The sequence below is a fragment of the Gymnoscopelus braueri genome (assembly GCF_963280865.1).
Source record: "Gymnoscopelus braueri genome assembly, chromosome: 10".
Taxonomy (NCBI): Eukaryota; Metazoa; Chordata; class Actinopteri; order Myctophiformes; family Myctophidae; genus Gymnoscopelus; species Gymnoscopelus braueri.
Window position 1 is genome coordinate 40,599,222 of NC_137611.1, and position 205,000 is coordinate 40,804,221.

General features: G+C 43.2%; 3 protein-coding genes across 3 annotated transcripts in view; 1 reads left to right on the forward strand and 2 right to left on the reverse strand.

The window, feature by feature from the left end:
- The window catches only part of LOC308093569 (double-stranded RNA-specific editase B2-like), a gene marked incomplete at its 5' end in the record, with an annotated part of 37,782 nt that extends 32,258 nt beyond the window's left edge, over nt 1-5,524 (reverse strand). The window contains 2 exons of the mRNA XM_080439902.1: nt 3,091-3,103; nt 5,394-5,524. Of these exons, the coding sequence (XP_080296028.1) occupies nt 3,091-3,103; nt 5,394-5,524 (144 nt within the window). The remainder of the gene's footprint in view (nt 1-3,090; nt 3,104-5,393) is intronic.
- A 4,628-nt stretch (nt 5,525-10,152) lies between these two features.
- On the forward strand, nt 10,153-116,693 carry LOC308093862 (ATP-dependent 6-phosphofructokinase, platelet type-like). The gene is made up of 22 exons (XM_080440242.1): nt 10,153-10,359; nt 15,946-16,019; nt 17,705-17,782; nt 19,870-20,059; nt 22,754-22,919; nt 24,547-24,591; nt 24,993-25,101; nt 34,122-34,217; nt 38,015-38,107; nt 38,417-38,542; nt 96,258-96,322; nt 97,035-97,104; nt 99,294-99,440; nt 101,699-101,769; nt 102,603-102,690; nt 107,088-107,240; nt 109,228-109,392; nt 113,023-113,084; nt 114,158-114,269; nt 114,709-114,808; nt 115,175-115,280; nt 115,691-116,693. Exons 1-22 carry the CDS (start codon nt 10,242-10,244, stop codon nt 115,839-115,841), a joined length of 2,385 nt encoding a protein of 794 aa, XP_080296368.1. The 5' UTR covers nt 10,153-10,241; the 3' UTR covers nt 115,842-116,693.
- A 67-nt stretch (nt 116,694-116,760) lies between these two features.
- pitrm1 (pitrilysin metallopeptidase 1) lies at nt 116,761-134,176 on the reverse strand. Its single transcript, XM_080440485.1, has 27 exons — nt 133,837-134,176; nt 132,423-132,525; nt 132,043-132,149; nt 131,598-131,749; nt 129,379-129,493; nt 128,983-129,079; nt 128,059-128,219; nt 127,793-127,919; nt 127,459-127,547; nt 126,814-126,942; nt 126,514-126,627; nt 126,210-126,306; nt 124,936-125,070; nt 124,407-124,545; nt 124,072-124,188; nt 123,573-123,702; nt 123,264-123,384; nt 122,743-122,819; nt 122,095-122,260; nt 120,902-121,002; nt 120,359-120,479; nt 119,869-119,925; nt 119,581-119,693; nt 119,120-119,245; nt 118,027-118,172; nt 117,719-117,821; nt 116,761-117,486 (listed from the first exon to the last, which is right to left on the reverse strand). Exons 1-27 carry the CDS (start codon nt 133,881-133,883, stop codon nt 117,393-117,395), a joined length of 3,084 nt encoding a protein of 1,027 aa, XP_080296611.1. The 5' UTR covers nt 133,884-134,176; the 3' UTR covers nt 116,761-117,392.
- Between the last annotated feature and the right edge of the window lie 70,824 nt (nt 134,177-205,000).

Below are 205,000 nucleotides of genomic sequence, written 5' to 3' on the forward strand. Positions count from 1 at the left end.
CACACACACACACACACACACACACACACACACACACACACTTTGTGTGTCTCTCTCTCTCTTGGGCGCTCTTTCTCTCTATCTTGTCTATTTCTCTCCAACTTCTCTATCTTTCTCTTCTCTCCTTCTGTCTTTGCTTTTTTCTATCTTTCTTTCTCTTTATTCCTTTCTCTCTCCCTCTCCCTCTCTCTCTCCTCTCTCTCTCTCTCTCTCTCTCTCTCTCTCTCTCTCTCTCTCTCTCTCTCTCTCTCTCTCTCTCTCTCTCGCTCTCTCGCTCTCTCTCCCTTTACACTAGGGGATAAAAGAAATACTAGGTCTAAATCAACACACTTTCAACCAAAGAGGGTGAACATGCAGTAATAATAGCCGATGTGAAATCAACAGGTGGTGCTTGATTGGAATGAAAGCCTGAACAACTTTGGGATGGAGCCAACCATCAATGAGAAAAGGAAAGGTTGTACAAATCAGAGCCATGGAGGGCACTAATCAGCACACTGCACTTACAGGGTGAAAAAGGTATAAGTGAAATCAACAGGTGGTGCTTGACATTCCTTATAGGTTTCACATATTCATGCTATTCTGTTTGGATAGCAGGTGTTCTCATGCTTTCATGCTATGTGAACCTTGTAGGCCTACGAGCAAAGTCTTTACGTTTAAAATCAAACACCACGGAAAAGTGGCTCAAATTCTTTCTAATAGACGTATAGGCTACATCGAGATGTCGTATTTAAAATTAAGCTATATTCAAAGCGGTCTATTTATCATCATAATACCTGTTTAGCATAATCCCCATCAACTACCACTTCACCTTTGCCTTTAATCCCTGCCAATCAGCGTTCTCAAGGTGATAATCATGACAACATTCAATTAAGATTAAAATAGTTGTGACAACGTTTTATTGTTTTGTTATCGTGACGTGTTTATTTGAACCTCGCCACCATCGCCCCATATGGGTCGCTTTGGTCCCTGTTAATTTTTCTTCCGGTGACTGAGTCTCTCGTCAATGGATTAGCAAGAGGATGTAGTTCTTCTTTCTTTTTCTTTATCTCTTGGCTCCAGGTATCCTCTGTGCTTGCTGGGGGATTGTCGTTCAAGCCCCTGGGAACAGCATTTCACCTGACTGACTCCCCGAGCGGTGCCGATGGGTTCATGCCTGAGCTAGACACGGTTTCTTGTCACATATACCCTGTCAAATCCTCAAAGTTAATTTAACTCTGAGAGTGTTACATTCTAAATTGTGCTTGGGCTTTTAAGATGCTGGGGCCCTTCCCCAGAGTTGTTGTGGTGGAATGGCCTAGAACGACTCAGGAGGCAAGTATAAGAATTAGTTTAAGGTCATCTTAATTTTCCAACATGCAGATGCATTTTTAGAGGATTATTGTAATCTCTGTGTTGAAGGAGCGACTTGCTTCAGAGGTTCAATTTGAAAACAGGCAGCAGGCGGCATGAATTTCTGGGATTGTATTTCAAGAGGTGCCACTATGAGTGGAGTTGCATTGTGAAATACTCAAGTTAGTTTACGATTAAAGTTTCTCTGAATTGCTACAAAAACTAAACCCCATTCTCTCTGAACCATTCAGTGGAATAAACCCATTTGTTGAATCCATCATCCGTCTTTTGGCATAAACCCTAAACACATTCTCACTCACTAAACACATTTCTCACTGTGATGCCCTCCTGTTGCAAAATGGTACGTAACACGTGGACATAAAAAGTTAAACACAGTTTTCATCATTTACAGACAACACCTCACAATCGAATGTGAATGTGAATGTGATCGAACCAATTGGACAGAATACAAGTTTAAGACAGTTCAGAGGGCACAGGTGTAGGTGTGTACATGGATGTAAACAATCTGAGAAGCACATTGTCAATGTTACTTTTCAGAAGTTTTTGTTTGAGGGTTTTAGGACAATGTCAGTTTTTTTCACCATGGTGTCCAGATACAACAGTGGTTCACCAACAACCAACAATTCACCAACAGCAAGCATTCATGGAGGTTTCATCCTCATCACCACCCATTTTTCTATTGAGGCTAAGCATTTCCCAAGCTTATTTTTCTTTTCCCTGGCCTGATAGTTTATAGGCCTAATTATGGGGGAATAATTTAACTCTGAGACTACTGAGTCCATGGTTGTGGTGGCTATAGACTCTTATAAGCCTGCAAGCTTTGCTAACACAACGTCTGTCGTATATGTCCTGGATATGTCCAGTTGGTCCTGGATGGAGGGAAGGGAAGCTGACATCCGCTGATGCACTCGGTAGTCTACCCCCACTTCTATAAGCATGCATTTGCAATCAACCAACTAGCTGAATTCATTGGATGTGGATGTTACTACACTTGCTGCCTATACACAGCCATGAAAGCCTGTCGTTGAAAACCAATTAAATTTGATATCACCAGTTGAGTTCATTTGTGGAATGTTCCAGAGAGACACAGTCACAGAGCAGAGAAATGCTCTCACGTCAGATAAGAACAGTCTGTCACTGACTGTGTACAGTACACAGTGTTAAGTCATTTTTGGCTTTGAACATTTCTGTTACTTTACTTTATTTGGAAGGGACACTGCCTATTAATGGACAATACATACATGATGTAATGTAAATACACCGGATTAAACAAAGATGCTAATTTCCGTCCGTTTGTACAATATTTATATGTACTGAGATCAGCACAGTGCAGATGTACACATTATGATTAGTAGTCTTTTTTTATTGCTTTTTCTCCCCAATTTAGACATTATTATACCAATTTATTCCTCCCCACACACACACATTTGTGTGTTGTTGTTGTATCCTCCTGACTCAATTACTTGTGTCTCACACCCACAGAGTACATTTACATAAGTGCGACTCTGGTGGGACTCGAACCCACAACCTTTGAATGCCATCTCATTTCGTGCCTTTAACTAGAAGTCCAATGCGCTATCCATTGCGCCACAGAGCCCATACAATTGGCTATGATCCAACCTCTCTCCTTCTTTCTCTCTCTCGCTCTCTCTCTGATGAGAAAGGGAATGCAACATACATTGATGATGTGGATGTTTAAGTACAGCAGCATCCTATTAAAACAATAAATAATAGTAGTACCTGAGTTTCAATACTGACACATGGCACAGGGACAATAGAACTCACACAGCACATTGTTGACATGTACATAGTATACCTATGCATAAGTACAGTGTATGGCTGCAAGGTACAGGATTGACTGAATAGGCTGCAAAGATAAATATGTTATAATAACTAACAGTATATTATCATTACAATACCTGTAACTTTCTGGTGGTAATAAATAGAATATTAGAGGAAAATATTGTCCGTAATTTCACTTCACTGCAACCAGATATCCAAACTCATAAGGTAAGGCGCAATCGATCTGAAACCCTGACGTTAACACAGATATAGCAAGAAGGCCATTATTGCATCTCATGAAAAACACAAAGGTTACTGTATATCAGCCCGTGGCAAAGGTCCCAGAGGGCAGGCAGAATGAAACCATCTAAAAAATGAACAAAATAGGACACAGCACCGTACATGTGTATTCCCTAAGGTCAAACATTATACACTTGATCCTGTTTCACTCTGATGAGAGGCCAAAAGTAATGTTTGACCCTGAAGGTGTGCTCTTTGCCACCAAGCTTCAGTTAGGTCTTGTATGGACAGTGAGGGTACAACAGTATATTTATAATTATAGCCTGAAAACTCACCTCTTCACCTCTCAACCCAGCACTCCTCATTCCTTGTATACCTTTTTGTTGCCTATATTTTGATATTGAATCTAGCTTCTGTATGCAGATGTTTGTTGGTTACTTGTTCACATAAACATTCATCGCTTATTGACCACAAATGCTAAGAATGTTATTTAGATGTGTAGCATGTTGTTTAGACAGTCGTTTGTTGACTAGGGTTCAAAAGTGTACATTTTGGTTATATTTCAGATGTTTTAGATATGGCATGTTCTGCAATAGTGCATAGTTTTGTTCGTTAGGCAGATGTGCTCTCTTTTGTTCATCTTTCTTTCTTTCCATCCCCCTTCCATTGCCACCTTTTTGCCTTCCTCTCTTCCTACTGACCTGTATGAATTACAGGGAGTTTGATGATAAATGTATTATCATGTGAGGTTGCATCTCTCTACTACTGTACGAAGGACCCTGTTAACTTCATGTCGACTCTCAAACTCTTTGACCTTGTAAAATACAGTACATCTGAACCCAGCCAGGAGGTGCTGAAGTTCTGTTGTCTCTCCGAACTCTGCAGTTAACGCAGCTAATTCTGGTCATGCTCGATTGAAATACGTAGAGGGGTGTTTCATTACGCAGTGAAATAAAGATCATATTATGATTAGCTTGATTAGATTTCATGAATATTTGAAAGGCATACCAAATTGCTGATTAAATATTTACTGGTGGTTTCCATTATAGTGTGGGGTGATCCTCATATCTCCCAAACGATTTAATCTACTATTATACTTCATCAATATGTTTTCCTGCTTGCAGTATCATCAGCTATTCTTAATTAAGTCTATTGTTATGCGTCGCTGTAATCAAAGCTAAATTGAGGTGCTCACGGAGGGATACTGTTACTGCATCGTTTACAACTATATGTTTGAGTTTATGATGGTACGCAATTAGAAAGCATTAGAGATAGGTTGCAGTGGCACAACATACAGTAACAACCCATTGTAGATTCTTTCATCAGCTGATCCCAAAGGAGGGAATTAAAGCCCTTAACCCTGATAATTAGTACCTAGAAATGGCATGGAACCCCGAACCCATTCTCTAGTTAAGTATGCAGGGAGTGGAAGCTTTAACATGGACTGTGCTAGAGGCATGCTCTCTGTCCACTGCATGGGCAACACACACATAGTCCCTGTGTTGTCCAGTGGTGCAGACTCTTCTGTATGAGCTGTGTAGCTGAGATTCAGCAAATGACACCACACACCCTCTGGTCCAGTGGTTCTTAAAGTGGGGTCCAGGGACCCCTCAGGGGTCCTTGAGGAGGTTCCAGGGGGTCCCCACCAAAATGTGCTAATATAGCATCAAAATCAGTTTAACCTCTTTAACACTATTATGCATCAGCTATTTGAAAAATGGCTGATCTACAAGCTCACAACTACACGTTGAGATCTTGTAGATCCTGCTCTTTTACAAAAATCTTGAAAATCTTTTTGAGGGTCTTGAATGATGGTCCCTGGCAGGCTGGCACCAAAATATTTTTCGCATGAGGTCCGCGACCAAATACATATTCATTTGGGGGTCCTTAAAGAAAAAGTTTGAGATCCAGACCACTGCTCTAGTCTACTTAATCAACAAGGTAGCAACCCTTCATGTAATATCCATCATTTTTATAATGAACCTCTTAGTTTGCCCAATTTTCTATAGGGCCCCCCTGACTTTTTGGGCCCCTGGGCCTGTACTATGTCCCATTCGGGGATCCAGGCAGCTCTGGGACCATGGCAGCACGTTGCACCTCTCATGTCAGCTTCATCTTGTCCAGCTGAGAGCTGAGACAAAAGCTTGACCATACGGACGCCTTAGAAACCAAAAACCTTCCATGATTCGATCTCAAGTCAGCTATCAGCTGGATCTCTATGCCGAGATTTAACTCCAGTGAACCGTTCACTTTTTTTCGCTCAGCACAACACTGTACTAAAATTAATTTGTTCCCTATCACAACCTTGCAGACAGTTTGATAAGATATCTCTGCAAAGGGGAACTGGTGCATGGAATTAGGGAGATGAAACGTGATCTTAATTACAGGGGTGAAGCTTGAAGTTACTCTACTTTGAAATGTCACATTTCTTGCTGTTATGTGACAAATTGCCACAGAATATTATTCGATAAACAAATCTGAATGACATCAATTGCTCAATTAATTATCGTGTAAGGTAAGGTTGCATCTCGAAACATCCTGATGGGGTTTGTTTTTGTCTTCACGGGACATGTTGATGTCAGAAAGAAAATAGTTGTTATTAAATCAATCACATTTTGTTAACTGTGTAATATACAGTACGTCAAGTAGACATTTACACACCTGGAATTTGACCCATTTAACCCACTCTAACTATTAAGAGCAGTGTGCAGCCACCACTGCCAACCAGTGGTAGACAGTAACTTTAAGTATAGGCTACATTTAATCATGACTTTCCCTCCGCTACATTTGACTCCATTGCATTTCTAGGAAAGGGCTCTTGGGACCCAAACTTACAAAAATATATTATGAATTAACCTAAGGCAATAGCCGATCTATGTGAGCTTGCAGATATATTTTCACCATTTTAATCATTCTTCAATACAGCAATGCATTGATATCAAAAAGAAAATGTACTTTGTAGTTTTTACTTTTGAATACTTATTTGAAGTATTTACTCTGTCCACCACTGGCAGCCATTAAGCAGCCCAAGGCTGGATTTGGACCAAGGACCTATACCTTGCTGTGAACAGTGGTAACCACTGAACCACAAGCTAGGGGTGATCATATTAATATATATAGTACATTTACAGTAATAGCCTACAACCTGTGGATGTGTTACTTACTTACTTAATTACTGCCCTTTGTCAGTGGTGGAAAAGTACTCTAATGTTTTACTTAAGTAAAAGTATCAATACTGCAATGTAGAAATACTCTGTTACAAGTAAAAATCCGGAATTCAAAATGTACTTGAGTAAAAGTACAAAAGTATTGGCATCAAAATGTACTTAAAGTACCAAAAGTAGAAAGTAGTCATACAGAAAGTCCCATTTCAAATGTATACAAATATTTTGAAAATATCAGATCTACAAGCTTGGAGCTTGTAGATGGCTAATTTCAAATGGCTGTAATGTGTATAGGGCTGAAGTGGTTAATGTATGTTTTGTAATAATAATCAAAATCTACAAAGTAACTAGTAACTAAAGTTTTCAAATAATTGTAGTTCAGTAAAAAGTACAATATTTTCCTCTGAGGTGTAGTGGAGTAGAAGTATACAGTATTGAAAATTGGAAATACTCCAGTAAAGTAAAAGTATCTCAAAATTGGAAAAGTAGCCTACAGTACTTGAGTAAATGTACTTAGTTACTGTACACCACTGCTTGCGTGTCTGTCTATCAGATCCTTGCTCATTATAGGTTTTGTACAAATTATGTTTGAATAATTTTTCGATTAGTGTCCTAATAAAAGTATAACTCACCAAGCATGTTATTATTATGTTTATTTGTATCTCCTTACATGTTGTCACCATCTGCTGGTGACAAAATGTAAGCAAAGAATTACTCCAGCATCAAATCAGGCACTACTGAACTACTGAACTTTACATTTCAGTATTTGGCCACTAGAGGGCATTGTCCACATTTATATAGTTCACCGCACCTATTCAGATGGTGTGGAATGTTACACTGATGAGCGAGTTATTGCACTCTATCAAGCTATTTCCTTCCTGTCTGGTTATTTCAAATTAAATTGGTCTTGTAAATCTTGTCTTTAAACAAAGGCAGTACAATGCTGAATTGGAAATGATTTAGCCTACTCTGACGACAAGTGACCATTAATGTGCAGTTACAATCGATCCAATATTGATGTTTGATTTGAGTGGGCCAGCTGTGTTAATGACATTCCACCTTAGTGAACTATTTACAATTTAGGCAATTTAGCAGACACTCTTTTCAAGAGCAACTTAAAAGTGTGAAATCAGAGTAAGTGGTGTATGACCCCTAGTCAACAAACAGCAGGGTAAATACTCACATAGGAAGAGTGCAAAGAGAGCAATGTAGTCCTAAAAAAAGTAACTTAGTAACTGCTAGTAACTTATTTTTTTGTATATATATATTTATATATATATAATTTATATATATTTTTACATTTGTGGTCAAGCAAAACATATCTACAGTACATGACGCTCCCTTTAATATGACATGAGAGTGAGGATGTGTAGTTCTGACTGCGAGGAGGAGTTTGTTCCACACCACAGCTTGGGGGACAGGTGAGATCTAGGTCTAGAACGTGAGTATAACACACACATGTGCACTAACATGCAAGCACAGGCATATGCAACACATGCACACACACACACACACACACACACACACACACACACACACAGAGAGAGAGAGAGAGAGAGAGAGAGAGAGAGAGAGAGAGAGAGAGAGAGAGAGAGAGAGAGAGAGACACACACACACAGAGTGACAGAGAGACAGAGAGACAGAGATGGACCACTTAACCCCATCTGGTGCTAGCTTGACCTAAAGTCAGTTGTGTAGGCTATGTCTATATTAAGCATTTGTGCATCACTGAACGTTGAGTACCAGATGAGTTACACACTCCCCCATGCTCATACACTCTGGTGAGGTGTTTGTGAATGGAAGGAGAGGGTCTTTTGAGGCGCAAGGGTATAGGGTTCATTTATTTGTAGTGGCATTGGGGAGGAAATGTATGAGGCCCTGGACTTTTTGGGTCATGGGATCTTTTATGTCATGGTGTCGTGATAGCTTTGTTTTGTATAACCACATGCACGCACACAAGTGTACTGGAATTGTCTTTACAGTACACTTTCTTTATCATTTCTTGGGTAAGAATTGTGGAATAGCTGACAGACCAGGCGTGCTAGCCACAGGCTTCTATTGTTGCCAAACCCTCTGTGTGCCCTCACAATCTAATACCACCAGAGCTGACACTGAATAGAGATAGAAAGATAGAAAGAATGAAAGGGCCCAGAGTCGACAGTGCTCAGATTCGGGGTCAACGGCAAGCAAAAAAATGCCTTTCTTTTTGCCCATTTTTCTCCCCAATTTAGTCGTTATGCCAATTGATTCCTTCCCACACACATTTCTGTGTATTGTCGCTGCTGGCTACTGACTCACCTGCCAGTGAGGAGCTCCCACCGGGAGGACGTAGACCAGAGCCTTCCTCCTACTCCTCCCGCCCAACACTTCCTGCTGACAGGTGCCATCTCAGCCTGTAGGTATACGTGCAGCGACAATTATCAACCTCCCCCGAACACGGGCCAATTGTGTTTGTATAGACACTCGACAAAGCCGGATGCACCCAGAGATTTGAACCCACAACCACTGCGGTGGTGGCCAGGCACTTTACCACTGCGCCACCCGAGTGTGTAAACCAAGACATTTCCACCACAAGACAGTCACTGACTGTAGTAGGCTGTTGCTGAGTTAAGTCATGGGGGCCTGAACCCTATAAGTGGCTTCCTTATCTCTAGCTGTCAAAAGTCAGTCTGACAAATATATTTCCATTTTATTTCTAATAAACCATTGATCATCTTGTTCTTTCTTAATGTTTTGGCAAGTCAAGTCATATTATTTATTTGTACAGTGTACTTGGTCAATAAATGTATTGGCTACAATTTGCAATTCAAGCATTAAGCAGACAATAAGCAAGGTAATCACAAGGGCAAGTAAAGGTTACTTTGACTCTACCGCTGTTCTTGTGGCCGAAAGATACAAATGTATTTGTCATACATTGTGTAGAACAGTGGTTCCCAAACATTTTCATGTCAAGGACCCAGAATCCTCTTCTGATGAATGGATGTGCCAGGGACCCCCATAAGAAAACATTTGTGTTAAAAGAAACCTTTACACAATTCTTCAAGATTTATCACAATTCTTCTAATTCTACACACTCATAGATTGGCTATTTTTTTATACTAAAGTATAAAATATGGTTAAAGTGGTTAACCTGATTTTTATATTTAATTAAATGTGATTGGGGACCCCCTGGAACCCATTCAAGGACCCCTGGGGGTCCCTGGACCACACATTTGAGAACCACTGGTGTAGAACTTCCACTCTCTTCTCTGTATTCATCTGCATGCCTGCCTGTATATGAGAATTTTCATCATTCAGCCTTCTATCCTTGTATTGTGAAAGCTATGACCGTCCGTGCTGTTTAACCCATACGAGGCTACAGGTTCAACTCGTGCAATATTTGACTTGTACATAAATCACGTACAATCTTATCATCATTAATTGAGTTGAGTTGGTAACATGGTCCCATTCTGGGACGTGCTCTTAACGCCTATTGGACGGTCCCGGCCATCAATCACGGGGCAAACCGGTCAGAACGCATTCCCATTGGCTGGCCGTGACGAGCCCAAGTCGTGAGTAAGCAGGGCGGTTGGTTCTCTCTGCAGTAACAGATGCGCTCCTCTCTTAAATACTTACACACCTGCTCAAATTCAGCCGAAACTTTACCACTGAGCAGTTTCCACTTTTGAATTACATATTTAAAAGAGTTTTTTCCTTGGTGCCAGGATGGCGACAGCAGGCACGATGCCGGAGCGACAGGACACAATGAATAAGAGATTTATTGAGAACCTGTCCGGCGCTGGGAAATCCATCGGCGTGTTAACAAGTGGAGGAGATGCTCAAGGTACCGTTGATACACACACGCTGTAATTTAACACGTGTTTGCAATTAAGATGATTAGATGATGCGGGGCTTCAGTGGAACTACTGATGTCTCTTTATGTTGTGTGTCGTTGATTTTTCAATTATTTAATTAAATACTTATGCAACAAGAACGATGCTCTGTACAGACAGTCTGAGTCTGAGACCTATCATCACACAGGGGCGTCACAATCACAAATATCCTTCCAAACACCAAACCTAGGCTATATATCTATCTCTCGTTCTGGGACGATGTTAGTTAATTTGACGCAGACTATATTCATGCGCCTATGATAGTGTCTGTTGACTTATAAAATGTGCTTTTTGATAGATGCACGGTGCGTTATATCAACAAGTGACCTTGGCGTTTTTTTCTCGTTGAAGAATTGAGAAGCACAAGTTGTGCTTTTATTTGGCACCCTGCACTGCGGTATGATCCACCCATGTGTCCATACATGCACCCCATGTCTCTCTCTCTCTCTCTCTCTCTCTCTCTCTCTCTGTGTGTGTGTCTCTGTCTCTGTCTGTCTGTCTGTCTCTCTCTCTCTCTCTCTCTCTCTCTGTGTCTCTGTCTCTCTGTGTCTCTGTCTGTCTCTCTCTCTGTGTCTCTGTCTCTCTCTGTCTCTGTCTGTCTCTCTCTCTGTGTCTCTGTCTCTCTGTCTCTGTCTGTCTGTCTGTCTCTCTCTCTCTCTCTCTCTCTCTCTCTCTCTCTCTCTCTCTCTCTCTGTGTCTCTGTCTCTCTCTGTCTCTGTCTGTCTCTCTCTCTGTGTCTCTGTCTCTCTCTGTCTCTGTCTGTCTCTCTCTCTGTGTCTCTGTCTCTCTCTGTCTCTATCTGTCTGTCTGCCCGTCTCTCTCTCTCTCTCTCTCTCTCTCTCTCTCTCTCTCTCTCTCTCTCTCTCTCTCTCTCTCAGACAGTTTGTGTGTGTGTGTGTGTGTGTGTGTGTGTGTGTGTGTGTGTGTGTGTGTGTGTGTGTGTGTGTGTGTGTGTGTGTGTGTGTGTGTGAGTGTGAGAGAGAGAGAGAGAGAGACCTATGTGTGTGCTGCACCTACACACATAACAGTGTGTGTAGCTACTCAGTATTTAATATCCGTGTGTGTACTTGATATCCGGTCAACAATTTGATACATCTAAACATTATGGGTTCAATATTTTCGAGATATAATATAGTCATCAATAGTCTACTACTATTGGATACCATAGTTGTACTACAGTAGAAAACAGTGTAATGTAGTATACTACAACAGGGGTTCTCATATTGTGGGATCTGCCTGGGACCCCCAGGGCCAGGGGTCCTTGGGGGGTTCCAGGGGGTCCCCAGCAAAATGAGGAACAGTTTAACCATTCATGCCCTATTTTATACTATGAAATTGCAGAAGTAGCCGATCTACAAGCTCACACCGTGAGCGTAGATTCATTGTCTATTTTTGCTATTTCTGAACATTGAAAGTGGATCAATTTCACTATTATTTTACTTGTCTAGAAGTTAGTCCAATGAAAGACGGTGTAAGAATGACTATTCAGAATCACCCACGGTATAGACAATTGTAGAATTCTGTATTTAATCTAATCTTCAAATGAGGGGTCCACGGCTTATTGTTACGAATCAATTTGGGGGTCCTTGACATGAAAATGTTTGAGAACCTCTGGTCTAAGCTTACAGTACAACACAATGTCATGTGACACCATCGTACTACAGAGTATACTTGAGGCTTGGGATGCTGCCATATCTGGGCTACGTGAGTAGCGGCGGGTCCGTCCTGACTGAGTCATTCCTAGAAGGAGGAGCCCTGCTGGGCCGGATCCTGAGTCTATGGTAGGGATGAGACGATATGACAATGACATGTCAAGCTTATTGTGGCAAAAAGTTATTGTGATTAACGATGGTATAGCGATAATCAAAATATGCTTAAAACTTAAAATGGCACTTTTGTTAACCACTTGAACCCCCAGCATCCCTATTCTGGGGGAAGGTTCGCTAAAAAATAGCCCATCTACAAGCTCACAACGAATGCGTTGTTTTAGGAGGGGGGGGGGGGGTAGGTTAAGACTTCCCTTGTTTGTGCCAAATCTGGGTTGAACATGATCAGTGGAGCTGCCTAGGTAGTCGGTAGTCGCTAGGTAGTAGGTAGTCGTCTACTTGGCCTGTTCATAAAATGTCCCTCTGTATGTATGTGGGGCATTTTTGTTTCAGCCTCTAAAAATCAGGATCAGGCTCTGAAACAGTTGGCACCAGTTGGCCCAATTTCATTGAGGGCCCCCCTGACCTTTGGTCTACTGGGCCCGAGCCCAACAGGCCCCTTTGGGAATCCAGCTCCGGAACCCTGGTATTTCAGTCCAACATAAAACTAGGCTATTACTGATGATGACTAGACCCAATCCTTCCCAACTAATTATTTACATTTCGTGCACTCATAGGCTCATTATAAAGCAGTTTGCTGAATCATATTTGAATTTAATTAAGTTGTCGTACTGTGAACCAGGGTATGCTTTCATGAATGCTTGAAAGGGCTGTCAGTAATGATGTGAGCATCTACACTGATGAACGACAACGTTCTGTAAACAGTGATGTCAAGCACGTGCTGCACGCTCCATCTGCGTGGAGCCCTTTAGCTAGCATACAGTACATGAGTGATGAGGGTCTGTTATTGAGTGTGAAGATGGTATTTCACACTGTCACTGAAGTCTACCATTGTTGCTGGGTTGTTTTGTTTGACACTGCTACATGCAACAGCAGAATCATAAGCTATGTCTTGAGCCTTGCTGTGATTTCATAAACCAGGCTCACTAAATGTGATTACAACTATGATGCATTGAGCCATTCTTGGATTATAAATGTGTTTATTATGTTCCAACAAAGGAAATGTATTTATGTTCCATTCAAATACTGCTGGTGCCTGTAAACTGATGTATGGAAAACATAATGTTTATTAAGCCGATTCAGTCTGCTGCTGTAGCAAAAAATCTATCTTGGGGTATATGTGATTCATAGCTGCACATAAACGACATTATGTATGCACTTGTCTGTGCACCGGACCAGCACATGATACATACTGACATGTAAGCAAAATATGTTGCTTGCTTTAGACAAGACAGTGTAGACACTAGACAGACATGACATTAAGAGAGAGAGGGGGAAAGAAAGACCGGTCTCCACTCTCCAGCTGGAATTGAACCAAGGATGTCATGGTTATGTGGTTGATGACACACTGTCCGGTTAGCTACCAGCGCTCACGTGACTTTTGAGCATACACCAAGACACGCACACACGCACACACACGCACACAAAACAGAGTTACATACTATATGTGAGCAGCATGGCTCATTCCCATTGGGTCATTATGTAATGACTACTACAACGTCCCCATCAGCCCTCAGCTCTCGATTGAAAACCAGTTCACGCGTAACCCCTCTGTCCAATGAGCATCTTCCCTGGTCTCCTAGCAACACTGAGTCAGCACCACTCTGGCCTACCAGCATACGTTAACATAAAACACAACACAGCCTCACTCTACATGTGGGTCTGGGTGTCATTCACTGTTGGAACGGCTGTAGATTAGAAGTGTATATCGTTGCTGTCGGACAGAAACCTCTTATCTCCAAATTTTAACTTTTTGTGTTTTTTCGTAAATTAACGCCCTACTTGATCATACTGCTGCGTCATACAAAAGTATCCAAAGTAGCAGATCCACAAGCTTGAAACGCGGTGCGAAGCGACGCATTTTGAGCTTGTCGATCAGCTATTTTTGTTATTTTTGAATTTGAATCCTGAAAAGTGGCCAGTTTTGGAGATATGAGGTTTCCACCCGACAGAGACGATATGTTGGGGTGCGCTGATACTGTAGATCAGTGGTTCTCAAACCTTTTCATGTCAAGGACTCCCAAATTAATATGTATGTGGACCGCAGACCCCCATCTGAAAATATTTTGTACCAGGGAGTGGGACCCCCATATAAGATAGTGAAATATTCTAAATTTGTCCGTTTTTCCAGACGTTTTGAAAATAGCAGATATACAAGCTCACAACAACGCGTCGCATGGCGAGCGACACATTGTGAGCTTGTAGATTGGCTATGTTCAAATAGCTGATGTATAAAATAGGGTTAAAGTGGTTAAACTGATTCTGACACTATATTATCTCATGTATCTGGGGACTCCCTGGAACCCACCTCAAGGATGTCATCATTTCATAATTAGTCTGCTCTCTGCCTAATGTTCACCACAAAAGCAAACTGGCCTGTCGTGCATGCCAGTAGCCATCAGGCTTGGCAAGCCTGTCCAGTCCCCCATATGTTCTGTTCTTGGATTACTGACACACTGACACACTTGCACATGGACTATTGAGTTGTTCATTACAGAAGAACCATCACAGATGCCTGTTAAAGATGGCTGTGAGAGTCACTTACATTCACTCATACATTCATTCATTATCCAGATACCCACTGTTGAAGGCCGACTGCACTGTATACTGTATATCTTGTCTCAGGTCCACTCTTGAGAGTATACGTATTGTGCATATTCGTATTCATTATGAATATGCACAATAAATGCCATTCATAGGTGATAGATGTACTATTCATGCATATATTCACTAGTGATAGACTTGACATAATTACGTTAGAATATACATAACTTAGGCAGACCAAGTTCAGATGTGTTGTGTCAGACTCTATTATGTAATCCTTATTTTATCTTATTCTTAGCTCTCTACCTGTACCTACAGTATGCAGTGTTTCACGCTTTATATAGCACAGCATCTGAAAAGATCACAATGGAAATAAGCTCCCAAAGCAGTGTTTTATCCTTTTGACAGATATGTATATGTTCATGTATGCATATAAAGACACCAATCAATAAATCAATAAATCAAAAAAGTGCTGAACATAAAAAAGTGGAAATAAAATCCGGTCATAAAACATTAAAACATAAAATCATAAAAATGAAACAAAATATAGCACTACAAAATTACTTATAAAATAATAAATAGTAAAAGTATCTACACTCTACAGCCTTGTTGTGGGCCCATATAAGCTGACATTGACATGTCATTCAGGGCATAGCTTCAGCCACTTTTCATGGACAGGCGGCAATGGATGGTTGCCATGTTGGCACTGATGGGTATCTGATGTGTGCTCTCCTGGGTTCTTGAATGCTCTCTCAGTGACAGCTGAATAGAACCTGTCTGTAAAGATGAAACCAGGCCTGCTGTCTAGTTAGCATGTACAGGACATAAATAGGGGTAAAAAATCCGATAATAACCATAGCATACAATTGTGACCTAACATATGAACCGTCTCTGCAATGAAAATGTAAATTAAAATTTCAATAGAATTGAACTGGACTGGTGTGAATTTAAATAATAATCTTGTACCAAACCGCCGTTTGATAATGGTGCAATATGCCTTTTAGATAATAATGATAATTGCACAAAACTGATTTTACTGTTCATCTAAATGTATTAATTTACCCTCTCCATCCTCTATTCCCCATTTCCTCGCTCCTCCTCTCTTTCCTGTTTTTCTACACTCCTCGTCTCCTTTCCTTCTCCTGCTCCTCTCCCACCTGCTCTTAGGTATGAATGGGGCCGTGCGGGCGGTGGTCCGGATGGGGATCTACGTGGGAGCCAAGGTGTACTTTATCCATGAGGTGAGAGCTATGCTGACTAAGACACCCAGACACAGACGCCGGGGGTGCACGGTGGCCGGTGGGGTGGGGTGGGGGGTCTAATTTATAGTTGACAGTGAACTTAATGAGGCCTGACTGGCCCTTTCGCACTGATTCTATCTGCGGGCGCCAGCAGGCTCCATGCATACAAAGACTGCTGCACTTAGGTCAGTACATGCAAAACCCTAGAGGAGTCTTTGATGGGAGAGAAGACAACTTTGTCTTTCTGCAGGGACCAACATAATGCCTGATTAATACTTGGTTGTGCATCGTTCTGCGCACCGAAAATAGCCGATGTACAAGCTCACAACATGTTGCTCTGCAACATATTGTGAGCTTGTAGATCTGCTATTTTCGGTGGTTGACACCGGCATGCAAGTATAAATCAGGCTTAGAGTGAAGTTTGCGTAACATAATGGTTGCAGGTTCAATCCCCACTTCTCTCAAGACCTAGTATGCTCACTCAATGTCTCAGCCAAATGGACAAAGTGTGAATATGAAGTTTGACGTAGACCACTGAATGTGTAAACTGAATAATCATGTGTAAACAGTCAGATTGCGTGAACTAGGTAGGGGAAAGTTGACATAATCAAACATATTGAACACACTTTGTTTCAAACCAAACAAAGTCCTTGCTTTATAAAGCATGAACTACCCTTTATTTAACCTCTTCTGGAGCACGTCTGAGATCATGTGGTCAAAATTAGGTAAGAAATCATGGATACTTGAACTGAGGTCAGGTTTGTAAACCGAGATATGGATTGTATCTGCACTTGATATCTGGTCCCGAATCTGCCCAAAACGTGGAGATCGCCTGGTGAGGGTTCTAGTTTGTGTAACACTCCAACTGGTAAGAACCCACAAGCACGACTCAGATATGATCAGGTAAGAAATCAGTGTTCACATCATGGTTTATTCCAATAAACAGGCAGGGGTCAGAATCAGGAGATCAATCAGTGAAGGCTAACTTAAACCAGCAGAGATCAGGCAGTGAATCAGGGTCTAGGGGATCAAGCTGGAGTTCAAACGGAAAGGTTCAAGAATCAGGTGGTTGTGCTTAGATTAATGCCAATAGGCAATCTGGCAAAGAACAAGAGAATCTCTCATTGAACTTTTGTGTATGTACTGTACCCAACAGTTCTTTTTCTCATACTGTACAGTAGCTTACTGTTAGCATGGCTAATATTTGAGATGTGCGTTCCATGGAATGTGTACAATAAATAGCATCTGCTGTTGTGTCTGTCAACATGTGCTAACATTGTCTGTGGTGGTGGATGGGGGGGGGGGCTTTATTATAGTATAAATAGTATATTTCAATGTTTCCACTGTTATTCTCCTCTGAGCCCTGACACAACACAGACCCCCAATGACACTCTATTTAGGAGCAGGATTTTGTTCTGGTTGCTTTATACAGGCATATTGATTGGGGTGAAATAATGTAGCATAGATAACATAGATTTCCCACCAATTAACCTCTACTGGAGCATGTTTTATATCCTGTAGTCAACTGAAAAATAGGCTTTTGTTTTGAAGTCAGATTATGTATGGCCATTTATCCATCAAATAAAAGTGCCGGTTTCCTCTCCAACCAATAATTGTGTTTTTATAATTTCAGTGAATATTTAGTTCTGTCTAATGATTTCATGTGTGATCTCTCTCCACTCCAGGGATACCAGGGCATGGTGGATGGTGGAGAAAACATTCAAGAGGCCTCATGGGAGAGTGTGTCCAGCATGCTGCAAGTGGTGAGAACAGCACTCTACTAAGGACAATCTCTCTCAATGTGTACAGTTACTTTATTGGAGGTATAGTGTAATGGTTGCATATTTTTTGATTATGCCAAAATAACTTTCTCTTCTGATCTTCTGGCTGCAAATCTGTCAAGTAGAACCCTATGTAGTAGGAATGCTATTTACAGGCCTGCAATATCGCTGTGGTGATTCTAAAATAGGTTATCTTATCTTATTTTTTCCACTGTATTCTTCCTCCGTCTTCGTCTGTTTAGCTGTGTGCTAGTGATTGATGCTGTGATGTCACCTGCAGTGAATGAGCAGAGAGTAGAGCGTTGAACAGAGAAAATAAATCAAAGGTGTTGTAGCACTTCAGTAAGCAGAGCGAAGAGAAGTGTGTGAAATGCAACTGCTGTGATATGATAACGTGCATGCACCATAGCACGTAGACAGACTCTTTACGAGCGTTGTCGTCGTCGTACGACGATGTATAAATCAGGCTTAATATGATTAAAAATCTCTTGATACATGATGTCAAAAAGGCCTCACTGTCGCAGCATGACGCGTTGTGTGTGTGTGTGTGTGTGTGTGTGTGTGTGTGTGTGTGTGTGTGTGTATGCGCACTCACACACACACACACACACACACACACACACACACACACACACACACACACACACACATGACATATCACTCCACAGGCAGCCAGTATGGTGTCTGTAACGTTCTGTCAATAGTGCAACATTCATCCACACTTGTACTGTACGTTTCCAACTATTGATTTTCGCTGTAGAAGACACATTTGAACTGCAGTAAATGCACTAGAATCTCGCTCTATCAGCTTTCAAACACAACACTTCATCAGAGAGTACACTTACAAAAGTTGGACTCATGTCCATGTCATCACAAATGCTTGACTGTAAGTCCCATGCGCTATCCATTGCGCCACACACAGAGTCGATGCATCAGCTTTCGTCCCATCTCTATATCACTGTCACTATATCTCTTTCTCTCCTCTCTCTGTCTCCCTCTCTCGCTCAAATTCTAATTTAAAGGGGCTTGCTTTATTGGCATGGGAAACGTACGTTTACATTGCCAAAGCAAGTGTGGGAAAACAAACAAACATGTACAATTAAAGATACTAAACTAGTGCCCTTTGGGCACCGGCCTACTCAGGCACAATGCAAGCTGGCAGGCACTGATGTTAATTGGGAACGATGCAAGTTAGGAATGCATACTCCACCCGTTTATGCAATACCCATTGTACTTGTTGTCAGAGTACCTAGTGTGGTACCCTAAATATCGAAACTGCTGTCTCTTGTGTGTAAATACACAGTCTCAACAGGGAGAGAGACACACCTTTTCTCTCTGCTTTTCATCTTCACTGTTAACGTTAGGTTCCTGCTGAAACAATTTCATAACTGCCACTGTGTCGCTGAAATACCGGCAGCTACTGGCAACTTTTGTAGTGGATGTCTCCACTGCATGAGTTGACACAGGTCCCCACCGGAATTATTTGACAGCGTGAGAAGTACGATGTGTGGTGTGAGTGTGTGAAGAGCTTCATTTGCGTGTAAAAGAAACATGAAAGAAACAATAACAATGTCTAGGGGGGAGGGAACCCAAGACCTGAGAGGCCGATTCTACAACTGCCTTCTAAACCAGTAGTTCTCAAACGTTTTCATGCCAAATTGATAATTATTTATTTGGCCGTAGACCCCCATCTGAATATGTTTTGTGCCAGGGACCCCCAGAAGAAAAGAATTGTGTTAAAAAAATATATAAAGATTTTTCCAAAATGTTAAAAATATCAGATGTACAAGCTCACAGCGTGGCACGAATAGCCAACGCTAACATCTAAAATGACACCCTCCTGGTTTTAATGGGTTAAGTACAGAGAGGAGTTGATGAGGGAACAATGATCAGGTATGTGAAATGCAGGGGTGACCATTTCTGATTGGTTTGTGGGAGAACGAGGTGAGATGAGTTGATTGGGAGGACTAACAAGGAAGTGGAAACAGGTGTGCAGGTCACAGTGACTGGATTAGATTGCAGCTTTGAAAGAGACTCACACACATGTATGGTGTCTGTCTTCCCATCAGGGCGGTACAGTGATCGGCAGCGCTCGCTGCAAGGAGTTCAGAACCCGCGAGGGCCGTCTGAAAGCCGCAGAGAACCTGGTGAAGCTCGGCATCAACAACCTGTGTGTGATTGGTGGAGACGGAAGTCTGACCGGTGCCAACAAGTTCAGGGAGGAGTGGAGTGGCCTGCTGGACGAGCTCCTAAAGCAAGGTGATGACATATTTTCAGGTTCAATAAGTGGCGGCTGGTGGATTTTTCCCCAGGCGGTGCTACACAAAAAATTAAGCCAATATGTACTATGTTATCACACTAGTTTATTTTGATATGCCCTGCCCTAGGCTATAGTCATTCATTTGTGAAAGACAGACATAACCAATGGCGTGAGTAAAAGGTACTACACCTTTTTGTACTTATAGGCTAATAGTAAAATGCTGCTGTATCCATATTCACTGCAATAAAAACAACAGACAAAAAGTTTTTTCGTTAAATTAAGCTATATTATACATTATACATAAGCATTTTGGTATGAAAGCCAGCATTCTTAATCCTGTATCATACAAACCAAACTGTGTGTAAATCAGCGAGTTGAGCCTCAATAAGCTCGGTTTATACTTCGACACACGACGATATCATGCGTCGAAAATCGGCGATCTACACACCCACAACAAGTCATATATGCGACACGTTATGGGCTTGCAGATTGACGATACCGTTGTGCGTCAAGGCATAACTCAACATAGACGTAACAGGCATATAAAGTGAAGCTCACCAGTTGGAGTGAACATCAGCAGCAGTTAGTGCAGTTCAATTTGTATAGATTAGAGATGGGATTTATGGCTCTTTTAAGGGAGCCGGATCTTTGGGATCCGTTCCTTTCAAAGAGCCGTTCAAAAGACTGGCTCATTTATGGCTCATTTGAATATTTATATATTTAAATATATATATATATATTTAAATATATATATATATATATATATATAAAATATATATATATATATATATATATATATATCATTTTATTTATATTATATAAATATGATATAATTTATATGTTATATCATATTATTATATTATATACTATAATACAACATATAACATTATATTTAATAATATATAATAAAATAATATATTACATCATTAATACAATATTATATAATATACATTATATAATATATAATTCATATATATATATATCCATATTTATATCATTTATATTTAAATTATATATATATATATATATATATATATATATATATATGTATATATATATATATTAAATAAAATAAATATATAGAAATAAATAAAAGGAACGGCTCCCTACTGCGAACCGGATCTCATCGTTCGTTTTAAAGAGCCGATTCGTTCACGACCGACACATCTCTAGTATAGATATGCGCTGGGCGCAGCAAACCTGCACTCACGGTGGCCCTGTTCACTTGCATTGAAGAGTGAACTACGCATGTGCAAAACTTAACATGGCGAGTCTATGGTAAAGATTTTTGAGCGCACAGCAAGTTTAGACAGCGTAGAACGTTTTTTTATCTACATTTTATGGCAGATTATACATTTTACTCACTAGTAATTAACTATAAAATATTTACCTTGTTGGTTTCATAATTTTAAATATATTTAGAATATATTTTAAATTAATTAAAGTAATTATGTATTCAAGGAAGATCTAGTGGTGGGGTGGCGCTCTAGTGCCCTCTATTGACGGGCCGCCACTGGGTTTAATCATTTATTGCCATTTCTTTGTGTGTCGAAGTATATACGGTTTCAAGCTGTAATCACTAACACAGCTGCTATGAACGGTCCAAGCATCCAGAACGTCCTGTTTCTAACTTTTTCCCTAGGAAACGTTATAAACTATCAGAGAAGGAGGTTGCTAGTTACCTAGCTAGCCAGGTTGTTTGTGATTTTCATTGAGTCTATATGTTCTTCCTAGCAGTTTCTATATGTTCTTCCTAGCGGTGTAAACTGCTAGGAAGAACCCCCCCCCCACACACACACACACACACACACACACATCCCCCAGAAACAGTAGGCTGTTGAAACTAGCTATATAAAATGTAATTATGTGGCTCTCAGGATCCATGTGGGAATGGTATATTTCACATGTGGATTTCAGACTTTATGTGGCCTGCCTGTCACTCAGTCCAACTCCAAATTCGGCCAAGGTCTCAGCCCGATCCGAAGCTTTAAGCTAAATATTTATAGTATAGAAAATATAATGAGGAAAAAGGTAAGAAGTCATTCTTTGGCCTACAAGAAATCTATTACACTGCCAAATCGTTCCAGTGGTTTGCGATATTATCCCTGGACACACACACACACACACACACACACACACACACACAGACAAACCAACCCTCTTATATACAGCTAGCCTGCTGCACAGTTAAAACATAAAGTTGCCAACAGTTGTAAAGCTGATCTTTAGGGGAACTTTTTGTATTTACTTTTCTGCATTTTGGCTGCTCAGATGGCTCAGATGAACGCATGGGGTCCTTGTGCCCTTAGTGTCTTGCTCAGGGATACTTTGACAGGGCTTTTATCTGGCACATACAACTTTTCAGGTGAGCTCTCTATCCATTCAGCTTTGGCTGCCCCCCCATAAGATTAGTGGAGATGCCGGGGATTGAACCCGGGGCCTCATACATGCGAAGCATGCGCTCTACCACTGAGCTACATCCCCCTGTGACATTTATCGTGACCCCACCTGTCTCATGCAGCTTAATCTGAATGCTCTCTCTGAATAGTAAGGAAATATCTGTGCTGTCACTGCGCTGGATTTAAGACTGGTCTAAGTGCAATCACATTAAAACTTTTGCCGGGGCTCAAACCTGGGACCTTCTGTTTCCCAAGCAGCTCATGAGTAATATATATGTGTATCTCTGTCCTCAGGTACCATTGATCAGCAGCAGGTGCATGCTAACTCCATTCTGCACATCGTGGGAATGGTGGGATCTATCGACAACGACTTCTGTGGTACAGACATGACCATCGGTACAGACTCTGCCCTGCACAGGATCATAGAGGTGGTGGACGCCATCATGACCACTGCGCAGAGGTACTCTCCCTTTTGTAATAATAATAATAATTATGCATAACAACTTATAATAAAGACACTTTACAACTGACTAAGTTACGGTAGTTATAATGTGCTGTTCCACTGAGCTAATAATGCGTTATGACCAACACTTATAATGCTTCATAAATCTTGTTGTTATGCATAACTATAAACATTTATAGCGAGTGTTATGAAGCCTTAGAAGTGCATTATACTGCAATTATAATGCATTTTAGAACCGACCTTAAGATAAGTCTTACCCAAAGAAAATATACAAAAACAATACAAAGATCCCCTAGATATTTGCAATTTTCTCTATTCATATGCATTTGCCCCAAACAGGTTCTTTCTACACAGTAAAGTCCTTAGTGTTAATGTATTCATTATCCATCAAATGGAACCAAATGGACCCGTAAGGCTCCATCTGGTTCCAATTGTACACTGTGAGAGACAACTGAACACTGAGGATTTTACTGTGTAGAATCACTTGAATATCCCTTACTCATGGTTTCCTTTAATGTTGGTGATCTAACAACAGATAGAACATCAGTGTAAATCACGTTTAAAGATAAGAGGGAGAGTCCTCGCTCCTTTTCCCTCTGTTGAAATCTGAGAGGCAGCGAGTTTAGACAGAGTAGGGGCCCGGGGGAGGAGTTCCGTTGGAGGGGGCTGCTGGTGAAATGTGATCCCCGGGGCTGGCTCAGGACACGTGGCTCCAGAGTTAAAGAGGACTGAAACTCTAAATCTAAAATTATTTGATCAGGCTACTTGTGTTTGCGACCAAGGCTGTGTTTTTCCAAACAGAGACTTGGCCAAGGCCGCAGCACATTAAGTAAAAAAAAAACAGAACAATGAAGTCACTTCATGTAAACTAAAGTGAGGGAAAGAGAAACAGAGGGAGCTATTGACAGACTTATAAAGGGGGAGGGGGAGCAGCACGCCATAGGGCTCTGTGGCGCAATGGATAGCGCATTGGACTTCTAGTCAAGCACTTGAGAGGTGATTCAAAGGTTGTGGGTTCGAGTCCCACCAGAGTCGAGTTTTTATGCGGTACTAGTCTGTGAAGGGAAATGACAGATAATCTGTGCGACCATGTTGGACAAAATGTACTATGTTTCTCTGCTGTTTTGTAGTTTTTCTTCTGGGTGGTATGTGACTGAATCCACAGCCCCGGAGACATTATTAGCAATATTTATATAGCCATAAATACTCTTACTCCACCAGTATTCACCCCCACAATGTGATTCATATCTGTTCTGCTTCAGTCCAAGACAAACATTGATAGTGACAAGTTCTGTGACAACATTGAGTTTACAGAAAAGGTTGTTAGATAACGTGATTGTGTTTGTGGGCATTGTTTATGTCAGTGGTTCTCAAAGTGGGGTCTGGGGACCCCCAGGGGTCCTTGAGCGGGTTCCAGGGGGTCCCCAGCAAAATGAGTTAATATAGCATCATAATCAGTTCAACCACTTTAACCCTATATACATCTGCTATTTGATTGCCAAAAACATATTAATTTGGGGGTCCTTGACATTAAAATATTTGAGAACCACTGTGTTAGATAACTTGATTGTGTTATGGGGTATTGTTTATGTGACATGTCACTGTCCCCTCTATGCTCTCCTAGTCACCAGAGGACCTTTGTACTGGAGGTGATGGGAAGACACTGTGGGTAAGGCTTGTCTCTCTACTGTTGTTTTATTCTGTCTCCCTCATTGTAAATAACATCAATATGTCCACCTCATTTTTTGTTGCCACCAATATTGTAATGTTCAAATGTTCTTTATTAGGATAAACCCCTTGATATGTCATACACAAAAACAACAGACCACATACAACCTTGAAAACCATCAGAGCTTTAGAAGATAGATATATGAAATTGGATCAACACCGTCTGATATTAAGTGTTTAAAACACTATGTTCAGTACAATGAATTTAACAGTGTGTGTGTTCAGTTCTGACTGCACTAATAGATCATCAGGCTGTCTGGCAGGTTATGTTTTATTTGTTATATTGTCCTATAATCATGTTAGAAACCTCTGTTGAACGTGTGTGTGTGTGTGTACACACAGGTACCTGGCCCTGGTCAGTGCATTGGCCTGTGGAGCAGACTGGGTGCTGATCCCTGAGATGCCTCCTGAGGATGGCTGGGAGGAGACCATGTGCAAGAAGCTGTCAGAGGTAACACATACACGCACACACAAACACACACACACACACACACACACACACACACACACACACACACGCACACGCACACGCACAGCGCACACACGCACACGCACACACGCGCGAGCACGCACATACACCATACATGTAATGAATGTGTCATTAATGACAATTCATCATGAATTTATCATGAACTCATCATTAATTCCTGGTCCTCTCCATTAAAGGTAGGGTAAGTGATATTTTTTGGTTAAAACAAAAAGTATTTTGTTAAAAGGTTAAAATAATATATTCTGATTGTAATCATTGCTACAGAGTGTTTTTTCAGTAACAGATGTCTCCCTGTCTCTCCAGAAAATACATTTTTTGGTATGTGTCAAAATCTCAGCCAATCAGGAGAAAGTACCCATTTTTAAGCTTAATTTGTATAGTGTTCCAGTTCCAATTTTGTCTGCTCATTTCTTAGTGTCATCACTTCCAATTTCACTTGTTTAATCTGTATCCTGATTGAGTTCTCTGTCCTGGTTGGATACAATTGGAAATGAAACTGAAACTGAAACGAAAATGCATTTTCTGTTTAATAAAGATTTGGAGAGACAAGGAGACTCCTAATACTGAACAAACACTCTATAGCAATGAGTACTATCAGAATATAGAGCTATTTAACACTTATTTTAACCAAAGCAAATCACTTACCCTACCTTTAACTAATGGTGAAGTCACTATGACTTAACCAGCTCATTAAGTGATTAATTAAGTATATAGTGACTTCACCATTAGTTAATAGTGAGGACCAGGAATTCATGATGAGTTCATGATAAAAATCATTTGAATGAATGTATGACTTCATCATTGATTCATCTTTAAATAAGCCTTAATTATGTGTATGAATGTGTATGCTCAGGTACAGTGTTCCCCATGTCACATATCACCTCACAGGCAGACAGCATGCTGTTAAAAGGTTTAGTCAATGATACAGCACATACGTTTTCCAACTACATGACTCATTGATTTTCCCCTCCGGATGACACATTTTAACTGCAGTAAATCCACCAGACTCTCTCTTGAGCTATGTAAGCTTTCAAACACACTTCATCAGATCAGAGGGCACATTTACATAAGTGCGACTCTGGTGGGACTCGAACCCACAACCTTTGAATGCCATCTCAAGCCTTTGACTAGAAGTCCAATGCGCTATCCATTGCGCCACAGAGCCCATGTAGTTATCTCTGATCCCATCTCTCTCTCTCTCTCTCTCTCTCTCTCTCTCTCTCTCTCTCTCTCTCTCTCTCTCTCTCTCTCTCTCTCTCTCTCTCTCTCTCTCTCTCTCTCTCTCTCTCTCTCTCTCTCTCTCTCTCTCTCTCTCTCTCTCTCTCTCTCTCTCTCACACTCTGGTATCAGATGTCTCTGTTGCTCTCTCACTCTGTCTCTCTTTTTCTCTCAATCTTTCTTTCTCTCAAATCATTTAAAGGGGCTTTATTGGTATGGGAAGTGTGAAAAAAGTAAGCTTGTACATAGAATTAAATGTATAGACCTTTGTGTAATGAGAGCTGTATAACATTGCAATCAAATACAGTTGGTAAAATGAACTTAAATACAAACAGAAAACTATCCATTATAACAAATTAACAGATCATTCACAAACTGATAGTTAATGAGTTATTAATGACTTGTTAAATGTTTGTGAATAATTGGTTAACAATTATAACTATGCCTTATAGATAGCTAATAAATCACTCACAAACTGGTAGTTAATGAGTTATAAATGACTAATTCATTTAAAAGCATGTTATTTATAACATAACATACAACCATACATATTTATATTATTTATAACTATGCCTCATACACAGTATATTTAATAGATCATGAACAAGCTATTAGTAAACTACTTACTAATGGCTGAACACATCATAAAAGTGTTGTCCGTTTCCAGTTAAAATCTGCTGCTAAGCCAATCAAATGAAGTTATGAGAAACTGCCTATTCCTTATTCACTAACATGAGTAAACAAGGAATAGTTACAACTTAAGAATAATGTTCCAATAACATAAATAAACTATTGATGGTCTTAATAAATGTATTTTCTAACCTTAAATCATGATTTGTTATTAATTTCTTGTTGGCAGGCAGCATGGCTTATACTGAAAGTTGTGAATCAACTATTAACAAATACTTAACAAGACCTTAAGTAGCTTAGTAATAAGTTGTTTGTGATATATTAAATATGTATATGGTATAGTTATACATCATTAATATACATTTAACAAGTCATTTATAATAACTCTTTAACCACCAGTTTGTGAGTGATTTTTTAACCTATCTATAAGGCATAGTTAGAAATCCTTAACTAACAATTAATGAACCTTTAACAAATCATTAATAACTAATTAACTACCAGTTTGTGAATGATCTATTAGCTAGTTATAACACATAGTTATTCTAAAGTGTTGCCGAATAAGGTGATAGAATATTTTTAAACGTAAGATAAGGTTTGGCAGCGGTGGGATTTGAACCCACGCCTCCGAAGAGACTGGAGCCTTAATCCAGCGCCTTAGACCGCTCGGCCACGCTACCACACTCTACCCTTCTCTCACTCCTCATTCAGTCACACACTATTGCTGTAACACCCTTTACACACACACACACACACACACACACACACACACACACACACACACACACACACACACACACACACACACACACACACACACACACACACACACACACACACACACACACACTTCACACCTCACAGGCACCCAGCTTGGGTGTCTGTCAGAAGTCTAATCCCATCCATCCCTACTCATACATTTCCAACTATAACAATGATATAATTGATAGAACAGGGGTCCCAAACCTGGAGTCTGCAGACAATTTGCTAGTGGAGTTTTATTTATTTAATTTTATGTAACATATTCACAACCGTTATATAGGCCCTATCTTTAGGACAGCCGCTCTTAGGCTGATCTCTCGCTGCTATCTCTCATCTACTGCTTTGTTCTGGGTGCTTAAGCAAACAATAGCCAATAGACAACAAACAACCCATTGCAATGCATTGTGCGTGACTCGTCAACCCCCAGTCTGCCTGTCTCAGCCAAGTGATTAATGCCATTAATGATGTTTCTACTGGAATACCATTCTATTAACATACATGAGCATATATTGCCAGCATAGGCAGTGGAAGAGTCATTCCCCCATTGCCCTCCTTACAGCCATGTAACTGTTCCTACATTATCTGAATATAACGGGTACAGCACTTGTTTTAATGTTTGAATTAAAACTAAAACGTTTTTGGTAAAAAAGTTAAAGCTCTATATTCTGATAGTAAGCAATGCTATAAAGCATGGTTCCCCAACCTGCAGACCATTCTCTTGGGGTCTGCGATGGCTCACGGATTTTTTTTTTGCGCACTGGCACAGCTAGGGAGCTTACAAAGAGCAGTGTTTCCAACTCTCTTGAGAGAAATAAGCCAACGACCCACCTCCAAAAACAAGCCAATTTTGCGAGAGAAATAAGCCAAATTTCACCTCGCAAAACAAGCCCAATAATATAGCCATATATTCCTATGTGGCTCATAGAATTAGTCTATAATATTACAGGTCATTGTGTGTTTCCTGCAAGTATTTGTAGCCTTGTAGGCAACGTTTTTTCATATTTTCACGCCTTTGGTCTGTTTCACAAAGTTGTCTGCATGGTAAACGTAACTATTATTCACTTCTCATTCACATTCAACCTAAAGAAAATTAATGGTCATGCTTGGCCTCGCGTTGCTGTGAGCTTGTAGATCGGCTGCTTTCAGCAAAGATATTTAATGTAGAGCGAAAACAGAAAAGCTCCGAGGGACTCCGGTCAACCAAGTATAGGGTTTAAGTGGTTAATAGAAGCAATAAATATCCATCTGCAGACTGGCAGGCCAGCTAATTTAACTCTCTACTCTGGTCACAGATCTCTCTGTAATATATCTCTCTCTTTCTCTCTCCTTCTTGCGCACACAATGTAATGAAAGTTCAGAGAGTTACACTACTTTAACTTGCGTCATAGTCGTACATTCAAACTTGATGCAAAAACATACAGTATTTATATCTTATTCTTTGTTACGGCAACATTGCTCTTAGGAAGCTGTTTTCTCACAGACCCACGGCTGCAGGCAGCCTCACTGTCACACGCACTCTCTCTCTTGACCCAGTAAAGACAGACGGTTGCTCTCTCACTAAATCTCAACATTAACCGGTGCGCATTTTGGCATCCCACAGGACACCAAAATTCAATATACAAATACATTGTAGGCATATCAATTGAGTGGGAAGGGGGGTTTAACATGCAAGACTGCAACAAACTTGTTATGGAATACTAGAACTTTCAATAGACAGGTTTATGCGCAACTAGGGGCAGAACGCAACACTCTTTACTTTACAGCATATCTGGAAGACATCTTTCTAGTTTGAGACAGACTTGAGGTGCTTGAGGTAAGGCACTGCATCTCGCTGCTCTAGCTGACTTTAATCACGCACAGCTGATTAGAGTCTAATCAGCCTATTGACGGGTTTCTTGTATACAAACATTACTGGATGTGTGCGCATTCAGGTGGCTAAAACATGTTTTAGTCCCTGAATGGGCACACATCCAGTAAAGTTTGGAACGTTTGTCCCGTGTCCCACATCAACAGAACAATGTCCTTCATGTTAATTATAAAAATGTAATGGAAAGAGAGAGAAGAGAGGGAGTAAGAGAGAGTTAATCGATGTTAATCGCCAGCCTATTCAACGTCTCAATGAGGTGCTTAACAAACTTGTACAGAAAATCCTACTACCACAACAACATTCATCAACGTGTGGGTTTTGAGGAAAGAAATGTGTCTGCTTATTTCTGTCCTTGTGTGTACACAGTTTTAGGTGTACACAGGGTGGAGAGAGGGGAGGAGAGAGAGGAGAGAAAGAGATACAGTGATAGCGATAGATATATAGATAGATGGTATCAGATATGACCGCATCGGCTCTGTGGCGTAATGGATAGCGCATGGGTCCTATAGTCAGGCATTTGTGATGGCATTCAGATGTTCTGGTTGTGAGTCCCACCAGAGTCGAACTTTTGTAACTTTACCCTCTGATGTCTAGATAGCTGATCCAGGGTTTTCACACGTTCACGTTGGTGTCATTCACAAAGTTCCTCTATGATTAATCAGCGTATGAATGACCGTTTTCCGCGGTCTGCATGTTAAACAGTAGTTATCTTCCCTCATTCACCTGAAAGATGCATAAGCGTAGGGGCTCGGACATGATGAAATGCAATCCATTTCATTCATTGTCAGTATCAAATTTCCTCATTATGCAAGTAAAGAGAGAAAAATTCTGTATACACTGTGGGTTAATATTTAGTAAATATTGAATAAGTTATTTCAGTACAAGAGATGCCGGACACCCCACCCCCCACCTCCACCTCGGTGCATTGTGAAAATGTTGCTGTAGTAGAGGACACATTTTAGCTGCAGTATACACTAGAATCTATGATAAAATGCTCCATCAGCTATCTAGACACACACCTCATCAGAGGGTAAACTTACAAAAGTGCGACTCTGGTGGGACTCAAGCCACAACATATGAATGCCATCCCAGATGCTTGACTATAAGTCCCATGCGCTATCCATCGCGCCACAGAGCCGATGCGCGCAGATCTGATCCCATCGCTCTATACATCTATCACTATCACTGTGTCTCTTCTTGCTCTCCTCTCTCTCGCGCTCTCTCGCTTGCTCGTTCTCTCTCCCCCTCTCTCTTTCTTCTCTCAAAGGAGCATCGGAAACCTGCACAAGCAAGTGTGACGGAAAAAAAAGCATGCTGACAATTAAAGATATAGGCTTGCTTTAAGTAAAGAAATGTGAAAAGTTTAAACAGAGCTGTGTAACATTGCTACTTCATCAATATATACATTCAAAACGAATAAATGTATGTACAATTAAGATAGAAAACAAAAAGTGTGCATTTGCTGTTAAAATAGTATACCTGCCAGGATAACTTTGTATAAAACTTTAAAATCAATAGCAATTTTTGGTAAGACTTTATATTAAGTTTGGGTCTATATATGTGTTATAACCATCTATAATACATTATAACTGCACTTGTAAGGCATTATAGCACTTGTTATAAATGTTAATAATTATGCGTTAACTTATAACAAGGTTTATGAAGCATTATAACTTATAATAATATAATTTGTAAGTGCTGGTCACAATGCATTATAAACTCAGCGGAACAGCACATTATAACTACCAGGTAACACTTAACTTAAAGGTTGGGTCTATAATGCATTATAATCACACATAATGCTTCATAATACTCGTTGCAAATGTTTATAATTATGCCACAACTAATTTACAGTAGTTATAATGCTGTTCCACTGAGCTTAAAATGCGCCTTATAGGCGCATTCTAAATGCTATTATAATGCATTACAGACTCGACCTTTATTACACAATTTTTAAAATGTATTTAAAGATAGCAGCTCAGTGTGTACAATAGTTATGTACTGAGTACAACACAGTTCAGAAGTACACATGATGATTAGTAGTCCTTTTTATTGGGTTGCTTTTAACCCCTTTTCTCTCCAATTTAGTCATAATACAAATTAATTCCTCCCCACACACATTTGTGTATTGCTTTATCCTACAACACTGTATGTAGCCTACATCACTGACTCATCTTGCTCTCACACACACACACTACATTTACATAAGTGCGACTCTGGTGGGACTCGAACCCACAACCTTTGAATGCCATCTCAAGCCTTTGACTAGAAGTCCAATGCGCTATCCATTGCGCCACAGAGCCCATATATTTGGCTCTGATCCAATCTGATCCAGTGTTGTAATGCCTTATAGGTTATAGCGCATTATAAATGCTATTATAATGCATTATAGACCCGACCTGTAATTTAAGTGTTACACCATTTTTCAAATGTATTTAAAGGTAGCTGCTCTGTGTGTACAATAGTTATATGTACTAGTAGAGATCAGCACAGTGCAAATGTACACATGATTAGTAGTCTTTTTTTTTTTTTTTTTCTACCCTTTTTCTCCCCAATTTAGTCATTATACCAATTAATTCCTCCCCACACACATTTGTGTATCGCTGTTGTATCCTGTGCTGTGTGAGAGAGAGACGAGTCAGTGCTCTCACACACAGGCTACATTTACATAAGTGGGACTCTGGTGGGACTCGAACCCACAACCTTTGAATGCCATCTCAAGCCTTTGACTAGAAGTCCAATGCGCTATCCATTGCGCCACAGAGCCCATATAGCTAGCTCTGATCCAACCTCTCTCTGTGTCTCTCTCTCTCTCTCTCTCTCTCTCTCTCTCTCTCTCTCTCTCTCTCTCTCTCTCTCTCTCTCTCTCTCTCTCTCTCTCTCTCTCTCTCTCTCTCTCTCTCTCTCTCTCTCTCTCACACACACACACTATTTTAAAGGGGCCCTGCACTGCAGTATGATCCACCCATGTGTCCATGTTCCCCGTTGCTCTCTCTCTCACTGACTCTCTCGCTCTCTCGCTCTCTCTCTTGCTCTCTCTCTCGCTCTCTCTCTCGCTCTCTCTCTCGCTCTCTCTCTTGCTCTCTCTCTTCTCTCAAATAGAAATTATATTTTAAAGGGGCTTTATTAAGCACCCTGCACTGCGGTATGATCCACCCATGTGTCCATGCATGTCCCCCCCCCTCTCTCTCTGTCTGTCTGTCTTTCTCTCTTCTCTCAAATAGAAATAATATTTTAAAGGTGCTTTATTAGCATGGGAAACGGGAGTAGAGCTGTATGACATTGCAATCAAATACAGTAGGCAAAATTAACTTAAAAATACAAACAGAAGAATTGTGCTTTTGCTAAATATGCAGATAAATTATGCATCCCATGTGTATAATGACTTATAAGCATAGTTATAATGCATTACAAGCTGCTTATAACACAGCATAATTATAGTTATATTTATATTATAAGAACAAAAATATTTGCTTTATAATAATATTAATCATAAAGCATGTTATAATTACTTATAAGGTCAAGTATTACAGTATAATACTTTATAATTGCTAGGTAATCACATACATTCTACATTTTTGCAAGGATCATAGTGTATTATAAATATAATACATTTAATATTATAATGACTGTTATAATCCATTGTAGTTAATTATAAGTCACTGTAAGTGGTCGTTGTATGACATTCCGGAAGCAGAAAAGTTTGTTTTCACTCGACTTAAAGCACCCAATGATCACTTATAGTGACATGTAATCACACTATAATGCATTATAACATTGATTATAAGGCATTATATAATTATTATAATGCATTAACACTCTTTAAGAATTATAATACCCTAAATCTAGGATTGTCCAGTAATTATGAAGTATTGTGATACTTGACCTGATAAGCTGTATACTATGTTATGATTGCATTATGAGTGCTTATGAATGCTTATAACTGTAATTATACAGTCTTAATAGCCGATTACAATACATTTATACATGACCCTATAATTCATTATAAAATAAATGATAATTTGAAAGGATTATTGTTATAAAGCATATTAAGTATGTATGAGAAACTATAATTACACAGTGTTATAAGCAGATTATAATGCATTATAGACACAGGATGCATAGCAAGTGTTACTGATATGGTCAAATAAAATGACAAACATTTTTCCTCAAATGATAACAATAAAGATAAAGTTTGGCAGCGGTGGGATTTGAACCCACGCCTCCGAAGAGACTGGAGCCTTAATCCAGCGCCTTAGACCGCTCGGCCACGCTACCACACTTTCTCTCTCTCCCACCTTCTGCGAAACTCTCTCACACACACACACACACACACACACACACACACACACACACACACACACACTCACACACACACACACACACACACACACACACACACACACACACACACACACACACACACACACACACACACACACACACACACACACAGAGCTGACTGACAGATCTACAGTGGTATTCAGTGTTGTTTGCTGTCACCCAGATCCGCTCCCGGGGTTCCAGGCTGAATATTATAATAGTAGCCGAAGGAGCCGTGGACACACATGGAACAATCATAACCTCTGATTATGTGCAGGATGTGAGTACTGTACCAGCACTGTAACCAGGCCGAACCAGCCTGCTACAGAGGGGGAAACCAAACCGCTGCTTCTGTTGGTGCAGGGGGGGTCAACGGTGATGGACATTCATGAGAAAGACAAAGAAATAGGGACCATGTTATTGTGAGTTTGAGGAGGTGCTGCTGCATCTTTCTTCTCCAGATACTTGTCACAATAAGGGAGAGTCGTTTCATGTTTGTTATGTAAATCTGACCCATTTAGACGGGGGTTTTGACCAGGGTGTTTTTTAAACGTGTGAAGTGGTCTCGGCAGCTGTTTTAATGGTTGCGATAATCAAGCCTTTTTGGTTACAGCCTCAGGTCAAGTAAATCACTTTAACGTACACAGTAAATGGTTTTGATTATAGTGTGACGTGAAACAGGACAATAACAATTTTTTACAAGACAAACAAGAATGTGCAAATCAATATATAATCTTTATTTCAGACAGAAGTCCATAGCACATAAAGCTAACATAATGATAACATAACATGAGTTCTGCATTTACCCATCCTAACTATTAGGAGCAGAGGGTGCCATTAATACAGCACCTGGAGAGCAGTTAGGAGTTAATCAACTTAAACCCCAGCATCCTTATTGTGGGGAAGGCTTTCGCAGAAGCCTTTCTTCTGCTATTTTCAGCGAAAGCTTTCCCCACAATAACAGAACATACACTAGTATATAGAGCCCAGAGGGACTCCAGTCAACCATATAGGGTTTAAGACTTAAACCCTATATGGTTGACTGGAGTCCACTTAAACTTTAAGTGGTTTTTAAGGGTCTTGATCAGGGACGCTTCGACTGGGCGCAAACCGGGGCTTTTTGTTTCCCAGACAGCCCCTCTAACCATTCAGCTATGGATACAAAGGGGACTGGCTAGCTGTAAATATCAAATATTTTATGTGACATGACAAGTATCTGGAGATGAAAACTCATAAATATAAATTTGTGAGACATCCCTTTAAAGCCGATGGTTGCCAGGTTGTCTTGTTTGACGCACAGTTATCCCCCTTCACCAGAACCAGCTGTTTGAAATGCAAAACGTTTTCTGTCACGTGTTGAAATGTTTTTTTTGCCCTTTTAAATCTTTCCAGAATCGTGCCGAAAAGAAAAGGCTGAATATTATTATTATAGCTGAAGGGGCCATAGATTGCCACAACAAGGCCATTACTACTGACTATGTCAAGGATGTAAGTACTGGGAAGAGGTCAGTCATCCAACTGACTGGCTACTTCTCCTCTATGTTGTGGTTTTGCTGTGGTGTGCATCCCTCACCAACATCACCCAACGACCCCCTGAATGTGTGCCTTTTCCATCGTTTTTAACATCGTTTAAAGTCTCATCCTAAATAAAATCCCCATCCTATCATTCCAAGATGGATGCCAATGTTTTGAACATTTTCTTCTCTTCATTTTTCATCATCATCATCATCATCATCCCCTAACCTGCCATGTTAACCACTTTCAACCTGGCGTCCCTATTTTGGGAATGTCATTATAAGTGAATAATGATATAATTTGTCAATAATAATAAAGTAGGTTGTAGAGGCTTATTGTGAGCCGAGAATGGGGGAGTTTATCCCCGTTACAATGAGCTAGACCCCTGGGAGATGGGTGCGCCGCACCTATCATCAGCTCCCAGTACTTACCACACGACTTGCCGCATCCAAGTTTTGCTACTCACATGCTGAGCTTAGAGCTACCGGGACACAATGAGGGGTTAAGTGTCTTGCTGATGTAGTGATTGAGACCCCATGAATGCTCTCTTACTTGTAAGGAACATCTGCGTTGTCACTGTGCTGGATATACAATCTACGACGGTGCTTGGCCAAGACCTGCCTTAGAAACGCCCCGCCTGCCTACACACACACACAGGAGCACTGTTTTTTCACGTGTGTGAACGTAAACGACTGGATGAGGCGAAAAATGCTGGGTTTATGAATTGATGCGAGCCCTTAGGGGTGTGCCGATACACTAATTTCATGAAACGATACGATACGATATATGGCACTTTTTTATTATGAAAATATATGGGGGGGGGGGAAGCAAATGCAAACAAATATTTCTGTTTTGCATTATTCAGACATGCAAACTTGTAGCTTTTCAGCTACAATAGCCGTTTTGAATCCAAATAGGGCAATAGTGTGACACCTGACCCGAAAAAAAAACATGTTGTCACCCTTTTCACCTCGGGGCTGTTTGCATGCCTTATTATTATTATTGTAAAAAAATAAAAATACGATACATATCATCACGAAAACGTATCGCGATATATCGGCACACCCCTACGAGCCCCGCATATTGCGATTATTGCGGTGATTATACGTCCTTTTTGGAAAAAAACTAATCTGCGCCATTTGGCTGATTATGAATTGAATTGAATTATGCAATCGCATTTTTCTGGAGGGACTAATTTATTGGTATGGTCTTGGATATGACTGATACTGTGTATACAACCTAGTGGATTAGACAATAAATGTAAATACAAAATAATAATCATCTTCAAGGCTCACAGGTATTTCCACATGCCATCATATTAATTACATAATTCTGCAGCACTAATTGATGTAGCCTTGGATCAAGACTGTCATAATAATAATTTATATGACAGTCTTATTAATGTATTTATAGGAGTGTTATGTCTACAAAGTATTTATTACTGTAATGGGTAGTATTTATCTTAAGTTCAAAGTCAACAGTATAGCCAGCCTACTACTGTATGTGTTGAAAAGCAGCAGCACCAGCAGACAATACAGTCAAAGACTATCAACTAAGTTATGTACATAGTTCTATGCACAATTAATTGTGTAGCAGTGAGCACTAACGTTCATTTTTCATTTACACATCCTTGTAACACAGATTAAGACTAAGTATAAATATAAAAAAACGCTAAATATGCGAAATATATGGGGCATGATTTCATAAACCCAGCATTTTTCAACATACATTTTAAAAAGTCATGGCCTTACCCAGCCGTTCAGTGAAAAAACAGTGCTCCTGTGTGTGTGTGTACAGGCTGAAAGCGGCAGCCAAGGGCGGATTCTTGGCCAAGCATCGCCGTAGATTGTGTATACGCGCGCTGTATTAAGACTGGTCTAACCGCTTTCACCTTTGGACTTTTGCCAGGGGCTTTTTGCTTCCCAAGCAGCCAAATGTTTAACGACGAGGATGGGATTCGAACCCACGCGTGCAGAGCACAATGGATTAGCAGTCCATCGCCTTAACCACTCGGCCACCTCGTCATACATTAGTGTATTTACAAGCGCACCTAATTTCGTAATGCCCCACATTGTGAGCTTGTAGGTCGGCTATTTTTGCTATTTATCATATGACTAAGTCTATAGGGCTCAAGTGGTTAACCTGTGCATGTGTCATCCCCTAGACCCTGTGTTCTTTGTCAGATCATTATGGTAAGTGTCTGACATGCAGCAGACTCAAACCCACGGCATTTCAATTCTATTTTCATATCCATGTGTGACTTTGTAAATGTGACTGGACATGTTTTGCATGAATTTCCCCCTTCTGTTATTTCATTATTTAACACAATGTTTACACAATTATTTTAGCGGTTTATCGGTTTTTAATTAGATTAATTTTGATAGATTTTTTTAAAACATTTGTAATTTAAAGGACCATGTTGTGTAATTAAAACCATGAAAATATACAAAAGTTGGCTTTTGGGGGGTTATATGTAGATCTTATGTTTTAGAATAGACTAATCAATCCATTTGTGATATCTGACTGTATGCCTCTGTCCACTCTCCTGACCACCATGTGTAGTTGGTGATCCGGCGCCTCGGGTTTGACACCAGGGTCACCATCCTGGGTCATGTCCAGAGAGGAGGAACCCCCTCTGCCTTTGACAGAATCCTGGTAAACTCATTATAGCATATTTAACAATGTGAATACAAATGATTCAGCATGTCTGTCCTCTTATCTGTAACTGTATCTGTGTTAATTGTTTAAAATATTCTTAATATTCTTTTGATTTTCAATGTACAAAAAAGCTTAACTTCTTGATTTTTGTATGTTAATTTGTTTTTGTCTGAGCTCTATTGATCTTAAGTTAGCTTGGGGTAGGTAGGAGAGTTTCCAATTTGACTAGAAAGGAACAGCTCTTTAATGTGGAACTTGTGTGAACCTTTCTTTTTACCTACGATAAATGACCTTTGACCTGTGCAGGCCAGCCGTATGGGCGTGGAGGCAGTACTTGCTCTACTAGAGGCCACAGCCACAACCCCGGCCTGCGTCGTGTCACTGGTCGGAAACCAATCTGTACGCCTGCCCCTCATGGAGTGTGTTCAGATGGTAAGTCTGTGGGAGTGTGTGTGTGTGTGTGTGTGTGTGTGTGTGTGTGTGTGTGTGTGTGTGTGTGTGTGTGTGTGTGTGTGTGTGTGTGTGTGTGTGTGTGTGTGTGTGTGTGTGTGTGTGTGTGTGTGTGTTTGTGTGTGTGTGTACACTTTCACGTTAGGTTAGATTTGACCTGCATATGTGTGTGCGTTCATGGGTGTCCATATGTGACTTTGTTGGAGAAGCAGAGAAAATAAGATATGTGTGTGAATGTGCGTGCGTGTGTGCGTATGTGTGCGTGTGTACCCATGTTGAGGTCATGCTGGGATGCTGTTCAGTACAGATGGTCAGAGCATAAGAGACTTGTTTGATTTTAATCTAAACCTGTTCCAATGTTCTACAACATACTACTGTACTGTTATTTGTTAGGATAATTAATGTAGAAGTTATGTGAAATCTATTTTTAATGGAGTCATAAGTAATAAGTATTTACCTTTTAGCAAACAGTCACATCACATTGTGCATCACAGATATGGCCTTCATCTGGTGTTAATCTTGTGAAATTAAATTATAACCCTTGTAGCCAAAGATATTTAAAATGACATTTATGGAAAAGACAGACCTTTATTGACCCTGCATGGGAATGAAACATATGACAGATATGAAATAATGAGAAATGAATAAACAGGGATTAGAAATAAGGTAAACAAACAAAAGGAGATTCAGAGTCCTATATGACGCATGGTGTGTCGCCATAAAAAAATAAAAATAATAATTGAACCTATTTGCCCCGCCCCCAGCTATTCATTTCAATGAAAGTTGCTGAGTGGCGTTTGAAGCACAAGAAGTCTGCCGGAAGTATAATATTGGGTCAATTAGGTCTATGCCATAGAGTCTGCCGGAAGTACCAATATTGGGTCCTGAGAAGGCACACAAGCGGTAGATGCACACGCAGTTAGCATTTTAAATGCAGAAGTTTTGCTATCCCAGATTTGACAACCAGGCGACGGCTGCTTCACTGTTCTACCGCAGCTCTGGGGGCTTGGATTAAACCCACGCATGCAGAGCACAATGGATTAGCAGTCCTACAATCTCACCTCAAGTTGTGATGCCCCACAGTGTGAGTGTCTGGCTCAGGGACACCTTGACAATCTGGGACATTCTGCTTCCCAGGTGGGTTTTCTACCCATTCAGCTATGGCCACCACATAACATTAGTGGAGATGCCGGGGATTGAACCCGGGACCTCATACATGCAAAGCATGCGCTCTACCACTGAGCTACATCCCCTGTGACACTTGCTGTGACCCCAGCTATCAAAACAAAACAAAAAAACCCAGCTATCTCATCACGCATCATGTGTTGTCACGACCAGTTTTGGATTTGAGACTGGTCAAACCTTATTTACCTTTAGACTTTTGACGGGTCTCAAACCCCTTTAGTTTTCCAAGCAGCCAAATGTTTTTCGAAGAGGACGGGATTAAACCATAGAGTTATAATATATCTAGAGGGCGTCTTGCCCCGCCCCCAGCTATTCATTTCAATGAAAGTTGCTCAGTGGCGTTTGAAGCACCCGGAAGTCTGCCGGAAGTATAATATTGGGTCGATTGGGTCCATGGCATAGAGACTGCCAGAAGTACCAATATTGGGTTTTGAGCAGGCGCACAAACGGTAGATGCACGTGCAGTAGCATTTTAAATGCAGAAGTGTTGCTATCCCAGATTTGACCACCAGGCGATGGCCGCTACACTCTTCTACCACGGCTCTGGCTTAAACCCAAGCATGCAGAGCACAATGGATTAGCAGTCCTACAAACTCACCTCATGTTGTGATGCCCCACATTGTGATTGTCTTGCTCAGGGACACCTTGACAATCTGGGACATTCTGCTTCCCAGGTGGGTTTTCTACCCATTCAGCTATGGCCACCACATAACATTAGTGGAGATGCCAGGGATTGAACGCTGGACCTCATACATGCGAAGCATGCGCTCTACCACTGAGCTACATCCCCTGTGACACATGCTTTGACCCCAGCTATCTAATCACGCATCATGCGTTGTCACGACCAGTCTTGGATTTGAGACTGGTCGAACCGCATTTACCATTAGACTTTTGACGGGGCTCAAACCCCTTTAGTTTTCCAAGCAGCCAAATGTTTTTCGACGAGGACGGGATTAAACCATAGAGTTATAATATATCTAGAGGGCGGCTTGCCCCGCCCCCAGCTATTCATTTCAATGAAAGTTGCTCAGTGGCGTTTGAAGCACCCGGAAGTCTGTCGGAAGCATAATATTGTGTCGATTGGGTCCATGGCATAGAGACTGCCGGAAGAACCAATATTGGGTTCTGAGCAGGCACACAAACGTAGATGCACGTGCAGTAGCATTTTAAATGCGGAAGTGTTGCTATCCCAGATTTGACCACCAGGCGATGGCTGCTTCACTCTTCTACCACGGCTCTGGGGGCTTGGATTAAACCCAAGCATGCAGAGCACAATGGATTAGCAGTCCTTCAAACTCACCTCATGTTGAGATGCCCCACATTGTGAGTGCCCTGCTCAGGGACACCTTGACAATCTGGGACATTCTGCTTCCCAGGTGGGTTTGCTACCCATTCAGCTATGGCCACCACATAACATTAGTGGAGATGCCGGGGATTGAACCCGGGACCTCATACATGCGAAGCATGCGCTCTACCACTGAGCTACATCCCCTGTGACACTTGCTGTGACCCCAGCTATCAAAAAAAAAAAAAACTCAGCTATCTCATCACGCATCATGTGTTGTCACGACCAGTTTTGGATTTGAGACTGGTCAAACCTTATTTACCTTTAGACTTTTGACGGGGCTCAAACCCCCTTTAGTTTTCCAAGCAGCCAAATGTTTTTCGAAGAGGACGGGATTAAACCATAAAGTTATAATATATCTAGAGGGCGTCTTGCCCCGCCCCCAGCTATTCATTTCAATGAAAGTTGCTCAGTGGCGTTTGAAGCACCCGGAAGTCTGCCGGAAGTATAATATTGGGTCGATTGGGTCCATGGCATAGAGACTGCCGGAAGTACCAATATTGGGTTTTGAGCAGGTGCACAAACGGTAGATGCACGTGCAGTAGCATTTTAAATGCGGACGTGTTGCTATCCCAGATTTGACCACCAGGCGATGGCCGCTAAACTCTTCTACCACGGCTCTGGCTTAAACCCAAGCATGCAGAGCACAATGGATTAGCAGTCCTACAAACTCACCTCATGTTGTGATGCCCCACATTGTGATTGTCTTGCTCAGGGACACCTTGACAATCTGGGACATTCTGCTTCCCAGGTGGGTTTTCTACCCATTCAGCTATGGCCACCACATAACATTAGTGGAGATGCCAGGGATTGAACGCTGGACCTCATACATGCGAAGCATGCGCTCTACCACTGAGCTACATCCCCTGTGACACATGCTTTGACCCCAGCTATCTAATCACGCATCATGCGTTGTCACGACCAGTCTTGGATTTGAGACTGGTCGAACCGCATTTACCATTAGACTTTTGACGGGGCTCAAACCCCTTTAGTTTTCCAAGCAGCCAAATGTTTTTCGACGAGGACGGGATTAAACCATAGAGTTATAATATATCTAGAGGGCGGCTTGCCCCGCCCCCAGCTATTCATTTCAATGAAAGTTGCTCAGTGGCGTTTGAAGCACCCGGAAGTCTGTCGGAAGCATAATATTGTGTCGATTGGGTCCATGGCATAGAGACTGCCGGAAGAACCAATATTGGGTTCTGAGCAGGCACACAAACGTAGATGCACGTGCAGTAGCATTTTAAATGCGGAAGTGTTGCTATCCCAGATTTGACCACCAGGCGATGGCTGCTTCACTCTTCTACCACGGCTCTGGGGGCTTGGATTAAACCCAAGCATGCAGAGCACAATGGATTAGCAGTCCTTCAAACTCACCTCATGTTGAGATGCCCCACATTGTGAGTGCCCTGCTCAGGGACACCTTGACAATCTGGGACATTCTGCTTCCCAGGTGGGTTTGCTACCCATTCAGCTATGGCCACCACATAACATTAGTGGAGATGCCGGGGATTGAACCCGGGACCTCATACATGCGAAGCATGCGCTCTACCACTGAGCTACATCCCCTGTGACACTTGCTGTGACCCCAGCTATCAAAAAAAAAAAAAACTCAGCTATCTCATCACGCATCATGTGTTGTCACGACCAGTTTTGGATTTGAGACTGGTCAAACCTTATTTACCTTTAGACTTTTGACGGGGCTCAAACCCCCTTTAGTTTTCCAAGCAGCCAAATGTTTTTCGAAGAGGACGGGATTAAACCATAAAGTTATAATATATCTAGAGGGCGTCTTGCCCCGCCCCCAGCTATTCATTTCAATGAAAGTTGCTCAGTGGCGTTTGAAGCACCCGGAAGTCTGCCGGAAGTATAATATTGGGTCGATTGGGTCCATGGCATAGAGACTGCCGGAAGTACCAATATTGGGTTTTGAGCAGGTGCACAAACGGTAGATGCACGTGCAGTAGCATTTTAAATGCGGACGTGTTGCTATCCCAGATTTGACCACCAGGCGATGGCCGCTAAACTCTTCTACCACGGCTCTGGCTTAAACCCAAGCATGCAGAGCACAATGGATTAGCAGTCCTACAAACTCACCTCATGTTGTGATGCCCCACATTGTGATTGTCTTGCTCAGGGACACCTTGACAATCTGGGACATTCTGCTTCCCAGGTGGGTTTTCTACCCATTCAGCTATGGCCACCACATAACATTAGTGGAGATGCCAGGGATTGAACGCTGGACCTCATACATGCGAAGCATGCGCTCTACCACTGAGCTACATCCCCTGTGACACATGCTTTGACCCCAGCTATCTAATCACGCATCATGCGTTGTCACGACCAGTCTTGGATTTGAGACTGGTCGAACCGCATTTACCATTAGACTTTTGACGGGGCTCAAACCCCTTTAGTTTTCCAAGCAGCCAAATGTTTTTCGACGAGGACGGGATTAAACCATAGAGTTATAATATATCTAGAGGGCGGCTTGCCCCGCCCCCAGCTATTCATTTCAATGAAAGTTGCTCAGTGGCGTTTGAAGCACCCGGAAGTCTGTCGGAAGCATAATATTGTGTCGATTGGGTCCATGGCATAGAGACTGCCGGAAGAACCAATATTGGGTTCTGAGCAGGCACACAAACGTAGATGCACGTGCAGTAGCATTTTAAATGCGGAAGTGTTGCTATCCCAGATTTGACCACCAGGCGATGGCTGCTTCACTCTTCTACCACGGCTCTGGGGGCTTGGATTAAACCCAAGCATGCAGAGCACAATGGATTAGCAGTCCTTCAAACTCACCTCATGTTGAGATGCCCCACATTGTGAGTGCCCTGCTCAGGGACACCTTGACAATCTGGGACATTCTGCTTCCCAGGTGGGTTTGCTACCCATTCAGCTATGGCCACCACATAACATTAGTGGAGATGCCGGGGATTGAACCCGGGACCTCATACATGCGAAGCATGCGCTCTACCACTGAGCTACATCCCCTGTGACACTTGCTGTGACCCCAGCTATCAAAAAAAAAAAAAACTCAGCTATCTCATCACGCATCATGTGTTGTCACGACCAGTTTTGGATTTGAGACTGGTCAAACCTTATTTACCTTTAGACTTTTGACGGGGCTCAAACCCCCTTTAGTTTTCCAAGCAGCCAAATGTTTTTCGAAGAGGACGGGATTAAACCATAAAGTTATAATATATCTAGAGGGCGTCTTGCCCCGCCCCCAGCTATTCATTTCAATGAAAGTTGCTCAGTGGCGTTTGAAGCACCCGGAAGTCTGCCGGAAGTATAATATTGGGTCGATTGGGTCCATGGCATAGAGACTGCCGGAAGTACCAATATTGGGTTTTGAGCAGGTGCACAAACGGTAGATGCACGTGCAGTAGCATTTTAAATGCGGACGTGTTGCTATCCCAGATTTGACCACCAGGCGATGGCCGCTAAACTCTTCTACCACGGCTCTGGCTTAAACCCAAGCATGCAGAGCACAATGGATTAGCAGTCCTACAAACTCACCTCATGTTGTGATGCCCCACATTGTGATTGTCTTGCTCAGGGACACCTTGACAATCTGGGACATTCTGCTTCCCAGGTGGGTTTTCTACCCATTCAGCTATGGCCACCACATAACATTAGTGGAGATGCCGGGGATTGAACCCGGGACCTCATACATGCGAAGCATGCGCTCTACCACTGAGCTACATCCCCTGTGACACATGCTTTGACCCCAGCTATCTAATCACGCATCATGCGTTGTCACGACCAGTCTTGGATTTGAGACTGGTCGAACCGCATTTACCATTAGACTTTTGACGGGGCTCAACCCCCTTTAGTTTTCCAAGCAGCCAAATGTTTTTCGACGAGGACGGGATTAAACCATAGAGTTATAATATATCTAGAGGGCGGCTTGCCCCGCCCCCAGCTATTCATTTCAATGAAAGTTGCTCAGTGGCGTTTGAAGCACCCGGAAGTCTGTCGGAAGCATAATATTGTGTCGATTGGGTCCATGGCATAGAGACTGCCGGAAGTACCAATATTGGGTTCTGAGCAGGCACACAAACGGTAGATGCACGTGCAGTAGCATTTTAAATGCGGAAGTGTTGCTATCCCAGATTTGACCACCAGGCGATGGCTGCTTCACTCTTCTACCACGGCTCTGGCTTAAACCCAAGCATGCAGAGCACAATGGATTAGCAGTCCTACAAACTCACCTCATGTTGTGATGCCCCACATTGTGATTGTCTTGCTCAGGGACACCTTGACAATCTGGGACATTCTGCTTCCCAGGTGGGTTTTCTACCCATTCAGCTATGGCCACCACATAACATTAGTGGAGATGCCGGGGATTGAACCCGGGACCTCATACATGCGAAGCATGCGCTCTACCACTGAGCTACATCCCCTGTGACACATGCTTTGACCCCAGCTATCTAATCACGCATCATGCGTTGTCACGACCAGTCTTGGATTTGAGACTGGTCGAACCGCATTTACCATTAGACTTTTGACGGGGCTCAAACCCCTTTAGTTTTCCAAGCAGCCAAATGTTTTTCGACGAGGACGGGATTAAACCATAGAGTTATAATATATCTAGAGGGCGGCTTGCCCCGCCCCCAGCTATTCATTTCAATGAAAGTTGCTCAGTGGCGTTTGAAGCACCCGGAAGTCTGTCGGAAGCATAATATTGTGTCGATTGGGTCCATGGCATAGAGACTGCCGGAAGAACCAATATTGGGTTCTGAGCAGGCACACAAACGTAGATGCACGTGCAGTAGCATTTTAAATGCGGAAGTGTTGCTATCCCAGATTTGACCACCAGGCGATGGCTGCTTCACTCTTCTACCACGGCTCTGGGGGCTTGGATTAAACCCAAGCATGCAGAGCACAATGGATTAGCAGTCCTACAAACTCACCTCATGTTGAGATGCCCCACATTGTGAGTGCCCTGCTCAGGGACACCTTGACAATCTGGGACATTCTGCTTCCCAGGTGGGTTTGCTACCCATTCAGCTATGGCCACCACATAACATTAGTGGAGATGCCGGGGATTGAACCCGGGACCTCATACATGCGAAGCATGCGCTCTACCACTGAGCTACATCCCCTGTGACACTTGCTGTGACCCCAGCTATCAAAAAAAAAAAAACTCAGTTATCTCATCACGCATCATGTGTTGTCACGACCAGTTTTGGATTTGAGACTGGTCAAACCTTATTTACCTTTAGACTTTTGACGGGGCTCAAACCCCCTTTAGTTTTCCAAGCAGACAAATGTTTTTCGAAGAGGACGGGATTAAACCATAAAGTTGTAATATATCTAGAGGGCGTCTTGCCCCGCCCCCAGCTATTCATTTCAATGAAAGTTGCTCAGTGGCGTTTGAAGCACCCGGAAGTCTGCCGGAAGTATAATATTGGGTCGATTGGGTCCATGGCATAGAGACTGCCGGAAGTACCAATATTGGGTTTTGAGCAGGCGCACAAACTGTAGATGCACGTGCAGTAGCATTTTAAATGCGGAAGTGTTGCTATCCCAGATTTGACCACCAGGCGATGGCCGCTACACTCTTCTACCACGGCTCTGGCTTAAACCCAAGACATTCTGCTTCCCAGGTGGGTTTTCTACCCGTAGCATTAGCAGTAGCATTTTAAATGCGGAAGTGTTGCTATCCCAGATTTGACCACCAGGCGATGGCTGCTTCACTCTTCTACCACGGCTCTGGGGGCTTGGATTAAACCCAAGCATGCAGAGCACAATGGATTAGCAGTCCTACAAACTCACCTCATGTTGTGATGCCCCACATTGTGATTGTCTTGCTCAGGGACACCTTGACAATCTGGGACATTCTGCTTCCCAGGTGGGTTTTCTACCCATTCAGCTATGGCCACCACATAACATTAGTGGAGATGCCGGGGATTGAACCCGGGACCTCATACATGCGAAGCATGCGCTCTACCACTGAGCTACATCCCCTGTGACACGTGCTGTGACCCCAGCTATCAAAACAAAAAGAAAACCCAGCTATCTCATCACGCATCATGTGTTGTCACGACCAGTTTTGGATTTGAGACTGGTCAAAGCTTATTTACCTTTAGACTTTTGACGGGTCTCAAACCCCTTTAGTTTTCCAAGCAGCCAAATGTTTTTCGAAGAGGACGGGATTAAACCATAAAGTTATAATATATCTAGAGGGCGTCTTGCCCCGCCCCCAGCTATTCATTTCAATGAAAGTTGCTCAGTGGCGTTTGAAGCACCCGGAAGTCTGCCGGAAGTATAATATTGGGTCGATTGGGTCCATGGCATAGAGACTGCCGGAAGTACCAATATTGGGTTTTGAGCAGGCGCGCAAACGGTAGATGCACGTGCAGTAGCATTTTAAATGCGGAAGTGTTGCTATAACAGATTTGACCACCAGGCGTTGGCCGCTACACTCTTCTACCACGGCTCTGGCTTAAACCCATGCATGCAGAGCACAATGGATTAGCAGTCCTACAAACTCACCTCATGTTGTGATGCCCCACATTGTGATTGTCTTGCTCAGGGACACCTTGACAATCTGGGACATTCTGCTTCCCAGGTGGGTTTTCTACCCATTCAGCTATGGCCACCACATAACATTAGTGGAGATGCCGGGGATTGAACCCGGGACCTCATACATGCGAAGCATGCGCTCTACCACTGAGCTACATCCCCTGTGACACATGCTTTGACCCCAGCTATCTAATCACGCATCATGCGTTGTCACGACCAGTCTTGGATTTGAGACTGGTCGAACCGCATTTACCATTAGACTTTTGACGGGGCTCAAACCCCTTTAGTTTTCCAAGCAGCCAAATGTTTTTCGACGAGGACGGGATTAAACCATAGAGTTATAATATATCTAGAGGGCGGCTTGCCCCGCCCCCAGCTATTCATTTCAATGAAAGTTGCTCAGTGGCGTTTGAAGCACCCGGAAGTCTGTCGGAAGCATAATATTGTGTCGATTGGGTCCATGGCATAGAGACTGCCGGAAGAACCAATATTGGGTTCTGAGCAGGCACACAAACGTAGATGCACGTGCAGTAGCATTTTAAATGCGGAAGTGTTGCTATCCCAGATTTGACCACCAGGCGATGGCTGCTTCACTCTTCTACCACGGCTCTGGGGGCTTGGATTAAACCCAAGCATGCAGAGCACAATGGATTAGCAGTCCTACAAACTCACCTCATGTTGAGATGCCCCACATTGTGAGTGCCCTGCTCAGGGACACCTTGACAATCTGGGACATTCTGCTTCCCAGGTGGGTTTGCTACCCATTCAGCTATGGCCACCACATAACATTAGTGGAGATGCCGGGGATTGAACCCGGGACCTCATACATGCGAAGCATGCGCTCTACCACTGAGCTACATCCCCTGTGACACTTGCTGTGACCCCAGCTATCAAAAAAAAAAAAACTCAGTTATCTCATCACGCATCATGTGTTGTCACGACCAGTTTTGGATTTGAGACTGGTCAAACCTTATTTACCTTTAGACTTTTGACGGGGCTCAAACCCCCTTTAGTTTTCCAAGCAGCCAAATGTTTTTCGAAGAGGACGGGATTAAACCATAAAGTTGTAATATATCTAGAGGGCGTCTTGCCCCGCCCCCAGCTATTCATTTCAATGAAAGTTGCTCAGTGGCGTTTGAAGCACCCGGAAGTCTGCCGGAAGTATAATATTGGGTCGATTGGGTCCATGGCATAGAGACTGCCGGAAGTACCAATATTGGGTTTTGAGCAGGCGCACAAACTGTAGATGCACGTGCAGTAGCATTTTAAATGCGGAAGTGTTGCTATCCCAGATTTGACCACCAGGCGATGGCCGCTACACTCTTCTACCACGGCTCTGGCTTAAACCCAAGCATGCAGAGCACAATGGATTAGCAATCCTACAAACTCACCTCATGTTGTGATGCCCCACATTGTGATTGTCTTGCTCAGGGACACCTTGACAATCTGGGACATTCTGCTTCCCAGGTGGGTTTTCTACCCGTAGCATTAGCAGTAGCATTTTAAATGCGGAAGTGTTGCTATCCCAGATTTGACCACCAGGCGATGGCTGCTTCACTCTTCTACCACGGCTCTGGGGGCTTGGATTAAACCCAAGCATGCAGAGCACAATGGATTAGCAGTCCTACAAACTCACCTCATGTTGTGATGCCCCACATTGTGATTGTCTTGCTCAGGGACACCTTGACAATCTGGGACATTCTGCTTCCCAGGTGGGTTTTCTACCCATTCAGCTATGGCCACCACATAACATTAGTGGAGATGCCGGGGATTTAACCCGGGACCTCATACATGCGAAGCATGCGCTCTACCACTGAGCTACATCCCCTGTGACACATGCTTTGACCCCAGCTATCTAATCACGCATCATGCGTTGTCACGACCAGTCTTGGATTTGAGACTGGTCGAACCGCATTTACCGTTAGACTTTTGACGGGGCTCAAACCCCTTTAGTTTTCCAAGCAGCCAAATGTTTTTCGACGAGGACGGGATTAAACCATAGAGTTATAATATATCTAGAGGGCGGCTTGCCCCGCCCCCAGCTATTCATTTCAATGAAAGTTGCTCAGTGGCGTTTGAAGCACCCGGAAGTCTGTCGGAAGCATAATATTGTGTCGATTGGGTCCATGGCATAGAGACTGCCGGAAGAACCAATATTGGGTTCTGAGCAGGCACACAAACGTAGATGCACGTGCAGTAGCATTTTAAATGCGGAAGTGTTGCTGTGACACGTGCTGTGACCCCAGCTATAAAAAAAATAAAAATAAACCCAGCTATCTCATCACGCATCATGTGTTGTCACGACCAGTCTTGGATTTGAGACTGGTCAAACCTTATTTACCTTTAGACTTTTGACGGGGCTCAAACCCCTTTAGTTTTCCAAGCAGCCAAATGTTTTTCGAAGAGGACGGGATTAAACCATAGAGTTATAATATATCTAGAGGGCGTCTTGCCCCGCCCCCAGCTATTCATTTCAATGAAAGTTGCTCAGTGGCGTTTGAAGCACCCGGAAGTCTGTCGGAAGTATAATATTGGGTCGATTGGGTCCATGGCATAGAGACTGCCGGAAGTACCAATATTGGGTTTTGAGCAGGCGCACAAACGGTAGATGCACGTGCAGTAGCATTTTAAATAGGGAAGTGTTGCTATCCCAGATTTGACCACCAGGTGATGGCCGCTTCACTCTTCTACCACGGCTCTGGGGGCTTGGATTAAACCCAAGCATGCCGAGCACAATGGATGATTAGCAGTCCTACAAACTCACCTCATGTTGTGATGCCCCACATTGTGAGTGTCTTGCTCAGGGACACCCTGACAATCCCAGGCGGGTTTGCTACCCATTCAGCTATGGCCACCACATAACATTAGTGGAGATGCCGGGGATTGAACCCGGGACCTCATACATGCGAAGCATGCGCTCTACCACTGAGCTACATCCCCTGTGACACGTGCTGTGACCCCAGCTATCAAAACAAAAAGAAAACCCAGCTATCTCATCACGCATCATGTGTTGTCACGACCAGTTTTGGATTTGAGACTGGTCAAAGCTTATTTACCTTTAGACTTTTGACGGGTCTCAAACCCCTTTAGTTTTCCAAGCAGCCAAATGTTTTTCGAAGAGGACGGGATTAAACCATAAAGTTATAATATATCTAGAGGGCGTCTTGCCCCGCCCCCAGCTATTCATTTCAATGAAAGTTGCTCAGTGGCGTTTGAAGCACCCGGAAGTCTGCCGGAAGTATAATATTGGGTCGATTGGGTCCATGGCATAGAGACTGCCGGAAGTACCAATATTGGGTTTTGAGCAGGCGCGCAAACGGTAGATGCACGTGCAGTAGCATTTTAAATGCGGAAGTGTTGCTATAACAGATTTGACCACCAGGCGTTGGCCGCTACACTCTTCTACCACGGCTCTGGCTTAAACCCAAGCATGCAGAGCACAATGGATTAGCAGTCCTACAAACTCACCTCATGTTGTGATGCCCCACATTGTGATTGTCTTGCTCAGGGACACCTTGACAATCTGGGACATTCTGCTTCCCAGGTGGGTTTTCTACCCATTCAGCTATGGCCACCACATAACATTAGTGGAGATGCCGGGGATTGAACCCGGGACCTCATACATGCGAAGCATGCGCTCTACCACTGAGCTACATCCCCTGTGACACATGCTTTGACCCCAGCTATCTAATCACGCATCATGCGTTGTCACGACCAGTCTTGGATTTGAGACTGGTCGAACCGCATTTACCATTAGACTTTTGACGGGGCTCAAACCCCTTTAGTTTTCCAAGCAGCCAAATGTTTTTCGACGAGGACGGGATTAAACCATAGAGTTATAATATATCTAGAGGGCGGCTTGCCCCGCCCCCAGCTATTCATTTCAATGAAAGTTGCTCAGTGGCGTTTGAAGCACCCGGAAGTCTGTCGGAAGCATAATATTGTGTCGATTGGGTCCATGGCATAGAGACTGCCGGAAGAACCAATATTGGGTTCTGAGCAGGCACACAAACGTAGATGCACGTGCAGTAGCATTTTAAATGCGGAAGTGTTGCTATCCCAGATTTGACCACCAGGCGATGGCTGCTTCACTCTTCTACCACGGCTCTGGGGGCTTGGATTAAACCCAAGCATGCAGAGCACAATGGATTAGCAGTCCTACAAACTCACCTCATGTTGAGATGCCCCACATTGTGAGTGCCCTGCTCAGGGACACCTTGACAATCTGGGACATTCTGCTTCCCAGGTGGGTTTGCTACCCATTCAGCTATGGCCACCACATAACATTAGTGGAGATGCCGGGGATTGAACCCGGGACCTCATACATGCGAAGCATGCGCTCTACCACTGAGCTACATCCCCTGTGACACTTGCTGTGACCCCAGCTATCAAAAAAAAAAAAACTCAGTTATCTCATCACGCATCATGTGTTGTCACGACCAGTTTTGGATTTGAGACTGGTCAAACCTTATTTACCTTTAGACTTTTGACGGGGCTCAAACCCCCTTTAGTTTTCCAAGCAGCCAAATGTTTTTCGAAGAGGACGGGATTAAACCATAAAGTTGTAATATATCTAGAGGGCGTCTTGCCCCGCCCCCAGCTATTCATTTCAATGAAAGTTGCTCAGTGGCGTTTGAAGCACCCGGAAGTCTGCCGGAAGTATAATATTGGGTCGATTGGGTCCATGGCATAGAGACTGCCGGAAGTACCAATATTGGGTTTTGAGCAGGCGCACAAACTGTAGATGCACGTGCAGTAGCATTTTAAATGCGGAAGTGTTGCTATCCCAGATTTGACCACCAGGCGATGGCCGCTACACTCTTCTACCACGGCTCTGGCTTAAACCCAAGCATGCAGAGCACAATGGATTAGCAATCCTACAAACTCACCTCATGTTGTGATGCCCCACATTGTGATTGTCTTGCTCAGGGACACCTTGACAATCTGGGACATTCTGCTTCCCAGGTGGGTTTTCTACCCGTAGCATTAGCAGTAGCATTTTAAATGCGGAAGTGTTGCTATCCCAGATTTGACCACCAGGCGATGGCTGCTTCACTCTTCTACCACGGCTCTGGGGGCTTGGATTAAACCCAAGCATGCAGAGCACAATGGATTAGCAGTCCTACAAACTCACCTCATGTTGTGATGCCCCACATTGTGATTGTCTTGCTCAGGGACACCTTGACAATCTGGGACATTCTGCTTCCCAGGTGGGTTTTCTACCCATTCAGCTATGGCCACCACATAACATTAGTGGAGATGCCGGGGATTTAACCCGGGACCTCATACATGCGAAGCATGCGCTCTACCACTGAGCTACATCCCCTGTGACACATGCTTTGACCCCAGCTATCTAATCACGCATCATGCGTTGTCACGACCAGTCTTGGATTTGAGACTGGTCGAACCGCATTTACCGTTAGACTTTTGACGGGGCTCAAACCCCTTTAGTTTTCCAAGCAGCCAAATGTTTTTCGACGAGGACGGGATTAAACCATAGAGTTATAATATATCTAGAGGGCGGCTTGCCCCGCCCCCAGCTATTCATTTCAATGAAAGTTGCTCAGTGGCGTTTGAAGCACCCGGAAGTCTGTCGGAAGCATAATATTGTGTCGATTGGGTCCATGGCATAGAGACTGCCGGAAGAACCAATATTGGGTTCTGAGCAGGCACACAAACGTAGATGCACGTGCAGTAGCATTTTAAATGCGGAAGTGTTGCTGTGACACGTGCTGTGACCCCAGCTATAAAAAAAATAAAAATAAACCCAGCTATCTCATCACGCATCATGTGTTGTCACGACCAGTCTTGGATTTGAGACTGGTCAAACCTTATTTACCTTTAGACTTTTGACGGGGCTCAAACCCCTTTAGTTTTCCAAGCAGCCAAATGTTTTTCGAAGAGGACGGGATTAAACCATAGAGTTATAATATATCTAGAGGGCGTCTTGCCCCGCCCCCAGCTATTCATTTCAATGAAAGTTGCTCAGTGGCGTTTGAAGCACCCGGAAGTCTGTCGGAAGTATAATATTGGGTCGATTGGGTCCATGGCATAGAGACTGCCGGAAGTACCAATATTGGGTTTTGAGCAGGCGCACAAACGGTAGATGCACGTGCAGTAGCATTTTAAATAGGGAAGTGTTGCTATCCCAGATTTGACCACCAGGTGATGGCCGCTTCACTCTTCTACCACGGCTCTGGGGGCTTGGATTAAACCCAAGCATGCCGAGCACAATGGATGATTAGCAGTCCTACAAACTCACCTCATGTTGTGATGCCCCACATTGTGAGTGTCTTGCTCAGGGACACCCTGACAATCCCAGGCGGGTTTGCTACCCATTCAGCTATGGCCACCACATAACATTAGTGGAGATGCCGGGGATTGAACCCGGGACCTCATACATGCGAAGCATGCGCTCTACCACTGAGCTACATCCCCTGTGACACTTGCTGTGACCCTAGCTATCAAAAAAAAAAAAAACTAGGCTATCTCATCACGCATCATGTGTTGTCACGACCAGTTTTGGATTTGAGACTGGTCAAACCTTATTTACCTTTAGACTTTTGACGGGGCTCAAACCCCTTTAGTTTTCCAAGCAGCCAAATGTTTTTCGAAGAGGACGGGATTAAACCATAAAGTTATAATATATCTAGATGGCGTCTTGTCCCGCCCCCAGCTATTCATTTCAATGAAAGTTGCTCAGTGGCGTTTGAAGCACCCGGAAGTCTGCCGGAAGTATAATATTGGGTCGATTGGGTCCATGGCATAGAGACTGCCGGAAGTACCAATATTGGGTTTTGAGCAGGCGCACAAACGGTAGATGCACGTGCAGTAGCATTTTAAATGCGGAAGTGTTGCTATCCCAGATTTGACCACCAGGCGATGGCCGCTACACTCTTCTACCACGGCTCTGGCTTAAACCCAAGCATGCAGAGCACAATGGATTAGCAGTCCTACAAACTCACCTCATGTTGTGATGCCCCACATTGTGATTGTCTTGCTCAGGGACACCTTGACAATCTGGGACATTCTGCTTCCCAGGTGGGTTTTCTACCCATTCAGCTATGGCCACCACATGACATTAGTGGAGATGCCGGGGATTGAACCCAGGACCTCATACATGCGAAGCATGCGCTCTACCACTGAGCTACATCCCCTGTGACACATGCTTTGACCCCAGCTATCTAATCACGCATCATGCGTTGTCACGACCAGTCTTGGATTTGAGACTGGTCGAACCGCATTTACCATTAGACTTTTGACGGGGCTCAACCCCCTTTAGTTTTCCAAGCAGCCAAATGTTTTTCGACGAGGACGGGATTAAACCATAGAGTTATAATATATCTAGAGGGCGGCTTGCCCCGCCCCCAGCTATTCATTTCAATGAAAGTTGCTCAGTGGCGTTTGAAGCACCCGGAAGTCTGTCGGAAGCATAATATTGTGTCGATTGGGTCCATGGCATAGAGACTGCCGGAAGTACCAATATTGGGTTCTGAGCAGTCACACAAACGAGGGATGCACGTGCAGTAGCATTTTAAATGCGGAAGTGTTGCTATCCCAGATTTGACCACCAGGCGATGGCTGCTTCACTCTCCTACCACGGCTCTGGGGGCTTGGATTAAACCCAAGCATGCAGAGCACAATGGATTAGCAGTCCTACAAACTCACCTCATGTTGAGATGCCCCACATTGTGAGTGCCCTGCTCAGGGACACCTTGACAATCTGGGACATTCTGCTTCCCAGATGGGTTTTCTACCCATTCAGCTATGGCCACCACATAACATTACTGGAGATGCCGGGGATTGAACCCGGGACCTCATACATGCGAAGCATGCGCTCTACCACTGAGCTACATCCCCTGTGACACTTGCTGTGACCCCAGCTATAAAAATAAAATAAAAAAACCCAGCTATCTCATCACGCATCATGTGTTGTCACGACCAGTCTTGGATTTGAGACTGGTCAAACCTTATTTACCTTTAGACTTTTGACGGGGCTCAAACCCCTTTAGTTTTCCAAGCAGCCAAATGTTTTTCGAAGAGGACGGGATTAAACCATAGAGTTATAATATATCTAGAGGGCGTCTTTCCCCGCCCCCAGCTATTCATTTCAATGAAAGTTGCTCAGTGGCGTTTGAAGCACCCGGAAGTCTGTCGGAAGTATAATATTGGGTCGATTGGGTCCATGGCATAGAGACTGCCGGAAGTACCAATATTGGGTTTTGAGCAGGCGCACAAACGGTAGATGCACGTTTTAAATAGGGAAGTGTTGCTATCCCAGATTTGACCACCAGGTGATGGCCGCTTCACTCTTCTACCACGGCTCTGGGGGCTTGGATTAAACCCAAGCATGCCGAGCACAATGGATGATTAGCAGTCCTACAAACTCACCTCATGTTGTGATGCCCCACATTGTGAGTGTCTTGCTCAGGGACACCTTGACAATCCCAGGTGGGTTTGCTACCCATTCAGCTATGGCCACCACATAACATTAGTGGAGATGCCGGGGATTGAACCCAGGACCTCATACATGCGAAGCATGCGCTCTACCACTGAGCTACATCCCCTGTGACACTTGCTGTGACCCCAGCTATCAAAAAAAAAAAAACCTCAGCTATCTCATCACGCATCATGTGTTGTCACGACCAGTTTTGGATTTGAGACTGGTCAAACCTTATTTACCTTTAGACTTTTGACGGGGCTCAAACCCCTTTAGTTTTCCAAGCAGCCAAATGTTTTTCGAAGAGGATGGGATTAAACCATAAAGTTATAATATATCTAGAGGGCGTCTTGCCCCGCCCCCAGCTATTCATTTAAATGAAAGTTGCTCAGTGGCGTTTGAAGCACCTGGAAGTCTGCCGGAAGTATAATATTGGGTCGATTGGGTCCATGGCATAGAGACTGCCGGAAGTACCAATATTGGGTTTTGAGCAGGCGCACAAACGGTAGATGCACGTGCAGTAGCATTTTAAATGCGGATGTGTTGCTATCCCAGATTTGACCACCAGGCGATGGCCGCTACACTCTTCTACCACGGCTCTGGCTTAAACCCAAGCATGCAGAGCACAATGGATTAGCAGTCCTACAAACTCACCTCATGTTGTGATGTCCCACATTGTGATTGTCTTGCTCAGGGACACCTTGACAATCTGGGACATTCTGCTTCCCAGGTGGGTTTTCTACCCATTCAGCTATGGCCACCACATAACATTAGTGGAGATGCCGGGGATTGAACCCGGGACCTCATACATGCGAAGCATGCGCTCTACCACTGAGCTACATCCCCTGTGACACATGCTTTGACCCCAGCTATCTAATCACGCATCATGCGTTGTCACGACCAGTCTTGGATTTGAGACTGGTCGAACCGCATTTACCATTAGACTTTTGACGGGGCTCAAACCCCTTTAGTTTTCCAAGCAGCCAAATGTTTTTCGACGAGGACGGGATTAAACCATAGAGTTATAATATATCTAGAGGGCGGCTTGCCCCGCCCCCAGCTATTCATTTCAATGAAAGTTGCTCAGTGGCGTTTGAAGCACCTGGAAGTCTGTCGGAAGCATAATATTGTGTCGATTGGGTCCATGGCATAGAGACTGCCGGAAGTACCAATATTGGGTTTTGAGCAGGCACACAAACGATAGATGCACGTGCAGTAGCATTTTAAATGCAGAAGTGTTGCTATCCCAGATTTGACCACCAGGCGATGGCTGCTTCACTCTTCTACCACGGCTCTGGGGGCTTGGATTAAACCCAAGCATGCAGAGCACAATGGATTAGCAGTCCTACAAACTCACCTCATGTTGAGATGCCCCACATTGTGAGTGCCCTGCTCAGGGACACCTTGACAATCTGGGACATTCTGCTTCCCAGATGGGTTTTCTACCCATTCAGCTATGGCAACCACATAACATTACTGGAGATGCCGGGGATTGAACCCGGGACCTCATACATGCGAAGCATGCGCTCTACCACTGAGCTACATCCCCTGTGACACTTGCTGTGACCCCAGCTATAAAAAAAATAAAAATAAACCCAGCTATCTCATCACGCATCATGTGTTGTCACGACCAGTCTTGGATTTGAGACTGGTCAAACCTTATTTACCTTTAGACTTTTGACGGGGCTCAAACCCCTTTAGTTTTCCAAGCAGCCAAATGTTTTTCGAAGAGGACGGGATTAAACCATAGAGTTATAATATATCTAGAGGGCGTCTTGCCCCGCCCCCAGCTATTCATTTAAATGAAAGTTGCTCAGTGGCGTTTGAAGCACCCGGAAGTCTGCCGGAAGTATAATATTGGGTCGATTGGGTCCATGGCATAGAGACTGCCGGAAGTACCAATATTGGGTTTTGAGCAGGCGCACAAACGGTAGATGCACGTGCTGTAGCATTTTAAATGCGGATGTGTTGCTATCCCAGATTTGACCACCAGGCGATGGCCGCTACACTCTTCTACCACGGCTCTGGCTTAAACCCAAGCATGCAGAGCACAATGGATTAGCAGTCCTACAAACTCACCTCATGTTGTGATGTCCCACATTGTGATTGTCTTGCTCAGGGACACCTTGACAATCTGGGACATTCTGCTTCCCAGGTGGGTTTTCTACCCATTCAGCTATGGCCACCACATAACATTAGTGGAGATGCCGGGGATTGAACCCGGGACCTCATACATGCGAAGCATGCGCTCTACCACTGAGCTACATCCCCTGTGACACATGCTTTGACCGGAGGGGATTAAACCATAGAGTTATAATATATCTAGAGGGCGGCTTGCCCCGCCCCCAGCTATTCATTTCAATGAAAGTTGCTCAGTGGCGTTTGAAGCACCCGGAAGTCTGTCGGAAGCATAATATTGTGTCGATTGGGTCCATGGCATAGAGACTGCCGGAAGTACCAATATTGGGTTCTGAGCAGTCACACAAACGAGGGATGCACGTGCAGTAGCATTTTAAATGCGGAAGTGTTGCTATCCCAGATTTGACCACCAGGCGATGGCTGCTTCACTCTCCTACCACGGCTCTGGGGGCTTGGATTAAACCCAAGCATGCAGAGCACAATGGATTAGCAGTCCTACAAACTCACCTCATGTTGAGATGCCCCACATTGTGAGTGCCCTGCTCAGGGACACCTTGACAATCTGGGACATTCTGCTTCCCAGATGGGTTTTCTACCCATTCAGCTATGGCCACCACATAACATTACTGGAGATGCCGGGGATTGAACCCGGGACCTCATACATGCGAAGCATGCGCTCTACCACTGAGCTACATCCCCTGTGACACTTGCTGTGACCCCAGCTATAAAAAATAAAATAAAAACCCAGCTATCTCATCACGCATCATGTGTTGTCACGACCAGTCTTGGATTTGAGACTGGTCAAACCTTATTTACCTTTAGACTTTTGACGGGGCTCAAACCCCTTTAGTTTTCCAAGCAGCCAAATGTTTTTCAAAGAGGACGGGATTAAACCATAGAGTTATAATATATCTAGAGGGCGTCTTTCCCCGCCCCCAGCTATTCATTTCAATGAAAGTTGCTCAGTGGCGTTTGAAGCACCCGGAAGTCTGTCGGAAGTATAATATTGGGTCGATTGGGTCCATGGCATAGAGACTGCCGGAAGTACCAATATTGGGTTTTGAGCAGGCGCACAAACGGTAGATGCACGTTTTAAATAGGGAAGTGTTGCTATCCCAGATTTGACCACCAGGTGATGGCCGCTTCACTCTTCTACCACGGCTCTGGGGGCTTGGATTAAACCCAAGCATGCCGAGCACAATGGATGATTAGCAGTCCTACAAACTCACCTCATGTTGTGATGCCCCACATTGTGAGTGTCTTGCTCAGGGACACCTTGACAATCCCAGGTGGGTTTGCTACCCATTCAGCTATGGCCACCACATAACATTAGTGGAGATGCCGGGGATTGAACCCGGGACCTCATACATGCGAAGCATGCGCTCTACCACTGAGCTACATCCCCTGTGACACATGCTTTGACCCCAGCTATCTAATCACGCATCATGCGTTGTCACGACCAGTCTTGGATTTGAGACTGGTCGAACCGCATTTACCATTAGACTTTTGACGGGGCTCAAACCCCTTTAGTTTTCCAAGCAGCCAAATGTTTTTCGACGAGGACGGGATTAAACCATAGAGTTATAATATATCTAGAGGGCGGCTTGCCCCGCCCCCAGCTATTCATTTCAATGAAAGTTGCTCAGTGGCGTTTGAAGCACCCGGAAGTCTGTCGGAAGCATAATATTGTGTCGATTGGGTCCATGGCATAGAGACTGCCGGAAGTACCAATATTGGGTTTTGAGCAGGCACACAAACGATAGATGCACGTGCAGTAGCATTTTAAATGCAGAAGTGTTGCTATCCCAGATTTGACCACCAGGCGATGGCTGCTTCACTCTTCTACCACGGCTCTGGGGGCTTGGATTAAACCCAAGCATGCAGAGCACAATGGATTAGCAGTCCTACAAACTCACCTCATGTTGAGATGCCCCACATTGTGAGTGCCCTGCTCAGGGACACCTTGACAATCTGGGACATTCTGCTTCCCAGATGGGTTTTCTACCCATTCAGCTATGGCAACCACATAACATTACTGGAGATGCCGGGGATTGAACCCGGGACCTCATACATGCGAAGCATGCGCTCTACCACTGAGCTACATCCCCTGTGACACTTGCTGTGACCCCAGCTATAAAAAAAATAAAAATAAACCCAGCTATCTCATCACGCATCATGTGTTGTCACGACCAGTCTTGGATTTGAGACTGGTCAAACCTTATTTACCTTTAGACTTTTGACGGGGCTCAAACCCCTTTAGTTTTCCAAGCAGCCAAATGTTTTTCGAAGAGGACGGGATTAAACCATAGAGTTATAATATATCTAGAGGGCGTCTTGCCCCGCCCCCAGCTATTCATTTAAATGAAAGTTGCTCAGTGGCGTTTGAAGCACCCGGAAGTCTGCCGGAAGTATAATATTGGGTCGATTGGGTCCATGGCATAGAGACTGCCGGAAGTACCAATATTGGGTTTTGAGCAGGCGCACAAACGGTAGATGCACGTGCAGTAGCATTTTAAATGCGGATGTGTTGCTATCCCAGATTTGACCACCAGGCGATGGCCGCTACACTCTTCTACCACGGCTCTGGCTTAAACCCAAGCATGCAGAGCACAATGGATTAGCAGTCCTACAAACTCACCTCATGTTGTGATGTCCCACATTGTGATTGTCTTGCTCAGGGACACCTTGACAATCTGGGACATTCTGCTTCCCAGGTGGGTTTTCTACCCATTCAGCTATGGCCACCACATAACATTAGTGGAGATGCCGGGGATTGAACCCGGGACCTCATACATGCGAAGCATGCGCTCTACCACTGAGCTACATCCCCTGTGACACATGCTTTGACCGGAGGGGATTAAACCATAGAGTTATAATATATCTAGAGGGCGTCTTTCCCCGCCCCCAGCTATTCATTTCAATGAAAGTTGCTCAGTGGCGTTTGAAGCACCCGGAAGTCTGTCGGAAGTATAATATTGGGTCGATTGGGTCCATGGCATAGAGACTGCCGGAAGTACCAATATTGGGTTTTGAGCAGGCGCACAAACGGTAGATGCACGTTTTAAATAGGGAAGTGTTGCTATCCCAGATTTGACCACCAGGTGATGGCCGCTTCACTCTTCTACCACGGCTCTGGGGGCTTGGATTAAACCCAAGCATGCCGAGCACAATGGATGATTAGCAGTCCTACAAACTCACCTCATGTTGTGATGCCCCACATTGTGAGTGTCTTGCTCAGGGACACCTTGACAATCCCAGGTGGGTTTGCTACCCATTCAGCTATGGCCACCACATAACATTAGTGGAGATGCCGGGGATTGAACCCGGGACCTCATACATGCGAAGCATGCGCTCTACCACTGAGCTACATCCCCTGTGACACTTGCTGTGACCCCAGCTATCAAAAAAAAAAAAACCTCAGCTATCTCATCACGCATCATGTGTTGTCACGACCAGTTTTGGATTTGAGACTGGTCAAACCTTATTTACCTTTAGACTTTTGACGGGGCTCAAACCCCTTTAGTTTTCCAAGCAGCCAAATGTTTTTCGAAGAGGATGGGATTAAACCATAAAGTTATAATATATCTAGAGGGCGTCTTGCCCCGCCCCCAGCTATTCATTTAAATGAAAGTTGCTCAGTGGCGTTTGAAGCACCTGGAAGTCTGCCGGAAGTATAATATTGGGTCGATTGGGTCCATGGCATAGAGACTGCCGGAAGTACCAATATTGGGTTTTGAGCAGGCGCACAAACGGTAGATGCACGTGCAGTAGCATTTTAAATGCGGATGTGTTGCTATCCCAGATTTGACCACCAGGCGATGGCCGCTACACTCTTCTACCACGGCTCTGGCTTAAACCCAAGCATGCAGAGCACAATGGATTAGCAGTCCTACAAACTCACCTCATGTTGTGATGTCCCACATTGTGATTGTCTTGCTCAGGGACACCTTGACAATCTGGGACATTCTGCTTCCCAGGTGGGTTTTCTACCCATTCAGCTATGGCCACCACATAACATTAGTGGAGATGCCGGGGATTGAACCCGGGACCTCATACATGCGAAGCATGCGCTCTACCACTGAGCTACATCCCCTGTGACACATGCTTTGACCCCAGCTATCTAATCACGCATCATGCGTTGTCACGACCAGTCTTGGATTTGAGACTGGTCGAACCGCATTTACCATTAGACTTTTGACGGGGCTCAAACCCCTTTAGTTTTCCAAGCAGCCAAATGTTTTTCGACGAGGACGGGATTAAACCATAGAGTTATAATATATCTAGAGGGCGGCTTGCCCCGCCCCCAGCTATTCATTTCAATGAAAGTTGCTCAGTGGCGTTTGAAGCACCTGGAAGTCTGTCGGAAGCATAATATTGTGTCGATTGGGTCCATGGCATAGAGACTGCCGGAAGTACCAATATTGGGTTTTGAGCAGGCACACAAACGATAGATGCACGTGCAGTAGCATTTTAAATGCAGAAGTGTTGCTATCCCAGATTTGACCACCAGGCGATGGCTGCTTCACTCTTCTACCACGGCTCTGGGGGCTTGGATTAAACCCAAGCATGCAGAGCACAATGGATTAGCAGTCCTACAAACTCACCTCATGTTGAGATGCCCCACATTGTGAGTGCCCTGCTCAGGGACACCTTGACAATCTGGGACATTCTGCTTCCCAGATGGGTTTTCTACCCATTCAGCTATGGCAACCACATAACATTACTGGAGATGCCGGGGATTGAACCCGGGACCTCATACATGCGAAGCATGCGCTCTACCACTGAGCTACATCCCCTGTGACACTTGCTGTGACCCCAGCTATAAAAAAAATAAAAATAAACCCAGCTATCTCATCACGCATCATGTGTTGTCACGACCAGTCTTGGATTTGAGACTGGTCAAACCTTATTTACCTTTAGACTTTTGACGGGGCTCAAACCCCTTTAGTTTTCCAAGCAGCCAAATGTTTTTCGAAGAGGACGGGATTAAACCATAGAGTTATAATATATCTAGAGGGCGTCTTGCCCCGCCCCCAGCTATTCATTTAAATGAAAGTTGCTCAGTGGCGTTTGAAGCACCCGGAAGTCTGCCGGAAGTATAATATTGGGTCGATTGGGTCCATGGCATAGAGACTGCCGGAAGTACCAATATTGGGTTTTGAGCAGGCGCACAAACGGTAGATGCACGTGCAGTAGCATTTTAAATGCGGATGTGTTGCTATCCCAGATTTGACCACCAGGCGATGGCCGCTACACTCTTCTACCACGGCTCTGGCTTAAACCCAAGCATGCAGAGCACAATGGATTAGCAGTCCTACAAACTCACCTCATGTTGTGATGTCCCACATTGTGATTGTCTTGCTCAGGGACACCTTGACAATCTGGGACATTCTGCTTCCCAGGTGGGTTTTCTACCCATTCAGCTATGGCCACCACATAACATTAGTGGAGATGCCGGGGATTGAACCCGGGACCTCATACATGCGAAGCATGCGCTCTACCACTGAGCTACATCCCCTGTGACACATGCTTTGACCGGAGGGGATTAAACCATAGAGTTATAATATATCTAGAGGGCGGCTTGCCCCGCCCCCAGCTATTCATTTCAATGAAAGTTGCTCAGTGGCGTTTGAAGCACCCGGAAGTCTGTCGGAAGCATAATATTGTGTCGATTGGGTCCATGGCATAGAGACTGCCGGAAGTACCAATATTGGGTTCTGAGCAGTCACACAAACGAGGGATGCACGTGCAGTAGCATTTTAAATGCGGAAGTGTTGCTATCCCAGATTTGACCACCAGGCGATGGCTGCTTCACTCTCCTACCACGGCTCTGGGGGCTTGGATTAAACCCAAGCATGCAGAGCACAATGGATTAGCAGTCCTACAAACTCACCTCATGTTGAGATGCCCCACATTGTGAGTGCCCTGCTCAGGGACACCTTGACAATCTGGGACATTCTGCTTCCCAGATGGGTTTTCTACCCATTCAGCTATGGCCACCACATAACATTACTGGAGATGCCGGGGATTGAACCCGGGACCTCATACATGCGAAGCATGCGCTCTACCACTGAGCTACATCCCCTGTGACACTTGCTGTGACCCCAGCTATAAAAAATAAAATAAAAACCCAGCTATCTCATCACGCATCATGTGTTGTCACGACCAGTCTTGGATTTGAGACTGGTCAAACCTTATTTACCTTTAGACTTTTGACGGGGCTCAAACCCCTTTAGTTTTCCAAGCAGCCAAATGTTTTTCAAAGAGGACGGGATTAAACCATAGAGTTATAATATATCTAGAGGGCGTCTTTCCCCGCCCCCAGCTATTCATTTCAATGAAAGTTGCTCAGTGGCGTTTGAAGCACCCGGAAGTCTGTCGGAAGTATAATATTGGGTCGATTGGGTCCATGGCATAGAGACTGCCGGAAGTACCAATATTGGGTTTTGAGCAGGCGCACAAACGGTAGATGCACGTTTTAAATAGGGAAGTGTTGCTATCCCAGATTTGACCACCAGGTGATGGCCGCTTCACTCTTCTACCACGGCTCTGGGGGCTTGGATTAAACCCAAGCATGCCGAGCACAATGGATGATTAGCAGTCCTACAAACTCACCTCATGTTGTGATGCCCCACATTGTGAGTGTCTTGCTCAGGGACACCTTGACAATCCCAGGTGGGTTTGCTACCCATTCAGCTATGGCCACCACATAACATTAGTGGAGATGCCGGGGATTGAACCCGGGACCTCATACATGCGAAGCATGCGCTCTACCACTGAGCTACATCCCCTGTGACACTTGCTGTGACCCCAGCTATCAAAAAAAAAAAAACCTCAGCTATCTCATCACGCATCATGTGTTGTCACGACCAGTTTTGGATTTGAGACTGGTCAAACCTTATTTACCTTTAGACTTTTGACGGGGCTCAAACCCCTTTAGTTTTCCAAGCAGCCAAATGTTTTTCGAAGAGGATGGGATTAAACCATAAAGTTATAATATATCTAGGGGGCGTCTTGCCCCGCCCCCAGCTATTCATTTAAATGAAAGTTGCTCAGTGGCGTTTGAAGCACCTGGAAGTCTGCCGGAAGTATAATATTGGGTCGATTGGGTCCATGGCATAGAGACTGCCGGAAGTACCAATATTGGGTTTTGAGCAGGCGCACAAACGGTAGATGCACGTGCAGTAGCATTTTAAATGCGGATGTGTTGCTATCCCAGATTTGACCACCAGGCGATGGCCGCTACACTCTTCTACCACGGCTCTGGCTTAAACCCAAGCATGCAGAGCACAATGGATTAGCAGTCCTACAAACTCACCTCATGTTGTGATGTCCCACATTGTGATTGTCTTGCTCAGGGACACCTTGACAATCTGGGACATTCTGCTTCCCAGGTGGGTTTTCTACCCATTCAGCTATGGCCACCACATAACATTAGTGGAGATGCCGGGGATTGAACCCGGGACCTCATACATGCGAAGCATGCGCTCTACCACTGAGCTACATCCCCTGTGACACATGCTTTGACCCCAGCTATCTAATCACGCATCATGCGTTGTCACGACCAGTCTTGGATTTGAGACTGGTCGAACCGCATTTACCATTAGACTTTTGACGGGGCTCAAACCCCTTTAGTTTTCCAAGCAGCCAAATGTTTTTCGACGAGGACGGGATTAAACCATAGAGTTATAATATATCTAGAGGGCGGCTTGCCCCGCCCCCAGCTATTCATTTCAATGAAAGTTGCTCAGTGGCGTTTGAAGCACCCGGAAGTCTGTCGGAAGCATAATATTGTGTCGATTGGGTCCATGGCATAGAGACTGCCGGAAGTACCAATATTGGGTTTTGAGCAGGCACACAAACGATAGATGCACGTGCAGTAGCATTTTAAATGCAGAAGTGTTGCTATCCCAGATTTGACCACCAGGCGATGGCTGCTTCACTCTTCTACCACGGCTCTGGGGGCTTGGATTAAACCCAAGCATGCAGAGCACAATGGATTAGCAGTCCTACAAACTCACCTCATGTTGAGATGCCCCACATTGTGAGTGCCCTGCTCAGGGACACCTTGACAATCTGGGACATTCTGCTTCCCAGATGGGTTTTCTACCCATTCAGCTATGGCAACCACATAACATTACTGGAGATGCCGGGGATTGAACCCGGGACCTCATACATGCGAAGCATGCGCTCTACCACTGAGCTACATCCCCTGTGACACTTGCTGTGACCCCAGCTATAAAAAAAATAAAAATAAACCCAGCTATCTCATCACGCATCATGTGTTGTCACGACCAGTCTTGGATTTGAGACTGGTCAAACCTTATTTACCTTTAGACTTTTGACGGGGCTCAAACCCCTTTAGTTTTCCAAGCAGCCAAATGTTTTTCGAAGAGGACGGGATTAAACCATAGAGTTATAATATATCTAGAGGGCGTCTTGCCCCGCCCCCAGCTATTCATTTAAATGAAAGTTGCTCAGTGGCGTTTGAAGCACCCGGAAGTCTGCCGGAAGTATAATATTGGGTCGATTGGGTCCATGGCATAGAGACTGCCGGAAGTACCAATATTGGGTTTTGAGCAGGCGCACAAACGGTAGATGCACGTGCAGTAGCATTTTAAATGCGGATGTGTTGCTATCCCAGATTTGACCACCAGGCGATGGCCGCTACACTCTTCTACCACGGCTCTGGCTTAAACCCAAGCATGCAGAGCACAATGGATTAGCAGTCCTACAAACTCACCTCATGTTGTGATGTCCCACATTGTGATTGTCTTGCTCAGGGACACCTTGACAATCTGGGACATTCTGCTTCCCAGGTGGGTTTTCTACCCATTCAGCTATGGCCACCACATAACATTAGTGGAGATGCCGGGGATTGAACCCGGGACCTCATACATGCGAAGCATGCGCTCTACCACTGAGCTACATCCCCTGTGACACATGCTTTGACCGGAGGGGATTAAACCATAGAGTTATAATATATCTAGAGGGCGGCTTGCCCCGCCCCCAGCTATTCATTTCAATGAAAGTTGCTCAGTGGCGTTTGAAGCACCCGGAAGTCTGTCGGAAGCATAATATTGTGTCGATTGGGTCCATGGCATAGAGACTGCCGGAAGTACCAATATTGGGTTCTGAGCAGTCACACAAACGAGGGATGCACGTGCAGTAGCATTTTAAATGCGGAAGTGTTGCTATCCCAGATTTGACCACCAGGCGATGGCTGCTTCACTCTCCTACCACGGCTCTGGGGGCTTGGATTAAACCCAAGCATGCAGAGCACAATGGATTAGCAGTCCTACAAACTCACCTCATGTTGAGATGCCCCACATTGTGAGTGCCCTGCTCAGGGACACCTTGACAATCTGGGACATTCTGCTTCCCAGATGGGTTTTCTACCCATTCAGCTATGGCCACCACATAACATTACTGGAGATGCCGGGGATTGAACCCGGGACCTCATACATGCGAAGCATGCGCTCTACCACTGAGCTACATCCCCTGTGACACTTGCTGTGACCCCAGCTATAAAAAATAAAATAAAAACCCAGCTATCTCATCACGCATCATGTGTTGTCACGACCAGTCTTGGATTTGAGACTGGTCAAACCTTATTTACCTTTAGACTTTTGACGGGGCTCAAACCCCTTTAGTTTTCCAAGCAGCCAAATGTTTTTCAAAGAGGACGGGATTAAACCATAGAGTTATAATATATCTAGAGGGCGTCTTTCCCCGCCCCCAGCTATTCATTTCAATGAAAGTTGCTCAGTGGCGTTTGAAGCACCCGGAAGTCTGTCGGAAGTATAATATTGGGTCGATTGGGTCCATGGCATAGAGACTGCCGGAAGTACCAATATTGGGTTTTGAGCAGGCGCACAAACGGTAGATGCACGTTTTAAATAGGGAAGTGTTGCTATCCCAGATTTGACCACCAGGTGATGGCCGCTTCACTCTTCTACCACGGCTCTGGGGGCTTGGATTAAACCCAAGCATGCCGAGCACAATGGATGATTAGCAGTCCTACAAACTCACCTCATGTTGTGATGCCCCACATTGTGAGTGTCTTGCTCAGGGACACCTTGACAATCCCAGGTGGGTTTGCTACCCATTCAGCTATGGCCACCACATAACATTAGTGGAGATGCCGGGGATTGAACCCGGGACCTCATACATGCGAAGCATGCGCTCTACCACTGAGCTACATCCCCTGTGACACTTGCTGTGACCCCAGCTATCAAAAAAAAAAAAACCTCAGCTATCTCATCACGCATCATGTGTTGTCACGACCAGTTTTGGATTTGAGACTGGTCAAACCTTATTTACCTTTAGACTTTTGACGGGGCTCAAACCCCTTTAGTTTTCCAAGCAGCCAAATGTTTTTCGAAGAGGATGGGATTAAACCATAAAGTTATAATATATCTAGAGGGCGTCTTGCCCCGCCCCCAGCTATTCATTTAAATGAAAGTTGCTCAGTGGCGTTTGAAGCACCTGGAAGTCTGCCGGAAGTATAATATTGGGTCGATTGGGTCCATGGCATAGAGACTGCCGGAAGTACCAATATTGGGTTTTGAGCAGGCGCACAAACGGTAGATGCACGTGCAGTAGCATTTTAAATGCGGATGTGTTGCTATCCCAGATTTGACCACCAGGCGATGGCCGCTACACTCTTCTACCACGGCTCTGGCTTAAACCCAAGCATGCAGAGCACAATGGATTAGCAGTCCTACAAACTCACCTCATGTTGTGATGTCCCACATTGTGATTGTCTTGCTCAGGGACACCTTGACAATCTGGGACATTCTGCTTCCCAGGTGGGTTTTCTACCCATTCAGCTATGGCCACCACATAACATTAGTGGAGATGCCGGGGATTGAACCCGGGACCTCATACATGCGAAGCATGCGCTCTACCACTGAGCTACATCCCCTGTGACACATGCTTTGACCCCAGCTATCTAATCACGCATCATGCGTTGTCACGACCAGTCTTGGATTTGAGACTGGTCGAACCGCATTTACCATTAGACTTTTGACGGGGCTCAAACCCCTTTAGTTTTCCAAGCAGCCAAATGTTTTTCGACGAGGACGGGATTAAACCATAGAGTTATAATATATCTAGAGGGCGGCTTGCCCCGCCCCCAGCTATTCATTTCAATGAAAGTTGCTCAGTGGCGTTTGAAGCACCCGGAAGTCTGTCGGAAGCATAATATTGTGTCGATTGGGTCCATGGCATAGAGACTGCCGGAAGTACCAATATTGGGTTTTGAGCAGGCACACAAACGATAGATGCACGTGCAGTAGCATTTTAAATGCAGAAGTGTTGCTATCCCAGATTTGACCACCAGGCGATGGCTGCTTCACTCTTCTACCACGGCTCTGGGGGCTTGGATTAAACCCAAGCATGCAGAGCACAATGGATTAGCAGTCCTACAAACTCACCTCATGTTGAGATGCCCCACATTGTGAGTGCCCTGCTCAGGGACACCTTGACAATCTGGGACATTCTGCTTCCCAGATGGGTTTTCTACCCATTCAGCTATGGCAACCACATAACATTACTGGAGATGCCGGGGATTGAACCCGGGACCTCATACATGCGAAGCATGCGCTCTACCACTGAGCTACATCCCCTGTGACACTTGCTGTGACCCCAGCTATAAAAAAAATAAAAATAAACCCAGCTATCTCATCACGCATCATGTGTTGTCACGACCAGTCTTGGATTTGAGACTGGTCAAACCTTATTTACCTTTAGACTTTTGACGGGGCTCAAACCCCTTTAGTTTTCCAAGCAGCCAAATGTTTTTCGAAGAGGACGGGATTAAACCATAGAGTTATAATATATCTAGAGGGCGTCTTGCCCCGCCCCCAGCTATTCATTTAAATGAAAGTTGCTCAGTGGCGTTTGAAGCACCCGGAAGTCTGCCGGAAGTATAATATTGGGTCGATTGGGTCCATGGCATAGAGACTGCCGGAAGTACCAATATTGGGTTTTGAGCAGGCGCACAAACGGTAGATGCACGTGCAGTAGCATTTTAAATGCGGATGTGTTGCTATCCCAGATTTGACCACCAGGCGATGGCCGCTACACTCTTCTACCACGGCTCTGGCTTAAACCCAAGCATGCAGAGCACAATGGATTAGCAGTCCTACAAACTCACCTCATGTTGTGATGTCCCACATTGTGATTGTCTTGCTCAGGGACACCTTGACAATCTGGGACATTCTGCTTCCCAGGTGGGTTTTCTACCCATTCAGCTATGGCCACCACATAACATTAGTGGAGATGCCGGGGATTGAACCCGGGACCTCATACATGCGAAGCATGCGCTCTACCACTGAGCTACATCCCCTGTGACACATGCTTTGACCGGAGGGGATTAAACCATAGAGTTATAATATATCTAGAGGGCGGCTTGCCCCGCCCCCAGCTATTCATTTCAATGAAAGTTGCTCAGTGGCGTTTGAAGCACCCGGAAGTCTGTCGGAAGCATAATATTGTGTCGATTGGGTCCATGGCATAGAGACTGCCGGAAGTACCAATATTGGGTTTTGAGCAGGCACACAAACGATAGATGCACGTGCAGTAGCATTTTAAATGCAGAAGTGTTGCTATCCCAGATTTGACCACCAGGCGATGGCTGCTTCACTCTTCTACCACGGCTCTGGGGGCTTGGATTAAACCCAAGCATGCAGAGCACAATGGATTAGCAGTCCTACAAACTCACCTCATGTTGAGATGCCCCACATTGTGAGTGCCCTGCTCAGGGACACCTTGACAATCTGGGACATTCTGCTTCCCAGATGGGTTTTCTACCCATTCAGCTATGGCAACCACATAACATTACTGGAGATGCCGGGGATTGAACCCGGGACCTCATACATGCGAAGCATGCGCTCTACCACTGAGCTACATCCCCTGTGACACTTGCTGTGACCCCAGCTATAAAAAAAATAAAAATAAACCCAGCTTTCTCATCACGCATCATGTGTTGTCACGACCAGTCTTGGATTTGAGACTGGTCAAACCTTATTTACCTTTAGACTTTTGACGGGGCTCAAACCCCTTTAGTTTTCCAAGCAGCCAAATGTTTTTCGAAGAGGACGGGATTAAACCATAGAGTTATAATATATCTAGAGGGCGTCTTGCCCCGCCCCCAGCTATTCATTTCAATGAAAGTTGCTCAGTGGCGTTTGAAGCACCCGGAAGTCTGTCGGAAGTATAATATTGGGTCGATTGGGTCCATGGCATAGAGACTGCCGGAAGTACCAATATTGGGTTTTGAGCAGGCGCACAAACGGTAGATGCACGTGCAGTAGCATTTTAAATAGGGAAGTGTTGCTATCCCAGATTTGACCACCAGGTGATGGCCGCTTCACTCTTCTACCACGGCTCTGGGGGCTTGGATTAAACCCAAGCATGCCGAGCACAATGGATGATTAGCAGTCCTACAAACTCACCTCATGTTGTGATGCCCCACATTGTGAGTGTCTTGGTCAGGGACACCCTGACAATCCCAGGCGGGTTTGCTACCCATTCAGCTATGGCCACCACATAACATTAGTGGAGATGCCGGGGATTGAACCCGGGACCTCATACATGCGAAGCATGCGCTCTACCACTGAGCTACATCCCCTGTGACACTTGCTGTGACCCTAGCTATAAAAAAAAAAAAAAACTAGGCTATCTCATCACGCATCATGTGTTGTCACGACCAGTTTTGGATTTGAGACTGGTCAAACCTTATTTACCTTTAGACTTTTGACGGGGCTCAAACCCCTTTAGTTTTCCAAGCAGCCAAATGTTTTTCGAAGAGGACGGGATTAAACCATAAAGTTATAATATATCTAGATGGCGTCTTGCCCCGCCCCCAGCTATTCATTTCAATGAAAGTTGCTCAGTGGCGTTTGAAGCACCCGGAAGTCTGCCGGAAGTATAATATTGGGTCGATTGGGTCCATGGCATAGAGACTGCCGGAAGTACCAATATTGGGTTTTGAGCAGGCGCACAAACGGTAGATGCACGTGCAGTAGCATTTTAAATGCGGAAGTGTTGCTATCCCAGATTTGACCACCAGGCGATGGCCGCTACACTCTTCTACCACGGCTCTGGCTTAAACCCAAGCATGCAGAGCACAATGGATTAGCAGTCCTACAAACTCACCTCATGTTGTGATGCCCCACATTGTGATTGTCTTGCTCAGGGACACCTTGACAATCTGGGACATTCTGCTTCCCAGGTGGGTTTTCTACCCATTCAGCTATGGCCACCGCATAACATTAGTGGAGATGCCGGGGATTGAACCCAGGACCTCATACATGCGAAGCATGCGCTCTACCACTGAGCTACATCCCCTGTGACACATGCTTTGACCCCAGCTATCTAATCACGCATCATGCGTTGTCACGACCAGTCTTGGATTTGAGACTGGTCGAACCGCATTTACCATTAGACTTTTGACGGGGCTCAACCCCCTTTAGTTTTCCAAGCAGCCAAATGTTTTTCGACGAGGACGGGATTAAACCATAGAGTTATAATATATCTAGAGGGCGGCTTGCCCCGCCCCCAGCTATTCATTTCAATGAAAGTTGCTCAGTGGCGTTTGAAGCACCCGGAAGTCTGTCGGAAGCATAATATTGGGTCGATTGGGTCCATGGCATAGAGACTGCCGGAAGTACCAATATTGGGTTTTGAGCAGGCGCACAAACTGTAGATGCACGTGCAGTAGCATTTTAAATGCGGAAGTGTTGCTATCCCAGATTTGACCACCAGGCGATGGCCGCTACACTCTTCTACCACGGCTCTGGCTTAAACCCAAGACATTCTGCTTCCCAGGTGGGTTTTCTACCCGTAGCATTAGCAGTAGCATTTTAAATGCGGAAGTGTTGCTATCCCAGATTTGACCACCAGGCGATGGCTGCTTCACTCTTCTACCACGGCTCTGGGGGCTTGGATTAAACCCAAGCATGCAGAGCACAATGGATTAGCAGTCCTACAAACTCACCTCATGTTGTGATGCCCCACATTGTGATTGTCTTGCTCAGGGACACCTTGACAATCTGGGACATTCTGCTTCCCAGGTGGGTTTTCTACCCATTCAGCTATGGCCACCACATAACATTAGTGGAGATGCCGGGGATTGAACCCGGGACCTCATACATGCGAAGCATGCGCTCTACCACTGAGCTACATCCCCTGTGACACGTGCTGTGACCCCAGCTATCAAAACAAAAAGAAAACCCAGCTATCTCATCACGCATCATGTGTTGTCACGACCAGTTTTGGATTTGAGACTGGTCAAAGCTTATTTACCTTTAGACTTTTGACGGGTCTCAAACCCCTTTAGTTTTCCAAGCAGCCAAATGTTTTTCGAAGAGGACGGGATTAAACCATAAAGTTATAATATATCTAGAGGGCGTCTTGCCCCGCCCCCAGCTATTCATTTCAATGAAAGTTGCTCAGTGGCGTTTGAAGCACCCGGAAGTCTGCCGGAAGTATAATATTGGGTCGATTGGGTCCATGGCATAGAGACTGCCGGAAGTACCAATATTGGGTTTTGAGCAGGCGCGCAAACGGTAGATGCACGTGCAGTAGCATTTTAAATGCGGAAGTGTTGCTATAACAGATTTGACCACCAGGCGTTGGCCGCTACACTCTTCTACCACGGCTCTGGCTTAAACCCAAGCATGCAGAGCACAATGGATTAGCAGTCCTACAAACTCACCTCATGTTGTGATGCCCCACATTGTGATTGTCTTGCTCAGGGACACCTTGACAATCTGGGACATTCTGCTTCCCAGGTGGGTTTTCTACCCATTCAGCTATGGCCACCACATAACATTAGTGGAGATGCCGGGGATTGAACCCGGGACCTCATACATGCGAAGCATGCGCTCTACCACTGAGCTACATCCCCTGTGACACATGCTTTGACCCCAGCTATCTAATCACGCATCATGCGTTGTCACGACCAGTCTTGGATTTGAGACTGGTCGAACCGCATTTACCATTAGACTTTTGACGGGGCTCAAACCCCTTTAGTTTTCCAAGCAGCCAAATGTTTTTCGACGAGGACGGGATTAAACCATAGAGTTATAATATATCTAGAGGGCGGCTTGCCCCGCCCCCAGCTATTCATTTCAATGAAAGTTGCTCAGTGGCGTTTGAAGCACCCGGAAGTCTGTCGGAAGCATAATATTGTGTCGATTGGGTCCATGGCATAGAGACTGCCGGAAGAACCAATATTGGGTTCTGAGCAGGCACACAAACGTAGATGCACGTGCAGTAGCATTTTAAATGCGGAAGTGTTGCTATCCCAGATTTGACCACCAGGCGATGGCTGCTTCACTCTTCTACCACGGCTCTGGGGGCTTGGATTAAACCCAAGCATGCAGAGCACAATGGATTAGCAGTCCTACAAACTCACCTCATGTTGAGATGCCCCACATTGTGAGTGCCCTGCTCAGGGACACCTTGACAATCTGGGACATTCTGCTTCCCAGGTGGGTTTGCTACCCATTCAGCTATGGCCACCACATAACATTAGTGGAGATGCCGGGGATTGAACCCGGGACCTCATACATGCGAAGCATGCGCTCTACCACTGAGCTACATCCCCTGTGACACTTGCTGTGACCCCAGCTATCAAAAAAAAAAAAACTCAGTTATCTCATCACGCATCATGTGTTGTCACGACCAGTTTTGGATTTGAGACTGGTCAAACCTTATTTACCTTTAGACTTTTGACGGGGCTCAAACCCCCTTTAGTTTTCCAAGCAGCCAAATGTTTTTCGAAGAGGACGGGATTAAACCATAAAGTTGTAATATATCTAGAGGGCGTCTTGCCCCGCCCCCAGCTATTCATTTCAATGAAAGTTGCTCAGTGGCGTTTGAAGCACCCGGAAGTCTGCCGGAAGTATAATATTGGGTCGATTGGGTCCATGGCATAGAGACTGCCGGAAGTACCAATATTGGGTTTTGAGCAGGCGCACAAACTGTAGATGCACGTGCAGTAGCATTTTAAATGCGGAAGTGTTGCTATCCCAGATTTGACCACCAGGCGATGGCCGCTACACTCTTCTACCACGGCTCTGGCTTAAACCCAAGCATGCAGAGCACAATGGATTAGCAATCCTACAAACTCACCTCATGTTGTGATGCCCCACATTGTGATTGTCTTGCTCAGGGACACCTTGACAATCTGGGACATTCTGCTTCCCAGGTGGGTTTTCTACCCGTAGCATTAGCAGTAGCATTTTAAATGCGGAAGTGTTGCTATCCCAGATTTGACCACCAGGCGATGGCTGCTTCACTCTTCTACCACGGCTCTGGGGGCTTGGATTAAACCCAAGCATGCAGAGCACAATGGATTAGCAGTCCTACAAACTCACCTCATGTTGTGATGCCCCACATTGTGATTGTCTTGCTCAGGGACACCTTGACAATCTGGGACATTCTGCTTCCCAGGTGGGTTTTCTACCCATTCAGCTATGGCCACCACATAACATTAGTGGAGATGCCGGGGATTTAACCCGGGACCTCATACATGCGAAGCATGCGCTCTACCACTGAGCTACATCCCCTGTGACACATGCTTTGACCCCAGCTATCTAATCACGCATCATGCGTTGTCACGACCAGTCTTGGATTTGAGACTGGTCGAACCGCATTTACCGTTAGACTTTTGACGGGGCTCAAACCCCTTTAGTTTTCCAAGCAGCCAAATGTTTTTCGACGAGGACGGGATTAAACCATAGAGTTATAATATATCTAGAGGGCGGCTTGCCCCGCCCCCAGCTATTCATTTCAATGAAAGTTGCTCAGTGGCGTTTGAAGCACCCGGAAGTCTGTCGGAAGCATAATATTGTGTCGATTGGGTCCATGGCATAGAGACTGCCGGAAGAACCAATATTGGGTTCTGAGCAGGCACACAAACGTAGATGCACGTGCAGTAGCATTTTAAATGCGGAAGTGTTGCTGTGACACGTGCTGTGACCCCAGCTATAAAAAAAATAAAAATAAACCCAGCTATCTCATCACGCATCATGTGTTGTCACGACCAGTCTTGGATTTGAGACTGGTCAAACCTTATTTACCTTTAGACTTTTGACGGGGCTCAAACCCCTTTAGTTTTCCAAGCAGCCAAATGTTTTTCGAAGAGGACGGGATTAAACCATAGAGTTATAATATATCTAGAGGGCGTCTTGCCCCGCCCCCAGCTATTCATTTCAATGAAAGTTGCTCAGTGGCGTTTGAAGCACCCGGAAGTCTGTCGGAAGTATAATATTGGGTCGATTGGGTCCATGGCATAGAGACTGCCGGAAGTACCAATATTGGGTTTTGAGCAGGCGCACAAACGGTAGATGCACGTGCAGTAGCATTTTAAATAGGGAAGTGTTGCTATCCCAGATTTGACCACCAGGTGATGGCCGCTTCACTCTTCTACCACGGCTCTGGGGGCTTGGATTAAACCCAAGCATGCCGAGCACAATGGATGATTAGCAGTCCTACAAACTCACCTCATGTTGTGATGCCCCACATTGTGAGTGTCTTGCTCAGGGACACCCTGACAATCCCAGGCGGGTTTGCTACCCATTCAGCTATGGCCACCACATAACATTAGTGGAGATGCCGGGGATTGAACCCGGGACCTCATACATGCGAAGCATGCGCTCTACCACTGAGCTACATCCCCTGTGACACTTGCTGTGACCCTAGCTATCAAAAAAAAAAAAAACTAGGCTATCTCATCACGCATCATGTGTTGTCACGACCAGTTTTGGATTTGAGACTGGTCAAACCTTATTTACCTTTAGACTTTTGACGGGGCTCAAACCCCTTTAGTTTTCCAAGCAGCCAAATGTTTTTCGAAGAGGACGGGATTAAACCATAAAGTTATAATATATCTAGATGGCGTCTTGTCCCGCCCCCAGCTATTCATTTCAATGAAAGTTGCTCAGTGGCGTTTGAAGCACCCGGAAGTCTGCCGGAAGTATAATATTGGGTCGATTGGGTCCATGGCATAGAGACTGCCGGAAGTACCAATATTGGGTTTTGAGCAGGCGCACAAACGGTAGATGCACGTGCAGTAGCATTTTAAATGCGGAAGTGTTGCTATCCCAGATTTGACCACCAGGCGATGGCCGCTACACTCTTCTACCACGGCTCTGGCTTAAACCCAAGCATGCAGAGCACAATGGATTAGCAGTCCTACAAACTCACCTCATGTTGTGATGCCCCACATTGTGATTGTCTTGCTCAGGGACACCTTGACAATCTGGGACATTCTGCTTCCCAGGTGGGTTTTCTACCCATTCAGCTATGGCCACCACATGACATTAGTGGAGATGCCGGGGATTGAACCCAGGACCTCATACATGCGAAGCATGCGCTCTACCACTGAGCTACATCCCCTGTGACACATGCTTTGACCCCAGCTATCTAATCACGCATCATGCGTTGTCACGACCAGTCTTGGATTTGAGACTGGTCGAACCGCATTTACCATTAGACTTTTGACGGGGCTCAACCCCCTTTAGTTTTCCAAGCAGCCAAATGTTTTTCGACGAGGACGGGATTAAACCATAGAGTTATAATATATCTAGAGGGCGGCTTGCCCCGCCCCCAGCTATTCATTTCAATGAAAGTTGCTCAGTGGCGTTTGAAGCACCCGGAAGTCTGTCGGAAGCATAATATTGTGTCGATTGGGTCCATGGCATAGAGACTGCCGGAAGTACCAATATTGGGTTCTGAGCAGTCACACAAACGAGGGATGCACGTGCAGTAGCATTTTAAATGCGGAAGTGTTGCTATCCCAGATTTGACCACCAGGCGATGGCTGCTTCACTCTCCTACCACGGCTCTGGGGGCTTGGATTAAACCCAAGCATGCAGAGCACAATGGATTAGCAGTCCTACAAACTCACCTCATGTTGAGATGCCCCACATTGTGAGTGCCCTGCTCAGGGACACCTTGACAATCTGGGACATTCTGCTTCCCAGATGGGTTTTCTACCCATTCAGCTATGGCCACCACATAACATTACTGGAGATGCCGGGGATTGAACCCGGGACCTCATACATGCGAAGCATGCGCTCTACCACTGAGCTACATCCCCTGTGACACTTGCTGTGACCCCAGCTATAAAAATAAAATAAAAAAACCCAGCTATCTCATCACGCATCATGTGTTGTCACGACCAGTCTTGGATTTGAGACTGGTCAAACCTTATTTACCTTTAGACTTTTGACGGGGCTCAAACCCCTTTAGTTTTCCAAGCAGCCAAATGTTTTTCGAAGAGGACGGGATTAAACCATAGAGTTATAATATATCTAGAGGGCGTCTTTCCCCGCCCCCAGCTATTCATTTCAATGAAAGTTGCTCAGTGGCGTTTGAAGCACCCGGAAGTCTGTCGGAAGTATAATATTGGGTCGATTGGGTCCATGGCATAGAGACTGCCGGAAGTACCAATATTGGGTTTTGAGCAGGCGCACAAACGGTAGATGCACGTTTTAAATAGGGAAGTGTTGCTATCCCAGATTTGACCACCAGGTGATGGCCGCTTCACTCTTCTACCACGGCTCTGGGGGCTTGGATTAAACCCAAGCATGCCGAGCACAATGGATGATTAGCAGTCCTACAAACTCACCTCATGTTGTGATGCCCCACATTGTGAGTGTCTTGCTCAGGGACACCTTGACAATCCCAGGTGGGTTTGCTACCCATTCAGCTATGGCCACCACATAACATTAGTGGAGATGCCGGGGATTGAACCCAGGACCTCATACATGCGAAGCATGCGCTCTACCACTGAGCTACATCCCCTGTGACACTTGCTGTGACCCCAGCTATCAAAAAAAAAAAAACCTCAGCTATCTCATCACGCATCATGTGTTGTCACGACCAGTTTTGGATTTGAGACTGGTCAAACCTTATTTACCTTTAGACTTTTGACGGGGCTCAAACCCCTTTAGTTTTCCAAGCAGCCAAATGTTTTTCGAAGAGGATGGGATTAAACCATAAAGTTATAATATATCTAGAGGGCGTCTTGCCCCGCCCCCAGCTATTCATTTAAATGAAAGTTGCTCAGTGGCGTTTGAAGCACCTGGAAGTCTGCCGGAAGTATAATATTGGGTCGATTGGGTCCATGGCATAGAGACTGCCGGAAGTACCAATATTGGGTTTTGAGCAGGCGCACAAACGGTAGATGCACGTGCAGTAGCATTTTAAATGCGGATGTGTTGCTATCCCAGATTTGACCACCAGGCGATGGCCGCTACACTCTTCTACCACGGCTCTGGCTTAAACCCAAGCATGCAGAGCACAATGGATTAGCAGTCCTACAAACTCACCTCATGTTGTGATGTCCCACATTGTGATTGTCTTGCTCAGGGACACCTTGACAATCTGGGACATTCTGCTTCCCAGGTGGGTTTTCTACCCATTCAGCTATGGCCACCACATAACATTAGTGGAGATGCCGGGGATTGAACCCGGGACCTCATACATGCGAAGCATGCGCTCTACCACTGAGCTACATCCCCTGTGACACATGCTTTGACCGGAGGGGATTAAACCATAGAGTTATAATATATCTAGAGGGCGGCTTGCCCCGCCCCCAGCTATTCATTTCAATGAAAGTTGCTCAGTGGCGTTTGAAGCACCCGGAAGTCTGTCGGAAGCATAATATTGTGTCGATTGGGTCCATGGCATAGAGACTGCCGGAAGTACCAATATTGGGTTCTGAGCAGTCACACAAACGAGGGATGCACGTGCAGTAGCATTTTAAATGCGGAAGTGTTGCTATCCCAGATTTGACCACCAGGCGATGGCTGCTTCACTCTCCTACCACGGCTCTGGGGGCTTGGATTAAACCCAAGCATGCAGAGCACAATGGATTAGCAGTCCTACAAACTCACCTCATGTTGAGATGCCCCACATTGTGAGTGCCCTGCTCAGGGACACCTTGACAATCTGGGACATTCTGCTTCCCAGATGGGTTTTCTACCCATTCAGCTATGGCCACCACATAACATTACTGGAGATGCCGGGGATTGAACCCGGGACCTCATACATGCGAAGCATGCGCTCTACCACTGAGCTACATCCCCTGTGACACTTGCTGTGACCCCAGCTATAAAAAATAAAATAAAAACCCAGCTATCTCATCACGCATCATGTGTTGTCACGACCAGTCTTGGATTTGAGACTGGTCAAACCTTATTTACCTTTAGACTTTTGACGGGGCTCAAACCCCTTTAGTTTTCCAAGCAGCCAAATGTTTTTCAAAGAGGACGGGATTAAACCATAGAGTTATAATATATCTAGAGGGCGTCTTTCCCCGCCCCCAGCTATTCATTTCAATGAAAGTTGCTCAGTGGCGTTTGAAGCACCCGGAAGTCTGTCGGAAGTATAATATTGGGTCGATTGGGTCCATGGCATAGAGACTGCCGGAAGTACCAATATTGGGTTTTGAGCAGGCGCACAAACGGTAGATGCACGTTTTAAATAGGGAAGTGTTGCTATCCCAGATTTGACCACCAGGTGATGGCCGCTTCACTCTTCTACCACGGCTCTGGGGGCTTGGATTAAACCCAAGCATGCCGAGCACAATGGATGATTAGCAGTCCTACAAACTCACCTCATGTTGTGATGCCCCACATTGTGAGTGTCTTGCTCAGGGACACCTTGACAATCCCAGGTGGGTTTGCTACCCATTCAGCTATGGCCACCACATAACATTAGTGGAGATGCCGGGGATTGAACCCGGGACCTCATACATGCGAAGCATGCGCTCTACCACTGAGCTACATCCCCTGTGACACATGCTTTGACCCCAGCTATCTAATCACGCATCATGCGTTGTCACGACCAGTCTTGGATTTGAGACTGGTCGAACCGCATTTACCATTAGACTTTTGACGGGGCTCAAACCCCTTTAGTTTTCCAAGCAGCCAAATGTTTTTCGACGAGGACGGGATTAAACCATAGAGTTATAATATATCTAGAGGGCGGCTTGCCCCGCCCCCAGCTATTCATTTCAATGAAAGTTGCTCAGTGGCGTTTGAAGCACCCGGAAGTCTGTCGGAAGCATAATATTGTGTCGATTGGGTCCATGGCATAGAGACTGCCGGAAGTACCAATATTGGGTTTTGAGCAGGCACACAAACGATAGATGCACGTGCAGTAGCATTTTAAATGCAGAAGTGTTGCTATCCCAGATTTGACCACCAGGCGATGGCTGCTTCACTCTTCTACCACGGCTCTGGGGGCTTGGATTAAACCCAAGCATGCAGAGCACAATGGATTAGCAGTCCTACAAACTCACCTCATGTTGAGATGCCCCACATTGTGAGTGCCCTGCTCAGGGACACCTTGACAATCTGGGACATTCTGCTTCCCAGATGGGTTTTCTACCCATTCAGCTATGGCAACCACATAACATTACTGGAGATGCCGGGGATTGAACCCGGGACCTCATACATGCGAAGCATGCGCTCTACCACTGAGCTACATCCCCTGTGACACTTGCTGTGACCCCAGCTATAAAAAAAATAAAAATAAACCCAGCTATCTCATCACGCATCATGTGTTGTCACGACCAGTCTTGGATTTGAGACTGGTCAAACCTTATTTACCTTTAGACTTTTGACGGGGCTCAAACCCCTTTAGTTTTCCAAGCAGCCAAATGTTTTTCGAAGAGGACGGGATTAAACCATAGAGTTATAATATATCTAGAGGGCGTCTTGCCCCGCCCCCAGCTATTCATTTAAATGAAAGTTGCTCAGTGGCGTTTGAAGCACCCGGAAGTCTGCCGGAAGTATAATATTGGGTCGATTGGGTCCATGGCATAGAGACTGCCGGAAGTACCAATATTGGGTTTTGAGCAGGCGCACAAACGGTAGATGCACGTGCAGTAGCATTTTAAATGCGGATGTGTTGCTATCCCAGATTTGACCACCAGGCGATGGCCGCTACACTCTTCTACCACGGCTCTGGCTTAAACCCAAGCATGCAGAGCACAATGGATTAGCAGTCCTACAAACTCACCTCATGTTGTGATGTCCCACATTGTGATTGTCTTGCTCAGGGACACCTTGACAATCTGGGACATTCTGCTTCCCAGGTGGGTTTTCTACCCATTCAGCTATGGCCACCACATAACATTAGTGGAGATGCCGGGGATTGAACCCGGGACCTCATACATGCGAAGCATGCGCTCTACCACTGAGCTACATCCCCTGTGACACATGCTTTGACCGGAGGGGATTAAACCATAGAGTTATAATATATCTAGAGGGCGTCTTTCCCCGCCCCCAGCTATTCATTTCAATGAAAGTTGCTCAGTGGCGTTTGAAGCACCCGGAAGTCTGTCGGAAGTATAATATTGGGTCGATTGGGTCCATGGCATAGAGACTGCCGGAAGTACCAATATTGGGTTTTGAGCAGGCGCACAAACGGTAGATGCACGTTTTAAATAGGGAAGTGTTGCTATCCCAGATTTGACCACCAGGTGATGGCCGCTTCACTCTTCTACCACGGCTCTGGGGGCTTGGATTAAACCCAAGCATGCCGAGCACAATGGATGATTAGCAGTCCTACAAACTCACCTCATGTTGTGATGCCCCACATTGTGAGTGTCTTGCTCAGGGACACCTTGACAATCCCAGGTGGGTTTGCTACCCATTCAGCTATGGCCACCACATAACATTAGTGGAGATGCCGGGGATTGAACCCGGGACCTCATACATGCGAAGCATGCGCTCTACCACTGAGCTACATCCCCTGTGACACTTGCTGTGACCCCAGCTATCAAAAAAAAAAAAACCTCAGCTATCTCATCACGCATCATGTGTTGTCACGACCAGTTTTGGATTTGAGACTGGTCAAACCTTATTTACCTTTAGACTTTTGACGGGGCTCAAACCCCTTTAGTTTTCCAAGCAGCCAAATGTTTTTCGAAGAGGATGGGATTAAACCATAAAGTTATAATATATCTAGAGGGCGTCTTGCCCCGCCCCCAGCTATTCATTTAAATGAAAGTTGCTCAGTGGCGTTTGAAGCACCTGGAAGTCTGCCGGAAGTATAATATTGGGTCGATTGGGTCCATGGCATAGAGACTGCCGGAAGTACCAATATTGGGTTTTGAGCAGGCGCACAAACGGTAGATGCACGTGCAGTAGCATTTTAAATGCGGATGTGTTGCTATCCCAGATTTGACCACCAGGCGATGGCCGCTACACTCTTCTACCACGGCTCTGGCTTAAACCCAAGCATGCAGAGCACAATGGATTAGCAGTCCTACAAACTCACCTCATGTTGTGATGTCCCACATTGTGATTGTCTTGCTCAGGGACACCTTGACAATCTGGGACATTCTGCTTCCCAGGTGGGTTTTCTACCCATTCAGCTATGGCCACCACATAACATTAGTGGAGATGCCGGGGATTGAACCCGGGACCTCATACATGCGAAGCATGCGCTCTACCACTGAGCTACATCCCCTGTGACACATGCTTTGACCCCAGCTATCTAATCACGCATCATGCGTTGTCACGACCAGTCTTGGATTTGAGACTGGTCGAACCGCATTTACCATTAGACTTTTGACGGGGCTCAAACCCCTTTAGTTTTCCAAGCAGCCAAATGTTTTTCGACGAGGACGGGATTAAACCATAGAGTTATAATATATCTAGAGGGCGGCTTGCCCCGCCCCCAGCTATTCATTTCAATGAAAGTTGCTCAGTGGCGTTTGAAGCACCTGGAAGTCTGTCGGAAGCATAATATTGTGTCGATTGGGTCCATGGCATAGAGACTGCCGGAAGTACCAATATTGGGTTTTGAGCAGGCACACAAACGATAGATGCACGTGCAGTAGCATTTTAAATGCAGAAGTGTTGCTATCCCAGATTTGACCACCAGGCGATGGCTGCTTCACTCTTCTACCACGGCTCTGGGGGCTTGGATTAAACCCAAGCATGCAGAGCACAATGGATTAGCAGTCCTACAAACTCACCTCATGTTGAGATGCCCCACATTGTGAGTGCCCTGCTCAGGGACACCTTGACAATCTGGGACATTCTGCTTCCCAGATGGGTTTTCTACCCATTCAGCTATGGCAACCACATAACATTACTGGAGATGCCGGGGATTGAACCCGGGACCTCATACATGCGAAGCATGCGCTCTACCACTGAGCTACATCCCCTGTGACACTTGCTGTGACCCCAGCTATAAAAAAAATAAAAATAAACCCAGCTATCTCATCACGCATCATGTGTTGTCACGACCAGTCTTGGATTTGAGACTGGTCAAACCTTATTTACCTTTAGACTTTTGACGGGGCTCAAACCCCTTTAGTTTTCCAAGCAGCCAAATGTTTTTCGAAGAGGACGGGATTAAACCATAGAGTTATAATATATCTAGAGGGCGTCTTGCCCCGCCCCCAGCTATTCATTTAAATGAAAGTTGCTCAGTGGCGTTTGAAGCACCCGGAAGTCTGCCGGAAGTATAATATTGGGTCGATTGGGTCCATGGCATAGAGACTGCCGGAAGTACCAATATTGGGTTTTGAGCAGGCGCACAAACGGTAGATGCACGTGCAGTAGCATTTTAAATGCGGATGTGTTGCTATCCCAGATTTGACCACCAGGCGATGGCCGCTACACTCTTCTACCACGGCTCTGGCTTAAACCCAAGCATGCAGAGCACAATGGATTAGCAGTCCTACAAACTCACCTCATGTTGTGATGTCCCACATTGTGATTGTCTTGCTCAGGGACACCTTGACAATCTGGGACATTCTGCTTCCCAGGTGGGTTTTCTACCCATTCAGCTATGGCCACCACATAACATTAGTGGAGATGCCGGGGATTGAACCCGGGACCTCATACATGCGAAGCATGCGCTCTACCACTGAGCTACATCCCCTGTGACACATGCTTTGACCGGAGGGGATTAAACCATAGAGTTATAATATATCTAGAGGGCGGCTTGCCCCGCCCCCAGCTATTCATTTCAATGAAAGTTGCTCAGTGGCGTTTGAAGCACCCGGAAGTCTGTCGGAAGCATAATATTGTGTCGATTGGGTCCATGGCATAGAGACTGCCGGAAGTACCAATATTGGGTTCTGAGCAGTCACACAAACGAGGGATGCACGTGCAGTAGCATTTTAAATGCGGAAGTGTTGCTATCCCAGATTTGACCACCAGGCGATGGCTGCTTCACTCTCCTACCACGGCTCTGGGGGCTTGGATTAAACCCAAGCATGCAGAGCACAATGGATTAGCAGTCCTACAAACTCACCTCATGTTGAGATGCCCCACATTGTGAGTGCCCTGCTCAGGGACACCTTGACAATCTGGGACATTCTGCTTCCCAGATGGGTTTTCTACCCATTCAGCTATGGCCACCACATAACATTACTGGAGATGCCGGGGATTGAACCCGGGACCTCATACATGCGAAGCATGCGCTCTACCACTGAGCTACATCCCCTGTGACACTTGCTGTGACCCCAGCTATAAAAAATAAAATAAAAACCCAGCTATCTCATCACGCATCATGTGTTGTCACGACCAGTCTTGGATTTGAGACTGGTCAAACCTTATTTACCTTTAGACTTTTGACGGGGCTCAAACCCCTTTAGTTTTCCAAGCAGCCAAATGTTTTTCAAAGAGGACGGGATTAAACCATAGAGTTATAATATATCTAGAGGGCGTCTTTCCCCGCCCCCAGCTATTCATTTCAATGAAAGTTGCTCAGTGGCGTTTGAAGCACCCGGAAGTCTGTCGGAAGTATAATATTGGGTCGATTGGGTCCATGGCATAGAGACTGCCGGAAGTACCAATATTGGGTTTTGAGCAGGCGCACAAACGGTAGATGCACGTTTTAAATAGGGAAGTGTTGCTATCCCAGATTTGACCACCAGGTGATGGCCGCTTCACTCTTCTACCACGGCTCTGGGGGCTTGGATTAAACCCAAGCATGCCGAGCACAATGGATGATTAGCAGTCCTACAAACTCACCTCATGTTGTGATGCCCCACATTGTGAGTGTCTTGCTCAGGGACACCTTGACAATCCCAGGTGGGTTTGCTACCCATTCAGCTATGGCCACCACATAACATTAGTGGAGATGCCGGGGATTGAACCCGGGACCTCATACATGCGAAGCATGCGCTCTACCACTGAGCTACATCCCCTGTGACACTTGCTGTGACCCCAGCTATCAAAAAAAAAAAAACCTCAGCTATCTCATCACGCATCATGTGTTGTCACGACCAGTTTTGGATTTGAGACTGGTCAAACCTTATTTACCTTTAGACTTTTGACGGGGCTCAAACCCCTTTAGTTTTCCAAGCAGCCAAATGTTTTTCGAAGAGGATGGGATTAAACCATAAAGTTATAATATATCTAGGGGGCGTCTTGCCCCGCCCCCAGCTATTCATTTAAATGAAAGTTGCTCAGTGGCGTTTGAAGCACCTGGAAGTCTGCCGGAAGTATAATATTGGGTCGATTGGGTCCATGGCATAGAGACTGCCGGAAGTACCAATATTGGGTTTTGAGCAGGCGCACAAACGGTAGATGCACGTGCAGTAGCATTTTAAATGCGGATGTGTTGCTATCCCAGATTTGACCACCAGGCGATGGCCGCTACACTCTTCTACCACGGCTCTGGCTTAAACCCAAGCATGCAGAGCACAATGGATTAGCAGTCCTACAAACTCACCTCATGTTGTGATGTCCCACATTGTGATTGTCTTGCTCAGGGACACCTTGACAATCTGGGACATTCTGCTTCCCAGGTGGGTTTTCTACCCATTCAGCTATGGCCACCACATAACATTAGTGGAGATGCCGGGGATTGAACCCGGGACCTCATACATGCGAAGCATGCGCTCTACCACTGAGCTACATCCCCTGTGACACATGCTTTGACCCCAGCTATCTAATCACGCATCATGCGTTGTCACGACCAGTCTTGGATTTGAGACTGGTCGAACCGCATTTACCATTAGACTTTTGACGGGGCTCAAACCCCTTTAGTTTTCCAAGCAGCCAAATGTTTTTCGACGAGGACGGGATTAAACCATAGAGTTATAATATATCTAGAGGGCGGCTTGCCCCGCCCCCAGCTATTCATTTCAATGAAAGTTGCTCAGTGGCGTTTGAAGCACCCGGAAGTCTGTCGGAAGCATAATATTGTGTCGATTGGGTCCATGGCATAGAGACTGCCGGAAGTACCAATATTGGGTTTTGAGCAGGCACACAAACGATAGATGCACGTGCAGTAGCATTTTAAATGCAGAAGTGTTGCTATCCCAGATTTGACCACCAGGCGATGGCTGCTTCACTCTTCTACCACGGCTCTGGGGGCTTGGATTAAACCCAAGCATGCAGAGCACAATGGATTAGCAGTCCTACAAACTCACCTCATGTTGAGATGCCCCACATTGTGAGTGCCCTGCTCAGGGACACCTTGACAATCTGGGACATTCTGCTTCCCAGATGGGTTTTCTACCCATTCAGCTATGGCAACCACATAACATTACTGGAGATGCCGGGGATTGAACCCGGGACCTCATACATGCGAAGCATGCGCTCTACCACTGAGCTACATCCCCTGTGACACTTGCTGTGACCCCAGCTATAAAAAAAATAAAAATAAACCCAGCTATCTCATCACGCATCATGTGTTGTCACGACCAGTCTTGGATTTGAGACTGGTCAAACCTTATTTACCTTTAGACTTTTGACGGGGCTCAAACCCCTTTAGTTTTCCAAGCAGCCAAATGTTTTTCGAAGAGGACGGGATTAAACCATAGAGTTATAATATATCTAGAGGGCGTCTTGCCCCGCCCCCAGCTATTCATTTAAATGAAAGTTGCTCAGTGGCGTTTGAAGCACCCGGAAGTCTGCCGGAAGTATAATATTGGGTCGATTGGGTCCATGGCATAGAGACTGCCGGAAGTACCAATATTGGGTTTTGAGCAGGCGCACAAACGGTAGATGCACGTGCAGTAGCATTTTAAATGCGGATGTGTTGCTATCCCAGATTTGACCACCAGGCGATGGCCGCTACACTCTTCTACCACGGCTCTGGCTTAAACCCAAGCATGCAGAGCACAATGGATTAGCAGTCCTACAAACTCACCTCATGTTGTGATGTCCCACATTGTGATTGTCTTGCTCAGGGACACCTTGACAATCTGGGACATTCTGCTTCCCAGGTGGGTTTTCTACCCATTCAGCTATGGCCACCACATAACATTAGTGGAGATGCCGGGGATTGAACGCGGGACCTCATACATGCGAAGCATGCGCTCTACCACTGAGCTACATCCCCTGTGACACATGCTTTGACCGGAGGGGATTAAACCATAGAGTTATAATATATCTAGAGGGCGGCTTGCCCCGCCCCCAGCTATTCATTTCAATGAAAGTTGCTCAGTGGCGTTTGAAGCACCCGGAAGTCTGTCGGAAGCATAATATTGTGTCGATTGGGTCCATGGCATAGAGACTGCCGGAAGTACCAATATTGGGTTCTGAGCAGTCACACAAACGAGGGATGCACGTGCAGTAGCATTTTAAATGTGGAAGTGTTGCTATCCCAGATTTGACCACCAGGCGATGGCTGCTTCACTCTCCTACCACGGCTCTGGGGGCTTGGATTAAACCCAAGCATGCAGAGCACAATGGATTAGCAGTCCTACAAACTCACCTCATGTTGAGATGCCCCACATTGTGAGTGCCCTGCTCAGGGACACCTTGACAATCTGGGACATTCTGCTTCCCAGATGGGTTTTCTACCCATTCAGCTATGGCCACCACATAACATTACTGGAGATGCCGGGGATTGAACCCGGGACCTCATACATGCGAAGCATGCGCTCTACCACTGAGCTACATCCCCTGTGACACTTGCTGTGACCCCAGCTATAAAAAATAAAATAAAAACCCAGCTATCTCATCACGCATCATGTGTTGTCACGACCAGTCTTGGATTTGAGACTGGTCAAACCTTATTTACCTTTAGACTTTTGACGGGGCTCAAACCCCTTTAGTTTTCCAAGCAGCCAAATGTTTTTCAAAGAGGACGGGATTAAACCATAGAGTTATAATATATCTAGAGGGCGTCTTTCCCCGCCCCCAGCTATTCATTTCAATGAAAGTTGCTCAGTGGCGTTTGAAGCACCCGGAAGTCTGTCGGAAGTATAATATTGGGTCGATTGGGTCCATGGCATAGAGACTGCCGGAAGTACCAATATTGGGTTTTGAGCAGGCGCACAAACGGTAGATGCACGTTTTAAATAGGGAAGTGTTGCTATCCCAGATTTGACCACCAGGTGATGGCCGCTTCACTCTTCTACCACGGCTCTGGGGGCTTGGATTAAACCCAAGCATGCCGAGCACAATGGATGATTAGCAGTCCTACAAACTCACCTCATGTTGTGATGCCCCACATTGTGAGTGTCTTGCTCAGGGACACCTTGACAATCCCAGGTGGGTTTGCTACCCATTCAGCTATGGCCACCACATAACATTAGTGGAGATGCCGGGGATTGAACCCGGGACCTCATACATGCGAAGCATGCGCTCTACCACTGAGCTACATCCCCTGTGACACTTGCTGTGACCCCAGCTATCAAAAAAAAAAAAACCTCAGCTATCTCATCACGCATCATGTGTTGTCACGACCAGTTTTGGATTTGAGACTGGTCAAACCTTATTTACCTTTAGACTTTTGACGGGGCTCAAACCCCTTTAGTTTTCCAAGCAGCCAAATGTTTTTCGAAGAGGATGGGATTAAACCATAAAGTTATAATATATCTAGAGGGCGTCTTGCCCCGCCCCCAGCTATTCATTTAAATGAAAGTTGCTCAGTGGCGTTTGAAGCACCTGGAAGTCTGCCGGAAGTATAATATTGGGTCGATTGGGTCCATGGCATAGAGACTGCCGGAAGTACCAATATTGGGTTTTGAGCAGGCGCACAAACGGTAGATGCACGTGCAGTAGCATTTTAAATGCGGATGTGTTGCTATCCCAGATTTGACCACCAGGCGATGGCCGCTACACTCTTCTACCACGGCTCTGGCTTAAACCCAAGCATGCAGAGCACAATGGATTAGCAGTCCTACAAACTCACCTCATGTTGTGATGTCCCACATTGTGATTGTCTTGCTCAGGGACACCTTGACAATCTGGGACATTCTGCTTCCCAGGTGGGTTTTCTACCCATTCAGCTATGGCCACCACATAACATTAGTGGAGATGCCGGGGATTGAACCCGGGACCTCATACATGCGAAGCATGCGCTCTACCACTGAGCTACATCCCCTGTGACACATGCTTTGACCCCAGCTATCTAATCACGCATCATGCGTTGTCACGACCAGTCTTGGATTTGAGACTGGTCGAACCGCATTTACCATTAGACTTTTGACGGGGCTCAAACCCCTTTAGTTTTCCAAGCAGCCAAATGTTTTTCGACGAGGACGGGATTAAACCATAGAGTTATAATATATCTAGAGGGCGGCTTGCCCCGCCCCCAGCTATTCATTTCAATGAAAGTTGCTCAGTGGCGTTTGAAGCACCCGGAAGTCTGTCGGAAGCATAATATTGTGTCGATTGGGTCCATGGCATAGAGACTGCCGGAAGTACCAATATTGGGTTTTGAGCAGGCACACAAACGATAGATGCACGTGCAGTAGCATTTTAAATGCAGAAGTGTTGCTATCCCAGATTTGACCACCAGGCGATGGCTGCTTCACTCTTCTACCACGGCTCTGGGGGCTTGGATTAAACCCAAGCATGCAGAGCACAATGGATTAGCAGTCCTACAAACTCACCTCATGTTGAGATGCCCCACATTGTGAGTGCCCTGCTCAGGGACACCTTGACAATCTGGGACATTCTGCTTCCCAGATGGGTTTTCTACCCATTCAGCTATGGCAACCACATAACATTACTGGAGATGCCGGGGATTGAACCCGGGACCTCATACATGCGAAGCATGCGCTCTACCACTGAGCTACATCCCCTGTGACACTTGCTGTGACCCCAGCTATAAAAAAAATAAAAATAAACCCAGCTATCTCATCACGCATCATGTGTTGTCACGACCAGTCTTGGATTTGAGACTGGTCAAACCTTATTTACCTTTAGACTTTTGACGGGGCTCAAACCCCTTTAGTTTTCCAAGCAGCCAAATGTTTTTCGAAGAGGACGGGATTAAACCATAGAGTTATAATATATCTAGAGGGCGTCTTGCCCCGCCCCCAGCTATTCATTTAAATGAAAGTTGCTCAGTGGCGTTTGAAGCACCCGGAAGTCTGCCGGAAGTATAATATTGGGTCGATTGGGTCCATGGCATAGAGACTGCCGGAAGTACCAATATTGGGTTTTGAGCAGGCGCACAAACGGTAGATGCACGTGCAGTAGCATTTTAAATGCGGATGTGTTGCTATCCCAGATTTGACCACCAGGCGATGGCCGCTACACTCTTCTACCACGGCTCTGGCTTAAACCCAAGCATGCAGAGCACAATGGATTAGCAGTCCTACAAACTCACCTCATGTTGTGATGTCCCACATTGTGATTGTCTTGCTCAGGGACACCTTGACAATCTGGGACATTCTGCTTCCCAGGTGGGTTTTCTACCCATTCAGCTATGGCCACCACATAACATTAGTGGAGATGCCGGGGATTGAACCCGGGACCTCATACATGCGAAGCATGCGCTCTACCACTGAGCTACATCCCCTGTGACACATGCTTTGACCGGAGGGGATTAAACCATAGAGTTATAATATATCTAGAGGGCGGCTTGCCCCGCCCCCAGCTATTCATTTCAATGAAAGTTGCTCAGTGGCGTTTGAAGCACCCGGAAGTCTGTCGGAAGCATAATATTGTGTCGATTGGGTCCATGGCATAGAGACTGCCGGAAGTACCAATATTGGGTTTTGAGCAGGCACACAAACGATAGATGCACGTGCAGTAGCATTTTAAATGCAGAAGTGTTGCTATCCCAGATTTGACCACCAGGCGATGGCTGCTTCACTCTTCTACCACGGCTCTGGGGGCTTGGATTAAACCCAAGCATGCAGAGCACAATGGATTAGCAGTCCTACAAACTCACCTCATGTTGAGATGCCCCACATTGTGAGTGCCCTGCTCAGGGACACCTTGACAATCTGGGACATTCTGCTTCCCAGATGGGTTTTCTACCCATTCAGCTATGGCAACCACATAACATTACTGGAGATGCCGGGGATTGAACCCGGGACCTCATACATGCGAAGCATGCGCTCTACCACTGAGCTACATCCCCTGTGACACTTGCTGTGACCCCAGCTATAAAAAAAATAAAAATAAACCCAGCTTTCTCATCACGCATCATGTGTTGTCACGACCAGTCTTGGATTTGAGACTGGTCAAACCTTATTTACCTTTAGACTTTTGACGGGGCTCAAACCCCTTTAGTTTTCCAAGCAGCCAAATGTTTTTCGAAGAGGACGGGATTAAACCATAGAGTTATAATATATCTAGAGGGCGTCTTGCCCCGCCCCCAGCTATTCATTTCAATGAAAGTTGCTCAGTGGCGTTTGAAGCACCCGGAAGTCTGTCGGAAGTATAATATTGGGTCGATTGGGTCCATGGCATAGAGACTGCCGGAAGTACCAATATTGGGTTTTGAGCAGGCGCACAAACGGTAGATGCACGTGCAGTAGCATTTTAAATAGGGAAGTGTTGCTATCCCAGATTTGACCACCAGGTGATGGCCGCTTCACTCTTCTACCACGGCTCTGGGGGCTTGGATTAAACCCAAGCATGCCGAGCACAATGGATGATTAGCAGTCCTACAAACTCACCTCATGTTGTGATGCCCCACATTGTGAGTGTCTTGGTCAGGGACACCCTGACAATCCCAGGCGGGTTTGCTACCCATTCAGCTATGGCCACCACATAACATTAGTGGAGATGCCGGGGATTGAACCCGGGACCTCATACATGCGAAGCATGCGCTCTACCACTGAGCTACATCCCCTGTGACACTTGCTGTGACCCTAGCTATAAAAAAAAAAAAAAACTAGGCTATCTCATCACGCATCATGTGTTGTCACGACCAGTTTTGGATTTGAGACTGGTCAAACCTTATTTACCTTTAGACTTTTGACGGGGCTCAAACCCCTTTAGTTTTCCAAGCAGCCAAATGTTTTTCGAAGAGGACGGGATTAAACCATAAAGTTATAATATATCTAGATGGCGTCTTGCCCCGCCCCCAGCTATTCATTTCAATGAAAGTTGCTCAGTGGCGTTTGAAGCACCCGGAAGTCTGCCGGAAGTATAATATTGGGTCGATTGGGTCCATGGCATAGAGACTGCCGGAAGTACCAATATTGGGTTTTGAGCAGGCGCACAAACGGTAGATGCACGTGCAGTAGCATTTTAAATGCGGAAGTGTTGCTATCCCAGATTTGACCACCAGGCGATGGCCGCTACACTCTTCTACCACGGCTCTGGCTTAAACCCAAGCATGCAGAGCACAATGGATTAGCAGTCCTACAAACTCACCTCATGTTGTGATGCCCCACATTGTGATTGTCTTGCTCAGGGACACCTTGACAATCTGGGACATTCTGCTTCCCAGGTGGGTTTTCTACCCATTCAGCTATGGCCACCGCATAACATTAGTGGAGATGCCGGGGATTGAACCCAGGACCTCATACATGCGAAGCATGCGCTCTACCACTGAGCTACATCCCCTGTGACACATGCTTTGACCCCAGCTATCTAATCACGCATCATGCGTTGTCACGACCAGTCTTGGATTTGAGACTGGTCGAACCGCATTTACCATTAGACTTTTGACGGGGCTCAACCCCCTTTAGTTTTCCAAGCAGCCAAATGTTTTTCGACGAGGACGGGATTAAACCATAGAGTTATAATATATCTAGAGGGCGGCTTGCCCCGCCCCCAGCTATTCATTTCAATGAAAGTTGCTCAGTGGCGTTTGAAGCACCCGGAAGTCTGTCGGAAGCATAATATTGTGTCGATTGGGTCCATGGCATAGAGACTGCCGGAAGTACCAATATTGGGTTCTGAGCAGTCACACAAACGGTAGATGCACGTGCAGTAGCATTTTAAATGCGGAAGTGTTGCTATCCCAAATTTGACCACCAGGCGACGGCCGCTTCACTCTTCTACCGCGGCTCTGGGGGCTTGGATTAAACCCATGCATGCAGAGCACAACGGATTAGCAAATCTCGATGTTTGCATTATAAGCTCTAGCCGTTGATTGCATTTGACAAAACAATATTTGATGCACATAAGTATCACCCACATGTTACTGATTATAGAGCGTGTTAAATTATTGTATATCCATTCTCGATTTTCTGCGCAATGGATTAATCAAACTCAAGTGTATGGTTTGGAGCGAATGGCATTGCGCAGCTCAAATCATTGGTGAAAAAGGTCTGCAAAATCCATTTATCATATCATATTGATCACTAGTTGAAGCAAAATGATATGGCCGTGTGCCCATTGCGCACACGGCATTTATAAGCACTTACTCCTGCTTTTTTATAAGGCGAGAAAGGTCTGTAAAATCACTGAAGCAACCGGTGGTATTCTATGGAGTTTTTTTCTTTCGTTACAAACCCTAGTGCTCATTCTCCAACTATTTCGTGGGAAAATGGCTTTGGCCATTTTATCAATTGAAAATGATGATTATGATGATGAAATGTTGGATTAGCTTACTTTGTGGATGCGCAGGCTCATGTAGCCTATCATACAGCAGGCTACTCGAACAGAAATGACAGGTTTCCACATTTTTCTAATCATTCTAGCTATTTATTATGTTATATCGATCCTTAGCCTAGTTGAAGCAAAATGATATGTCTGTGCGCGCGTTGCGCTGCCGCTTGTTGCAGGCACTCAGTGTTTATTGTTTTAATAAACATTAAATACAAATTACATAGGCTACACCAAAATAGTCTAAATACAGATAACCTTGTGCCCATGCCGTCAGCACCCTGCTGTGCAGTAGTTTATAATTTATCAAATGATTTAAGCATTTACGTGTTCATGTGTTTGTTGCTCAAAAAGACATCAAGCCATGGGCTATTTTTAGCACCATAGTAGCAGTCTGGCAGTGTCGGGTCTCAGGTGCACATGCAGCAACTTCTTTCCTACACCTTCCAATCTCCAGAGTCGTACCGACTTCATTGGACCGTTAGTCTGTAGTAGTGTAATAGTCTGTTTGGTGGAGATTCACCATTAGAATTTTGACAGGGCTCAGACCTAAGACCTTTGTTTTCCAAGCAGCCAAACGTTTTTCGACGAGGATGGGATTCGAACCCACGCGTGCAGAGCACAATGGATTAGCAGTCCATCGCCTTAACCACTCGGCCACCTCGTCCTACAATAGCAGATATACAAGCTCACATCATGTTGTGATGCCCCACATTATGAGCTTATAGGTCGGCTATTTTTGCTATTTGTCATATGACTAAGTATATACACTGTAGGTTTTAAGTGGTATACTCTGCGTGACATCCCCTAGACCCTGTGTTCATAGTATTTATATTTATATACAGCTTCATAAAAAGTCAATCTACAGTGAGTATAATGAAGAATATAAAATCTATTCACAGTTAAAACAAAAGACACAAAAACCCTTTACAGCAGTTTTCCTCAGCAGTCCTCTAATTATGATACCAGTGAATGAGCAATGATTCATTAATCCAAGGACTTCATTATGTAGATTCATGGCAACCGAACAAAGGACCAACTGAGTCAATCTCACATCGTTACATTTTACATTTCTGGCATTGGTGCCAATTAATTTATTGACAGCTTATAGAATATATACACAATTCATATACCATACCTTATTCAAATACACACATACTTTAGTATATGTACATATAAAGTGTTAATTATTCAGCCATCAATGATGCAGGGACTGTTGGGTTTTCCTATCTGAGTGAGATCAACCTTGTCTTTTTTTTTTTCCGAGTATGATCAATAATTATTTATCTTCCGTTTGGCCATTAGACTCAAGAGGTGCAGAAGGCCATGGATGAGAAGAATTTTGATGACGCAGTGAAGCTGCGGGGCAGGTACTATGTTTGTATAATAATAATGATGTGATGTGTCTCCTCTAGTTGTTGTAGTCTATTTTAACAGCGTCCGTGGAAGACCTGGGGTTAAGGTTCTTGCTCAGGTACATACATTGCAACACATATAGATTGGGTGAGCCGACCTTCCTATTCCCAGAAGGCCTCTCTACCCACTCAGCCACAGCTGTCCAAAAGATCATTGGAGATGCCGGGGATTGAACCCGGGGCCTCATACATGCAAAGCATGCGCTCTACCACTGAGCTACATCCCCCATGAGTAATAAAAGGTTTATTACTACATTCTATACCTTTTATGATTAGGTCAGAGTGACCAAATATTCAGTCCCTCAAACCGGGCTCCTCAAATCAAAGTGCACATTCGTCGTGAACGTGTGCGGCCACCATGCACGTTCATGCACGTGCACATGTATACGCACCATAGGTGTTGCATACAGGCAACGACTGATTGACAAGCATCAGCCTCAGCCTTTGAATTCAGACACACAATGCATTTTTTCATGTTTTTTTATTGGTTATATGTAGTATTTAGCTGTACAGTAATATGCACCAATTCAGGCGAGAACTTTTCCCTCCAAAGATTTGGCAGTGTTGTAATATCATTTGGATTGTTTATGGGCAGCCTAAAAGGATTTCAGATGAAAGGAAAAGGAGTCTGGCGCCTAATGTCTGTTTTTACATCTTTAATTTACAGGAGTTTTGAAAACAGCCTGATCACCTACAAACTCCTTTCCTACCGAAGACCTGAACATGAACTCCCTGTGGTAAGAACCACAATGCATCTACAATACTTCACTCACACCTAAGACCATTGGTAGCCAATCATCTGCCATGGACACAGCCTGCGTACATAGAAAATCCTCAGTGTAAATGTATCAACTCGTACGGTAACTCAGAGAATGTACAAATGGAACCAAATGTTCCATTTGTACACTCAGAGATCAAATTATAACACATTTTACAGCCTATGTATGCTAGTTTTCACTCTAACCAAACACATAATGTGACTTCTGTGTTGTAGTGGCACATGATTGGACACTGTTACCAAAGACAAACTCTACTTTATATAATAATAATGTTAATATAGTTGATTCTTTATTACAGATGATTGTACATTAACTAAAAGCCAATAAGATAAATCGTAACAGTCAAAAGATCACCATGCTCACCTTTCTAATATTCTGTGTCTTCCCACCAGCGGTTCTGAGATTTGTTGCATTAGGATAAGGTACTGGTCAGGTGCATTGTGGGTGACAATGTTGCTGTGGCTGAGGTCTTTTTGTGACACTGATGAAAAAGGTAGTGCACGCACATCCGTGGCCCAGGCGCAAGACAAACAAAGTATCATGAAAAAAAAAATAGAGTCTGCACACTGGTAAAGTTGCAAAAAGCTCCGCTTGGTATTTTATTGCTCGTCATTGCTTTTTGTGACACTAACAGAGCGTTTTGTGTAACTGTCTCTGTTCTGAGGAAGAGGAGGAGCTGGGCGATGCAGTCATGTATGTTAGGTGTGAACATCGCTGTGGCTGAAAACATCTGCTCAGTATCTGTTAGAACTGTTTTGTTTTCTGTGACACCCACCATCACTATTCAACAGCTGTGACAAACAGTACTACATTTAGTACAGTTTGTCTTAGTATTAGCAGTATTTAGATTGAGCAAAGTACTTAAACCACATGAACCCTAGCGTCCCTATTCTGGGGGTAAACATTCTGCGAAAATCTACTTTTATTTTGGGTCATAGTATTGATCCCAAGGGGACTCTGGTCAATATAGGGTTTAAGTAAATGGCTATTAGTCCATACCCACAGTAAAACAATATAATTCCTATGACAATGGCACCACAAAACTATAACAACAGTGCTTAATTCCCGTCATTTCTTGTGCCTCTCATGGCCCATTTCCTGAGGCTGAGCGTAGAAGTAGATTGCAGTAGAGGATTGCACTCCTGCTACAGTGATGCTTGCTTGTTATCATACCACTATTTTTGTTGTCTAGTTTATGGTGCCTTTCGACACATTTAAAGTTCCAACTTTAGAAACACCACTGTTAACTCACCCATTTAAGAGCTACTATTATCTAAACATTAAAAGATTATGTTTTGGCCATGGAGAATTTCATAAATAAAAATAAATAAATAATAATATGAATTATATTTTTTATAATGAGAAAGTAGGGGAGAAAGAGAGAGAGAGAGAGAGAGAGAGAGAGAGAGAGAGAGAGAGAGAGAGATGTTTCTAGATTGAAATCTAATTATTGAAAGTTCAAATGTGATTGTTAGAGTTTGAAGGCAGCTGTGCAGTGTTTGTGCACTGCAGTATGTGAAGCCATATCAGCATGTGGCTTACTGCTCACAGGGGAATCCGTGCATGTCACTGTGCTCTGCTCTCAGCCAACATCCAGTCGTTATCAGAGAATGATAACCAGCAGTTTGAGGCAGTGTAGAAGGTTCTTTGCCAGCAGTTATGGGCAACAAAATGTTATTTCATGATGAAGTTTTACAGGAAAAAACGAAAAAAACATTTTATTTAGTCTTTACTGTTCCCAGTTCCTGCTAGTGCAACGTCTCTCTTCTCCATTGCCTCAGAAAGTAGCATATATCATACATAATGTCAATATCATACATTCTGCTTCTGTAATGCTGAATTTAAGATTGAGCCCTGGCCTGATGCAGAACTTTGAATAGCCCTGCTAGCTATTGAATGTATGTATGAAATGCGTTAAGCTGTACGCTGCTAATCTGCGTATTCAAGATTATGAGTATAGTATATATACAGTATATATACAGGCTATATATACAGTATATATACAGTATATATATATATATATATATATATATATATATATATATATATATATATATATATATACTGTATGCTCATACATCTATATACACACACAATTATGTATGTATTTGTTTTGTGTGTGTGACTGTGTCTCCATATTTTCTCAGAGCTCTTTTAACGTGGCTGTGCTGAACGTGGGCGCCCCGGCCGCGGGCATGAACGCCGCGGTGCGTTCTGCTGTCAGGGTCGGCATCACAGAGGGACACAAGATGTTCGCTGTCAACGACGGCTTTGAGGGCTTCTACAAGGGACAGGTAGGAGATTCACAGTTCACACCGACAGCAGGCTAAGTCATGCATTTCACAAGGAGAGCGGTTCATACTGTATCACATGGTGCAGCAATCATTGGGTTATAAACTCACTCCTACTGAGAGATGGCACAGTTATCATTCTTCAGTGTGGTTATGGTGCCGGAAGGGTTCACAGTTGGCGGATTCCCCTTCAGGCCAGTGCAGTTAGTGATTCTCAACCTGTGGGCCGGGGCCCTCTGGTTTTCCGTAAACCCTCGACAAAAAATGTCTGGAGAGACAAAATGTGCACCTGCCCGTGGGGCAACCAGATAGCAAACTTCACCTGCCCTACCATTTTATTTACCTGCCCCGGGCAGGCGGGCAGGTGTTAGTGTCAACCCCTGCCAGGCGTTACATGGGTGACATATAACTTTCATACGTTCAATTTAATGAGGCATGGACCACAATGAGATAGTTTATTGAGTTACTGCAGTATAGGCTCAGAAACTAATCAAAACGTAGGTATGGGAGTTGGAGTTCGTCGGTGGGTTTGAGTGTGAGAGAAAGTATAGAACTTGAAATTGGGAGAAGTTTAGGCATAGCGTGAGCAAGTGGTGTTGTCCTTCCTGCCTAACTTTCAAAACGCCATTCTATTCTGATACTCGTTGATACAGAGCTCAAGTGCAATGTACTCTCAAACCTCTGTCAGCCTTAAATAAACCTCACAGTCATGTTGTGTGCAAACACTCCACTCAGAACAATGCACAGAAAGGTCAGTGTTTCTAATGGGCAAACATCACAATGAACTTGAGGCCAAACTTGAGGTCGCAAAGCCCTTTGTTCAAATCAAGATTTATTTGTACAGTGCTTTTCATGAACGGGGGAAACTTTTTAGGCTTCACAGAAAATGCATGCAAATACAAACCCAGGTTTGGTAATGCAGCAAATAAAAACAAATGCATGGTATTAAAACATACATCAGGGTGGGGTGGGGGTACAGGGTAAGGAGTTGACCTGGGTAGGGTCTTCTCTCTGTTGTGTGCCTCTCTGCTGCACTGTGCTGTAGAGATAAGCCTTGAATGTGGAGAGAACATTTACTACCACCCCCAGCAGATACTTGGGTAGGAAGGCTTTTCATTAGCTTACATTAGAAAACTAACTGTTTATGTTTTAGTTTCTCATGCACACGCACACGCACACGCACACGCACACGCGCACACACATACACACACACACACACACACACACACACACACACACACACACACACACACACACACACACACACACACACGCTAACTAAAAATACAATAGTGTCAAAATATAGGGTCTATTATGCGCTATAATCACATTAATAAGGCATTATAATGCACTTATAAGGCTTCATAAACGTCGTTATAAATGTTTATAATTATGCATAACAGCTAATAACAATGTTTATGAAGTATTATAAGTGCTGGTCATAATACATAATAAGCTCAGCAGAACAACACATTATAAATACCACAGGTAACACTTTACTTAAAGATCAGGCCTACAATGCATTATAATCACATTTATAATGCATTATAATGCACTTAAAAGGCTTCATAACACTCATTATAAATGTTTATAATTATGCATAATAACTTATAACAAAGACACTATAGCTGACTAAGTTATGGTGGTTATGATGTGCTGCTCCACTGAGATTGTAATGCATTATGACCTGCACTTATAATACTTCATAAACCTTGTTATAAGTTGTTGTTGTTATTGTTGTTATTATAAACATTTTTAAAGAGTAACAACAAATAAATTATGTCTTATAAGTGTGTTATAATGCATTATAAATGCTAATATAATGCATTATAGACACAACCTTTAAGTAAAGTGTTGCACAAATGTTTCCCAAACGTAAAGATAAGGTTTGGCAGCGGTGGGATTTGAACCCACGCCTCCGAAGAGACTGGAGCCTTAATCCAGCGCCTTAGACCGCTCGGCCACGCTACCACACTTTTTACCCCTTACCCTTTCTGTATTCGTTTCTCTCTGCCCCTCTCTCTGCCCCTCTCTCTCTCTCTCTCTCTCTCTCTCTCTCTCTCTCTCTCACACACACACACACACACACACACACACACACACACACACACACACACATACACACAGACACACACATTCCCCCTCCTCTGAGATCCCTCAGAGATCGTATGATCGAAGGTTGTCTGTTGTGATCCATATATTGAACAACTGACTCACTGCAATACTGTTTGAGTTGTATAGATGTTTTTCTGTCCCAACAGATTCAGGAGATGAAATGGGGAGATGTAGGTGGCTGGACCGGCCTGGGAGGCTCCCTGCTCGGAACAAAGAGGTATGGTGTTGTGCTGACCCAATCACTGTTCTACTGTAACTCTATCATCATCATCTGGTATACATCATTTATTTTGTGTGTACTTCACGTAAATAAAGTGAATCAACTTAAAGGACGACTTCACCCATTTTCAACCTATTTTCATATAATTGTGGACAGTTCAGAAACCCGCCTACCAGTGACATCATCAATAGGGAATCCAAACTAGAGGCTCTCTCTTCCTGCAAAGTTAGCATGCTATGATGGAAGCCGTTCTCGCATTAACCCATTAAGACCTGGAACGCATCTGTGTCACTTTAGATTTCTTAGGCTATTCAAAAATAGCAGATATACAAGCTCATAGCGCGGCACCGAGTGCCGCGCTATGAGCTTGAAGATCTGCTATTTTTGAAAAATCTTAGGATTTAGAAAACATGTTTAAGAATCGCCTCAGGTCTTAAATGAGTTAATGAAAATCTAAAAACATTTTAAAATCTTTAAAAAAAAATTTAAAACCTGCCTAATGATGATGTCACTGGTAGGCGGGTTTCTGAAGTTTCCACAGCCCTCCTACAAGTCGTCCTTTAATAGAAAAACCTGATTCACTAAGAATAATACATTTATTAAATTGTCTAACATACAAGTTTAAATTCCTTTCCTTTGTAGAATCTCTTCAGGGGGACTTAACAAAGGATCCAAGGCACACTGTTCAGTTGAAAAAAATTACAAAGCCTGTATTGTAGTAATTCATTATCTTGCTGACTTCAAGACACTGTCATTGTTCACATTTTGAATGCTGGTGTCTTTTTTTTAGCACGGTTGAGTGTTGATATCTTTGACCTTCCATATCGTAGAACTCTTCCAGCCAAGCATGCGGATAAGATAGCTGAACAGATGAGGACATACAACATCAATGCTCTGCTCGTCATTGGCGGGTTTGAGGTATGTAAACAAACATAGTTCAGCCTGCTTTTACTGCAGTTAATTATTAAGCATAGTGCGAGTAGTTCATAATGCATTATATATAAGGAGATTCTGGTTTGCTCTGTGTCCTCCATGGCAGTCCCATCACAGGCTACACCAGTGGTTCTCAAACCTTTTCAAATCAAGGAATTAATATGTATTTGGCTGCGGACCCCCATCTGAAAATATATTGTGCCAGGGACCTCCATACAAGATTTGTGGTGTTAAAATGTTTCAAAAATATTCAAAAATATTCAAATTTGTGAGATTCTTTTGAAAATAGCAGATCTACAAGCTCAAACGTGTCACATCACGACACGTGAGCTTGTAGATCGGCTATTTTCAATACCCGATGTATGTATTGGTTTAAAGTAGTTGCTATATTAACAAATGTTGCCCCTGGGGGTCCCCGGACCCACTTTGAGGACCACTGGGCTACACCAGGCCACAGCTGTAACTGACTTGGTCATACCACAACATAACCACCTCTGTAATTCAGATAACACATGTCAGCTGTTGTGACCTACGTGCAGCCCTGTGTATTTGTGTCACAGACACCAACCTAAGATGTGGAATGTGTCTGGAGGATTATTAGTCAGCTAGAAAGATGATGTCAAACCATCACTCTCCATTATTACTGAGTACTGCAGTTTTTAATTGTTTACAAATATTGTTTCATATTATAACATATGGCAGTGGTTCTCAGCCTTTCTGGATCCCTGGCTTATTTTGAGTGCTCCCCCCCCCCCTCCCTTAACGGAATCAGGAATTGCATTATAGGCTAGGGAAAGCCTATTGCTTTATTGTAATACAACTGCATATAGTATGCATGATATACACTTATTCTTAGTTTTGTTTGTTTGTAGCTACATTTCACTGAAATGCTAGAGGGCTTCTCTGTATCCTGTATCCGTTCCCGGAAACAGATACAGTAAATGTTGAGTTTAAGGACCAGATCAAAATGAGGCTTTGTACTAAATTATGGCCAAATATACTTCAAACAGAGGGACTTAGTCTACCTCTAATACAAGCCTGTCTAAAAGAAAAGCCTGTTATCTTCTGCCGTTGAGGTTAAATAGAGCTCCAGACCTCAGTCACTATTTGAGCAAATACAATATATCTGTAAAGGCCATGGGATCTTTTTCAAATATATATTTTCATTATTTCATGGACCGCTTTAATCCCACGGACAAATAGGGGTCCGCTTACCCCAACTGAGAAACATTGCCATATGGTATCATCATATTGTGTATTGTATTTAAATCCTTTTTCATCCATTTCACTATGTTGTATAACCCATTGCATTTTTACATGTTTATTCATCACATTCATATCATTCAGCTCCATATACTATACATCTAGTATAGATTGTTTCATAAATCATAACATGGGTTCTCTCCCAGTGTTTGACCCATCCCTGTCTGTCTGTGTGGAGCTGCCCATGAGCAGCTCCTGTCTGTGTCTCAGCGTCCGTTGTGATAGGCCTGGCTCCCTCCCCATGGCCCCACCTACCCACTATGCCCCTCCCACACCCTGTCAATGTTCCTTTTCCTCTAGTATCAAAACATGCTACTCCTCTGTCCACAACATTTCTCCCATATTTCTATCTCATGTCGTCCCTCTGTAGTCAGCCAAAGATAGTCACTGTTCTCTAACTTGAGTAGCCTTCAATAGGGGACTGATAAAAGTAAATCACAGCTATTAGCCTGCATTATATTCAGACTCCAGTTCATCGCCTTGCCTTCATCTATTGGTCATGTAAACAACTATGCATGATGGCAACGTGAATACTGTGCATGGGTTAATAGTAGCATCTGTAGGACACCCCAGGCTATGAGCCCCTCGCACTGCCCCTCCCATATACAAGCCCCTCCCTCAACCTGTCACTGCCCTTACAATCTACATCCCAAAGTCTATTTAACACCTACGGTCTCCCCCAATGTAAGCTGTGTTTCCACTGGAATACCAGTACATTGCTGGGATGAACGTTAACATAAATCGTCAGCATAGGCAGTGGGAGAGTTGTTCCTACATGCCCTCCTTAAGTACCATCATGTGATGACTGTTCTCACCTTACCGGTAAAGTGTCGCTTTGCATTCACACTCACGTTATGGGATGACAATGCAGATATTCTGACAAGGTGGGGTGATGTGATATTGATGGTTTGAAATTTACCGGCATTCGAAATCGGCGCATGTAACCACAGGACGTCATAATTAAATATACTAGTAGATTGCAGGCATTTCAAGCGATTATATTAACTCTTTCCACACTTTGTCTATGTCCCATATTTTCTGACAAACCCTCATGGCTCTGCCTCACTACTGTAGGCCTACCTTGGACTGCTGGAGCTTTCCGAGTTGCGGGACAAACATAGCGAGTTTTGTGTTCCTATGGTTATGGTCCCGGCTACGGTCTCCAACAATATACCTGGTTCAGATCTCAGCATTGGTGCAGACACTGCTCTGAACGCCATTACTGATGTAAGTGTGGCTGGGAGAGTGTGGTTAGCGTGTGTGTGTGTGCACACACACACACACCACCCAGCCGGTCAAACCTGGGGGCTTTGCTGATCGATGCTCGTTACCTGACATTAACCACGCTGAACAAGTGCACAGTTTTCAGTCTAGTTCTGAAGTGGACAGTTTTCATTTCAATTGTGTATTGATGAAGGTATGTAAAGTCAGCTAAACTGAGGATAGATGGCTAGATAAGAGCACGCTGACCTGCTAATGAGACGATTTTTTAGGATAACATGTTTCACTCTCCTTAGTGAGTGACAACAAAATTTTCACATCATGCTCTGAAATGCTTTTGTGATTCAGTTTATGTCCAAGATCATCAAGCTACAGTACTAGTGTCATTTCAACCACTGAATAAGAAGTTAGCCTTAGGGAGAGGTGACAAAAGACACTGCATGGACAATTCACTCAGACACATTTAATCGTTCAGCTAAATAAGGCAGTGTTTTCATATTGGAATACACATACAGTACACATCTTGTTCTTGCTGGTTAATGTTGGAGACAAGCTAGTAGGTCAGCATGTATCCCAGGTAAGTGTTAGAGGCATGCAGTGACGTTCTGTGGCATGTTTGGCCCGTGACCTGGCCTTGGAATGACCCGCAGCAGCGTGTGTGTTTGTTTGGTAAACAGCAGATGACTGGTGCATGGTCTGGTACAATACAACACAACAACACACACTTCCCCTTTAAATCTAAAGGGGTCTAGTTTGATGTTGTGAAGGTAGTGTTACTATTATTAAAACCTTTTATTTTGGTAATTCCATCAGTCAAACTGACCTAACCTTTAAGCCATCGTTCAAGTTAATTTTGCATATTCATCCAAATTGGTTAGATTCTCAGAAAGTATGGTACAGATTGGATAAAAAAGACCCGGTAACCTGGGATAATCCTCTATTGAGGAATTTGTGGTCATGAACATTTAACTTCTTGAGAATCTAAACATGATTTCCTTTAAGAATGTTAACTATTCATTAGAACATCACTAACCTGTTATCATTTATAAATGTAAATACTAACTTATATGTCACTCATATCATTGTTGGTTTGAACCAGACCAAGGCCCCTCCATCTTGTTTTGAGCATTGTCTGCATGCCTGACATGTACTACTACTCAAGCTCCAGGACAAAAATGGAAATGTCAGTAGCGCGTCGCGCGATCCATCCTGTTCATCACCGTTACGCGTCAGTCAGGTTGACAGCCCTGCCCCTCATGTCTCCTCGTGGCCAATGGGAAGCCAAAGCCCTCTATCACACGGAGAGAGTCACACCCACACAGCAGGCACTATACATGTTACAGGACTGTGTCTTCATGAGCTGCAGTGGCTTCCTTTCCCTGTGGACAAGTGGAAGTACTAATGGCTTATTGGGTCTCATTAGAGTAAAAACATCAAAGTTGAATGGATCTAACTCAAACTAATAAACCCTGAACAGAACAAACAGCTGTTCTCCCATAAAGTAGCTAAAAGTGGTAATTAAGCAGGTCATGTAAAGTTCAGTTTGTTTGGTCTTGAAAGGGGGAATCTTGGATCAGTTACTCACCTTCTTGAAACTCATTATGGCTTTGCATACATTGACAGACATTCAACAGTCAGTATTGATTCTGAAGTAACTTTCTATTAGAGGTGCAGAAAAGCAGAGAGAGGCCTGATTTCCAGACCTGTCTGTTCCAAACGCAGACAAGGACACAAGCCAAGGGAGCCACTTCAGACATTTTTAGACATCCTGCCTAACATTGTAGCCTTCCACAGAGTACAGTACATCCCCTCCCAGCAAATAGCACTGTAAGGCTCTCTGTGTAGTGCGCCCCCTGGTGGGTCTAACCGCTTGTTAACGGCCCGGCCGTCACCATCAGGCCTTTGAGTGTTTGCTGCAGCTGTACGAGCTCCGGAAGAGCCACGAGGAGTTCTGCATCCCCATGTGCATAGTGCCTGCCACCATTAGTAACAATGTACCAGGCACTGACCTCAGCATCGGGGCTGACACCTCACTCAATGCCATCGTGGAGGTAAGGTAGTCGTCATGGTAAAGTACTGAAAAAAAAAAATGTTTTCTTTGGATCAATATGTAGAAAATAGAGTCTCACACTGTAGCTCCAAACCTTTATTTCAGAGTTACACAGGGTGACGTTTTAAGACTATGCTCTTCTTCAGACTGAAGACTCTTTGTAACTCTTAAATACAAATTGGATAAGGTAGCTAGAGTGCACTATTTTCTGCACTACACTTGATCTCAGTTCACTTCGCGGCCAGCAACAGCAACTGTCTTCAAGAGGTCAGGTGTACACTAGTACTCTTAATTACTTTGTTCAGATCAATAGAAAGTACTACATTTATCTTTAAATTAGTGTTGTCTAGGTTGTTGCTTTACGTACTTGTGAAATGTAAAAAACGAAACAAATGGAAGCAAAATGCAAGAACAATAAATCATGGTTAGATTAAAAGAATTAAAGGGATAGTTCACCCTCAAAATATATTTTTGTCTATCGATTACACACCCCATGGAGACTTGAATTCATGCAGATTTTTTTGTTTTTGTCGCATTCCTAAGCCAATAATTTGATGACTGGCGGCGGCTCCGGTAGGAGACTCAAAAGTGTCAACTTTGAGTCTCCTACCGGATACATTAGCATTTTTCCGCCGGTCATCAAATTATTGGCTTAGGAATGCGACAAAAACGAAAAAATCTCCATGATTTCAAGGCTTCATGGGGTGTGTAATTGATTGAAAATAAGATTTTTTTTGGGTGAACTATCCCTTTAAGCTACATATTATTTACATACAGTACATGCAGAGATAATCAGCAGGTTGTGGTACCACTGTCGGTATTATGGTGGCCACATATTGACTGTTAACAATCACTGACATAACCTGTTGGCTGCCACACACAGGAGACTACACCAACACACTCAACTGTTGCAATATAAACTTCGAATACACATTCTATACCTTCATGAATGTGTAGTGTAGCAATGTTTTTCCTTCACTATTCTCTGGTTAGATGTTTTGGAAGCACTCTTGTGAAAGCTTTATCTGTCTCGTGGGTAAACTCTGTAATGTGATGTTTTTTATGGTGTGAATCTGGACACGGTGACTTGCAGCTATATGCAAGTCAAATGGCGATTGTGAATACCTTTTTTAACCACTTAAACCCTATACTTTATTGACTAGGGTCCTTTTTTCACTCTGACACCAAATCTCTGAAAATAGCTGAAAATAGCCGCTCTACATGCTCACAATGTGTAGCGAGCTTGCGGTTCTGCTATTTACGCAGAATGTTCACCTGCTATGACACATTGTCATTGACATGTTGTCCCATGTTGTTGCATGTAGCATGTAAAAGTTTGCAGCATGTTTGATGCCGTCAGTTTTATAAAAGTGTTTTTACTAAAGAATGTTTTCACTTGCATGCCAAACGTATGGGAAAATCTACCATTATGTTGATTAATGATAGTGTGTTTGTGTGTGTGTGTGTGTGTGTCTGTGTGTGTGTGTGTGTGTGTGTGTGTGTGTGTGTGTGCCACTGTTTGTGTGCTTACGGCTTCCTTTGGTGTGTGTATACTGTACATATGTATCTGTTTGTGTCTATGTGTATATTCCTGTATACGTATGCACTGTTATGTCTGGCTACCCTTGGTGTGCGTGCGTGCGTGCGTGCATGCATGTGTGTGTGCACGTGTGTGTGTGTGTGTGTGTGTGTGTGTGTGTGTGTGTGTGTGTGTGTGTGTGTGTGTGTGTGTGTGGTGTGCATACGTGTGTTTGTGTGTGTGTGTGTGTGTGTGTGTGTGTGTGTGTGTGTGTGTGTGTGTGTGTGTGTGTGTGTGTGTGTGTGTGTGTGTGTGTGTGTGTGTGTGTGGTGTGAATATGTGTGTTTGTGTGTGTGTGTGTGTGTGTGTGTGTGTGTGTGTGTGTGTGTGTGTGTGTGTGTGTGTGTGTGTGTGTGTGTGTGTGTGTGTGTGTGTGTGTGTGTGTGCGCTTACGTGCGTGCTTGCACAGACCTGTGACCGCATTAAGCAGTCAGCCAGCGGTACGAAGCGCCGTGTGTTCATCATTGAGACCATGGGGGGCTACTGTGGCTACCTGGCCAGTGTGGGGGGTCTGGCTGCAGGGGCCGACACTGTCTACATCCATGAAGAACCCTTTGACATCCGCGAACTGCAGGTAAGACATACACAGTTGGTATTCACAGTGGTGGACACAGTACTCAGCACCAGTAATTAGAGTAAGTCAAAGTATACATACTCCTGGTCAAATATGAATCAACTACAATTAAGTTAAAGTTGCTCAGTCAAATTTGTACTTGAGTTAAAGTACTGGTGTGCATGCTTTAAAACAAAAGTAAAGCACAATATTTTTTTCTATTGATACATTGCTGCATATAAAAAATAAAAAAAGATAGGGATAAGAAAACTTTCAAGAAGGCCGATCTTGACTCTTAAGTAAAAAAATGCATAATTCAGAGGGAGATCTCTGATGGTGAAATCAAAGAAAAGGACCCGCACACTGTCAGGAACTTGCAAAAAAGATGTAGCTCTTCATTTCGACGTTTTCGGTCATGAGAATTGTCTGTCCTGATGAAGGTCTAACGACCGAAACGTCGAAATAAAGAGCTACATTTTTTTGCTAGTTCCTCACAGTGTGGGGGTCCTTTTCTATGACTTCGCCATCAGAGATCTCCTTCTCAACGAAAATGGCAACCTCACAACGTGTCACAATGTGACGAGTTGTGAGCTTGTAGATCGGCTATTTCTATCTACTATATTTGAAATAGGGCTTAAGTGATTCCAATGTTTTGGAACAGTACTTATAATACGTGATTGAAAAAAAGTCAATGGCATTTTTTTATGGGAAGAATCTTCGTGATCCAAGCGGCGTAGTTTTGATGTTAGACTTCGGTACTTTATACCAGTGGTTCTCAAACTTTTTAATTTCAAGGACTCCAATAACTCTCAGAGTTACAGACCGGGAAGTGTCCATTTGGAACCCCCTCATGGAACCCTGGCGGTCCCCTGAGAACCACTGCTCTATACACAGTTGTGCATGAATGTATCTTGCATTAAGTGAGACATACATTGTTGTTATTTATAATGTATCCTGGACTGAAGATGAGACGTATACGTGTACACTGTCTGCTGTTATTCTTAAATGCATGGATTAAAGTTCTCACTCACCATGACTGATTTCAGTCATTTGGAGCATGTCATGCTCTGAAAATAGGCCATCTATGAGCTTACAACGCTTCGCAGCTCGTAGATTCTTTCCTATTTTCGGTTATTTGTAAGATTAAAGAGTATTTGGAGTGATCAAACTAGCAATAGAATATGTTCAATCTCCCAGCAGATCCTAATGATCTCAGATATTTGCAAAGGTTAAAGCCTCAATCTGCTATCTCTTCAACTGATTGGCTGTATGGCTACCAAAACATAATAATTCTACATATACTGTAGTGCTAAATGTTTATGAAACACAGCACTAGTGTGTAGGGGCTCCTTTCAGCCTGTTTCACAAATCTCAGATTAGGACTTGGCCTAACAAACATTTTTGTTGTGAGATTTTATTTAGCTAAATGTATTATAACTGTTGTTATTCATAAATGTATCCTGCATTATGTGATACACACTGTTGTTATTCACAAATCCAGAACTCCAGGTGATACATACAGTACACTGTTGTTAATTATAATGTATCCTGAACTGCAGGCGAGACATACAGCACACTGTTATTCATTCATGTATCCTGTATGTGCTCTACAGTAATAAACATTAAGGATTGCATTATCAGTGAACAGTACGTCACACCACAGCAAAGGAAGTACAGTAGAAGGTTCAGGAAGGGCACATCTCATCCAACAGTGCTTGGATGGGATTTGATTTGATCGATGGACAAGAGAACCTAATCTAATCTCTGGACTGACTCTTTATTAGGTGAATCGTTGATCACATAATGTTCAGGGTGTGTATTTGTGGATGCTTAAGTACATCCATTTGATATCGCTAGATTGATAAGAGTCTGCACACTTGGATTATGCAGTGTTTTACTTTATTTTGAGCTTTCAATCAGAACTTCAAGGTCTCTAAGTGTGTGGAAATCTCTCTCATCAGTTTGGACTCATCGATACTTCCAGCGGTAACCGGAACGCTCGCCCCACACAGTCTCCTCCATTTTTTTGGCGAACCGCTCGCCCCCAGCGGTTCTTGTATTCTTGTATTAGTTTTACTTCACAATACCATGAGTATATTGTTGCTGTCAGGCAGAAACCTCTTAATTAATACCCTACTTGATCATACCACAGCGTCACACAAAAGTATCAAAAGCAGCAGATCTACAGTACAACCTCGGAGCGTGTTGCGAAGCGACGCGTTTTGAGCTTGTAGATCTGCTACTTTTGCAATTTTCTCATTTGAATCCTGAAAAGTAACAGTTTTGGACATATGAGGTTTCCACTTGACATAGACGATGTACATTTTTAGCCTCAGTGCAATGCACTACAATAGTATATTAAATCTAGCGAGAATATGGGCAAACACAATTCCTCGTAATATGTTTTGCCGATAAACAGATTTAAAATGAATAAAAGTGAATAACTGAACAGTGACCAATAGTTGACATTCAGCCACTGTCTTTGTCAGTGTATATTCTGGGAGTGAGCAGGTGACCTAGATCATAGCAGCATGTGTAATGGATTTATTAATAACTCACAGAGCTGCTTCATTCCTTCCATGATTGACACAAATGTTGTGGAATGTAAAAGTTGCATAAGAAGGTTTCTAATAGAAAGCATTTAAAGTTTTGTTTAAAGGGATAGTTCATCCCAAAAATAACTTTTTTTAATATTGATTAGTCGCCCCATGGAGAACGAATTCATGGATATATTTTAGTTTTTGTCGCATTCCTAAGCCAATAATTTGATGACCGGCAGGAGACACAAAGAGTCTCCTTTGTGACTCCTACCGGAACCGCAGCCTACCGGTCTGCTGGTCATCAAATTATTGGCTTAGGAATGCGACAAAAACAAAAAAATATCCATGAATTCTCTATGGGGTGAGTAATCGATAGAAAAAAAGACGTTTTTTGGGGTGAACTATCCCTTTAAGTTTAATTTGATTAAAGATGGATTTAGTGGTTTGTCCACACATTTATACAGTGGTTTGTCCTCACATTTATACAGCTCTCTGACAGAGGCACAGCACATCACTGCTGCACATAGGGCATTCCAGCCATTGATTATTTTAATATATCCTATAATTAGTTGGATCACATGTTTTTCAGTGAGTTGTATTACAAAAAGGGTAAAATATCATTGGGGTCATAGTATTGCATTTATATCATAACACTGCATTGTAATTACACCTTAATTTTAACTTTGTATATTCGTAGGTAGTAAGAATGCAACGAGTGCCCCCTAGTGGTCATAATAGCGCCCTGCAGCCTGTCCGTCTCCTAAGATTGAAGGGGCTGGTTTGTGGCTGGTACCTTATGTAGGTTACAGAGAAAACATCAACCTGTGTAATGTGATGTAATCTCTCTCTCTTTCTCACTCTGTCTCTGTCACCCTCTCTCTCTCTCTCTCTCTCTCTCTCTCCCGCTCTCTCTGTCTGTCTCTCTCTCTCCCTCTCTCTCTCTCTCTCTCTCTCTCTCTCTCTCTCCCTCTCTCTCTTTCTCTTTCTCTCTCGCTCTCTCTCTGTCTCTTTCTTTCTCTCTCTCTCACTCTGTCTCTCTCTGTCTCTCACTTAATCTCTCTCTTGCTCTCTCTCTGTGTCTCTCTCTCTCTCTCTCCCTCGCTGCGTTCAGGCCAATGTGGAGCATCTAACTGAGAAGATGAAGACGAGCATTCAGAGAGGTTTGGTTCTGAGGTGAGAGCTGTTTGGTTTTATCATGAGAGAACATGTGTACTTTGTATCTTATAGGTTTTGTTACTAGTGTTGCTACAGGTGTGAGACTTGTTCTTTATCTGGTTTATTAATAGAAACCACTTTGGACATATATACCAAGGTTGAGGCAGGGGAAGCAGATGAGTAAACAGATAGAGCGGTGAGGAAAGATTGGGCTTATAATGTTGGAGAATTAAACTTTATGGTAGTATTTGTCCATGGTTTGTTGCATTGCGATTGCGGTTTCTTTGACATTTTATGATGAAGGTCGTTTCCTAGATGTCTAGAGAGAGTTTGTTTGTTCGATAGTTTTTTTCTTCTTAGATGACTACACTGTGACGCTGCCTTGACATCTGGTGACGTACTTCTCTGACCTTCTGTTCTGTGTGTGTGTGTGTGTGTGTGTGTGTGTGTGTGTGTGTGTGTGTGTGTGTGTGTGTGTGTGTGTGTGCGTGCGTGCGTGCGTGCGTGTGTGTGTGTGTGAGACACTAGAGTTTTACCAGACAGACATAAACTGCATGTAAACAGTAATAATCAGCTATGAAATCCTGTAGCTAACACTTATAGCTAGCTTCCCTGCAGGATCATTTTTTAATGTGATCGTTGGTGTCTATTATAGCCCGTTATGTCATCACACTCTTGAAAGCACTCCCAGCAGGACCGAGAGCTGTGAATGTAGGACATAATGTTGTGTTATAGACAGTTGTAGGTGACATTGCTCTGTCTGCGTGCATGTGTTAAGGTAGGCATCTGTAGTCTTATATATTTGTCTGTTTATTCAGTCATTTGATTAATCTGTGCAATTCATATAACCAGTTTAAATAATAAAGTACAAAAAGATGGTGAATGCTCATCATGCTCATCGGAATCCAAACACATTGCTTAATAGCAGTCAAAGACAAACATTCACTTGTTGATGAAGTTGTAAATAGCACATACGTATTAGGTATACATCACTGCTCAGATTTGTTTACTAAAAATCGTTTATTCAATCCTTTCACCCCTGATTATACCACACTAAACCCAGTTTGTGTGTATGTGTATGCATGTCACAGGAATGAGAACAGCAATGAAAACTTCACCACAGATTTCATCTACCAGCTGTACTCTGAGGAGGGACGCGGTGTGTTTGACTGCAGGAAGAATGTCCTTGGACACACGCAGCAGGTACAGTACGACATGAATACATATACACATGCATACGCATGCACACACAAACACACACACACACACACACACACACACACACACACACACACACACACACACAAACACATGCACACACACTGGGGTGCTTACTTGTGCTTACTTACAAATGTGAATCTGTATACAATACATAACGATTTTCTTAATCTTTACAGTAGGGCTGCAACCATCGTTTTCATATTCTATTAACTTGTTGATTATGTTTCTGATTTTTACTCAATCTGAGACCATGAAATGACGGTAGAAGGTTATTTGAACAAAAACTGACATCTTGACATGTTTAGCCAGCAGTTGAAATGTTATATGAAAGAAACACAAGCTTTTAAAGTTTGCTTGTTTTTATTTGATTACTCGATTCTGTCCATCATGTAATTGATTATCCCATTAATATCCTTCACAGGGCGGTGCTCCATCCCCGTTTGACAGGAACTTTGGGACCAAGGTAGCTGCCAAGGCCATGCAGTGGATCACACGACAGCTCAAGGACAATTTCAAACAAGGTACATCAGTCTAATTAACATTAACATTCTAACAGCTGAACAATGATCTAAGGCTAAGCTGTGAGTTATAATTGCTGTGTGAACTCTTAACATTGTGCATATTGTCTGTGTCAGTGCATACACATTTATTTCATTGTGTTAAGTTGTGTAAGGTAAACCTGACTGTCTTGATGTTGATATAAAGTTAATGTGTGTGGACAGTGCATTCTGTGAGGTATAACGTCCATCTTGGCTCAAGGTATGTTTTTTCTGTGTATAAATGTGTGAGACTGAGGCTTTTGTATCCAGGCCTACGGTACATGTGTACTCTACATTACTGTGTGTGTGTAAAACCCTACCTATGTTCCATGTTGCTCCACCATACAGGGAAAGTGTTTGCTAACTCTGAAGACACCTGCTGCTTGCTTGGAATGCGTAGCAGGGCCATGGCCTTCCAACCTCTGGTTCAGCTCAAACAGGAGACTGACTTTGTGTAAGACCATATTCTTTTTAGTAAAGGATTTACTTTTTTTAAGGCATTTCTGCTTTGACAGCATACTAGAGAGAGACAGGCATGGAATATAGGTCATGAGCCCAATTCAAATCTATTAGCCTATATTCAGTGCCTATATAAGTGTTTACCGTTGCGGTGCCATCAGGGACAGTCTATCAGTGTTATATTTATACGTTACTGTGCAAACTGAGACATAGCATGAAATACATGTACAATTATGTAAAATAGAAGGTGAAAACTTGTCACATTTCCACTGTTGCTAAAGAGTGACTTGGCAACTTGGCACAAATTGTACTTTTTGGTAGCGATTTTGGCACTTGAATACTGTCGTTTTGGCACTGTTTGGCAGGGAAGGTCTTCTAATTCTGCTGTTTTGTTCACTCGTCCAGTCACAGGGTCCCTAAGGAACAATGGTGGCTGAAGCTCCGTCCTCTGATGAAGATCTTGGCCAAGTACAAGACCAGCTACGATGTGACCGACTCTGGACAGCTGGAGCACGTCGCCCGCATCCGGCACGAGAACGACGTCTCAGCTATCTGAACCAAACCAGTCAGCCCCTGCCATGTCACTCTCCAACCACTGTTCCAAGAACAGGATGTAGCCTGAATTTCCCTCCGGGGTATCAATAAAGGTTTATCTTATCTTATCTTTAGCCTCAGCTGTGCCACAACTAGCATCAGTGAGCTAGCCAGCTATCTTAGTGAAATAAGGCTAATAACGTTGTATTTTCTAGTCCCCCTGGCCAAAATAACGATAGATTTGGCTATAAAGCCTACCAGTAATGTATAACTATTACATTAAAATAATTTGATGTTAAAGTATACTTTTAGTTCATTTTAAAAGCTAGTTGGCTAACTTATCATCTACTGTATGCCATGTAAACACCCTGAGGCTAACACGCTTCAGTAAGGTGGAGCAAAAGCACTGAGTCTTTGTCAATCTGAACAGCACTTTCAGTACCATTATTATTGTATTCCCAAAAGCTGCTTATATAGGAGCGGTACAACGTGCCAGGAAGATTGTTTGATAAAAGCCTTACGATAACAGTTTATCCGGATACAAGGGAAATTAACCATCTGCTAGACTATCCCTCGCAATTCTTTGCTGGATGGACTATGGTTAACGTAGGAAGTGAACTTGTTTTATTAAAGGCTTTAGGAAGAGAAGGAAGAGGCTGCGTGTGTGTGTGTGTGTGTGTGTGCTATCACCTGCTTAAGTGTGTGTTTCATGTCACTTAACATATTATGTATCAACCTTGGACTTTACGTGTAGCATCTTAAACAGGTTAATTCACCCCAAAAGTAGGTTCCTGTTGTTTGGCAGTGAGGTGGAGGTGGTGTATGCGATATTAAATGTTTCAGTGTGGCAACGGTGTGATACAAGTGCTCTGTCATAGAATATTAAAGCATTTATTGGGATGACAATTATGAAACGTTTCAGCGTCTGTTTGTCATTAGGTACCAGTGGGAAAATATGTGGACGAGATGTACACATCACCTTGTTGGCTGATCATGCCAGCTGTGTAGAGTCAATGTTACATGAAGAAACAATGAAATGTATTTCATGACAATTTAATGGTCACCTTTTCATAAATACAATACAAATACAAATCTAGAAGTAAGCTGAGGTCATGTCCAACATAAAACAATCTCTCTGGAGAAATGTGTTACACTGATGTACAGTATATTAAAAGGTTCAGATTTAGGTCCACAGAGTTTTCCAATTAGTCCTACCTATTTTCGATTTTGATTGGTTAATTGGAAAAAGTAACACTGATTTGGAGCTCCTCTCCAAAAGTTGGAACTATTTTGTACTTGAGGCAACCAGAGTGTTCCAAGCACTTATTTACCATAGAAATGCACGGTAGAAAGAAGCTGGCAGCTGAAAAAAAGCTTTCTGTGGACAGGGCCCCTTACTGTGCTGCACTGGTGAGCATTGGTTTTGTTGCCTCAAATTCAAACATCTTTAATCATGAACATGAAACAACAAAACAACTGTAGTTTCAGGACAGTGGTATGACTCATATACCACTCTACAGTCTATCATAGTACATACTGGGGGTTTTAAATAACAAAATACCTAATAATAATGTTATTTCACAAGCCATGAAGGGTCTTTGCTAATGGTCTCATTCTCTGGTCCCAAAATGGCTACGCCACTCGTCCTCTGGCCAACACCAAGATACCTGGAAGAATATAAAGACAAAATCAATTACAATCAATTTGCATTCTATCTATCGGATTTTCATGCCATTTGTATGCCGACTCTAAATCCATTTCAGAGTCCCAGTGTTGACACTAAAAGTAAGGTTTCACCTGCCACAGCAACACAGTGTATCCACTCATTCTGAGTCATCTCTTTAATCATAGCTCAATTTCTAAGTGAGGTAGAAGAAAGGTTGAGGTAAAACACATTACCTTCCAGCGACATCCACCAGGTCCTTGTCAGATACGCTGAAAAGCCTCTCCCTGTGAGCCTGTTTCATCTCATCGGTTACTCCACTCAGGAAACGCCCCATACCTGGAACAGGAGGGCATGTATTAGAAAGAAAATCACGCTTTAGAGGAACAACTTCTTTTCATTTTGGGACAATGGGGTCTTGAACTCAAAACAATGTACCATGTCTTCAAATACACACTTCAGTTTCAGTGTTTCTCTGAATATACTATAGCCACACAAAGACAACATAAATCACAATTAATGCTCTGAGGAGAGCAGGGCTGACCTTTGGCTGATGGAGCCACGGGAGAATCTACCGCGGAGAAGATAGACAGCTTGGCCTCATCAATGTCCTGCTGAGAGAACTGGCCCGCCTTGGCCCAGTCCACGCCCTTACGGAAAGCTGACAGGGTCTGCAATGAGTTCGGGTCTCTGGGGAAGATAGGAGGACAAGTTATGGTCCCATGATGATAGCAAATAGAGGCAGAGTCAGGCTTAAGGATCATGGAAGAAAGTTTAAGTAAATTATTGACGAAGTTAATTTAAAACGTGCATAATAGTTGTTAAATAAGATAAAAATTGTTTATGTATCCCACAGTTCTTTGCGAGGTCCCTCTACATTTAGTTGGATTCATTGTATGGGAGTTGATAAGCCTGACAGAAAATCTCATAATCCGTAATGGATATCAGCTAGCCTATACCTAAACAGGTAATAAAACTATAGTTTATTCAATTTAACCTACTAGCACAGGTTAAGCCAATCTCCCATAGCAATCGATCACACTGGTCTCATGAAACCTGTATTATGACATTAAAGTGACGATTCAGGTTTAATTCAATTAACCACTTAGACCCAAGCCCCCAGAACCACGGTAGAACAGTGAAGCGGCCAAGCCTGGTGGTCAAACCTGAGAATGCACTTAAAATGCTTCTGCGCGTGCATCTCCCGTTTGTGCGCATGCTCACGACGCGTCACGACCCATGGAACTAATGGAATGGATCCATATTGGTTCCTAGGAACCAATATTTCTTACTTCCGGGTGCTTCAAAACGCCACTGAGCACTTTAATAGAAATGAATAGCTGGGGGCGGGGCAATCTGCCCTCTAGTTATATTATACCTCTATGCTTAGACCCCTCTATACATAGTAAAACAGACCTGAGTTACAAATGTACTTGGTCTGCGCGTTTCCCTCTACATCAAATCTCTTCGCCAGAAATAACAGATCTACAAGCTCACAACACGTTGTGAAGTATTGTAACCTTGTAGATCGGTTTAAGACAACTGAATTGTTAGCTGATGCTTGTCATACTCCACAGCATGTTACTGCTTCCATAAAAAGACATGATATGATATGATATCATGATGATACTACCTACCTATATGAGTAGAAGGTGAAGAGACCGCCCCCTCCCATTCTGGCCCCACCTCCATAGGCTCCGCCCTTCTCTCGGATCTCACCGTGGAGAAACTTGGCCGTCATCATCCTCGCCAGGACGCACAGACTGATGGAGACAAGGTCAGGAATTCAGAGAGAGTCAGAGAGATATTAATCTGAGTGTTACAGATGTAAATGTATCTAACCCTGTAATTAGATTCAGCAAAAATGACTCTAAATGACTCATGCTGAAATGTCAGCCAATCAAATGACGTACTGAAACGTGATCCAATAAAATGTCATACTGATAAGTGATGCAATACAATGTCATACTGAGAAGTCATCCAATCATCCAATCGAAAGTCTTACTGGAAATTCACCAAGTAAAAACTTGTGCCAAAACATAATCCAGTAAGGAATCACACTGTGCTAGTACAGTACAGGTACATAAAGTACAGTTACCTGGCATAGTCCTGGTGGGTGAAGGGTACGGTGCGTATGCACTCGCTGACAAAGTTAACAGGGAAGGGAAGTGGATAGAAAGTCTTCATCTGACAAGGCTGGAACTCAGGTTCCTGCAGGGAGACGCATAGGTAGGTAGTACAGTAGGAAGGGATTCTGTGTTATCAAACGCTGGCGCCAGGATTCAATGAGGTGAATGGATATATTGCCACCATAATGGTTTAAAATGTATCTAAGAATTAATTTCTCTGCATGAATTGACAATAAGTGAATCTCTCTTTGACTTACAGAGATGAGTTTCCTGCAGGGTGACACTCCTGGTTCAGCTGAAGGGTCTAGAGGTCTCTGAGAAATGACAATAATGATCATGAATCAATCACAGCGTATTCTTCTGCTGTGTCATCATAGGACAGTGTTGTTGAACATGGGCAGGACTGTGTTTTCACACAACAAACACATCATTTGAGATGAGATGCAACCAGCTGTCATTTGATATAGGTTAGGATGTGCGTACGGACCGTACAACATTTCATTTTTATTGTTAAATACAAATTATACTTAGCAAAATGTATTAAAAGTCCACAATGTTTTGTAATACATTTTTATCCATTATAGAACATTACATTACATTCCCTCTCAGCCAATCAAGAGGACACAGGGATATCAACATTGTGAGTGACTAGAGTGGATTATACGAGCTGCTTTGTCGTAGTTAAACATTTGAACGGGGAAGTTAACCACTTAAACCCTCTGGTTTAGAGTCTAAAGTAAACCATACCTCGACAAGATGAGCTCTGACAGCTTTGCGTTCTTTCCTGTTGGTGCCGACGTCTTTTATGAAGTGATCTAAGTGTCCCGCTGCAGTAGACATTTTCTGAGGCGTAGCATTGACTGCACATCTACATGTATAGAAAAAAAATATATATATGTTTTTGTTGATCATAGTATATCGTCTCTGTCGGGTGGAAACCTCATATGTCCAAAACTGTTCAGGATTAAAATTCAAAAACAGCAAAAGTAGCAGATCGACAAGCTCAAAATGCATGCTTCCAGATCTGCGACTTTTGATACTTTTGTGAGGCTGTAGTATGATCAAGTAGGGTGTTAATTTACGAAAAAGGAAACAAATTAGAATATGAGATAGGAAGTTTCTGCCCGACAGCAACGATATACAAATGCACAATATTAATAACATGCTATACAATCTGTCAAAATAATATGAAATTAATACACATAACACAGAATAGAATTTATAGAAGGCCGGGAATTTGTCTATAAAGTCCATCAATAGCCAATATTCAGAAAGATAAGTTGAGCCCACCTCATATTGTCAGGGTTGAGGATGTGTCGCTTGATCCTGGGGAGCGTTCTGAGGACCTGGGTGAGGTCGGGCATCTCCGCTATCCGCTTCATGAACTTCACCTGTCAGTTAAACAATATAACGAAATATTAACCCATTAAGACCGGGAACGCATCTGTGTCATTTTAGATTTCTTTTGCTTTTCAAAAATAGCAGATATACAAGCTCGTAGCGCGGCACCGAGTGCCGTGCTACGAGCTTGTAAATATGCGATTTTTTTTTTAATCGTGAAAATTTGTGCAAATCTTATATATATTTTTAAAGCGAACATTTGTAACTCAAATCTTTGCTTCTGGCGGTCCCTGGAACAAAATGTTTTGAGATGGGAGTCCGCGGCCAAATACATATCATTTTGGGGGTCCTTGACATGAAAAAGTTTGAGAACCACTGATGTAGCAACATAGGTTTTTTCAAAAAACTGTTTGGATTTACAAAACATTTGTAGAATCGGCCTCAGGCCTTAATGGGTTAATGTGGGTTATGGTTGTCTGAGAAATCAATTTAGATTTGAGAACACAAACCGAGAGCACAGCTATTTATATATCTTAGTAATACCTGTGAAATAACCTTGCTGGCTTAAAAAGATTGTTATTATTATTTTTAATTTACTTTATTGTCCCCTTGGGGAACTTTGTCCTCTGCATTTAACCCATGCCAAGGAGCAGTGAGCAGCCACCATGCAGTGCTTGGGGACCAGTTGTAATGCCAGTGCCTTGGTCAAGGGCACTGGCAGAAGTACTGTACTGTACCTACTGTAGCATGCATGTTGTTTTAGTGTGAGAGGAAAGTACCCAGAGAAAACCCACGAGGAAAACATGCTAACTCAACACGGAAAGGCCACCCTTGCCAGGGTTCGAACCTGGCATCTTCCTGTTTACAATGTTCTACTCGTCTAGGTATCTTATCTAGGTATAATATCATTGCTGTCGGGGCAGAAACCTCTTATCCTCTTATTTTAGTCTTAGTTTTTTCGTAAATTAACACCCTACTTGATCATACTACAGCGTCACACAAAAGCATCTAAAGTAGCGGAGCGTTTTGAGCTTGTAGATCTGCTCCTTTTGCTACTTTTGAATTTGAATCCTGAAAAGTTTTGGACGTACAGTATGAGGTTTCCACACAACTAGAGACGATATACAGTCATTAAGGGTCACCTGGTCCATCCCTCCAAAGGTCTCCTGGAGGTCAGCAGCAGGGCTGAGACTGCGGGCTGCCCGTGACATGGCGTACATGTGACCAGAGTAGGAGATCCCATTGGACAGCTCCTGCGCTGACATCATCACCAGCACCCGGAGACGTTCCTCGTCATCAAAATGGGGGCTGGAGGACAACATGAATATGTTATCAAACACAATACCAAAGATATCGGGTTAGTAGCTCTATTTTCGCCAATGTTGTGTGACACTGCTGTAGTGTACGATGAAGTAGGTCAATTATTCGCCAAAAACATAAAAAGTTCAATTATGGAGTTACAGTACAAAGTTTCTGCACAACAGCGGAAAAAATTTAATTTACTCCATTTCATACATATTCGATATCTACTGCAAAACAATGTTATCTTTTTTGTTGTTGTTGAGCAAACACCTTATGTATGTATATACTGTATGATGTGGTTTTGTTACTTGACATTTTCCTTTGCTTATGATTTTCTATTTTGCAACTGCTGCTGGAAGCTTGTAAGGGAAATGATTGAACTTTAGTTAACTTATTTATTTTTAAATTATTTACTCTTTTACATCTGTAAATGTGTGATGTGACAATAAACTCAGGTCCAAAATGAGAATAAATGCCAGATCCAGTACCTGTTGAATATGTCGCTCCAAAGTTGGAACATATCGGGAAGGTTCCTTTCAAGACAGGATGAGTGCAGGAGCACGCCCTGGTGAAAGGGAATGATAAGACATTTACTACAATATCTTTCTATTGGTATGAAATGAAAACTGCTCCCAAAAGCTCACACTGCTATATCACCTGGTAGGTTTGTTTGTATGTACTTTATTCTAATTCTATTCTGAAGCAGAGAAGTATGCAGCGTTAACAATTGATGCAATGTTATCTTTACAGTGTTTTATAGCCAGGAGCCCCATCTCTGCATCCACATGTACACTGATCAAATCCCACCTGTGCCTCTGCTTTCCTACACTGTGAAATCTGACTAACAGAAAGTGTTAAAAACCCTTGAAAAATGTTACCCAATGGGCCCATTTGGTTACATTTGCACACTCCGTGTTAACACTATGGACTCTACTGTGCACTGTCTCAAATGAAGGAGGCCCACTCCCCATAGGTTCTCTTCTCATATTGACAGATTGGTTTTACTAACCTGCTCATACATGTCAAGGTCTGCAGAGTCAGGGAGGACCTGTGTGGAGACAGACATGCCCCCTGTCTTCAGCTCCATCTGCTGGGCCTGCTGTCTGTAGTCCAGAGAGCCACAGCCCATACTGACACACACACAAAAACACACACAGAGTGTTACACACCTTTCTAGAGTCTCAGAGGACAGAAGAAACATACAGTAGCAGCATATTTCACTTTCAATCTACCTACGCATGCATGCAAGCATCAGTGGGGATAATTAACACACACACACACACACACACACACACACACACACACACACCCCCCTCACCTGGTGATAACGCCACAGAACAGTGGGACATAGAGCCTGAGGTCCTCAGGCAGTGTGTTGAGACTACACATGGCTCTGAAGTACACCATGCCATTGGTGGGCTGCTCACAGTACTGCACTGGGATGCCACCTGGTGGAGAACAGGAGAGTGACATTCAGCCGTGTGAACCCTAGCCTCCCTATTATGGGCACGTCATAATAGGTTAACATTCGGTGAAATTAGCAGCTCTACAAACTCACAACGCATCACAACGCGACACGTTGTGAGATTGTAGATCAGCTAATTACAGTGAAGAGATTTGGTGTTGAAAAAAGGAGGCCCCCTGGGGGCTCCAATCAATGAAGCATATGAACCCCAGCATCCATATTTTGGGGGGGGAACATCTTTGGGGAGCCAATCTACAAGCTCACAACGCGTGGCAATGTTATACGTTGTGAGCTTAGATTGTATTTTTGGCAAAGAGGTTTGGTGTAGACTTGTCAGTTTAAAGTCTAGTACCTGCAGTTCCCATCTCAACCTGCGTGATGGGTATTGTGCGTTCTATGTCGGACACTTTCAGGGCAGGCAGACAGGAGGAGTCCTGGGTCTTACTCTGAGCTTCTAACAGCTCCAAACCTACAGGAGACAAAACGACAACAGAAATGATTTTCCTCATCATTTACAATGGAAACAAAATAGCCTTGTACGTTTTCAACAGTAAGTGCTTAGTTTTCTAATACTTTAAGAATATATAAACTAATATATACTAATCATAATTTCTGTAATAATTATCAAATGGCTGCATTTCCAAAGGTTTCATATCAGACCAATTTCATAGATTTCATATATCAGACCTTTCTCGTAGATCTCCTTTCTGTCGCTCTCAGACAGATTCTGGATCTTTTGCTGCAGTTTCTCCTCCTCAGCTTTGGCCTGTTTCTCCAAATAGGCATCGTCTGGGCTCATAGACAGGGTCAGCCTGTGGGTGTTCTCCTGTGTGGATGAGGGATTGAATTAAGAAAACATAGAAATAAATACAGAAATAACATCATCATCAAATCTCTGTCGGGCGAAGGGGCCATGTGTGGCCCCCAGAGGCCACGTTAGGGGTCGCCAGGGGCCCCTGGGTGCCACAGGCACAGAGTTGCTCCAATCCACACCAAACTGGGCACAAACACTGTTCAGGGGTCTGGCATAGTCACACCAGGGGCCATGTTAGGGGCCCCTAGGGGCTACAGCAGTCTTACATCAGTGTTTAACACTTCAAATGGCCATAACTCAGTGACCATTGCTCTGATCAGAGCAATATGGGACTGGATTTTCAGGCCGCATGAAAATCTAGCATGATAAAATTCTATAAATTGTCCAATGGTGGTCAGTCACCTTGAAGTAGTGCTGGACCTTGTCCTGGAGAAAGCGAGGGTTGTCCTTCAGAGTCTGTCTGAACATGGACACACTGTGGCTGATCTGTAACAGTTCAACTGGGTCTCCATCATGGTTCCAACACGATGCTATGTACTGAACACACACACACACACACACACACACACACACACACACACACACACACACACACACACACACACACACACACACACACACACACACACACACACACACACACACACACACACACACACACACACACACACACACACACACACACACACACACACACACACGGCATGAAATTGCGGGGAAAATATATAAATTATATAATCTATAATTCCACTGAAGTAACTATTTGGGCATTGAGAAATATACATTCCATTATAAATATGTATTTTTTTTTTTTAGCAAAGAGCATTATCACAGTGTGTGTGGGTTTTGTTTGCACATTTCACCATTAGAACTCATTGTGACTTTGCTATATTGACATGAAATGGTTTCAAACAAGACAACCTCAGATTACTGACTAGCTGCTGAATACCATGAACTACTGCTGAACTGTGTCCTTTGTGGGTGGTTGGAAATACGGTAGGAGAATGCTTTCTATAGAATACTGACAGAAAAATAAACAGGTTTAGAGCTGCCTTACCCTGGACAATCTATGGAAATGTTAACATCCCTGATTTTGTTTACGTACACTGTTTTGAAATTGTTTCTTTTGGTATACAGCAACATAAGAAGCAGAAGGCGGCAAAAAGATAATTCAAGGATGAAATGCACAGAAACGTATTGTGATATGCTGACATTTTGAGCAACGTAATACTGTATACCGAGCATTTGTTTGTGGTGGAGGTCAGAGTCAGACCGTAGATATGTGGGAGAAAGACAGTCAAACAATGCGGTCGTATAAACAATGTGACATTTACAATTCCATTTAATTTGTTATTTTCTTCACTGTGTTGTGTTATTTCTTCACTAAGACACTTGGGGCTTTCATCAGAGCACTGAGGAACCATATGTTTTCTTTTTGTCTGCCTCAGTGAAAAAAAAAGAAAAGAAACATTTTAAACACATTTTGTCATCAGTGCAAGTATGTTCTCATAAGTCTGAAGCTGTGATGATATGCACTGCTTGGTCTTAAGCGCAGTGGAGTCAAGGTTACTAACGTACCATAACATCAACAGGCAATTTTATGGATTAGCTTTTCATGGTAATTGGAGAGAGAGAGAGGATATTTATAAATAAAAATAACAAATGTCTGTACTTACTGAGGCCAGAGACAGGCCAAAGCTTGTAGACTGGTGTTTCATCTGGATTTCTATTTTATGGAGAAGAGCCTCGATCCTCTCCTCTTCAAAGCCATTCCTGTGTTAGCAGATCAAGATAAATGATCAGTATCACCATATTTTAATTAGATTCCACTGCATGTGGTATGTATTCATTACATTACATTCACTGTGTGTGGCTTTTTGCTTCACTGAGTTTTATTATATGATATAATCATATAGTCATGATATAGTATCATACTCATTAGATACAATGTATATCTACTAAGTATGATACAATACGTACTGGATGATGTCATCAATGGTTTGGTTGATTATGTGTTTGACTCTCTCGATGTCCTCTTCAGCCATTCCCTGGAGTCCAATGCTGAACGATGCCTCTTTGGTGCTGCCATCATACCTGGACAACACAAGATTTACATGGAGTCAAACAGGTTCTTAATGACATGAGAACACATAAACAGCATTTTCTCTATTAATATCAATGATTAATTTATACATTGACAAAGAGGTTGAATTATTTTTGAATGAGTCTTGAATAATGTTTCTGAATGTTTCTTGTGGTGTTGGTGTACAGTGGACATACCCTACAACTGAGGAGAAGTCTGTTCCCAACTTGGGTTCAATGAGGGCCTTGTAGAAGGGAGAGTTGGGCCCAGAGATCATCAGAGATGACAACAAACTGAGGGTGAAGCCTTCAAATGTATCTGTGATGCTGGACAGAGGGAACATAACAGATGTCAGCATTTTATCCCAAAACAAAACAGCCTGTGATGACCATGTTTGTTCCATTCTATTGGAGTCTATTCCAGTATGTCATGAAACAACATGAACAGACACTGTAACAGAGCATTATTGATGGTCTCTAAGCAATAAAGACAGAGCATTATGTCCAAATAGCAGTACAAACTCATAATGCTCCAATTTTACACAGTGAGCGTTAAAACTGTGTTGTGTTAAGACAGTATCATCTCTACCATTTAAAAAGCAACACTGTACTTAATAATACCCTAACAGTAAAGTTTTTTTATATAGTGTAAATTTAGTTAATGACTCATTTATATAGCATTAAAAAAAGGGGGTGTCGGGCACCGCAATAATACCCTATACTGGGCCACCACGGGTGAAATTCCTATACTGTGACAGCCCTAACTGGTAGAACTTACTCTACCAGTAGATAGCACATACACAGTGGTGGTGATGTTACTGGTATTGTACAGGGAGGACTTACTCTCCCAGTAGATAGCTCATACACAGTGTGTTCTGTTTGGCAGGGTCTGGAGCCATGGCATCAGGGCTGCATGTCACATGGTCCTCCCTCTGGGAAAAGAAACACCATAATGAATAACACCCAACACACAGTTTGACCATTTTAATCATATTTAAAGACCCAGTAAAGGAAATTCAATGATGTCTTTCTAAACACAGTATAAATGTTAAAAGGGTATGGCTGAAAACATGTAAAACATTAATATAAAAATGGGAATTATCAACATGTTTTACTTTTTGATTATCTTCTATGAAATACAGTATAAAATAAATTAAAAAATAGATTGTTGTCTTACGGGGCTGGTCCAGTGAGGCTGTGAGGGGACCTGTGTGTTGGGCTCCGTGCGTTCGAATCTGGACAAAGCCTCCTCATTGATCTGTTCGAGATGCTGCTCCAATGGCAGGTCTCCATAGGTGAAGAACCTGGGGAGAGGTGGGGAAGGGTAAGAAGAAGATGCCAAAAAAATAGGTTACACTTAAATGACAGCTTACTATCTTTCTCATATTGTGTCTTTGTGTGTACAGTATGTGTGGTATTTCTGAGGTATGACTGTGTGTGTACCGGGCATTGCTGGGGTGATAGTGTGTGGCGTGGAAGTGCTTGAGTTGTTTCCAGGAGAGGTCAGGGATGTCCAATGGTTCTCCTCCTGACACCACAGAGTAAGTGTGGTCTGGGTACAGCTTGTTCTGTAGGTGCTGGGCGTACACACGCTCATTGTCGGACTGGGAAAACGAAAACATTGGAACATTGTTTAATGTTGTAAGGAAAGTACAGTTACATTTTTAGATCAGGTCTGAATATACTGCAGTACTGGACGTCTATCATCGCTGTACAAGATGTGAGGCTGTGTCGCTGTTCTCCCTGTCCGTGTTAACGCAGGCCGATTCTACAAATGCCTTCTAAATCAGTAGTTCTCACACTTTCAAGATTTTTTTTTAGAAGATTCTAAAATAGCAGATGTACAAGCTTGCAGCACGGCACTACTATGCTCCAACTCTACATACCATTAAACAAGTACTTTGCTGATTATAAACATCAGAATCGGTTTACTTGTCTTGTCTTTATTTGGAGTGTTGTTAGCACAGGAAAAAGGTGTTATGTGCCTCTAAAGCGATGTGTAGAAAGTTACTCAATTGATGTCACTCAAGCAAATTTCTCTGTCTTTCCACTGCTCACTCTAGAGAGAGAGAACACTTTTAGAAAACTTGTTTCACATAATACTTCAAAGGACGAGTAAGTCTCCCCTTACTCTTTGTAAACCGTTGCTATTGCATTCTATTCTATTGAATCTCTTAATAACTCCCTAAATGAATTATAACCTTTGCATAAATTATGCTTCACAAATTAAATTGATTAACTACCATTTTATCACATATCAGAGAACTGCATGCACACAGTCAACATGCACAACCTCATCCTTGTACACGTGCATTTATCTACGACTGAGGTAGTGAGGTAGCTTTGTTGCAAATACAGTGAACTTACAAAAGCCCCCTTCATTTCGTTGAACACAATTCCTTTAAATACAAGAGGGGAGTTGGGGTCTTTTGGGTCCTCATTCTCCAGCCTCCAGCCCTCCTGCCTGTAAGATTAATACACATCATTATGGCTCTACCAGACCTGGATTAAATAGAATTGGCAAATACCTGTTGTGGAGATGGGTGGGGGTGGGGTTTACCACACAAGACAGTACGACGATGCCCAGAATGTTAAGACAATCAGAGGAGATCATTTTGAAAATCAATTTAGCATACTTTTCTGTGACCGACTTGCCTGACTGTCTCAAGTTTTTCTGATGCGGTAGAACCCACACACTTAGTACGCCAAACAAGTTAACACAAACATAATTTAGATCTGCCATATTAGCTACAGAATACTGACCAAAAGTCTTGCTCTCGTAGACATGGAAAAAACACTGCGTCCAGGTAGACTGACAGAAGGTTCTGGAAGTCCTTCGCATTTTGTGTGGAGAATGGATACATGGTGTAGTCACTGGCTATGAATAAAGAATGAAAATGATACATGTTGACAAACAAGCTCTGAATGATAAATACTACAGTAGCTGCACACTACAGTATGAGGTTAATATGACATAAATGTGCTTTGGCACATAAAGCAGTGACAAACCAATACTGACAAAATACACAAACATGCAGGACTCACATATAGTGTAAACGGATATTGCAGAATATACAATCAAAAAGTAAATTCGATAACACATTAGGCCAGTGGTGTGTTCTAGTTTTTTTTTGAAGGTATACTATGATTATTCCCTGCCTCCCACACGCACGGCATGCGCGCGTCTATAATTAATTAAATGTAAAAAATGTGCACGCGCGCTTTGCGCGCGTGTGTGGCCCACAAAAATATTGCATGTGAAAATTTTCCGCGCGCTTCGCACGCGTGTGTGTCTCGCTCTGTAATGTCTGTCTTGCTCTCGTTCTGTCTCTCGTACCACTCTCGGTTCCTTGTTTGTTTTTGTTGTTGGCGCTGCCTGTCTCACTCTTCCGGGGCTTTACCTGCTGGGGCCAGTGTTGCCATGTCCGCGTATTATAAGCGACTTTGGGCTTGTTTTTCTGTAAAGTTTTCTTGTAAAATGTTGGTCGTTGTGGGTTGCGTTTTTTTGGGGCTTGTTTCTAAAGTGTACTTGCTTAGGCTTGCTTCAAAAAATAGCGTAGGTTTTAAGTGCTCATGTGGCCTAAGTTGCTTCTTTTGGGCTTGTTTTCATAGAACTGGTTGCTTATTTCTCTCGCAAAATCTGGCAACACTGGCTGGTGAATGAAATCACAGAAGACTCGTCCCTAAACACACTCGCCCCGGGTCTAATCCGGCGGCCTCTGTCCACGAAATGAATGGGGGCGAGTGTGTTTTGGGGCGAGCGTTCCGGTTACCACCGGAACGCTCGCCCAGAATCGTTTTTTTTTTACTCTCTCTCGCTTTGCTGCCTGAGCCCTGAGCAGCACAGTGCACGTTAACGCCAGTCAGTCAGCGCCGTCAGTTAGCGTATCAGAGCGTATCAGCGTTGCAGATACGCTGTTTTGAACAGTTTTTGAAGGTGGCGACGAAAAAAAATCTCAAGGTGTACGACGTACACAGCATCTGACGGTAGAACCCACCACTGCATTAGGCAGCAGACTAATCTCATAACATAACACTGATATAGCAGATAATGACAGAAAGTATCATATGAAATAAGTATCAAAGTGTGTAAATCTGCAGTCTTATAGAGAACAATCGTGACATGTCACATTGTATAATGGGAAAAAAGGTTTGTGTGTGAGTTGAATTGACTACCTGTCAGATAGTGCAATGACTTAAGACTATGACCAAAGTCAGTCAATGTATGCTTGGATGTTTTAACCTTCAGAAAACAAAAAAGTAAAGGCAGATTTCTGACTTGGCAGAATAGACCTGTGTTGGCAATTTTCCAATGGGAGCTGATAATATCTACATGCCATTTGTCACGAAACTGTCTGCTACACATAGACTAGCCTGAGGCCGATTTTAAAATCGGCTTCTAAATCCTAATCCTAAAAAAAATAAAAGAATCATGTCGCTATCTAAAATGACACAGATGCTTTTCCGGATTGAAAGGTATAACAACATATAGGCTTTACAGGTCTAAATGGCCTAGTAGTAGTGATTGACTCCCTGTCTGGCTGTCATACCATAAAACCTGTAGCTGTTATAATGGCCTAATGTTGACAGGTGTCATAGCACCAGCCACACTGCACGATCGGTCTTGACACAGGCAGAAATCTATCGTAGCCTCCGACGGCCCGGATCGGCTCGTAGACGGCCGTCCATGACCGTGTCACATTGAATGACCTGAGACTTTAACGATGAACGCTTTTGTCACAAAGTGGAAATTCAGTGATTGGGACTGGGATCATTACAAACTAATAAAATAACCCTTGTTGTAAAAAAAATAAGTTGTCCTTTAAGACAGTCGATATCGTACAGTGTGTGGTAAATAGTAAATGGTCAGTGTGTGGTCAATGGTGAGGTGGTCTCTCTCAATAAGCACACACATTGAGACACATTCCACATTGTACCTTGTTACATTATGAGCCGTTATTACATTATGAGTTGCTACATACCTGTAAAGGCGTTCATGAACGTGGAGAGTGACCTGTTGAGCATCTTGAAGAAGGGGTCTCGACAGGGGTACTTCTCTGAGCCACACAACACGGTGTGTTCCAGAATGTGTGGGACCCCCGTACTGTCCATGGGAGTGGTCCTGAGCATAACGCTGGAACAGTAACAGTACAGTTAACCTGGCGGAACTCATGTATCTCTAAAATATATCATCGCTGTCAGGGCAGAAACCTCTTATCTCCATATTCAAACTTTTTTTCTTCTTCATAAATTAAGGCCATACTTTCAGCGGCACACAAAAGCATCAAAAGTTTTGCTACTTTAGAATTTGAATCCTGAAAAGTAACAGTTTTGGACGGTTTCCACCCAACAGAGACGATATGCAACAGTGATGGTATTTTGAGATGCTGTGTGTCACGTTATGTTATCAAATAGATTTAGGCCAACCTGAAGAGATTGTTGGAGTCATCCCTGGCAGCATGTAGATACTGGGCTCCGGTTTTATCATGGGTCAGCTTTACCGCTGTGAGGAACAGGTCAGGGACTGCTACAACCTGCGCAAATTAATGACAATTATAAGTTTTGACTTAAATTCTGCTAATGATGGTAAGGTAACATGCGTTCATTTGTTTATTTTCCAAGCTGTCATGGTGGAGCGTCGTCAGTGTGCTGGAGAAAGTTTAACCACTTGCCCCATTAAAAATGTTTTAAAAAACAGATAAAACAGCTATATTTATACTCTTCTGAAAAAAACGTCTAAATGTTTGAACATTTTGCTTAAGCCTATAAAAGGGAAGTGGTTAAGTTGAGGTTGGTCTTCGCTGTACCTCTCGGACAGTGAAGCCATGGATCTTCTGTCCTGCCTGGTACTGCAACGCTCTCTCCTTGGCTGAGGTGCTCTGCAACCTCCATGCACGTTGTCCTCTGAAACTAGAAGAACACAGATTACTATTAGGACTAGCCCTAGAATGACTGATATTACATTACATTCACTTTTATTATCATTGTTGTTGTTGTTATTATTATTTACTGACACATTCTCTGCATGCGATGGGGCCTGAAAGGATTGCAGTAGGACTGAACAATATGTAAACTTCTTTCGGTGAGCACATACACAGTATGTGTTTTATAACTATGGTGGTGATGGTGGTTCTCAAATTTGGGTTCGGGGACCCCCAGGGGCTCTTGAGGGGGTTCCAGAGGGTCCCTAGCTAAACCAAATTGAACCTTATGGTGCTATAACTCTGATAGGGTACAAATGGAACCAAATAGACCCTACCCTCTCAGAGTTATGGTGGTCTGTGGTCTAATGCAGGGGTTCTCAAAGTGGGGTCCGGGGGGTCCTTGAGTGGGTGCCAGGGTTTCTCCAGCCAAATTAGTTGTTTAAAAAAAAACACAAATCTTGTATGCGGGGTCCTTGGTACAACATATTTTCAGTTGGGGGTCCGCGGCCATATACACATTAATTTAGGGATCCTTGACATGAAAACGTTTGAGAACCACTGGTGTGTGGTAATTAATCACACCTGTTGTTTGGTGCCCCGCCCCCATACTCTATGTGCTCACTGGAGACAGAATGTGGTCCATGTTGTGAAGCTCTGGGAAAAGTGGATACCATATAGATTTCACGTTTTCTGGCATAACTTTCAAATGGATATGAAACTAGAGGACAAAAGCTGAGCCCAACTCGCAGCAATTCATTATTGGGTGAGTACACAAAGGAGTCTGCTACACGGTTTCCCCTGTCGGGAGGGCATGGAATAATGGAGTACATGAAATGTTTAAAATATATCCAGTGGTGGAAGAAGTACTCACATTTTATACTTAAGTAAAAGTACCAATACCACAATGTAGGAATACTCTGTTACAAATAAAAGTCCGGTATTCAAAATGTACTTGAGTAAAAGTAGTGGAGTTAAAGTGTTTAAAATTGGAAATACTCCAGTAAAGTAAAAGTACCTCAAAATTGTACTCAAGTACAGTACAGTACTTGAGTACACCACTGTATATCACAGCCATTCTGGGGGGCAATTGGGACGAGTTTACGGTGGGGTTACATCAGTTGTTGTAGCCATGGTTCACATGACGCTCGTGTCATGGTATGACAGTCATGTTTCAGGGCTACAGTTGTTGCATCATACATTTAATTATTATTGAAATGATAGTAATCAAATGATGTAGCCACCAGACCTAACCGTTACCTCGTATATCACGTAGTTTAGAATGAGTTTATAGACTCACCTTAGACAGCCAAGTTTCTGGAGCACCGTTTTCGTTTGCCTAAACATCGCTTCTTATTGTCTCTCAAATGTTATTAGGTTAATAAACAGTTCCAAAATCGTTCTATAGGTGAAAACACATAATCATAACATATCTACTAATTGTATCTTCAATGAATCTAAATGTTTCCCAGAGCATCTCTCTGTCCATGCCCTCTCTCATGCCTGACACATTGGAGTCGGTGGTGCGCATGAAAAACAAAGCAGCACCTGCGCGGAGCACGGATTGTTAAACTACTAAGTGACGGACGGTCATCGCATTGAGCTGTGCGTCATTCCCATCCACATGGCTTGGAGATCGACTAACACAACAGCCTCGTTGAGCCGATCCTCGGCGCCCGTGACCGTCACCTTGACCGACCAATATCCTCGTGTATGATTGGTCGAGCCGGGGGAAGAACAGCCGACGTGATTGGGTAATCTTTGTTTAGGAAGTTACCAAATCATGACGCATTGGTTACATATAGATAGTTTTCTGTGAAGGACACAAGTGTTGTTTTTTCTTCACCCAACCACCATTATAGTATTACATTTGAACTTATTTTATACATTTATATTCTACATTGAGTCCCCGCATCAACGTTTATGTCGTAGGCCTACTAAAGATAGGTCTATGGTTGTGTATTTGTTTTTGGGACCAGCAGAGGTCGCTAGAATACAGGTTTTGTTTGATTGAATAGGCTCTAGGCTAGGCACTGCAGCCATAGTATCACTTCCTTCACAGGTATTACCAATGATACTAATGAAGGCTCTGTTACATTTAGTGTAGCACAGAGGTTCTCAGACTTTTTCATTTCCACTACCCCCATAACCCTGAGAGTGTACAAATGGAACCAAATGGACCCGTACACTCTCAGAGTTACACACCAGTAAGGGGCCATTTGAAACCCCCCTCAAGGAACCATGAGGGTCCCTGAACCCCCATTTTAGACCCACTAGTGTAGCAGAGTGTTTCCAGTGAGCCAACATGCACAACATCAGCACCCAGACTCTGTTTGACCAGAATGGAACAGAGCCTTCATTAGTATTATTGTCAACACCTGTGAATTTCTTCACTATATGGCTGCTGTGCATAGAGCCTATTGATAGAATATATTATTAGACAGAAATGCAAACAGCACTAGTACACAGTCCTACACTTTAGTCTAAAAGGATCTCACAAAAAGTCCAGTGGACTTGTTTCCATTGAGGTCCTATATTCAATTCATCAACATAGCATAAAAGATAATATCATCATAATATAAAACACTATATATACAAAAGGGGGTAAAAAGGAGGGGGTGAATACCTTTCTAAGGAGAAATGATAATTACCTTTCCCTTTGGGGATATGGGTTAAGGTTTAGTGTACATTCAGCTCAAAGTGATGGTGTTATGCCCAATTTAACTCTTTAAAATGATGTTGTGTAAAATACACATCTGCTACTGAATATTTGGTAGCAGAGCAATGTATTGTTTGGCTTTAAAAGGGGTATGCAAAAATATGAACACCTTCCAAATACTGCCTTTCTCTCCCTTTTACAATACTAATACTCATGACATACTCATTTATCAGAACTTCAGAAGTCATAATGTTATTTTATTTTGACAATATTGTACGCTATAGGCCATCGGATGTGTAGAAAATATACATTTTGTAGAGAAATATGTAACTCGCACAGACAAGCAGTTTTCATCAAGACAAACCCTCTGACCCTCCTGTTCATAATGACAACTACTAAAATCGTTGTGTCATGAATCTGATTTGAGATGCCCATGGCCATTCTTTGTATTCTCAATGACAAGAAATTGAGGGGTAATCGAACTGGACACAAATAGGTGGCCCTTGGGGAAGGAGGTTGGAGGTTTTTTCTTCTAATTATTCTTATTATTACTTGACTGTCTGCTGTAGCGCGCTCCCACATGTTGGCTGACTCTCTGTCAGCGATAACCTTGATCAGACAAAGCGGAATGATGATGCACAGCAGAGAGAGAGAGAGAGAGAGAGAGAGAGAGAGAGAGAGAGAGAGAGAGAGAGAGAGAGAGAGAGAGAGAGAGAGAGAGAGAGAGAGAGAGAGAGAGAGAGAGAGAGAGAGAGAGAGAGAAGAGAGAGAGAGAGAGAGAGAGAGAGAGAGAGAGTCCAATTCAGCAGTTGTGTAGTAACTACTCAAGTAGCTAGTGTACTTACACTATTGAGGTATTTTTTACTTTACTGGAGTATTTCCAATTTTCAGTAGGCCTACTTTTACTTACTCCACTACATCTCAGAGGAAAATATTGTACTTCTAGTCCACTACAATTATTTGAAAACTTTAGTTACTAGCTACTTTTGATTTGGATTATTATTACAAAACATATATTACCCCACTTCAGCCCTATATACATTGCGGCCATTTGAAAATAGCCAATCTACAAGGTCACAATGTGAGCTTGTAGATCTGCTATTTTCAAAATATTTTTAATACATTTTATACATTTGAAAAGTTATGAAATGGGACATTTTGCACAATGAGTAGCCTACTTCTACTTTTGCATTTTGATACCAATACTTTTGTACTTTTACTCAAGTGCATTTTGAATTCTGGACTTTCACTTGTAACAGAGTATTTCTATACATTGCAGTATGATACTTTTACTTAAGGAAAAAATATGAGTACTTTTTCCACCACTGATCCAGACTGGACACTGGATCATCAGTGTCCAGTTAGTCCCGTTAGTCCTGCCCAGTCCTGCTCCACCGGCCCTGTGTTGTTCAGTCCAGTCGGTGCCTTTGCCTGGGTGACAGACCGTACCACCCTGGGCCTGGTAGAGCTTTTGGGATGTCAGGATGTCCTTTAGGGGGGAGGGGGGGTTCTGGCACAGTTGTGCTGCTTTTACCTGTCCAGCAGATGTCACTCTCCCCTCGTGATCCGCTCCTGTGTGTCACACACACACACACACACACACACACACACACACACACACACACACACACACACACACACACACACACACACACACACACACACACACAGAGTGTGTGTGTGTTTTACAGTCAAAATCGCCACAATAGCCAATTGCAATATGTGTACAGGAATTTGCCTTGATGGCAGAGATATGTTGACACCTTTGTGAGCCTTTGCATAATGTTGTACTAACATCTACAAGCAACATTGTAGCTGTCTTTTTGGTGGAGCTATCAATATACAATCAATGCTACACAGTTATGCCTATGGCTGCAGCTGTAGAGAGTGACCGATTGTGTATTGCCGTGGGCTTATCTGGCTTGACTTCACAGGTGATCCATGGGATTTGTCAAAGGGCTTGACTGTCCAGACAACAGTTCACCCAGGCTTAGAAAGTCTATCAATGTCAGATAGGATACTAAACCTGGGCTTCAGAGCCTTTCTGCTGCCGTCTGAACTGTAGGCTAGCCCCACGCCATGCTCCTTTTGCCTTATGTGATGTTATATGCCATACCTACACTTCCAAGTTTATCAGAGGTACTGTAGTAAGAAGGACAGTAAAGGTTTACAGTTCAATAAATTGAACAATGGTGCTTTGTACAATAAAAGTGTATTTTCCCCCCACCTCGCCCTTATGGCAGGTAACAGGACAAACAACACAACATGAACATTTATAAACTGTCTCTGCAGGTTCCCAGTAGCTAGCATACCCAATTCCTGTTCCGCTTCATTTTCCTATAGCTTTGTATAATTGGCTCGGCTGCAATCAATCAAATAAAACAATGAAATCAGCCAAACAAATGAAGCTATGGGACTATGAACCGGAACAGGAAACATGTATACCACCCTCCAGAAACCCTGGACTACAGTTATGCACAGAGCCTAGTAAGGATTTATTAAGCTTAATAAGGCATTGTTCCCACTTTAAACTAGGTAGACGCAAAAACTTTAGTTAAACTGTTGATAAGTGCATAGTTAACAGCTAATAAATGCATAATAAATGATGTTTTAATGTTAATAAAACAACAAAACAGCTTAGTAATGGTTGAACAATGACCTAATAGGTAAGTCAGTGAGACTTAATAAATGTGTTTGTAATGCTATTATAAACAACTTTAAGAAACTCCTAAGACTTTTATTAATGTTCTTATGCAGTCTATAACAAAATAACAGAAGCAGTCTGTTAACAGGATTTTTACAATCAATTACAAGACTTATAAATGTCTTATAATCTTACAATAAACATGTTTACAATGTTATTATTCACTAGACCATACCCGTGGGGGGATATGCGCACATGATTTGGCAACCCGGGAGCCAGCGAACACAAAAACGCTAATAAACAGCTGACATTTGGGGAAGGCGAAAAACGGGCTTCGCTGTTCCGTGCACATGGTGAATGGCTGTGTGCAAATTCAGATCAATTGCTCCAGGCACTGAGGAGAACTGGGCAGAAGAGATTTTGGGCTCACCACTCACCACCCACTCAGAGCTTTGTCGAATTATAGGAGGATAACACTTGTATAGTGTTATTAACATAATAAGAATCTTATAAGGCCTTATAAGGGCCTTATTAACTGTTAATTCATGCTTATTACAAGCACCTCAATATAAGTTGTTACCCAAAGGGGTACAAAAATAGCTAGAATAACCGATCTACAAGCTCACGATGCATCATGATGCTAGGGGTGATGATCTCTATCACAGAGTCTTCCAAAGACAAAAGCAAAGGTAGCTTGCCTGCCAAGGTTTAAGGTCAAGAACTAACCTTTTATAAAAATGACTTTGCTTAGCATTTATTTTTTACTCCGGGTCTGGAAATGGCATGCAATGTCAATGGACGGGTTGGGGCGCAAAAGTGGGGTCATGACTCATGAGACATTCTCACAGGGTCACAGAATGAGAATAGCTTAGCAAGAGGAAAGTTGTGGCACGTTGAGTCACGACCTCATGGAGAAACCTTTTCCTACCAGACAAAACCAGAAATTAGATTGTCTGCTGCATTAAAACCAAGTTTACTCTACATAAAGGCTGAACGAAATAGGAAAAAAAACATGACATTGTGATATTAGTTTTTTGCAAAATACAGTATATTGTTATATAAAAAAGCAGTAGTTACATAATTTCACCAGATATATGTAGATGCAGATCTGCTTATATCTATACTTTAATACAGGAATAGCTCCATTTGAAAATAGTTTGTTACTCTAGCAATAATTCGGGTGATTTTAGTGGGTAAATAGTTTTTCAGGTTGGCATAACATGACGCCTCTGTGAACGCAGAATGTGCGTGCAAGACCAGCCACCAAGAAGATATCAAATCATTGTTATTTATCAGATGGCCTATACTGTTTTTCTTCCAGATTAGTCATGAAAAATGCTAACCTTGCTAGCCATTTTCAGTATAATTGTTTTTGTACAATGTGACTGAACAATTTGCCTTACTGTTGCTACATTGCATCCTTTGTCACTGTTGCACATATTATGTACATTGCGATGTTGAAACAATATGTTGTTTCAACAGTCCATACAGCCCTACTATACATAGCCTAATTAAAATAACACAAAACAATGTTTGGATACCAGCCAACGTTTTGACTCGAATCAGCTCTGTTCTTGTCGCACCAACATGTCAGTGCATCCCCAGGCTTTTGTTCATTAACCCACATTTCAAGTGGATACGGCCCCTGGCTGGGCCCTGAGTCTGTGTGCAAACCGACACCACTTTCCACATCTCCTCACCTCTGGGGCCAATTAGGGCCAGCGGAGTTGAAACTACAACCAAAGGCAATGGCAAAACAGCGTTTACTTCAAATTAAAAGAAAAAAAGAGAGGAAAGAAAATACTCAGAACAGTTTTAATGTGACAATTTCTCCCTCAGAGCTGAAGTTGAATTAGTGGGTTTTTATATTCCCTTTGATCTCACAGGTCTTCTATATTTATTAATGACTAGTGCAGTGGAGACTTCAGACATTCACTTGATGCTGAATGGCAGAGAGGTTCAGGAAGTGTATTCTCTGTTCAGACAATTAATCTGTCTCGTGTATGTGTTTGCATACACGAGTATGCATGCAAACACACCCTTACCCTCTACACACACATGCACGCACAAATGCATACTGTCCCACCTCCTCCTGCGCACACACAGACAGCCAACTGTCTCTCTGTGAAAGTTGCCGGGTTATTACACTAATCTGTACAGATCTCCTCTCCTAACTTCTCTTCCACCTGAGGGCACCACAAGCTGCAGACAGGCGGAGGGACAGACACGCACACGTAGCTCGGACTCAGATGGCTCCTCTGACAAATAACCCCGGGCTCACACACACACACACACACACACACACACACACACACACACACACACACACACACACACACACACACACACACACACACACACACACACACACACACACACACACACACACACACACGTTACCTTGATGCGCACGCAGTGCACACCCACAGAGCAGCACTTGGAGTGATTGTGACTAAATGGAAGTAGGTGGTCGATAGAGCACAAGGCCACTGAGTTCAAAACATTATTGGCTATGAATTCTCTTGTTCAGGTGGCGCCGTATTGAGCTGCTTGCCATCAGCTAATATTCCACCACTGCTGGGGGGGGGTGTATTTGTGTGTGTGCATGTGAGCACTGCCATTGTGCTTTATTTTCAATTGGAAAAGCAGCCATTAACTGTGTGCGTGTACGCGTGCATGTGCGTGCACGTGCGTGTGTGTGTTCAAGGTCTCGGTCATGGTTGATGTTGGCTAGTGTGGGAATGCTTCAGTAATGTTGATGTGACCAGAAGAAACGACAGATGAGAACGAATGGAATGAATTTGTTAAGGTTGATCTGCCCTCCGCCCACAGATACATCTCCAACTCTGCCGTTCTCTCTCTCTCTCTCTTTCTCTCTCTGGGTCAATCTATCATTTTGTGTGTGTGTGCTTTTCTCTCTTAGTGTGAGAGTTATAGGTACAAGGTCACAAGGTGTTGTGCAAATGAGTATAACAGTCAGATAGATAGATAAAGTCAGCAACACTAATAGAAAGAATGCAGTCTTCTTGTATCTCTCTGTCTGTTGGCATGTGCCTGTCTCTCCCTTATTCTGTCTCTCAATCAATCTCTCCCTGTCTACATCAATCTGCAGGACATCTTTCTCCCTCTCAATCTTTGTCTTTCTCTCTCCTTCGATCTATCCCATATCAACTGAACTGAAATGTGACCAGTGGTGGAAAAAGTACTCAAATTCTTTACTTAAGTAAAAGTATCAATACTGCAATGTAGAAGTACTCTGTTACAAGTAAAAGTCCGGAATTCAAAATGTACTTGAGTGAAAGTACAAAAGTATTGTCATCAAAATGTAAAAAAGTACCAAAAGTAAAAGTACTAAAATGTCTGAAAATAACAGATCTACAAGCTCACAACGCGTCGCGTAAGCTTGTAGATCGGCTATTTTCAAATAGCCTATGTATAAAATAGGGCTAAAGTGGTTATGTCTTATAATATAATTTATGTCTGAAAAGTAGCTAGTAACTAAAATTTTCAAATAATTGTAGTGGAGTAAAAGTACAATATTTGCCTCTGAGTTGTAGTGGAGTAGAAATAAAAGTATTGGAAATACTCCAGTAAAGTACAAATACCTCAAAATTGTACTTAAGTACAGTACTAAGTAAATGTACTGAGTTACTTTCCACCACTGCATGTGACACGTCGTCATGGGATACAAAACTAAGGAGCTTCCTGACGCCTCAACCAGCAATTAGCATGCTCTCCATCGTTCTCTTTCGCAAGACTGAGTCTGTACGTAGTCGAGGCTTTTCTTTGTTTTGGGTCATTCACAGTGCTCAGGTATTCCTGCCACTGTGTATCCTCTGAGGGCCAAGTAGCAGTTTGCTCTGTATTTAAGTTGCTTCTTTCCAGTGTGTTATAGATAGCTTTATTTTTGCTGTCTTAATAATTTGGTTTATCCCAGTGGGTTTCTGTCTGGTGGCTCTGCTTGTGTTTGTGCACAGAGTCCCAGGACCAGCTGGCTGAGGGCGCATCTCTAGGTGAGGGCTCTGTAGGTGAGGGCTATGTTATGGAGTGTGTATGGGCTTCATTCTGATAATCAGCGTTTTTCTGCTCTGCATGCATTAGTTGGTGTTTTCCGCTCGATCCAGAGAATGAATTTCCAGAATTCTGTGTGCAGAGCCTCATTTTAGTGTGTATCCCATATTTCAGGTTCTTGGTTGGCATGTGGTCCCCAGATCTCGCAACCATTGAGGGAAATTGGCTCTGTCACGGAGTCTAATATTTGTAGCCAGTTTTAATTGGTTTTAATTGGGATGTCTAGTTTGATGTTTCTTCTGATGGCGTAGCTTGACTTCTGTCTCTCAGATTACCTTGTTTTGCGGTTTCCGTTTGTTCACAGTTACCTGTGTTGCTGATGTTTCTGTTTCTGTCTCTCTCTCTTTCTCTTTCTCTCTCTGTCTCCTCCACCCCCCCCTCACTCTCCCCTTACTGCTGTACGAGCAAGAGTATCTCATTAAGCAGGTGGAGTGTGTGGAGATCTGCTAAAGGTTTGTTTTGGGCAGCATTGACCAGAGAGACTACATATTTATTGTATTAAAAAAAGGGGGGAGGGGGGGTAATTGTTAAAGCTGAGGGAAAGTTAATCTCCCACTTGAACTGTATGGCACAATATCTCAGTCATAATGAGTCATTAGCACTGTCTCCTCCAAGCTGAAGGGTTCAAAGTTCAAACCTCAGCCTTTCCAGTGTGGAGTTTATTTCTTTTCTCAGTGCAAAGAGCTGGAATTCAGGTGTACTGGACAGTATAAATCAGTGGATCTCAAAGTGGGATCCGGGGACCCCCAGGGATCCTTGAGGGGGTTCCAGGTGTTCCCCAGCAAAATGTGTTAATAGAGTGTCAGTATACAGTAGCCTCGATCTCCAGCCTTTCATTTTTTAGTTTTGCTCAAAAATAAAAGCCTGGACCAGCGAGTCGTGTTCTGGGCATAGGAAGTGTTTCATTTCCCCAACCAACCAGAGTGCAGTGGGCGTCGCTCCAAATGTTGTGTTGACGGGGCGGGGGCTGACTGACAGATCGGTGAACCAATGGGATCACACGCATTCTCTCTCCGGATATGTTAAACCCGCCCCTCTATAACAGATATCAGACAAGCTAGGGCAGTCTAGTATACAGTAACATTTTGAATCTTTTTGAAACCTCTTCAGAACACAAATCGTGTATGGGAGTTCTTGGCGCTAAATCCTTTCAGATGGGGGTCTGCGGCCTTGACATGAAAAAGTTTGAGAACCACTGGTCGAAATGATCCTCGTGACGACCCTTCTAACACCTGTCAAGGGCGTCTCCTTGCCTCCCACCCGAAGCATGCTGGGATAGGCTCCTGTCCCCTGCGAGACCCTGAGCAGGATCAGGTGGGATTAATGGATGCATCCATCCATTAATCCCACAAACGAGGCAGGAAGCTGGTTTGAGTTCGTTAACGGTGTACTGTAACACCTACAAAGTTGAAGGAAAGCACTTTCCTAAAAGATTGATCTTACGGGTTTCATTTATTCAATTGTATTTCTTGCCTGTGAGGAAGACAAGTGACGGCAGTGTATTGGAGCACAGAAGGCGGTTGTTTACATTTATTTATGTACGTATAATAGACATCACACCAACACCAATACGTCTCGTAAATATTTCACAAATTAAGGCATCTCATGAAAATTCCCTGGGACGTCTCTCTTTGACAGTCATTGCTCTTAATAGCATTTATTTGCTGCATTTTACACTTGTATCTGTCACATTTCTGCTGATGAAATACTTTGAGCTGTTTTTCTGTGTTTTGATTTCACCATTATTATTGCGATAACGTCAAAAAACCACGCTTGTGTCATGCGTTCACAGGCACATCACATCAACGCTGCGCGTGTGGACAGTACTTAAAAGCACGCAGGTTTGACTCCAGTTCAGCTGATTGACACGCTGCTGCCAACAGATTGTTTCCACCTGGCGTGACCGCGCGGTGACCTTGCTGAATATTTAACACCTGCTGGCAATATGTTTCGTGTTATATTTTGAAGTGCGGGCGGGCGTAAAAATTCACAAAGGGAATTTCTTTTCTCTCCCAACTGTGGATTGTTTCATATATTTTTTATTTTATTTTTCACGTTAACTTTTTTTTTCTATTCCCACAGAGCAATGTCAATTTAGCATGCAGTGCTCATCAAAGGCCAACCCTGATGTCTGCCAACAACCTCTTCCCCTCTCCAGTGCCTCGCCGTTGTCACACGCTTAAATTATTCATCCGAATTTTAATAGACAGGAATATGATTATGTAGTTTGACAATGAGTAGAGACGAGGGAGTGTTGGAAAGGAATGAAGAGAGGGGGGGGGAAAGAATCCCCCCCAAAATTCATTTCAAACATTCATGCATATTTAACGGACGGGTGCCAACACTTCACACGGCAATATAATCCCAATATACGAGCTAGTCGTTATCACTGTCATATGCAATATGCAATAATTCCACTGCTGCTGTGTGTCGATCTTTTTGGGGAATAATAATAATACAAAAAAGTAAAAGGAGAAATAAAAGGAACACACACACACACACACACACACACACACACACACACACACACACACACACACACACACACACACACACACACACACACACACAGCCACAGCCACAGCCACAGCCAAGGTACAAAAGGCTAGAAAGTAAAAAAAAAAAAGAAACCTCTCTCTCTGTCAGAATCCTCCTGCGTTGGTTCTTGCAGGGGTTCTGGATTCCCAGGGCATTGTGCTTTGTTGTGCCTGACAGCCCTGGAGACAGCAGTTGTTAACTCCCTGACATGCACTGTATAGCTACTACAGTGTTATCCCCCACCCCGCTCCACCCCGACCCTCTTCTCCTGTCAGCCTGTTGACAAAACCCAACGCATCCTCCAGCGGCAATACAGCAATGAACTCAATGCTACTACAAACGTAGTGGTGTAATGTTTGTCGTTTCCTGCTGTTCCTCCCTCCATACATGGTGAAACTGCTAATTTAACTCGGTATCAAATTGGACCCGTTCTTCTAGTCAAATTAGCACTCATTAGAACTTAGGAGTCGATGTCAGTCAGTTGATCTCGCAGGCGGGAAAATCGTTTAAAAAATCTGCACCCCAAAGGTCTGAGTGTGCAGGTGGTGAGTAGGCCTTCGTTTGCCTTCCTCCTTCTGCCAGGTTGGATACTTTTAATTACCAACTGTCACTCGGTTGGTTCCCCAGTGTTCCCCCCATGCCAATAACTCCCACCCGATTGAACCGGCAGTCAGACAATATGTAAGAAAGAGGGCGTTCAATAATGGAAACGCGCCAAGAGAACTCTTAAAGCACAAACGCATGGAGTCAGCATGTGTGTGTGTGTGTGTGTGTGTGTGTGTGTGTGTGTGTGTGTGTGTGTGTGTGTGTGTGTGTGTGTGTGTGTGTGTGTGTGTGTGTGTGTGTGTGTGTGTGTGTGTGTGTGTGTGTGTGTGTGTGTGTGTGTGTGTGTGTGTGTGTGTGTGTGTGTGTGACCATATACGTAAACTCCAAGCAGTCACCCTCATGGGATAGCCCCCATTGGGGCCACAAAAAGAAAGCATCATTACACAAACAAAACAAAAAAAAGATTGAGGCACACTATTTCATGTCAGCATTTTTTGAATCTTAAAAGGGATGTTTTTATTATTTAACATTTAATAAAGAGAGAGGAAGTGGATGGGGGGGGGGGGGGGGCGTCGGGGGCTGTTTGATGTCCTGGTGTGGTGTGCCAGAGAAGCTTATTGCGGTGATGGTCTCACAGCCACTTAGCTCATACATCATTTATTGTCTGGATGGTTAACAGGTTACCGATGGGCTGCTGTTATTAAACATGATGGCTTCTATTACCTGAAGCCCTTTTTAAGAGGTTTGTAACTGGTCCCAGTTGGATCCAGAGGATGATGAAGTTCAGGGAAACGTGGAGGTTGGTCTCCATAGGGTTGGAGTTGAGGTTTGAGGTGCAAGCCTTTGCATGTTAAATCTATCGGATGATGAAAGTTTACAAGTTACTGGGTGAAGGGAAAGTAAGGGGTGGGGTTTTAATTGCAGGGCAACCTTTGACTTACCGCTGTCCTTCCTTGTAGTTTAGATAAGGATGATTTTTGTCTTCAGGATGCCTATTTTAAGCTTATATCTGATTAATGTTATTGTGTTGATTCCACAGAGCTTTACTTTTGTGGGTAGGTATGAGATTATAGTAAGCAGATCAAATTCAGACTAAAGACTACAGTTTAACTGCTCTTTTATTGTAAGCCACTTTGGGTAACTGCAGCTAAATGCCTAAGCATGTCTGAACAGTGTGATCCGCACTTAGGAATTATGAACTGTTTTAGCAGCTAACAATACATTCAAGATTGTATTTGTTACATCTCATACTGGTGACATAACATTCAAATCTTGTGGTTTGCTTTGACATCTGTAGCAACAATAAGAAATGTCTGAATAACTTAAGTTCTATTTTATACTTTGTAGTACAGCAGTGAGTGTCGTGCACACATACTGTAGCTGATCTATAAGCGCACAATGTGACGTGTTGTGAGCTTGTAGACCAGCTCTTTTTGCTATTTTTAAAAGAATGTGCGATTAAATCGATTAGTTCCATTAACTGTTGCAGTCCCGGTTTAATTTGACATATTTGTGTCCATCCAGGGTCCCCGTCATCTGGACCTGTTTAGCCAGCCAGCGTCTGACAGCCACCTGCTTTACACTGGCCCCCTGTGTGCTGTTGGTGTCCATTCTTAAAGCGGCGGTCCTGGACTCCTGGCACATTCACCCACGTCAGGTAAATTACACATGTCAGGGCTGACCTGCATGGCCGTGTAATGTGGAACACGGCTAATTAACCAGAGAGCCTTTATTAGCCTCCGCAGTACTGTAAGCTGGGGGTTGTGGGGGAGAGAGAGAGTGAGAGAGCGCGTGTGTGTGTGTGTGTGTGTGTGTGCGTGTGTGTGTGTGCGCCGAATGTCTGGGTTTAGGGGTGTGTATGGGGATGGGTGAAGGGGACCATGCACGTGTGTGAGTGTGCATGTGCACTTTATGTGCTGAAAAGAGTTCATAACTGTGTTGGTGAAAGGAGAATGCACATAAGTGTGTATACTCTCGAAAATGCTTGCAAAAAAAGATGGTACACTGTGTGTGTGTGTGTGTGTGTGTGTGTGTGTGTGTGTGTGTGTGTGTGTGTGTGTGTGTGTGTGTGTGTGTGTGTGTGTGTGTGTGTGTGTGTGTGTGTGTGTGTGTGTGTGTGTGCCTGTTAACACATGCTCTCATGTAGGAGTGCATGAATGTTATGATATGGATGATGAAGCCTGCAACACTCAGTCAAAATTAGTCATTCACTCAAATTCACTCAAATTTAGTCATTAATTACTTCCAACAGTCTTTTCACATTTATTAAAAAATATACAGTCCAAAAAATATGTTTTAGATGTCAGCATATGTAATATAGTATATTTTCTATAATAATTTATATGTATAGTCATCATCACACTGCAGTATATTGCCGGTATTTCACCCTACCATTCCTCCATCCTGTATGATTTCTTATTACCTAAAAGACACTAGTTGATGAAATGGAAGTTGCGGCAAACTTGCGTAGTTGTTCTCCTAGTTACTTTGTAGTACATCATAGTACATGTCTCTTAGCACTGTTAGCTAAATGTATGCTCCATCGTACTATGGTGTCAGCCAGTGAAAAGAGCCGAAATACAAGCTCACAATGCGTCGCGACTATGGTGTCGCTCTCTTAAAATAGCCGATCTACAAGCCGAGCTCACAACGCGTCGCAATCACGAGGCATTTTGAGCTTGTGTTTCGGCTCATTTCTGAGAGCGACGCCTTAGTACGACGGAGTAAATGCCTAAAATATGATGAGCAGTGGGAACTTTAACCAATGCCTTCAAGATTCATACTTTACTGTAATTACTTTTAATGTGTTCACTATTTTATTATGTGTGAAATACAAATACAAAAGCAGTCATACAGTCGTTTTGTTTTATTGGACGGTACAGTGGAGAGCTGGCTTAGAACCCTCCACTTCACACGCAGAGTCGTCGGTCTGCCTCCGTGTGGTATAAGCTCATTAATTAGAGGAATCGCCAAGAACGTCTCAAATACACCATCCTCCTCCCTCCTCCCACTGACGGCAAACTAAAATCTCAGTTTTGGAAGTGAAACGATTAACGGCTCGGCTCTGCCGTTTCGTTAACGCTGCGTGAAACCAAGGTGTGTTGAGCACATCCTCACTGAGTTTCTCTGAACATGTGCCAGGATTTTGCTGTGTCTCTCATGTGTCCCCCCCCCCCACCCCTTTCCTCTCTATCTGTCTCTCTCTCTCTCTCTCTGTGAGTTGTTGGCCAGCTATCGCTGCTGGCCAGTTGCCTCGCTGTCTACGATGGGGAGCGGTGACAGCCTATTATCTCTCGCGGCGTTAACTCACCTGGAAAAATGCTTCTGGTGGGATGAGCGCACGCTGTGTGTGTGTGTGTGTGTGTGTGTGTGTGTGTGTGTGTGTGTGTGTGTGTGTGTGTGTGTGTGTGTGTGTGTGTGTGTGTGTGTGTGTGTGTGTGTGTGTGTGTGTGTGTGTGTGTGTGTGTGTGTGTGTGTGTGTGTGTGTGTGTGCTTGTTTGGGGGCTGGGGGCATCTGGATGCTAGGTCTTTCAGCATCCTCCTTGCATACAAAATTCTTTATAAGTTCTTGTGTCCAATTTGTTTATTTCACTACACAGACAATTGACTTTTGTACATTGTTGGTCTGTGTATTGTGGTATTGTTTTCTTTCATTCAGGGATGCTGGCAGTGACTACGCAGGCAGAGATTCAGTGCCTTAACTCTTGGACAGCATAACTTGGCTTCTTGATAGTTGTATTGGAGGTTGCATAACCGAGCAATCTTGGGGCCTTTCAGTTTCGGGTCAGTCCCTCGAAGCCGGTGGTTCTCAAACGTAATTTCAAGGACCCCCAGTTTGATATTCACGAGCCAACAGACCCCCATAACTCTTACAGTGTACACATGGAGTTACAGACCTGTAAGGGTCCATTTGGTTCCTAACTATCAAGAATTTAGACAACCTGGAACCCCTTCAAGGACTCCTGGGGGTCCCCGAACCCCGCATTGGGAACCACTGCTCTAGGCACAGCGCTACAGGTACACTCGGCAGGCAGCCTCGCTGTTTGAGATGGGGATTGCTTTCCCATGCATTAATCTAGGGAGCTGTGACAGATTTTGATGTCTTTGACATTCAGACACAAAGTGTTTCTAATCTGGTTTTGTAGATATTCTGATAAGCTGGGATAGCTATCTCTCTGACTATAATGAGCAGCTGAATATGAACAAACGATGAAAAGAATAACTCTTGTGATATAATGATATAAAGATACAGCAGCACTTTGGTTCGACCTCGGTCGTTGTGCCGTAAATGTGCTATATAAATAGTTTTAGTTGAGTTTAGCAGAACAACTGTTAACAATAATGTGTCTTGGAAAACGCCACACTAATTGCAGATTAATTGCTGAACATCACCACAGTGGTCAAGACGGATGAGTATTGCCCAAGTTTACGTCAGAACAATTAATGGTGTTAACCTCAGCAATTTACTGGCATCAACTGTAGCAAAAAAAAATTAGACGTTGGAGGACAACTTGTCAACGCCGCTCGGCTCTCGCTGAAGTCGACATGTGTAGGGCAAACCGAATGAATTCAGTACATCTATTATGTAGTCATAATGTCATGACTGGCTGGTTGCTATTATTATCTTCCATCATGATGACTGTCAGCTGAGGTCTCTCACTCTCGCATTACAACTGAATCATTCTTCCTTCCAGTGTCAGCTCGACACCCACGGTGCTTAACGCTATGTTTTGGGCACACGCCTCCATAGTAGCCCTCCAGTGGCAGATTGGAGGCCTTTCTGGTGACACATGCATGCCTCTATGGCAGATTGGAGGAGTTTATGGTGACACTGATGGCTGCCAATTTTCAGTATGGAAAGTTTGCCTGACTCAGCAGGATAGGAAGTATGGTTGGGATTTCATTATACTTTAGGTCAGTTTCTCCAATTAAGCTGTTCAAGTGGTTTAACGATAGAATTACAGTGGTCCTACTGGGAAAGTACCGGTGACCAAGAGTAGAATGTTGTGGTTGTACTGGTGGAGCGAGGGAGCAGCAGCAAGGTGTGATGTGTGACTACTGCATGTATGAATGTGAAGCAGGGCAGTGCTGGAAGAAAAGCATACATTACATGATACCTCAGTCATCCCTGGGGACATACATATACAGTACATATACTATATACAGTATATACTATATAGATAGATAGATAGATAGATAAGCACAATATATACGTACTGTATTTATACACATACAATACATGCCAATTCACGATTAATTGTGGATAATCCCCTGTCATATTTAACCATATGACCAGCCATGTGCTATTGCGCCACTATAACTAGGCTGCCAGAGGAGGCTGCATGCTTCGTCTGAGCTTCTCTCTACATTTCTGCTGAGATGCATGACATATATGAAGACCTGCTTTACAAAATGGGACAGCCTGTGTGTGTGTGTGTGTGTGTGTGTGTGTGTGTGTGTGTGTGTGTGTGTGTGTGTGTGTGTGTGTGTGTGTGCGTGTGTGTGTGCGTGTGCGTGCGCGTGCGTGTGCGTGTGTGTGAGATGGGGTGACACCTACTCTTTGGAAATGATGGATAGCATAAAATTCTGATATAGATTCAAATGAGGGTACTTTTAAAAACGATTTTAGGCTAACTTAAAGTGCTTAGCTGACAAAATGGTAAAACTTTTTCACCGAATGGATCGTCTACTCTATACAGAGCTATAGAATGATGGATATTGGGTAACAATTTTATTTTAAATTTTTTCGCCAAAACATTATATAGTAAGTTGGAATAGAAGTTTTCCGCTACTCAAAAAGGAACATTGTGAGTGTTTTTCTCCTCAGCACTAAGGGTCATAGTACAGAGGCTGCAGCTCAGCCAGGTAGAACCACCATGTCACCAGTTTGAATGACCTGTGTCACACCCAGTGGTAGAAAAAGTACTCAGATTTTTTTTTGTAGTAATACCACAACATAAAAGTAAAAGTAAAAGGCCTGTGTTCAAACTTTTACTTGACTAAAACTACAAAAGCGTCAGAATATAGTGTAGGTATACAGTACCAATGTAAAAGTACAAAATGTTACAACATTTGTCAAACGTTTTAAATTGCAGATCTACAAGCTCATAACGCGTCGCATCGCAACACATTGTGAGCTTCTAGATCGGCTATTTTCGAATAGCCGAAGTATAAAATGGGGTTTAGTAACCATAATCTAAATAATAATCTAAATCTGCAAAGAAACTAGTAACTAAAGCTGTATTTGCCTCTGAGATGTATTGGAGTAGAAGTATAAAGTATTTAAAAAATGGAAATACTCAAGTAAAGTAAGAGTCTGTTGAAATTGTACTTAAGTATAGTTCTTGAGTACAGTACTTACTGTAGTTACTATCCACCACTGGTTACACCGCTAACACTCATGTAAAGTACACATACTCGAAAGATAGACTTAAGTACAGTACTCAAGTAAATAGTACTTCATTACTGTCCACCTCTGTACGTGTACACAGTATATTTATAAAATTAGATTTTCAGGCCGCTATGCTGCCCTCAAACCTAGTCCTATGTTGTCGTCCAGCCAGTCACCCACCGTCCGCCCGCCGGCCACCGGTTGACCCTCTAGGCAATTTTAATATAGGATGGATAGTTCCATTGCTTGATTCTGATTGGCAGAGTACTTGATTGTTGTAAAGTACTTGATAAACACAAACCTGAACAGCATGTACTGTATCAGTATCACTGCCCCAACATCTTCTTTACAATATGCCCCATGGATGCATTACTGTTAGCAATTTAGTTTTTGCTATGGAAAGGTAAGAGGAGCACTCCTTTTCATCCTGCGTATGTGCAGTGTGTAATAATATAATAATAATATAGGCCCCACTCCTTGGGGTGTTTTTTGTCACTGTAGATTTGCACATAAGTGAAATTTGGCCTCTGCATTTTACTCATCCTATACAGTGATTACTTGCTCAGGGACACACATCGACACATTGCTGGCCTGGCCTGGAATAGAACTCTCGACAACCATGGCCTTTGGCTGTCCAGGCGGGCTCACTAACCACTCGGCTATAACTTTAACCCATTAAGACCTGATGCCGATTCTAAAATGCCTTCTAAATCAAGGACCCCCAAATGTATATATATTTGGCCGCGGACCCCCATCTGAAAAGGTGTTGTGCCAGGGACCCCCAGAAGAGAAGATTTTGTGTTAAAAGTTTCTACATTATTCTAAATGTTTTAAAAACGTACAAGACGTACAAGCTTGCAGCGCGGCACGAAGTGACGCGCTGTGAGCTTGTAGATCTACTATTTTTGAATAGCCAACGCTAAACTCTAAAATGACACAGATGCTTTCCCCGTTTTAATGGGTTAAAACAAGGCTGATACCGGCCCAGGTAACGTCCGGTATATTCCATGCATTTGCATAGCAACTTCAAATTGTCTGTGTGCAGGCAGTTGCGGGGACTGCTTTCTTGTGGAAATGATTCTTGCAGTGTTATTAAAAAATTATTTAATTGTCTATTTTCTTCATGTTGCCATATTTGGTAACCATTTTATAAAAGCAATAAGCCACACAAGTCTGTGTTACCGTGATTTTAGAACAGCTAAAGGGGGTGAGGGCATGCCGATCTGCGCCGTGCACGTTCTGAAGTGGGTGGGCCGGTAGAGAGAGAGAACAATTGACACGACGAGCTCCCTTGCAGCTATCAATGAACCAGTTTATTGTTATTGTTGTTTTTGAGCAATTAATTTCACTTGGCTGAAGTTAGAAGACCCAGAACTATTTACAACAGACAATAAATATTGTATAAATACGTTCTCACACACACACACACACACACACACACACACACACACACACACACACACACACACACACACACACACACACACACACACACACTAGACATTAGTCAAAGCAGGTTTTATTTTGATCATCAATCATCTACTTGGAAGTCAGTCCATTCTCTCTTTTTACTGGCAGTCAGTGAAACACAAAACATTAACCTCCGTTCTGTTCTCAAAAACTCTCCCAAAAATTTACTCGGAAACCAGGGGCGTCGTAGTGGTACGGCGTACCTATAAACTGTTATATATTATGAATCCGGCAAGTTTCTTCAAGTAGTTTTTTGGTATACTTTGTTTGGTATGTCCATGTTTTATTCTTAACTCGTAGCGACTGCCAAGACTAGGCGATTGTGTCACCGAACCAGATACAGATATTAGTGGCGAGCTCTAGAGTAGGCATGAGTCTACACTGGATCACACTGGTCAGTTCGGAACAAAAACCAGGCTTTCCACATGCTGCAAAGCTACAATATTGTAACCTGCTGTATTGTATGTGCTTGTGACAATAAAGAAGCTTGACATATATGTCATAATGCAGTATAGTGACTGATATCATGTGATATTGCAATATTTTAACATACATGGACAGTAGCCTGTGCTATATTACACAATGTAAAGTACATAGTGTATATTGTAGGCGATTCCATCATTTAAGCTACATGTATGTTACATTGCAGTAATCTAAGATGCATGTACCTGTACTGTGTGTAATGTTGTATTTTAAAGTTACAGGATAGGTAGAGGTTACGGGTTAACACAATCAAAAACGTCTCTCGTTAACACCTTTCCCCGAGGTTTCCATGGAAACAAGCCTGGCGACTGCACACATGTGGATGTGTGTTGGGGAGGAGATGGTAGTGTTGTGAGTGGAATGACTCGCTGTGTGTGTGTGTGTGTGTGTGTGTGTGTGTGTGTGTGTGTGTGTATGTGTGTGTGTGTGTGTGTGTGTGTGTGTGTGTGTGTGTGTGTGTGTGTGTGTGTGTGTGTGTGTGTGTGTGTGTGTGTGTGTGTGTGTGTGTGTGTGTGTGTGTGTGTGTGTGTGTGTGTGTGTGTGTGTGTGTGTGTGCAGTGCACATGTCTGCTACTGCATATTGTCACTGTTGGGTGTAAACCTTGTCCTTAACTGTAACTTTTCAGAAAACGAAAAAAATAAATAACCTGTGTTCCAATGGATCCAATGTAGTTATTAGTCACGAGCTCTTTTTAATATACTTTTCTTTGGTTCAATATTTCTAAAACCCACAATCAGACTTCACTCTTCACTTTATTTATTTTAATTGCCGATCTTCAAGCTCACAACACGTTGGCTATTTTTGCTACTTTTGTGTGATACTATAGTATGACGAAGTAGGGCCTTAATTTATGAAAAAAACATTAAAAGTTGAGATATGGAGATACAAGGTTTCTGCCCGACAGCGACAATATACTATATCCACACCCGTGTTTGTGTTTACAGTATATGGTTGTACTGTATGTACATGTGTTTGTTTCAATGGCTGTGCTTATGTCAACATACTGTACACATGTGTGAGACTTGTGTAAATGCACATTTGCGTTTTAATTTATTTATCCAACCATGCATGTTTGTGTGCTGTTGGTAAACACGTGTATGTGTCTGTGAGCGTGGTGTGTGTGTGTGTGTGTGGTTCCCAGAAAGTGCATGTTTTGGTGTGTGTATGCGTGCATACGGTACACGTGTGCGGGCTCATTTGTGTGTGTGTGTGTGTGTGTGTGTGTGTGTGTGTGTGTGTGTGTGTGAGAGAGAGAAAGAGAGCAAGAGCGAGCACGTGCTTGTATCCTAACACTCTTGGCCTGTGTATGATGCATACTTAGAAGTGTGTGTGTGTGTGTGGTCCCTGCTGGACTACACAGCACAGAAGAAATGACCACTTCCAGAAGAATGCCTTTCTCCTCTCCTCTGCTTTACCAGCGAAGTCTGCTCTTGATCCTCTTTGCCTTTTGAATCATCCCCTCCCACCACACACACACACACACACACACACACACACACACACACACACACACACGCACACTAAACAAAGAAGGCGCTCTCTTTGCAGCTCTGGCGGTCTGCGCTATCTGCCCGCCCGCAGACGCAAATGACTCCCTGACATTTCAGTGCTAAAAGGGAATTAATTTGACCAATTTGTCCGTGGCAGAAATAACAGAGGCACCCCCCCCCCTCCCCTCTATTGGAAACTACACCCAGGCCCCTTGCATCTCCCCCTCTCTTCTAGCAAAAGAGACAAGGCATGCAGATGGCACTGAAGGGACTTAAAGGACTTCTCTGTACATATGTATCTGAATTAGCTCTGTGGCTCTGCCCCGCGGCGACTTCCATCTTAATAAGTGTGTTGTTTATGGACCCATAAGCAAAATGTTGCCTTGCACAGCTCATTACTGCTGAGTGGAGGGGAACAAAAAAATCCCCAGGAGCACCACATGCACACCCGCACGCTCACACACACACACACACATGCACGCACTATGGCACCCATGCATACACACACACACACACACACACACACACACACACACACACACACACACACACACACACACACACACACACACACACACACACACACACACACACACACACACACATCAGCACTGGTGCATATGTGCGCATATATCTTATATACACCCCCCACCAACACACACACACACACACACACACACACACACACACACACACACACACACACACACACACACACACACACACACACACACACACACACACCTCCCCGTGCCTGTCACACACTTGGAAGCACTCGTATCATATCCCCAACTTACATGGCAGCTCCAAGGAATTGTGATTGGTAGCAAAGAAAACAGAGATATGGCCCAACTGTTTCCTCGAATACAGAGCCGCACCACTTTCTCTCTCTCTCACACACACAGACACACACACACACACACACACACACACACACACACACACACACACACACACACACACACACACACACACACACACACACACACACACACACACACACACACACACACACACACACACACACACACACACACACACACACACACACACACACACAAGCCTCCCTTGGGGAATATGTCTCTCCTTTCCTTCCACTGAATGCTTCCTGGAGAGCTCATGATGTGGCGCTGAGCAGCGAAGGCATCTTAACTCCCGTCTCCATTAGCAAGACATCAGGCTCAGGACAGCATGACACAGGAAGGGGTTAATGTTTTCCACACTGCGTGGAGCAAATGAACCCTCTTTTGATTGAAGTGTGTGTGTTTTACACACACTCACACAGTGTCCCCCCTGGAGACAGAGCATGTCAAGTACACTGTTGGAAAAAGTACTCAGATGTTCTTTTTTTACTTAAAGGACGACATCACCCATTTTCAACCTGTCTTCATATAATTGGTCCTCACTAATGCTCATTATAATATGGTAACATTTTTGTCTTATCTGTCTGTGTCTCAGAGGAGGAGGGCTGTGGACATTTCAGAAACCTGCCTACCAGTGACATCATCGATGGGGAATCCAAGCTAATTCATGCAAAGTTAGCATGCTATAAGGGAAGCCATTGTTCTCGTGTTGATAAGAAAAAAATAATTTGTTAAAAAAAAAAAACGGTGGATTTCTGAACTGTCCACAGCCCTTCTAATCTATGAGACACAGAGTAGAAAAATCATTATCAGGTTCTCACATGTTATCATGAACATTTGTGAGGGCCAATTATATGAAGACATTTTGAAAATGGGTGTAACAAGTAAAAGGCATATATTCTAAATGTTTAAAGTACAACAGTATTGCCATTAAAATATGCTTAAAGTACCAAAGTAAAAGTACTCAAATTCTTTTGCAATTTTTTAAACTTTTTCGAAAATAGCTGATCTACAAGCTCACAAGGTCGTCGAATCATGATGTGTTGTGGTTTAGAATAGCCTACGTATAAAATAGTGCTTGAGTGGTTAATGGTATATGTTTTGTAATAATAATCTAAATCTGAAAAGTGACTGCTCCGTTGTCTGCTGTTTTTAACATGTCTGTAAAGCACTTCGTAACATTGTTTAGAAAAGCACTATAGTAACTAAAGCTGTAAAATAATTGTAGTCGAGTCAAAAGTACAATATTTTCCTGTAATATGTAGTGGAATACAAGTATAAAGTACCCAAAAAAGTGGAAATACTCAAGTGGTTACTTAGTACGCACGCACGCACGCACGCACGCACGCACGCACGCACGCACGCACGCACGCACGCACGCACGCACGCACGCACGCACGCACGCACGCACGCACGCACGCACACACACACACACACACACACACACACACACACACACACACACACACACACACACACACACACACACACACACACACACACACACACACACACACACGTTATATCCTCATACCACAGAGGTGATTACTGTACCTAATCCCCAATGTAGGACCTTGATGAAACCGTGGGTGAACCTGAAACGTGAGGTCAACACTTACAACAAACAAAACGCACCATCCGGTACACCACACAATCCACTGTCAACAATGTGTAGAACAGGAACTCCATTTCCTCACCTCTCCAAATCCTTCTCTCAATCCCCCCCACCCAAACAACACACACACACACACACACACACACACACACACACACACACACACACACACACACAAAAGCAGCACGCAGACTGTCGATGAACTATCTCCTCCGGGGAGACCTGAAATAATTACTTTTTTTCCCCATTAAATCCAGACTCTTCTCTGCTGGTTGGTTATATCTTCTCATATACAATACTGTATATATATATATTTTAAAAAAAATCTTTAACTTCCATAATTTTGTAGATAATTTAATTCAACGCCTTCAAGGTATGGTGAAGGAACAGAGAGAAATGATTCAAGTAAACACAGTCGTGTGTTTCGCGAGAAGCTACAACAAATGTTTGTTTTGCACTCGTCGCCTGGTCGTGTCTGGACCATTAGTTGACAGGATGTAAATGAATACTGTGTCAGTCTGCATGACTGCTGAGTGATTGACACCCCTAAAAATCTAAATAATTGCTTTAGAAATAACAACTCGGAGAGACTCGCGTACACACACACATCTAGGCTGAAGCACAAAATGTATGCGTAGAGTAGACTCCCAATCAGACACACACTCGCACAACACAAGCACACCAAATGGGGACATGCTAATTTGGAAACCCACTGAGAAGCACGTGTGCGTGCGCACACACACACACACACACACACACACACACACACACACACACACACACACACACACACACACACACACACACACACACACACACACACACACACACACACACACACACACACACACACACAGAGATAATGGGAGTACTACAAAGCATCCAGCAGCATTTGTTAGTTGAGTTTTCATTAAATCTGATGGGAGAGTGGAGTTGTGTTTGAACAGCATCTTAACCAAGATCCCCAATTACTGTGGGTTCCTTTCTAGGAACACCAGGGAAAGAGATACCGCCACAGCCTTTAAGGTTCCTCCTTCTTTTCACTTCAAATTAGTACGTTTTTAACCAGGCGACAAGGATCTGGTTTAGAAAATGAAGCCAATGAGGAAGTCATGAAAATGGCGTAGTAAACCTTTTCATAAATACTTTCGCTATTTATGTGTTTTTGTAAATTGTGCTGCCCTTCCAGCCAATAGCATTCGTTTCCGGGTTGTTTTTCGGGACCGGAAATTCCAAGATGCTGGATTTGAATTAGCTGGAATAGTGTCTTCAAAACGGGTCTGTAGAAACCAATGGGTGACATCACGGCTCACTTCGTCCATATATTTTAACCTGTATATTTGGCATTTGGCAGCCAGTGGGAGGGACTTGGGCATATCGCTACTGACAGTGGTGTGTAAAGTAACTAAGTACATTTACTCAAGTACTTTACTTAAGTACAATTTTCAGTACTTTTACTTCTACTCCACTACTCTATCTCTACTATCTCACTCACTATCTCTTTTTACTCCACTACAATTATTTGAAAAGTTTAGTTGCTAGCTACTAGTTACTTTGTAGATTTTGATTATTATTACAAACCCATTTCGTCCATTTGATAAAAGCCGATCTACAAGCCCACAATGTGTCGCGATGCGACGCATTGTGGGCTTGTAGATCGGCTATTTTCAAAAGATTTTAATACATTTGAAAACTTGAAATGGGACATTCTGCATAATGAGTACTTTTACTTTTGGTACTTTAAATACATTTAGATGCCAATACTTTCGTACTTTTACTCAAGTAAATTTTTAATTCCAGACTTTTACTTGTAACAGAGTATTTCTACAAAAAAATATGAAACATATGAGTACTTTTTCCACCACTGTCTACTGAAAGTAATGTGTCATCTTATATCCCCAGTAATCTGACTATATGTTGATCTTCAGAATTACTTTGCCCACCAAGTATTGTAACTGCACTACAAGAAACTTTCGACCTCAGTGATTTCATATGCTTTGACATCCCTCTGGACTTAATTGTTGCAGTTATTCTTTCTTTTAGTGATCAGAAGGTTCAAGGAATGGTCTGGTATCTAGCTGGCACAGAGAATACTGAGTAAAAAAACAAAAAAACTAATATAGTCTACTAATTTGGATCTCCAGTACATATTGTTCAATAAGAACACAGTCAGCTGTACTTGCTATATGCAGAATAAACTTGTGAAGACGGCTAGTACTTGTGTACTTGCATGTTTATTTGTACTTGTACTTGTACAAGAGACCTCATACCAACCTGAAACCCCAGTGACGTCCCTGAACTTGAACCTGTACTTGTACTTATCAGTCCTCATACTGATATGAAACCCCATTGACTTAAGTGGCTTCTTCTTTTTCTGCGTTTGCCATTATGAGTGGGTGTTCAACTGTTCACAAATAACAAAAGGAAATTGTTCTAAGCTATTCCCTTGTTCTTGGGTTGTTGTTGTAGTTTTTTCAAACCCTCCCACATCATTCGGAAGAATGAGAAGAAAATATATCATATTTTTTTGTCCCCAGCAAAAAGGACCCGCACAAACATTAAGATATGAGGTCTTTTGTTTCAGAGAACTTTGTGTTAATATTGATCTTGTGTTTTCCTGGCTTGTGTGTGTTTTTTTCCTAATTAATTTATTTTATTTTGCCTTTATTTAACCAGGTCATTTACTTAATTGACAACCAGGTCTAATTGACAATAGCAACCTGGGCCACATTGCCAAACATTTTTAAATACATTTTCAATTGATAAAAAAGATAAAATATATAAAAGGGACATCCAGGTGCAGTACAAGACAAGATAAAATAGAACTAAATCAAAACATGTAGCAAGTCACATGATTGGACCATTGCTTAATTTATAACCTATTATGCAATGTCATGCGTTGGTATTCTTTCGTCCTTTTTGGCACCGTTTTATACAAAGAATAAATTAAGTCTAATTACAGACGTCATTTACAAGACACATGGTTCAAGCCTTAATGGAGTAGTTCACCCAAAAAATCACTTATTTTCTATCAATTACACACCCCTTGAAGCCTTGATTCATGAAGATTGTTTCGTTTTTGTCACATTCCTGAGCCAATAATTTGATGACTGGTCATCAGTCAGTAGGAGACTCTGCCGGTCATCAAATTATTAGCTTAAGAATCCGACAAAAACAAAAAAATCTCCATGAATTCAAGGCTTCATGAAAATAGGTCATTTTTAGATGAACACGTTTTAGGAGGGCAGTATGAGTCACCAGAACCAAGGACGGGTGTTTTCGATCAATCTATCATGGTTAAAATGGATTTTGAAGTTACATTGGGTTTGTAAAATGAATATCAAATATCTAAATACTGAATCAAGCAACCTAAAAACTGTCCGGGGTGCTGACAAAAGCCTGAGTAGACGAGACAATGACCCCAAACATATTTGAAAGTGAAATATCCCTTTAATACAATATAACAATTGGGGCGGTTGTATTTGGTCTCCCTGCTCTTCTATTGAGACATTTAGATCATGTGTCGAGGTGAGACATGACCTTTGACACAATCCTGTTTCTGGTTTGACAGCAATTTTTTGCTGGAGGGGTCAAGATTAAATGTATCCCCTGATCAAGCAAGCAGGCTATCTATTAGCTCAATGGTAAAAATGTCAGCACTTGCGCAGGAAACCCAGGTTCAAATCCGGGGTAGAACAGGAAAGTTACACAGTGCAGCTTTAAAGGCAGGGTGATCACAATGTCCAGTCTGAGCAGATATGGTGTTAAGTATCTTTATAAATGTATCAATACACTTATGTGTTTTTATTCTTAAGAGGAAACAAGTTAAATATTTGCTCCTTTTTTCTCTCCTCATCCTCTCTCTTTTATACACTGTATCCATCCTCATTTCTTTCAGACATTTTCTTTCCTATACTTTCTCATCTTTATCTCCGGATTCTCCGCCAGGCCGGATGGCCAAAGGCCAGAGATTATGTTTTCTCCCCTGTCCGTCTGTTTGTCTGTCTGTCGGTGAACAGCTAATCTCCGGCACTGCTGGACCGATCAGTGCAAAACTTTTCACGCACACCCCCAGTAGGCCAAGGAGATCTGTACTCCCCGTAGCGCACTTTTTAGTTACATATATCCTTAGTAATATCAACTAAATTCACATATTATTTTGTGTTGTATATGCCGGATGGTCTTAGCCTCTTGGTTATGGGAGTGTCCCCCTCTACCATTTTTTTTCTAGTTGTCTTTCTGTCTCCTCTCCCGTGTCCAATTTCTCTCTCTTTTCTGTCTTTCTTTCTCCTCTCTCTCTCTCTCTCTCTCTCTCTCTCTCTCTCTCTCTCTCTCTCTCTCTCTCTCTCTCTCTCTCTCTCTCTCTCTCAGCAGTACTACTACAGCACACTTCAGGCCGTTGCTACAGCTGACCAGAGACTTGATTTTGGCAACTGAGACACATCAAAGTCAAAGCAGATACGGCACACACACACACACACACACACACACACACACACACACACACACACACACACACACACACACACACACACACACACACACACACACACACACACGCTATTATATCATTCCCGATAAGCTCATTATTTAAAAAACATATTTTTCTTTATCGCGCTGTCTCTCTTTGTCTCTCTCTTTGTGTGTGTTGTCTGTCTGTCTGTCTGTCTGTCTGTCTGTCTGTCATTTCCAGACCTTTCTTCCATTCTGTCTTTCATGGTCTCTACCTATTTTCTTGTCTGCACTTAGGCTATTTTTCTCTTTCCATTCTATGTTTTATACATCCTTGTCTATTGCCACAGCACCATTCTCTCTCCCACCATCTCTCTCTCTCATTTGCCTCTCCATCTTTGTTCTCTCTATTTCTCTCTCACTTGCTCGTTGTATGTCTGTCCCTTTATAGAGAATCTCTTCCTGTCTCTTCTGTTCCACAAAACCACAAACCACTTTGAAATCTACATCCACACATTCCTGCCAACACACACACACACACACACACACACACACACACACACACACACACACACACACACACACACACACACACACACACACACACACACACACACACAGAGAGAGAGAGAACTCGCTTCTCGCTCCTGGGACGCTGAGTCGCGCATTGTAACCCCTCCAAGGCGGCACAACTTTCTTAATTAAAGGCATAAATTTCTTTCTTTCTTCCTTTTTTCTTCCTCTCTTTCTTGTTCTTGGCCTGCACAGAGCTGTTCAAACTGTAGGGCTGTTAGATTCTCAGCCACTCACAGCTTCAGTGAAAACCAATAAAACAAAAAAACAAAACACATACAGCCATAAAGACTTTTAGTCTCTCTTGCTCCGCTCCTGGAGCGAATCCTGGAGGAGAGCTATCGTGAGAGTGGCAACATTTACATATTGCTTTGATGAAAGAATACATAGATTTGGGTTGGTTCATGTTTTTCCAGTTCTTTTCATTATTTGCATCAGTGGAATGAAAGAATCACCCCCTCTATCCCAACCCTCAACCCCCTCCCCCCCAAAAATGAAAGAAACGCAACGGAGAAGAAGGAACAACATGAAAAGAAAGATCTGTTTTTGGGAGAGAGAGAGAGAGAGAGAGAGAGAGAGAGAGAGAGAGAGAGAGAGAGAGAGAGAGAGAGAGAGAGAGAGAGAGAGAGAGAGAGAGAGAGAGAGAGAGAGAGAGAGAGAGAGAGAGAGAGAGAGAGAGAGAGAGAGAGAGAGAGAGAGAGAGAGAGAGAGAGAGAGAGATATATGATGACACAGTGTCCTACCAAGTGTGAGTCTCGGATAGGATGGAGGGTCTTGGCAGAAACCTAATTATGACTTTCCTTCCACAGCTAAATTCAACTTGTTTGGATGCAACACACTACAGCTGGAGCTGTCCAGTATGGCTATATTGGGAAGAGTGAGTGTTCATGCGACTTCACAGACATGTATTGTAGTTCTATGGACTAGGGTTTAATTCCCACTGGTAAAACCGAACACATCCTAGATATATTTACTCATGGTACTAACATATCCACCAAAGGACATAAAGTTATTAATATGTTGTATATACTGTACACCCCACTTTTCACCTCAATATTATGACCAAGTATATTGTACCACAGCTTCAGAAAACAAAAACGACATTGTTACTAACAGCTGGTGGCTGTTGCTAGGTTACGGGTAAGGTAAATTAGGTGGATGTGTTCAGGCTTCTATATCTGGAGATATTAGCACTTACTAGAATACCTCTCAGCCAATCATGATGCGAGTTTGGAACTTAACTTGCTGTGGTAAAATATCTAATGCAGCATAGTTACTGTAGATGAAGTTCATGACTAAATAAATCATTATCTCTCTGTATTCTGTCTCTCTGTCATTCTCTCAATCTCTCTCGCTCCCCCCCCCCCGCCATCCCCTCCGTGACACTTGTCGCTTTCTCTCCATCTCACTACCCTCTCTTTCTTTCTCATCACTAAAGAACCTCTCTCTCGCTACTTTCAATTCTTTTTCACTGTGGCTTAGTTGTCTTTCAAAGACATTGCTATTCGACCTTCAGTTGCATGCAGTTGTCAGAAGCCATTGCAAAGCATTACTAAAGTAGGTCAACAACATGGGGAAAAGAATGCCTGTTGTCATTTACTTTGATGCTACCGTGAGTATTTCCACTGACCTTCACCAAGCATCCATTGTTCTTACAGCGTGACTGATTCTGAAACGTCGCTGTTGTCACGTTGCAGCGCTCGTGATCTGATCACAAAACTCATATGTTGATCTCGGAAGCTGCCGGACCGATAAATCTTTCTTATCCAAACCAAACCAAATCTTTCTTCCATGCCCGCTTTACGTTTTTCACTATAACCCTTGAACTGTAGGTTGTAGAATCAAAATGTAATTTTCCCTGGATTCCATGAGATCAGATCGGAGGGGCCTTTTTTGGAATCATAATTTTGAGGGACCTTTACAGAGTGCACCTCCGAAACTCACTTCTAACGATAGGGGGCCCTACAAATATGAAAAGTTGAACGGACGGCTGCAACCCACCATTTACACAGCCCTGGGTAGGCCTCCTGTATCGGCGGAGATATGGGGTGCTCCACTAGTGAACTCGGTGAGAGTGTGCAACTGGGTCCATTTGTGTTTATGGGCCAGGGGTATGAATCACTTTCTTCTTTTCAAACGAGAGCAATGCCTTACTTGTATTGTTGCCCTCTGTGCTTTGAAGAGGCACTTTGAACTACATTTTCAGTAGGTGTGTTAAATGTATGTTGCCAATTGGAAAATGTTGAAACTGTTTGACTAGCACCAGAAACTGCATATTTAGAAACAAACTGTGTAATATTTACTTCCAAATTGACTTGAGTATGGATGTAAACTTCACCTGGTTAATTACATGTTAAAAAAGTTCTCAGTCCTCTCTTTTTGTACCTTTGAGTACCTGACCTGAGCTATGCATTACTTTCCTCATTGAATCTCCATCTGCTATTCATGTAGCCTCACAACATGGCCGAACGGTCGAAAAAAGTGGTACAAATAGCAAATTGCAAAATTGAATCAAATAAAAAATAAAATCTGAAAAGCCATAGATTTGTCAAGCTGTAAACCTGTACAATGTGTATACATATTCGGTTGCGGTAGCTTAAAGTGTCTCTCGTGTATTATAACTTAATTGTGCCATGGTGGATATTGTTACACAGGCTGGGTACAATTTATACTGCTAGTTTAAATGGCAACGCAACACAACCCCCATATGCCATAGAGTGGGGATATTCTTATTCACGTTGCCAAATTTACACCTCCAATTTCCCACAGCAAGCCACAATAATGTTGCTTGTGCCGTCATTGTCAAATTTACTCTCCCAGTTAGAAGCACAACCTACAATAATGCCCCATCTGCCGCGGAAGGGGAAATAGATATTCTCCCGCATGGTGTGTCAAACTAACACTGTCAATTTCAACAGTGGCTCAATGAATGCCACTTATACAATATAATCTATTGAATAGATGGTAGATATTCCCACACAGGTTGTGTCAACGTTTTGAAGGAAAACCACTAATAATGTGCCATATAAAATATATATATACCACACTGTATACTGTAGCCATTGTTATACACAATGTTGTACACTGACCATCCCGACAATTCACATTACTTTTTTATTCACATTACTAGAATATTTTTCAGCACAAATGTATTCTCCCAATTTGCAGCACAAGCCATAATATTCAATTGTGTGTACAATAATGCTTCTTGTGGCATGTGCAGTAAAATCCTAAGTGTAAATGTATCCATTTGTAACTCGTAGTGTACAAATGTAACTCTCGGAGTTAAATTAACACTCAGGACACTGCCAACAAACCCACATTAGTGGTTCATGTTCTTCTCCAGTTGTGTTCCTCTTAACGAGCAAACATTCATCCACAGTCCACACCAAAGAACAATCGTCTCACTCTTAATAGCCTCATAATTCTGTAATTGGGCAAGTTTGCAGAGCTAATTAATTAGCAATTACCAGCTAATGGCTGCGCATATTCATGAACCTCGCGGCCTATTAGCTCCCAATAAATACTTATTAAGAGTCTCCTGGTCGCCAAGTGACTTACCATCGACATGCAAATCCTCACATGCAGTAATTGTGTTCACTTTGTGTATTTATTTAATTTGCTATGATGAGATTTTGTTGATTTTAATGAGACGAGGGTCCAGTGGGATAGTGGATAGAGGTAATCACAGTCACACTCTCAAACTCTTTATTACGAACAGTTATATTCCTGCAAGGAACTGGCATTTTGCACCAGGACCAGTGACAACAATAAGTGACAAATGCAGGACTACATACTTACTATTATAATGCACATTATACAGTACATAAATACTTATTTATTGTATAATAAATACAAATGTATTGTATAATTTATTGTACAACCAAATGGACCCATATGGTTACATTTATACACTGAAGGAGTTACAAATGTTTAAATTAACCCTAAGGATTTTCCTGTGACTTACTGTAGAACATACATTCAGACAGACAGTATACTATAACAATACAGAACCAAGGGAAGAATCTTGTAATACTAACTCGATGACTATGAAAGGTGATCAGCCCATACATGTGATGTAAGCAATATTTGGGAAGTCATTTGATATCTTAACGGAGGACATTGGTTGATATTTCTGCTTTATTTTCATATTTACATGCCGGTTTCATCTCTGACTTTTAGGTGAATGACAGACAAGTATTTTAAGATTCTGAATAGTATTCAAGTCATTTTCGGAAAATGTTTTGAGGAGGGTTTGTTCTTTTGCCCTCCTGTAAACTGAGCATGCATGTGATGATCTGGTGAGTGCTGAGGGGTTACAAATATCATTTTGACTTGTCTCAACGATCTCTCAACTTTGACTCTTGTGCAAGGCTTTAGTGGGATTAGAACTTAAATCCTGGTTCAAGGTGGAAGCGTGCTGTCACAGGCGTGCTTCACCATCCTGCTGTGTTCGATCGAGTCAAAAAGCTCATACTACGCCAGCAGTATGACCTCCAATGCATCAATAATGTCTGTCACCAGGATTGTCACTGTAGACAGAAAACCACCCGAAAAACTAAAACAATCAGATGATTTACCAACTTTGGCTCTATTTTTTAGTAAACAATGATGAATAATTGAAAATGCTTCTATACTGTTGCTTGATACTTGGCAATACAAATAATTAGAATTCTGATTCAACAACTGTTGGTGCTGGAAGAATATCTTTGAAGAAATGCAAACTATAAATGTTTGCACCAAAGCAATATGGTGAATTCACTTTGTGGAGAATGGACATAAATGCATTTCCGTTACTTTCAGGTGTTTGCAAATGAAGTGCATTTTGTGTCTGCCTGTTTCACATGGCCCTGGCAAAAGCTGAAAGTGTTCTACTTTTTCTGACTCACATAACCTGGATAATTACTGCAGCATTGATGTAAATAAAGCAATGATAGCTAAAAAAATACATTTGTCACATTAAAACCACTTTATTGACCGGGCTACCCCAGGGTTCTATACTTGGTCCGCTGTTTTTTTTTTCTCCGCCAGAATAGGGACACTAGGAATCCTGTGGTTAATTGATATAAATGACGTGAAACAGGCATGTTGCACAGACAGACATTCACTCCATTTTCAAATAAACCCACCAACAACAACAACCACGATATTGATCTTTTCTTCTTGTATCAGTAGGTACGTATCTAAGGCACGGTGAATTCAAGACAACTGGGAAATTTCACAGCTTCAACCTAGTTGTGAGTGTACAAGTGGTTTTGATTGGAACAATATGGATGCCTGCAGAACACTTGTTTGTTCTGCAGCTTGAACAACACAAGCACCTTCAGAGGCTTACAATGCCCAGGCTATCCTATATTACATTGGAGAGATGAAAAGCCATCATTTCTCCATCTCATTGTTTCGCACTAAACACAACAACAACATATCACATGTCACTAACACATGCCACAATGCGCGCAATTAATTTACGGGTGGCGTAGGCTACTTTTCATTGCTCACCACATATTTGCCTCCTCGGATCATAATTAATTGCGGCCAGCACAAACTCACAACATTACGGGTCGACCATGTTGTTCCTTAGCGTCAGCACCGACCACCGCCGAGCGAAACCGAAACCAAAACACTGCGAGCCAACGCTGTGCTCCATTCTCACACACACACACACACACACACACACACACACACACACACACACACACACACACACACACACACACACACACACACACACACACACACACACACACACACACACACACACACACACACACACACGCTTTTGTGGGTCTTTGCGAAATCCCGAAGTGGAGTTTTGGTCATTGGAACGGTGATGCACGTCACCCGTTTGTGAAGTGGGTATTTTCAAAACCTGGATTGGATTTAGGGGAGCGTCAGAGTGTCTGTGTTGGAGTGCCTCAGTGCGGCTGCAGAGTTCATGTGCAACCTCCGGGTCCGCGATGTTTCGTGGGGGTCCCAACACTCCCAGGGGGTCTGCGGACCTCCAGGGGGTCCCCCATGTATTAAAAAAAAAAACGATTTTTTTTTTAAAAACTTTGTTTTTGAAAATGTTTATCCCACGACGCTTTTGTGGGTCTTTGCGAAATCCCGAAGTGGAGTTTTGGTCATTGGAACGGTAGCCTCGATCTCCAGACTTTTATTGTTTAGTTTTGCTAAAAAATAAAAGCCTGGAGGAACGCGTCGGTGTACCCGGTATAGGAAGTGTTTCATTTCCCCAACCAACCAGAGTGCAGTGGGCGTCGCTCGTAATGTTGTGTTAACGGGGCGGGGGTTGACGGACAGATCGGTGAACCAATGGGATCAGGCGCATGTCTCTCTGCGCCTCTATACACCCGCCCCTCTATACACGAAATCAGGAGCGTTGGTGCAGCCTATTGGAACGGTGATGCACGTCACCCCTTTGTGAAGTGGGTATTTTCAAACCCTGGAGTGGATTTAGGGGAGCGTCACAGTGTTTGTGATGGAGCGCCTCAGTGCGGCTGAAGAGTTCATGTGCAACCTCTTGCATGCGTGGCTGTGGCTTTACAGTTTTCCATTTCCCTTTGCCGTGTCTGTAGGTCTCCAGGGACCCCCAAGGGTCTCCAGGGAACCCCCAAGGGTCTTGCGGGACCCCAAGGGCTCCGCTATGTTTCGCGGGGGTCCTTCTAGTTAGTCTTCAAATAAAAGACAATTTCAACCCTATTTGAATCAGTGAGGCATACATTGTCTGTGTGTTGCCTGCCGGTAACCCTCAATTTATCTATTAGTTCAGATAATGTCATCTAATGCATCACATACATTTTAAAGACACAGTAAGTAAGTTAAATGATGTCTTATGTTTTAAAACAAGTTTAGTTGTATTTCTCTACCATAACAAAGATATGCCGCCATGTTTATTGTTTTATTTTGTGGTATATTTTGTGGTATATAGGATAAAGGACCCAATATTGCACTCCACAAGCTATACTGTAGGGGACGAAGGAGAAACATGGTCACCTGTTAACCCTAAAAAACAAAAACAAACTATAGTTACTCAAATATGATGTAAACCACTGCAAGGCAGTTCCAGATATGCCAACCTGCCACTGCTGTAATTTATTTTTAAAAAGTATACTGTGATCAATGGTGCACTCAAGTCCTACAAAACAAGTATAGAACACTTAACAGCATCAGCATCCATTTTAAAGATGGTTTGTGACCCTAATAAGTGCAGTCTTGGTAGAAGTCAAGTCAAACTTTGTTTGTAGAGCAAAACATACTTAAGAAAACTCTGCATGCTTCCCAGGGACAAACAAACAACAACACATGAAAAGTGCATGAAGAGTGCAAAAGTTCAAATTTAAAACATCTTGTAACAAAATGGTAAGATTTCTGCACTTCATCTGTAATGTTTTAGCTATTGTAATACACTGAGACTTGATTTAATCATGTTGATCCCATAACAGATTGGCTAAATTAAACAACGCAATTTATTTTCATGATGTTTATCCCAAAACAGATATATGCACAGTTGCACATGCAGTAATGTTTTAGAGATGATGTTGCACCACACAGACACATCCGCATCTGTGAAAAAGACTGACAAGCTGTATTGATCAAAAGGTTCACCTTTGTGCATAACCAAATAAAGAGAATTATTCATAGAAATAGACATGCTGTTCATCACATCCTCCTTTCACTTTGAATCTAGCTTCTTTTTTATCTCTTTTTTTTTTTACCAAACTGTGAAGTGTTTTCGAAACCTGTTTGGCACTTTTTTTCCCCTCAGTTCAGGATTTTTCCTTTCTATTTCTCCATATTGTTATGTCTCTCTGCCCTCAGTCTGTCTGTTTCTCATTGCCTCTCCCTGCTTTGTCCCTCCATCTGTCTCTCCCTTTGTAAATGTAATAGATAGATGACAAATTAAAGGACAAACCTGAATAACTGATTAGTGCAACATAATGTAAGCAGATGCTTCCATACAGGTGTACTTCATTTAACTTCCTATCATGCAGTGGTGTAAAGTAACTAAGTACATTTACTCAAGTTCTGTACTTAAGTACACTTTTGAGAATGTTTTACTTTACTGGAGTATTTCCCATTTTCATTACTTTGACTTCTACTCCACTACATCTCAGAGGCAAATGTACTTTTACTCCACTACAATTATTTTAAAACTTTAGTTACTAGTTACTTTTCAGATATAAATTATGATGTTATGAAACATACATTGACCACTTTAGCCCTATTTTATACATAGGCTATTTGAAAATAGCAGATCTACAAGCTCACAACGCGTCGCGATGCGACACGTTGTGAGCTTGTAGATCAGCTATTTTCAAACATTTTAGTACTTTTACTTTTGACACTTTAAGTACATTTTGATACCAATACTTTTGTGCTTTTACTCAAGTAAATTTTGAAATCCGCACTTTTACCTGTAACAGAGTACTTCTACATTGCAGTATTGATACTTTTACTTAAGTAAAACATTTGAGTACTTTTTCCACCACTGCTATCATGCAATGTGGCATGTATTAACAAGAAATGCTGCTCTGCGGTTGTATTCCTCTGCCAATCATTTGCCATTTACATCAGTGTCTGTCCAGACTCATTGTATTATGCAGTGAATTTAATGAATGTGTTTGTGATGTCACGGTGACCTTGACCTTTGAGTATGTACTTACTTCTAATCAGGTCATCCTTTGTGTGGACATTTCATGTCAAGAGTCATGGAGTTCCCTTTAGGCGTTCCTGAGACATGGTGCTCACGAGAATGGAACGGACATGAGGCTACAGTTACCATGACCTTTGACCACCTACTTTAATCAGTCCATCCTTGAGTCCAAGTGGACATTTGTGCCTAATGTCATGACATTTCCTCAGTGCGTTCCTGAGATATCGCATTCACGAGAACGCACATATAACCTCCACCCACATTAGTGATGGGAGTTATTGTTCTTTTATTCTTTTATTGTTCTTTTCAGTGTACTTTTCAGTACAGTTAACTAAAATGATTTCTTCACCAATGTGTTCAGTGCTTGGCTAGCGCTCCGCCTGTGTTGCCTAGTCTATTAGTCTATTATTATCATGTCAGTGTAATAGCAATGCATTTTTAGGTTCTGCTTCAGGGTGGTTTGTGATCTCAGAGTCTGTGTCATGCTTATGCAGATTATCCTGTAGTATAACAGGTACAAAGCCACACCCCCAAATACAGTGCAATATCATTGCAATAAATGTTTTTCATCTTGATGACAGTGTCTGACTGAACTAGGTAAGAAGGTTCATTCTTGGGGCACAGAAGGCAGGCGCTTCAGTCACAAACACTGCTCAACTGGCTGGTGTTTCAATAGGAGCATTGACTATTTAGTCTATGTTCTTTTAGATCTATTTAGATCTATGGGAATGACATCGGTGAATAGGGTTGGGAAATAGTGGCAGAAATCATACAGTACATTTGTTGACTGTGACGATCCTTCATTAGTGCGATGTGTAAGGAAAAGTAGAACGGCAACTTTTTGTCCAGTGCCTGAGAATGTAAATGCAGGTCGTGATGAGAACAGTCTGTGGACTATTACATAGAGAGGGACGTTATAGACCTGTAGGGTTGCAGTGCATAAACCCTTCATTACAAAGACAAATGTTCTGTTGTCAGTTCAGGGATGCAAAAACCATAGACGCTGGTCTACAGAGATGTGGACAAAAGCAATATGGTCCGATGAGTCATCCGTCACCATAATAGGGTGAAGGATGACTCATCTGAGCATATTATGAGCATATCATACTCGATAAGTGAGCCAGTGCATGTGTGGCAATGACATACACCAAGAGAGTGGTAATTCAAGTTTATTTGTATAGCACGTTTCAACTACAAGGCAATTCAAAGTGCTTTACACAAAACATTAAGCATCAAGACGCAGCATTACAAGACAAAAGAAACACATTATAAAAGGCCCCTTGAATACAATAAAAAATGAGGCAAGTTAAAGAGGCAGAGGCAGTTAAAATGCATCCGAAAGATACAGTGTAAAGAGAATAATTAGAGTGCAGAAGAAATGAATTAAAAAACACTCAGTAAAAGGCAGCGGCAAACAGAAACGTCTTTTATTTAAAAGAACTATGAGATGAGTTTGTTCCAGATATTTGATGCATAAAAAACAAACAGTGCTTCTGCACGTTTAGTTCTGACTCTGGGTTCAGAAAGCACACCTGTCCCAGAGGACCTGAGCAGTCTGGATGGTTCATGATGTACCGTAGCACAAGATTAGAAATGTATTTATTTGTTTGACATTCTTTGACAAACAGGGAGCCAGTATAAAGATGTGAGAACTGTAGCGGTATGATCCACTTTCTTGGTATTAGTAAGGACTCGAGCAGCAGCAGCGTTCTGAATCAATTGCAACTGTCTGATTGATTTTCTTAGGGAGACATTACCGATTGAAGCTGAGCACGGACTTTAAATTGTTCTTCCTTGTTTCTTCCTTTATCTTTGTTTATTTGAAGAAGATTCTGGCACATCCAATCTTTGATTTTTGTCAATGCTGTCAATGCTTGTATTGGTATAGTTATGGTAACATTTTGCTGTTTTCCAACAACAAATATGTACCGCACGCACGCACGCATGCACCCCACACACACACACACACACACACACACACACACACACACACACACACACACACACACACACACACACACACACACACACACACACACACACACACACACACACACACACACACACACACACACACACACAGAGAGAGAGAGTATACTACAGGTTCTCAGTATAACCTTGGACCAGCGTGTTGGCTTAGCTTTTGAGGTTGCTATGGCGACGGTGGCAGGATGTGGCGCTCGTACTCGTTTCCACGCAGCTGGGACCACCGTGCTTTGTGTCGGACCCTCCAGGGTGATGCTGGGAAAGGAAACTGGGCCTGTGGGGGTTTTGAGTGGGGTCGGAGGGTGAAGGCAAGGCAGATGTCACACTGAGTTTGAAATAGATTGAAACATAAGCGTCAGTCTATACTCAAATGATCACCACGTTATTTACATCAATGGAAAGACGTTAGGCTGTGTCTGTGCGTGTGCGTGTGCGTGTGCGTGTGCGTGTGTGTGCGTGTGCGTGTGCGTGTGCGTGTGTGTGTGTGTGTGTGTGTACTGGGTACAACTGGGTATGTGCTGGTACAACTGGGTTTGTACAGGGTATGTACTGGGTACAACTGGGTATGTACAGGGTATGTACTGGGTACAACTGTGTATGTACTGTGTACAACTGGGTATATGTACTGATACAACAGGGTACTAGGTACAACTATGTACTGGGTACAACTGGGTGTGTACTGGTACGACTGTGTATGTACAGTATAGGTATATACAGGGTACAACTGGATATGGACGGTTACACCAAGGGTGTTTAGCTCAACCTCGCGATGTGATACATTCATTGGACAGACCCTTGGGACTATTGAGACGCACATTAAAGGTTTCATGACGTTCAGTTTTACCACACATTAAAAGTCTTTGTCATGGTCCTTCAAACGTGTATAGAAAGTTTTAACAAAAAATTCCACTCCATTGATCCATGGCAGGTGTTTTTCTCTCACATTTCTAAAGCCTTTTCAACTGCAATGAAAAAATAAATCTTTGCCTGCGGGTGTCGCTGGTGAGGGATTTTGCTTGTCAATCATCGCCTCTGCTCCGCCCCCCCCAAAGGAAAGGATAGGGGAGGGGAGGGGCGAGGAGGAGAGTGGGCGGGATTAATCGGCTGTGACCTCACTGCCGAAGGGCCAAGCTCAGATTACTTTTCAGCCTAATTATTCAGAAAACCCCAGACCACAGAAAATCCACTGAATGTTCAAAGTTCAGATTTTTTGGGTGTAATTGAGGTCATAAAACCCCCCAAAAAACATAAAAAAAAGTGAAAATGAATGTCATAGAACCTTTAAAGTGTTTTAGATTTGTAAACAATGTTGACATCTGGTTGCATCACACACTACAGGATAATCTTTTTTACATTAACCACTTGAACTCTAGCATCCCTTTTTTTGAACAACAACCGAAAATAGTCGATCTACAAGCACAATGGCTCGCGCTGCGAGGCATTGTGAGCTTGTAGATCAGGGGTTTGTAGGGTGGGGGAAATGTGCAGACCAAGTACATGTTTTCCAAGTATTGAGGGTTTAAGTGCATGCATGGTTAACTGTCTGAAAATACACATTAACATGAGTCCAACACAATGCTACACAAGTCTATGAAGCTAGCTATCTATGAATCTATGAAAAATGTTTAACTGCAACACAATTTATACAATATGTAGTGGGGGTCCCTGCTTCATCTCTCTTGGCTAACGGGTCCTTGGATGGAAAAACATTGAAGACCCCTGATTCTGTTCTTGGCACATATCGACAAGCCTCAGCTGTCCAACGCACCACAGTTTATTTTGACTAGTCTGGTAAACCATCCCGGTCGCGGAATTCACATTTCCATGTGTATTCTGCAGAATACACATGGAAATGTGAATTCCACGACCTGGATCATCTGTGCACAGATCGGGAGGCTTAAGATTGGATCTTTGAACGCCTCACACTACAGCAGGGGTCTTAAACGTTTTTTTCAGGCTAAGGACCCTTAGAGATGAAGCAGGGACCCCCACTACATGTTTTATAAATTGCAGATTAAACTTTTTCATAGATTTTATAGATAGCTTCATAGACTTGTGCAGTGTAGTGGATTCATGTTAACGTGTATGTTCAGACAGTTAACCACTTAAACCCTCAATACCCTGTGTACTTGGTCTGCTCTTTTTTACCCCTACACCAAACCTCTTCGCCGAAAATACCCGATCTACAATCTCTACAACGCTTTGCAGCGAGAGGCATTGTGAGCCTTGAAGATCTGCTATTTTCGCCTTATATTAACTCTGAGGACCCCCTAGGGGTACTGGACCCCCTGTTGAAGACCCCTGCACTACAGGGTAATCTTGGCAGATAATCGTTCCTGATCAGGCGAACCCTGTTCCCAAAATCTCCCCAATTAAGCTGAGAGGGAGACACAACTTACCATTTCACAGGTAGACTACCCTCTCTCTCTCTCTCGCTCTCAGTTACACACACACACACACACACACACACACACACACACACACACACACACACACACACACACACACACACACACACACACACACACACACACACGACACACACTCTCTCTCTCTTGCCATTTCTAGGTTTTTGTTGCAGCTTCTGTTCATTCTTTGTCTTCATGCAGCCTCAAAAGAACATTGCCGTGCATGTGTGGTAAATTGTGTATGTATCAGTTGGGAGCTGTTTCTCCAATGAAACAGATTCCAATCAACCCTGTTGACGTGGCAACGCCATATATAATCTTAAGAATGATTTGACAGCAGTCTTTGGGGATCTGTTTGTTTTGTGTTTGTATAAATACTGGATGTTATCACTAGAAGCTTCCATATTTAATTTTAGCATTCCATCTATCAGCTAACAGCTATCAGTCAGAAAACTGTGATAAAAGTTTCCAGGCCTGAAGGAAGGAGTGGTTGTTGTTTTTTGTCATAGATGCAGTTAGTGGCATAATGTATTTAAAAATAATAACTTCTAAGAATTCTACGAATATTTAATTCAAAGTTTCAATCAATCAATCAAAGTTTATTTATATAGCACATTTCATACATCAAGTGCAGTTCAATGTGCTTCACAGAATAGGTTTAAAAATAACGATTAAAAAACCCGGAGGATAACAGCAAAAGAGGAAAAGAAAACATTTAGAATAAGACTAGGAAAACAAGAAAATAATAAACAATATTAATTAACCACTTAAACCCATATAGTATACTTCATTGTACATCAAATAGCAGTTTGCGAGGCCTGTGTGACATGCCCAGAATAGGGACTCTTGGGTTCATGTGGTTAAAGTATAATATCATCTCTGTCGGGTGAGAACCTCATATGTCCGAAACTGTTACTTTTCAGGATTCAAATTCAAAAGTAGCAAAAGTAGCAGATGTACAAGTTCCAAACGTGCCACTTCGCTCCATTTCGAGCTTGTATATCTGCTACTTTTGATACTGTGTCACTTTGATGTGTGACCTGTGGCTGTAGTATGAACAAGTAGGGCGTTCATTTACGAAAAGACACAAAAAGTTAGAATATGGAGATAAGAGGTTTCTGCCCGACAGCAACGACATACAGCCAAGCAGTGTTTTTTCTTTCTGCTACAGTATCTTCCACAGTTCACTTTGTTCCCAGCTGTGAAAGCAGGGCCGGTGTTAAACGACACCTGTATCGATCCCCACAGAGTAACTACATCCACTTTGTCAGAAACACTGCATTTATCCCGGCAGCACTATATCACACTGCCAATAGATGGTCACTGGTACAGGCTAGTTTGTGTGTGTGTGTGTGTGTGTGTGTGTGTGTGTGTGTGTGTGTGTGTGTGTGTGTGTGTGTGTGTGTGTGTGTGTGTGTGTGTGTGTGTGTGTGTGTGTGTGTGTGTGTGTGTGTGTGTGTGTGTGTGTGTGTGTGTGTGTGTGTGTGTGTGTGTGTGTGTGTGTAGTTCCATGCGGACGGGCTACAGCATGCAACAGAAATAAGTCTTGAGACTGAGTTACAGAAAGAGGTTGCAACTCAACAATGGAATTTGTAAGTGTTGTGCTAAACCCCAAATCCAGCATACATATCAACAAAAACACTCAAAAGGTAGCAAATCCCAAAGTCAATAGCGGGCAAAATACTTTTCCACATATTTTATTTGGCACACACCAATAAACTTTAATGCTTACTTACGCATTTCGGCCAAGAGCCAGAAAATGCTCTGATGAAAGCTCTTGCGTGGTCTTAAAGGTAGGGTAAGTTCATATCCAATTTTATCCAAGCAGGACAGAGGACTCAATCAGGATACAGATTAAACAAGTGAAATTGGAAGTGATGACACTAAGAAATGAGCTGACAAAATTGGAACTGGAACACTATACAGTAAAAGTATTAATACTGCAATGTAGAAGTACTCTGTTACAAGTAAAAGTCTGGAATTAAATTTTACTTGAGTAAAAGTACAAAAGTATTGGTATCAAAATGTACTTAAAGTTCCAAAAGTAAAAGTACTGAAATGTTTGAAAATAGCAGATGGCTATTTTCAAATAGCCTAGGTATAAAATAGGGCTAAAGTGGTTAATGTATGTTTTATAATGTAATAATGTATATCTGCAAAGTAACTAGTAGCTACTGTAAAGTTTTCAAATAATTGTAGTGGAGTAAAAGTACAACATTTGCCTCTGAGATGTAGTGGAGTAGAAGTAAAAACTCAAGTAAAGTACAAAGACCTCAAAATTGTACTTAAGTACAGTACTTAAGTAAATGTACTTAGTTACTTTCCATCACTGTGTGTTTGTATACGTGCATGCATCTGTTTGTTTGACTCGGTTGGAGTCTGCATGCGGGAAGCCAGTGTAGGCCTACTGTATAAAAGAATACATGGCATGGCACTATAGTAGTGTCAGACACCTGTGGCCATGTGTGTTTGTGTGTTTGTGCGCCAGTGAACATGCAGCCGTGCACGCTGTGTGTACGTTCCCCCTGTTGTTGGCTGACATGTCACATGAATCAGGTGCGTTTGCAATAGCCTCTTTTTCCTCTGTGCTCTCGTAAACACCAGGGTCAGCTGACAACCACACATAGAGACATAAATGGGTCATATATATACTCCATACTGTGTGTGTGTGTGTGTGTGTGTGTGTGTGTGTGCGTGTGCGTGTGCGTGTACTGTATATAGATATACATATATTTATATATATATATATATATTATATATACAATATGCAAGGCCAGGGAGGGGGTGGGGGGGTCAGTGCAAACATGACCTTGAGCAAATCCCCATCTCTCGCTTTCCACCACACACGAACGCGCACACACACACACACACACACACACACACACACACACACACACACACACACACACACACACACACACACACACACACACACACACACACACACACACACACACACACACCCCACCGGACTCATTCTCCCAGACCGCTTTTATTGCCTGCTCGTTTCTACGGCAACGGCCTAACAGGCTGGCTTTGCTCACATGCTCGCTCTATAGGCTCGTCACTTTGGAACGAGTTAACAGTAATAATGATGACAATAATGACCGTGGCTTTTTATAGAGACACGAAAAAGAAAAAACACGAGTAAAATATAATGCATATAGGCCTGCTGTAAAGCTAAAATGACATTGTGAACCGACGTGAAGTGTTAGATGGTTTTCTGTTGTGAAGAGCGGTCTCAGCCTTGCCTGTTACAGTCAAGTCAGTGGCCCCTTATTTGTTTTTCCTCAGGGGGCGCTTGATACGATGCGCTGTTGCACTCCTGGTGCACTGCCCCCGGCCTCAACCCCCCTCACACACACACATACACACACACACACACACACACACACACACACACACACACACACACACACACACACACACACACACACACGACACACACCCCTGAGGGGGACACAACGATAATAATTGTTCTGTGGTTAATATACAGTATGTTGCCCACAATGTGCAGATCCCGGCATTTGATCTGTGGCTACAGAGAGTACCAGCACAACATGGGGGGTGTGTGTGTGTGTGTGTGTGTGTGTGTGTGTGTGTGTGTGTGTGTGTGTGTGTGTGTGTGTGTGTGTGTGTGTGTGTGTGTGTGTGTGTGTGTGTGTGTGTGTGTGTGTGTGTGAGAGAGAGGGGGAGTACTCTGAAAATGACAATGACCTCATATGTGAAACATCCCATCATGGGAAGGGTGGGGTTGGGTGGACTCTGTGTGTGTGTGTGTGTGTGTGTGTGTGTGTGTGTGTGTGTGTGTGTGTGTGTGTTGGATGCTGTCAAGTTCCTTGGGGGACGCAGAGAAAATGGCAACAGCTTAATCAGAGAGGTTAGGGTTAGAGAAAGAGAATGAGAGAGAAAAGAGGAGGTTAAGGAGGGAAGAAAACAACAGTACATCATAATAGAGAGAGAGAGGGAGGGGGAGTAGATCTGACCTCTGACTTTGCACTTTGCAAGTGGTGCCGGATAAAAGCATCTGCTAAATGCTCTAAATAGTAATTGCAGGGAGAAGAGAGAGGTGAGGGAGAGGTAGACGAGAGGGAAGAGAAAGTGAGTTAGGGATGTGGTTAGGCAGAGAGAGAGAGAGAGGAGATGGTTAGAGTGTTGGACGAAACTGGGGAAAGTAGAGAGAAAGATGGAGGGACGGGGAGGGAGGGAGAGAAATGGAGATTGTGAGAGGGAGAGGAGAGAGTAGGAATAAGGGACAAGATAGATAGATAGATAGATAGATAGATATGACCTAGCCATCTGACAGGGTTAGCATAAAGTATGGACTATAATTAGATATAAATACAGGCATACATTATTGTACAATCACCATTAATATGGGCATTCATCCATCATCTATGAATGTATATATACACGCATGTACAGACAATCGACAGTGGATATGAGAGGCTGATATATATGACTTCAGCCAGCCTACATAGTAGGGTGAATATGTTCAGTCAATCTACAGTGAATATAAAGAACTGGAGAGAGGGAGTGGGGGGTTCAGAGGATGGGACGGGAATGAGAGCATGACAGATGGGGAGAGAAAGAGGGGCCGGGGGGGTTAAGGTAGTCATGAAAGAAGAGAGAAATGGTGTAAAGATGAGGGAACGAGAGATGAGTGTGCATGGGTACCAGGGTGAAGTGCTAGTGTATTTTTAATGGCTGTGATCTGATCAGGGATCAGAGCACTGTGCAACAGTTTTTATTCTCATCATGTTGATGTTTGTAAATGCTGCACTTTATTGTGGCCGTGTGAGGCCTTACTGGATGATAGCTCTGTGAGTGCAAATTTGATGTAAAGAGAACAGAGGGGGGGTGACTGACTCTTCCTGAAAGAGCAGTGGCAATATCTAGTGCGTGTGCGTGTGCGTGCGTGCATGCGTGCGTGCGTGCGAGCGAACAGAGAGAGACAGAAGCTACAGTATACGCAGGGTTCGTAGTACCCATGTTATTTAAAAGTCAGGAATGTGCTTGAATTTGACACATAGTGCTGGGAAATGCTTCAATCCACTGAACTGGTCGCTACTTAAGTAGTTTTAGTTGCATCCAATTCATCCCTTCAAGGACACGAGTTAGAATACAGGATAAAGATCTGTAAGATCAGAAAGAGGAAAGAGCAGAATGAGGAGATAGAGAGAGAGAGAGAGAGAGAGAGAGAGAGAGAGAGAGAGAGAGAGAGAGAGAGAGAGACTAACTGGTGATTTATAGATGATGGAAGTCAGAGGGATGCAGAAAGACAGTGACAGTGGAACAGAAGACAAAGAGACGGACAAAGATGGACAAATGAAATGGCGACACAAATCTGTCTCCGACTGTCAAGGAGATACGAGGAGACACGAGAGAGACAGATGGAGGTAGATTAGGCCGGTAGAGAGAAATGAGAAGACGGGAGAGGAGAGGAGAGGAGAGGAGAGGAGAGGAAGAACACACAGAGAGGGTGAAAGATAGTGATGGACCAGACAGAAAACAATAGTCTGAGAGAGGAAGAAAGACAGAGAAGAGGAGAAGAGTGTGAAGACATAGTGGAATACTGTACTGGAGGTGCGTTTGATTTATGTCCCACTGTGAGTCATGTGTCCATGTTTGAGGCTGTTTAGGCATCTGGGGAAATAAATGAAGCGTAAATGAAGCACACCTCATGTAATTTAACTGCTGGACAGATGCCATTAGAAACAAATGATGTCTGCTGTTTAAAAAAGAAACAAGATATCTGACTCCAAAAGAGCTTTCATGTAAAGAACTTTTATGCTTCCCATTAAAGTTATGAGTCATGAAATGAGTCCTAACTCAAAAACATTTACTGTGTGTGTGTTTAAGTCTTGCCACTATACATCAGTGCACACATACAGTATGTGGAAACGTACACTATGCAATGTTGTTTGTGCGAACAAAGAGGCAGACACGCCGGCGATATGCATCCGAGAATCTCATTGGATAAATATTATACTTATACATATATATATATATATATATATATATATATATATATAATTAACACTTTGATCTGTTAGCCTCTGGATATGGTACTCTACTACAGTATATATATACTGTGGTAAATGTTATCGTCTTTACTACAGAATACAGTGGTAGACATTGTAGAAGTCTTTCTGTTGTTAGTACAGAATACAAAGTGGTAGACATTTTAGAAGTCTTTCTAATGTTAGTACTACAGAATACACAGTGATAGACATTGTAGAAGTATTTCTGTTGTTAGTAGTACAGAATAAATTGGTAGACATTGTAGAAGTCTTTCTGTTGTTAGTACAGAATACACAGTGGTAGACATTGTAGAAGTCTTTCTAATGTTAGTAGTACAGCATACACAGTGGTAGACATTGTAGAAGTCTTTCTGTTGTTAGTAGCACAGAATACAGTGGTAGACATTGTAGACGTCTCTCCTGGGTCCACATGATTCATAATGATGCATAGCCTACTGTCAGCCTGGCTGCTTCGCCAGAAGGAAAGATGACTCATCATTCTAATGAGTGTCAATATCTCATGATAACAGCACTCTGCATGCATTCACCTTATTTACCTTACCTGTAACCTAGCAATGACTGCTGCTAGCTGTTAGTTGCAAAGTCTTTTTAGTGCTCTTCTCTTTCTGTGGTAATAATATCAATAATATATTCAGGTTGTGCAATATACAGTATATGCGCACCAGAGATGTGTTGAACTTGTGTATTCTGGAGTAGGTGAATAAATCAGTAATTTGGTTTTTGATAAAATAATTGCTTGTGTGCTCGATTTGACGAGGGACTAGATCTTGCAGTGATGCAAGACGAAGTGGGGGCAGTTAACCCAACATTATTGTCCAGTTTTGGTCTGTTGTTGGTTTATCACAACGCACACTTTGATTGGGTCATTAATGCAGTTGTATGTTGGTTATTTGTGTATTGTGTATGTAGGTTACGGTAGATAGATATAATGTTTGCTTGTCCACATGCTATTTAGTTACCATGTTAGTTAGACAGATGCTAGGTTTGATGTTTACCTGGTATTACTTTGTTGCAATACCAGGTAAATGGACCTTATTTACATGACCATTTACCCTGTTGTTTGTTGATTAGAGTTCATATACCGCTTACTCCGATCTTGAACATTGGTGGTTGCTGGTTGCTCTAGTTAAGAACATCTGCTAAATGCCTTAATTGTAAAGTATAGGTCTATACCATGTAATTGGCACTTTGGCCTCCTGCCTACAACACACTCCTTTGTGTATTGCTGACATAAGACGTGAAATGCAGTAAATTAAGTAATGGGAATTATTTAACCACTTAAACCCTTGTTGACCAGGGACCCCCAGGGGTCTGTCCTGGGCCCCCTCCTTTTTTCCCTCTACTCTAAATCTCTTAGTGAAAATAAACTCACAACATTTTATTACGACACGTTGTTTGTCGCAATGCATTTTCACCGGTTTTCACTGAATGTTCGCCTTATGAAATACTCTGTATGTAAGAATGACTATGATAGGGTTCGTATGGTTAAACGGTTAAACAGATTTTGCTACCATGAAGGCCTCAGACAGGTGGTTTCAGAGTCCAGTGGCCCCTTGTGGCCCTTAAAGACTTCAGTCCAGAATTCTCAACTGGCTTCACGCTGGGACCTGGATTTTGCTCACAGGTGTGGCCTTTCAAGTCACCTCACATACTTTCAGCATAAATCTGAACCCGGGTCAGATCATTATCTCTGGGTGTACACAGAAGGAAAGGGTGTGTTAGATATAGCCTGTGACCCCATGCTGTACTGTAGCTCTGCTTCCATTAGGCCTGTCAATATTGACCCAGCAGCAGTGAGTGCCAGCAGGTCTTTGTGGCGAGGAACAAAGCCAAGAACGAATGTAAGACGATCAATGGCTGTAAGGCTCTGATATAACCTGCAGTTGCTGCTATGCAGGACACACGCACGCACGCACGCGCACACAGACACACATTGATATTACCATATGCTTTTGAGGACACCGGTTTTGCAAACCAAAACTAGCTCTTTCCAGTGTGCAAACAAGTATAAATCAAGCATAATGCATAAACATAACCTTTAAATGTTTTATACTAGCTCTAACCTCACCTAAATCTTCTGACTCTAAAAAATTCATCTTTAACCTTATAACAATTTCTCTTTTGAGGACCAGGAAATTGTCCTCACAATATGTATTACACACATACACACACACACACACACACACACACACACACACACACACACACACACACACACACACACACACACACACACACACACACACACACACACACACACACACACACACACACACACACACACGTCAAGGTCTTCTTTCCAATCTGTTTACAATGTGAACCTTTTGTTTTGGCCTTCTCCAACCCTTGTGCAAAGCGCATGCATGGATGGAGGGATGAGGAGAGAGAGAGAGGGGGGGGGGGGGGTTCATAAGGAGGGGACTCCCTCAACCTTGACGAGGGGGCGGGTGGGCGGGGCTGATGTCTCCATTCATCAGAGCCAGGGGCCACAGCCGTGAGGGTGGGAGGCAGTTATGAGTGCATATGAATACATAGCATTCTTTATGGGTATTGAACAGTGACGGGCTCAGTGTGTGTGTGTGTGTGTGTGTGTGTGTGTGTGTGTGTGTGTGTGTGTGTGTGCGTGTGCGTGTGCGTGCGCGCACACATGTGTGTGTATGGTCCTTTCTTGGATAGATTTGAATCGGCTGTAAAGTGACTTGATATTCATTGAAGTTTATTTTCTCTCTTTATGTAAATTCTTGCTTTGTAACCGATTCATCCTTCTGCAATATGCAGTATCTCACAGTGTATATTGAGGAAATATATGTTCAGCCTCCCCCCCACAGCTCTGTAAATCTATCAGGCTGAGTTTTGTAGTTTTGTACACCGTAGCTGTTGCTCTATTGTGACTCCTTTACTACAGCACCTGATGTGCACATCTGCACCTGCTGCTGTTTATTTGCAGTACATCGTTTATTTACTACTGCTGTAGTATTTTACATAGTGCTGTTATTATTCTCATGTACTGTACATACCCCTTAGCTACTGTACATGTATATTTGTATTTCTTTTTCTTTTTTCACCCTACTTGCATCTCTATTCTTCTTCACTTTCGTGAAAACTGCAAAAGATTGTACAAAATGAATAATACATAAATAACCCACTTCTTTACAGCTGTAAACCTGTAATATGACAATAAATCTGTTTCTGGTACAGGTGGAAATCCAGGCATATTCATGAATCTGAATGCCTTACCTTTGAACACCGAAGTGTAGTTTAATATGAAGTGAAGTGCTGTAAAGGGCTTGAATTTATTTATTATTGTTTGTTTATTCTAATGCTTTTGAAAGCCTCCACGGTCAAGTCATTGGACAGAGGAGTCCAGGATTTTTGAAGGGCTGCTAGTTTTCTTTTATCAAACCACCTTTTGTGCTGCACATTACTGAGTTGATGACGTTAGTGGTAGATGCATATAGTGGCTCCTGTAGTCTGTATATGTTTTATCAGTGCAGAGAATAATATGAGCCTACAGTACAGTACATGCTACGCATAATAATAGCAAAACTCACACTTACAGTCACAAATGCACACAAACTTTTGCATAATATATTTCTATAATTGTACGCATTTGAATGCATACTGGCAATACACGCACTCACAAATGCATGCTTGCACACTCTCTCTCGCACGCACACACCGCACCCCCCCCACACACACACACACACACACACACACACACACACACACACACACACACACACACACACACACACACACACACACACACACACACACACACACACATCCCCCACACTGTGCTGGTATAAAGCAGCATTTTCCTCCTGATAATACAATCTCCAATCCAATTGTTGTTGTAAGTCTGAAGAGGGAATAGAAGGAGGGGGGATGTACTGAACAAACACGCACAAATCCTCACGCAGTCTGTCTGTACAACACAACCATGCTCACACAAACGTACACACACATACACACACACACACACACACACACACACACACACACACACACACACACACACACACACACACACACACACACACACACACACACACACACAAGCACACACAAGCCTCTCAGTGGGATGAAGTGTAAACCTGCCCTCTCTGGGTGATCGCCTGGACTAATAATTTGACGCACATCCAAATCAAATATGTGATTAATAAGGGAGACAATGATATCACCTTGTTAGAGGAGTGGAGTCCCACCGGGGCTGCAGCCTGGGAAGGAGAACACACTGGTCCCAAATCCTCTTCCTTGTGTGTGTGTGTGTGTGTGTGTGTGTGTGTGTGTGTGTGTGTGTGTGTGTGTGTGTGTGTGTGTGTGTGTGTGTGTGTGTGTGTGTGTGTGTGTGTGTGTGTGTGTGTGTGTGTGTGTGTGTGTCTGTGTGCGTGTGCGTGTGCGTGTGTGTTAGTCCTAGCAGCAGCAGCTCATATTGTAGCTAAATGTCAGGTTTGAGCCGTCAGACAGAAAGAGCCGTCATTTCAATAATGGGTTCTGTCAGCTACTGGTTCACTTATTCAACACAAACACACGCGCACGCACACGCACACACACGCAAGCGCACAAACACGCACATGTACACGCACACAGGCACATACTGTGAGTATAATTACTATACTGGTGCATCATTCTAACGTATCCTGGCCAACAACACTCACACGCACGCACGCACGCACGCACGCACGCACGCACGCACGCACGCACGCACGCACGCACGCACGCACGCACGCACGCACGCACGCACGCACGTACGTCTATTTTACTTCTACTCTATTAATCTTGGATTGTTAGAAACATGCAATTAGGGTAATATTCACACATGCGTACATTCTTCAAGTCAAGATTGATTCGTAAATATGAAATATGCTATTTTTAGCTGACATGCACAAAGGTGCATATTATTGTTGTATATTGTAAGCACGCGGCATACAATATGTACTCACACCAATGCACTGTGACAAGCATCCCCGCACGCGCGCGCACACACACACTCACACTCACACACACACACACACACACACACACACACACACACACACACACACACACTCACACACACACACACACACAGTGTCAGACATAAATGAACATGCACACATTTACACTTACATCCTCACATATCTGCGGATATTTACCTCAAGTGACAAAACAGCTGCAATTTCCCTGCAGGACATTGTTGACGCACCTTCCATTACTGCTGCTGGGTGAAATAGTCCTGTTTGTTATGAACAACTGTCCATCTCTGCTGTTGTTTTAGATCTGTTCAAGTGTTTGTCTGGTAAATAATGTAACACTGCATATAATCTGATAATGGGCTCATGTTAGATTAGCATGTTCTGTTCTGGTGTGGATAATATATGCCCATATTGGTTGGATCAGCGGTGTGACGTAGGTGTGAGGGCTGCATAGCGGCCCGAACCTCTAGTTTATTGTAAATGATAAAACGTGTCTAATTTAGGATTACACACATCTCTCTTTCTTCAGTTGCTATTATTGTCTCCGCCAGGCCGAAAGGCATGGCGAGAGAGTATGTTTTACCCCCTGTCCGTCCGTCCGTCCGTGTGTCCGTCCGTGTGTCCTGTCCTGTCCGTGTGTTACCAGCTAATCTCTGGCACCGTTGGCCCGGTCGCTGCGAAACTGTGCACACACACTCCCTGGATGCCAATTCAGAATTTTTCACATGGGCCTGTTATAGCGCCACCAGGAGGCCGATTTGTGCAAAACCCATTTACTCCTACAGATTTTATCCAAACATCACGCAAATCGGTACACAGTATCTCTATAGTCATGTGATCAAGACGGATCTGTCCGATATTTCATATTCCATCCAGATTGGCTAAGGTTGGCTTCCAAAGTTTGCAAGATTGGTCCGTTTTGAACAAAATGTCTCAAATCATGAACACAGCGTGCGATTTCGGTGAAAACTTGCACGCACATTCCCACTAGGCTGTAGAAGAAATGCCACCCTTTTCACATTGGCCTGTTATAGCGCCACCACCAGGTCTAATTTCCCAAAACACATTTTTGCAACAAAATGCCTCAAATCATGAATGCACGCACATTCCCACTAGCCCGAGGAAGAAATGGCACCCTTTTCACATTGGCCTATTATAGCGCCACCAGGTGGCCACAATAACCTACCTGACCTGGCGGAGACCTGTGCTCCGAGGAGCACTTTTTCTAGTTCCCTATGCCGCTACAATATCTGAATGGAAGCATTTACTCTTATATACCTATTACCTGTGCACAAGATGCAACAATAACAGAACCTTGAACCTTGAACCTTGAACATTTCTAATTGTACAATTAGTGACACACATGCACGTGCGGGCGTGCGCGCACACACAGTCAGTTGTAACAGTAAACTACGGCACAGAAAATAAATGGAGCAGCAAACACACACAGCGCCTGGGCATGGCTGCTGTTATATAATTAGTATGTCAAGTCCTGAGCCCGGGGGCCCAGAATAGAAGCCTGCCGTCGGTTGGTTGCCTCCTCTCCTCGCCTGGAGAGTTAAAGGTGGAGAGGGGGGTGGAGGTGTGTGTGTGTGTGTGTATGTATGTGTGAGTGTGTCCGTGTGTGGACGTTTGGTCCGCACTAGGATAAAACAAAAAAAGTACTCACTTTTGGGTTTCGTTAAGGTTAGGTTAAGCTAAGGGTTAAGGTTTGGGGCGTGTTTGTAAATACAGTCACAATTGAAGTTGACAGAGTCCAAGTACCAAGTACCAAGTATAGTAGTGTGTGTGTGTGTGTGTGTGTGTGTGTGTGTGTGTGTGTGTGTGTGTGTGTGTGTGTGTGTGTGTGTGTGTGTGTGTGTGTGTGTGTGTGTGTGTGTGTGTGTGTGTGTGTGTGTGTGTGTGTGTGTGTATGTATGTGTGCATACTGTGTGTGTGTGTGTGTGTGTGTGTGTGTGTGTGTGTGTGTGTGTGTGTGTGTGTGTGTGTGTGTGTGTGTGTGTGTGTGTGTGTGTGTGTGTGTGTGTGTGTGTGTGTGTGTGTGTGTGTGTGTATGTATGTGTGCATACTGTGTGTGTGTGTGTGTGTGTGTGTGTGTGTGTGTGTGTGTGTGTGTGTGTGTGTGTGTGCGTGTGTGTGTGTGTGTGTGTGTGTGTGTGTGTGTGTGTGTGTGTGTGCATGCGTGCCGTGTGCATATGTATGTTTCACAGTGTGTATGTGGGCATACATACTGTATCTGTGTGTGTGACTGTGCGTGCGTTAGTGATCCCCAATATAACAGTCATAGAATTTCTGATGTTGAACCTACATGCTTGGACGAAGCGTAGCAGGAGCAGCAAATCCATTTTGTACACGAATGGATAAATGAACACAGAGTATTTTACTGTAGTGAAGAGAAGTGCTGATGTTTATGGGTCATGGGGCAGGGAGAGTATCGAGTGCATTTGTGTGATACATTAAGTTTTGAAACAATTATGATGTGACGTTCATTTGTCTTCCGTGTGTGTCGATTCATGCTTTAGTGGTGGTCTTGTTTATGAGAAGGAGATTGATCTCAATGCCAAGAGATATGGTTAATCATTGACTGGCAGGTATAATTGTCATGTGTCCTCTTGCCAGAAAGAGGATTTTGGACTGGAAAAGAACCAAAACCAAAAAAATAACAAACTGTCGTGTCTCAACCTGACTTTAACCACATGAAACCTAGCATCCCTATTCTGGGGTGAGCATTTGACAAATATAGCAGATCTAGAAGCTCATAACACATTGCAACTCGTTGTGAGCTTGTAGATCAGCTATTTTTGCCAAAGAGATTTGATGTAGAGGGGGAAAATGAGGGTGCCTAGTATAGACCCCTGGGGCACCTTAGTCAATGAAATATAAATGTAGGGTTTAAGTAGGGTTCTAGAAAAGTGCGCTCCTCTTAGCGCAGATCCTTGCCAGGTAAGGTTGCCTACCCAGGGCGTGCAAAGTTTGGAAGGCAGTCATAGCCAATTGGAATGGAACCTGTGAAATCTGACTGATACATGTTGATTACATGACTGCAGAGATAATATGTACTGATTTGTGTGAGGTTTGGACATAATTTGTAGGACTGACATGAGTGAGTACATAATACTCCGTCTTCGGCCGTTCCGGCCTCCTGGCGAGGGTAACAAATGTGAGTGCTTTTTCGATCTCAGTCTCTGAGCATGTGCATGTGCCTCGTTTACATTCTGAAAGTTGTTCTGTGAAAATGAACAATGCCTGGGTTCATCACAATGATTAATACAGCTCTGGGACTTTTTTTGACCTCTGGATATGAGCTGTAATTCTTTTGGCAGACCATTGTAAGTTTGAGAAGTGCACTTTTCAGTTTTGAACCTTTCATAAGTTATGTTGACCATAAGAAAACAATGGAATTATGCCGGCCTCATTATTTAAGAAAATATTAAATGTCAGCTTCTGCCCAGTCTTCCTTTCCTCCCTAAATCTCATCCTTCTCTCCTACTGCATGCCCTTCTCTAATTGTCTTTGTGTTCTTCACAGGAAGCGGGAATCTGGTTTAATGTACAGTATTGTCTGGTGGATCTGGAGTTCTGTCCTCTCCTCTACCTTCCTATTACCTTCCTTACTATTACTATAATTGTCATTATACTATTACTGTTATTATTACTTAACTACTATACTCTAATAGGTTCTTGCTTCATTGTCAATGGCAAATTCAAGTCTTAAGAGGAATTCCTTGTGAAATATGCTCATGGAATATAAAGATTATACTAAACACACACTACGGTGTACGTACATAAATAAAACATGTCTAACAGGGCTGCCACAGTATATACACAATGCAATCCATAGTGTTAATAGAGGATATTACTGTTTATATGGTCAGAGGAAAACAAGTGTGCCTGTGCGCCGCGATTTGTCTCCATATCAGATGTGTCTCTTCTCGCTGAGCAAACAGCATTAGGGATGAATGAGATTCTGTCAGGCGAGATCATTGTTTTGGTTATCAGCCGTGATGAGGAGACATTGATAGAGATGTCTTTCCTCTCGATTGGACCTGACCCATTTCCACCTCCTCTTACAACCCCCTGTTCTTCTGACTCCACGGAGACATGCTGATACACGCTGGCATGCACACAAAGCACGTACAGCCACAGACACCAATACACACAAAGCATGCACTGACACACCATGGCACAAATTTGTGCACGTGTGCTGGGGCACCCACGTGCATGTAAACTCATACAGACATGTTCATGCCAAGGCTAGATTTATACTTGGTTGCGCGTTCTGTGTTGCGCACAGAAAACAGCAGATCGGCAAATCGTGCAGCAGCAGAAGTATAACTGGGCTTTAAGTCGGTCAGTCACCGGCACAAGCTTACAAATACATGCGCGCGCACACACACACACACACACACACACACACACACACACACACACACACACACACACACACACACACACACACTCACACGTGCAAGTCAGGTCGATGTCAGGTCGAAACATCGTATGTCCAAAACTGATACTTGTCAGGAATTGGAACCCGATGGATCCAGTGTAATTTTTATTTTGTCACAATGTCTTGTTAATACTTTTCATTTGTTCAATATAAAAACCCACAGACACATTTACTTCCAATTAAACATTCTCAAAAACAGCTGTGGCGGGTTGTGAGCTTGTAGAGCGGCTATTTTTGCTACTTTTGTGTAACACTGTAGCATGACGAAGTAGTGCACTAATTTACAAAGAAAAACAAACAGTTGAAATACAGAGATACGAGGTTTCTGCCCAAGAGCGGCGATGTGCAAGAAGCATGTGCATCATTTGCTCGCTCAGTGACTGGGTCACATGCACACGCTTGCACACATGTTGCAGTCGAGGAGCGTGGTCCAACTGAAGACAGCAGATAAGACGTCTGGTGTCACATGTACCGCTGCAATCTCCCCTCTTTGTGATGCAATTTCCTGGATCCCGTACAGCTAAAAGAAGTTGTCAATCAAACAGGAGGTTTGTGTGTGTGTGTGTGTGTGTGTGTGTGTGTGTGTGTGTGTGTGTGTGTGTGTGTGTGTGTGTGTGTGTGTGTGTGTGTGTGTGTGTGTGTGTGTGTGTGTGTGTGTGTGTGCGCGCGTGTGTGTGTGTGCACACGTGTGTGTGTGTGTGTGTGTGTGTGTGTGTGTGTGTGTGTGTGTGTGTGTGTGTGTGTGTGTGTGTGTGTGTGTGTGTGTGTGTGTGTGTGTGTGTGTGTGTGTGTGTGTGTGTGTGTGTGTGTGTGTGTGTGTGTGTGTGTCTCCTCTGAACTGAATTGCAGCGAGAGGAGACCGCTCAAGTCTCAGAAGTCATTCAAAGGCGTTTTCGAACGGGGTCGCCCTCCTCTCATCTCCAGCCCTTTCTGTTGGGCTAGTCGATGTGCGTCTTGTTATTTGAAGACAGAAGGTCGCCCAGTGTGATGTGCTCCGCAGCTGATTGCTGCTGTGCACTGTACATAAATTACACACAGGTCAAACACATGTCATTTAACACTCCCACTCTCTGGGCTAGGGGTCAGGGTTAAGGCTAGGGTTTTAGGGGTTAAAGGTTAGGGATAAGGATAAGGTTAGGGATTAGGGACGAACGTACGTAGTCGACAGACACCACTTAGACACATTATTCTGATTTATCAAAGTCTTTATCAACAAAACAATATTCTGGAATTATTCTTATTGCCATACATCATAATTCATTCATAGTATTTTCCCTCTCTCTCTCTCTCTCTCTCTCTCTCTCTCTCTCTCTCTCTCTCTCTCAACATTGCATTCAGTTTCTGGCTGGCTGAGATATGATAAGGGCTTCCTCTCTCAGGCTTCAGTGAGACAGTCTTTCTCTCGCTTCGTCTCTGTCCATCTCAGCCCCCCCACTCTCTCTCTCATTCTTTCTCTCTCCCTGTCTCTGTCTCTATTTCTCTCTGTCTCACTATCAAGGCCAACCACATGCCGTTATTTGGAAGTGTTAAGTTACATTCAAATATTACATTAGAAATGAAATGTTTTGTGAGTAGTGGTGTGTTATGTACTCTGACTAAACCAAACAGCAGTGACTTTCATGAGTAGGGAGGCTGTGAAACAAACCTTTTATTTCATTGTTAGTACTGTTGTACCAGAAGTGGAGAATTTTATGAATGCAATTTCTGTCTGGAAGGAAACAGCGGGGCCAGCCCTATAAACTGAAGTTATATCATCGTTCGGTCAGTTACTATATAACCTAATTCTGTGTGATAACTCTGTTCTTTGAAGTGAACGGTCAGGATGTTTAAATGTAGTAACATTCCTGGGTCCAAATCGGCCACTGTTTTGCTATTGAAGTTTTTGCTAAGCCAATTAATTCCACAAACTCTAAAAACAAACTAGCCAATTGCAGCGAATCGTCCCTCCATTCCATTGTATGGAATGGCCTAACAACGCGCTAGCCAACCACAGGGCAATAATCACTCCAGGCTATGGGATGTACTGTAGTTTATCCTAACACGTTTGATTTGCTGCCTTGGTCTCTCATCAGATGTTGTGGTGTTGTTTGAGCCACACGGGCCTAAACTTCCACGCGACGGTCAGAACGTAATCATCAGTCACCATGCCAAAGTGGGGTAAATACTAAAGGATTTACAGAGTCCTACAAGTCCTGCCGTGTACCAAGCATCCAAAGATTTGCTGTACTGGTGGTTACAGATGGGTAATATACAATATAAGATGACCAGAAATGCAGTTCAATCAGAATAGCAACCTATTTGTATGTTGTTGCTTGCTATAATTTACTCAATAATGTGGATGATTTGTCTGATATCTTACAAGATGAAATGACACCATTCAAAATGCTGCTGTATTAAAATATATCTGTGCGCCACATTTTTAGAGAAGAACTAATGGAAGATAATGGGTAAGGCACATTATTCCCTTGCTTAAATGCATTTGAGGGCGTGTGAAGATTGCTGGCCACTGTGTCCGACACCCTGAGCTCGCTACCTGCCTGCCTCAACAGGGACAGGAAGGCTGACCGTCAGTACGTGGACAAGCTCAAGAGCAGTGGTGTAAAGTAGCTAAGTACATTTACTCAAGTACTGTACTTAAGTACAATTTTAAGGTATTTTTACATTACTGGAGTATTTCCAATTTTCTGTACTTTCATTTCTACTCCACTACATCTCAGAGGCAAATATTGTACTTTTACTCCACTCCACTACAATTATTTGAAAACTTTAGTTACTAGTTACTTGTAGATTTTGATTAATATTACAAAACATACATTAACCACTTCAGCCATATAACGAAAAAACATCACATGGATGCACCTGGGACGTATCATTAGTGTTGTAGCCTGGGGTCATAGGATGTTTCAGGTCTCGCAACATACACCCTCGCCCAGGTGACCCAGCCAGGGTTGATCAAGCCCCGACATGCCACTTCTCTTGAATGACATCAATAATGTCATCTGTAAAGTCTCCCTGAATAATGATTTCATCCTCCGCTGTGACGGTCAGTCCTAAATAGGGAAAGACAGGGCCACTCAATACGCTTGTCCGAAACTACTCTGCCAGGAATGGGGGAGAGGAGATACTCTGGCACGTGGAGGGACTAGGCTCTGTGGATGGCCTCCTGGCCGGGCTCCTCCTCCGTTTCACCAGGTCCAGGACCTGAGCGTTGCACCAGCCTTCATGATTTCATTCATTCATTTCATATATATATTTCGGCCATTTGAAAATAGCCGATCTACAAGCTCACAATGCGTCTTGTAGATCGGCTATTTTCAAAAGATTAGTCTACCTTTTATACATTTGAAAACTTTTAGTCTGCATAATGAGTACTGTCTACTTTTGGTACTCTAAGTAAATTTTGAAACCAATTATTTTGTACTTTTACTCAAGTCAATTTTGAATTCCGGACTTTTACCTGTAACAGAGTATTTCTACATTGCAGTATTGATACTTTTACTTGAGTAACACATGTGAGTACTTTTTCCACCACTGCTCAAGAGGGACACAACTGCAGAGGAGCTGCACTCCTGCATGGTGCAGACAGCTGAAGGACTCGTCTTCAGGGTCTGTGGTGTTGCTATTACCTACGGCATGCAGCCTAGACATGAAGAAGCTTTATAGAATAATGTGATCTGATTGAATCCCAACTCACTGCAGATTAGTATTTGAGCGGGCCATCTGTAGTGTAACATTCTTATCTTGCTTGCCTCTCTATTTTCTACCCTTTTCACAGTGGGTGTTTAAAGACTGTCAGTGGATGAATGAGTGTTTAAAAACAGGAGAGGGGAAAAACAGCAGAAAGTGGCGTGGCATGGGTGGGTGTGTTTCACGAGTGCTGGCTAGCCCCCAAAACACACATTTTAGGTCTGTCAGTGGAGAATACCACCGTATCAACACGTACATGTTTTGATAGCTGCTGTAAGTGGTTGTTGATGTCAGGGTTGGTGAAATGTCATAGGATCCATGCAGTGGAATAGAGTAGGATACAATAATTCAATATAGATACAAACAGCATAACAGATAAGATACAATAAATGCACAAATTGTTTATGTGTAAAAATTGGGCTCTGCATATATTTCAACACTGCTGGAATGGAAGCATATTTTCTTTCCAAAATAACATGACATGTTAACTATCTCCATAATTAAATCCACTCTTATGAACTTGATTGCTTGATTTGTAAAACAAAGTGTACCACTTAATAAGAGTGTCTGAATCAATGATTTGAACAGAATGTGTGCCGACAGTGTTCTGACTAGTAACAACTCTGACTAGCACTGCTTTAGAATACAAAATCTAGTGTAATTCTGTAATATCGAGTACAAATTTGTGTTGGGTTATGTCAAAATACAGTAGCTATGTTGCATTGTGTAGCGGCCAGTTGCGTAGCCGCTACACACTAGCAATCATCAGGTATTTTGGGTGGACGTTCCCCAAAATACAGTTTATTCCCCAATACATCCCCCCCTCTTTTTCCAACCCACACAAGCACAAACCAGCTCTACCATGGGCCATTAGCTGAAGAATGTTGAACAAAACAGTAATAACCACCCACTGCCTCGGTCGTGCCTGCCCAGCCAAATCAAATAACCCTCTTGCTTTTATGAGTGCCGGCCGCACTTTCTTTCTCTACACGCTTCTACGTTCCAGGGCCTCGTGTTGACTCTGTCGGAACAGACGGAACAACAGAGAGGAGTGATTTACACTCCCTGCATTGGAATTCCTTCACGAGCGAGCGGGACAGATGAAAAAAGAAGGGAAAAAAAGAACAGGGAACCGATTTCTTAAGGGAAAGGGGGGGTTGAGTGATAAGGGCCTATTTGCGATAGGGATCAAGTAACGGGCCAACGCAATGGATCACAGGCAGTGGTAGACGAGAGTGAGAGTGAGAGAGGGGGGTTGAAATGAAGGCGAGAGCCAGGTATTATGCAAGAGCTGGGAGAGGCGATATCTGTCCAAACAGCGTGGAGGAGTTTATCTAGGGGGTGTGTGAGCATCTAGGCAGGGGTTGGAGCCAAACACCGCCAGGGGAATACAGAGCATGCAGGCTGTGACCTGCGGAGGTATGCTTCGGTCAGTTATTCCGTCTGCACCAAGTGTAAAGTTAATTGTTAGAATAGCAAACTAGAAGGTAATAGAAAGTTTTCTCCTTGCTCTCCCTGTCCCCCCTCTTCTTTTTCTTTTTCTCTTCCTGAAAACAACAAAAATGATGGAGCTCGCACAAAACAATTAATTTCACCCACTTCCTTGCACCTGTAAACCTGTGATGTGACAATAACATTGATTCTGATAGGTTGATTGATAAAATACTTGAGCGGGGATAGTTGATATATATGGAAAACTTTGCCAATTTCCACTCCAGCGCTCTCAGAGCTTATTTCGTGTATAGGCCTATGCATTTTTGACAATAAAAATGTCAATCAATCAATCAATTGCAGAGTTTAATTGAATAACAATTCCATTTCTATTTTACCTGCACTATGTGCATCACTTTCTATATAGAATATATGAACAATAATTAAATATATTCAATACATACCAATATAATTTCTGAGCTGTGTTGACAGCCCTAGTATAGCATAGTTTTCTTTTACAAATTCAGATGTGTTTCATATTCAGATACATTTTTAAGCTACATGAAAATAACCATTATTAAAACCATAAGTAAGATCAAACACAACAACTTTAGTCAAAAAACACATTTTATTGGGGACCCACTTAATTGTCCAGGGACCCACTTGAAATATCACCTGTGGGTGCCGGGACTCGGTTCAACATCACTGAGCAGTAGCTGTAATAATAAAAGCAGTGGTAGCAGTATACTGGTTGAAGTATATGATATTAAAATAACAACCATGTTCTTGGCAGACTTTCTCTGAGAATTGTAATTACCATGCAAAGGTATTAAACACTTCAAAATATTCAAAATGTGACTTCACTGTATAACCTAATTCTGTGTAATAGCTCTGTTCTTTGAAGTGAGTGGTCGGGATGTTTTTCGCTGAGTAAAATTCCTCAGAAAGGATTTAGGTCCAAGTCGGCCACTGTTTTGCTATTGAAGTTTTGCCAAGCCAATTAATTCCACAAATCCTTATTTGCTATTCGACTGTCCACCCCCTCTTCTCTTCCTGAAAGTGTCTTTTTAAACTGGCGACTGTCCAGATATTATGATCACTACTTTGGCAAAACAACTCACTTCCCCAAGAGTTACTTTTGTTCTATGGCCAACTAATTCTGAAATATCTGTGACCTCAGTATATTGAAGTCATCCTCTAATGAGAAAACACATTACCGCAACTTTGGTATTCCTCTCTTCTTCTTACTCTCATACTTGGTTGATTATTCCTTGAGTTTACCTTTGACATTTTAAAAACATCTCACAATTCCACTGCATAATATCAAAAGTACTCTTTCTTGTGTGTGTGTGTGTGTGTGTGTGTGTGTGTGTGTGTGTGTGTGTGTGTGTGTGTGCGTGTGCGTGTGTGTGTGTGTGCGTGTGTGTGTGTGCGCACTCGTGCGTGCGAGTGATTCGCTATGTGCTTGTTCTCTCCAGCTGTTCTCCATTAGCCAATACAATCAATTAAGTCTTGTCAATTGGGTCTATGTGTCTAGTCAGCATTGCTTGTTCATCGAGTTTGTGTTAGTATCTCACCGTTACTTTTTCTGTACAAGTAACGTACTGTACTCTGAGACAGTGGTGTAGCTGGGCCCCACGTGCCCACATGTGGTACTGGGAAGAGAAAGGGATTCAGATTGCGGCCTCGAAAGTATGCCTGCGGTCAAAGAAGTTAACAACTCACATTAAACTACCATCCGTGTCCTCCTGCCATTTGCTATATAACTACGTTAGTCTGTGGTTCTCCCCCCTCCCAAAAAAATTATTAATTATTAATCTACAAATCCCCATATATGGAGATCTGTGATTTCATCAATATGATGTCATAGTAAAGATGTCATAGACTGGCCTCCAAGTACTATGATAATGGGTACTGCACAAAGAAAGTACTCTGACAACGTGAACAGTGGGTATTGCATAACCGGAGGGGCATATATGCATTCCCAACGGGCATCGTCCCCTAGTCTTATCTATAAATGTACACAATCTGTGTGTGTGTCTGCCTGTTTCGTGCATGACTCGAGGACCGTCAATTTCAAACTTGGTGTATGTATCACAGAGGACCCGAGGGTGTGTTCCCGAACGGGAAGTTCGGATCAGCGGTTGTCCAGTATCAAGAATCCAAATATGAGTGTCTGTGTTAGAGAAAATAATAATTATACCTGGGCACTTCAGGAGAGACTACCCAAATAGAATATACTGGAGCACTCGACTGGTCTGCACGTGTGTTATTGTTTTGCAGAGGTGACTGACGTTTCGACTTTCGTCTTCCTCGAAGACGCAAAATAATGTGTATTCATATTTGAAATGTTTCTTTCAACATACAAAACATAGCCAAAGATTGAATTTGAAAAAAACATTTTAAACTCAGGAAATACATTTTTCACAAATTAATTCTTGAAACATTTTGCCAACTCAAATATGTCATTTTTTACATGTAGCAATATATAGCTAAATATATTCTTATACCAGGCTTTGTGCATGTTTGGTAAAGATGTGAAATATAGATTTTTGTTTTGCTTCATGGGGAACGATCAGAAAAAAAAACTGGTACAATTTCAACGTGTAGTTTCAAAACTGTACAGATGTCAATGAGAAAATAGACATTTTGATAAACTTGGCTTTTGTAGACAGTCAACTTGTGGCCATAAATCATAAATGTGACAAAAGTGAAATGTCAGTGTGTTGTTGTGCTTGTATCCCAGTGGAGTCACATGTCAGAGTTTTCAGTGAAACTTGACTTTTGCCACAGGGTGTTTGAACAGTGTCATGCATGGCTGTGTAGGTGTAGGGATATAATGATGTCTACTGCACACACACACACACACACACACACACACACACACACACACACACACACACACACACACACACACACACACACACACACACACACACACACACACACACACACACACACACACACACACTACAACCTAACTATAACCTTAACCACGTGAGGTCTGATCATATAAGACTAGCCATGGAAATGTATGTTTCTCTAGGAGTGCACATTCATCCAATGAAGGCACACCAAACTGTGATGTAGATCTAAAGCCATTTGGGATTTCAACAGAAATATTCTACTTATTGTTACTGTAAATATTGCTTTATGTTATTTATGGAGATTTCAAATGAGCGCGGTTGGGGGGGGGGGAGATTTAGGGGTTAAGTGTCTTGCTCAGGGACACCTCAACACATTGCCGGAGGCCGGGAATCAAACCTGGGATCTTTTGTTTCCTGGGGCGGCCTCTCCACCCATTCAGCTATGGCCTGCTGTACTGTATGTAAAAAATGACACATGTTGTGTACTACAGTACACAAACTACACACTGTAACACATGTATGCTACAAGGACAACAGCACCTCACATACAACATACCACAATATACCATACACCACTCTCCATGTACACACATTGAGTGTTCACTTCTAGTGTTTGCAATGACTAACATGCTTATAACAGTTTCTCTTCCCCAAACAGACAGACACACACACACACACACACACACACACACACACACACACACACACACACACACACACACACACACACACACACACACACACACACACACACACACACACACACACACACACACACACACGCACTTCACCAACAGCCAACCCACGTGCTTCAGAGTAGAATTCATACCCTGATGTATCCTTGAGACTTAATGGAGTGACAGTGACGTCTCTCGCAACTATTCCATTGCACACACGGCAAGGACACGGCACAAACAAAAACAACATATCCTTGAATCGGCAGTCCAGAATTCCACTCTCTCCATTCTAAATAGAAACCACTGGGATGTTGGACAAGTCAGTAAATGCAATGTTTTGTTCCAAAACGAGAACAAAATTCCCATTTAATGGGGAAAAAACAAACTTGACACCTGCCCTTACAAAAAAATGATTGCTTGCATGAAAGCCCAAGTTCATTCTTGCTGAATGTTCTAGCTGAGTTACCGCCAGTGAAGTAAAAACACTGGGGGTATTTATTTACAAAATAGGCACAGTATATTTCAGAGGTATAGTTTTCAACATCAACAATACAAAATGTGCGCACTGCTTGCATATATACATGAAGTTATTTATTTTATTTTTTATTGTTGTTCATCCAGGTGAATGAAAGTTTTTTCAAAGAGGTATGGTTTTAAAATGGATATAGTGTGATTAGTAAGGGCAATCTCCCATCATTCCTTGTTTTATTCTGTTTATAGTCTTATTATTTAACGTTTCTATGTTAGGCATTTACAATAGATGAGGCTGTTAATGGAGAGAGGTCAGTGGCGTACCCACTGTAGAGGCAGGACAAGCGGTCGCCTGCCCAACTAAGATCTCGCCTCCCCTAGAAAACCCAAATAACCCGAAACGTTGCGTGCTTAATGTCCTCAAAGTCACACATCCAACAAGCTTTGAACTGAGCAGATTGGACCTTCCGTTCCAGAGATAATGGCCAAAAAATCTTGAAAACGGCCACTTTTGCCGGTTTTCGATCGCCGATTATCGAGGGGAGAGGGGTGGGGGGGGGGGGGGGGCAAAAAAACATCTCGCCGGCCCTAAATGTAATTCCTGGGGACGCTACTGCTTAAGGTGACCACACACTGTATCGGCCATCTTAGCGTCCTTCCCAGATAAAATGTCCATATCATACATATGATATCATCCTACTTTTAGCAGAACAATTACTGTTACAATTATACCATGTGTTCAATAATGGGGAATTAGTCAAGGTCTGCTAGTCTATGTGCAGAGACTGCAGACAGTTTAATGAAAAATGGCATGTACTGTAGATATTATCAGCTCCTTTTGGAGAATTTACAGCCCTTTGATGTCCTCCTCTGCCTAGTAGTCAATACCCAGTCAAAATGTTCCTCCTTTCCTTTTTTGGGGGGTTTGGTTCTCTTGAGGTAAAACATTGCCCCAGGCAATGGCATACATCAGTTGATGTACAGTATGTCATAGTCACTGTGTGTCAGGTAGACTCAATTCAACTCACACGGTCTGAAGAGGAGGATAATCACAATACTTTTTTTCTCTCCCTCTTTCTCTTTTTTTAGAGTAACCAATTATTTTGACCCCTTTTATCTCCCAATTTTGTTGTGCCAATCAATTCCTCCCACTGCTGATGTACCCTACTGGCTCACCTGCCCGTGAGGAGCCCTCACTGGGAGGACATAGCTCCTCCATCACACTTGAGTCCTCTCGTTCAATCATTCCCTGCTGACAGGTGCCGCCCCAGCCTGTAGGAGTAGATCAGCCTCCTCGCCCGGCTTCACTGCCGTCCGATTAGAACCCCTAGCTTAGACTCTGTGGTGGTGGGCCGGCACTTTATCACTGTGCGTCACCCATGTGGTCATTTTAAATTTGCACAGTACGTGACATTGTCATGATTGCATAAGATGGCAAAAATTGTACAGTGCGCAAGCAACCTTAGGGCAAACTCGCATCAGCAGCAGTATGCCGCTTACGCGTTGTGAGAAAGTGCAGAGGTTCAATGCATTGTCAATGGCAAGGAGCGACCGCCGCTTTCACAAATATTGCCTTGAGAAAAGTTGAACTTTGCCACTGCCGCCATGTGGCGAGACAGAGCGGCAGCCAACCAACAGACTACTGTTGTCTGAACTACAGTAGGTGTGGATTACTGTAGGTATTCAAGTAAAGGCAACGAGGGTGTTTCAATCGTTTTGTGTACTTCGTACTTGAAACAGACATGTGCTGAGGGCATATAGTGGCTGTGATGTTTAAGATCACCACAACACCCCAACGGTTGGTGTTTAAAAAAAACAAAAAACAAAGCAGGCAGCGTTTTTTCACTGTCCATTGTCCACTGCTTGGCTGAAATCCTCAAAAAAATGTTAAGCTGTTTTATTAAAGTGACAATGATCAATAATGACTGATGTTGTAATTAAGGCCTCAGAGCAGCGTCCGTTTGACGTTAGAATTTTAAGTAGACTGAGGGAGTGGGCACAACAGCGCCAAAAGCCTCTCAATCAAGTGTGTGTATGTCTGTACGACGGCACTGTCATGTCATCCATCTTCATTTTGGGGACGATTTCTTCCCTGCTCTTAGCGCTAATGTGCTTTTATCATTGCTCACTGTTCTACACTGTGTGTCAATAAAGCCCATTGTATTCTAAGTCATCCATACAAGCTGGGTTTAACAAAAACGCCCATTGCAGCATGTTTTATCCTAAATGTTTGCCAAATCTAAGTACTGAAGTGTTGCTTTCTTCAGCCTCTCTACCTCTTTAACCTTATCCTCACCCATCTGTCTGTCTCAGTCTATCTATCACTATCTGTCTCTCTTACCCCCCTTTCTCTCTCCCTCCCATCTGTCTCTTTCTCTCTATCTGCCTGACTGTCTGTTTTTGTCTGTCTCTCTCTATAGCCATCTCTATCTGTCTGTCCCTCTATCACCGAAAATAGCCGATCTACCAAGCTCACACACGTTGTGAGCTTGGTTCATCGGCTATTTTCCTGCACGACACTGACATGCGACTTAAGTATAAATCGGACATCATTACCGTCTCACAGGCCAATTATAATGACTGATGATCAGTTTGCAATACGAGCCCCCTCGCTTTCCTTTATTTCTCCTCTGTACTTTCCATTAACGCGTAAATACCTTTAGAAAACAATGTAAACACAATTAACAGGGGAGTCTCTCATGCAACACATTAAACGACACATTATGCGCTCACTGATTGACTTGGTGAAAGAGACTCCATTGCTGTCTGTCTCTCTGCTGCCATGCCTTGCCCTGACTGACAGCTCCCCCCACCCTAGCCTAGGGGCCTGTAGACAGAGAGCAGACTATTCATATTTTTGAATACATCAGGATTTCAGGCGATCATCTCCAAGCTTCGTTTTTATTATTGCGAGTAAGTCCTTTTGTGAGGTCTAATGTGTGCTGTGTGAGCAACAACCAAGCCAGATACCTTGCACTTCTACTAGGGCCCAATAACTTGATTGTGACTGTAGGAGTAATGAATTTGTCCTGATTAAGGCCAAGTAGGCTGAAACGTTGGTATTATTTATGCAACTTGACATGATTAGTTCAAGAGGTGTCCAGAGTTGATCTACATGGCTCATCGCCTTTCGTTCCAGTAAGGTAGTCAGTATTAGCTCATTTGGGTGCCTGGCTGGCAGTGAGTTTCAGCCCAAGTTGTTGGTTTTTATATTTTCAGCCTGCTCTGGTGGACACATCTACAGACAAAGTGACACACAACACACAGACAGCCTCATGCCCTCATCACAATAGTTTAGCACTCGCTTTGCATGGCCTAATTGAGGTACTGTCCCTTTTTTAATGTACGTGATACCCTCCAGGTGGACCTAATTATTACCATAAATTAGTTGAGTTGTAGCAGGTTCCATACACCAATGTTATTTTTGTTATTCTAGTTGTCTTGTACATTGGAAATTGTATGAATATATTTATTATGGATTTTATTTGATTTCTGCTGTACCAATTTTCTCCCCACGCAGCACTCAGCTTAGTTTACACACATTTACACTCAAAGGGCCACAATGGAATAATGAGCTTTATTGTATTTTATTATTATTTATTTTACATTTGATAGATACAGTATGTACAAAAATATATGTTAATGCATAAGCATTTTCTCAATACAGATCAATCAATCAAACCACAGCATACAGGCAAAAGCTTCATCTTGGGATAGTGCATCCCAACTGCACGGCAACAGTCATTTTAATCTGTTAGCGATCGGTTCTGCCTGGTGCTGCCCAGTACTTTGTCAAAGCCCACCTTGAATCCCACTTCTAGACAGTGTATTGATCTGTAACTTGTCTTAATTGTTGTTGTAATATTTGCACTCAGTGTTTGTCTATCCTCTCTTTACATCGCTATAAGTTCTTTTTTTTTATCTGCCAAAAACATTGTACAATGTTCTGCACTTGTAGATCCATGACTGTTGCTGTTTGTTGCGGGTGTTGTTTGTTCTTGGTAGATGAACTTCCTGTTGTCACTTATCATAATGATCTAACAGATGCCATACAGACGATCCTCTGGTTTATCTGCTCTTGTTTGACAGCTGGGACAATGTTTTCTCCCTAATTAGGTTCAGGAGCAGAACATACTTCTTCCCCTCTCGTATCTTGCCAATTATATTGGATTCACAATGAATTTGTGTGTGTGTGTGTGTGTGTGTGTGTGTGTGTGTGTGTGTGTGTGTGTGTGTGTGTGTGTGTGTGTGTGTGTGTGTGTGTGTGTGTGTGTGTGTGTGTGTGTGTGTGTGTGTGTATGTGTGCACGTGCGTGTGTGTTTGTGTGTGCGCGCGAGCATATGTGTGTGAGAGACAAAGAGAGGGCACCATAGTGAGTTCGCTTGTGCAGGTGTTGGTGTGTGTCTGTGTGTGAGAGGTTTGTAAGTGAGTTTGCATGTGTGCGGGGTGATTGGGGGTGCATGCATACATGCACAGTGCATGCGTATGTGTGAGACAGAGAATGTATTCCTGAGTGTGTGTGTGTGCGTGCGTGTGTGCGTGCTTGCATGTGTGTAATCGTGTGTATGCAATCCCACAGCTAAACTGGAGCCTGCTGCAGAATGCCATATCGCTCATTATGAATAAAAACATTGACTAAATGTAAATTACAGTGCACAATATAAAGGGCCCTTTTGGTCTTCTTAACTAATCAGCAAATTGCTCATTTGAATTGCAGATACGCTGCATCTCTCTGAATCAGCAGAGTCAGGTCTGCGTGAGTCGTCCGCATTATTATGTTTGACTTGTCAAAGGCATGACAGGTGCACATACATAGACATAATAGAGACATGCATGTACATATGCACACGGAACCACTTTAATACAGACGTCCCTATTTTGGGCATGCCATTCATTATGGACCATTCTTTTTACAAATTCTTTGGAAATTAGTAGATCTACAAGCTCACACCGCGATCCATCGTGACACGTTGTGTAGATTGTGTAGATTGCACATTTTAAAAAACGTTTGAAATAGGGCTTAAAGGGATATTTCAC

What these genes read in the sequence shown, in the direction of transcription:
- LOC308093862 (XM_080440242.1), top strand. Translation starts at nt 10,242, where the DNA reads ATGGCGACAGCAGGCACGATGCCGGAGCGACAGGACACAATGAATAAG. An exon ending in TCATGGAGTGTGTTCAGATG is followed by an intron (nt 38,543 to 96,257) that starts GTAAGTCTGTGG and finishes TTTGGCCATTAG; the next exon opens with ACTCAAGAGGTGCAGAAGGC. An exon ending in TTGACATCCGCGAACTGCAG is followed by an intron (nt 109,393 to 113,022) that starts GTAAGACATACA and finishes CGCTGCGTTCAG; the next exon opens with GCCAATGTGGAGCATCTAAC.
- pitrm1 (XM_080440485.1), bottom strand. Translation starts at nt 133,883, where the DNA reads ATGTTTAGGCAAACGAAAACGGTGCTCCAGAAACTTGGCTGTCTAAG. An exon ending in GTTCATGAACGCCTTTACAG is followed by an intron (nt 129,494 to 131,597) that starts GTATGTAGCAAC and finishes CTTTATTCATAG; the next exon opens with CCAGTGACTACACCATGTAT. An exon ending in AAAGGAGATCTACGAGAAAG is followed by an intron (nt 124,189 to 124,406) that starts GTCTGATATATG and finishes TGTCTCCTGTAG; the next exon opens with GTTTGGAGCTGTTAGAAGCT.